A 288358-nucleotide genomic window follows, 5' to 3' on the forward strand; every position below is an offset into this window, starting at 1 on the left:
CGAACTAAATAGACATTGCTCAAAAAAAGACATAAAATGGCCAGCAAATACATGAAAAGGTGCTCAACATTACTAATCATAAGTGAAAATCAAAACCACAGTGAGATATCACCTCACACCTGTTAAAATGGCTATCATCAAAGACAAGAGGTGACAAGTATTGGCAAAGATGTGGAAAATGGGAACCGTTGTGCACTGTTGGTGAGAATGCAAAGTAGTGCAGCCGTTATGGCAAGCAGTATGAAGGCTACTCAAAAAATTAAAAATAGAAGTACCCTATGATGCAGACATCCCATTTCTAGATATATATCCAATGGAAGTGAAAAGATATCAGAATAGATCTGCATCCCAATGTTTTGCAGCATTATTCACAATAGCCAGAGTATAGAAACAACCTAGGTGAAAATTGAAAAGCCAAACTGATAGAGAATAGAACGGTGGTTACCAGGAGCTAGGGATAGGAGGATTGAGGAGAAGTTGGCCAAAGGGTACAAACTTGCAGTCAGAAGATGAATAAGTTCTGAGGACCTCATGCACAGCATTGTGATTACAACAGTACTATATTATATATTTCAAAGTTGTTAAGAAACTAGATCATAAATGTTCTCACCACAGAGTGAAATGATAATTATGGGAAATGCTGGAGCTGTTAGCTAATGCTATGGTAATCATATTGTAATATATAAATGTATCAATTAACATGTGGTACACCTCAAGCTTACACAGTATTATATGTCAATTGTATATCAATTAAAAAATTTTGGGGGGCGCCTGGGTGGCTCAGTCGGTTGAGCATCCGACTTCAGCTCAGGTCATGATCTCATGGTTCATGGGTTCGAGCCCTGCGTCAGGCTCTGTGTTGACAGCTCAGAGCCTGGAGCCTGCTTCTGATTCTGTCTCTCTCTCTCTCTCTCTCTGCCCCTCCTCTGCTTGAGCTCTGTCTCTCTATTTCTCAAAAATAAATAAACATTCCAAAAGAAAAAAGAAAAAAATGCTTAAAAAAAATTTTTTTTAACACACAGATCAATTAAACAAAATAGAAAGCCCAGAAATAAGCCCACACTTACATGGTCAATTAATCTATGACAAGGGAGCCAAGAATACTCAATGGAGAAAATATAGTCTTTTCAGTAAATGGTGCTGGGAAAACTGGACAGCTACACGTACAGGAATGAAACTGAACCACTTTCTTACACTATACGCAAAAATAAACTTCAAATAGATTAAACACCTAAAGTAGAACCTGAAGCCATAAAAATTCTACAAGAAAACACAGGCAGTAATTTCTCTGACATTGGCCATAGCAGCATTCTTCTAGATATATCTCCTGAGGCAAAGAAACAAAAGCAAAAATAAACTATTGTGACTACATCAAAATAAAAGGCTTTCATACAGCAAAGGAAACCATAAAAAAAAAAAGAGAGGCAACATAGTGAATGGGAGAAGAAATCTGCAAATAATGTATCTGCTAAGGGATTAATATCCAAAATATAGAAAGAATTTAAACAACTCAACACACACACACACACACACACACACACACACACACACACACACACCAATCTGCTTTAAAAATGGACAGAGGGGGCGCCTGGGTGGCTCAGTCGGTTAAGCCTCCGACTTCAACTCAGGTCACGATCTCGCGGTCCGTGAGTTCGAGCCCCGTGTCTGGCTCTGGGCTGATGGCTCGGAGCCTGGAGCCTGCTTCCTGCTTCCGATTCTGTGTCTCCCTCTCTCTCTACCCCTCCCCCATTCATGCTCTGTCTCTGTCTCAAAAATAAATAAACGTTAAAAAAATTCTTTTTAAATAAATAAAAATGGACAGAGGACCTGAATAGACATTTACCCAAAGAATACATACAGATGGCCAACAAACACATGAAAATATGTTCAACATTATTCATCATCAGGGAAATGAAAATCAAAACCACAGTGAGATATTAACTTAGACCTATCAGAATGGCTAGTATCAGAAAGACAAGAAATAGCAAGTGTTGGCGTGGAGAAAAAGGAACCCTCATGCTCTGTTGGTGGGAATGTAAATTGGTGCAGCCACTGTGGAAAACAGTATGGAGGTTCCTCAAAGTATTAAAAATAGAACTATGTATGATACAATAATTCAACTTCTAGGTATTTACCCAAAGAAAGGAAAACACTAAGTTGAAAAGATATATTCACCTCCTGTGTTTATTGCAGCTTTATTTACAATAGCCGAGATATGGAAGCAATCTAAGTGTCCATTGATAGACAAATGGATAAGGAAGATGCATGCATGTGCGCGCATGCACGCGCACACACACACACACACACACACACACACACACACACACACACAATGGAATATTACTCGTCCATAAAAAAGGATGAGATCTTGCCATTTGCGACAACATGGATGGACCTAGAGGGTATTATACTAAGTGAAATAAGTCAGACTGAGATAAATACCATATGATATCACTTGTATATGGAATCTAACAAAAGAAATGAGTGAACAAACAAAAAGCAGAATAACGCCTGTAAATACAGAGAATAAACTTATGGTTGTCAGATAAATGTGAAGTGGGGGGGGGAGGGGAGGGATGGAGAAAAATAGTTGAAGGGAAGTAGAAGATATGGGCTTCCAGTTATAAAATAAGTAAGTCACAATAATAAAGTCACAGCATAGAGAATATGGCCAATGATATTGTAAGAGTGCTGTATGGTAACCGATGGTAGCTACCCTGTGGTAAACAGCACAATGTTTAGAGAAGTTGAATCACTATATTGTACACCTGAAAATAATGTAACATTGTGTGTCAACTATACTCAAAATTTTTTTTGATCTTAAAGAGAGACATACCATTTTGAAAAAGTTTAGAATGAATTAAAAGGATAAATGTCAATAAAAGGTAATATGTGACAAACACATACACAGAAGATATTCTTGTTGACAGTTTCTCAATGCTGACCCCTTGATAATTTGGTTTTACTCACTTTTTTCCTTCCTCAGTGTGATGTCCTGAGATTCAAAGTTCAGCCATCTCAGTGTTTTTGTCTAAGCAATGCCACAAACCTTTACCTACAGACCCAGCACCTTTGTTTAGATCAAGAGCCTGAATGTTGCAAGGACACTGGAGCAAGGAAAGCAGCAATGAAAATAAGACACTGGTCTCCAGAAAAAGTGAGACCCCTTGGGATGTTCAAGGCATTCATTCCATAATGCTTTGAGATTGCACTTCCTAGAACAGCAGTACCCAGAAGGGCCAATACACTCTTCAGGCCCTTGGGGCCATCATCCTTCCAAGTCTGGGTTACTATTTGATGGTTAGATGGACCAACAAAAATGAGTGTGTGCTCCTAGTGTGTCCAGCCTCCTCTTGGATCCTCAGATGCCTGAAGGATGATTCTAGCATCAGGTCTCCACCCTTTAAGGCCTTGTACCACCCAAAACCATCCATAGTCAACTATCTGTGCACTTTTACCCATTAACTTATTGGGTACTTGCAATCCTTCAGTGGGTACATAAAATCAATACACTTATTTTATAGATGAAGTTATTCCCTTCTAGAATGACCCACATTTCAATAACATTTGATTAGGAAGACAAATATCCAATTATTGTGTTTAAATCTAAGAGTGGGGATTTTTCACTAGAAGAGTAAGGATTTAGAAAACAGTGTAAATCAATTATTTTCCGTGTACATATAAATTAAAGAAAGAGAAGTTTAACCTTGAATACCAAAAAAGGAGAAATTTTGAGGGATATTCTTTTTTTTTTTTTTTTTTAGTTTTCTTTTTCTTTTTTTCTTTTTCTTTTTTTCTATTTTTTATTTTAATTTTTTAAAATTTACATCCAAATTAGTTAGCATCTAGTGCAACAATGATTTCAGGAGTAGATTCCTTAATGCCCCTTACCCATTTAGCCCATCCCCCCTCCCAAAACCCCTCCAGCAACCCTCAGTTTGTTCTCCATATTCATGAATCTCTTCTGTTTTGTCCCCCTCCCTGTTTTTATATTATTTTTGTTTCCCTTCCCTATGTTCATCTGTTTTGTCTCTTAAAGTCCTCAGATGAGTGAAGTCATATGATTTTTGTCTTTCTCTGGGGCATAATACACTCCAGTTCCATCCACATAGTTGCAAATGGCAAGATTTCATTCTTTTTGATTGCCGAGTAGTACTCCACTGTGTATATATACACCATCTTCTTTACCCATTCATCCATTGATGGACATTTGGGCTCTTTCCATACTTTGGCTATTGTTGATAGTGCTGCTATAAACATGGGGGTGCAGGTGTCCCTTCGAAACAGCACACCTGTATCCCTTGGATAAATGCCTAGTAGTGCAATTGCTGGGTCATAGGGTAGTTCTATTTTTAGTTTTTTGAGGAACCGCCATACAGTTTTCCGGAGTGGCTGCACCAGCTTGCATTCCCATTGAGGAATATCCTTGCCTGGCGGTCGCCACTGCTAGATTAGATGCTGAGCTATCCTACTTTTTAGGCTCTCAAGAAACAAGCTTCACAAATTATACCTCCCAACTCCTCCATCTCCATCTCTCTCTCCTTCATTTCCAGGGAGGGTTTAGCTTCAGTCTTGCCCAAAAGGAGAGGAATTACATTACCTACTAACTTTTCTCTTGGCCCAGGTATCCACATGGTACAATCAGGCTTAAATGAAGCCTCAAAACCCACGGATCTGTGCAATTATAGCAAGACAGAGGCTATGAACTTAAAAGCCCATTTCTCTCAAGAAATTTTACATTGTCTCGTTTTCCCACTTTAGCATTGCATTGAGAGAGGTAGGAAGTCAACATTACCCTGCAGGTGACCTGAGGACTCCCGAGGTGTGGCTAGTATCTGAAATGAGGGCAGTCTCATTCAGGACCATGCTCTTTAACTTGGGGAATCTGTGCCAGAATTGAATTTCAGTATACCAGTTGGTGTCAGCATACTTTCAAATTGTTATTACTTTTATAAGCTTCCTTTTATTGCTTAATTGGTATACTTTTCTATTTGTGAAAATTACTTGAGTATCTTGTGGTGCAATGGAACACATCATAATTTTTTTCCAATAAAATTAATGGAATTGTAAAAAATCTAACAGCTTTTAACTTAGTGGGAGGGTTTTTAGGAACAAATTAAAGTCATTAACAAGGGATAAGATTATTTAGAAAACCCATAATGAAGGACCCAAATGAGAAGCACTCATTGTCATGATTTGCTCCCTTGGTAATAAAGAAGCTAGAATACTCTGAAATCAGATAACAAACACTCCCAACTATGTAGAAAACTTTCAAGGAAATTGTGTTTAAGGAGATTATCTACAAAAAAAGTTCTGTGTAGGAATTCATTTTCACAAACCCTTTCCTGTGGTGATTGGCTGAATACGTCATCAGTGCTAGATGTCCACACTTAATCTTCATGAATAGTCATAGAAGTTAATTAGCATCCAAGGAAGAACAGATGCACAATTGTCATCATAAAATGGAATTGTGGGTATGTAAAAAGAGAACACAAGGTAAACCAGACCCAGTCTATGAAATTCAGCTAATGAGATTGCCAAGAAACAGGTTCCATTTCTTATTTTGTGCTTTGATTGATTTGTCTATACCACCATGAATGTTTATCACTTTGTCAACTAGTCCTTTAGTGTGTAATTTCTTTATTATTTAGGAAATAAAACAAAACCTCCTTGAGCATTAATGTAATGAAATCTTATTATTTATAGGTAACTGTTAGGAGTTTTAGTAACCTACATATCTTTGGTTCCCTGGGTGAAGGCTTATTGATTTTTGTAGTGCCTGCTGTTAATGTTTGATGTTTGGTGATGGAGGCTCAGCTAATCTACACAGGGGAGCTGTTTACATGATCAGCGTAATTATTATCGGGTTGTATAATGTGCATGAGGCTACTGGTACTTACATTCTTACAACTTTATTAAACAAAATGGTTCTTTCCTTTCATTGCTACAACATCTGAAACCATAAACACACCTACAGGGATCCTTTTCTGAAACCCAGATGATACAGAGTGAGAGGTTACAAAGTTAGCTCCTGAATTTGGACCTGTCCTAAAGTGTGTTCAGAGAAATCAATGAGGCCCTGTATTACTGGGCCCAGAACCATGGTAATATACAAGCAGAAAGTAGGCATGATTTTTCTAAGATTGTCTGAATTAACAAAGATTTTACAATAAAACAGCTGAGTGGCAACCTGCTGCCTGTCCAAGAGAGCTGATCAAGGATATCAAAAGCACTGGTCAGGAGGAGTCACCCAGAGAGAGATGGGACGGTGAGGGTCCGAGGAAAGGAGTCCAGGGAAGTCACCAATGATATACATCCAAAAGTGAAGGCAATGTTGGTCATTTTGGCCCAGAGCACAGCTTCCTTAAATGTGTCCTTTGAACTCTAGGGCTGGAGTCCACTTGATGTCCACACAAGCCACTTCCAAGGCCAGCGATGTTTTAGTCCTTGCTCCAAGATCAGTGGTTCTCAAACACACAGGCAGGCAGGGATCTCTTTCTAAGTAGATAGAAAGGTGTCCAGAGCAAAGGGCTAGTATCCAAAATCTATAAAGAGCTCACCAAACTCCACACCCGAAAAACAAATAACCCAGTGAAGAAACGGGCAGAAAACATGAATAGACACTTCTCTAAAGAAGACATGCGGATGGCCAACAGACACATGAAAAGATGTTCAACGTCACTCCTTATCAGGGAAATACAAATCAAAACCACACTCAGATATCACCTCACACCAGTCAGAGTGGCCAAAATGGACAAATAAGGAGACTATAGATGCTGGCGAGGATGTGGAGAAACGGGAACCCTCTTGCACTGTTGGTGGGAATGCAAATTGGTGCAGCCACTATGAAAAACAGTGTGGAGGTTCCTCAGAAAATTAAAAATAGACCTACCCTATGACCCAGCAATAGCACTGCTAGGAATTTCCCCAAGGGATACAGGAGTACTGATGCATAGGGGCACTTGTACCCCAATGTTTATAGCAGCACTCTCAACAATAGCCAAATTATGGAAAGAGCCTAAATGTCCATCAACTGATGAATGGATAAAGAAATTGTGGTTTATATACACAATGGAGTACTACATGGCAATGAGAAAGAACGAAATATGGCCCTTTGTAGCAACGTGGATGGAACTGGAGAGTGTGATGCTAAGTGAAATAAGCCATACAGAGAAAGACAGATACCATATGTTTTCACTCTTATGTGGCTCCTGAGAAACTTAACAGAAACCCATGGGGGAGGGGAAGGAAAAAAAAAAAAAAAAAGAGGTTAGAGTAAGAGAGCCAAAGCACAAGAGACTGTTAAAAACTGAGAACAAACTGAGGGTTGATGGGGGGTAGGAGGGGGGGAGGGTGGGTGATGGGTATTGAGGAGGGCACCTTTTGGGATGAGCACTGGGTGTTGTATGGAAACCAATTTGACAGTAAATTTCATATATTGGGGAAAAAAAAAAAAAAAAAAAGGTGTCCAGAGGCTAAGGGGACTAATGAGAACAATGGGGGCTGTGAGGGTGGGGGGCAGTGATGAACAGAAAAGGAGGGCACTGTGGTCCTACAGGCCTTCAATACTTCTGTCAGGGAATCCACCATTTGTTTATAGGAATCAGAAGGTCCAGTCTGGAAGCAGCTCAAGGGATTGGTCACCATTGACATACATAATGGGCTAAATTTAACAAAGGATTTTCAGTAAACACAAAAGTCAGTCCTGGTTTCTTTAAATTGTTTTCTAATTAACCAAATGACTCTAAATTGAGATACCAAATGATAGTTAGCCCATCTAGATTAAGCTTGTCACTTCCAATCTGAATTCTTTTAAAGCTTTGAAAGACAAAGGACACCTAGCACTAGCACAGGTAATAATCTAGTCCAATCTTTGGCTCCTATATAGCTTTGATTCCCGTATACACATATATTCAGTGATATCAACAAATTGAGCCTTTAATTTTCTAAATTAACCCTTGAGAAACACCTAGTAGCTCAGCCTTCTCTTCCTTTTTCCTGTTTTCAACTTCTGTGGATATTAAAGAAATTCAAACACCTTGTTAAACCCTTCTTAATTATACCACTAGAGGGGGCGCCTGGGTGGCTCAGTTGGTTGAGCGTCCGACTTCAGCTCAGGTCACGATCTCGTGGTCCAGGTCACGATCTCGTGGTCTATGAGTTCGAGCCCTGTGTTGGGCTCTGGGCTGATGGCTCAGAGCCTGAAGCCTACTTCGGATTCTGTGTCTCCCTCTCTCTCTGCCCCTCCCCCGTTCATGCTCTGTCTCTCTCTGTCTCAAAAATAAATGTTAAAAAAAAATTTAATTATACCACTAGAAGAGCTTTGTTTTGCCCACCTAAAAGTCCAAATCTCTAAGGCGCTAAGGCTTAAGGATAGTTTTGAAAAAGAACTATGTCCTAGGCAGAAGTTATGCAAAGCAGACCATTTTAAAACTGTCAGGGGCATTAGCTATGCAGGTAGTTGTCCAAGAATATGGTCTGTGGTCTCTCTGTAATGGTAAAAAAAAGCGCCCATAAAAAGTAAAGACACACTGATACCCAACCAAATTACAATCGTTACCAAACCTGCTCATTCACTGATTCATTCAACAAATTTTTACTGCATGCCTGCCCTGTGAAATGTGCCATGTCAGGCACTGTCAGGATCTAGAGGGAGTGAAATTAATTCAGAGAAAACCAGAGATGGCTTAAATCATGTCCTATGAGGGACAGTTGAAATAATCACAAATTAACCTAAAATAAAAAGATTCTGGGAGAACATAAGAGCTCCCATGCTGAACTTTTCTTGCAGAAAAGAGATTAGACTTGTTTTGCACAGCACCATATAGAATTAATATCAATGGGTGGAAATCAATGGAACTAATCATAGCAAAGCTAAGAAAGAACTTGCCACCACAGCAATCTAAAAATAGAATGAACTGTTTGGGACGGGGCAGGAGCCTCACTGGCAATATTGGTACCTGGGGCACTATATACTGCAGTAGTCACTGGATTCTCCCCCCTTAAATAAATCTTAAATCTGAATGCTTCAAATCAAATCACCCAAAGGCAATCACTGCTAATATGCTGGTATGTTTCCTTCCTTTTTTTCTGTGTTTTTAACATATTGAAATTGTACCACATATATAATTTCCCACTTTGTATTGAAAATTATTTCTCTAGGCTATTTTGTAAACTAAAATTTACCAAAGCTTTTCATAATTGTTGGACATTTAGAATTTAATGATTAGAGCAGTTCTGGAGATACTCTACTTGGTTTGAACCTCACTGACTATACTATCTTGGTAAATTTACTTATTCTTTTTGCCTCAGTTGCCTTATTTGCAAAATAGGGATTATACCTCACATTGTATTAAAGCAGCTAATTCCAATAAAGCACTAAGAACAGAGCCTGGCACAAAACATGAACTTGAAAATTTTACCAATTATGTAAAAATCTGTAGAGAAAAACTGTGAAAGATTTTGACATGGACCTAAAGTTTGTTGGGGGTCTTTCAAGGAAACTAAAGCTTTTGCCTAGCAGTCTTGGAGTGAGAGATTCTGAGCCTGTGTTCAAGCTATTCCACAACTTTGAAAGTTGCATATAAATTATACTTGCCCATAGACAAGTTCTAATATTGTTTGATGGATAGTTGACTTCCTCTCATTAAAAAAGCCAGTTTTACATTTATTTGTAAGTTTATTTCAACACCCACTAGTGGTTTTGAATTCTTTGAATGTACTGAAACAGTTTATTCGTTTCAGTAATGAGCTAACTAAAATCCTTGATAGGTTCTTTGACAGGTCCCATTTAGATCTAAGTTAGTAGGTCAAGGGACTCAAACCTAAAAATACATTCTGTACCCTCCATTGGTTGTTTGGACCTCTCTCATAGGATCTATATTTTGCCATTGACATTATTGAGCTTTTACTAGGTTATTTCTTCAGTTAAAGACCTACTATTAATATATAAGGCACCTGTTACGTGCTGTGGTAAATATGGAAATAGTCCCTGCCTTTATGTAATGGTCTCTGGGGAAGAGTATGTAGTGGGCATTGAGAGAATTAGCTTTGACATCAAAGAGCCTCAAGTTCTAGTGAAGTTCTCATCCCTTTCTTACTTGGGGAGACTCAGGGAAAATTACTTTCCTAAGCCTCAGTTTCCTCAGCTGTGTAATGGGCACGTGCATGAAAAAGTAGTCAGACACTTGAGAAAAATAGCACGCATACGGCACTTCACACGTCTAGCACATACATTTAAATCTTAAAACAGTAAGTTATTCAACCTCTAGCAGAGAAGCCAGACTACCTGTTCACACCAAGCCTTCCCACTCACTCCCACCACATACACATGGCCAGGAACGTCTAGGGTATGTTCCCTTAGCCAATGCTACGTACATAAGCATTTACACAGCGCCATTCCACTAGACTGGAGTTTAGTTCACCCAGGAGTCTCATCATCAAACTCTTCTCACCACCTCATTTGCCTAAATCACTAGATTTAGGAGCCTATCTCCACTTCAAATTTTTACATTTGCTCAGCTAACACAGGTTCTCACCCACTGTCAACACCAGCTCCATTCCATTACCAGAAACTTTCCTACATCTTCAAGCTCTTCTCCCAATATCCTACCTCCTTGATGTTTAACATCTGGCTCTTCCCTAGACATTTGATCTGCAGTAACTGCAGTTTAGCTCATACTTCTAGGCCTCAAAGGTTAGGGGTAGAGATGGATTTCCTATAAAGTTCATGAAAGTTAAGCTTCAGTTGTCCCCAACTTCCATGACCCCCTACAACAGCATGGTTGTCATATTCTGAAAATCAATTAAGATGCTTTTTCCACTCATTTCTAGTCACATTTCCCCTCCTGCGAGATGATCTGTTAACCGGTTAATCAGAAGCACTTAGCTGATCACTCCCTCCTTGTCTTCTAGTATGCCACTATCTAGGTTCTCCTTCAGTCTGCTTTACTCAGCTTCCCACCTGTCCCTAGAGTAACCCAGAACAGTCCTCTTCACTTATTCCCTAAATTTTAGGAATTGATCTTTCACTAAAAAAGATCCCAAAATAGTAGCTATTATTCACACTCTGGGGACAACAGAAGCTGTATTACCAGTCCCAAGTTCCCATGGATTCCAGAGGAATATGTACAAATAAATGCCTACCTCCTTGGGAGCTCCATATGGATATCTAAGAAGCACTCAACTTACCATGCCCCAAACTTAACTTTCCCAAACTTGTTTTTTCAGTCCTCCCCTAGTAGCAACTATAACCTTCCAGTTGCTCAGGCCGAAGCTCTTGGAATCATTATTTTGTATCCCCCACATCCATTCCTTCAACAAATCCTGTCATCTTCCTCTTCAGAGGCCATTTGTTTGTAGACTACCTCAACCACACTCCCTTTTATCCTAGCCCTAGCTAAGATCCTAGCCTAAACTATTCCAACAGACAGGCTTCCCTCCTTCCACCCTTGCCCGACTAATGTATTTTGCTCACAAGACCCATTCGGTGAACTTTTAAACACTGGTCCCTTCCACATACAAATATTTGAGAAACTTACAAACTTTTATCCATGAATTACTCCAAAAGCTAAGACTGCTACCTCTCCCCCTCCAGGAAATTCCTAGAACAGGGGTTTCCTCAAAAACATATTTCAACACTTTTACTTCTACTGCCCTAGCTCACTATAGTAAATCAATTACTTCTGAGACAGTTGCCCAGGTTACATGTTGAATGCTCCTACATACAGAAGTCGCTTTATGTAACAAAAAGTTTTCTGAAGTGTAAAAACAACACCGGCATTTTTTCCCAGATTTCAGCATGGGTACTTTTACATAACTGAGGGAAATTAAGCCACATATTTTGAAGATGAACACATTGAGATACATTTTAAAATAGGGCATTTTAAATAGCACACTTTAAAAAGACTTCTATAATCAATTGACCATTCCATTCACATTAAAACACTCATAATTGAAGTATTTTTATTTTATGTACAATGAGTTGGCATTAAGATAGGTTATCTTGGATATCTTCAGTTAAGGTAGGGATCTTGGATGACCCATTCAGGGAAGTTCACTTAATCCAACTGGAAAAAAAAAAAAAAAGGAAATTAATTCAAAATGTTTAAGTATCCTATTTTATTCTCACAAACACCAGCTCATTTTAGAAAAATGAGGTTTAAGCTGGATATGACTGAATGCCCACAAGCCATTCCACAAACCACAACAATTATATATTTTAGACTGTAAACTTCAGTATTGGTATTCTCACTTCTTCCCTCAGGTTCCCACTAGGAAAATACTAATACATAAAGCGATCTTTACCAAAACCTCTCGATAGTTATTAAGTAGGGAACTAATTACACAGCTAACGTTTTGGTACTGTGTGCCAGAAACTACTGTAGGAGGCATTCATACACTCATTTAATCTTAACCTGAGAAACTGAGGACACAAAGTTAGCTTCAAGGTCTGAGTCCATTCTCATGAGGGAGACACTCACCACCTCCCACTAAGTAAGACATATAAACTTCCACACTGTAACAGCAAGCATATACTTGTTATTCGGTCAAAATTAAAAGTCTAAGCTTAAGATACTTTGTGTCTGCCAGAGATCACACATTAATGCCAATGACTGTTAACGTATCCCAGAGACAATGAAGTAGTTTTCCCCATGGGAGGGGAGGGGGACACTAGCAGGAAGAATCAAGACAGCTCCATATAAACATATACAAATTTTGCAACAACCTTGCCGTTTATTTTTCTCAGGCAGACACTGAACTTCATGACCCTGGACCAATGTCATAGGACTATTAAAAAGCAGCCTTCTGTCTGAATCCTAAAAAAATTTATCTGGCCCCAATCCTCAAGCTCATTCCAGTACATGATACTATTCAACATTTCAGGGCAGGAGGCAACACATGTATTTTGCTGGAAAAAAAATGTCTGGATAAGACTAAAGAGATCTAAAACTAAAGAGAACTAAAACCACTTTCAGTGGCTTCTGAAAAAGCAAGTAATTTCATCCACTATAATGCATGGCACCTAAAACTGGCAGACACTGGTCAATCGGAGTCAGACCATTTATAAAGTCTACATGGTCCTATCCCATTGACCTAACTACTACAGCTATTTTAGCAGGGTCATCCGTCACCTAAAAAAGCGCGGCTCACAGCCAAGACAAAGAGGAAAACGGTGTTGATCGCAAGCTCACTGTAAGGAAATATGTGAACGTTCTCCGCTCACAAAACACGAGTATGGCATCCGCGGCCGCGTACCTTAATGAAGCCTATATCCTTCGCGTATTGACGGAAACACTGGCGGCACATGTTGAGACCGTATTTCCGGATCAGACCGTGCCGGTTTGAGCAGACGCGGCTGTAAGAAAAGAGATGGCGCTACTGGAGGCCACAGAAATAAAAGGATCCGCACTCTGGGGCCACCACCCGCACTGCCCGTCTTCCCCGACCCGTCAGAGGCCCGTAATGGCGGCAGGCACAGCTCTAGAGTCGCTCGGCCCTCACGCGCCGCCTGCAGGCTCCTCTACATTAGAGTTCTGGCCGCGTCACATGCCAGCGCAACCCGTCCTAACATCACATTCTGTTTCTCACCAAGAACGAGAACCCTGGCCAAATTTCCTCGGATGGCTCCAGTAGAGCTGCTGGTGACCCATCTTGCTCTCCCGGACGCAACGAGGCAAAAGGAAAGAGCTCGCAAACGCATGCGCTCTTCAAATGTTTGAGACAGTTTACCCAGAATGCAGTGCTGACAAATGACGCGAATGCTATGCGGCCACGCTGTTAACAGAAAGGTCTTGGAAACAATCCAAGCCGGCACAGCTGATGACGTCACCGCACCGCAACCTCTAGTATCATTTTGCGCTGCCTCCGAGCGCCGGGCGTGGTGGCGCGCGCCTGTAGTCCCAGCTACTCGGGAGGCTGAGGCAGGAGGATCGCTTGAGCCCAGGAGTTCTGGGCTGTAGTGCGCTATGCCGATCGGGTGTCCGCACTAAGTTCGGCATCAATATGGTGACCTCCCGGGAGCGGGGGACCACCAGGTTGCCTAAGGAGGGGTGAACCGGCCCAGGTCGGAAACGGAGCAGGTCAAAACTCCCGTGCTGATCAGTAGTGGGATCGCGCCTGTGAATAGCCACTGCACTCCAGCCTGGGCAACATAGCGAGACCCCGTCTCTTTTGAAGGCCCTGAGGAATGAATTTTAAACTCTTAAAATTATGGACAATTTCATAATCTAAATATCTTTTCATCGCCCGAGCCACTTATATCTCTAAAATTAAATTTTTACCCTTGGAAACACGATTTTTGCCTCAACTCAGCACTGACACCTGCTGGGACAAATTAATAAAATAACTTAAAGTCAGCTGTAATAATTAAGAGTCAACAGTAGGAGTTTCTGTTTTGTTGAACAGAATACGTTTTCAAAGCGATTTCTTATTTTTTAATTGACACACCCTAGTTTTTTAATGGACACATCTACACCAGCTCAGAAAAATGATAAAAGGCTTGGTGTGTTTGATATTTAAATGTAGTTAAATTTAAAGTGAGAAGTAAATGCACAATGTATGTTACTTTGACCAGATGATTTGGTTACAACTACAAAAAAAAAAAAAAATGCCATCTGAAAATCTGCTGGAAGATGTCTAAATTCCACAGGGACATTTATAATGTCTCTAGATAAAACTTAACTGTATATGGCTCTGAAAGCTTTGATTTATAAAATGTACCATAGGGTGAAATAATCTAACAACATTTTACACATGAACTTTTATACTGAAAGTGAAAAATACAATGCTTCTCCAAGGCATGGTATGTCAAGATTCTGGTAGGGCACCCCTCCCAACCATTAAATTAGGTACTTTGGTACATGATGAAGGAAGAGACAAATCCAAAATTTAAAAACCAGATGTGACTTGATTCCTGCCCTTAAAACTTGCAGATGTAGGGAGGAAAACAGGATTATCTCAAAGAGCCCTTCCTTACATTTTCAGATTGTGTGACTCAGTGACCTGTGTACAACTAAGTAAGCAGAACTTTCTGTATCCAATAGTGGGTATGCTTGTGGTGTACAAGAGGAGCAAAAAAGAGAGAAATTAATTCTAGCTTGAGATATATTTAAGAGGCCTTTGATGTAAGCCTTGAAGAGTGGGATTTATACAGGCAGCACTAGATGGAAGGGAATGCCTAGTGAGAAGAAGAGTTTGAGCCAAAGAATGGAGTTGGGGAAGGTAAACAACCTTGTGTAACTAGAGTTGAGGATGCACAAAAAACCTAGTGATAGGTAACATAGAAAAGGTATTTTGTCATAAAGCCTGATTGAAAAGGGCCCAATGTCAAACTTCTATGATTTTCCTAGAGTTTATATCAATCACTGATGTGTAGTTTCCAAAATCACGGGCTTCTCAAAAATTAATCGAACATTGCCCCAACTATAGCTTTCCCAGACATTTCCTAGCTGGTCTACATAATTTTTAAATGATTAAAATGCTTCAGAGAGGAATTCCATAAATATTCAACACTTTGGTATAGAATCCTTTGGGCCTAAAGAAGTGTGAACTCATTTAAAAGCAAAAAGGAAAGGATAAATAAGCAAGAAACAATTAGTTACACTTGAACAGTCTGCTATACTATCTTGATATTCAAGTAGTTCTTAATGTTGAAGCCGGTGCTCACTGGCCACTCCAAAAATCATAGAGCCCTCAAGAATTATGCTAAATCTACCCTGCCTGCGCTCTACAAATGGCATGACAAAGCCTGTATGACAGCACAACAATTTATAACATGGCTTACTGAATATTTTAAGCCCACAATTGAGACCTCTGCTCAGAAAAAAGGATTCCTTTCAAAACATGACTGCTCATTGACAATGCCCCTGTTCATCCAAGAGCTCTGATGGAGATGTACAATGAGATTAATTGTTGTTTTCATGGCTGATAACACAGCATTCATCCTGCAGCCCGTGGATCAAGGAATCATTCCAAATTTCAAGTCTTTTTATTTAAGAAATCCATTTTGTAAGGTATGGCTACCATACATAATGATTCCTCCATTGGATCTGGGGAAAGTGAATTGAAACCTCTTGGAAAGGTTCGCCATTCTAGATGCCATTAAGAACATTTGTGATTTATGGGAAGAGGTCAAAATGTCAACATGAACAGGAGTTTGGAAGAAGTTGATTCCAACCTTCATGGATGATTTTGAGGGTCCAAGACTTGAGTGGAGGATGTTACTGCAGATGTGCTTGAAATAACAAGAGAGCTCGAATTAGAAGTGGAGCCTGAATATGGGACTGAATTGCTGCAATCTCATGAGAAAACTTGAACAGATGAGGAATTGCTTCTTATAGATGAGCAAAGAAAGTGGTTCCTTAGGATGGAAACTACTCCTATTAGAAATGCTGTGAAGAAACAAAACAAGAGAATATATGGCAAAGGGAAGGGGTAGAGAAGAGAGGGAAATAAACCACAAGAGACTCTTAATGATAGAAAACAAACTATAGATTGATGGAGGGAGGTGGGCGGGAGATGGGCTAGATATGTGTTGGATATTAAGGAGGGCACTTTTGATGAGCACTGGGTGTTGTATGTAAATGATGAGTCACTTAAACCAATATTGCACTATATGTTAAGCAAAATTTAAATTTAAAAAAAATTTTAAAAGATACTGTGAAGATTGTGTAAATGACAACAAAGGATTTAGAATGTTATATAACCTAAGTTAATAAAGCAGCAGGAGGGTTTGAGAGGATTGACTCCAGTTTTGGAAGAAGTTCTACCATGGGTAAGACTCTATCAAACGGTATCACATGCCACAGACAAATTTTTCATGAAAAAAAGAATCAAATGATGTGGTAAATTTCACTGTGGTCTTATTTTAAAAAATTGCCACAGTCACCCCAACCTTTAGCAGACACCAACCACCCTGATCAGTCAGCAACCACCAACACTGAGGTAAAAACTTCCAAAAGCAAGTGTCCCTGAGTGGCTCAGTCTGTTAAGTGCCTGACCTTGGCTCAGGTTATGATCTCACAGTTTGTGGGTTTGAGCCCTGCATCAGGCTCTGTGCTGACAACTTGGACCCTGCTTTGGAGTCTGTGTCTCCTTCTCTCTCTGCCCCTTCCCCAATTGTGCTCTCTCTCTCAAAAATAAATAAATGTAAAAAAAGAAATTTTTTTAAAAAGGAACTTCCAAAAGCAAAAAGATTACAACTCACTGAAAGCTCAGGTGATGGGTAGCATTTTTTCTTTGCTATAAAGTATTTTTTTAATTACGTACATTTTTTGGACATAATGCCATTGCACACTTAATAGACTACAAGATAGTGTAAACATGACTTTTATGTGCACTGGGAAACCAAAAAATTCCTTTGACTCTCTTTATTGTGGTATTCGCTTTATGTCAGTGGTCTGGAACTTAACCCTCAATATTAACAAGGAATACCTCTATCTGTTTCCCCACAATCTTCCTACAATGTATATTAGCAAACTTCTTTATGTTTGTCCTTCTGCTAGCCTAAGAATGGTAAGTATTGCTTCAGTCTGAATTTTGATGAGGCAGAGCATGTTTTCCTATGTTTATAAGCCAGCCATATGTATTTGGGAATTTCTCCTTTGAGCCCACAGGCCCCTTTCTTAAAGTATTGCTGATCTGTAGTTTATATATTAGTAAAGCTTATGCAGAAGAAAATGAGCACTTTGGCCTTTGTATTAGTTGCAAAGTTATTTTATATTGACCATAACCCCAGATTCTTAGTAATTACTTTGTTTCTGGTATATCCTTCTATGCAGAACATTTACATTTTATGTATTAAAATTTGTCAACTTGGGGTTATGTGAGTGGCTCAGTCAGTTGAGTGTCTGACTTCGGCTGAGGTCATGATCTCGTGGTTTGTGAAAGCCCACGTCGGGCTCTGTGCTGACAGCTCAGAGCATGAAGCCTGTTTCAGATTCTGTGTCTCCCTCTCTCTCTCTCTGCCCCTCTCCCTTTCACGCTCTGTCTCTGTCTCTCAAAAATAAATAAACGTTAAAAAAACTGTTTTAATTTGTCAACTTGTTACATTACTTTTTTAGGTAGTGTCAAAATTCTAAAAAACTTCTGTGTTTTCATGTAGCACTTTTACATTTTCAGTGTTTAAGTCTTGGATCCACCTAAAATTTATTTCACTGTTCTCTAGGAGTGAAAGAGAAAGCAAGCTTCCTTCCCTTCCAAATGGCTAGTTTCTTACTCCAACACAAACAATGGTAATTGAATGCACATTAGTCTGTGAGCTTGCTCTATTTTAGCACAATGCCAGCTCTCATAAATATTTGTTACATGAATAAGTGAATAGCATATATTCATTTACATATTCATTCTTTCTACAAATATGCACTGAGTACTTACTATATGTGAACACTATGCTAGGTCTTGCATGTAACAGTAGTGACTCAGAACCTGTTCCCAAGGAGCTTGTAGTCTAGAGGTGAGGATAGGCATTAAATAAGTAATCATATAGCAATATTTTGGACAAGATAATCTAAGATTCTTCTTGAAGTGAACACCCAAAAGTGTTAGATGAAATATCATGTATTCCAAAATGCTGAGTTGAGCTTCCAGGAATCCCAAAGAGCTGGTGCTACGCAGGAACTGAAAACCACAGAAACTGCCCTGGGGAGATTTGTCCACCTAAGTAATAGGGACTAGATTCCAAAGGGAACAAGAAACAAGCCTTTAAACAACTGTATTTAATTAAATTGCAAAGAGTGGAAATCCATGAAGGTTTGCGGGGAGAATTAAGTACTGGATAGGCGACAAGTCCTAGCACTAACACTCTTCAGAGGTAGTGAGCAAATCCCTTTACTCTTTTCAGCCTCTATTCCTTTTGTGTAAAATAAGAGAATTGAATTAGAATATGTGTAAAGTATGTCTCAGCTGTAAAAGTTTAGGATTCTGTGATAGGAGACCCCCTAAAATAATTTAATTTGGCAGTAGTGTAGATGGTGGATTATTGCATTAGCCTTTCAACTGATTCCTGCCTCTAGGCTTTCTCTACCTCCTAAGTAATCTCTTTAGTGACCACAGTAACCTTTTCTAAACGGTGTGAATTTTATCCCCTGTTGAAAATTTTCAAGTTTCCCAGAACCTTCAGGCTAAAGTTCAAAGGCCTTGGTTTAGCAAACAAATTCTTTTCATCATCTGGCTACTTCATACTCCTCTAATGTCTTACATGTATCCAATTGTGGTACAATTGTTGGTTTGCTTGTCTCTCCTAAACACTGTAAAATCATCTCTGCCTTCTAAACATCTAACATAGGTACTGGCATACAGCAAGAACACCATAAATATTAAATAAAGGAATACATTTTGAAGCCAGAAGACCTGGTAAGTTTAGGAATATCTCTGGAGGGAAGTAATGCAGCTTTCAACTGACATGGTACCACTAACAAGGGAAAAATGGGTAGTAATTAGGAAATCATAGTGGAAACACAACTTATAAGATGTAATTACAGAGCATCAACAGGGACAAGGTAGCACTATACAGGTCTAATGCTTAAGTGTATATTTGTTAACTATCTAGCTTTATTTAATTTAGATGAAGTTTATGGTTAAAAAACCAACTCGAAGATCTGGTCCCAATGTGCCAGGACAGCCAAGTCTACACTGTCCACAGATGGTGACCTCACTGTTTGTTTAATAGTATGATACAGCTATGATTTACCAGTTTGAACCCAAATGAGCCATAAACCTAAGGGAGTAAAGTTTACTATGGGTACAAATGAAGGGGAAAGTCCGAGATTCAATTAACTGTTGAATGCTTGTTATGCACTGGAAACTCAGTGAAATAAAAGAAATGAAAGGTAAGTTTAAGTGCAATTGAATTTTCAGACTCCAAAAAAGGAGAACAAGATGTTAGAGACAGCCAGCGGAAACTGAACAGGGTTTTGAAAGATTAATAGGGTTAAATTAGTATGAACAAAACAAAAAGGAGAGAATGAGTGTAGTATGTGGGCCAGGCAGAAAAGGAATCAATTTCACAGAAGAAAATTGATCTAGATGTTATTTCTCTGATTCCTTTTGTCAAAAGCTGTAGCCCACTTTAAAATGCCTTGTATTTCCATGTTCAGTCAGTCTGCAATTCAAACTAGCTTGAGCTAATTAAAGGTACAGGAGGTCAACAGGCAGATTCTATTTGTATGGTGGTAAACACAGAAGTGTGGATGGGTAATCAAAGAATCTTTTCTATTTTTTTTAAGACTTTAAGTAATCTCTACACCCAACATAGAGTTCAAACTTACAACGCTGAGATCAAGAGTCACTCGCTCCATGAACCAAGCCGGCCAGACACCCCTAAAGAATATTTTGCTTGGTAAACAGTCCAAGAAGACCAAAATAAACACCAGATCCAAGTATTTCAGCTATTAAAAATGAGGGAACTAAGGTGAAGATGTTGGGGGAAGGTGGAGGTGGGAGTTAAGATCCCCAAAACTGATATATGTTTATTTTACTTTCAAACCACTATTATTTTATGTAATCTTATTTAATAAGATAATCTTATTTAAATATTTAGGGAAGCACAGGCCATTTTTGAGAATCTGGCAATTAGGAAGATATGTTTTTGGCAATACAAACCATTGTCCTACTCTGAAATCACCTTGGAACTGTTAAGTAACTTTCATATATTTAGATTATTTAACATTTACTGAATTCACTGAATCCGTGTTTCAACAACCCAGGTAACACCAAATAGAGGGTTGAGGCTTTGTTGTTGTAGTCTTGTTTTTTGTACATTTCTATTCTAATCAAAATTACATTGGTTTATACATGTAAGATTTCCCCACCTCCCAACTGTTCTTGGAAGTTCAGAGTATATTTATTGTACTTGTAATGCTTTAGGCTGGCGTTTTATTATTTTCTTCTATATTATTATCCACTCAAAGAACAAAAGTGGATAATTCTTGAAGTCTGTCTTTGAAAACTATAAGGTGTGTTTGGCTTATTGTATGTTTTCACTGGCCACATGATTAACTGTTGCTAACTGAGGAGCCGTGTTTTCATGTTCTCCATGCAAGAATACTAAATAGAAAAAAAAGAAACGTAATGTTTTATTCATTACTAATTTTTAGGAACCAGTTACGTTTTTCAGAATGAGAATCAACAGATAACACTTCAGGTTCAACACCTTGTAAACAGGGACTCACACCTAATTAAGGATAAATCATTGTATTGTCATAATTGAATTGAAAATCCGTATTTCTGTAAACCATTTCACATTTGCAAAAGTACCGCTCAAACAAAATGAATGTTTGATAAAAGACTGGGATTAGGATGAGGCGAGAGAGGCGTCGAGGGCACAAAATTTAAGGAGAAAGGACTGTGCGCTCAGGGATGCACACGCCATTTTTGAGAGCGCCTCCTTAAATAAGATGTGCGCCCCGGGCGCCTCCCTCCACCAAGAAATGTAGAGCCGTAGGTGCTTATAGGGTCTGGATAGTCTCTCTCAGGGTCAGATGTTAAACCAGTCACTCTATCCAACCTAATAGCGGTTACAAAGCGGGAACCTGTTCAACAGAAATTGCCAAGTCAAATATTGTCCTATCAAATTCCGTTCTGACGTGGCAGGTGTTGCCTCCGAGGGGGGAGCCACCCAAACCAAAACAAACACCAGCCCATCAGCACCGGGACATGCTGGCCCCGGCTGGCATTGGGCAACTCCCCAGTTCCGAAGCTCTATAGGTAAGCGGACTTTCCCTTTTAACACAGGGATACCGGCTTAGCGACCCAACAGGTGCAGGAAACGCGTTAAGTTGAACCGCGGAAAACAGAGCTCCGCCCCCAACAATAACCACCTGTGCCTCCAGCCGCAAGCGTTCCCGGGAAAGGACGTTGCGGCCTCGCCAGTCGCCGGCTCGGGAGATGCGAGCCAAGTCCTCAAGGGTCCGGTATCCGCGCTCCGCCGACCCACAACCACAGTGAGGACTCGGCCCTGCAAGTGAAAGGGGAGGCCGTCCTCCCCGCAGACCCATAGAGCCACTGTACCGAGAAAACCCGAGCTGTTGGCACTCCGAGCAGGCAGGCATATCCGGGGACAGCCCGCATGCTCGAGGACCCCGGCGGCGGCGCTGCGCGGCGGGAAGGGGACAGTTTCAAAGCGGAGTTGTGGAGCTCTTGCCGCGGCTGGCGCAAAATGAAGCTGCACTGCGAGGTCGAGGTAGTCAGTCGGCACTTGCCGGCTTTGGGAATGAGGAACCGGGGCAAGGGCACCCGGGCGGTGTTGAGCCTCTGTCAGCAGACGCCCGGGAGTCGGCCGCAGCCTCGGGCTGGAGGCGAGCGAGGCGGCCCGCTCCCTACCTGCCTGGTCATCTGCACCCTGAGGGACAAGCGCGGGACCCGCTATGAGGTGCGTGGACCGAACAGGCCCTGCCTCGGGAGTCAGCCCCGAGCTCTTCCCCTTCGAGCCTCGCGCGTTCCAGAGGCTGGAGCCTGCCTGTGGGGTACCAGCGCCCCATCACCACCCCCAGTCCTGGGCGTCTCCCTGTGTACCCGAAAGAGGAAAGCTTTTGAGAGCGCACCTTCTCCTTATTTTTCTTTCCCGTTCCTTTGGTTTCAAATTGGCAGCGTTTCTGTTTAGCAGTAGGTGGCATCCCTGCTGTCTTAAAGCCTCTGGAAATTCGGCCTGCATGAAACTAATCTTTAAATGGAATGGCAATCCACTTTGGGGGAACAGTAAAATAATTGCACTTTTGTTCAATAAATTATTTTCTCCCATGGTATATTCGCTAGCTTTTTTTTTTTTTTTTTTAAGGCTTTAAGTGATGAATGATAGTATCCAGGATCGCTAGACCAGATTAGTACAGTAGTAAAGCAGTAGTGCTTTGGGTATCCAGGATCGCTAGACCAGATTAGTACAGTAGTAAAGCAGTAGTGCTTTGGGTTGCATCTTGATATTTATACTAATGTTATTGCTCACTGCATCTTTCTTTTCCTTTCCTTTTCCTTCCTTCCTTCAAATGTTTTATTTCCTAAGACTTGACTTTCTAGGACCAGGGCTTTTTCTCATCTGTCTAGCAGTAGTAAACTCTAGAAGCTGTTGAAAGTTGAAATGGAATTTCCAAAGCACAGGTTTTATAAAATCCTTTTTCCCTCATTTCACCAGGTACTGTGTTATTTTGTCAGAATGACTGGAATACCCTTGTGTCTACTGTAAATAAAGTCGAGGGGGCAACTCATCTTCCACCCTTGCATCTGACTCTTCACTGGACTTTATACAGTTTCTAGAATTATTTCCCTTAGTGTTGTATTCCACAGTGTATACTCAAAGGTTGAGGAAAGGGGGCAATACCATCTCATTCAGAGACACTTAACATTTGATATAAGCAGTTGAAAGTGTAATTTCCCCCTCTTCGTGGAATCAACTCCTATAAAATTTTCAACTTGAAGGGACTTTAGCAATCACCCAACATTCTATAGGTTAGAAAACTGTAAGGTGACAAGCAAGCTCATAGCAAGAATTGGGTCTCCCTTTTTTTTTCTTCCATTGTCTTCCCCAAACCCTCTTTCATGGTCAGTTCAGGTTCTATTTTAAGTCTGTAATGATCGCCCTTAAAACTTCTGCATTAATAATTGCAGGTGGTAACCCTAATCAGAATTTTATTGTGAACAGTAAGTTGAAGACTTGATTTGGTCACTGTCCTTCCAACACTAGAAAGGAAATAGAAACCAGTGCTTACATTACAAGGTGGACGATGTAAGTGCTATAATAAAGGTAGAAGTAGAGCAGAATCAAAAAATGAAACGAATTCTGATTATAGGGGCTTGAGAAAGTTTTGTAGAAGAGGTGATGCCACAGGGTTTGGGACATAGTAGGTGCCCAATAAACATTTCTTGGATGAATTAAAGTGGTGTTGGTCCTGGGCCTTGAAGACTAGGTATTAGTGCTAAGTGTGGGAAGTACCTTGGGGATCTTTCTTATACCAACTTTTCTGCCCCATGATTTAGCTGCTGCCTATCTCATTCTGATTTGCAAATCTGTATCTTTAGCTAGTCCTCTCCCTTAACTTGCAACTTGAATCTTAGTTGGAAATCTTCACTTGGATGTGTTGTAGCATTTCAAACTCAAAATATCTAAAAGTTAATGTTCCTTGCCACCCTGAAACCTACTTTTCTGATCATGTTCTGCAACTCATTAAATATTCTGCTCTATCCAGAAACCTTAAGGTTTTTGCATCCCCATGTAATATATTTTTGAATCCTTAAAATTCTACCTCCTAGGATCCTTTCAGATTTTCATACCTCCTTCCATCCCAGCTGCAGTTGAAACCACCAGAATCCCTTGTCTGGCTAGGTGTCTTAAAAGATATCCCTAGGTCTCTACCAACCTCATCCCATTCTCCCCTCCCCCAAAGTTCATTCTTACACTGTGGTTAAAGGGAACTTCCCAAATCCCAGATCTAGGATGCCTGGGTGGCCTAGTAGGTTAAGCATCCAACTCTTGATTTTGGCTCAGGTCATGATCTCATGGTTTGTGAGACCAAGCCCCACCAAGCTGATAGCACAGAGCCAGCTTGGGATTTCCCCCATCCCTCTCTCTCAAAGTAAATAAAGATATATATATTTTTTTAACGTTTATTTTTGAGACAGAGAGAGACAGCATGAACGGGGCAGGGTCAGAGAGAGGGAGACACAGAATCTGAAATGGGCTCCAGGCTCTGAGCTGTCAGCACAGAGCCCGACACGGGGCTCGAACTCACGGACCGCGAGATCATGACCTGAGCCAAGGTCGGCCGCTTAACCGACTGAGCCACCCAGGCGCCCCAAGATATTTTTTTTTAATGTAGGTGTAACTATGTTCCCAGCTTCAAGTCACTCAGTAGATATCATTTTCAGAATAAAATCCAAAATTCTTGACATGGTCTGCAAAATCTTTCACCATGCAATCCCTGTTTGCCTTTCCTGACTCACCTGCCTCTCTTTCCTGGATCCTTCAGCCATACTTCTTTCACCTCCTTGGAACTGCCAAGCCCTCTTGCCTTGAAGGCTTTGCACACATTTTTCCTTACTGGTATGCTATTCTCTCTCTCTTCTCCCACTATCTTCATTTGCCCGACATCTCCTAATCCTTCAGTTCTCATCTTTAAGGTCACTTTTGTATTCCTTTGCTATATAAGATCTTAGAGCAGTCTGTACTTCCCTTATCTTAATATTTGTTATGATTGTAACTACCTACTTAATAATTGTCTCTCATTAGACTGACAACTTTATAAACATAATTACTATGTTGGTCTTATTCAAAACTATTGTTTCAAGCCCCCTATCATAGTACATGGTACAGAGTGGCTTCTCAATACATTATTGTTGAAGTCTAAAACAGGAACATCAGTCATTAAAAATTTTTGAGCACCTATTATGTGTCAGTCACTGTTGTAGCTCCATGGATACAATAGTGAACAAAGGAGACAAGATTCCTGCTTTCATGGCGTTTATAATCTTGTGGGAGGTGTGTCCACCCGAGACTACTGGACTGAAGTTAAGAAGGCAAGTAACTATTATTGACAACTTCTACAGCCACATAGAATGGGAGAAGAGGAGTATTCTCCCAAATGGAAGTCACAGGAAAGAGTTACTGGACTGATCTAACAGCAATATCTACCAGAAGCTAGATAAGAAATGTAGCTACCCAAATGCTAAAAAAGCCCACAGAAATAAAAACTAAAACTTAAAACAACAAAACATGCAGACTTAAGGAGTAAAAGCCTGGGAAAGTGACTGGCATATTCTAATTGTAATAAATATTACTGAATAACAATACCAGATTTTGTCCTTTTTTCTCATTGGTTTTAAGCAGCTAAAGGAGAACATTGAGCAATTCTTCACCAAATTTATGGATGAGGGGAAAGCTACTGTTCGGTTAAAGGAGCCTCCTGTGGATATCTGTTTAAGTAAGGTATGGTATTACAAACACTATTAAAGGGGCAACTGGGCAGCTCAGTTAAGCATCTGACTCTTGATTTCGGTTCAGTCTTGATCTCACAGTTTGTGAGTTTGAGCCCCTGACTGGGCTCTGTGCTGAAAGTGAAGAGGCTACTTGGGATTCTGTCTCCCTCTCTCTCTGTCCCTCCCCTAATTGCTCTCTATTTCTCTCTAAATAAATAAATGTAAATATGTATAAATAATAAATGAAAATAAACTTAAAAGATTGTTTAAAAAAAAATAGCAGTTAGGTTGGTTGGCTGTATTTTCTTTAAAGAAGAGACTATTTGAGGATCCTCGATATCCCACACAACTGCATAGGGATGTACACTTGGCAGGTGTGTTTGAAGAAGCCATGGCAGGTCTGTGGTGGAATTCAAAAACTCACCAGACACATACACAGTTTCTCTGGTATGCTGGCATGGCTCTAACAGTGTAGAGTCAGCCTGCTAAGGCAACAGGATTAGGAGGAAGGAAAATGGCTTACTTCCGTGCTCCAGATGGACCCTTAGGGTGTTCCTAGAATAGAATTCTATAAAGCCAGTGGCACACGGCTACATTTGCCAGCAAAGTCACCCATTACAGATCAAATTTGGTGTAAAAAAAAAAAAAAAAATGCAATTAGAACCATTTGAGGGGTATTTTTTTTTTTTAATGTTTATTTATTTTGAGAGAGACAAACAATCTGAAGCAGGCTCTTTGCTGTCAGTGCAGAGCATGATGTGGGGCTCGAACTCAAAACCATGAGACTGTGACCTGAGCCAGTCAGACGCACAACTGACTAAGCCATTCAGGCCCCTCCATTCTGGGGGTATTTTATTTATTATAATTTTTAAAAATAGTTAAACCATTAAAATAAAACTTTACTGTGCCCTATCCCCTTTTCCTCTCCCCCCCCCCCTTCACAGAGAGTAGAAGCAATGTCTTATTCAGCCTTTCATTATCCTTAATCCAAAGCAAAGTGGTTTATAAACAATAAAGTTTAATGACTATTTAAGGTATTTGTATTGAATGGAAACATTTTGTTCTACTTCCTCCTGTTCTTATAGTTTTTCATTTTCTCTTGATATTCAGCTTCTCCTACTAACTTTTTCTTCTACCTAAAAAAAGCTGAGGTCTAACCAATCAAAATAGAATAGACAAATTTCCCAAAGACAAGGTTAAATCCATTGCCTCCACATACTGTCTTTTGACCTTTGTTTTCAGTGGTTTATCAAAACTGTCTCAGAGATCACTGGTCTCCTTCCTTTTTTTCAATCACATTGCCATTATTTTGAGGTCTGTAGATTTCGACACTGATGACCACTCCCTTCTTAATAAAACTTTCCTTTCTTGGCATCTGACAGGACACTATCCTGGTTTACTCTTGGTTTTCTTAGCCACTCCTTTGTCTCCTATCTCTGGCATCTTTTTTTTCTATCCCCAATTAAAGGCTTATTCTAATCTTCTGCCTATTCTTTACCATACCTGCTTTCCATTCTCGTAACTCAGTCTTTATTTATATAAACTCCCAAATCTTTAAGCTGGTACCCTGTACCAGACCTACTTGACCCAGGTCTCCAGACTTCACTCACACTACGTCACTGTGTATATTGCTGCTGAAATAATATTTAGCTTTTCTCATGTAATTCTCCTGTTCCAAGTTCTTAAAAGATTTCCACAGCCTGATCATTCCATCCTCCTCATCATGGTATCAGGTTCATCTATACCATCCCCACACTGCATTTCTAGTCTTTTACACCTCTACAAAGCTCCCACATTCCAACTCAATAGGATCACGTACTATTCCTCAAACTTGCTGCAAGTTACCAGTCCTTCACATGTAAACTTTAGGAAACTTCTGAAATATCCTGCAAGCATTAGATATTTCTGTTGAGAACTTAGTTCCCATACCACTTTAATAGTGATTTTTCGGTCCAGCTGGAAGCAATCTGTCTTGCTTTTGATGTTTTCCAGCACTTCTTACAGTGCCATTTGGCCCTGCTTTTGAGAGGACCATTGCTTTTCATAATTCCAAGTCTTTGTGAATGGCAGCCTTGGGTATTTTGCAGTGCACAGCACCATCTCAGTCTATGTCAGAGGCACTGGAGATTTGCCTCAGTTCATGATAAACCCAAGTCTTAAGTGGAATCTTTTCATGTATTCCTGTCTTATTTTATACTCTTTTGATTCCCTTTTGAATGGTTTAAATTTAGAGTATGTCTCTCAACATATTTTTTCAAAAACTTTCAAATTTTTTTGTGTTTATATTGAAATTTATCAAAATAGTAAAAAATTTATTTTTACAGCCATTTTCAAGAAATGAGTCCATCATTTGCATGTATAACTTTATAGAATTTGTTAAAGGGTAAATTAGCATGCATGTATTATCTAAAATGGAATTTATAATTGTACAACTTATTTTTATTTATTCAGGCCAATTCCAGCAGCTTAAAGAGTTTCCTGTCAGCTGTGAGACTCGCTCACAGAGGTTGTAATATTGAGGTACCACTTTCAACCTTCACACCAGTGAAGACTTCAGAATTTGAAAAATTTAAAACTAAAATGGTTATCACATCCAAAAAGGACTATCCTCTAAGCAAGAACTTCCCATATTCTCTGGAACATCTTCAGACTTCTTACTGTGGGCTTGTCCGAGTTGATATGCGTATGCTTTGCTTAAAAAACCTTAGGAAATTAGACTTGAGTCACAACCATATAAAAAAGCTTCCAGCTACAATTGGAGACCTCATCCATCTTCAAGAACTTAACTTGAGTGACAATCACTTGGAATCATTTAGTGTAGCTTTGTGTCAGTCTACACTCCAGAGGTCACTTCGGAGTTTGGATCTCAGCAAGAACAAAATTAAGGCGCTCCCTGTGCAGTTTTGTCAACTCCGAGAACTTACAGATTTAAAACTTGATGATAATGAATTGATTCGATTTCCTTTCAAGATGGGACAATTGACAAACCTGCGTTTTTTGTCAGCCGCTCGAAATAAGCTTCCATTTTTGCCTAGTGAATTTCAAAATTTATCCCTTGAGTACTTGGATCTTTTTGGAAATACTTTTGAACAACCAAAAGCCCTTCCAGTTATAATGCTGCAAACACCATTAACTTTATTGGAATCCTCTGCACGAGCCATGTTATATAATAGGTAAGACTTTTTAATAGTCATAAAATGCAGTACCTCTGATAAGAGTCTGGTATTCTCATCATCCTCATTGTAATAGTCATAGGCTTTAACATAGTTTACAATGCTGTGCACAGTCTGACATCTTGCTGCAGTGGCCTTCTTGCTGCTCCTTTCCTCTACTTAGAATGCCTTTCTTCCAGAAAGTTCCATAGCTCACTTTCTCACTTCATTTAGTTCTTTTCCCAAGTGACACCCAGAAAGGCCTTTCCTGACCGCCCTATCTAAAGTTTTATCTCCACCCCCTTTCATTGCTTGACTTTTTGGTTATAGGATTTATTACCTGGCATTAATTTTTTTTTAATGTTTATTTATTTTTGAGACAGAGAGACAGAGTGTGAGTGGAGGAGGGGCAGAGAGAGGGAGACACAGGATCTGAAACAGGCTGTAGGCTCTGAGTTGTCAGCACAGACAGAGCCTGACATGGGCTCGAACCCATGAACCGTGAGATCATGACCTGAGCCAAAGTCGAACACTTAACCAACTGAGCCACCCAGGCGCCCCTTTACTTCTTTCTATCTATCCCGTCACTTGTATTTATCAAGTGTTTTCAGCCCACTTGTTATAAAAAGGATACAGATCCAAAGCTATGAGAATAATGCCTATTATCTAGCCTTTGGTAACTTGTCTTCACTACTGGTTACAAACATAAACTTATGGTCTATTAGAAAAATATGTGGGAATTTAAATTATGTTAGATAGAAAATACAGTTTTTAACAGTATTACACTATTACCTCTTTCCTTAGGGTATAACTAGTAGCTTGAAACAGGTTAATATACACATGTGGTAGACACTTCTTAGACAGTTTTTTAAAAAATTGTTATTTATAGAAGGAACAAACTAGTACATGTGAAAAAAAATGAATTGCCAACAAGACCAGTCCCAAATCCCTATGAAATGCAAACTGTTTTTTATTTGATATGTATCTTTTCAGACTTTTCCTGATAGGGTTTTGAACTCCAGTTTAAATTATAGAGTAGGTTTTATTTATTTGTTGAAAAAATATGAACACCTATTATGTGCCAGCCTAGGCTAGGGACTAGAGAACAAAGAAAAGACTGGAAGACAGACAAAGTGACTTGGGGCATGGTTGAGTCAGGAGTTGGGCAGTGGGCAGGCAACCTCAAGAGACCATCCTACAGTGTCTCGGAGATGAGTGTAAAAGAGTTTGACTTTTTCGGGTTTTTGAGTTTGACTTGATTTTAATAGCCAGTAAGTGATTTAAGCAAGGTGAGGTCAGCACTTGCTCAGCCAGTAAAGTAAAAATACCTGAAACAATATATGTTTTAAATCTGTTTCACAGTTTAAAATTCCCTTTTAAACAGTTGATGCCTAGGAGAGTATTTGGATTTATTTAAATAAATGTTTCTTCACAGATAGAACTCAGTAATTCTCCCATCGCCATTATGAGAATTGTATACTAGAGCTGTAGCTTTAAATGATCATGTTATACTGATAATACAATGTAGATTTCTTCATACTATTCCATGGGTTATGGTATTAGGTGACAGTGCTAAAAGATACTTTATGGAGTAGTATAGATACTCGTAGGTTTACAATATGCCATATGGTGTTTTCCCCATTCTTAACAGTTTGGAAGAAAGAACAATATACTGAGTCACTTAATAGAGTAATCTTATTTTTCCTTGGTTATAATTCAGTATCCTGTAATTCATGACCCAATACATGAAGTTCTGAATCTAGTAACATGCTAAATATTTTTTCAACTTTTTTTTTTTTTCCAATAGGATTCCATATGGCTCTCATATCATTCCTTTTCATCTTTGCCAAGATTTGGATACTGCTAAAACCTGTGTCTGTGGAAGATTCTGTCTAAGCTGTTTTATTCAGGGAACTACTACTATGAATCTACACTCTGTTGCTCACACTGTGGTCTTAGTGGATAATATGGGTGGTACTGAAGCACCTATTATCTCTTACTTCTGTTCTCTAGCCTGTTACGTAAATTCCTGTGATATGTTAAAGTAACTGGTGATAACACAAAAACAAATTCCATTTAGTTACAGATCACCTTGGGATTCATTTATGGTTTAATAGTATCAAATTAGAGAAAGGGAAGCTTTTTGTATACTTACTTGAGGGGAGGAATGTGTTACTCTAACATTTTCGATCATTTGACTGTAAAACCTTAATTTCATTAAAACCTATAATTTTACTGTGAAAGTAGACTTTTTTTCAGTTTATTTCACTTGTGTTGATGTCAGCCTAGTGTTTCCAGAATGGGTTGTAGAGCTATCTTTTAATGTTAAACAGATATTGATCCCTATCACTCTGGTCATAGAATTTTCTTACCAGTTTCCTTCTTGAATTTCAATTAAAGAAATTGACTTTCTGTATACAGAAAATATATGTTGGAGGACTAATAGAGTCTAAGTTTTAGTGAAAACTTGTTTGCTGTGAAACTTTGTTTTTCAGGTATATTATTCTACATCTAGAATTCTATATTCACCAAGCATAAAGTTGGAGTTGCTTTGGGATAAGCAGGCTTCAGCTTTTATAAGTTTTATAATGTTAATCACATAATCTTTGTTGTGACTTTTGTAACTTTTAGAGTTGGAACAGGATTTTAGGGTTGGGTAGGAAGAACAGAAAATTGCTTTTCACTGATTATATCCTATATTTGAGGGTTGTTCTTTTTCTGATTATTATTTTAGTTACTTAATATTTTCAAGTTAAAAAAAATATTTTTTTAATGTTTGTTTATTTTTGAGAGAGACAGACCGAGCATAAGTGGGGGAGGAGCAGAGAGAGAGGGAGACACAGAATCCGAAGCAGGGTCCAGGATCTGAGCTGTCAGCACAGATGCAGGGCTCAAAACCATAAACCGTGAGATTAGGACCTGAGCCGAAGTCAGATGCTTAACCAACTGAGCCACCCAGCTGCCCCAATATTTTCAAGTTTTTACTTTAAAAAGTGGTGGCGATACACCAGCTGACCTATGATCAGAATTTTAACTAGGTTAGAGGAAATATAAAATGTAGCTGCTTGAAAGAGATGTGGAAAATGGAATTAGTAGAACTCCATTCTATACATTTGCACTGCCCTTTTTCAAATCAGCCTCATAACTGGTTTCTGGGAACAAAAGAGGTGAAAGAGTAAAAGTTATTGGAGAAAACCTTCCCTAGTGTTAGCATATCATTTTTGTTCTAGGCCTGCCTGGAGTTACAGGTTGAGTCTGTGTAAGACTGTTTCTTATGGCTTTAGGTAACTATTTCCTCTGTCTTCCTAAAATATTTATTTGGAACATCTTACTCTTTTTTGAAAATTCAAGCATTAAGTAAATACTGTTTTAAATGTTAGAATATTTTTAAGGAATTTTTAAAAAATGTTTATCTTTGAGAGAGAGAGGGACACAGAATCCAAAGCAGCTCCAGGCTCCAAGCTGTCAACAGAGAGCCTCACACCGGGACCAAACTCATGGACCGTGAGATATGAACTGAGCCAAAGTCAGATCCTTAACTGACAGATCCTTAACTGGGGTACCCAGGCACCCCTAAATATTAGAAGATTTTTATTAAAACTTTATGTATATGATCTCCAAAATATGGTTTTTTCCCAGAGCAGATTCTTTGGTCCAGAGCCATAATTATTTGGGTGACCTTAAATTTGTATTGCTTGTGGTCAATTAAATTCTTCCTGCAAAAATTTCTATTCCTTCCAAATTTCTATTCTATTCCAAAATATGGTTTCTTCTCAGAGCAGATTCTTTGGTCCAGAGCCATAATTATTTGGGTGACCTTAAATTTGTATTGCTTGTGGTCAATTAAATCCTTCCTGCAAAAATTTCTGGTTTTTGATTTTAAAAAATCATATATATAATGCAAACATGGCTTACATAAAAAGAGCTGCCATTTAGCAGAGTATTTGTCACAAGTGTTTTACATACAGTATTTTATTTAATCCTCACCAATTACCCTAGGAGGTCAGTATCATAAACCCAGATCAGATTTTAAGTCCAGGCTTTATACTGCCTTCTAAAGTTAATTCACTTTTGCTCTTTAAAACCAAGAATTCTGTAAGTATAATATCTTAGTTTCTTCTGAACAAAACGGCGAGGAATTACCCAGGTTATGTAACTACTTTAAAACATAGTTCTTTAAAAAATGTATTGTGACATATTTAACTTGTATCTGATTTTTACATGTTCTTGAAGAAAAAGTTCCTTCAATAACAAATGCAGATGTGTCTGTGTTGGGACTAAGTGCTAGCCATCTGTTACTCCTACACCCTAGCCCTTTGTCTTTGTATCCTTACTCATCTAAAAGCCATCCCATGCAACTATCTTGGCCAACTTAAAATTCTTGTACAGAATGCAGAATTTGTCTTCTCATAATCCATACCCTTGTCAGTTTATTTCTCCTTTTGATACTTTTTTTTTTTGCCTTTCATGGGTTATAAGGTTCACTTCTTTGAGTTTCAGCCTTCCATTCTATTTTCAGTAGTAACTGCTTGCTTCCTCAAACCCCACAATAACCAAGTTGTAACATTTGAGTACCTCCCAGAGTAGCTTCTAAAAGATTCAAAAAGCAGTCCATGCTATTATGGACTCATGGTTCTTCACTAGCTTCAGAACATTTTGCAGTTAGAAGTCAGTTTTTAATTCCTGCCTTACATTCAGGACCAGTCTAAAAACCATGCCATCCAAAAAAACCGTAATGGAAATGTTCTGTATCTTTGTTGTCCAATAGAGTAGTCACTCAGCACATGTGGCTATTGAGCACTAAATGTAGCTGCTAGTGTTAACTGAGGAACTGCTTTTTAATTTAAATATCTATATGACTAGTGGTCCTTACTGGACACTAATTTGCAAAAAGTCGGCTCTTTTTATCCCTCATCTTTGATACTCTGCCCCACTGAGTTTGCTATACACAGGCTTAATTTAGCCTCTTCATTTACTTTTCTTGAAAATCTGATTTGACTTTCCCAGGAGCTCTTCAATCATGATTATGAATTTGCCTAACATATTTGAAATTAACCAGAAAAGGTAAAGAAGGTCTGAGTTTTTTTCCCTGATAGAGTTCCATAACCTTGTTGTAAAGTTGGAGGTGGTACTCCTGTCTTTTTATATATGTGTGTGTGTGACGCATAAACAATATTCCAATTCTTATGAAACTAAATTTAAATAAATTTGAGAAGAGGATATATCTTAGTTCAACAAATTTGCTGTTATTTCCTTAATTTTGAATCACATTAAATATGTCATTCTATTTGTATTTCAAAAAACACAGAATATTTGAGCAAAAATATTACTGCATTTATTTTCATACAGATAACGTTGCTACAAGCATCAAGGAAAAGAAGAATCCCAAAGCTTAGAACTGGATCACTTGGCCCTTTCTCTTCTTATCTCCTCCCAGTTCAAAATGCTTGCATCTTTTAATGGCCAGCATCCTCTTGGACCTGCAGTTAGGTTCGACACATTCAAGCCTCAGCACAATCTTCTTTGTGGTTTTAGCTTTCTTCCGGAAAATTGGCTTCGTCTGCCCACCATAGCCACTCTGCTTCCGATCGTAGCGCCTCTTTCCCTGGGCATACAGGGAATCCTTGCCCTTCTTATACTGGGTCACTTTGTGAGGCTGATGCTTTCCACACTTCTTACAGAAAGTCCTTCGGGTTTTCGGAACATTGACCATCTTTGCAGCAGGGCTGTCAGCACGATGCAAACTGGTAAAACATTTAAAATTACAGTGGCAGACAAACATTTTTGAATAAAACGTTTTAAAAATTCAGGAAAACATTACAGCATTACATGTATCACTAAGGTATAGACCCACCAAGTACTCATTTCATATAAGAATAAATTACACAGAAAAGTGCACACCTTTTGGAATGCTTAAATTATTAGAGCATGTATAGAATGAGACTCAATAAAAATTAGCATGCAATGCAGCAGCACAGGGGGCTCAGGAGCCAGTTTCCCCGTACAAAGCGAGTTCCTTTGGAGTTTAATTTACTGTGGCTACCCCAAAAGAAAAGAAGTGGTGTCTATCTAATTTTCTTTCTCAGAGAAGGCCAAAGCTAGAGCCTCCGGCTCTTCCTCGCACCCTCTTCCCCCACGTTCTAGTGCCCGGGCATTCCCGGTTCAGCGCGCGATACAGTGGCTACGGCCCGCCTACGCTCCTTCTCCGGGAACCAAATCAGTCTGGTTTCACTTTTCCTCTCAGAAGCACAGCCACCCGTCAGAGCAGCCGTGAAGGCTGACGTGTCCTTAATATGTGCCTCCCGGCCCACTAGCCGCCATTCCTGAGCCCCTTTCCAAAGGGAGAAGCCAGTTCTTTAGCTCTAGCAAACCAGGCAGCGGGTCTCGCCCTCCAGTTCCCACAAGGGCCTCGTCCATCCCCGGGTTCCCAGCACTGGAGGCTCCTGCTGAGACGCTACACTACCGTCTTAGCTCACCGGCAAATTCGGCGTCCGCGATCCTCGCCTGGCCTCGCCTCGCCTCGCCTCGCTCGCGCCTAACAGGAAAGGGAGGAACGAGGCGGAAGCAGGAACTGTGCGTGAGCGACAGTACTAAAGGCCAATAGGCAGCAGGCAGCGGCGGCCTGGCGTCCCCGGACGCGTCCGGGAAGCTCCAACCAGGGGCCCAAGGGGCGGGCCGGAGGGGTGTGGGCCGGAGGGCCGCGGCGCTCCGCGGGCCAGTCGCGGGTTGTCAGAACGGTCGCCGCCGGAGTGGGGCGAGGCTGCGTCGCTCGGTCTTGGCGGTGTAGGGCCCGTGTAAGGATGAGAGCGCAGAGGACGCAGGGCCGCTGGAGGCGCAGGTAACCAAGCGGGAGTGCGGTGGGGCCGCTGCGGGGCTTCTTCCGGGACCCTTGCTGAATGGAGAGGACCGAGGCGATGCCGAGCCGCGGCTCCTAGCCGCGGGGCCGCTGCCCGAGCTGCAGCTGCCAGGCGAGGATGTGTGGAGCCCGGGCGGCGCGGGGGAGCTGAGACCCTTCGGGCCCCAGGACCCCCGGGGCCCGGGATGAGTTAGCTAGGGCAGCCGCGGGGTCCAGTTCCGACTGCCTCAGGCCAAGGCGACGGCCGCCACCCGCCCGCCCCTTCTGTGCAGAAGCCGCTAGCTCCTTTTCGCGCCCGCCCGCCAGCGCTCCCGGCCCTGGAGACCATGAGGTTCCGCATCTACAAGCGGAAGGTGCTGATCCTGACGCTCGTGGTGGCCGCCTGCGGCTTCGTCCTCTGGAGCAGCAATGGGCGACAAAGGAAAAACGAGGCCCTCGCCCCGCCGCTGCTGGACGCCGAGCCCGCGAGAGGTGCGGGCGGCCGGGGCGGGGACCATTCGGCTGTGTCCGTGGGCATCCGCCGGGTCTCCAACGAGTCGGCGGCTCCGCTGGTCCCCGCGGCCCCGCAGCCCGAGGCGGACAACCTGACGCTGCGGTACAGGTCCCTGGTGTACCAGCTGAACTTCGACCAGACGCTGAGGAATGTAGATAAGGCCGGCTCCTGGACCCCTCGAGAGCTGGTGCTGGTGGTCCAGGTGCATAACCGGCCCGATTACCTCAGACTGCTGCTGGACTCCCTCCGGAAAGCCCAGGGCATCGACAGCGTCCTCGTCATCTTTAGCCATGACTTCTGGTCGACAGAAATCAATCAACTGATCGCTGGGGTGGATTTCTGTCCGGTTCTGCAGGTGTTCTTTCCTTTCAGCATTCAGTTGTACCCCAACGAGTTTCCAGGCAGCGACCCCAGAGATTGCCCCCGAGACCTGGAGAAGAATGCAGCTTTGAAGATGGGATGCATTAATGCTGAGTATCCCGACTCCTTTGGCCATTATAGAGAGGCCAAGTTCTCCCAAACCAAACACCATTGGTGGTGGAAGCTGCATTTTGTATGGGAAAGGGTCAAAGTTCTTCGAGACTATGCTGGCCTCATACTTTTCCTAGAGGAGGATCACTACTTAGCCCCAGACTTTTACCATGTCTTCAAAAAGATGTGGAAGTTAAAGCAGCAAGAGTGTCCTGAGTGTGATGTTCTCTCCCTGGGGACGTATACGGCCAGTCGCAGTTTCCATGGCATTGCTGACAAGGTAGACGTGAAAACTTGGAAATCCACAGAGCACAATATGGGTCTAGCCTTGACCCGGGATGCGTATCAGAAGTTGATTGAGTGCACGGACACTTTCTGTACTTACGATGATTATAACTGGGACTGGACTCTTCAATATTTAACTGTATCCTGTCTTCCAAAATTCTGGAAAGTGCTGGTTCCTCAAGTTCCTAGGATATTTCATGCTGGAGACTGTGGTATGCACCACAAGAAAACCTGTAGACCATCCACCCAGAGTGCCCAAATTGAGTCACTCTTAAATAATAACAAACAGTACTTGTTTCCAGACACTCTAACTATCAGTGAGAAGTTTGTGGCAGCCATTTCCCCACCTAGGAAGAATGGAGGGTGGGGAGATATTAGGGACCATGAACTCTGTAAAAGTTATAGAAGACTGCAGTGAAAAATCACAATTACAAAAGCAAAAGTGACAGTCTTCTATTTTTGATATTTGTCCAAACAGGATAAACAATTGAATAAAAAGGGTTTAGGAACTGGTTTCTGCTTTAATACAAAAAAAACAAAAAACAAAAAAACAATTCTTGTAAAAGATGTCCAAATATAGTAATCTTTTCCTTCTATGTCTGACAAAAATTTAAACAGAAGTTTTCATTTCAGGAGTTGGGTTTTAAAGTTCAATCTGTATCAGCTAAAGGTAATCATTGTTAACCGGTAAAAGAAAAGAGGAGAAATTTTATTTAAATTGCATCTCTTAATCTTTTTATCTGGAACTTTGTACACTTTTCCACTTTCAAAACTTATTTTAAGTACAGCAAACTTTATTTAAAATTGTCATAACAGTAAAAAGTATTACAATAGAATCATTAGAGTATTAATGGAGCAAGCCCAATTTCACTCGACACGGTTACTAGGAAGGGTTTGCTTCGCTGGTTTTATAATTCAAAAGTTATGTTTGTTAAACACCCTATCAGAACAGACATTTTCAGTATTACAGATTCCTGTATTATTGTGTTAAGATTTGCCTGTGCTTTGGAACCTTCATAGAACACACTTTCTTTTGGAATGTATTTGATAAGAAAGTTGAAACACTGTTTTCACCTCAATGTAGAAATACAGTGGGTTTTTTTTTCTTTTAGTGCTGCCAAAATAAAATAACTCATTTTTGCATAAAAAGTTCCTAATCATTTTGTAGAAGAAATTTTGTTTACTCTTTATACCAAAATTCAGTAAAGGCATTCTAGAAGTTTTATAGTTTGCATTGTATCTTCATATGAACCCTTTGTACATCATACAACTGAATTTGAATTAAAGAAAACCCCACTCTTGACAATGCATTCCCTTTGGAAGAAACTGGCTTTCAAATTAGCCAAGCATAGCTAATGAACAATAAAAAGCTGCCTTGTAAGTGAAATACAGCCTAAATTGTTTTCGAGAACCAGCAATGATAGAAAGTTCAGTCATGCTACAGTGAAACATGTTCTAGTGCTGGCTTTATTTTAACTGAAATCATACTTTTTAAAAAGGCACACACAATAATAGGAAACAGGCTTAAAATTTATTCTATATTTAATGTGGAAGTTTCTCTTAACAGTATATAATTGCATTCAACCAGAAATTACTCAAAGATTAATTTGTGTAGATATGACATCATTTCAACCCCAGGGAAATTATGTATTAATTGGACAGTTTTGAAATGATTTCATCAAATTAAGAGTCATTATGGTGGAAAAATGCATATGGTCATTTTAGGTGGAGCAAATAGTTCTCTTATTTTATGTGCTACCTTTATATTACCCTCATAGCCCAATCTGGTAACAGATTTTAGAGGGGTTATAAATATAAATCACGATGAATTGCCAGGTTTTGTACTACCTTTTGGTGCTCTGATCTGACTTTCCCCAGTTCAAAGGACTAAAGAGATTAGGTAATTTCCAAGACTAAGGTAGGGCCAGACCTTTGAATTAGTATCTTTTTTTGAAACACATAGATAAATCATCATGGCCTTGGTGTCAGCAATTAGATCAACAAATACTTTCCTTTCTACATTCATGCTGTATTAAAAATTTTTGTGAGAAAAAATTTATTCGGATTTTCTCCTGGCCTCCAATAAAAATATTATTCCACAAAACTAATAATTTAAGATACATTATCTGCTACCCTTTTTTAGATATTGCAAGAAAAACTAACTAGAAACGTGACTGGCTGTTTTGTTTCCATGTAATACAGCAAAGACAGTTTTCCTATGGGAACAAATTCCCAGATTTTTTATTGTTCTAATATTAGTAAATGTAGGCTGGCTGGCTGGCTGGCTGCATCAGTTGGAGTATGTGACTCTCAATATCGGGGTTATCAATTCAAGCCCCACGTTTGGGTGTAGGGATTACTTAAAAGCTTTTAAAAATATTCATAAATGTATTCTGTAAGACCAAGAAATGTCTTAATACTCCAATAGTAACTTCCAAAAACATCTTTTAAGAAGTTCAATTTTCAAAAGTATCACTATATAACCTGTATTTTGTGTGTGACAGACATGAGAAGAGTGAAATACAGAGTTGAAGCAAAAATACTAAATTTCATTCAGTGTATTTGTATTGTAATTGTTTGGGTCGTTAATATTGGTTGGTAAACTTCTAAGAATCTCTGTTTCAAACATAAATATGTTCTATTTAGTGAAACTTATAAACGCATAGTTTTGAGATTCTATCCCACCACACACACATACTGATTAATTTCCAGTTAATTGCATTCTTGAGAATTTTTGTAACAGACACAACTTAGTGAATATTTACTTTAAAACTTTATTAAAGTTATGGTAAAGAAAAGAAGCCAAAAACAAACAGAAGCAAATATATACAGGTTGTATTAAAACTATATGTTTAATAACCCTCCATTAGAAAAAGTACACATCAGAGGAATCACAAAAATCACCATAATTAAGGAAACTCTGTATAAATTATACATGCAAAAAATATCGCCAGTTTCCCCATTAGAATCAAAATTGAAAATTTTAATTTTATACTTTCTTAAGTACTTTGTTTTACAATAATAGTTAACAGAAAAATAATCTAAGTCCAAAAAACTTTACTCTTAACTTTTAAATTCTAAAATTATATAGAATTAATCCAAGTCATACAGCAAAGAATTATGAAAACTGAATGCACATTGAGTCACATGATCTTTAATAAACTGCACACTACCATCCTGCATATTGGTTTCTTTTATGTTGTCAAGACCAGGTAAATTGTGAACTGTTGTTTCGTTTAGTAATGATTGATGGTCTCCATGTAATTCTTTCTCTTCTGTTATCACTGGTTCTTTTAAATTATCTTTTTCCTCATTTGAGTAAACGGGACTTTTTTCTTTTATAAATTCAGGTTCCATTTTTGACTCAGGTTGCTGAGACTTTCCAAATAGCATGTGAGAAACATCAAGAGACTCTTGTTGCAAGCATACAACTGAACCACAACCGTCTGTTTCTAGTACTTTAACTGCCACAGATGAATCAGAATCAGTTGTTGAGGCGGTAGGATGTTCTATATTTTCTTTTTCAGTTACAGGACTTCCTTCATTGACTTTTTCTTCCTTTTCATGAAGCTGCTCAGAGTTACTACATTCTTGCAACTAGGTCAAGAGAAACAATAAATTAAGAATTCTTTGAAACAAATAGAAAATTAAATTGTAGTACTCTCTGGGTATAGATTTTTTTTTTTAATTGTGAGGGAACAACCCTTGCAGAACTGTGGATTTCCAGGCTTCCCCCTCAAAGTCATCTTCCAAATGCTGCCAGTTATTTTTTAATAATGCAGACAATGCAAACCTGGCATTAATTCTTGATTAATTCCTTCCAGTGACTCCTCATCTCCTTCAAGATAAAATAATCCTGGCCTACCAACCCTTTAGTAGTCTTTCTAATAAGGTCATTCTTGAATTTCTTGAGTTTTCTTGAATTTCTGTGATTCTTTAGATCCACTCCCTCCCCACATTCATATATAAATCAACTGTGCTAGTTACTAAATTATCTCTGTGTCCAATATTGAAGACTAAAAATAACCAAACTAGGGGTAGGTGGGTGGCTCAGTGGGTTAAACGTGGGCTCAGGTCATGATTCCACAGCCTAGGGTCATGGGATAAAGCCACACATCGGGCTCCACCCTGAGCAGACAGCCCGCTTAAGAGTGTCTCTCCCAGGGCAGCTGGGTGGCTCAGTCGGTTGAGCATCCAACTCTTGATTTGGGCTTAGGTCATGATCTCACAGTTTGTGAGATCAAGCCTCGCATTGGGCTCTACACTGACAGTGTGGTGCCCGCTTGGGATTCCCGCTCTTCCTCTCTCTCTCTGCCCCTCCCCCAACTGTGCAGGCATGTGCATGCAATCTCTCTCAAAATAAATAAACTTAAAAAAAAGATGCTTTCTCCCTTGCCCCTCTCCCCCATGCTCGCTCTCTCTCTCCCTTTCTAAAATATAATTAATTAACTAATTAATTTTACAAAATAACCAAACTTATGGTTCAACTAGAAATAATGAACAAACAGAATGACACAGCTCCTTCCCACGGTTTGAGAGTCAAAAAGACTTGTTTGTCCCTGGACTGGTACTCAAACTTCCTAAATGTTAGTCTCACTCTATTCCTCAATGGAGAGTTACTTTGGGATGAAATGAGATCTGTGTGAAAATAAATCACAAAGTGCATGGCACACAGTAAAATACATACAAAGAGGTCTTTACTCCTAAGTCTTCCCAGATACTATGTACATTTGATTTAAAGTTATGACATCAAGAAATCAAAAATTAAGATATTGGTCAGGCTTTAACCTGGTCCTAAATCACTACTCTACAAAGTCCACCAAATCCTTACCTTTGCATGAATCTGAATCTTACTATCAGTAACCTGAAGAACTTCAATTAATGGTGGGGTTAAGGACATTGTCTGTTTAAATGGAGAGCTCAGGACCTCTTCAAGTACCTCATTAACATTTTCTTCATTGACAAACAGCTTTTCCTAAAATAAGAGAAAAAAAATTCTGCCTCATAAGTCATTCTTGACACATTTGATCTAAGAACAGCTCGTAAAAGTTCTTAACACAGTTCAGGATTATACTTTTAAATGTTTAATGTTACTCCTATGCTGTTTTGGCAGAAGAAAACAGTATTGAGTAGTTAAGAGTAGCAAGAGTATATACATATAACGGCAAAGGCGCTAAAAGAAAAGTCTTTAAAAAATCCTAGTTCCTTTTCTAAGTCTCTGTTAACAATCTGAGATAATCTTACTTATAAATGATATTTTTCTTTCTTTTTTCTCAATATTGTATAAGAATAACATCACCACTAGGTCTAAATGCAGTCACAGCTATAAAATGTAATTTAATTTTAGAATACTTCCTAATGAGTCAGCTAAGAAAAATACATGACAGGATTTATTCAAATTTTGTGTGACCAGTTTGCGTTTTAGTTCTTGGCCTGGTAACAGCCAAATATAATATTTTACTTGAGAAGTAGATTCTAATTTTACACATTGAGATAATCCAGCGTGATACTAGCATATAGCTATTTATAAGAATGAAATAGATTTCAAGAGACATAGGAAAGATTTCCAAACTACTATTAGGAAATGCATAAATCACTTTTACCAGACTCTCAAACACAAAGCAGTTTGTGCATATTCATGTGAAATGAATATAGGTATATAGTTAGGGTGTTGAAGAGATAACCATATTTAAAATTCATAAAATCAGTTTATTGTTGCCTGAAATAAAATACTTACATAAAAACAAATTTCCAAATAAACACAGTTCATTATTTGGTCCAAATAGGAGGGCAAAATCAGAAAGAGACAAGTTTCAAGTTCCCTTATTTTATACAGTATCTACACTTGTGAACGCCTACCAAAGTGAACCTTGGGTACAGAAAAATCTTACCCAAAAATTTGGAGTAATTTCATTCCTATTATTTTAAGTTCCAGAATAACTGATGATAGAAACATTCCCCAATTAAAAGCATTTCTAAGGTTCCTGTCTCTGGAAAAACACATTCATTGCACAAAAATACACCAAATACTTTAGTCTTTAGTAAACCCAAGGGAAAGTAATATTTATAATGGAAATGGTTATGATTAAAATATAGAGGATTTGCATAAGCTTGCCTTATTCTAATGGCTGATTTTACTCTAATAAAATATATTCAATTTAGTGGTCCTGTATCTCTAGGAAAATTTCCAGTGGATATTTAAGGCTTTTATAAATAATATTGTACTTATGTGTAAAGTAACAATTCTGACCTTGACCATCACAATCCAGTCTCTTTATAATTATTTCCATATAATGCATATAATTTAATCACTATATTTTCTATGTCTACCCACCTATTACTCTTGTGATTTTAAAATAATTTTACTTTAATACTTAGAGACTAGTCCAGTGAAGTGTAAAGAAGAATAATTGAGTATTATGGTTCCATCAGCCTTAGCAAATGTGATGACTAATGAAGTAATTATAAATCTATTTCAGGCATCAAAGATGTAACACACAGTTGCCCTAATCCCATTTTGGTCTAATTTCCTTGCTAAAATAATGTTAGCTTTCTAGAAAATTAGATTAAAATATATTCTTTAGTATTCTCTCAACTGCTTATCCATAAAGCCTTCTTTCCAGTTTTAAGTTATTTTTACATTTATTAAAACAATTACAGGGGCACCTGGCTGGCTCATTCAGAAAGGGCATACGACTCATGATCTCAGATTGTGAGTTCAAGGCCCACGTTAGGTGTAGAGATTACTTAAATAAACTTTAAAAATAAGTAAAGAAATAAAACAATTACAGGAAAAAACTGCCCTTTCCTAAATGTCCCCCTTCTGATGATATAAACAGTCAATTTCATATTATATTCTCACAAAGTATTTTACCTAGTCCTGGCTTATTTACTATTTTGGGATGGTTTCAAATTAACCACTTCTCCCAGAAGATGCCCCTCATAAAATATAACTTATTAGCAAATATCTAGGAAAATAACAGGAAGAGGTGAAAATTTCTGGCAAGTTAAAGCCCAAGACCAGAAAGTTAATTTTCAATATATACTCTGCAACAAGTTTTATTTCTGGGAATTAGTACTTCGGTACTATTAATTTTTTTAAAAAAACTGTAAAATTTGAAGTTCTAAGGAACTTTTTAAACTCATAAATTAACAACTGGTGGTTTGCATTGAGGTATTCATCTGTTACATGTAATTTTTTTTAGCTTGTAACAAATTCAAGGGTTAGAATCTGAAATTCAAGAACCTCAATAACCTTGAAAGTGTAGTAGCAACTACAATAGAACATACTATTCATGAAAACTGTATCCTGAGTAAACTAGATAATGCTCAGCCCCAAGTTCTAGAGTACCCGCCCATAAGAGGTGTAGCTGATCTTGATGTTCAGTTTAACAATATTTATTCAGTTAATCCTTCAACGAGGGTGGCGGGGTGGGGGGTGTTGGGGCGCCCCCCATCCCACGGTTGAAAACTCCACCTACAACTTTTGACTGCCCTAACGCTTAACTACTAATAGCCTACTGCAGATTGGAAGCCTTACTGATAACATAAAGAGTCTATTAACACATATTTTGCATTTATACTATGTCCTTATAATGTAAACTAGAGAAAACAAAATGTTATTAATAAAATCATAAAAGAAAATACATTTAGGGGCACCTGGCTGGCTCAGTCAATGGAGCCTGATGTTGATCTCTGGTGGTGATTTCGAGCCCCAGGTGGGGTATAGAGATCACTTGAAAATAAAATCTTAACAAAATACACTTAAAGCTTTTCAAAAAAGATCTGCTTGTAAGTGGATCCAGGCAGTTCCATCTTGTGTTGTTCAAGGGCCAGTTTTAATAGTAAATTTTAAAAGTGGGACGGAATATTTCAAATATTAAGAATCTAGAAAGAACTGTTACCTCCAAAGAATCTTTGTTTAAACCGTAATACCACTCTCTCCAATGTCCATGGCATTCTGGAGATTTGGCCAGTTCTATCACTGCATTGTTTGAAGAAACACTAACCACAGGTTCTTTGGTATTCAATTTATTCTCTGGAGCGAATTGCAAAAAGAAAGAATAATAAACTAAGTCTTGGGTGGAGAAGCACAATTTGTACCGGAAGGGGCTCACATCCCCTTGAAGGCTTTGCGGTTGGATCCGAGGCACTTGAATTAGCAGAGTCAGGGATTCTTCATCCTGATTACACTGCAAAGGAGGACACAATGGTTCCCTGCTGCCCGTCCCGGGACGACCCATGGCTCGATCAGATGGAACACCTTCCCCGATCACGCGCGTCTCAACACTGAGATCTCCCCGCGCACTCCCTCTTCCTGCAGAAGACCCCCTGTCAAGGTCCCCAGATGAAGTACAAGGGGAGCCTCCTCCACCGTCCCCAGGTGAGCTCCCTGCTACGGAAGGCGGCTCCTCCTCGATGCCCGTGGTCCACACAGCTTGCTCGTCCAAGGCCCGCTCCTCGGGCTGGGAGACAAGCTCCTCCACAGCGGCGGCCGCACTAGTGCTCGGTAAATCCGCAGCGCCAGGGAGCCTGGGTTCCGGGCCACCAATCCCGGCACAACCCCCTGCCGGGCCCGCCTCCCCCTCGCGAGCGGAAGGGCACGCCGCGCCGTCAGTTCCGGGTGTGTAGACGGGCTCTTCCGGCTCCGCCGTGGGTATCTGGCGCGCTGGGGGTAGTGCCACGGGAAGCGTGACCACCAGCTGTCGCCGGGCCTTGTTGAACTGCGCCTTGCCGCGGCTGTCGTCCACCGGGTACGGGAGCGAGAGCCGCAGCCGGTAGTCGGGCTTCCTTGAATCAAGGCACAGCCGCTTTCCCGTCACCTCCAGCGCCGCCTGCTCGGCAGAGCGCAACAGCGGCAGCTCGATGGTGACCACCAGCTCCCGGGGCACCGGACTGGGGGCCGAATCCCGGGAACAGCGGTAATCCTGGAGGTCCACGTGGTGGCGCTGCACCACGCTGTAGCGAGGTTCTGTGGGGGCGGGCTGCAGGACCGCCTCCGGAGGGGAGGGCGCCTGGGTCCGGGGGACCACAGAGTTCCCGGCCACCGCCGGGCACCGGTAGGGGTAGGGGAAATCGGGGAGAGGGCTCTCCGGCTCCCCTTCGGGCCGGGCCGGGACACCCCCGGGCAGGGGTGTGCGCAGGACGGCGGCCTCCGGAGTCCCCTTGTACCCGATCTTCAGAGTCTTGGCATTCCTGCGGTCTAACTTCACGCCGAACTGCTTCTCGATGGCCTCCAGGGCCGTGGTGTCCAGCATCTGGCGGAAGCGCTCGTGGCGCCGGGCTAGCGTGAGCGCGTCTGGGTGGAAGACTACGTCGTAGACAGTGTAGCGGGTGCCTCGGCCCCCCGCGTACTCGCGGCCGGGAGCCAGGCTGTAGGGCAGGGACCACTGGCTGCCGGTCGCCGCGCCCCCAGGGCCGGGTCGGCTGCTGGGCGCGCCCACCAGTGCGTTGCTGCACACGTTCACGAAGCAGCGCTGCGCCCCGTCGAGGCTAGTGCGCAGCACGTGGCCAGGTTGCGGGTGTACGAACCGCACATCCACTCCACGTTCACGCTCTAGCGCGGTGATTTCCTCCTCGTAGCGCCGCCGGTTCTCGGGGTCTGTGAGCTCTTCTGCGTACTCGGAGAACATTCGCCGGAACTCCGGGTCCTGGAAGGCGGAGGTGAGCCGCTGGACCTCTTCTCCGCTCAGGTCCAAGTCCTCCAGCGACGAAGAGGCTCCCGCCTTGGCCATCCTGCCCCGTGGCTCCTGGCCTTCGAGCCAGGGGAGATTTACCCGAGACCAGGTGGTCGGGACGCGCGGTGCAGTCGCTGGTCTGCGGAGAGTGGGGTGGTGGCGGAGTTCGGTAACCGCCAGAGAACGGAGCCTACGGCAGCGGCAGCGCGTGGTCGTTGCCATAGTGACACTACCAGCACCCGGGAGGAGGGGCAGAAATTGGAGTGGGATGGTGGAAATGCCGCAAATAGCCTCTTAGTTTCTTCAAATCAATCAATTACTCTACATACTGCATTTTTAGATTCCCGTGCCATGGTGCAATTGCTTATGCAGAATAACTGTCATAATAATTGTTGTAATTTCCAGTATTTATGTAAGTTATTGTTCACAACACTTCAAGGTAGATCTGATCACCATTTCACAAAGACTATGGGACCTGAGAAGTTACCTGACCAAGGTCACTTAGCTAGTATACTGGCAAGCTGTAATTCAGTTTAAGCTTATCTACATTTTTTTAAGTTTATTTATTTATTTTGAGAGATAGAGCAAGTGGGGGAAGTGCAGAAAGGGAGGGAGAGAATCCCAAGCAGGCTCTGTGCTGTCAGCGTGGACCCCACTGGGGGGCTGGAACCCACCAACCCTGAGATCATGATCTGAGCCGAAACCAAGAGTCCCACTATAACAGACTGAGCCACCCAGGTACCCTTAAGCTTATCTACATTTTTTTTTTTTTTTTACTTTACACCAACATTTCAGATTTCTGGATATGTCACCGGTTTGCCCTATAAACAACTCACATTTGGGGCAAGAGATATGTGCAAGCTATTCATATATGACCAATGAGCAATAAACATGCAGGACTGTTTAAGTTGATTGATTGATTGATTGATTGATTGTAATCTCTACACACCCAGGGTGGGGCTGGAACTCACAACCCCAAGATCAAGAGTCACCTGCTCCTCCAGCTGAGCCAGCCAGGTGCCCCAGGACCTTAATAACAAAAATGCAACTGTAAGATCCCATATATCACTGATCAAAATGGCAAAGGCAGTTTTTGCAATTACTGTGTTTCCTTGGGGTGGTATAGAATTTAATAAAACCTTTCTAGAGAGTAGTTTGGTAGCTATATCAAAAGCCTTGAGAAGATACATACTTTTTTCATCTAGCAATTTCAAATCTAAGAGCGTGGTCAAGGCAACATTACCCATAATTCTCAAGGTTTGGGAACAATCTAAGAATTCCAACAATGAGACTGGGTGAGCGGATTTAGCTACTGCCATACAATGGGATTCTGTGCAGTCATTCAAAGTGATGTTTTAGAAGAATATTTACTGACTAAGGTAGTTATTAATTGGTAGTTATTAAATCCAGTGATTGTTAGTTTCTGTTCTCATTTTGTTGAAACTGTCCTCAACATTTAACACAGTTAATGTTGGCATTACCTCAGTGGCAACACACTTTCCAGGTGTCTCTCCTACCTCGTGAGACACTTGACTCTGTATCATGTTTTGTAAATGTTTGCCTCTGTTCCGCTTTGCAGTAGAAATGCCTCTGGGCTGGAACCCTGTCTCTTCTCCATTTACATTCTCTCCTTCACAATATATTTACACTCACAAATACCAGCCTTATATATCAGGTTCTAAACACCGGACTCCTATATCCAGTTATCTATATGAAGTCTCAGTGTGAATGATTTAATGCTTAAGTCCCTCAGGTTTGAAATGACCAAAAATCTAACTCCTTTCCCAGTCTCTGCCCCCATCTTACAATCTCTTGGCAGCATTCAAAAACAGTTGACTGCCCCCTCCTTGAAACCTACTTTACTCTTGAAGAACTTCATGCTCTCCCATTTTCCTCCTCTGCTTATTCTCTCCTGCCGGGTCTCTAACTGTAGGAGTCACCCAAAGTTTGTTCATCAGCCCTGTTATCTAACTGAATTTTTAGGGGACACCTGGATGGCTCAGTCAGTTAAGTGTCCGACCCTTGGTCTTGGCTCAGGTCATTGTCTCCCAGTTCATGAGATTGATCTCCGTGTCAGGCTCTGCACTGACAGCATGGAGCCTGCTTGGGATTCTCTCTGCCTCTCCCTGGCTCATGATCTCCCCGCCCCCCCTCAAAAATAAATAAACATTAAAAAAAATTGCATTTCTTTCCAGATGATTTTTTTTTTTTTTTTTTTTTTGGAGAGGAAATGGGCCAGAGAGCGGCAGAAAGAGAGAGAATCCCAATCAGGCTCTGCACTGTCAGCGTGGATCCCGATGCAGGGCTCAAACTCGTGAACTGTGAGATCATGACCTAAACTGATACCAGGAGTTGGTCACTTAACTGACAGCCATCCAAGTGTCCCTCTTCACAGATGATCTTAATCAAGGCCACAGCTTTAAATGCCATGTAAGTTCAGATTCATTCTTTGAACAGATATTTATTGCACAGTTGCTGCACCTACTGCTTAGATGGCTTAGGCACTGGAACACAACAAAATCATTGTGCTCCAAGGATGTGAAGCAACTGACACTCTAGTATGCTGGAAGTATCTTTTGGATTAATCACTTTGGAAAATTTCTGTTGACTGTAATGTATATCTTATGACTAGGAAGTTCTACTTCCATGTATATATCCAACAGAAACATATCTCTATCAAAAGACATACACTAGAATGTGCATATTTATAATAGCAATATTCGTAATAGACAAACAGTAGAAACTACCCAAATTCTCATCAGTACTAGAATGGACAAATAAAATGTGTATATCCACACAATGGACATGAATGAATAATGTGGATAAATGTTATTAACAAGGTTGTGTGAAAGAAACCAGATGCAAAATAATACATATCATATGATCCCGTTGTACAATAGGCAAAGCTTGGCAAGATAAATCTTCCTGCTAGAAATCAGGCTAGTGATTGTCCTTTTGGGAGGAGTAGGGTGTTGGCCTGATATCCACTAAAGCAAGTGAGACAGCTCTGACAACATGCCAACTCCTGACTGGCACATGATTGGAACAATAGTATCATGCAACAATACTTAACACCTTAGAATTTTCTATTCTGCTGTGACCTATTTATTTTAACCCACTGATGAGCTCAACCTTCAATTTAAAACACAGCTCTAGATACATGATCTTGTATAACTTCTGAAGTGTGGAGTAAAAATTACTGTTTAGTAAGGGAGTAGAAGGGAAACAATACACTATGGAGTGAACTTGTCTCTGACCTTTACCAGCTGTGTGACCTTGGCAACTTATTTAATCTCCCTGTTCCTGTCTGTTCACTTACAAATTAAAGGTAATGGTGACCTAACGGAGCCTAAATAGCACAGTAAGCACTTAGCTTAGTGTCTAGCATGGTAAACATTTAACAATGTATTAAAGAATTAGAGTGGCAGTTTCCTACCCCTTTCCAAGCCCAACCACCTTTTTTATTCAGGCTTGTCTAAAAATAAAGCCCAAAGTATAAGAACAATAAAAATGGAGCTTTACTAGTTGAATATGGTAGGAGGGGGCCTACGCTACATGGAAAACACACGAATGTGCACAGGGTCAGAACTGAAACATTCCATTTTAATTTTACCCTGCCTGTGGCCCCCTCACTCTACGAAAACACAGCAGATTCCACAATAGATTTTAGTGATTGAATGATTGGGACCCAACTCATCTTAATAGGTGTATTTTATAGAACACAAGATTACAATTTCTGTGCTTGTAAGGCAGAGAAAGCAATTCATGGGCATAAGCCAGTCTGTAATCATGTCGTCTTTGGTGCAAACTTTGGTGATTTCAATTAGTCACCTGTGCTTGAATAAACACGGGATGCTTTTCCTGACAGTACGGATTTCTCCAAAATGGCAGACTGGGCTAGGCTTCCTGTGTGGCCATGACTGGCTGATGGCAGAACAACAGCAGGTGCTGCCCTTAGGTGGGCCTGCGTGCTCCAGTCTGCACTTCCTGTGGATTCCCCACCCGAGACCAAGTGTTTGCTTTTCTCATAGAAGAGAAATCTTACCCACTCCTGTCTTGTGAACTACCTGGCCCCTGCTCGAAGGCACACCTTCCTATGACAGGGCCTCATACCCAGATTTCTGCAGTGAGGTGGGCCATGCTCCAGCTGAGTAAGTACCAAGTTGGGGAGCACAACAACCCTCTGATTTTTCCCAAAGCAGCCCAGGATACCCTCTGAGTGCTCCTCCTCTACTGCTCCATCTTTCAGACTTCTGCTTTACGTTTCTGGACAACACTGATTCCCACCCAGTTCTAGTTACTATCTTGTTGCCTGGTTTTGGCAACTTCTCTGCTCATAGTTAACTACCCTGCTTCATTTCACTTCACCTTGCTAACTCCTAAATGCACCCTGTCTTTCTAGCCATTAAATGTAAAAATCTCGTATTGAGGAGGGCACCTTTTGGGATGAGCACTGGGTGTTGTATGGAAACCAATTTGACAATAAATTTCATACATTAAAAAAAAAAATAAAATGTAAAAATCTCAAAAAGTTCATTTTATAGAAACAATTATTTGTTAAATGAAGGAGTTAATGAATGAGGGAACACATTGTATCAATTTCCATTTATAACTTTCGACCCATCATCTTTCATAGGTAGCTCTCGTTCTCATAACTGGACCAACAACCTTACAGTGTTTATTTCGCTACCACTTTTAAGGCCCAAATTGTACATTTTCCAAGCAATATATATATAGCATTTGACCTTATGCCTTGATTTCTTCTTTAACTTTTTCTAGGTTATTCTTTTTTTTTTTTTTTTTTAATGTTTATTTTTTGAGAAATAGAGTGTGGGCAGGGGAGGGGCAGAGAGGGAGACAGGGGATCTGAAGAGAGCTCTGTGCTGACAGCGAGGAGCCCGATGCCGGGCTGGAACTCAAGGGCCATGGGATCATGACCTGAGCCGAAGTTGGACAGTTAACTGACTGAGCCACCTAGGCACCCCTCTTTAGGTTATTCTTGAAATTAAAGCTAAATCTTGCTCTTCTAACATCAGGCCTCTACTAATACTCTCCCCAAATTTTCCATCTTCAAACCACTTCTTAAGTTGCCACTTCACTCTTAACTACTAATTCACTTATCACTATGTTCAGATTAAATTTCCTTGAGGAATTTTCCTTTCAGTATGTCATTTTTATTTTTTATCAGTCTCTATTCTCCCAAAAGCTAATTTTCTTTCAAAGAAATGTCTTCCATTCCAGGCTGTTTGTAATATTAAGATACTCTTACATTTGAGAAATTCTTTGTACCTCTAACAACTTCCTGTCATTCAGATTCATTTCTAGGCTATTATTGCAATGCCATAAACTAAAAGGTAAGTGAGGGGATGGTATTAAAATAAACACTGTGTCTTCTAAATGTAAAATCTAGGGGGACTATGTGTTTTTAAATTTCCAGTGCCAGAAGATAATTATGAAATTATCATAGTAATATCCTGACACAAAGGTTTTCACTATTAGAATAAATTCTGTGACTTGAAATTTAAACAGTTTGAAAATTGCTGAATATACCATTAGGACTCTTATGGTGATAAAAACCCAAGTTAGACTAAAACAAGGGTTCAGAAAATTTTATAAATATTTGTACTTTTCTTAAAATGAATATTGGTATATGGCTAGACAATAAATAATTAAACCTTTAAAAAAATTTTTTTTTAATGTTTATTTTCGAGAGAGAGAGGGAGACACAGAATCTGAAGCAGTCTCCAAGCTTTCAGCACAGAGCCCAAAGCGGGGCCTGAACTCAGGAACTGTGAGATCATGACCTGAGCCGAAGTCAGACGCTCAACCAACTGGGCCACCCAGGTGCCCCAGAACTTCAGTTTTTAACCATAAATGTATAATCAGATTATATCTTCATACATACTTTCACATGTTTCTTAAGACTATGCAGAAAATATTTTTGCTATAAAATCTTGTAAAGTGTACCATGTTTATTATAACTTAATAACAAAATTCCATAAAATACAAATTTAAGAACATTCTGAGTTTATCATAATTTTATTGTAACTTATCAAAATTACATAGATACAAAATTAAGCAGAAACTGATGAATTTTCTGTCTTTAGATGGTCTTAGAATCTCAGAAACCTTGAAGTTTGCTGAAAATAGAAATTCATAAAATTAAATAGTTTGGAAACCTAATTTATTATATATTTCTTAACATTTAATTGTAGTTCATTTTAAAAATAGGTCATTACATGAACATTGTTCCATATTTAGAAGGGAACACAGTGAAAAATCAGTCTCACACTCCGTCTCTGCTCCCAGAAGCAATTATTTGTCCTTATAAAGATAATGTAATTATATGTAAGCATGTATTGTGAGGGTATATGCTTTAAAAACACTTAAGTGGTAGAATACAATAAGCACTATTCTGCACCTTTTTTCAATTAGTAACAAGTATATTTATAATTTTTAACCTAATCCCTTCCTTTAAGGCTTTGGAATTTAAATTCAAAAAGTTCTGAAGAAGCACGCACATTTAAATGGATACACGTTTACACTGTTAGTTTTGCTATTACAAAACCTACAGTAAAGTGCCAGTACCTACTTTTATTTTATTTTTTTTAATTTTTATTTTTTTAATTTTTTTTTAAACATTTATTTATTTTTGAGACAGAGAGAGACAGAGCATGAGCAGGGGAGGGTCAGAGAGAGAGGGAGACACAGAATCCGAAACAGGCTCCAGGCTCTGAGCTGTCAGCCCAGAGCCTGATGCGGGGCTCGAACTCATGGACCGCGAGATCATGACCTGAGCCGAAGTCGGACGCCCAACCAACTGAGCCACCCAGGCGCCCCTTAATGTTTATTTTTGAGAGAGAGAGACAGCATGAGCAGGGGAGGGGAGGAGAGAGAGGGAGACACAGAATCTGAAGCAGCCTCCAGGCTCAAAGCCTGATGTGAGGCTCGAACTCACGAACGGTGAGATCATGACCTGAGCTAAAGTCAGACGCTTAACTGACTGAGCCACCCAGGCACCCCACCAGTACCTACTTTTAAACATAAACCTAAGTATACCTGGAGGATAAATTCCTAAAAATGGAATCGCTGGTATATATAGTCTAAGTGTTAAAAAATCCTGTCAAATTCCCTTCCATAAAAGTTTTTACCACTTTTTATTCTGGCCAACTATGTGTGAAAATGGGTATTTATTTCTCCACTACATCACCAATACTGTGTTTTAAAATAAACAACTGTATTTGAGAGTACATACAGAAACAGGGTTAACCTTATCTACTTTGTTGTTTTTTTTTTATTTTTTATTTTCTTAACGTTTATTTATTTTTGAGACAGAGAGAGACAGAGCATGAACAGGGGAGGGGCAGAGAGAGAGGGAGACACAGAATCGGGAGCAGGCTCCAGGCTCTGAGCCATCAGCCCAGAGCCCGACGCGGGGCTCGAACTCACGGACCGCGAGATCGTGACCTGAGCTGAAGTCGGACGCTTAACCGACTGCATCACCCAGGCGCCCCAACCTTATCTACTTTGACTACAGTTTCTGTGATTAAGTCTACAGTATGATTTCACAAATAATCTACTAAGCGATTTCTTCTTAGGAGAAACTAAATAGCAGGAAGACCAAATTATTCCACTGTATCTTCAAATTGTCTTCTGTTCTCTTGAAAATAAATGTACATCAACCTGTTTGAGCCAGCGCTGAAAAGATTCCTTCAATTATTACTACTAAATTATAGTTTGGAAATCATGTCAAAACTTTTCAGCAGCTGAGTCCATAGAAGATAAAGGAGCCAACTATTTCAACTCAACCAACAGTGAGCGTCAACTGCAAGTCAAAGGCTATGCTAGAAGCTTTTAAGGAAGACGGGTACACACATGACTTCTAACACAGTGATGTCAGGAACTGTCAAAGAGTTCTGCAAAAAGTGCTCAGAACGCAAACAATTCTGCATGTCAATCGGGCAACGTTACCAGAAACAGCTGAAGTCTTTGCCATCATAATTAATACATCAGTTCATTTCCTGTTGTGATTTACTTACTTGTATCCTGACTCATTTTTTAAGAAGAGTATAAAATGGCTTGCAGAGATGTCATAAAAAGATAAAAGTAAATGAGGAAATTCAAGGGCAAAATACAAGGGAGAGAAGATGAAGCCAGAGCTGCACCCAAAATTTATGCTAGTAATTCCTCTGCTGCTATCAAAGTGGGCTACACATCTGGTTGTACTTCCTAGCAGCTAAAGCAAAGGGAGCTTCTCAGAAGATACACAGTCTCCCCTAAGATAAACAGTTGCTTGGGACAGACACAGAATTCTCTTGTCCTGAGACCTACTGAAAGTTCCCGGTACTGGTTTTCACAGCAGAGTAAGTTTCATATCAAATCGCAGTTCAGTAAAAGTCATCCTGAAGGTAGACAAAATATGCTCCTGGCAGACACCCCTCAGAGGTGACTTAATCCTGAGATCACAAAATCAGATGCCCTCAGGGGCATCCAGGTGTGACAATAGGGAGCCACGAGACTGGAGACAGGTGCTTCCTCTTACCTAAGGGCATTCCAAATCAGGTGGGGGGGGGGCAATTTAGGATTCAGTGTGGGCTAGGTAGAGTCAAACATTTGTTGGGCTTATAGAATAGACTAGAATATCTGCGACCTTAATGAATATCTGTCTGGCTGTATTCATTCCACAAATTAAGCAGTGTCTGGAATGCCGTAAGAGTCAAATATGTGTCAAGTGAGTGAATCCGAGAATAAAATTTACAGTATCTCAAAGTGAATGGACTTAAATCCTCCATGAGTTATTGAGCAGCAAGAACAATGCATTTTTTTTTTTTCAAGAAATATGTAAGAAACTGTTAATCACGGTTTCAGGGTTAGGAAGCATATGTATTTTTCCTTTCCAATTTTATACTTTTAAACATCGAAATCTTTATCATGTACTCATGTTTGTTTTTATTTGAGTAAATACGTTAATTGCCCACTAAAAATGAAAGACAACTGGGCTGTGTGTTCAAGATTATATTCTCTGACGAGAACCCAGAAGGCAGTTACTTGCTCACTTGTTCTTATCTGAATGTGGGAGCATTTTCAAAATATGATTAACCGAGAAATCGCATGTTAGGATGCCCGAAGCCAAGAGAAATAGGGTCAAAAATGCATATTCTTGGGCTCTAGAGACATTTGATAGGTCTGGAGCAGAATCCTGGAACTTAACAGGATTAAGTTCCAGCTTAATCCTGGATTAAGTTCCCACCTCCAGCGGGGAACACAAAAGCAGTTCCCCACTGCCACAAATTATGCAGCCGGGCTTCCCACATTCAGGGACATCGCAGGGATTGGCACATCGGGAGTGCAATGGATAAGCCTTGCCCTGGGAAAACCACTTTCATGACCATGGTATCTCCTGGGCCAGGGTAAGTAAGAAACTTTTTTGTTTTGTTTTTAAATGTTAATTTATTTTGGGAGACAGAGGATCCCAATCAGGCCGTGCGCCGTCAGCACAGAGCCCAATGCAGGGCTCAAACCCCCGAACGCTCAGATCATGACCTGAGCTGAAATCAAGAATTGGTCACTTAAACCAACTGGGCCACCTATGCTCCACACCCCAGAAACAACATTTTTAACAAGGATCCCAGAAGATTTGGATGAGAGTGGTCTATAGATCACCCTTTGAAAACCACTGCCTTCCCAGGTTATTATTCTTTTTTCCCAAGACAGCCTCCCAATCCCAACCCCTCACCATCACCACACACACATCCAGTCCCCGCCCCCCCACACTTGTTTGCTGCCAATTTAAGGCAGATTACCTAGGTTTTGAGAATCAACCATGTGGAGGGTGGGGCTGACCTCTCTGAATAATGATGTCATCAGAAGTCAGCCTATAAAAGAACTAACCCAGCTCCAGAGCTGTTCTGAGATATTCCTCAGAAAACCGTTCTTAATCTGTTTTATCACAAATGTGCCATCAAGTACATACAATTCTATGTCCCACAGCATGACCAGAAATTCAGCCTAGAATATTCCAAAAGACAATTACAGATATTTTTAAAAACCTCAGCACACCTACGGGACTTGTGATTTTTAGCACTACACTGCTAAAAGACACCTCCTTCTTGCTGTTTCTGGGGGTACACTTACCTGTCTTCTACTATCTTACTGGATGGATAAAAAACTTTGAATGAAAATCCACTTCTTGGAAAAGATCCCTTTGGGAGAAAAAAATGCCTGTAAGTGAACACTCAACTGTTCTAAAAAGAATTCCTACTTTTATTTTTTTATTTTTTTAAATTTTTTTTAACATTTATTTATTTTTGAGACAGAGAGAGACAGAGCATGAACGGGGGAGGGTCAGAGAGAGGGAGACACAGAATTTGAAACAGGCTCCAGGCTCTGAGCTGTCAGCACAGAGCCCGACGCGGGGCTCGAACTCACGGACCGTGAGATCGTGACCTGAGCCGAAGTCGGCCGCTTAACCAACTGAGCCACCCAGGCGCCCCGAATTCCTACTTTTAAAATCAAACTCCTTGCTCATGACTTAAAAAGAAAGTTGTAAGATGTGACTATAAAGTAATGAGACAGATGTTTTTCCCCCCGATCTTTGCTGAGATAAGATATTATTATAAAATGGCTCCACCTGAAGCAAAAGTCTTTCAAGTTGGCTAGACTGTCTTCTACTAACATGTATCTGGAAATGCTTAGGGTGGCTCTACCTAGTGTAAGAAATGCTGTACTGTGCAATGCTACATACACATATAAGACACGCAAACATCATGTTGAAGAAAGTTTTCCTGCCCCTCTCTCCCTCCAGTGAAAAATCTAGGTTGACGCCCCTCTCAGGTGCCCCCAAAGCAACTGAGCAGTAATCCCACAATGCGTCCACTACTAAACTCTAGGGCAGAGATGGTCTTTTTGTTTCAGTCTCTGTGTGCCTGGCACCAACTCAATGTCTGGCCTGTTGCAGGCATTTGTTAGTGGGAAGTGTCAAGAAGGGATGGAGCAATGTCAAAGGCAAGTTTGGGGCTTGCCCAAAAGGTATAAGTAAGGTAAAAAAGGACAGAATGATGTAGAGAGGGCTGTTTACTGGCCTACCGGATGAGAAAGTGGAAAAATTCAGAAATAAGGTGTTATCAAATAAAGCATTAACTATGAGAACACCCAAAGAGTAAAATTTAAATAAGAAATAGCCTCATTGTGAAAGAATATTGGAAAAGTGAATAAAGGTTCTAAAAAAATCAGGCCACAAATTTCAAACAGTGAAACCAAATTGTTGACTGTGCCCCTCCTCAGAGCAGTTCTCAACCACAGAAAATTGTGTCCCCCCAAGGGGACATTTGGCAAATATCCTGAGGCATTTCCCACTGTTAATAACTGGGGGCTGCTACTGGCATCTAGTGGGGAGAGGTCAAGGATGCTGCTAAGTACCCTTCTGACGCACAGGACAGTGCTCCCCAACAAAAAATTCTTTGGTTCAAAATGTCAACAGTTGCATGGTTAAGAAACCCTGTCTTTGGGGCGCCTGGGCGGCGCAGTCGGTTAAGCGTCCGACTTCAGCCAGGTCACGATCTCGCGGTCCGTGAGTTCGAGCCCCGCGTCAGGCTCTGGGCTGATGGCTCGGAGCCTGGAGCCTGTTTCCGATTCTGTGTCTCCCTCTCTCTCTGCCCCTCCCCCGTTCATGCTCTGTCTCTCTCTGTCCCAACAATAAATAAAAAACGTTGAAAAAAAAATTAAAAAAAAAAAAAAAAAAAAAGAAACCCTGTCTTAGAGGAAGCTGGACAAAATAAATGAGTGTTTGAGGAAAGCAGTAACCAATAGTAAGTCATGATGTTTCTAGAAATGGCCTAGACAAAACAAAAAAGTATTAAAATAGGTCTAACATTCATAAGAATCAATGAAGAATACAAAGTAAAAATCACTACTGAAGATAGTTTGTATCACATCAACAATGTTTATGCAGTAATTCCCCAAATATGAAAAGGCAATTCTACTTCTGTAGAAATTGTGTCCGAGTAAGAATTCCCACATTCATCCAGCTTAGGTTTCTGGGACTTGCACAAATTTCCAAAAGTCAAAATCATCCACAAAGGACATTAAAATATTTAAAGAGAATGAGATACAGGCTCTGAAAGCAATTCCCAGAAAGGAATCCTAAGGTAAGTTACCTTGAAGGGGAAAAATACTCATTTGGATTTATAAGCTTTGGTGTATTCTTTTTTTTAAGTTACATTACTTTACAGTCACATGCTATCCTGAAAGTTGAAGAACTTTCTGTGTGTACCACATTAATTCAATGTTTCCTTAATAGCATATTTTTACTCCTAACAGTGATTTTACTAAATTTTTAAATTTAAAGAAATAACACTCCAGTCTTGACAAACTATGCCCATATAAGGTTGATGACGTTCTTACCGGGTTCATACAGAGGCATTCTGTATTGGTCACAGTGAAAGGATCGTATTTGTCTGCAATGACCAGGAGATCAGGCACAGGGTACACTCTCAGAGCATAGTCATATGCCCAGTACACTGGGCAGACATAGAGGGGGAGAGGGGTCAGGTGTCCTTGGGATAAGATCGTCTTTACAAACTACAAAAGAATGATATAAAACAAACTTCAGCTCATTCGTAAAAGTTAAAATTGCTAACAAGTAACTTTACATTAAATCTCAATTACCAGAAGGACTTAGAAAATTTGAGAAACAATTAGGAGAAGTTTAAATCACAGAACTTTGAGAAACACTGATATGAAATGAAATAAGCTATCCTGTATTTTAGGAAAAAATTTGTAAGTTTTCATTTAACACCACTTATCATAAAAGCTACTCCCCCAAAGTAGTCACACTGGAACAGTTGTACTTTTAACTGTATAATAAACTCAGTTATTAATTATGTTCATCTAAAAATAATTCCACAGCTTGAGTAATGCCAAGGATACATAGCCTACATAAACTTTAAATATTATAAAATAAATACTAAAAATGCTCTGTAAGATGTACCTCCACATTTCCCAAAATGGTACATGGGGATCCATGTACCACTTCAGGGAACCCTGAAGCTACAAGATAAACATTACATACCCTCCCGATGTGGACAGATCATATAAAATAATGAACGTGATGAGGTAAACATTAAAAAAAGTATTTTTTTTAATGTTTATTTTATTTTTAAGAGACAGAGAAGGAGTGGGGCAGGGTCAGAGAGAGGAGACACAGGCTCCAGGCTCCAAGCTGTCAGCACAGAGCCCGACGTGGGGCTTGAACTCATGAACCGTGAGATCACGGGCTGAGCCGAAGTCAGACGCTTAACCAACTGAGACACCCAGGTGCCCCGAGGTAAATACTTTTTAAAATAAATACATATATATTTTGAAGTACAACGTAAGATTTAGGAGTTTTAAGGCAAAGCAGGAAGACTCAAAGAAATTTCTGGTTCATTCTAGGCTTCCCTCTGCCCATTAGGGGATACTTCAGTGAGAAAGTTGAGAAACACTGACTTAGTAACAAAAATTAACTTACTGGCAAAAGTAGTTTGAACCATAAACATAAAAGGTCAAATTATTAAGTGACTTAACAGTATTTTATATAATGCAACACTTATGATAGCTTAATAAAGAAGACTCTTAACTTACATGATTAGGAATATCCAAATTGCTACTAGGGAAGCGGACACAGTTTCTGCACATTTTATTCACTAAGTCCTCACGGAAGACAATAATTTCTTGTGTACAGTACTGAATTCTGAAATGAAAGCAGTAGTTGAATTTGACTTCCTCAGCAAAAAAAAAAAAAGGAGATAGTTTAAAAGGCAAAATGTTTTATGATACAAAGCTATTCCCACTACCCATCGTTTACCACAGCAAAAATTCAGCTGGACTCTATCCTTCCATTCATTCGACCGTAATTTACTGAGCTCTCCGTATGTGTCCAGCACTATCGTAGGGATGAGTGAACAAAACAAAAAGATCCCAGCCCTGATGCAGTTTATATTCTAATGGAGGGAGGGCAGTCAGAAAAAATATCAATAAACATGATAATTATATGGGATGTTAGGAGATGACTAAGTGTATGGGAAAAAGAAAAACAGGCTATCAGGGATCATTTGTGAGGTAAGAAGGGCTAGATGGCTGGAGGATTAAACAGGATGATGAAAATAGGTAGGGCTGATAATGGAGTCTGATTTGAGCACAGACGTGAAGGAGGTGAGAGAGGCAAGCAGATATGCAGAGGAAGAACACTGCAGGCAAAGGAGGAACACAGGACAGGCGGAGGGAGCGGCTACAGCAGAGGCCCCGAGACAGAGCATGGCTGGCATGTCTGAGGAACAGAGAGGAGGCTGTGGTGACTGGAATAAATGAGGAAGAGAGGAGCAGGAATAGGAGGCCAGATCATGCTGGGCCCTGACTACCACTGCAAGGATATGGGCTGTTACTGAATGGCACGAGGAGCGCCCAAATTTCAGGATCAGTAAGGCGGAGGTGACATGCTTATGTGTCAGAGGATCACTCTAACACAGTGTTAAGAACAGACTACTGAGGGGCAGGGGTAGACGCTCGAGACCAACGAGCAGGCTATTACAGTAATCCAGGCTAGAGCAGATGGTAGAGGGTCACAGAGGCGGTGACAGGTGGCCAGATTCTGCATATATTTTGGTCTTCCTTCACATTTTTGAAGGACTTCCTGAAACACTACATGTGAGAGAAACCCAAAAAGTTTTGGCTCGAGTGACTGGCAGGACTAAGGTGCCATGAACTCTGATGAGGAAGAGTACAGAACAGGTTGGGAGCTGACGGGTGGGAAGTAGATGAGAAGCTCAGTGTGAGGCTGTCTACTAGACATACATGGGGGATGATGAGCAGGCATCTGGATGCATAAGTCTGGAGTCTGGGAGAAAGGTTTGAGCTGAAGATGTAAATGTGGGAGTTGTCAATACACAGATGGCAGAGCTTTGGGAGTAGCTAAGGTCACCAAAAGAGTGAATGCAGGCAGAAAAGAGAGAACCAAGGACTGTAACCTCTGACTATAGTAAGTGGCATGTGCAGTAACACCTAATCTGTTTCACTCTTCCATTGTAGCTTTTCTTAAAGGATGTGTAATGAGAATATCGATTTTTAAATCTCCATCTGTTTTTCAGCTTCTAAATTCATTATCAGTGAATTCAATAGTGATAAAATATTTTTAATTTTATTTTTTTAAGTTTATTTATTTATTTTGAGAGAGAAAGCATGAGTCAGGGAGGGGCAGAGAGAGAAAAGGAGAGAGAATCTCGAGCAGGCTCGTCCCTGACAGCAGAGAGCCCGATGTGGGGCTCGAACTCACAAACTGTGAGATCATGACCTAAGCCAAAGTCAGAAGCTCAACTGAGTGAGCCACCCAGGTGCCCAGTGATAAAATATTTCTAAAGTTTTGAGAAACCTAAAATAAAGAGAAATTTTCTCTTTATATTTACCTCATAGTAGTCAAAGTTCGGAGACAAAGTTTAAGAGGCAAGTTAGTTTTGAAATGAAACGAAAAAAAGCATAACACAAAATGGTAATATTTACCTGCAAGGATTGGTAGTAAAAATTGAAAATGGTACTCTTTGTCTGAATTCATCAGTGATGCTTTCAGCAAGTGGTGGCCTATAGAAACAATTTATGTGGTGTAGGATATATTTTTAAATTTGACAAAATATTTTTAACGGTTAGAAGAATCTAAACACAACTTACCTTGGTAAGATGGAACCAAATCCAGGATCCTCTGGACCAGGAACAAACACAAATCGACTACTGTAGCAAAATTCAATATAATTCATTAAAAAAAAAAATTATTGCAACACTATCCAGTAGTCTAAAGACGAGTTACTGCCTTGAATTAAATAATAATTTTTAATATATTTTAAATTTCATGCATTTTAATAAATGAACTAAGTCTCCAGACTACCACTGTCCAGCAGACCTTTCTGCAGTGATGGAAATGTCTCCATGTGCACTGTCCAGTTATTGAGTGCTTGAACTGTGGCTAGTGTGAGTGAATTTTTAATTATATTTAACTTTAAATCATTTAACTTTAATTTTTTTTGAGAGACAGAGAGAGTGCTAGAGAGAAAGTGGGGGAGGGGTAGAGGGGAAGAGAAACTTAAGCAGGCTCCACCCCAGGGCAGAGCCGCAGGGCTCGATCTCGCAGTGGTGAGATCATGACCTGAGCCGAAATCAAGAGTCTGGACACTGAACTGACTGAGCCACCCAGGAACCTCTAAATAATTTAAATTTAAAGAGACACATGTGGCTAGTGACCATCATATTGAAGAGTACAGCTCTAGACAAAGTACTGTCACCAAGAAATTAAAAATATAGTTGAAAGTATCACTCTTTCCTTTTCAATATTTTTCACTATAAATCTCTAGTATAGTATAACATACATTATCATGATATGTGAGGATAATTTTTTCTTAGCATACTAATTTTCTCAAACTTTTGTTCATTTCTTAATAATCATGGATATAAAATTTAGAATTCACTTTTTGTTTGTTTTTTAAAAAACTTTTAAAAATATAGCAATAGAAATCATTACCTTTGGTGGATATTTGGATATTCACATATTATGTCTGCCAAAGTTTTTAAGGAATCTAAAATTTTAAAGGGACATTAAATTTAATTTGCATTTAATGCACATAAAAGTCAAATTATATTTGCTTAGCTACAACTCTACATCTTTTAAATGAAATTAAAATATTATAGATCATTTCTTATCAATTTCATTTATCTAAATGTAGAAACATTTATTCAATAGACCTTCAATACCTTTCAAAGCTTGAACTTGATTTTTTCCATATGGTGCAGATGAAAAATTACCACACAGAATAAAGCAGGTTGGAGGTGCTGGTGAATAACCTAAAAATAAGAGAATAAAATGAATATCACTTTTCTAGTCTAGAAATCAGATTAAAAACCCTTTAACCATGAGGTTTTTCTTTTGTTTGTTTTGTTTCCTAAGTAAACTTTGGGCCCAACATGGGACTTGAACTCAAAACCCTGAGATCAAGAGTCACATGCTCCACTGACTGAGCCAGCCAGGAGCCCCTAACCATGAGTTTTTAATAACAAAAAGTTACTAGTTTAATAATACCTTATTTTAATAACCAGTATTTTTAGACAATAGTAACAATACTGCCCATTTATTGAACACTTACTATATGCCAGGCCCTGTAATAGCTTGATTCTGACAACATCCCTATAAACTGAGAGAGAGATTAAGTAACCTGCCCAAGGTATCAGGCTGCAATTTAAACCCAGTTCTGAGTGGCTCAATCAGTTGAACATATGATTCTTGGTTTCAGCTCAGATTATGATCTCCAGGTTCATGAGATAGAGCCCTGACTTGGGCTCTGCACTGACAGCGTGGAGCCTGCTTGGGATTCTCTACCCCCCATTCCTCAAAATAAATAAATAAATAAATAAACATTAAAAAATAAATAAATAAACCCAGTTCTGTCAGACTCCAAACCCAAGCTCTTATCCATTCTTATGCTATACTTAGGATTAATTCTTAGCTCTCATGAACACACATACGCATGCACAATTATTTTTCAAATGTAAAAATTTAAGTTTTTTAAGATAGGCTCATTTAGAATATCTCACTGCTGAATCAACATTTACAGGAAAATAGACTACTCAAAAAGATGCATTTTTAACAATTTAGTTTTAAGACATGAACCCTCGTTCGAGTTTAAAAGGGTAGAAAAGAATGGCACCCACCAGAAAACATGGTGTGAAGTTTTCCCAACACTTCTCCTTGGTCTAACCAAACGTCAGATATAAACACAAACATTGCATCTTTATTCTCTTCTTCTAGTTGTTTTAGTTTTGCAGAAGTCTTCACAGATGTATTAGAAGGCCCTCCAAAAAAATTAATATTTCCATAGTATGCCCTAGGTAATTATGACATAATTATTAGCTTCTATCCTATATTCTGTTGGAGATGTTTTTCTTTCTTTCTTTTTCTTAAAGATTTTATTTTTAAGTAATCTCTACACCCAGCATGGAGCTCAAACCCACAACCTCGAGATCAAGAGTCATATGCTCTACTGACTGAGCCAGCCCCATGTTGGAGATGTTTTTCTAATAATTTTACAAATTTAGTTTCTTTCTACCTAATGAGGTTATTTTCCCATCAGTGTAAATAGTGCCATGAAAATGTACTATTTGTAGCACTTAAAAAGCAAATAAGTTTATTTAAATGCCCTAAAATAAGAAAAACAGAAGCAGTGAATAAATACTTAATAGGCTGTTTCTGTGTCTTTTAAAACCGACTAAAGCAAACATTAAACTTCCTATGTAATTGAAAGTAGGAGGAATGCACATTTGATTTAAACAATATCTAATAAAAGTGCTCAAAATAAGTACTAACCATTTAACCGAACAATTCCATGTTTAGAAATTTGTTCTAAGGGATTAAGGAGGTCTACAGAGACTAACATACATGGCAGAATTATAAAAATTTGGATGTTACAAAGCAATGTATGTGTCCATTATTAATGTCAAAAAAAAAGGATATAAACATGCATAGTCACACATAAAAAGAAACTCTCTCCTTGGATGGATGGATGGATGGATGGATGGATGATGTGGTTCCTAAGTAAATTATGTACATATATAAACATATCTCAGATTACAATCTTAAATCCTTAAAAAACCTCATTTTAGGAGATTTTATTTTCTTTATTTTACAAAAGAGAAAAAAACAAGGTTCAGGAGGGTTAAGTGATTTGCCTGTGGCCCGTCCCAGTTAACAGATGCAAGTGCTCAGTTTCAGACCCTGTCTGAGAGCCAGGGCCAGAGCTTCGTGCACTACTCTGCACTGCCCCCTATCGTCTCCACTGCCTGGCAGGCTCTGTATGAGGCTGAAACCGAAGGGTTACTGCTCACGGTCAGCTTCCTTGATTATACCTCTCATTCCAAAGTAGTAATTTTGAAGCCTGTATGGAAATAAAATGTCAAAAGCGACAGAAATTTTGCTCTAAATATATCCCAAAGGAAACCTACCATGTTGTAAAAAGCCACAAACTGGCACTAAACGCATTCACTTAAAAGTGAGTTAGTTTGATGAGGGCTTGTGTCCTCATTTGCATGAACGGCACTTTCCCCTAGGTTACCTCAACAGGAAGAGAAGTTGCCCTGACAGTAACTTCCAGCCAGCAAACGTGGCCTGTATACCTTGATTTTGTACAGGTATAGTAGGACTAGAATCTTAATTCTTACACTTCTTGAAATCACTTTCACCACAGACAGAATCTCAAGATTAGGAGGCAACTTTAATTCCCCCAAAGGTGGCAAACTCAAATGTTCACAGGCTTCAGGAAGGGAATACTGAATAAGGAAGCAGCAACCAGCTGAGGCCTCCTAGGTATGAGCTAGGGTGCACTGACATGTCCTGCCCAAAGTGCCATCACTGCAGTAGAGTGATAGCTGGGGGAGAATTCAAGGACCATGTTGCCAGATCTGGTTGTTCAAGACGACTCAGAAATCTAGACTTTTATGAGAAATCTCTTAATTTTTAAACAACGGAAACAAAAGATACCTCAAAGGGGAATACCTCAAAGGGGAAAAAAAGAAAGAAAGCTCTTCAGACTACATTCAACCCACAGGCCACCAGCTACAACTTTTACACCATCGTTTAGCCTCTGATCAAAAACCTGAGTGACAGGGGTGCCTGGGTGGCTCAAGTCAGTTAAGCATCCGACTTCAGCTCAGGCCATGATCTCACAGCTCGTGAGTTTGAGCCCCGTATCAGGTTCTGTACTGACAGCTAAGAGCCTGGAGCCCACTTTGGATTCTGTGTCTCCCTCTCTCTCTGCCGCTCCCCTGCTCACACTCTGTCCCGCTCTCCTTCAAAAATAAATAAACATTAAAAAAAATTTAAAAAAAACAAAAACAAAAAACCCTGAGTGACAGGGAACTCTCTCTTCTCAGAGAAGGTCCTTTTGGAATGGCTCTAACATTATGATGCTTTTGCTTACATTAAAGAGCATTTTCATCTGCCTCTTGTAACCTTTTTTTTTATGTTTATTTATTTTTGAGAGAGACAGAGAGACAGAGTCTGAGCGGGGGAGGGGCAGAGAGAGAGGGAGACACAGAATCTGAAGCAGGCTCCAGGCTCTGAGCTGTCAGCAGAACCCAACATGGGGCTCGAACCCACGACTGCGAGATCATAATCTGAGCTGAAGTCAGCCACTTAGTTGACTGAACCACCCAGGTGCCCCTGCCTCTTGTAACTTTTAATCATTAGTAGAAAAATAAGGCTTTATATTAACATGAAAATTATACTCTTCTAAGTGTCTTCCTATCTCTTACCTCAGTTGAACTTCTAATCAACCCCATAGATAAGCGAGACAGGAAGACTGGAACACGTGCCCATAAAAGCCAAGGTAGGGAGATACGAATACAACTAACCACGAATCAACGTGCTATTTTTCAGATGCACATATAATCCAGTCTTCCAACTCTTCCTATTACTCTTTGCATTCTGACACAAAGCCTGAGTAACCGACAAATGATACACACTCTTAAAACCACTACTGCCAGTATTATGAAATTCCTGTAGGGCTTCAGCCAAACATTTTATACCTAGTAGTACTAGAGGGTTCAGTGGGTGGAAATCCGAAGGCATTGACATGAAACACCTGATCTTCAAACCAGCCTGAAAAAGATAAGTAACAAGTCACTTTCATTTGTCCAATTCTTGTCTGAAAGGAAGAAAGTTATGGAAGACAAAGCAGTAATGCTAAGTTGCTGTCTCATCTTCTGTCAACTAACTACAGAGGTTGCCAGTCCCACCTAGCTACAAATCCAAAGGTAGTCTCAGTTCTATATTTTTAAAAAGTCATGAAATAGAAACAGACTCAGAAGTAAAACTTTTCATTTTAATTTCACAATACATGTTAGAGTACGGAGACATGAGGTACAAAGATTAGGAAATGTCTCACTTTATGACCCTAAGTAAAATCTGGTTTGTTTGGGTTTTTTTTCAATTTTATTAAGACATCATTCACATATCCTTACACTTCACCCTTTAAGGTATACAATTCAGTGGTTTTTAGTATATTCGCAAGTTGTATAACCATCACCACTAATTTCAGAATGTTTTTATCACCCCAAAAAGAAACCCCAGGCCCATCACCAGTCTGAGTTTTTTAATGTTGTCAAAAGTATGCTCTTATAAACAATGTTCTCCCAAATGATATCATGTTAATACATTTTAACCAATGTAGAAATGGTTTCACTGTAGAACGATGAGGAGGACAGCAAAAGGTATACTGACTTACCTTCTGCTAAGACAAAGCATGACTCTGTGTATAAACCACTATGGAACTGGTATACAGCAGTTGAGGAAAATAATTCTATTTCTATGCTTGAGGTGGTGATAAAGTCAACATAAATTCTGGGCTCAAAGGACTTCTGACTAATAAATTCAAAGACTTCACATTTGAAACTGTGAGTAGATCATAGCTTAAAAAATTTTAGGTTTAAATCTCCCCATTCTAAGATGTAGCTTGGTAATAATGTCAGTATAGATCATTCTTAGCATGGTATAAACTTCCTCACTGACTTGTTTGGATTCTCCAAATAAGGGAGAATTACAGTTTCTTTTGTCTCTGGCTAGAATTATGTCTCGATTCCTGCATCATCATCATACATAAGTTACAATAGGAAACCAAATAGGTTAACTTAAGAATGGTGTGTAATCAATATCCCCAACTCATATAACATAATTTTAAAAAATATATAAAGGATATAGCTTTACTAATATCCAGTTGTACGGTTCCCGTAGGATCTTCCAGAAAAAATTTTCCCTAAAAAAGTTAAAAGGAATATGTCCACATTTATGTAAAAATGGATACTCTGACAAAATAATTAAAATACTGACAACTTTGACAACAGAATACAGTAGAGTACAGTGGATTTCTCAAAACTAGCAATTCCTGGCCCACGTGTTTCCATTTGCTAGTCTGGTAGCCTCAGATTAATCACTTGATGGAGACTGAGACTCCTAAGAGGGACATGGAGAATGACCTCTGCAGATCAAGAGACGGCAAGAGGGATGCTCGGTGGTGGCCGTATGGGCCTCACCAGGTGCCTCCACCTAAGAGAGCCAACAGTGTCCTTCTCTGAGGGAGCAGGATGTGGTCTGCAGCCTTGCTTGTTAGAAACTCAGTACTCTCAGTTCCAGCAGAGGTCACTGAGGACTAATTTCAGGCTATGCAAACTGGCGGCCTGTCAAAGACACTCCCTGATGTCTACTCAGGAAACCAAATGCAGATGCAAAGGCTACTTGGTAACTGAGGCAGGAGTCTTCAGTGAAGAATACATCCCTGTACCCTCTGCAGAAATGCTATACGGAACTGACATTTCATCAGTCCAAAGGCTGGAAACAGTTTGATGCTTATTAAGTTTAACTTACCTCTTTTAACTGGGTTATCATTCCAAGAACAATCACATCTCCAATTTTGGTTGTACTGCCCAATAGGGTTTCTACCGTTTTAAGCTTAAAATGAGACAAAATAAATTCTTAAAGGTTGAAAATTTGTCCTTTGAAGAAACTACTCTTTTTATAAATAAGTGAATTTTTAGTGCGCATTTCAGTATTTTCACCTAGAGTAGAAAATCAGATAAAACTCAGATATAATTGACCCTATAAAAAGCTAAAATACCAACTCAGGCTCTTAGCACTGAAGTCTCATCTCATATTACAGGAGTTTCCGCCTTATCCAGTTTTGCTTTTCATAATTTCAGTTACCCTCTGTCAACCATGGTCTGGAAGCAGATGGTCTTCTTTCTGATGAATCACCAGAAGGTCAATAGTAGTCTAAAGCTATGTCATGTTTACATCATTCACCTCCCATCTCATCATGTAGCCATTTTATCATCTCACATCATCATAAGAAAGGTGAGTATAGTACAGTAAGATATTTTGACAGAGAGACCACATTCACATAACTTTTATTATAGTATATTGTTATAATTGTTTTATTTTATTATTATTGTTGTTAATCTCTCACTGTGCCTAATTTATAAATTAAGCTTTATCACAGGTATGTACGTAGAGGAAAAAACATAGTATATACAGGTTTTGGTACTATCTGTGCTTTGAAGCATCCACTGGGGGTCTTGGAACATATCACCCTTGGATAAAGAGGGACTACTGTATTCTGAATGATGATAAGTACATTTACCTTTAAAATATAGAAAAGAATATAAATTTTATTTATTTGGTCAATACATCTTGCAAATTAGCAGGCTATTTAAAAAGTTATACTAGCATTTCAAAAGGTTGTCATTATTATTTATTTACATCCTCAATCTGACCATTATATTTTTATCTTTAAGTTAAAGGTAGTAACAATTGGGGCACCATTTTAAAAAATCCTTTCTGATGCTTTTCTATACACAGTCTTACATATATGTTAATACATATACCATTTATAAACACATACAGTTTTTGTTTTATTTGCAAAGATTAAACCATATTATTACTAATATTATACAACTTAACTTTTTAAATTTAATATCTCTTAGAAATCGTTTTATTTAACTATGCATAGATATACTTCACTCTTTTTAATGGATATAGATATGTACAGTACATATACAAAAATTTATGTTACCAAGTTCCTATTAAAGGACACATAAGGTGCTCAGTTTTCTGTTGGTAAAAACAGTGCTTAATGTTTCTTGCACCTCTCTTGGCCTAGTGCATGGGTATAACTGTTGCACATACTTCTACAAATTCCAGAAACAGAATTGCTGAATGAAAGGGTGTATAATGTTTCATTCTTATAGGAATTACCAAGTGAAGCTTCTTTTTGTCTGTAAAATTTTTTTTATTACAAATACTGCCTGTTTACTACTCAAAAATTTTAAAAATATAGAGAAGGAAAAATAAAGTCAGATATAATCACATTAACCCATAACATTTTTTTTAATGTCTATTTATTTTTGAGAGAGAGAGAGACAGAGTGTGAGTGAGGGAGGGGCAGAGAGAGAGGGGGACACAGAATCTGAAGCAGGCTCCAGGCTGTAAGCTATCAGGACAGAGCCCGATGCAGGGCTCAAACTCACGAACTGTGAGATCATGACCTGAGCCAAAGTCAGACACTTAACCAACTGAGCCACCCAGGTCTCCCAAATAATTTAGCTAAGTCTTAAAGTTAGTTTGGGAAAAAGGAGAGGAGAAATAATGCTTCTGGGCTGTGGGCAACTGAGTTGCCACAGGAAACCTAATATATATAAGAAAACACATAGATGGTCTTTGGTAGGGAAATATAAGTAATGTCAATTTCCAAAAGTGAATACAATTTTTTCTCTCGTAAAAGTTAAAAGCAGAAACTGTCAAACACTATAAATGTTTTCTCCTATGTTGCTACCATCGAACCTTAATTTGTGCATTGTGTAGTGTTATATTTTAGTATCAGACTACTCATCATCATGACTTCTGATCTGTAATGGCAGAGAATGTAATGAACCTTGAAAGAGGCTGGGCCTCTTCAGAACCTATACGGAACCTCAGAGAACTGGCAGGGCCTAGAAGTAGCAAAGGACTGTCTCCCGGCAGGACTCTGTGTGCTAAGACAGGAATAAAGCCACAGCCAGGCTGACAGTGACTAGGTGTGTGGCTGGAACAAGTAAACAAAGGGCATAGGAGTACAAAAGTGGAAGGAGCCCATGTGACAGAAAACATTCTCCCTCCCACCTCTTCCTCAGGCCCCAGCAACACTGTGGCCTGTCTGTGCTGTCTCATTTATCCTATAAATGTTATTTCCTTAGTGCCTTAAGTAAACTTTTTACTCCAACGGACAAAGCACATTTTAGATGAGTAAGTGTGTGGGCTGGACAAGGACCAGGATTTTGGAGTTTGAGTGAGAGCAGGAAGGGTAACATTGAGAGTTGGTCAGAAAGCCAGTGTCATGTCCAGCAAATGGACCAGAAGGACCAAGGATCTGTGTTGGTGGCCAGTGACGGTCTGGGGGTTACCGTAGCCTCAGGGCCTTCCTTCCCTGCTGCTTTTTTTTTTTTTTTTTTTTTAAGTAAACTTCATACCCAGTGCAGAGCCCAATGCAGGGCCTGAACTCATGACCCTGAGATCAAGACCTGAGCTGAGATCAAGAGTCGAACACTTAACCGACCAAGCCAGCCAGGTGTCTCAGGGCCTATCCCAAAGAAGGAAGTGGTAGCTTCTATTAGAGATTTGCAGGGCCCAGGACACAGACAATGGTCTTTCTCAACAGTGAGATTGCACAGGTCAATTAGCTAGCTAAACAGTTACCAGTGGTCCATTCTCATTTAAATTTCAATAAGAATTAAGCAATAAATATTTAACTTATACACTTACGCCTCCTAAATAACTAACCTGGAATTTGCTTCCGGTTTCATCAGGATGAGAACCTATCACTGGAGGAGTGAATAATTCATGTCTGTGTGTCCTCTATAAAAAAGACAGATTCACATGAATTACTGAATTAGACATTTTAAACTAAAATTCATTAAAATAGTACTCTGACAAAATCTTGTCCTTAAATGAATGTTAATATTGCCTATTCTCAATAAATTTGAAAGCCCACATGTTTTAATATACAAATACCTAGAAGTGTAATTTGGAAAATAAAAAAATTATTTCAAAGAATTTCTTTAAAGAAAAAGCTCTATCGTATAGCTGCCAGCAGCACACTCTGGACTGAGTGTCAGTATGAAGTATGTATGAAGACAACAAACCAAGGGTCACCCTCAAAGCACAGGGGTTTGTGAGGAAGAAAAGTAGAGGGCCACCATACTACAAAGGACCCCAGGCAAAAGGGGGCATTTAACGAGATCCTAAGTGATAAATAAGACTTTGCTAGTAAGAAACCATATGAGGCTGAGACAAGACATTTCAGGCAGAGGACGGGACGTGTCACAAGAAAGACTTACAAGAGTAAAGGAGTGTTTGGGAAGTGACGCAAAGTGTAGTATAGTTGGAATCTGAGGTACACAAAGCAGAATGTCAGACAGGGCAAGAGATTAGCTGGAGCCTCTATTTGGGGAACCATATCCCCTGCCCCCCTGTGGTCCATGTGGTTTAGGCAAGGCTGGTGTCTCTTCCCCCTTCTATAAATAGGCCTAGTGAATAAGTACCCCACGTCTTGGCCAGTGAATGGTCCAGGCTCAAGCTAAGAGACACTAAGAGACCTTTGCTAGAACTACCAGAAGAGAGGAACTTTCTCCAAGTGCAGCTGAGGCTACTAGGGGCCTCTGTCATCTTGTAGGGAGAACCTGTTTGAAAGTAAAATCAATTTTTATAAAATTGCCAAGAGATGGAGACAGGTAGATGCCTCAAGACGTGGGATATCCTGGATCCAGCCATGCTTGAAACTGGTGGACCTCCAGACCTCACCACAAGTCAATAAATGCCTCTTTCTGTTTTAGTCAGTTTGAGTTTCTGTAACCTCCAATAAAAGAGCCCTGACGATATCGACTTTACATGCTAAGTCAGGAAATTTATCTGGTAGACAATAGAAAACAAAGATATTGAAATAGGATAAAAATAACATCAGATTTGCTTATAGGAAGATAATTGTGATAAAAATGTGAATGGACGAAAATGCAACGCTTTCATTTCACAGGTAAGAAAAAATGAGGCTCAGAAGGGTTACGTGACACACCCAAAATAATATGATAGGCTTTAAAATCTAATTTTTAAAAAGAAAGAAAAAAGAAATGTGGTATTTACTTGGGCATCTTCTCTGTGAACAGCATTGTGCCAAGCAACTGTGGCAGAGGAAATACACAAGGAGCATCTCATAACGGGGATAAGCACCCCGAAGGCAAGGAAGGGCCAACTCCAGTAAATGATGCACAAGACAGACTGACATAGTGCTTTAAGGCAGAAGGAGATTGCAGCCGACTCATCAAGAAGAGTTTCAGAAAAGAGGAGGAATTTGAGAAGGTTAGGAGGGTTTCAATAGCAGAGAAAAGTGGGAAGGGAAGAGCAGCCCAGAGAGTGAAGAATAAAAGCAAAGTTACAGAAGAAGGAGAAGAAATGAACAATAATTATGTTTCATTTTTGGCTCTAGTATAGTACGATTAGAGGAAAAGTAGAGGTTTTGGCCAAAAAGGTGTGATTGAAGATCTCAAACACTAAGTATATATAGTTTGTATTTAATTCAATAGGCAGTAAACCTCCTTGAAAGACTGCAAAATCATGACAATATCAGAGCTACACATCAAGGAAGACTGATCCGGCCACATTACGTAGGTGATGGAAGGAGAGGACAGGCATCCTCAGGGTTCACTTTCTTCATCCTTTTTCAGAGCTTACTCGCGCTGACCATCCTGTCCTTAAAACCTTCTCCCGTATACCACCACCCTGGCCTGGCCCCCACATTCTCCTTTCTTCCCTTTTCTCCCCACCACCCCATAGGGTCTCACCCATCCCTGCAGTTCTATCCACTCCTCTGGGCAGATGCCCCCTAAATCTGTCTTCCCACATCTCTTTCTTTAGCTCTATATGTACTTTTCACCTGATTTCCCACTGACAACCTTAATTCAAAAATGTTTAAGACAGTACCTGTGTCATCTGAATCATCTTCCCCAAACATTCCCTTTTTCTTATTTGTTACCATGTTATTCTACTGTCCTACTCTCTGACTCAAAACCTTAATCATCTCTGAGTCTTTACTCTCTGCCTTCCCCTTCACATCCACTCTGTCACCATGAATGATGGCGTCCACTGCTCCAGTGTGGTCCCCTGTCTACAACCGTTGCCACTTCCTTCCCCCCAGCTATCATTTATGGCAGGACTAATAACAGACTCCTCTAAGGCTTCTCTTCCATTCTTTGTTGTTGTTTTATTTTTAAAAAATTTTTTTTTTTCAACGTTTTTTATTTATTTTTGGGACAGAGAGAGACAGAGCATGAACGGGGGAGGGGCAGAGAGAGAGAGGGAGACACAGAATCGGAAACAGGCTCCAGGCTCCGAGCCATCAGCCCAGAGCCTGACGCGGGGCTCGAACTCACGGACCGCGAGATCGTGACCTGGCTGAAGTCGGACGCTTAACCGACTGCGCCACCCAGGCGCCCCTGTTGTTGTTTTATTTTTAATGTTTATTTCTTTTTGAGAGAGAGAAACAGAGCATGAGCAAGGGAGGGGCAGAGAGAGAGAAGGAAACACAGGATGTGAAGCAGGCTCCAGGTTCTGAGCTGTCAGCACAGAGCCTGACACACAGCTCAAACTCACGAACTGTGAGATCATGACCCGAGCTGAAGTCGGATGCTTAACTGACTGAGCCAGCCAGGCGCCCCTTCTCTCACATTCTTAACCCATCCCCAAATCTGCTGGTAGAGAAGGGCTCAAAAAACCCAGCTGTGATGGAGTCTCTCTGGTATTCCAAGGCTCCTTGTACCAAGAAAACAGAGTCCCAAACGCCAAGAGTGGCATCCACAGCGCTCTGACCACCTGGCTCCCGCTTGCCTTTCCAAACCAATCCCATGCTACTCTTCTTCACGAGCCTTCCTCTACACACAAAAATGGACCCACTGCTTATCATTTCCTGCAGAGTCCACTCTTTCCCTTTGCTGTGTCTTTGTTCACACTGTTACCACTACCTTTTCCCCATTTCACAAGATCAAAGCAACCAAGGCCCTGATTTTTCCAATGAATACATTCTGTTTATATCTCTTTTACAGCACATAAAACTCTACTTTATATCTTGTTTGTGCAAATGTCTTAACTTCATAGACTGTAAACTGCACAAAGCTAGCATAGTGTAGTAGGTAAAGGCCGGACTCCAGAGTCAGACGAACTGGGTTCAAATCCTGTCTGTACTTACTATATGTGATCTTTGGTAAATTTCCTAAATTTATCTAGGTATCAGTTTCCTCATCTGTAAAATGAGGATAATAGCTTTTATACCTACACTGATGTTGTAATGATTAAATGAGGTAAGTAATGTCTGTAACATACTGGACACAGTGCTCAGCATGTTAAAAACCAGTAATAAATGTTAGCTATTTTTATCATCACATTTGTTAATTGTTAATTGTATCCTCCATCTGGTCTCAAACACAGGCCAATAACAGTCTATTGAACAAGCTTTGGACCACAAAATTCCATCCTTTAAATTAACTCTGAGTGTTACCTAATCTTAAACAGTCTCATTTTCTACCCTCAGCTTACCTGGTGCAAAATAGTATATCGTTCACGAAACAGCTCTGCTTTATCTCTTGCTGTCCCAAATAAATTTGGTGCAGGATGGTTGGTCATTAATAGACTAGAAAAAAAAAGGAATGCTTATTTATAACTATCATAGTACACAAAGGTAGGCCAAAAATGAATCATGGGCTGTATGCCTTCTGAAAGAAATGTCCATCTGAAATTACCTTAAAATCAATATACTTACGGAAGAAATTTTTTTCTTTCTGAACTGTACACAAAGCGTGGAATATCAAATGCTCCTATGATATTGAAAATATGTTCCCTGAAAAACATCCCACAAAAACACAGATCTGATTTACTAACACATACGAATTCTAGATGAGCACAAAAACTTGTATTACAATCTTATGGCATATAAATTAAATATACTTTCCACAGGTCATATACACAATTTCTTTTTTTTTTTAAGTTTATTTATTAAGTTTGAGAGAGAGAGCGAGTGAGAGAGTGGGGGAGGAGCAGAGAGAGAGGGAGAGAGAGAATCCCAAGCAGGCTCCACAGTGTCAGTGCAGAGCCCGGCATGGGGCTCGATCCCACGAACTATGAGATCATGACCTGAGCCGGCACCAAGAGCTGGATGCTCAACCAACTGAGACACCCAGGCACCCCCACAATTTCTTATAGTGTCATAATATGGGGGTAAAATTTTCCTTTCAGAGACAAGAAAGCATTGCCAATAGTCTCAAGAAAAAAAAATCAAGTTAACTTTTTTTTTAATTTTGAGAGAGAGAGAGCACAAAAGCACACACAAGTGGGGGAGGGATACAGAGGCAGAGTGGGGGAGAGGGGGACAGTGAGTGAGAGAGAGAGAAAAAGAGAATATGAATCTTAAGCAGGCTCCAAGCTTAGTGCAGAGCCCCACTCGGGCTCAATTCCACGACCCCAGGACCATGACCTGAGCCAAAATCTAGAGTCAGAATGCTGAACCAACTGAGCTATCCAGGCGCCCCTAATCAAGTTAACTTCTTTTTCTTTCTTTCTTTTTTTTTTTAGTTTTCTTTGATTTCCAAATCTCTTTCTTTTGCTTTCGTTCTTTTTCAAAACATCTTTATTTATTTTTTAATTTACATCCAAGTTAGTTAGCATATGGTAAAATAATGATTTCAGGAGTAGAATCCAGTGATTCATCCCCTATGTATAACACCCAGTGCTCATCCCAACAAGTGTCTTCCTTAGTGCCCCTTACCCATTTAGCCCACCCCCCCCACAGCCCCTCCAGCAACCCTCAGTTTGTTCTCTATATTTAAGCATCTCTTATGTTTTGTCCCCCTCCCTGTTTTTACATTATTTTTGCTTCCCTTCCCTCATGTTCATCTATTTTATGTCTTAAATCTCACATATAAATGAAGTCATATATTTGTCTTTCTTTGACTGATTTCACTTAGCACAATACCCTCCAGTTCCATCCACGTTGTTGTAAATGGCTAATCAAGTTAACTTCTTTTTTTTTTTAATTTTTTTTTTTTAACGTTTATTTATTTTTGGGACAGAGAGAGACAGAGCATGAATGGGGGAGGGGCAGAGAGAGAGGGAGACACAGAATCGGAAGCAGGCTCCAGGCTCCGAGCCATCAGCCCAGAGCCTGACGCGGGGCTCGAACTCACGGACCGTGAGATCGTGACCTGAGCTGAAGTCGGATGCTTAACCGACTGAGCCACCCAGGCGCCCCTAATCAAGTTAACTTCTAGTTAAGAATGTCATCTGTTGAAAAAGAACATGTACGTATAAAATAGTTATGTCTTAAAAGAAGTCTCTCCCCATGGGTACTACTTTTATGAGCTATAATATTAAAGAATATCATTTCCAACAATTTTCTAATCCAAAATTATGCAATGTTATGCAAAAGTGTCCCAGGAACCAGGTATAACATAGAAAAAGACACCTCCCCCCCCCAAATACTGGCATATTGTTGACCAGTGTTAGAGAAGGAAATTCAACAAAATAACTTCCTTTCAGTGTTAATAACATAACCACATTTGAAAAAGGTTTTAAGAAAAACTGACGGCACTATTGTAGAAACAGTCCAACCTAAAAAAACCTTCCCTAAAATTTTATGTTAATCTACCAGATTGAATATGGTCAAAAACGTTCTTGCTGCATTGGTGGCAGTACCTAGCGTAGAGCAGCCTAGAACAGGTGGACGTGAAGAAAACCTAGATTCCAGGTACAGTGCTGCTATTTTCTAGCAGATCAATCTTGACAGGTTACTGGACTTGTCACGCCACCTCTTCATCTATAAAAACAAAAGCCTCTCTTCTGTGATAATTAGTAACTTTCTGACAACTGAAATTGCAAAGACTGTTTACCTTTTAGTCCCACTGGACCTCCACATTGGCTAACTGTGGCATATAAAGGGCTAGACAGAAACAACAGTTAACTCAATGCTTATTTTATGATTATAATCCTTACACTTCCATACAGTCATTTTGGATTTCTGTTGATGGCTGTACCCTAGTATCTTAAATAATGAGTTTGCAAAGTTAAAATTAAAATTCTTCAGTTTCTTTGTTCTTAGGAGCTCTACTATGGTAACGACTCCTTTCAATGATCTCCATTGCCCCAAAGAGGAAAAAACTGTTAAAGTTATTACTCTGTTCATTTCCCCAGTTGTTTTCCTCCCAGTTAAACCCTGTGAATCTAGAAAGAAGTCATATTCAAAAGAGGAAAGGGAGGGCACGGGCTCATTTGTGGTTCAGTCAGTTAAGCGACCAACTTTGGCTCTGGTTGTGATCTTGAAGTTCGTGAGTTCGAGCCCCTCATCGGACTCTCTAGTGTCAGCACAGAGCCCACTTCGGGAACTCTGTCCCCATCTCTCTTCCCCTCCCCCACTCCCTCTCTCCTTCTCTCTCAGTAAACATCAAAAGAGGAAAGGAAAGATGGACGCTTGGAAATAAAACCCAGAAAAATTATTGCCATATGAATTTATCAGCTCTAATAGCATGACTTAGTGGCAAGAATAAAAAAACTAAGGTTCCCCCCTCTTTGCTATTCACCATGTGACCCAACATAAGTCGCTGAACTCTTCTGGATGCAGCACTTTCCTAAGAGCAAAAGCAAAGTATATGTCTAACTATTCAATTCAATCCAGTAGTAGCATGCAGAATATAAAGTCAGATCAGATGGGTAGTGGCAATAGTTGGTAATGGCATAAACAAGACTCTAATCTCAAATCTTAGGGAAAAAATAGTAAAGATGAGTCATTTAATGAGGTTTATAATGCAAACTATCAGTTAAAAAGAAATACGAAGAAATAACCACTGTACAAATGCTGACCACTAATTATTTCCCCAAGAAAATAATTTAAATTAAGATTCATAGCATCTCCGGCAGGGGGGAAGAGTTCATTTTATCCACATACATAGTTTCATCTGCAGACTGACTGCATTCCTGGACTGCTGCTTCCACTACAGATCGTTCAATCATGTTTGATGACACTGAAAAGAGAATTTAAAGTCAAATTTTAGAAACAGACAAAAAAATTACTTATTTCCACAGGTAGCTTTTTTTCTTAAAAATAATCTGCAAACACCAACCCTGAGATTCTCATTACCTAGTTCTTATGACAAAGGGTTAGGTCAGAACAATAACAAAAGCCGTATCTCAAAAACCTTAATCTTCTACACCCAAAGACGCTTGTGGTATCATAATACAAGTCAAATGCCTTACTTTTCTAAATACTGTTTAATAACAAATTCAGTTATGCAAACACTTCTGTAAACTCCTAGGATTAAGAAGGTTCCATTAGTATAACTTTCTATCACAACTGCTATGTTTCCATAGGCATGATAGTAACAATTATAACAGCAACCACTTATTACGCCCTTAGTAAAAGCGTGACACTATGCTCAGGACTTTACAAGCATTATTTCATTAGATTAGATGTCCTTATGGATAGATTGTTGTTTATATGCTCATATGTTAAAAGGGGGAATGGGTGCCTGGGTGGCTCAGTTGGTTAAGCGTCCGACTTCAGCTTCAACTCTTTGTTTCCCCCAAACTTTTAGGAGTACTGAATCTAAGTAAGACAAAGTAGAAAGCACACAGAGAGACAAAAGTGACCATGAGGACTAGATCAAAATCAGGAGTCAAGTGCTGGAAAGCTGGCAGTGACACAGCTCCATGAGTGGGAAGAATTTTAACAGCCTGGGGGGGGGGGAATGTCCTGAGTTCCAACAAAACTAGAGGTTACCCCTTGGGAAGAAGTGCTACCTACCATGCATGTGTCTCATAATGCAGGAAAATTTTAATAGGGAATCTTCAGCTTCCACTTAAATCCATAAATCTAACTGAGGACATAGAACTCTAGAAATGATTTAAGAGCTATCGGAAAATGTTACTTACAGGGTTGCTTTTCAACTGCATCAATGATCTTTTCCAGCGCATCTTCAAGTTCTATTTCACTGATAGGTGTAAGAGCTTCTGTGAGGTACTTAACAGCTTCACTGAGAAGGAAAGAAAAGATGAGGCCTGTCATTGGTAATTGAGGCTACAAGTTTGATGCCAAAAACTGGCACTTATCAATCTAGCACTGAAATTAAGATCTACTCACTCCTCTCTGCAAGCGGTGCTCATCTCTCCTGCCCTTTCTGAACAAATTCTTCCTTCTATCCCCTGCCAACAAAACCATTCTTAAAGCCCCAAATCACATCTTTCTTTTAAGAATGCTTCCTAGGCATGGGGTGCCTGAGTGGCTCAGTTGGTTAAGGGTCCAGCTCTTGATTCTGGCTCAGGTCATGATCTCACAGTTTGTGAAACTGACCCCCAGATCAGGCTCTGTGCTGACAGCGCAGAGCCTGCTTGGGATTCTCTCTCTCCCTCTCTTTCTGTTCCTCCCCTGCTCTCTTACTCTCTCTGTCAAAAATAAATAAACTTAAAAAAAAAAAAAAAAAAAGGCGGCTTCCTAGGCCAGCTCTCTCTGCTGCAATCTCCCCTTCCTTCTGAATTGTTAAAATTCCTATACATCTCAGATCTGATACATCACATTAGCCTTGTACTATTTATCACCTTACATTTTTTTTATCTCCTTAGATTTAAGGAAGACTTCATTTGCTTCAATGTCCTGAACACAGCAGACACTTAAGCATATATTTATTAACTTGATAATGCATTTGCTTAAATTCTAGTAATTTCATCATTGTTTTCCATTTTAAAATTTAAAAATTAGACTAGAAAAAATTATGATATATGACTAGTCATAGAAGCAATGTTCATATTGAAATCACATGACTCCCCCCCATGACTCCAAAAGAACTCAATAAAGCTGACCTTTAAAAAGAAAAAAAAAATTCTGCATGAATCCCTGATTTAAATGCCAAGAGGGCTCAGAATGAACACTGTCTAAACAATTAGCTAATTACATGCCATTCTGTGTTTGTAGCACACAACTTCACATTTCACATCAATGTTATTGTTATAGTCACCCCACTAATTGTTTTTATCTTGGGTTGCTTATTAATTGTTTCATGTGTGGGTATTACCTCTCCAATTTATCATAGATAAATTGGTCCTTGAAAACTGGAACCATGCCATCCTTTGGCAGAATGCCAAACAAATTTGAAGGTGATCCATTAGATATTTAATGACTAAGTCCCTAAAGTCACACACATTTTGGGTGAATTGGGACAGCTCTTAGGATAGCTCAAAGCCTATAGACCTATAGAGGACCTGGCCCCTGCCAAATCTTGTTAGGCTCCCTCAGTGCTCTCCTGCCTCAGAGACTTTATATGGTCATTTCTCCCCACTCTTTTCTTCATCTAGTGAAGTCATCTTGAACAGTCAGCTCAAACCACTTCCTTAATGATGGACTTCTTTAACTCTAGAGTAGTTACCTTGTTGTACATTATCAGAGCACTGCTTTCCTGGGATCTTTTTAAAGTTGAAATTAAATAACTGAATTATGTAATATCCATGGTAGAAAGACTTCTAAGACAACCCCTAATAATCCAGGCCTCCTGGTATTCACATCCACATGCAACCCTTCCCCTTGAGTATGGGCTGGACCTCGTAACTTGCTTCTAACAACAGAATATGGTAAAAGTAATGGAACATTTTACTGTATTGAAGTTTTAAAAGAAAAACTTTTAAAGCAACAAGATGTCACAAAACTCTCTCTTGCTGGCTTTGATTAAGCTGCCATACTGGAGAGGACCACATGGCAAAGAACTGAGGGTAGCCTTTGGCCAACAGGCAGCAAGGACTGAGGCCCCAAGTCTAATAGGTCTGGAGGAACTGAATCTTGCCGACCACTGAATGAGCTTGGAAGCAAATCTCGCCCAAATGACCTTTGAGATGAGAGACTGAGAGGCCCTGAAGCTGAGGACCCAGCTACGCCTACCTGGATTCCTGACCCACAGAAAACGTGAGTTAGTAAAAGTGTGTGCTGTTTTAAACCTCTAAGTTTTGGGGTAATTTGTCACACAGCAATAAATAACTAATACACTATCTATCCCCCAATTTCCACAGTGTCGTACTCTCTCGTACTCCTTGCTCCAGCACAGTGATCTTATGATAGACTAAAGCCTGTAAAGCTATACAGATCTGGCCCAGATCCTGTATAGATAGCATTTCAGTGTATTTCCGACTAAATTCATTAATGAATGACAGCTTAATATTCTAAGGGAATAAATTCTAAGGGGTCAAATTCTAAGGGAAAAGAGAACAGTTTATTGATCAATTGCTCATATTTTCAAAATGTCAGAGACGAACTGAACAAAATTCATTATTTTCTCTCCACCCTTGCCCTTGTTCACCACTAATCCAAAAGCAAAGTTAAAGTCTCATAAAAGTCGGGGTGTCTGGGTGGCTCAGTCGGTATCACATGTGACTCTTATCCTTGGGTCTTAAGTTGAAGCTCCTCCATGTTGGATACAGAGCCCACTTAAAAAAAAATTAATTAATTTAAGAAAAAGTCTCATAAGGGGCGCCTGGGTGGTTCAGTAGGTTAAGCGTTGGACTTCGCTCTCAGGTCATGATCTCACCACGGTTTGTGAGTTCAAGACCCACGCTGGGCTCTCTGATACCGGCGTGGAGCCTTCTTCGGATCCTCTGTCCCCTTCTCTCTCTGCCCCTCCCCTGCTCTTCCTCTGTCTCTCTCAAAAATGAATAAACATTAAAAAAATTTTTTTAAGTTTCATAAAACTCGTTATTCCAAAACCAAAAACTTTCCACATACAGCAAGAGCGATCAAAGCCTGGTACAAAAAAAGTACATTCTATCCAGCAGGTATTTAAATATGTCTGTAAAAAACATTGTATTCTAAAAAACAACAACAACAAACAGATTTAGTGAGGAAAATCTTAACAAGAGTGCATTCTGTAGGGACTAGAAAACATGATTATGGCCAGGAAACCTGACTATGGGAGAAGTTCCAAAGGAAATGTTCAAGGGGGTTGGAGGAGGAAGACCTAGGAAAAGATCTAGTAACATGCTTCAAATTTAGCCACTTCTTAACTCTCTAGGAATTGTCACTCAGGAGTAATGCCCAATCCAAAATTTAGAAAGGGGAGGGCTCACAATTTTCTCAAAACTGTAGGTTGATAACTACAGACACGCATGTGGGTTTTCCCAGGTTGCTCAACTGACGACTCGGTAACTACGTGTAGTCGCTCTATTATTACCATTTTGCGGAGGGAGAGACTAGGCGGGACGCGGGGGGGGGGCGGGGAGATGAGGGAGACGGATACCGAGAGGCGCTCAAGTCACAATGCCAAAAAACCGCTGCTGCGACACAGCCGCTTCTCCGGCTCATTGTGGCACTTTGCAGGAGGAGACCGTGTCCCACCGGGGAGTAACGTTTCGATTCCACGCGAACGTCGGGAAATCGAAGTCCTCGAAGCCTGGAAGACCCTGCCAGATCGATTTCACTCTAGACTTTTTCAAGGTCTCTGTAATTTAAGGCCAAGCCTACGATCGGCGCGCGGCGCGTCCCTCTGCCCGGCGCGGTCGCCTGACCCTGGCCCTCCTGGTCCTTCCCGTAAACTGCCCCCAGGGAGACTCACCCCCGGAGCAGCAAGCCACGCAGCTTGAAGGCGGTTACTGCCCGGTTCCTCAGCCGCTCAGGCGCCATGTTCGCGTTTTGGCGCCACGGCCGCTGCCCCGCCCCTGCCACGCCCCTTCCCGGGATCGCCCCGCCCCCGCGCGGCCCCTGCCCAGGCTTGGGTGCTGCAAGCCCAGCCTGGGCCCCAGCCCCCGAGCCGAGAGCTCGGCGCCCCCGGGTGCCTGGCGCGTCGCAGCCCGTGACCCTGTAGGCTAAAAGAAGAGACGACACCGCACGCTTTTGTTGCCCAGAGAATGAAAGGAGAAAGCGTCCTTTCCTGGTGTCTGGTTGGTAGTGTGCTTCCCTCCCCCACGCGCGGTATTGACCTGCCGTCACATCGCTGCCCTCATCGCTGTCATCTTCCGGGACTCCCATCCGGCTCATCCCAGACCCGGGACTCCCATCCGGCTCATCCCAGACCCGGGAGCCCTGTGTACTCCTGCTCTCTACTTCACACGGGTTCTGGAAACATTATAAGGTTTTCCCCAACATTCACTCGAAGCTGCTACAAAAATCACCACCATTCCCACCCACCCCGCTTTGTATTTGAGAACTTCCTTTGTTCCATGCAATGTCATAAGCATGAAGTATATTAACTGTCGTATTGCTCGTAAACCGAATGAGCTGTGTGCTATTTTTTCAACACATTTTACAGATGAGAAAACTGAGACGCAAAAATGGGAGATGCTTCCCTCAAGATGAAACCTTCTCTAAGTGGTGATGCCAGGATGTGAACTTAGTCTGATTCCAACAAGCGAATCTGCCACACTTTAAAAACACTTGTTTCGGGGCGCCTGGCTGGTTCAGTCGGTTAAGCGGCCGACTTCAGCTCAGGTCACTATCTCGCGGTCCGTGAGTTCGAGCCCCGAGTGGGGCCCTGGGCTGACGGCTCGGAGCTCGGAGCCTGCTTCCATTTCTGTGTCTCCCTCTCTCTGCCCTTCCCCCATTCATGCTCTGTCTCTGTCTCAAAAATAAATAAACGTTAAAAAAAAATTAAGAAAAAAAAAAACACTTGTTTCAGTGAGTTGAACAAAACCATAGAGTGCTTATAAGTGAACATGCAGCCTTATAAAACACGAGAACAATTTCTGAGTACTGATATACAGTGACTTCCGACGTACATGATTTACTTCTTTAAAGGTATGGTAAAGGAGCCCCCCCCCCCCCCCCCCCCCCGGGTGTCTCAGTCGGTTAAGTGGCCCACTTTGGTTCAGGTCATGATCTCACAGTTTGTGAGCTTGAGCCTCACATGGAGCTCTATGCTGACAGCTCAGAGCCTGGAGCCTGTTTCAGATTCTGTGTTTCTCTCTCTCTGACTCTCCCCTGTTGACACTCTGTGTGTGTCTCTCTCTCAAAAATAAACATTAAAAAAAATTTTTTAAGTATGGTAAAAGGAGAGAAAATAAGAATATATACATGTATATGTATTTACTTGGTTTTGTATTTTAAAACACTTGAATGTTACACTACACAATGAAAAAAATGGTTAATTGTAAAGGACAGGAGGGTATAAGGACAGAATGAGACTTTCTTTTTGGTAAGACTTTCAACTGTAGACCCATTTATATGTCTTACATATTTAAAAAAATATAAAGGAAACACGTAAACTTAAAATTGAAAGCACACCCAAATCAATACACTTAACTGTGCATTAAATTGGAAATATAACATTTTCAGAGGGAATATAAAGCCTCTGGTCATATTTTCATCAATGGTTAGATACATAACCTTGTTTGATGGATGCTTCCATTTCAAGACACCTTTAATACATATTATTGATGCATTGACATTGAACTCAAGACCAACAGCACTACTATTCATGCCTGAAGGAAGCTTATCTAACACATGTATTAGCTACTCAGGCGCCATGTTGTGCCTTGAAACACCAGAAAGCACTTTAGCACTATGCTTGGAGGCCATTTTAAACAGCAAAATCACCAACAAAAATCACAAAAATGCAGAAAATGTAGCACTAAATATACCTCGAAAAAGACACCTGTTTATATGTGAGAGATGAAAAAAGAAACCAAAGTATCGTCTTGTTCAGTCTCAGCCACAAACGTGTGTGATGGGCAATGAAAATTTTGCACTGCTCTGTGCATGTCTTCAATGACTGTGAAAGCCCCCAGTATGATTTGGGAGTTACAAATAAATTTTATCAATTAGGTAAATTCACAAATATGAAATGTACAAATAATGATGATTGTATCTGCTTAACCACTAGATAGATAAACAGAAAACAAATGGTTATCTATGGGTAGTAAAGTAGAGGGAATAGGGATATAAAATGTTAAAAACATCAGATAAGAGTTTTAGGGAACAGATATTTGTGCGGTCCCAAAGTGTTACCCTACAGGTTACTAGCTAATAATACAAAGGATAGAACTTACCTTTTACAATGGATCATTCAGAGGTTACCACTTTAACCAAGTATCACACTTAGCATCATTAATAGTGGGCTACTTTGAAGTTTTGTTATTGTTATAATGCAATATGACATACAGTGTCACCTATGAAGCATGCTTGCCAAAAAGGTTAAGCTAAATTTAATCAAACCTAGATCTAATTTCTGGCTTAAGGAAATACAGAGAGGGAACTAAGCCAAATTACACCATGAGGACAATCAGACAAATCCAGAACGTGGGACAATCTAAAAGCCAACTGGCCTATTCTGTTAGTGTCAATGGAGGAAAACAGATGAAAGCAACCATTCAGATTGTGGATAGCCCCCCAGTGATTTTTGCTTCTGGGTGTTCATAACTTATATACTCGCCTCCCACACTGAAGAGGACTGACCCATAACACTAAAAGGATATTGTAGAAAGGACAGGTTATATCTTCCAAAACCAGGTCATAAAAGATATTGCTATTTCCATCTTGCTTTCTCTTGGGTCACTAGCTCTTGGGGAAGCCAACTGCCCTCAAGAACCTTTATGAAAAGTCCACGTGTTAAGATATCAAGGTCTCCTGCCACAGCCAGCACCAACTTGCCAACCATATCTCCTTCACCTGGCTACCTCATAAAGTCCTGATACTTCAGTGAACAACTCTATGCTGATGACTCCAAAATCCGTATTTCTTATTCCTCTCTGCTTTAAATCCAACTCAATATGCCCACACGTGAACTCACCATTATCCCTTTCAAATCTGTTCCTCTTCTCTTGTTCACTACCCGAATTCATTACCTTTTCATCCACTGACCAAGCTAGAAAACTAGGCAACATCCTTTCCTCCCCCGTCTGCTTCATCCCCCATAAACCAAGCAGCCACCAAATCCCTTGAGTTCTACTTTTTTTTTTTTTTTTTTAAGTAATCTCTACACCCAACATGGGGCTTGAACTCACAGATCTCACTCTGATATCAAGAGTTGTATACTCCGCCAACTGAGCCAGTCAGGCACCCCAGGTTATACTTTTTAAGTATTTCTCAAACCTGTCCACCTCTATCTCCCTGAGGCCTCATTCAGGACACCAGCCTCTCTAGCTAGCAGCGCCTGACCTTCCAACTGGTCTCTTTGTCTCCAATCTTGCCATCAGAATAAACTTTCTAAAAATAATTATTTCACTTCCCGAGTTAAAACACATCAAACTCTTGACGTTAGGATAAAATGAACAGGACATCTTTCTTTCTTCTCTCATGTTCCATCTTCCAGGAACACTTCTCTCCCTCTTCCCCTCCGTTTGCCTGAACAACTTCTGCTCATCCTTCAGCTTCTAGCTTAGACTGTATGTTCTCTCAGGAATCTTCCCTGACTCTCCCAAACCTGAGTTAGTGGCTTTCCTATGCACCTCCAAGGTGCCCTTGACTTTGGCTATCATCACACTTTCTACATAGTATGATAGTTGTCTGTTTGCTGCTCTATAGCCCCCACTGGACTTTAAGGTCCAGAAAGACAAGTGGGCCATTTCAAAAATACAATATCAATATTACTAGCAATAAGAAAATGATAGAGTGAGGACTTTTAAAAACTATTTTTTTTTACATACATTGCACATATGGGAAGAATGCTATTCAATGAGTTTTGATGAATGTGTAAACCCATGTAACCATGATCCCAACCAAGATATAGAACATCTCCATCACCCCAGAATGTTTCCTTATACTCCTTTTTAAAAATCCCCTCTCCTTACCCACAAACACCCACTTTCCTGCTTTCTATTGACATAGATTAGTTTCGTATATCTTAAACTTCATGGAGATGAAATCACATAACATACTTTTTTGTGTCTTGCTTCTTTCTTTCCCTCCAGATTTATGAGGAATTACTGACAAATAAAAACTGTACATATTTAAGGTGTACAACGTGATGTTTTGATATATGCATACATTGTGAAATGATCACCACAATCAAGTTAATTAACATATCCATCACCTCACATAGTTACCATTTTATGTGTGTGGTGAGAATGGTTAAGACCTACTCTCTTAGCAGATTTCAAGTATGTATTACATTATTATTATCTTTAGTCACAATGCTGTATATTAGGTCTCCAGAGTCTATTCGTCTAACTGAAAGTTTGTACCCTTGACCAACATCCCCTCTTTTCCCACACCCCTTAGCTACTGGTAACCACATTCTACTCTCTGTCTCTATAAATTAGATATTTTAAGGTTCTACATATAAGTGAGATTATGCAATACTTGTCTTTCTGTATCTGGCTTATTTAAATTAGCATAACGTTCTCCAGGGTCACCCTTATTGTTACAGTGCAGGATTTCCTTCTTTTTTTTAAAGCTGAAAAATATTCCATTGTATATATATTTATATATCACAGTTTTTTTATCCATTCATCCATTGACAGACACTTAACACTGTTCACATATCCGAGCTATCGTCTAATACTGCTGCAATGAGTGCAAGAGAGCAGATATAGCTCTTCAAGATAGTGATTTCATTTCCTGTGGGTAGAAGTGAGACTGTTGGATCATAAGGTAGTTCTATTTTTAATTTTCTGAAGCACATACATATACTGTTTTCCATTATAGCTATACCAATTTGCATTCCCAAAAACAGTGCACAAGGGTTTCCATTTCTCCACATCCTCGTCAGCACTTATCTTTTGATGTTTTGAAAACAGCCAACCTATTAGATATGAGGTGATGTCTCATTGACATTTTGATCTGCATTTCCCTGATTCGTGATATTGAGCACCGTTTCATATACCTGATGGCTATTTGTATGTCTTCTTTGGAAAAACGTCTATTAAGGTCCTTTGCCCATTTATAATAGGTTTTTTTTGTTTCTTGCTCATTTTTGCTATTGAGTTGTATGAATTCCTCACAGATTTTGCATATTAACCTTTATATTGAGTATATAATTTGCAAATATTTTCTCCTATTCTGTAGGTTGCCTTTTCATCTTGCTGATTGTTTCCTTTATTGTGTACAATCTTTTTAGTTTGATGCAGTCCTCCTTGTTTATTTTTACTTTTTCTGCCTGTGCTTCTGGTGTCATCTCCAAAAAATCACTGCCAAGACCAATGTCAGAGAGCTTTTCCTCTATTTTTTTTTCCTAGGTATTTATGGTTTGGAGTTGTGTGTTTAAGTTTAACCCATTTTGAGTTGATTTTTGTATATGGTGTAAGTTATGGGTCTACTTTGATTCTTCTGTATGTGCTGTTAAGTTTTCCCAACACTGTTTATTGAAGAGATATACTTTTCCCATTGTATATCCTTGGCTCCTTTGTCATAAATTAATTAGCCATATATATGTGGGTTTATTTCCAAGCTCTATTTTGTTCCATTGATCTACATATCTATTTTTATGCTAATACCATATTGTTTTGATTACTATAGCTTTGTAATATAGTTTGAAATCAGGAAGATATACTTTTTTATAGTCATCAGATTGGCAAAAAATTAAAAAGGTAGATGATAGCAAGGATTAAAAGCAATTGGACTTGTTATCTGCTGCTGATGGGCATATAGACTGTTACAATTACTTTAGAAAGCAAATTAGTATTAACCAGTAAAGTTGAAAAAATAGCTACTTTGTTACAAAGAAAGAGTTGAATAGTTCTGACAGATACTTTGTGGTGCACAAACGCTAGAATATTTACTAATAGCCTTGTTGTTGTAGTAAAAATGAGGACGAACTTAGGTGACCTTCAACAGTACAAAGGATAAATATATTCTGAAATGTTCATACCATAAAATGCGATAGCAATGGAAAAACAGAATTACACCCTTACACGCATGAAGTAGCCTCAGGCGTATGTTGGGTGAATAAAACCAAACCATAGAACAATATATACACCATGATTGCATTTATACAAAGTTCAAAAAATAATCTATGTGGTAAACTATAAAGAAAAGCTAGGGAATAAGTAATGTGAAATTCAGCCTAGTGATTATGCTGGGGTGGTGGGGGCGAGGGGCTGAGAGGGAGAGACAGCAAAGGGGTTATCTTCTTCTTCTTCTTTTTTTTTTTGAAAGAAAGTGGTGAATACAGAGATGCTCATTTTTGTCATTTTTTTTTTTTTTGCTTTAAAATATTGTTTGCCTTTCTTCATTATTAAATCCAAGCCATTAAAAATTGCAACAGCTCTGAAGGGAAGTTGGGTCTTGTTCATGCCTTTTTGTTGTCCAATATTGATGGGGTTAGTTAGACAAGGAAAGATGCTCTTAGACTCAAGTTTGGGAGTTTGGGAGAGGAGTTTGGTAGCCTAAGTTCATCTAAATAATAGAGAAGAATTTAGCATTCCTTGGGGACAACCTTGGAGGGAAAGAATGTAGAGAGGAGTCAGCAAAAGGTTCTGAGGCTGGGGACTAAGAGAAGGCCAGTGCAAAAGTGATCAAGTCTCTCTTCTTTTTTTTTTTTTATTTTTTGAAGGTGGGAGAGGGGCAGAGAGAGAGGGAGAGAGACGCAGGACTTGACCCACAAACCGTGAGATCATGACCTGAACCAAAATCAAGAGTCAGTCACTTAATTGACTGAGCCACCCAGGCACCCCAACTCTCTTTCTTTTTCTTTTTGTTTAAAATATTTATTTAAATTATTTTACTTCATAGATAATCACAATACCCCCCCCCCAAAAAAAGCAACATTAGCTTGAATGAGTTATCAAAATTTAGGAAGAAACAAAGTTCTTATTTATTTATTTATTTATTTATTTATATTTTTAAATATATATCCGAGTTAGTTAGCATAGTGCAATAATGATTTCAGGAGTAGATTCCAGTGATTTGTCCCCTATGTATAACATCCAGTGCTCATCTCAACAAGTGTCTTCTTTAATGTTCCTTACCCATTTAGCTCATCCCCCACCCACAACCCCTCCAGCAACCCTCAGTTTGTTCTCTATATTTAAGAGTCTTTTATGTTTTGTCCCCTTCCCTGTTTTTATATTATTTTTGCTTCCTTTCCCTTATGTTCATCTATTTTATGTCTTAAATTCCATATATGAATGAAGTCATATGATATTTGTCTTTCTCTGACTAATTTCACTTAGGATAATACCCTCTAGTTCCATCCACATAGTTGCAAATGGCAAGATTTCATTCTTTTTGATTGCCAAATAATACTCCATTGTGTGTGTGTATACATATATATATACATACATATATACACATATATAGTATTTATATTGTATATATATGTACAAATTGTATATATACATATATGCACAAATACATACACATATATGTATACATATACATACATACATACATACATACATACATATAGACACATACACACACACACACACACAAATATATATATACCACATATTCTTTATCCATTCATCCATCGATGGACAGTTGGGCTCTTTCCATACTTTGGCTATTGTCAATAGCACTGCTATAAACATTGGGGTGCACGTACCCCTTGAAACAGCACTCCTGTATCTTTTGGATAAATACCTAGTAGTGCAATTGCTGGGTTGTGAGGTAGTTCTATTTTTAACTTTTTGAGGACCCTCCATACTGTTTTCCAGGGTGGCTGCACCAGTTTGCATTCCCACCAGCAGTGCAAAAGAGATCCTTTCTCCATATCCTTGCCGACATCTGTTGTTGCCTGAGTTGTTCATTTTAGCTATTCTGACAGGTGTGAGGTGGTATCTCCCTGTGGTTTTGATTTGCACTTCCCTGATGATGAGTGATATTGAGCATCTTTTCATGTGTCTATTGGCCATCTGGATGTCTTCTTTGGAGAAGTGTCTATTCATGTCTTTGCCCATTTCTTCACTGGATTATTTGTTTTTTGGGTGTCGAGTTTGAGAAGCTCTTCATAGATTTTGGATACTAACCCTTTATCTGATATGTCATTTGCAAATATCTTCTCCCATTCCGTTGGTTGCCTTTTAGTTTTGCTGATTGTTTCCTTCTCTGTGCAGAAGGTTTTTATCTTGATGAGGTCCTAATAGTTCATGTTTGCTTTTGTTTCCCTTGCCTCTGGAGACAGGTCAAGTAAGAAGTTGCTGCGGCGGGGGTCAAAGAGGTTTTTGCCTGCTTTCTCCTCTAGAATTTTGATGGCATCCTGTCTTACATTTAGGTCTTTCTTCCATTTTGATGTAATCCATTTTATTTTTGTGTATGATGTAAGAAAGTGGTCCAAATTTGGTTTTCTGCATGTCTCTGTCCAGTTTTGCCAACACCATTTGCTTGAAGAGACTGTCTTTATTCCATTGGATACTCTTCCCTCCAAGACCCTCTTCTTGACCAAACTCTAGGCAAGTTCTCCTGAGCACTATTCTCAGCTAAGCTTCAACCTTGGCCGATGGAAACTGCTTACTCTCTGAAGAAATGATTTCACTCCCCACCCCTCCACCCCCACATACATACACTTAGAGACTTGAACACTAGCATCGTTTCTAATAGCTCAAGGCCATACCACCTAGAATGACCCCAGGACCCCTTAGAGTGCCTTCTGGGAGGGGGAGGGGGGAGGAAAGCTCAAGGCTGTCAGGAGAATTTTGTTTGTTCCAGCCCCAAAGCTGGTGATAGGCAGACAAATCCCCTCATAAAAGCCCCCTCTTGGATCAGTTACTTTGGAAAGTTTGTGATTATAAATACTTTCTCTGCCTTTAAGATGTAAACCTACCACCCAAAAAATGTTTCTCTGAAGACCAGAGAGCTGTCTTTTTGAAATGCAAACATTCAGGGAGATAACTGTCCCTCTCAATCCCAGTTCCTGAGTGGGGAAAATAAAGGCTTATCTTTGGTGGGTGTCTTACTTTAACTTGCACCAAGATAGAAGTTTGTTTCTTCTCTGGGTAGGCTCCAATTAACAAGCCCAGATGGCTTAGTCACATGGCTTAGCACTTAGCAATCCGTGCCTTCCCTTAGCAAACCCCAGCCTTTCAAAAGTCTCCTGCCTTCTGTTTCCACAAGTTGATTTCAGGTCACACTGGACCCTCTTCCTTATTGCAGTAGTTTACTACTGGGGGAAAAATAATCTATCTTCACCTCTGTAACTAGTGTCTGACTTCATCTTTGACAAAGGCTACAATGATGGCGTGGCTAGTGGAGTTTTAGAAACAAGGGTATACAATGTTCCATTTGAAATGATTCCTTCTATGCTATAAACCCCATCATCTTTTTACTTTTACCTTTTATGTCAGTAAAACTTAGTAGAAATACAAATGACTTTGTATTGCTCTTGAAATGACTTTTAAGAGTGGGCTTTTATCTTATTTAAGTTTTTTTGAAGGAGATGTGTTTATGCATGTTTTTACTTTTTAAGAGTAGGCTTTTCAAGAAAATAAGGCATGCTTCTGATTTTCATGTCTGGAGTGATGCGTCAGAGAAGAGATGTAGCATGCTCCAGCGATAGAAGATCCATGTATCTGTGAGTGGAATTATTCCGGTAGCAGTAGGAGTTTAAAGCCAGAAGTGACTATGAGATTATAATCCTTGTAAGAATTCACGGAAATCCTCGAGAGGGCTTTGGAATTCCGCTGCCGGTGGAAAGAGGGTTGCTGGGACATCCCTGCTTAAGACGCTTTGGGCCTTAAAGTTGAGACTCCTTAGCATCAGCAAGGCTGTGTGATCGCCTGTCCCACCTTTATCCTTGGCTAGTCTCTACTCTCCAGAAGTATTCTAGTCATCCTCAACTATTTACACAACTTGTAAGAAAACGCAAGTGTCTCTCTTTGTGCACTCCCTTCATCAATAGATCGCAAATTTCCTTCCCATTTTTCTGCTGTATTTTGTCCACATTTGTACTATACCACTTCTCCTCCCACACGGCATTTATTTCTTTATGTATCTTTCCCTCTGACTGGATTTTGAAGCCCCTGTGGTAGAACTATGTCTTATTCATCTTAAAATTCACTTTGTCTTTTTGTTCATTTAATCCACAAATATTTTTTCAGTACCTACTTGGTATCAGGGTCTGGCGAGTCAGTAATAATAAGATTCCTTCAGAGTTTCCTATCTAATAGAACCTGAGAACAAACTATCTACATTAAGCAGGTACTTAATAAATGTGTACTGAATAAATGAATAAGTGAATGGAACTTGCTCTGAGTAATGGGCATTCACAAGTTCTTCAAGCGCATTTATAGACACTGGTAGAATTATTATCTTCCCTCCTGACTGTAGTTTTACTTCAGTAGCATCATTTACTAACAAGGGTTAGCCAGCTTTGTCTGTAGGAGGTCAGACAGTAAATATTTTCAGCAGTATGGACTATATGCTCTTTGTTGCAACTGCTCAGCTCAGGCTACTCGACCCTGCAATTATGGTATAAAAACAGTCATAGTCAACACTTAAATGAATTAGGGTGCCTGTGTGCCAATAAAACTTTATGTACAGATGATGAAATTTGAATTCTTATCATCTTCACAAGTCACAAAACGGCATTCTTCTTTTGATTTTTCTCAACCATTTTGTTTATTTATTTATTTATTTAGAGTGCATGAGAGCGGGGAAGGGACAGAGAGAGAAAGGAAGAGAGAATCCCAAGCAGGCTCCGTGCTGTCAATGATGAGCCCAAGGCCAGGCTCAAACTCACCAATTGGGAAATCATGACCCGAGCCCCAATCAAGTGTCCCAGGCTTAACCGACTGAGCCACCCAGGCACCCCTTTTTTCCAACCATTTAAAAATGTAAGACCATGGGAATGCAAGCTGGTGCAGCCACTCTGGAAAACAGTATGGAGGTTCCTCAAAAAAACTAAAAATAGAACTGCACTAGGACCCAGCAATTGCACTACTAGGTATTCATTCAAGGGATACAGGTGTGCTGTTTTGAAGGGACACATGCACCCCCATGTTTATAGCAGCACTATCAACAATAGCCAAAGTATGGAAAGAGCCCAAATGTCCATCGATGGATGAATGGATAAAGCAGATGTGGTATACATACACACACACACACACACACACACACACACACACACACACAATGGAGTATTACTCGGCAATCAAAAAGAATGAAATCTTGCCATTGCAACTACGTGCATGGAACTGGAGGGTATTTGTAAAATTAGTCAGAGAAAGACAAAAATCATATGACTTCACTCATCTGAGGACTTTAAGAGACAAAACAGATGAACATAAGGGAAGGGAAACAAAAATAATATAAAAACAGGGAGGGGGACAAAACAGAAGAGACTCTTAAATATGGAGAACAAACAGAAGGTTGGTTGCTGGAGGGGTTGTGGGAGGGGGGATGGGCTAAAAGGGTAAGCGGCATTAAGGAATCTACTCCTGAAATCATTGTTGCACTATATGCTAATTTGGATGTAAATTAAAAAATAAAATAAAATAAATAAAATAACATGAGAAAAATAATAAAAATGTAAAACCATTCTTGGCTGTGGGCTATACAAAAACAGGCGCAGATTTACTTTGGACCCCAGGCGGCAGTTTGCTAGAATACGTTTCAGAAAATCCCTAATTAAAAAAAATATATTACACACCCCCCCATTCTTATGGATAACCATCTTTGCTGGAAGTTGAGTGGAAAAGGAAACCCACACGAAGCATTAATTAATATACTGATTTATGTCACAGCAGCATCAATAGACCAGAAGCCTATTTATCCAGCTAATAAGAGACAGAGTTAGGTTGTACTGCCAAAATCACGCGATCCCGAGTGGGAAGAAATCAGCAGGTGGCAGGGTTCCGAACCCACGGCACCTCCCTCACAGCTCAGCCTAGAGCATCCCTAACGGGCGACGCCACCCCGGGCCAGGCTTCCCGGGCGGGCTGCGGGACGGCGCAGACGCACTCGTTCCGCCTTCCCACCAATCTCGGCCCTCGACGCGTTCCGTTCGTGCGTGGAAGAGCCCGGCGGGAGGAGAAGCCGCTCCGTGGGCAGGGGCCGAGGCGCGCCCAGCGGCTGGACCGGGCGACGGCGCGGATGGCGGACTCGCAGCCGTTCTGCGTGGCGGAGGAGCGCAGCGGCCACTGCGCCGTGGTGGACGGAAACTTCCTCTACGTGTGGGGGGGCTACGTGGTAAGGGGAAGAGGCGGGACGGGGCGGACTCGCGCTGGGAGCCCGCCCGGCCTCTGGGCCCGAGCGGACGCCGAGCGCCCGCCCACACCGGCCCCGAGACGGGGGTCGGTCCGCGGCCCGGGTCCGGCGTGTCCGGCGACCCCCTCGCCCGTCCGCCCGCCCCTCCGCCGTCGGCCGCTCTCCCAGCCGCGCCAGGGCTTGACGCCGCCCCGCCGTTGCTTCCACTTTGAAAGCCTTCAAACCCGCGTTCTGGGGCTCTTCCCACTGTCCGCTCCCCACCCTCCCCCCCGACCCCCCGCAGCTGTCCGGTAACCCCCGGGCTGACCGGCACTAAGTCTCTGCGCGATTAATTATCTTTAAATGCTTGCGCAGACTTAAAGGCACCACGAGGACGCCGCGCTGTATTGTTTTGTAAATATTTCCTTATTGCAAGGTTGCGATTCGGAGTATTGAAATCACTGAAGCATTTGACTATTTCTAAGCGATTTTTAGTGGCATTCCTTTATCGGTGGGTAATTACGAAGTTGTTTTTGAGTCTCAGAATAGACTCGTATTAGCAACAGTTTAGTAAAAATTGCTTAAATACGCTTATTACGATGGAGGTTTGAATGTGTGTATTTGTTTTGTTTCTATAATCATAAGATTATAGAAGCAAAGATTCTAAAGCCAGAAAACAGTTCAGGAGTATACGCCAACCCCATCAGTTTACAGTTTTTCGTTTTTTGTCTTTTTAAAGCGAGCCATCTGGAAGTTCTTTTGCAAGTAGAACCCACATTTTCTGACTGTCTCGATACTATTATATGACAGATGTAACGTTACTGACTCACTCACTGAAATAAAGTACATACTATCTATGTTAAATGATTCTCAGATCCAAGTTGGTTTTTGTTGTTTTGTTTGTGTGTTTATTTTTAATTTGGTGCAGTATCAGGACGGGAAAATTAGAACTGACCTTTGAGTGCCTACTATACCTGGCATGTGCTAGGAACTTTCATATTCCTAATCTTATATAATCTTTACCGTGCCTTGTAAGGTAAGTAATAACCCCGTTAAAAGTAAGGATGATGAGTCAATGGGAATGAATGATGGCCATTTGACCTCAAGGGTAGGAGATTCCAACCTAGGTATATTGGATTTCCAAAGGCTATTTTTTCTGTGATAAACTAAGGTAAACTAGATGACTATGTTTTCTTCATGTCTAATCTTTACACCATTTGTTCTTTATGAAAAAGGAGCCTAGATCCATTGATGGTTTTATGTAGAAGAAATATTTTGATTGTTTTTTTAGCTCTGCCACTTGAAGATGTAGAGGTCTCAAACTTCATCTGCTATATTGATTCTTAATATTGTAAAAGTTAAGTGAAAAAATCTAATTTAACACAGTAACTGCAATATCTCGTATTTGGTGACAGTATACATTTATTTTGGGCCTATAAATGAAATGTCTGAATATTTTTATCTCATTTTAATCTTGAAAATTATGTAATTAATTAGATTCCAGGTGTTCAGGTGGCAATCAGTGAATAGAATCACTTTGTTTTCTACTACTTACTGATTCAATGATACCATGCTGTTAAGAACCACTCTGAAAAGTGCCATGCAGATTTAGAAAGAGTTTGCTACAGGCATACCTTGGATATTGCAGGTTTGGTTCCAGACCACCACAATAAAGCACGTCAAATGAATTTTTTGGTTTCCCAGTGTATATAAAAGTTATGTGTATGCTATATTGTGGTCTCTTATGTGTGCAATGGCATTATGTCTAAAAAATGTACATACCCTAATTTAAAAATACTTGATTGCGAAAAAGTGCTAATTATCATCTGAGCTTTCAGCAGGTCCTAATCTTTTTGCTGGTAGAGGGTCTTGCCTTGATGTTGATGGTTGCTGACTGATCAGGGTGGTGGTTGCTGAAGGTTGAGTGGCTGTGGCAATTTCTTAAAAAGAAGATGATGAAGTTTGCAACATCAATTGACTCTTGCTTTCATTAATGATTTTTTTATGGTATGTGATGCTGTTGGATAGCATTTTGCCCACAGTAGAACTTCTTTCACAACTGGGGTCAATACTCAGACCCTCCTGCTGCCTTACCAAGAATAGAAAATGTCATATTCTAAATCCTTTGTTGTCATTTCCACGATCTTCACAGAGGCCTCACCAGCAGTAGATTCCACTCCAAGAAACCACTTTCTTTGCTCATGCATAAGAAACAACTCCTCCATCTGCTCAAGTCTGATCACGAGACTGCAGCAATTCAGTCCCATCTTCAGTCTCAACTTCTAATTCTAGTTCTCTTGCTATTTCCACCACATCTGCAGTTACTGCCTCCAGTGAAGTCTTGATTGAATCTTCAATTTGTAAAAAAAAAACAAACAAAAAACCACAGTATCAAGGGGGACTTGGGTGGCTCTGTCGATTGGGCGTCCGACTTTGGCTCAGGTCATGATGTGGCGGTTTGTGAGTTCGAGCCCCACGTCGAATTCTGTGCTGATCGCTCAGAGCCTGGAAACTGCTTTGGATTCTGTGTCTCCTCCTCTCTCTGTCCCTCCCATGTTCATGCTCTGTCTCTGTCTCTCAATAATAAAATAAATGTAAAACAACAACACAGTATCTGTGAAGCGCAGTAAAGCAAAGTGCAATAAAACAAGGTATGCCTGTACTTTTTAAATTCCAGGAATTATCAGCAGCTAACGAATGTCTAAGGCATGAGTGGAAGGAAAGAGAGTGGGAGGCAAAAAAGAAGACCTAGCATATCTTGAGGAAAAGTAGAATCCTTCCAACAAGTATTTTATTGAGACCCTTCTGAAAAGAAGATAGCTGAGAGCCCTTGGAATCTGGAGGTAATCCAGTAGTCAGTAGTTAAGAATAATCCAATAATTTCAGATTGTATGTTCTAATCACAGTTTTCTTCCTTATTTTTTTTCTTTTCTTTAAGTTTATTTTGAGAGAAAGAGAGTGAGCACAAGTGGGAAAGGGGCAGAGAGAGAGGGAGAGAGAAAATCCCAAGTAGGCTCCACACTGACAGCACAGAGTCCCATGTGGGGCTCAAACTTAGGAACCACGAGATCATGACCTGAGCCGAAGTCAGATGCTTAGCCGACTGAGCCACACAGGTGCCCCAGTTTTCTTCCTTATCACCAAAAAACAATATGTTAAAATTCATGAACATACATCCTAAAACCTGAATAGTCCACAGATAACCGTCTAGATTAACTCATTATTATCCAACATATTCTAAGGACATTGCATCTGAAAACAATTCTACCTCTCTCTAGAGGTGAGAGTGGCAGTGCTGAAAAAAGTAAGTGGCAAATTTTAATTGGTGCCAGAATATTCTTTTTTTTTAATGTTTATTTTAGAGAGAGAGAGAGAACGAGCATGAGTGGGGGAGGGGCAGAAAGAGAGGGGACAGAGGATCCGAAGTGGGCTCTGTGTTGACAGCAGAGACTGTTATGGAACTTGAACCCACAAACCAAACTGTGAGGTCATGACCTGAGCTGAAGACAGACGCTCAACCAACTGAGCCACCTAGGTGCCCCAATGCCAGAATATTCTTTTGCCTCTTCTTCCATATTCTTTCTGTATTACTGAACTTCATGTAATCTTTAGTGCTGCTACTGGGAACATTGAAAAGTTATGAGCAGTTTCCCCAAATTTTGGAGGAAAAGCGCGGTGTTTTAGCATGTTTGTAGCTGGTATGCTTTCTTCTTAGGGCTTAATCATATGAACAGTTTTATTTTCATAACACAGTTGATGTTAATACATGTTTCCCTAAACTTTTCCTTATAGAAAATATCTGCACAGGTATGCTTGACTACATATTTCTGTTTTGGACATAGACGTAAAGGGAAGAAGACTCAATTTAGAATATGTTTTCAAAGAAGCAAGGTGGGAGGTTTACAGTGCCAGATATTAAAACATACCACAATATTACAATACTTAAGTCAGTGCTCCTGATGCAACATGAGATAGCATGATGGAATGGAAATGAAGTTACATAAACAGCCAAGCAAACCAAACATTCAAAAGGTAGCATTTTAATTCTGGAAAAGCAATTACTCATTCAATAAATGGTCTAGGGATAGCCAGAGGAAAGTGATAGTAGAGCCTTAGGATTGAAGAGTTAAATGTAGAAAAATTAAGCTATATCATGCCAGAAGAAAAACAGTGACTCTTTTAAAATTTTGAGTTGGAAAAATAAAAATGAATTGGGTAAAACTATGAAGGAAAAGATAGGTAGATAAAACCTTTTTAAAAATTTAAAACTATGTTTTTTAAATACCATAAAGTGAGAAGGCAGATGAAAGACTGGGGGAAACATTTGCAACATCTAGGCAAAAATAAAGATTAATATCTGTAAAAGTAAAAGTATCTCCATAGAAAAATGAGCAATAAATATGTACAAGAAATTTACAAAAGAAGAAATACAATATGAGTCATAAGAAAAACCCAACTGAAAAAAACAATGAGATTTTTCTTCTCCTATTTGCAAATATTAAAAAGAATTTTTGAAAAGAGCATGGGGAAATGAATTAGTCTGGTAATGGGAATACAAATCTGTGTAACCTTTTTAAGGAGAAATGTAGTGATGTGAATCAAAAGCCTTAAGTGCATATTCTCTTTAACCTAATAGTTTTATTTTACATATTCATATATGGTCACATAGGCCATCCATGTCACATGGAAGACATTTGTTCTTTTTAGATGCCCCAAATTTGAACCTCCTTCTTTTATTGTACTATCACCCACCAAATGAGTCTGTTTGGGGTATTTATTGTAGTTGTCTACCTTCTACCTAGCCCATAGAATGTAAATTCTATAAAGATTGAGATTTTGTTCCCTGTTGTATCCCCAGTATCTAGAAGGGGCATAGCTTATGGTAAGTGACCAATAAAAAGAACCTGAGTGTCGTGTACTGTACTCTTCCAGCCTCCCTTGCAGCTAGATTGTGGGCAGGTGGCTTGGACCCAGTTAGATGAATCTGTGCTAGATTTGGACTCACAGTAATACTAAGTAATACGTAGTAAGATGCAAAAATGAGGACCTGAAGAGGATTCTTACCCAGCAATAGAATCTGTAGGAAGAACAAGGTCCCTGGCATAAAAGGTGGTGCTACAAGTTGTGGTGTCATTCTCCAGTGACAGCGGCAATTAGCTCACGAGACCTGTCCTATGACATGCTTTCAGAGCTTGTCGTAACTCGTGTGGATCAGAGGCTGGTTCTCCAGCTTCTTTGATGACCTTGTGAGTAACTATTCATTTCTGAAAATTTTATTTTCTTAATTTTAAAGTTTGAAATGTATATACAGAAAGAATGTGTAAAATAAGTATCATTTAAAGGTAAACATCTTTAATTGCCAGCTTAAGAAATCAACTGGAACCAGTACCTTAGCAGCTTTCTGCTTGTCTTTCACTGATTACAGTGCTCCTTCCACCCCACAGGGTACCAGGATCTTGATTTCTTGTTAATCACTCCTTTCATTATGATCTTACCACACATGCATCTGTCTCTAAACAATATATTATTTGGTTTTGGAGTCATAGCGTACGTTTTCTTTTGTGACTTAATTCTTTTAGTAATGCATGTTTTTTAGATTCACACATTGCTTTTATTCAGCTAGTGTGCCCTTGCATGGCTATACCTGTTTTTAGCTGATGTCCATTCTGATTTGTCAGTTTCTGTGCTATCTGGTTATTAAATATTTTGAAAATCATCCCTGGATTCATTCATTTGATATATGTCCTCTCTAATATTCTGTTGTGTGAATTTACTGCAATTTATTTATTCTGATGTTGAATGTTTGAATGGTTTTCTTTTCTTTCTTTTTTTCTTTTTTTGTGGTATTGTTAAGCAATGCTACATGGAATATTCTTATAACACATCTCCTATTATACCTGCACAAGGGCATGCACTCTCTCTAGGGCATATACCAAGAGGTGGACTGCTGGGTCACTTGGTATACACATCTCCAAATTTACTTGGAAATGTCACTGCTCCCAAAATATTTGTATCAATTTACACTCCCACCAGCTTCCTCCTTGCTGCACAGCCTTAATAACATTCAGTACTATCTGGCCTTATTTTCCCAATCCAGTGAATGTGACGTGATATTTCATTGTGGTTTTGTTTGCTTTTCCGTGATTACTAATGACGTTAAATGCCTTTTCATTTGAACAATTATGAACTATTTGTGTTTCTTCTTCGGTAAAAATGCTGGTTCATGTCTTTTGCTCATTTGTCTGTTGGATTATTTGTTTTTTTCTAACTGATTTATAGGAATTCTTTAAGTATATGGCTGTATGAATTGAATATGTCTTCTCAGTTTATAGCTTGTCTTTGTGCTTTCTTGATGATTGTCTTTTGTTCAACAGCATTTCTTCATTTTAATGTAATTTCAGTCTTTTCCTTAAAGCTTTATGCTTTCTGCATCTTTAATCTTTCTCAATATGGAGATCATAAAATGTCCTATGTTATCTTTCAAACAACGTTCAGTTTTGCCTTCCATGTTTAAATCTTTTGTTATCTGAATTTTTTGTTTGTTTAAATGGTTTAGAATAGGGATCCAATTTCATTATTTTTTCAATATGGATAACCAGTTGTCTTTGTGTCATATATTAAATAGTCCCTTTCCCTTTGAACATGCAAACTCAGTCTGTCACACATGAAGATTTCATGTGTGTATGATATGTTTCCAGGTCTTTTATTAGGTTCAGTTGGTCTGTTTATTTTGACAACCACACCGTGTAAATTGCAACTGCTTTAGTAGAAGTTTGAAAATGTTAACATATAAATTTAAATCCCCACTCTATCTTGTTCTTCAAGAATATTTTGTGTTTTTTTAGAGCCTTTTGTGCTTTTGTATAAATTTTCTTTACTATTTTTATTTTGTAGTAAAATATGTAAAACTTATAATTTGCCGTTTTTGCCATAGTTTAGTGCATGATTCAGTGTCATTAATTACATCACAGTGTTCTACAATGTTACCACTATCTGGTTCCCAAACTCTGTTTCTCCAAATGGAAACTGTATACCCATTATGCAATAACTCTCTCTTAGTTCTTTCCTCAGTCACTGGTAACTTCTAATCTTTTTATGCATTTGCCTTTTTACAGATATTCTAAGTAATTGGAATCATACAATGTTTGTCTTTTTGAGTCTGGTTTATTTTACTTACCACAATGTTTTCAAGGTTCATCTATGTCATAGTGTCAATCAGAACCTCATTCCTTTTTATGGCTGAACAAGATGACATTGTGTGTAAATACCATATTTTGCTTATCCATCATCTGTGATGGGGTACTGGGGTTGTTACCATCTTTTGTGTATTGTGAATAATACTGCTGTGAAATTGGCACAAATATCTGAGCCCCTATTTCCAATTCTTTTGAGTATGTAGGAGTTGCAATGTTGGGTCATATGGTTATTCTACATTTAGCTTTTAGATGAACTGTGTAATTGTTTTTCCACAGTGCTTCCTCGTTTGTATAAACTTTAGAGTCGGATTGTCAAATAAAGTTTCTGTTGGGATTTTTTGTCACTGTATTCAAATCTTCAGATCTTTCGAGGGTGATAGACATGTTATGAAATTGAGTATTCTCCTCCAATTATATAGTATATCTATTTAGGAGGGTTTTTAAAAACGTCTTTTGATAAAATTTTACAGTGTCTTCATAGGAATCTTGTACATCTTTTGTTGTATTCTTAGTTTCTTTATATTTTTTAATTTCTATTGCTAATTTTTTACAAACTAAATGTCCTGATTGTTGCTGGTGTTCTGAAATACAGTTTTTGAATACTTTTGTTTCTTCTCTCCTACTTTTTATTTGTTTTCTTTTCTTTACTGCACTGGTTGATCCAAAGTACAATGTTAAATAGAACCCTTTTTTTTGGTCTTGTTCCTAATCTTAGAAGGATAGTTTTCGACTATTAACCATTAAGTTTGATATTTGCTTTGGTTTTTGTTTGTTTGTAGATAACTTTTTTCAACTTGAGGAGGTTTTCTTCTATCTGATTTTCAGTGAATGGCTGTTGAACTTTGGAGAGTGATTTTTCTGCATCAGACTGAGACAATCATATTTTTTCTCCTTTAATCTCTTAATGGGATAATTTATACTATTATATAAATATTAACCAATGATGCATTTTCTAGGTTAAATGCAAGTTAGTAAAATAGGTTATCTGTTTTATACATTACTGGATCCTGTTTGCTAATTCTTGGGAGGGGCATTTTTACATCTGTGTTTATAAATGGATTCAGTATTGTTCTTTCTTTTATATTCTGAAGTGGTTTTTGTAAGATTGAATTAATTGTTCTTTGAATGTTTGGAAGACCACATCTGTAAAGCCATCTGGACCTTTGTAGAGGAGGTTTTAAATCTCTGATTCAATCTTTTTAAAGCTGTGGATTGTTAAGATTTTGCATTTTTTCTGATGTCAAGTTTGGTAAGGTTCCCTCACCCCACCTCCCACCTCTATCCATTTTCTTTAGGTTTAAAAATTTCATGGCATAAACTAAAGTTGTTCATAATACCCTCTATTTAATCTCTGTAGTAGCTATAGGTATGTCCCTTTTTTCATCCTAAATTTATTTAGTATGTCCTTCCTTTCTTTCCTTTTTTGAATAATTTTGCCAGAGGTTTACCAGCCTTCTGAAACACCAGCTTTTGGTTTACTTAATCTTCTCTGTTGTATTTTTTTATTTCATTAATGTTTGCTTTTTATTGCCTCCTACTTTTTTAAATGTTTATTTATTCTGAGAGAGAGAGGCAGACAGAGAGAGAGACAGAATCCAAGCAGGCTCCACGCTGTCAACGCAGAGCTGATGCGAGGCTCTATCCCACAAACATGTGAGATCATGACCTGAGCTGAAATCAAGAGTTGGTTGCTCAGCTGATGGAACCCCCCAGGCGCCCCTTTCCTCCTACTTTCTATGGGTTTATTATGCTGTAATTTCTTGAACTTCTGAAGTTGGATGCTTAATTCATTTTTTTTGAGACTTTTAAATTCTTTAAGTGTGTTAGACTATATATTTTCTTGTAAGTACCTCTTTAGCTCTCCTCCTCCTTTTGGTAAGCAGTGTTTTGTTATTTTACAGTCTTAATATTTTATACTTTTCACTATCATTTCTTATTTGACCCATAAGTTGTTTGGGAAAATATTTTAAATTTCTGTGCTATTTTTGTAATTAGGTTTCTGTTATTAATTTCTAACTTAATTGTGTCATACAGTGTAATCTATGTCTATCTATGTCTATCTGTTGCCAGTCCTTTCAGATATGTTGAGACTTGCTTTAAAGACTAGCATATGACCAGTTTTCATAAATATGCCATTAGGTCTTAAAAATATATATATATTCTAATTATCAGGTAAAGTGTTTTATTTATGTCTATTTTATCAGTCTGCTGGTTGTGTTGTTCAAAGCTCCTTTATCTTTTTTGATTATTTTATTTCCTGTTCCATCAGTTACTGTAACAGGTCTTTAAAACTCATACTCTGACTATAGATTTGTTAATTTCTCCCTGTGATCCTGTCAGTTTTTACTTTAATGTATTTTAGGCTGCCTCTTTATATGTATATGAACTTAGAATTATTATATCTTTCTGGATAATTGAACATTTTATTATTTTGTAGTGATCCTCTTTATCTGTAGTAATATTACTTTCCTTAAAATGTATTTTCTCAGTACATCTATACCAATTTTCTTTTGGTTAGTATTTGCATGGCATACCTTTTTCTACCTTCTCATGGAAACTTTGTATATATCTTTATATTTTAGATGTGTGTCTTACAACCTGAAAATAGCTGGATCTTGTTTTTGTCTAGTCTAACATTTTGTATATTTTATCTGAAGAGTTTAGCCTATTTTCACTTAATGTGATTCTGATATACTATTTTCATCAAATGTGTTTATGTGTTTTATTTTCCCCTCCTCTCTCTTTTCCTCCTGCTTCTTAACTTTTTCATTTTGAGGATTGTTTAAGGAGTTTTTCGTTCTTTCCTTTTTTTTTTTTTTTGGTCTTTGCTTGTGTAGAAATTATATGATTTATTTCTAACCATGTAGGAACTACTCTCTTTCAACATTGACTACTTCACAAAGTTCAAAGTTAATAGTTTTCCTTCTTCCCCAAGAGTTCAGTTACTTGAGAAAGTTTTAAGTCCAGTCACCCTTTTCCCTAGGTAGTCCTTTCCTGTTTCCCTCTCCTTAAGCATCAAAAAAAGTTTAGCCCATTTTTGTGGGTTTAAATTTACCCATACATTTACAAGTATCTCATCATACTATTTCTTATCACATTTCAGATCTTTAATTGCATATCATTTTTCTTTTGCTTGAAATAGTTGTTAGAATTTCTTTTCCTGGGGTGCTTAGGTGGCACAGTCAGTTGAGTATCTGACTCTTGGTTTCAGCTCAGGTCATGATCTCATGGTTTGTGAGTTCGAGCCCCTTATTGGGCTCTGCACTGATGGTGTGGAGCCTGCTTGGGATTCTCTCTCCTTCTCTCTGAGCCTTCTTGTGTTCTCTCTCTCTCTCTCTCTCTCTGTCTCTTGCAAAATAAACAAACTTAAGAAAAATTTTTTAAATTTCTTTTATTTTTTTTAAGTAGGCTCCACACCTACTGTGGGGCTTGAACTCACTACTCTGGGATTAAGAGTCTGGTGCTCTGGGGGCGCCTGGGTGGCTCAGTCGGTTAAGCGCCGATTGGGCTCAGGTCATGATTTCGCGGTCCGTGAGTCCGAGCCCTGCGTCGGGCTCTGTGCTGACAGCTCAGAGCCTGGAGCCTGTTTCAGATTCTGTGTCTCCCTCTCTCTTACCCTCCCCCGTTCATGCTCTGTCTCTCTCTGTCTCAAAAATAAATAAACGTTAAACAAAAAAATTTTTTTTAAAAGAGTCTGGTGCTCTGGGCGCCTGAGTGGCTCTGTCAGTTAAGTGTCAGACTTTGGCTTAGGTCATGATCTCATGGTTTATTAGTTCGAGCCCTGTATCTGGCTCTACAGAGCCTGCTTGGGATTCTTTCTGTCTTCCAATCTCTCTGCCCCTCCCCTATTCTCTCTCTCTCTCTCTCTCTCTCTCTCTCTCTCTCTCAAAATAAATAAATAAACTAAAAAAAAAGTTGGATGCTCTACTGACTGAGCCAACCAGGCGCCCCTAGAATTTCTTTAAATGAGGGTCAGTTATTGGCCAGCTGTCTCAACTTATGTTTGTCTGAAAATTTCTTTATTTTATCTTGGTTCTTAAAATATATTTTCACTGGGTGTAGAATTCTAGGTTGACAGTTACTTTCATTAAACATATTGGTAATACTTATTCTTGGTTGTTAATGGGAATTCAGTCATTAGTTGCCATTTTGTTTGAAGGTGATTTGTTTTTTATCTGGCTGTTGTTAAGAAAATATGTTTTTCTTTGATATTCTGCAGTTTTACTGTGATGTATCATGGTATGGATTTCTATTCATCCTGCTTGCAACTTGTTAGGACTTCCTAGATCTCAAGGATTGATGATGTTCAACGATTTTGTAAAATTCCCAGCCTTTGTCTCTTCAAATATTGCCTCTTATTCTCTCTATTACATGCTAATGAAATTCTGGTTAGACTTAGTTCTTCTCTCTCTTTTTCCATGTCTGTTTTTAAAAAAATATATTCCATCTCTCTGGTTCATATTTCTGGATAAATCAGTTAACAAATTCTCTTTTTTAGGGTTATCTTCACAGAGCAATTTTAGTGAAAAGATGGGCTCAGAAGCCAGATTAATTTGGATTGATGAGAGAATGTGAGGTGAAACAGGAGGGACATTCACTGTAGTTAACATGGAAGTTTTATTGTGGAGGGAGTCAAGAAATAGGAGATGGGGTTAAGGGAGAGTTTGTTTGTTTTTAAAGATGAGGGATATCAAGGCATGTTTGGACATCAATAGGAATGATCTGGTAGAGAAGGAAAACTTAATGATGTAGAAAAGAGGGGATAATTTAGGAATGAAATCTCTGAGAAAATGAGAGGGAACTAAGTCCAAATTTTTCACTTCTGTGATTCGTTTGTGTTTTTGCACCACCCCATTTAAAGATTAGTGAAAGGGATATATTTTTAGGTTTACTTATTTTTTGAGAGAGAAAGAGTGTGAGCAAGGGAGGGGGAGAGAGAGGGGGAGAGAGAGATATTCCCAAACAGGTTCTGTACTGGCAGTGCAGGGCTCCACTCATGAACTGTGAGAACATGCCCTAAACCAGAATCAAGAATCGGACATTTAACTAATTGAGCCACCCAGGTGTCCTCAAAGAGATTTTTTTTTTTCAATCAGGCTAAGGTGAGTCTCTAGTCAGTTTAACAAGTATTATTCACTTATCCATTCACTCCTCAATCAACAAACATTACATTTGCCTTTTATGTGCGAGGTACTGTGCTCCACTCTCAGAACAGAATTATAACAAGATAAACATGGCCCATACGCTCACATTCATGAAGCTTATAGGTTAGTGGTAGTGGTGGGTGGGTGTGATACAAAGGACTTGGAAGTGAAGTACAGTACTGCAGGAGAGCAATTAATTGGGACCTTAATCCCGTAACCTTATTCTGGGAGATTAGAGAAGCAACATTTAAACTGATTTCCAAAGAATGAGCAGTTATCCAGGCAAATTCCGGAAGAGCATTCCAAGAAGAAAGATGAGCACAGATGAAGGCCCTGTTGAAGCAAGGAATTTGCAGAGATTTAGGAACTGAAAGAAGACTAGAGCATAGTGAGTAAAAGGCAAGATAACCTTTGGAGGGATAGCATGTGCCATATAATGCAGAATCATAGAAATTTTAGATAATCCTGGGAGCAGTGGGGAAGCATTGAGGGACTTAAGGAGAATAGTGACAATCTATTTTCATACTATTTCTGTTATAAAGGTGCATACATGAGGCTACTGGACCCTGATGCCATTAAATCTTAGGATCATACAGTTACCACACTCCTTACAATTATTTGTTTACTTATCCATCTAATAGGGCTTCCACAGCCAGACATGAGTGAAAGTTTCCTTGGAATTAATACAATGGTTTTCTTCTTTGTGCATGTGAGTGTGTGTGTGTGTGAGGTAGGGGGAGGAAGGGGAGAGAGAGAAAGGTGGTGGCAGGGGTCAGATACTTGGTAGTCAAGATACTTTTTTTTTTTTTAATTTAACAAGCCAATGAGAAAACTAACCAACTCTCTTTAACATGTTAATAATTTACTCATCATACAGTCTTAGAAATTCTTAAACTGCTATCTTTTAAAACTAGTTATTTTTGAATTATTTTACAGACTAATAAATTATGGTGGATTTATGTAAGAATTTGTTTTAATCCCTAAATTTTTACACTTAAAATAAGTAAGATTTCTCTATTCTTATTTCTCTTTTCATCATAAATGTCAGAATGTACTATTCTGTTGATGTTATCTGCTTCTTTAGAGATTATTTGGATTCTGAGTTGTCATTTTGACTAAATTTATCTTGCTCCTTAGATTCTATATTTAATGAACACCTAACACTATGCCTTGCACATAGTAGGCACTCAAAAAATATGCTCAGTAAATCAAAATATCTGATAAGTGGTCTTAATTATAGGTTATAAAAATTTACTTCCTTATTTCCTTCCTTTCATCCAAAATATATTGCCCTCTTTTGATATTCCTTTTCTTCCTGACTTTGTAGTCTTCAGTATTCTGCTCTGAATGTTATTATTTTGCCATTTTCCCTTACTCCAAATCCCTTTTTAAGGTTTAATTGCCCTGAGTCTTTTTCTTGAGACTCATATACGTGCTATTTTGTATTCTAAACCTTTCTTGTTTGCCCACTTTCTCTTAGAAAATGTCTTTTTTTCTCCTTTTTTTTTTTTTTTTACCTATCTTAGTTTAAATTAAAGAAACCCTCTCGGAGCCTGTTTATGATTTTGTGTCTTGCAGCATTTTAATCACAGATTTCCCATCTTGAGGAACCATTTAATTGTTACTGTGTAATTGATAAACATAATTTTATGTATTCTGTTTTTAGTCAATTGAAGACAATGAAGTATATTTGCCTAATGATGAAATTTGGACCTATGATATTGATAGTGGGTTGTGGTAAGTAATTTTAAATTGCAGAATGTCCAATCTTAAAATCTGATTTAAATATTTTCATAGACTACAGGGAATTTAAGACCAAACTTAGAACATACTGCAACGTTTAGCATGACCCTTTCCTTTTCTTTGAATGTTTTATTTTCTCTGGCTCTTTCTTTCCCCTACTCTCTTCCTCTCTCTGCTCGGTCTTCATTGTTTACCATTCCTCTCAAGGTTCAGGCAACCCCAGAAGACTTTGCTTTGTTGTACCAGTTAATTCCCAATTCTAGTGACACCTGAAGATTTTGCGATTTTTTTTCCCCAGTAGGTTGAAAAATCTTTACCATGTATTAGAGTTTTTACCGTATTGGCTACCATTGCATTTCAATTACAGTTGTCAATGGCAATTTTCACTGAAAGAGTACTCATGGAGTTCAAAGGGAATTTTAATTTGCCTTTCTAGAAAGTCATGGAATTCCATGTTATTCTTGCTGCAGGACCATGCACCTCATGGAAGGAGAACTCCCTACCTCCATGTCAGGAAGTTGTGGTGTTTGCATTAATGGAAAGCTGTACGTTTTTGGAGGATATGATGACAAAGGATACAGCAATCGAGTAATATTTTCTTTCAATTCAGGAGTGCAGCAAAATGTAATATTCAGTGTATCACTTAATCTCGTGTACAAATATTTAAAGGAGAAGATATATGTAGAAAATCTTAAGCTTACAAGGTTTTAAAAATAGAGTGAAAATGCAGCCATTGTGTTCGTCTCTTCCATGTCTTTCTGCTTCAGAGTTCGCTCCTTGCTTAGTTGGTGTCTATAGGGCAGAGCATGATGAGAAAAGATCCATTTCAGTATGTTTTATATGTAATTTTTGCTTCTAAAACACAGCTTTCTTTTTCATTAACTTTACAATGAAAAATTTTACCTTGCAAAAAGAAAAAAAAAGTTATATTATTAAGTTTTGGATCACATATCCCTCAGACACAGACTTGATTTTTAAATGCCCTGTCTGCTAATGGTGTTCTTCTCTTTTAAAAGCTTTATTTTGTTAATTTGCGAACAAGAGATGGAACCTACGTTTGGGAAAAAATCACCAATTTTGAAGGACAACCACCCACACCACGTGATAAACTTTCTTGCTGGGTATATAAAGACAGGTAATACGGCAGAATCATCTCATTAAGTACACTTTAGCAAGGGTGGTGGCTGAAATAGAGAAAACTTGAAAGTCTGAATTTTTTCAAGATGTAATTACAAACTTGTTTTGACTCTGTTGGTAATGGCAGTTCTGCATCCTGGGTAAGAGCCATGTCATAAAAATAAGCATTGTGGATGCAACTATTTTTTTTAATAAATTTATTATTTAATTAAAATTTCTAAATAGTTAACACATTCACATGGTTCAAAACTCAAGACCATATTAAAAAGTCTACAGTGAAAGGTCTGGCTCCCACCCCTGTCCCTATCCACTCTGTTCTCCCCCACCATGCACAAATAGCTGCTTCAATTAATATCTTTTGTATTCTTACATCAGTGGTTCTCAAACTTGTCTGCAATTGTGATCACCTGGGGATTTTTTTTTTAATTTCAAAGCCCAGGTGATACTTTATACTAATTAAATGATCATCTCTAGGGTTATGATGTTTTGAAACTCCTCAGGTGATTCCAAGATGCAGACAGGTTTGGAAGCCACTGCCATCAGTGTTACTTTATGCAAATAGAAGCAAATACGTAGGAGTGTGTGCACGTATTCCTTTTTTCTCTCTCTTCCTTACACAAATAGCAGTGTATTCTGTATACTCTTGTGCACCCTGCTGCTTCCATCAGTTAGCAGTGTACCATGGAGATCTTTCATCTTTCTGAATCCCTAGTTAGAAAGCTGATTTTCTTCCTCCCTCCCTTTTTTCTTCCTTCCTTTTTTTCTTTCGTAGCTGCATAGCATTCCCCTTTGAGGACATACCATGGTTTATATAACCTTTCCCCTGAAAATGAAATAACACTTAGATTATTTCTGTTCCTTTGCTGTTACAAACTATGCTTTAATGAATTTAAATGAAATGTATCCATTGGATAAAATTAGATTGCCTTTATAATTCTGACAAATGTTTAGTTTGCCAAAGCTGTTTTAACAAAGTACCATAAGCTAAGGGGCTTAAACAACAGAAATGTGCTTTCTCATGTTTCTAGAAACTGGAAGTACGAGATCAAAGGGTCAGCACGATTGGTTCCTTCTCTAGGTTTTGAGAAAAAATTTATTCCATGCCTCTCCCCTAACTTATGGTGATTTGCTGGCAAACTTAAAAAAAAAATTTTTTTTAATGTTTTATTTATTTTTGAGTGACAGAGATGGAGTGTGAGCAGGGGAGGGGCAGAGAAAGAGGGAGACACAGAATCCATGAAGCAGATTCCAGGCTCTGAGCTGTCAGCCCAGAGCCGATGCAAGCCTTGAAACTGTGAACCACAAGATCATGACCTGAGCTGAAGTTGGAGGCTTAACCAACTGAGCCACCCAGGCGCCCCATTTCTGCTGGCAATCTTTGATGTTCTTGGGCATGTAGAGACATCACTCTGATCTCTGCTTTCATGTTCACATAGGATTCTCTCTATCTATTCTTATCTGTCTCCAGATTTTCCCTTTTTATAGACACCAGTCATGCTGGGTTAGGGCCTCCCCTAATGATCTCATTTTAACTTGATTGCCTCTGTAAAGAACCTATCTCCAAATAAGGTCATATTCTGAGATACAGGGGCAGGGGGCAGGCATTAGGACTTGAACATGAATTTTGGAAGAACACAATGAAACACATAGCAGTAGATTTTGCCAATTTTTCCTCCATATAAGTGGGGCCATTTTGCATGCTCAACAATGGAATGCTTATTTCTCCATAGTCTTGCCAAGAGTTTGTTGGCAAACTCAGATTATTTGTTTGTTTGCCATACTGACAGATGAGAAATGTCTCAGTCTTATTTTCATTTTCACTGAAACAATTTTTGTAAGTTTGGATGTATTTTCCTATGTTTAAGGGGAATTTTGATTTCTTTTTCTCTGAACTATTTGTGTCCTTTGGTAATTATTTTCTATTTGAGTTTTGCTTTTATAAACTCAGTTTCTAGGAGTTATTTATGTATTAAGGAAATTAGTGTTTGACTGTGATATGATATGGTATGAATATATTTTTTCCAATTTGTCATTTGTCTTTTGAGTTTGCTTATTACTATGTGTTCTACATGCATTAAGCAGATTTTTAAAACTTATTTAGATAAATTTATCAATAATTTCTTTTTTTACCAGTAATTTCTTTTATGGCTTGTTGATCTTGAATCTTGATTGCAAAGTTATACATTAATTCACCAATGTATTTTTCTCTAGTACTTTTGTCATTTTATTTTTTACATTTGAATTGTTGATTCATTTGGGGCTTATTCTGAGAATGGTATGAGATATGGATCCAGGTTTATCTTTTTCTGAATGGCTACCTGTCTGTAACTCAGTTATTTCAGATGCTACCTTTATCATGTATTTACCTAATTTTCATTGGTATTTGGATCTGAGTTTTCTATTCTGTTCCATTGATCTGTTAATGTATAAATACTTCACTAGTTTAGATATTGAAGCTCTACAGAGCATTCTTATAGGACTATTATAAATCATAAGTGTATACCTTAAGTAGTTATCACAAAATGACATACTTATGTAACCACCACTCAAGTAAAGAAAGAACATCATCAACACTGTAGAATCCTTCATTATGTCCACTCCTAATGAGTATGCTCAGCCCCCTTCCTAAAGGAAACCATTATCCTGACTTCTGGTATCCTAAATTAGTTATTGTTTTTTATATTTTATATATTTTTGTTTTTTTATGTTGTATATGGCATCCTATAGAATTTATACTTTAACCAAAATTATATTTTTGAGATTCATTCATGATGTTGTATGTACCTATGGTTTGTTTTCTTTCCTGTATGTTATTATATTAAATGAAATACTGCAATGTATTTATTCATTCTGTTGTCGATAGACATTTGGGTCATTTCTATTTTTTGACTCTTCGGAATAATATAGCTATGAGCATTCTTCTATGTATTTTGGTACATAAGTGTTAACATTTCTGTTGGGCATGTATCTCTTTATTCTCTCAATGGTATAATCTGATTTCAATATAGTCTAATTTATCATTTTTTCCCTCATGGTTAGTGCTTTTGTGTCCTAGACTTAATTGATCCTAACCTTACAAAGTATGTTTTTGGTCCTTTGAAGTTTTTCTTGTTCACATATACAAGGAACTGGTAACAGTGGTTGCCCCAGGCAGGGAAATTGAGTGACTGAGAGTAGGAGAGGGACTTACTTTTACTACACCTTTTTAAAAAGTCATGATAAAATACATGTAACATAAAATTTGCCATTTTAACCATACGTAAGCGTCCAGTGCAGTGGACAATTACATTCACAGGACTGTACAACCATCACCAGTACATAAAACCTTGGATTGCCAGTAATGTGTTCTGCAAGACAAGCACACGTTTCTAATAATTAAAAAAAAAATTTTTTTTTAATGTTCATTGATTTTTGAGAGAGAGAGAGAAAGAGAGAGAGAGAGAGAGAGAGCACGTTGGGGAGGGGCAGAGAGAGAGGGAGACACAGAATCTGAAGCAGGCTCCAGGCTCTGAGCTGCCAGCACAGAGCCCAATGCAGGGCTCGAATTCACGAACTGTGAAATCATGACCTGAGCCAAAGTTGGACGCTTGACTGACTGAGCCACCCAGGTGCCCCTCTAATAAATTTTAACTTGATAAACAAGCAGTGTCTTGCAATACGAGTAGTACATGATGCCGATTGTCCCATAATCACAACTAAGCCAATGGTTCTTGAAATTTGCTTTGATATACAAGTGCTTTGGATTACAAGCATGTTTCGGGAATGAATTATGCTGTCAAACCAAGGTTTTACTGTATTTAGTTAAAAAATTTATCATCACTCCAAACAGAGACTCTGTAGACATTAAGCAATACCTCCCTGTTCCCTCTTCGCCCCAACTTCTGGTAACCTCTAATCTACTTTCTACCTGCATGAATTTGCCTATTACAGATATTTCATGGAAGTAGAATCATTCAATGTTTGTTTTTTAGTGTCTGGCTTATTTCACTTAAAATATTTTCAAAGTTCACTATGTTGTGTGTATTGGGGCTTCTTCCTTTTTAAGGCTGAATAACATTCCATTGTATGCCCTGTTACATATTTGTTTATCTGTTCATCTGTTGATGAACATTTGTTTCCACCTTTTGGTTATTGTGAATAATGCTGCTGTGAACATTGGCTTACAAGTATTGTTTGAGTCCCTGTTTTTAATTCTAATTGTAGAATTTTCAGGTCATATGGTAATTCTATGTTTAATTTTTTGAGGAAGCACCAAACTGTTTTTTACAGTGACTATGCCATTTTATATTCCCACTGGCATTGTACATGGGTTCTAACTTCTCCATATCCTTGCCAACACTTGCCATTTCTTCCTTTATTTCTTTTTTCTTTTTTTTCTTCTTTTTAAAAAATAGTAGGCAGGGGTACCTGGGTGTCTCAGTTGGTTAAGCATCTGTCTTCAGCTTAGGTCATGATATCACGGTTTGTGGGTTTCAGCCCCGCATTGGGCTCTGTGCTGACAGCTCAGAGCCTGGAGCCTGCTTTAGATTCTGTGTCTCCTTCTCTCGCTGCCCCTTCCCTGCTCATGTTCTGTCTGTCTCTCTCTCAAAAAATAAAATAAAAATTAAAAATAATAGGCATCATAGTGGGTGTGAAGTAGTGTTCATTGTGGTTTTAATTTGTATTTCCCCAGAGACTAATGATGTTGACCATTTTTCATATGCCCGTTGGCCATTTGTAGATCTTCTTTGGAGAAATGTCTATTCAAGCCCTTTGCTCATTTTTAAAAATTGGGTTGTCTTTTTGTTGTTGAATTATAGGAGTTCATTACTTATTCTGGATATTAATCTCTTACTGGATATATGTAGTTTTCTTTTGTTGTAATGTTTTTGGCTGGCTTGCCTCATAGAATGAGTTAGGAAATGTTCTTTCCTCTTCATTTCTTTTTAAAAAGACTTTGAGAAGGTTGGTATTAATTATTCTATAAATGTTTGATATCATTTATCACTGAAGCCATCTGGTCCTGGGCTTTTCTTTGTTGGTGGGTTTTTTGATTACTGATTCAATCTCCTTATTATAGTTTTATTCAGTTTTTCTATTTCTTACAAGCCATTTCTGATAGCGTCTTTCCAGAAATTTTTCTATTTCATCTAAATTATCCAGTATGTTGGCATAGTTTTTTGTAGTATTCTCTTAAAATCCTTTTAATTTCTGTAATGTTGATAATAATATCCCCTCTGTCATTTCCAATTTTAGTGCTTGGAGTTTTCTCTTTTTTTCCTTGTCAACCTAGCTAAAGCTTTGTCAATTGTGTTGATCTTTTCAGAGAACCAACTTTTAGTTTGTTGGTTTTTTTTCTATTTACTATTTTGCTTATACCCTTTAATTAAACTAAACCCTTCTTTCTGTTATCTTTGGGTTTAGTTTGCTCTTCTCTTTTTTGTTCCTTAATGTGTACAGTTCTGTTATTGATTTGAGATCTTTTAAATAAATTGTAGGCATTTACAGCTATAAAATTCCCTCTGAGTGCCATCTTCATTGTACATCATAAGTTTTATTTTATTGCATTTTCTTTTTTGTTTGTTTTATTGTGTTTTCATTCATTTCAAGCTAATTTTTCATTTCCTTTGTGACTTTTTTCTCTACCCATTAGGTTGACAGGTTATTTGTTTGTTTGTTTGTTTTTTCCTTTCAGCACTTTAAAGATTTTATGACATTGCTTTTGGCCTCCATTTTTCTGGTGAGAAATTCACTCTCATTCGTGTTTTTGTTCCCCGGTATATGTCTTTTTACTCTGGCTTTTCTTTATTTGTTCTTTATTTTTGCTCTTCATTGATTTGATTAAAATGTTCCTACCTGGGGGAGCTTGGATAGCTCAGCTGGCTAAGCTTCCAACTCTTGATTTCGGCTCAGGTCATGATCTCCTAGCCCCATGTTGTTGTTGGTACTGAGTGTGGGGCCTGCTTGGAATTCTTTCTCTCTCCCTCTCTCTGCCCCTCCCCCACTCATACTTGTGCACATGCTCTCTCTCTCAATAAATAAATAAACTTTTTTTTTTTTTTTTTTTTTTTTAACAAATGTTCCTGCTTGTAGTTTCCTTTGTATTTATCCAGATTGGAGTGTGCTGAGCTTGGGTTGGTGGGTTTATATCTTTCATCAGTTTTAGAAACCTCTTAGTAATTTTCACATATTTCTTCTACACATTTATTTGTCTCTCCATCTTCAAGGGCTCCTGTTTAGTGCACATTAGGCCATTTGATATTGTTCCACAGAGCTTGGGCTCTCTGGGTTCCCCCCCCCCCTCTTTTCTTCTCTTTGTTTTAATTTGAATACTTTTTATTAACCTCTTGACCTATCTTCAAGTTCACTGGTATTTTCCATTGCTATGTCCAGTCTCCTGTGAAGCCTATTTATTCAAGTCTTTACTTCTTACATTTTCCCCCATTTTCAGCATTTCCACTTAGTGGTTATTTTTCATCATTCTGTGTCTCTGCTGGAATTGTTCTGTTCTTCCTGCATTTTGTCCACATTTTACAAACTAGGTCTGTTATCTTTATCACAGTTTATCATAGTTACTGTAAATGCCATGCTGACCACCTTGTGGTCACTTTGCTCTCTTGCTCATAGGTTATTTATTTATTTATTTATTTTACCTTTTCATGTATCTTGTATTTTTTTTTTTTACCACGTGCTAGACATTCTGTGTGAAAGAATGGTAAAGATTGAAAAAAATGATATTTATCTTCAGAAAAGGACATGTCCTTTATGTTTTTCTCAAGCTGCTAGAGTGGGAGTTCAGTCAGTCTCATTTGTAGTTGATTTGTGTTTGAGGCTGTTATAACTTTAGTTTGATTCCATTGTACAACTGGCTTCAGATGTTTTAAGGCAAGATCAGGACTTTCCTTTGCTAGGACCCCATGTTTGAGCATCGCAGATTTTCCAAAGATGTTCTGCCGTGCTTCACAGAGTTCCGAGCCTCAGAACCGTGGAAGGTCTCTCCCTGTTTTGTAGCCTCATTGGTAGGTCTTTGGATTACTAGGGAGTTCTCTTTGCTCTCCAGTCCCCCCTTTCGCTTTCCATACCTTAGGAGATCATTTTCAGCCTTGTATGTCCTCCTCTGGGCTTTTGAGAGCAGGCATCCTGTGTGCTGTAATGGCTTGGTATGCTTCTGAGGTATTTCCGTCAGCTCTTCTGTCCTGATCTCAAATGTTAGTAGACTCAATTTAGTAGATTATTGCCTATTGGTGACCAACCATGAGCTCTCTGAAGACCATGTGAAAGACTTGTCGAGTGGATTCAATCTCCCACTGTGCTGATTTTCTTAAGATTCTAATTTGCCATGCCAGCCTACATGCAGCTATTAAAATTTTGGGTGGTGTCTTTTACAAAGCCTATCTGTCCCGGATTCTTCCTCCTCTTGCTATTGCACCAGGAATGAAAGCAGCTGTGCGCGTGTCTCTTCTCTCCTATTGAGAACTCATCACTTTCTGGCATTAGTTCATTTAGGATTCTTCCCTTCTCTCCTTGATTTTTTTTAAACTGTGGTTTTGTAGTTTATTTGGCTTGTTTAGATTACTAGGGGGAGAGAGAGATGAGCTCCTTTGCAAACAGACTGGAAATAGAACATCTGAAATGTGTTCTCTTGTACTTGTTTTTCAGATTAATATATTTTGGTGGCTATGGGTGTAGGAGACACAGTGAACTCCAGGACTGTTTTGATGTTCATGATGCATCTTGGGTAAGACAGTAACCACTGTTTACATTTTCCTCAAATTTAGTATCCCCTTAAAGTCTCTAGACACAATGAGCCCAATCTTTCTGTTTAAATTGCCATAATTGGCACTGTGAAAAAAAAATGTGTTTTCTTTCTTTTGGATTTAGATTCAGTTAGAGGAAGTTCTCTCACCTAGTGGTATTAGCCTTCATGGCTACTGGCAGAGTAATTTCTTACATTCATCACTCACACCTGCTTCTGTTAGACAAGTGGTGACTTTAGCACAACTTGGAAAAACTTTGTTCATAGATAACCAGAATGGCTGTTGCTGATACACACCTCCTTTTAGGTATGTCCACCAGAACTATTCATAGCTCAGACTGGCCTCTGTAATGCAGTAAATTGATAGTGACATTACCTTTCCTACGTCTTACTGGTTAGAGAATAATCTATTACTAATGAAATAAGACATGACATAAAAATGAAACCTTTTAAAAGGTAACTTAAAATTTTTTTTAATGTTTATTTATTTTTGAGAGAGAGACAGAGACAGAGAGAGACAGAGGGGTAGGGGCAGAGAGAGAGAGGGCAACAGATTCTGAAGCAGGTCCAGGCTCCGAGCTGTCAGCACAGAGCCCAATGCGGGGCTCGCACCCTTGAACCGAGAGATCATGACCTGAGCTGAAATGGGACTCTCAACCAACTGAGCCACTCAGGCGCCCCTAAAAGATAACTGTAAAAACCATTGATCCCAGGGGTGCCTGGCTGGCTCAGTCGGTGAAGCATGTGACTCTTAATCTTGGGTTTGAAAGTTCAAACCCCACGTTGGGTATACAGATTACTTAAAAATAAATCTTAAACTAAACCAAACCAAACAAACACAACATTGATCCCAGCACCAAGATACATAGTAACTCTTTGGTTTTACCTTCTACTAGCATATAGTATTTTTGTACATTATAATATAAATATATATGTACACTTCATGTATATGTTTTTGTATATGGGTATTTAAAAAGTTCTCTGTGTATTTCCATGGTTTTTGAGTTTTCAAATAAAATATGTGTAAAGCTTTGCTACTTATAGTATTACTGATAATTTTCAGAACTATACATCCCCATTACTTCTATCTAATTTTTTTACTCATTTTTTTTCTCTTCTAGTACAGGTTAGGCTAAGAATCGTGTCCTGAAGTTTCTGGTGTACCAGTAGATTTTTTTCTCTTAGATTTTAAATTAAGTAAATCATTTAGTTTGTTTAATTTGTTTGACAAGTCCTGCCAAAAATGAATGATGTATTTCTGGCATAGAACATAAAACCAACAGAGTGGTAAGCTAGAGTAGTAACAGAGGATTTCAACAATCCAGAGATGCTAAGTATAGTATAACTGCTAAATGGGTACCTCGCTGACAGTTTTGTTTCCTAGAAGACAAAGAAGAGAGTGAGCACAAGTTTTACCTATACGAACAAACTGCTTGGTTAAATAGAAGTGGTTGGAACTCTTTGGAAACAAGAACCATGGTCCCCTAAAGTTCCTAATTGCAAAGATTAGGAATTCAGAGCATGTACTCTAGGAAAACAGATTGCAAAATATAAATGTCATTCTGTCCTCTGCAAGTTTAAAAGAGACAATCCTTGAGAGGATTGGCAGGTTATCAATGAGTAAAGTTATAATTCACTGGAAGCAATGCTATGAGAGGACAAGTTGCCAGGTGGTGGCTGTTACTGGCCTGGAGGCGACACTTTGTGAGCCACTGCTGTACGCGTTAGCTTTATGACTATGCTAACACTTAACTCTATTTTTGTAATGGTGCCTATTATTTCACTGGTAAATATGCAATTAAATTTGTAACATTAATCTAAAAATTATAAAAGCTTTTAAATATTTAAAAAACTTCTGTTTTAGGAAGAACAGATATTCTGGGGGTGGCATAATGATGTTCATATATTTGATACAAAGACACGGAGTTGGTTTCAACCAGAAATTAAAGTAAGTATTGTAAAAAGTTACCTTTCTTTATATTGATATATCCATTGATAGTTTAAAAGGATACAGTTTTGCTAAGTCATTTGGATTTTAGCAATTGAGTTTATATTTATATATTAAGGGGTCCCTGAGTACTGTCACTAGTCGTTTTTTTTTAATCACCTATTTTTCTCCAGGTTAGCTAAGGTTTTCTAGAAAAATCTTCTAAAGAGGGTTCCATCATCATTCTTTAGCCACAAGTGTGATGTCCTCATTTAATAATGGCACTTTTAAAATGTCCTTTTATAATGAAGTCCACAATTTTAAAAAGCCCATATTTCATAAACTCTTGAAATCTACATGTGGTTATAGCATGACAAAAAAAAACATTATTAATACTCTTTCAAGTGCTGGTGAACAAACACAAATTCAAGTTAGTTTAAGAAATAACGAATTCTCACATGGGGAGAAGTCTGTTTTGGAGTGGCTCACACAGTGGAAGAGCCGCAAGGGCTTGAGCCTCAGGAACTTGCCCAAGTTACTCAACAGCAACAATGTTTTCCTTCTCTGTTAGTTTCTCTCTGCTTCTCTTTATATGCTAGCTCTATTCTGTCTACTGCAGACCAGCCAGCTCTTTTAGGAGGGAATATGGTCCTGGCTATCCAAACAGTCTTTTCTACTGGTGCTGTATTCTTTCAATGTCTACAAATAAGTCTTAGAAAAGGACTGTGGTTGTATTTGGGCATGTTCTCACTCTCTACATTGGTCCCTGTTGCCAAGGGGATAATTGGTTTAGGCCCAAGTCTCAGGCCTACCCTAAGGGAGCAGGATTTTGTGGCTGATGAACTCACCAGAACTGTGCAGAATGGAATGCTGAACAGGCAAAACCAAAATTGTCCACTAATATGCATATATGACGTACATACATTTGAATTTTAAGATTTATGTCTTTTGTTAATGAAATAAAAGCATTTTATCTCTGTTCACATAATTATATTGGAACAAGCAAGTGCAGAGAAAATTGTTGAGAATGGATCTACTGAAACTCATCCTAGATCTTTTTCAGGCATCTGTACCCTCTATTTAGAGAAAAATCAGGGATCTATAGCTATTGAAGGCGAATTTCTAGAACATGCTCCTGTAGGGGCACCTGGCTGGCCCAGTTGATGGAGCATGCAACTCTTGGTCTCAGGATCATGAGATCAAGTTCCATGTTGGGCTGGAGCCTACTTAAAAAAAACAAAAAAAAAGGATGTGCTCCTGGGGATGAGGGAGCTGAGGGACTTATATTTGAACTTCAAGTCTTTCTCTGGCTCCTTCTTTCCCTTCTTACCTCAGTTCATAGCCCTCCTTTCCTGCTGTAGTAGCCTTACATGCACATGTCCCTAATTTAGTTCATATTTACCAATATTTTCACTGTAATTTCTCTGATGATTTCTTCAAATAAGTTTTTATATTATTTATACTTTATCTGAAAGTTTTTCTGACATGGTTGTAGCTGGAATCCACTCTCTTCATTTTTTAGGGACACTCTTAAATTACTTTATTATTTCCAAATATCAACATCAAAAGACAAGGCAGCATGGTAGAGTGTACCAATTATTGGTGTAAAAGTTGAAAAAAATTGGAATTGCATTCTAATTCTGTCATAAAAGAGCTATGTCCTTCAGATAAGCCATGTAGTGTGTGATCTGTAAAATAGAAGGGTTGAAAGTGTTTTTCCTACATGGCATTTTTATCCCTTAAGAACAGTATGTTAGTAATTGGGATCTTTGAGTTATTTTCAGTATTTCAAGCAACTTAATAAGCATTGTACATTATTTATGCAGTTACAGATTAATGCAGATGCCATTTCTTTGTTTTTGTTTAGAATTATGTGAACTCATTCAGAAGCTTTAGGTGGTTATGAGATGTATTTGATAAAAATTCAATATTTGTTGCATAATAGATATGTTTATAGTAGAATAATTTTTCCAAAATTTCAGATCAGGGGTGGGGTAATAATAAAAACTATATTTTGCTGGAATGACTGGGGACCACATTTCAGAAGGTTCTGTCTCATTTATTTAAGTGTAAATTGGTAATATCTGAATAATTTCTTACTGTATTGGTTTCAGGACAGTGATTCAAGTAAGCCTGAAAAGTCGAGGAAATTCTGATATTGAATGTAGAGTTTAAACTTCCTGTGCCCCCGCCTGGGTGGCTCAGTCGGTTAAGCATCCGACTTCGGCTCAGGTCACGATCTCACAGTCTGTGAGTTCGAGCCCTGCGTCGGGCTCTGGGCTGATGGCTCAGAGCCTGGAGCCTGCTTCCGATTCTGTGTCTCCCTCTCTCTCTGCCCCTCCCCCATTCATGCTCTGTCTCTCTCTGTCTCAAAAATAAATTAAAAAAAGTTAAAAAAAAATAAAAAAAAAATAAACTTCCTGTGCCCACATTCAGTAGCCAATGTGCTGAAAATGTTGAAAAGGTTCTTTTAGAACTTGGAATGAAATGCATAAACAAAGACTCCTACCATGAACACGTGCAAATTATGCAGAAAAATTTCCCTTAGAATCTCATTAATTCATCTATCCATTATACTGTCTTTACCCACGAATACAAAACTTCTCCAGAGAAAAGATCTGCTGTATTTGTTCAAAGTAAAGTATAGAAAAGTGTTATTAGTTAATGGGAAGAGTTTTAGCAAGCTACAAAGGACTGTTTGGCTTAAAGCAAGAGTGAAAGTTTTACTGTGGAATTTGAGATATCAAGAGTTTTAGGGGGGCAGATTTAATTTTTCAGGGTCTCTGAGATTATCACACTGTGCACTGCTTGCTCACAATATTACCTCAGCGGGGGGGGGGGGGGGGGGGGGGGGAGGGCGCGGGGAAAGGGAAGTGAGGAAAGAATAGTTTAAATTTGATTTTTAAATATTTATATTTCAAGGTGAAATTTACATGAAATTTTATTTTGCCAAATAGTGTCAGGCATTTAAGAAAAACACTTTATTCATTTTTTTTAATTTTATTTTTTATTTTTTAAAATTTACATCCAAATTAGTTAGCATGTAGTACAACGATTTCAGGAGTAGATTCCTTAGTGCCCCTTACCCATTTAGCCCATCCCCCCTCCCAAAACCCCTCCAGCAACCCTCAGTTTGTTCTCCATATTTATGAGTCTCTTCTGTTTTGTCCCCCTCCATGTTTTTATATTATTTTTGTTTCCCTTCCCTTATGTTCATCTGTTTTGTATCTTAAAGTCCTCAGATGAGTGAAGTCATATGATTTTTGTCTTTCTCTGACTGACTAATTTCACTTAGCATAATACCCTCTAGCTCCATCCATGTAGTTGCAAATGGCAAGATTTCATTCTTTTTGATTGCCAAGTAATACTCCATTATATATATATATATATATATATATATATATACACACACACACACACACACACACACACATACATACATACATACCACATCTTTATCCATTCATCCATCGATGGACATTTGGGCTCTTTCCATACTTTGGACTTTTGTGAATTATTGAATTATAGTGCTGCTATAAACAGGGGGGTGCATGTGTCCCTTCAAAACAGCACATCTGTATCCCTTGGATAAATGCCTAGTAGTGCAATCGCTGGGTCATAGGGTAGTTCTATTTTTAGTTTTTTGAGAAACTTCCATACTGTTTTCCAGAGTGGCTGCACCAGCTTGCACTGCCACCAACAATGCAAAAGAGATCCTCTTTCTCCGCATCCTCGCCAACATCTGTTGTTGCCTGAGTTGTTCATTTTAGCCATTCTGACAGGTGTAAGGTGGTATCTCATTGTGGTTTTGATTTGTATTTCCCTGATGATGAGTGATGTTGAGCATTTTTTCATGTGTCGGTTGGCCATCTGGGTGTCTTCTTTGGAGAAGTGTCTATTCATGTCTTTTGCCCATTTCTTCACTGGATTATTTGTCTTTTGGGTGTTGAGTTTGGTAAGTTCTTTACAGATTTTGATACTAACCCTTTAGCTGACATGTCATTTGCAAATATCTTATCCCATTCCATCAGTTGCCTTTTAGTTTTGCTGATTGTTTCCTTCTCTGTGCAGAAGCTTTTTATTTTGATGAGGTCCCAGTAGTTCATTTTTGCTTTTGTTTCTCTTGCCTCTGGAGACATATTGAGTAAGAAGTTGCTGAGGCCAAGGTCAAAGAGGTTTTTGCCTGCTTTCTCCTCGAGGATTTTGATGGCTTCCTGTCTTGCATTTAGGTCTTTCATCCATTTTGAGTTTATTTTGTGTATGGTGTAAGAAAGTGGTCCAGGTTCATTCTGCTGCATGTCGCTGTCCAGTTTTCCCAGCACCACTTGCTGAAGAGACTATCTTTGTTCCACTGGATATTCTTTCCTGCTTTGTCAATGATTAGTTGGCCATACATTTGTGGGTCCATTTCTGGGTTCTCTATTCTGTTCCATCATTTTATTCATTTTTTAATGTTTGAGAGAGAGAGAGAGAGAGAGAGGGGGAGGGACAGAGAGAGAGGGGAGACACAGAATCTGAAGCAGGCTCCAGGCTCTGAGCTGGAGTTAGAGCTCAATATGGGGCTCTAACTCACAAACCATGAGATCATAACCTGAGCCAGAGTCAAATCTCAACTGAGGGAGCCACCCAGGTACCCCTAAGAAAAACACTTTAAAAAGTAAAGGGAAACAAAAATAATATAAAAACAGGGAGGGGGACAAAACAGAAGAGACTCATAAATATGGAGAACAAACTGAGGGTTACTGGAGGGGTTGTGGGAGGGGGGATGGGCTAAATGGGTAAGGGGCATTAAGGAATCTACTCCTGAAATCATTGTTTCACTATATGCTAACTAATTTGGATGTATATTTTTAAAAATAAAAAATAAAAGTAAAAGAGAAAGTAAAGATCAGGGTGAGTAAATTTCATTCTTGAAGAGCAGTATTTATCTATAATGATTACTATTTACAATTAACTTTTTTTTAACGTTTATTTATTTTGAGAGAGAGAGAGCAATTAGTAGGGAAGGGTCAGAGAGAGAGGGGAAGAGAGAGAGAGAGAGAGAGAGAGAGAATACCAAGCAGACTTCAGGCTGTCAACACAGAGCCATACGTGGGGTTCGTCATTACCAACCGTGAGATCATGACTTGAGCTGAAACCAAAAGTCAGGTGCTTAACCAACTAAGTCACCCAGGCGTCCCTACAATGAACTTTTGCATCAGGGTGTTTATCGAATTATAGGGGTAATGGTGACTAGGTAGTCAGGTATTTCTCGTACTGAGCATGAGTGTGACTTCCTTAGAGATGTTTCAAGTTTCGCACTCTGTTTCCTCCTCTCTGCCTGCAGGGTGGAGTCCCACCGCAGCCGCGAGCCGCGCACACGTGTGCAGTTCTTGGAAATAAGGGCTATATCTTTGGCGGACGTGTTTTGGTTAGTGTTTTTCATGAAAATGATATTTTTATGTGTGCTTCTGCTCACAAAAATTATTTTCTGATTTGGGGGAACAACTGAACATTCAAAGTATCTAGGTAAATAAAATACCATTCAATAATAAATTTTATTTATCTTCCATCCCCTAAACAGACTATACATGAGTAATCACACATGATTTATAAATCATATTTTAATGAGGAGAATCCTTCACTTCTGTGCATAACCAGAAAAGCTTAATGTCTTAACATTTAAATCCTATTAGTTTAAGGCCTTTTCTTCCTTTCTCCCTTGACACATTAATTGGGTAGCTCTATAGTAATTTGATTAATGCTTAGCATTGTTTATTCATATGTAAACTTCTGATGCTAATAAGTAAAAATAAGTAAGATGGAGATAGTCTATCTTTAACCTGAAGTAATTTTAAAACCAAAATTTTAGTCCATGAAAAATGTGAAACAGGGACTAATTTAACACACTTTTATTTTAGCAAACTAGGATGAATGATTTACACTGTCTGAACTTAGATACCTGGACTTGGTCTGGAAGGTACGTTTGAAATTTAAGTATGTTTTAATCGAAAGGCATTGTGTGTGTGTGTGTGTGTGTGTGTGTGTGTGTGTGTGTGTGTGTGTTTGGGATCATAATCCAAATTTGAGTTTCTAAAACTGAATTAGTATCTTTTTCCTTCAGATTATATGTCTAAGCAAGGAATATACAGATTTAAATGCAGAGTTTGTTCTTAACCAAATTATATAAAACATGAGAATACCAGAGTTTGAAACTTGATTATGTAAAAGTACTGGTTTTATTCTAAGTATTCTTGAGAACTGGCCAGTAGAGGAAATGAAGGAACAGTTTGTTGGTGTCATCACAAGTAAACAGATAATGAAGTATGTAAAAGATTTTTTTTGTGGTTCAAAATATATATTTAACAATAGAATAAATATATTTAGGTATCACTTCAGCTGTTCATGTAGTGATATGGAATCAGAGCCATATATTATTCCAAAATAGAAATACCATTAAAAATGAAACTCCAAAAGTGCCAGGAAAAAAATATAGCAGATTGTCTTTAAAATCTTGGCATGGAGCAATCCCTATCAAAAGAACACCAACATTTTTCACAGAGCTAGAGCAAACAATCCTAAAATTTGTATGGAAGCACAAAGACCCCAAATAGCCAAAGCAATCCTGAAAAAGAAAACCAAAGCTGGAGGCATCACAATTCTGGATTCAAGCTGTTTTATAAAGCTGTAATCATCAAGACAGTATGGTACAGACACAAAAACAGACACCCAGATCAATGGAACAGAATAGAAAACCCAGAAGTGGACCCACAAATGTATGGCCAACTATTCTTTAAAGCAGTAAGGAATATCCAATGGAAAAAAGACAGTGTCTTCAGCAAATGGTGGTGGGACAGCGACCTGCAGAAGAATGAACCTGGAACACTTTCTTACACCATACACAAAAATAAACTCAAAATGGATGGAAGACCTAAACATAAGACAGGAAGCCATCAAAATCCTCGAGGAGAAAGCAGGCAAAAACCTCTTTGACCTTGGCCTCAGCAACTTCTTACTTGACCTGTCTCCAGAGACAAGGGAAACAAAAGCAAACATGAACTATTAGGACCTCATCAAGATAAAAACCTTCTGTACAGAGAAGGAAATAATCAGCAAAACTAAAAGGCAACTGATGGAATGGGATAAGATATTTGCAAATGGCATATCAGCTAAAGTGTTAGTATCCAAAATCTATAAAGAACTTACCAAACTCAACACCCAAAAGACAAATAATCCAGTGAAGAAATGGGCAAAAGACATGAATAGACACTTCTCCAAAGAAGACATCCAGATGGCTAACAGACATATGAAAAAATGCTCAACATCACTCATCATCAGAGAAATACAAATCAAAACCACAATGAGATACCACCTCATACCTGTCAGAATGGCTAAAATGAACAACTCAGGCAACAACAGATGTTGGCAAGGATGCGGAGAAAGAGGAACCCTTTTGCACTGCTGGTGGGAATGCAAACAGGTGCAGCCACCCTGGAAAATAGTATGGAGGTTTCTCAAAAAACTAAAAATAGAACTACCCTATGACCCAGAAATTGCACTACTAGGTATTTGTCCAAAGGATACAGGAGTGCTGTTTCAAAGGGGTACATGCACCCCAATGTTTATAGCAGTGCTATCGATAATAGCCAAAGTATGGAAAGAACCCAAATGTCCATCGACAGATGAATGGATAAAGAAGATGTGGTACATATATACAATGGAGTATTACTTGGCGATCAAAAAGAATGAAATCTTGCCATTTGCAACAATGTGTATGGAACTAGAGTGTATTATGCTAAGGGAAATAAGTCAGAGAAAGACAAATATCATATGGCTTCACTCATATGTGGAATTTAAGATACAAAACAGATGAACATAAGGAAAGGGAAGCAAAAATAGTATAAAAACTGGGAAGGAGACACACCATAAGATACTCTTAAATACAGAGAAGAAACTGAGGTTTGCTGAAGGAGGGGTGTTGGGTGGGGTGATGGCCTACATGGCAATGGGTATTAAGCAGGGCACTTGTTGCTATGAGCCCTGGGTGTTATATGTAAGTGATAAATCACTAAATTCTGTTCTTGAAATCATTATTACCCTATATGTTAACTAGTTCGGATGTAAATTAAGAAAATAATAATAATTTAAAAATCTTGGCATGGAGAAAGTTTTCCCAAAAATGGTTATAAACCCAAAATTATTAAATAGAAAGACTGACTTATAAGATCACTTAAGAATTCAATTTTTCTGGGGGCCCCTGGGTGGCTCAGTTGGTTAAGGATCTGACTGTAGGTTTCAGCTTAGGTCATAATCTCACAGGTTTGTGAGTTTGAGCTCCGCGTAGGGCTCTGCACTGGCAGCTCAGAGCCTGCTTGGGATTTTCACTTTCCCTCTTTCTGCTCTCTCTCTATCAAAATAAATAAATGAATATTTTTAAAAATATTCTGTATGTAGTTTTCTGTATAGAAAACTATACCCAAGCTAAAAGAAAAATTGGAAAATACAAACAAAAAACAAACTGGAAGTCATATTGCAGTATTTTTAACAAGGCCTAAATCCACAAGAACTCAGAAAATCAGTAACAAAAGGACAAATAATCCAGCAGAAAAATGGGCAAAGGACATAAATGAACAACTCACAGAAGAAATACAATGGGCAAAAATTATTTTAAATGGGCAAAATTATTTGGGCAAAATACAAATGGCAAATGGGCACAATGGGCAAAAATTATTTTAAAGGGCAAAATACAAATACAAATACAAATGGGCAAAATTTATTTTACAAATGGGCAAAAATTATTTTAAAGAGATATTCAACTTCAGAGACAATCAAAGAAATGGAGCTAAAAATAATTATAAATGCCCAATGTGTGCTGAAGTTGTAACAACATAATTAGTGAGAGCATAAATTGGTACAGTTTTTCTGGAAGGTAGTTTGGCAATATATTTAAAATGTAAAATGGAATTTCTGCTTTGATCCAGAGTTTCCCCAAAGACAGTAAGTGTGTGTGTGTTACAACATTATTATAAAAGCAAAAACTAGAGGTCAACCTTCATGTTCACATTTGGGGATTATTTAAATCATGGCACATTTGGCCAGTGGGCCGTCATGCTTCCTTTACCAAAGAAAGTTACACTTCATAGAAATATTCTACAACATATTAGTTGAATGAAAAAAAAGTTGCAGAATAGAATGTATGATCCTATTTATGTATTTTTAATAAACATGTTTATATGTGTATTAAAGCCTAGAAAGATTATACCAAATTATTATTATTTCTTATTGTTAGAGGACAGGATTATAAGAGAACTCTCCTTTTTAAAAATACTTTTGGAGCGCCTGGGTGCCTCAGTTGGTTGAGCGTTCGACTTCGGCTCAGGTCATGATCTCACAGTTCGTGGGCTCGAGCCCCGCATTGGGCTCTGTGCTGACACCTTAGAGCCTGAAGCCTGCTTTGGATTCTGTGTCTCCCTCTCTCTCTACCTCTCTCCCACTCACCTCTGTGTCTCCCTCAAAAGTAAACATAGAAAAAATAATAATAAAAATAAAAATATTTTTGTTGGGGTGCCTGGGTGGTCAGTCAGTTAGCATCTGACTTCAGCTCAGGTCATGATCTCACAGTTCATGAGTTTGAGCCCCACGTCAGGCTCTGTGCTGATAGCTTAGAGCCTGGATCCTATTTCAGATTCTGTGTCTTCCTCTCTCTCTGCCCCTCCCCTGCCCACCTCTGTCTTTCTCTTTCTCAAAAATGAACATTAAAAAAAATTTTTTTAAATATATACATATATTTTTTTAATTTAATATTTATTTATTATTGAGAGACAGAGAGAGACAGAGCACGAGCATGGGAGGGGCAGAGAAAGAGGGAGACACAGACTCCGAAGCAAACTCCAGGCTCTGAGCTGTCAGCACAGAGCCCAACGGGGAGCTCGAACCCACAAACCACGAGATCATGACCTGAGCTGAAGTCAGTCACTTAACCGACTGAGCAACCCAGGTGCCCCTAAAAAAAAAATGTGGTTGTTGAATGTTTTGTAACCAAAACGATTCTTATAATCAATACAAAAAATAAAAATATTTCCATTTTATAAAAAAATATCTTCCACAAATGGCCCGTATTATTCTGGAACATTCCAGAATGCTGAAGAATGATGCCTTCTCACCTCCTGAATTATGAGTTAAACTTTTGTACTTATGTTTGTAATTTTCTTTTTTTTTTTTTTTAATTTTTTTTTTCAACGTTTTTTATTTATTTTTGGGACAGAGAGAGACAGAGCATGAACGGGGGAGGGGCAGAGAGAGAGGGAGACACAGAATCGGAAACAGGCTCCAGGCTCCAAGCCATCAGCCCAGAGCCTGACGCGGGGCTCGAACTCACAGACCGCGAGATCGTGACCTGGCTGAAGTCGGACGCTTAACCGACTGCGCCACCCAGGCGCCCCTGTTTGTAATTTTCTAAGAATAGGACAGTATTTTTTAAAAATCTTCAGAGGTTTGTCCTGGATCTGGAATGGCTCGCATGCTTTTATTTTGAAGCTAGAATAGCTAGCATTTTAAGGCAAAGAAACTTTGGGAAATCGTACAGCAAGTAAACCAGAGTAAAAGGAACAACAACAAAATCCCATAATATCCTCAAGGAAATCAGCTGAAAATATAAAACTAAACATGGGCCAACAGTAAAAAGTTACAGACATGAAAATGGTTATGTTGAAAAACTGGGGAAGTTACACTGATTAAACAAGAATGATGTTGCATATGCATTGTGAATTAACTAGGACTTTTAAATTTTCAGTCTGTGTTCTGTAACCAGGTGGAATAGACACTAAGTGGAAAGATTATTTAAATTCATCTAAGGATTTAAGAATATTTTTAAAATCTTAATACGGGTGGAGTTCATAAAATCAGCTGTTTTTAAAAGTAGTGAAGGCAGTTTTTTCCCCTTTAATCTGAGATTATCAAAAACCTTTTTATTTTGACTAACACAGTACCTAGATTTTTCTATTTTTTTTTCCCTTGCCACAGGATTCCTGTTAATGGAGAAACCCCCAAACATCGGTCATGGCATACTTTAACACCAATAGCTGATGATAAACTTTTTCTATTTGGTGGACTAAGTGCAGACAATATTCCATTAAGTAAGTCAACTAGAGTGTAGCCTACAATTATTATCTCATTCTTTTTTCTTAATTGTATTTGATATTTAAGGTGTCTCTTTTTCAGATTTTCTGGTTTACCTTTATCCCCAACTGTATGATTGCATTAAGAATTAGAAAACCCTTTGCTTTAGTATCTTTGGCTCTCCATGTTCTCCTGTTTCCTAGATATATAGAAAAGAAAGGGTAGTTGAACCTAGATGAATTAAAGCCCCTTTCAACTATAATATTCTGTGATTCTGTGCCTTCCTGATTTTTGATCCCAGTACAGTGTAGGCTGGAATGGGGATTAGAACAGTCTCCCTCAGAAGGCTCTGGAAATATAAGGTGGGAAGGCAGTTGCTTCTCTTTCTGTTCCAGAACTGTAAAGAAAGTGCTTAGCCAGAATTTTTAAACTCCTGTCACTGCTGATCCCAATAGCTATGGTTTTGTAATGCAGGTTTTTTTTTGTTTGTTTGTTTGTTTTTCAGCAGTAAAACTGTGGCATCAGGAAAGACAAATGACTAAGTATCCACTTCCTAGTTTGACATAGTTGATGTTTCATGTTTTCTTAACCCAGAAGTTTTCTGTGGCTAGAGGTGTTTTGATAAGAAACCTTATATACCATTAAACTCATTTATATAATTCCATATGGGATCTGGAAACACGTATTTATTTTTCAACAAAAATGCATCAAGCATCAGCTTTGCATCCAGCAGTCTGCTGGACAACAGACAAACTCCAGAGGCTGGTTAGAGAAACAAGGGTTTCTAGCAGGGGATGTTAGTTATTACAGATTATTATGCTTCTCCAACCTGAAGGTTCGTAATTAAAAGAGATTTGGAATCTAATAACTAACATCTATTTTTTCATTAGGGGTTGTTTAATAGAACATCTTTCTGAGCTCTACTGTTTCTAATTCCTATTTGCTGATTTTGGTCATTGGCCTGTGGGAAATTCTATGTCCTAACTCTTAGTCCAGTCAGTTTCCTCCTCTATAGATTTAGTGTAACATACTGGTATTACATGATACTTAGAAGTTATTTTAATCTTGTTGACTATGATAATGGCATTGTGATTATGTATGTGATAATGCCGTTGTCATTCTGGAAAAATATGTCTCCTTTTAAAAGCCATGTTTAGTGAAGTATATATGGGGAAAATGACAGGAGATCTAGGATTTGGTTTAGAATAACTGAGCCACAAGAGTAACAAAAAAGAGAGAAATGGAGAACATGTAGCAAAATCTTGATAGTTCTTGAACCTGAGATATGTGAGGGGTCATTATCATGTTCACTCTACCTCTCTATATCTTTGAAAATTTTTGTTAGAAAACATGCATACACACAAAAGATAGTTGCATAAATATAGCATGATAAATTTGGGGGGAAATGTACAAAGACCTAATCTTAATTTCTTAACTGTCATAATATTGCAGGTGATGGTTGGATTTATAATGTCATAACAAATTGTTGGAAACAACTTACACACTTACCTAAAACAAGACCCAGGTAAATATAGAACTTAAAGAATAGTAAAATAGTTAAGAATTAGTCAAGTATTAAATATAGCACTGATTTTATAGTGTTTGCCTTTAAAATTGTAAATCATCAAGAAAGATATCTTTCAAATAAGCTTGATGTTACCCAAATAATTTAATAATCATTTCAAATTATATCTGATTGTTAAAAATCGTCTATTCTGTTTTCATCCATATTTGCATATTTGAAAATGTTACTCTTTTAGGTAACTGTATAATCTTGCCTCATAAATATGAAAAGCCTAAGAAATTGGAAGTATCATATAATGTTAATATTTTTAATAAGTAGACAAGAATGGATTTGGCTTTAGTAGTTATTTGTTTTTGGAAGAGGTTTATTGCAACTTAATGAGAAAATAACTTTCATGTTAATAAAATAGATGGCAGATATTTATTTTTATTAACTGATATATTCACTTATATGAATTTTTAAAAAAGAAACATGTTAGTTATTTATATAGAGAAAAAATTGTAGAAACAGCATATTATTATTAGAGAATAATTATATTATTATTATAGAGAAAAAATTGTAGAAACAGCATATTATTATTAGACTACAGTTGATCCTTGAACAACACAAGTTTGAACTGCATGGGTCCACTTATTATATGGATTTTTAAAATAAATAAAATACTATAAATATATTTTCCATATGATTTTCTTTTTTTCCCCATATGATTTTCTCTCTTTTTTTTTTCCTAAGAGAGAGGGAGAGGGAGAGGGAGAGGTGCGTGGGGAGGGATAGAAGTTGAGAGAGAGAATCTCAGTCAGGCTCCATGCTCAGCAGGGAGCCTGACGCTGGGCTCAGTCACACGACTGTGAGATCATGATCTGAGCTGAAATCAAGAGTCAGATGCTAAGCTGACTGAGCCACCCAGGTGCCCCATCCCATACATTTTCTTTTTTGTAATTTGAGTGTAGTTGACACATGATGTTACATTAGTTTCAGTGTACAACATAGTGATTTGGCAAGTGTATACATTGTGTTACACTCACCACAAGTATAGCTACCGTCTGTCACCATACAATGCTACTACAGTGCCATTGACTATATTCCCTATGCTGTACCTCTTATTCCCATGAGTTATTCATCTATTACTGGAAGCCTATATCTCCCACTTCCCTTCACCCATTTTTGAAAAATATTTATTTATTTATTTTGAGAGAGAGAGAGAGAGTGGGGGAGGGGCAGAGAGAGAGGAAGAGAGAATCCTAAGCAGGCTCCATGCTGTCAGCAACAGAGCCTGATGCAGGGCTTGATCCCACAAACCCATGAGATCCCGACCTGAGCTGAAATCAAAAGTCAGAGGCTGAACCAACTGAGCCATCCAGGCACCCCATCCCTTCACCCATTTTGCCCATCCCTCCATTCCCTTTTCCTCTGTCGGTCATCAGTTGGTTCTCTGTATTCATAGGTCTGATTTTGGTTTTTATTAGTTTGTTTATTCATTTGTTTTGTTTTGTTAAGTAACATTTTCTTTAGCTTACTTATTGTGAAAATACAGTATATAAACCATATAACATACAAAATATGTGTTAATTGACTATGTTATTTGTAAGGCTTCTGGTCAACTGTAGGCTATTAGTGGTTAAGTTTTCAGGATCCAAAAATTACATGCAGATTTTCAGCGCTGTGGGGTATCAGTGCCCCAAACCTCGTGTTGTTCTAGGGTAAACTGTACAGAGAAAACAACATTAGTATTGTAATTCTTTTTTTTCCCTAATTTGAGTGAGTAGTATAATAAAGATATATTCATAGGAAATTGATAGTCAGAACATTTATAATCATTATAGTTGGTAATAGATTTTACTGTTTTCATGCCATGTATTTAAGGATTTTTTTGCTACAGATTATGTATACTAGTGTGAAGTCAACTTAATGACATGCATTTCAGAAGTTTAATAAATGACAATGAAGTAACTTACTTGAGAAAAAAGCCTGAAAAAAATTGTATATATTTCAGTGTGTACATCTATATTAATATGCACAAAAAATTAGAGTTTATCATAATTACATAAGTGATTCTTATATTTTCGTGTGTAGAAATTCATTGTAATGTATTATTTTAGCAATTTGGATCTTTTGAAATGTATTTTTTAACTTAAATAGTTTCATATTAAGATATGGGAGCCCAGAGTTCTAGTCCTTGCTCAGCTACTACCTAGCTTTTTGGCTTTGGGAAAGTTACTTAAAGAAACTGAGCATTAATTTCTTCATCCCATGAAATGAGGAAGCTGGACTAGAGACATTCTTAGTTCTCTTACGGTTGTTTGATTGCATTAATATTGGGCCAAAGTGGTATTAAGAATATGTTTCATTTTTAAATTGCTCCTATTTTATAATTCTATCCTTAATAAGTAATTAGAGCAACACAACTATTATCAATAATATATTAGTTAGAACTGAGCTATGTAAAGACATTTCTTTGAATTCAGCTGATGTGTCATGTAAATAATATGCTTTATTAGAATGTTTAGGTGATAAGTTTAGAACAGCTGTGAGAGGACATAAACTATCAGTCTGTAGACAAAACATCAGGTTGCAAGCTAGATGTCACCAAAATCAAGGCAGGAAAGGCTTTCCAGTGTTCTTCGATGATGAAGTCCAGGCCAGAGTTTCCCTAAGGCAGATAAGACAGAGGCAGATCTATCTTCAGGTATGAGGTGAGGAGGATACAGTTTAGTGTAAGGAGAACATATATATGTGGATGTATACTAATTTTTATGAGTGAGAGTTTACTTAACATCTGAATACGTTTTGTGCAAACTGTTCCAAGTTATACTTTAAAATGTGAACGGCCCAATTCTCCTCTTGTAATTCTGTGCAGGATTTCTCAACCTCGGCACCATTGACATTTTGGACCAAATTATTCTTTGTCATTAGTCCTTTGCAGTGTAAGATGTCTAGCAGCATCTTTGGCCTTTACCCACTAGATGCCAATAGTATTCCCCCACCCACCCACCCACCTGGAGTTGTGACAGTCAAAAACATTGCAGATATTATCAAATGTCCCGTGGGGGCAAAAATCACCCTTGGTTGAGAACCACTGTTCCACAGTGTACCACCCTCTCCTCCAGGTCTCACTGTGGTTAAAGCAACGCTTGGGTGAAAGGCCAAGTACAAAGCCGTATCTAATTGCCTGTGTCAGTGGCTGTCAACAAGGACCCCTTTTTAAATGTGTCTGTGAAAGAAGTCCAATAAAGTATTGGCTTATAGAGCCTTAGGTACTTACTGTTGGGTCCCATGACTGTTCCCGAGGTTTCACATGGCCTTCTCTCCTGGAAATTAAGCATTCCTTATATTCCATTTCCTTTATCCAGTCCCCATCCCCGACCCCACAACATAATCTGGGTGTTGATGAAGGTTTATGTCAATTTATGTTCTAACATATAAGTTGGAGAATTGGGCAGAGTGTTTCCTAAATAAAATCTCTTATGGCTCAGTTCTATCCTGGGTCCCGAGTGCAACTGTCCTTGAATGTGTGAGTGATTGTGTGAGGAAAGTATTTGATTTAACAAATTGTGCATAACCCTACTGTTTGCACTTGCTAAAGTTAAGTGAAAAGGATTAATGTACTAAAAATAAGTTATGTGGTAATAAGGGGTAATATGTAATTGTTTGGGATGTCTTTTGCTGCAGCAATTTGGTCTATTAAGAAAAGTCATCAAAATTCTCTAAGAGTCAAAGCGATGACTTTGTACATTTCTTGATTTAGCTTCTAAAATTGAGAAATTTATGTGTACTTTTTTTCCTGAGAGTTAGAGCTCCCAGAAATCTTGAATTTTACAAAACTTAAGATTATTCTTTGTAAATACTGTGAAATTGGAGATGACTATGAGCTATCAGACCATTTCAAAAAGAACATTAGATGCTCTACTCTTATGAAATAACTTGTTTATTTAATAATTGAATATGTAATGCTGGTTTTTGTATTTGCTTTTGTTAATCAAGAGTTTTGGAGCACCTTCTGTGTGCAGAACACAATGTTTAGGTATTTTTGAAGAGAAGCATAAAATTAGATTACCCAGGTTCCAGCGGTGTGCTGGTAAAGGGCTAACAGCTGCTCTCCAGGAAAAGTAAAACCAAAAAGCCCAGCTTTGTAGCATTTTCTGGTTTCCATCATGGCCAGTTTCAAGCTACCAGCATGATGGCACCGAACATGGATTGGAAGAGGGATAGGCACAGTTGGTTTCAACTGGCTGCTAAGCCACTTCCAGCACACCACTGCCAAGATTTGACCTAAGGACCTCATGTGTGGACCTTTAGAAGACCCACACATCAAAGAATTAAAGGAGTGTATAGGACAGTTTATCTTCAAGTATAAGTCAGAAGATTATAAAATGTGTACATAAATGTTGAAAGGTGCTGACCAGAGAAAGTAACAGTCAATTAGTTTGGGTATTTGGAACACTTCCTGGGGATTTTGAGCCTGTGTTTAAGGCACTGCAAGAATGATTTATCATCCTAAGCATAAGAAATGGGGTGAGCAAAAGCCTAGAGATAGATAAACCTTTCTCTTAGGGGATGAAAATAAATGAACTTGGATGAAGTAGAGGGTTCACTGCAGGGGGGGAGGGGCCAATAATTAAAACTTGTGGGAAAAAATAGCTATTGGTTATATGAATATTAGGCTAAGAAAAATGGCACAGATGCTTCCTGATCAGGACATGTCCATGGTTAAAAACATTTGAAAATGTTATTAATCAGCTAAATGTAGCTGAGAGAGATTAGAGACAGAAAAACGAAGAACATGTTATGGTATTTTGTACTCAGAGTGATAAGTAGTATGACAGTCTAAATGTGAAGGGAATGCCAGGTTGGGTTTGTCAGATGATGGGAACAGAGAACAGGAAAGAAAAGTAAAAAATGATGAAAACAGTAACATGGCAGAGAGTCCCAAGAAAATTGGGGAAAGTGTCCATTTAGCAACAGGATGATCAGTTCCTTTCTAACTAATTTATTTCAGTGAGAATATCTATGAGATAGAGGCTAGAAAAAGGTTGGGGGAGTATAACAGAAAAGAATTATTGGGTGGGGGGTCATTTTAATTGACATGATTTAATGAGGATCTAATCTTTTAGTGATTCTCGAGGAATATTAAAAATCTAACCTCTTTTAGGATATGCCAAAGTTCAAGTTCAGTCATGCCCATTTTGAAATAGATTAAATGTGAAAGTGTGCAATTTAAAATTGATTTATATGTAACATATGGTTTCTTTCTTCATAGTATTTTACTCTCCTTATAATTTTCAACTATAGGTTATGGCATACAGCCTGTTTGGGGAAAGAAAATGAAATAATGGTATTTGGTGGGAGCAAAGATGATTTACTTTCCTTGGATACAGTAAGAAAATTTCCTATCTAAATATTTCCTCTGAGTAGTTTTGTTATTTAAACTAAATGGCTATTTAACAAGATTGTTGATGTTCCCACATTGCAAAATATGGAAGAACATGAAATGTTACTCTGTGGTGTGACTAATCTTCAGAATGAGTGGCTTTTGTGAAGCATGTGAGGATATTTTGAGTCTACAAATCAAAATAGGTTTATTAACATCATTAGCCAAGTTACTTTTTTATTTTTATTTTTTTATTTTTTTTAAAATTTTTAATGTTTATTTATTTTTGAGAGAGAGAGGAAGACAGAGTACAAGCAGGGGAGAGGCAGAGAAAAAGACACAGAATCTGAAGCAGGCTCCAGGCTCTGAGCTGTCAGCACAGAGCCTGATGCAGGGCTCGAACCCATGAACTGCGAGACCGTGACCTGAGCTGAAGTTGGACGCTTAACAGACTGAGCCACCCATGCACCCCCTTGTTTTTAAAAAAAAAATTTTAATGTTAATTTATTTCTGAAGGAGAGAGAGAATCTCATTGGTCAAATTATTAAGAAGACCTTTTAAAGGATGACTCTTCCCTTTTCTCTTTGAGTCTCACCATAGTATGGATGTTTATAATTTTATCGAATTAAAAGATTTGTAAGGTATAGTTGATATTTTATAAGAATGTATATAATGTATACATAAGTAGAGTAATAAGTACCCATGAAATTTACTACCTCCCTCGGTAACTACAACATCAATGCTAGCTAGCTTCTCCCGTCAAGAGGAAACTAGTTTGAAATTTTTAAGTGTATTTTCTCTCTACTTTATGTGTCTTTTGCCACTGCTTCACTCATTTTAATTTTAAGATTAAAGCATTGTCATTTTAAAATCTGATAAAACTAAGGCCAAAGAAATAAATGAATAGCATTTGGAGAGTGTTGTTCTTTCACTCCTAGCACCTTGGGAAGTTCAGAGCGAGGTGGCCATGCTCATACTGTGCTGTGTTGGGACAGGAGTTGGGCGTTGGTTGCTCTGGTTTATATAGACATTTGGGAATCGAGGAACTTGGAGCCATCAGGGAGAGTGTGCTCCGGCCAGAATCAGCCAAGTTGGTGCCAGCTCTCTGGTGGATATCTCTTCAGACTAGTTCTCTCTGGAGCTGCACCTGTCCAGTGGCAAACCCTGAAATGAGCTGGTTTCTCTCCAGGGAGGTTGGCTGAGTTTGCAGTTTTGGGGTCTCCAATTTGAACGTTATGTATATTGAAAGTTTTAGAACTTTTTGGCTAAGAATTCAGTGCTTCAACAAAAGATCAAAACCACGACTTGGCATTTAATTAAAAAATAAACTTTGTGGTTTGTCTTCTTTTTCTTGGCACTAGAAATCGGTAGGATACAGAGTTTATCATTAAAACAGGAATTCTGATTAAAATCATCATAAATTATGGAATTCTAAAGACTTATTTGAAAGGATTAGGGACGCTTTCTGCCGACTCTTCCACATTACTTTCAGATGAAAGAATCATTATTCAAAAAATCTTCTGGATCTGAGATTTCCAGATGGGACCCTTTGCGAAAGAGAGACAAGAGAAAGAGATCTTAAAATAAGAGTCATTTGGAAGAGAAAAGTTCTGCTTAAAAAACAAAATAAGCTTGAAAACCACTACTTTTCTCATTTTGAACTCACTGTTCTAAGAGAAAAACATGTTTCTGAGTTTTAAATTTGCAGTTGTATAGGTTGTGGTTAGGTAGAAATTTGGTCGCTGAAAAAAGGTAGCAATGTACCCAAAGTTTGTGTGGATAGCAGGTGTTTATATGTATATGTATGGTGTGTGTGTGTGTGTGTGTGTGTGTGTGTGAGTAAATAGCTAGAGGGAGATTTATTTGCTGCTTTACGTAATCTCTGTTACATTTACAAAAAGAAAATATTTAATTAATGCAATTTTATTATTTTGAACACCTTTATAATTCTTTTTTTTATGTTGATTAGGGCCACTGTAATGATTTACTGATCTTTCAAACACAGCCCTATTCACTACTCAGGTAAGTATTTTCATTATATATACATATTTATAACGCTATAAATATAGGATAATTTCTTTCGTCTTCCTTTTTGGGAAGCAGTATAATTTTTCAGGTAGATTAGGATTTGAACTTAATAAAATATTTACATCTTCCGAAAAGTATAGTCAAGTTTGTAATAGTGAACCATACACCAATGTGATTTTTAAAAATTAAAATATGCAGTATAATCATTTTTATTTTGTGCATAAAATTGCATTTAGTTCATATGGGAGTATTAAACACACTGTATTTCCTTGATTTAAGTCTGAAGTTTTTCATATTTTAACTCTTAGGAAATCTGTGTGTCCAATAATAGACACACATACATATATATGCATTTACTTTAGGAGAATTTCTTTTTTAACACCAAATCTGTTATTAAGTTGATGGTGTGACGTGGTGTCTTAATTCACACACGCTTGCTTGCTTATTTATTTATTTATTTAAATTTATTTTGAGAGAGAAAGAGAGTATGTGAGCTGTGGGAGGGGCAGAGAGAGAGGGAGAGAGAGAGAATCCACACTCAGAGCAGAGCTTGACTCGAGGTTTGAACCCGTGAACTGTGGTATCATGACCTGAGCCAAAATCAAGAGTTGAATCCTTAACTGACTGAGCCACCCAGGCACCCCTCGAATATCCTTGCTTTAAATTTTTTTTTTTTTATGTTTTTATTTATTTTTGAGACAGAGAGAGAGACAGAACATGAGCAGGGTCAGGGCAGACACAGAATCCAAAGCAGGCTCCAGGCTCTGAGCTGTCAGCACAGAGCCTGATGCGGGGCTTGAACTCACAGACTGTGAGATCATGACCTGAGCTGAAGTCGGATGCTTAACTGACTGAGCCACCCAGGCGCCCCTATTCTTGCTTTAAAAGGAGTATATAAGAGGGATAGTTGGAAGATTGGGGAAGAAGCCCCTGTTTCTGTCTGAGAGTCAGGAGGAAGGTTCTGAGCGAAGTAGAAGTGGCCCAGTGAACAAGTGTGGTGTTTTATGCAGGAGGAATAACACGGGTGAAGGCACATGAGAGAGACATATGTGTTGTATGTCAAGGAGTAGGCTGTAACTTCTAGACGTTCTACAACTTGGACCACTTCAAAACCATTGGACCAGCTCAAACTGGACCATCCTAATATCTTTCATAACTGCTCCTTCTCTTATTTCAGTGGTTCCTTCTGTTACTGCACATTAGAATCTCATAGGGAACCTCAAAAAGTATTGATGGCTGTGTTCTATGCCCACATGTTATGATTTAATTGATCTGGGGTGTGGCCTGAACTTAGGAATTGTTGAAAGACCCCAGGATAATTCTAATGTGCAGGCAGAGTTTGGAAGTTGCTGATGTAATTATTATACTGCCTTGTATTATTACTTACCTTTTGCTGTGAACAGAACTACTTTCCCAAAGTAGATTGCAAGTTCCTTATATACAAGGATCAAAAAATACAGTGTTGGAGTGCCTACCATGGGCAGGCACTGTGCTATAAAATGAAAAGTCATGATCTTTCCCTTGAATTGTTAATAATACAGAAGGCAGGGTTTCAACAACTATAAAAGAAAAATAATGTTGCTTTAAGAGTAACATATACGAAGTTAATGAGACTCGTGGAAGAGAAGGCCCTCTGTCCACGTGGTTAAGATGGTGAAGGTTAGGGGAGTCTTTGCGTAGGAGGGAGGGTTCGAGACAATTTGCTATGAACAAGCAGTGCATGGGGGTTAGTACAAGATACGCGAGTGCGGTATGTTCTGGAAACTGAATTCCTGAATATTCCTGAGACAAACATATGAGGTAGGGAGTTGGACAAGAAATCAGCAACCATATATCATCCAGAGCCTTGTGTTTCATGAAGATAAGTTTACATTATCTAGTAGATCAAGAAGCATTGACTAATTTGGAGCAGAGGAATGAGATGTTAATATTACAAATTAGATGTTATACATACAAAAATAGATGTTAATTGACTATGTCATCTGTAAGGTTTCCTATCAACAGTAGGCTATTAGCAATTAAATTTGGGGAGAGTCAAAAGTTATATGTGGACTTTCTACTGCATGGGACCTTGCTACCCCAACCCTCTCACTGTTGAAGCTATATTTATTTATACGTTAAGGAGAAGAACCAGCTGTTGGAAACACAAGAAAATGGGGCGCCTGGGTGGCTCAGTAGGTTTAACCTCTGACTCTTGACTTTGGCTCAGGTCATGATCTCAGGGTTGGTGAGTTCAAGCCCCATACTGAGATCTGCGCTCACAGCACTGAGCCTGCTTGGGATTCCTACTCCCCCCTCTCTGTTCCTCCCTAGCTTGCTGTCTATCTCTCTCAAAATAAATAAAAATAAACTTAGAAAAAAAAAAACCACAAGAAAATGAAGGAAAAATTGGTGCAGCGGGGTCTCGAGGAGGTGGGTTTTAGTGAACAGGTAATTGAATTAGTCGTTGAGTAGAGCAAAAATACTTTTTAAATAATGAAGAAAGTAGGGATGTAGAGGCAGATGAATTTGTTGGCTGGGGGGCAAAGCACTGAAAAAGCGTAGTTGGTAGCAAGGTAAGAAAGAGGAGAGGTGAGGACATGGACTTAGGAGTGGAGAAGATTTGAAATCACTGCTGCAGTGGCTTTGAGAAGATACCGACTGGGGCTGTATAACACAGCACTGCAGAACACTCAGGGGGCTCAGCTGAGACCTCGGAGAATTGAAGGGATGGGCCCTGTCTGCGGAAGCTGGTTTTCTCCAGCCCCACTGAGCAGGTGGCTGCTGCAGAAAGGAGCTGGCTGACTGAATTCTCCCATGGTTGGAGTTTAGCCAGGGTGATGTAACAGAGGGACAGCGGAGACGGGGATGAAAGTTTCTGGCAAGAGAATGAAGTGCAGATGGACCGGGCTGGGAAGGAAAGGAAGCTGAGAACGGAGGGGACTTACAGTCTGGAGAACTGGGAAGAGCGAAGGGAGTGCGCATAGGAAAAGGATGTAAGGCTTCTGGTCCCTCCTAGAGGAGAATCTGGAAGTGGAAGGTTTTAGAGGCAGAACTGTCCTGAGGTTATAAAGACTCAAAAGAGTTTTCCACACAAAGTTCTCAACAACAGGGGCGGGGGGGGGGGGGGGGGGGTGCACCACCTGCAGGTGAAATGACAGCAGCCTGGAGCGACAACAAATACTCGAGTAGCTCCTGGACTGTGTTAACGGAGACACGGGAGAAGTGGCACTCTTTCTCAAGAAGGCTGCAGGCTACGCACTTTTCTTAGATTTCAGTTAAAGCAAGGGCAGGAAGTCAGAGGAAGCGGAGGTGTTTGCGGACACAGCTGGTGTTCTAAAAAGCACAGAGTTTGGAAGGGAAGATAAACAATGATGGGGAAGGTGGACCAGCATAGAAATGAGAGAAAGGCACAGCAGAGACTGGATGGGCTTGTGTTTGGGGCTGGGGCTGAGTGTGACTATCAGTCAGGCTTCTTGGTGTCACCCTTTGCCCCTAGCACAGTGCTTCTGCGAATGCGTACACACCCTTTCACACCCTTTTCATGCTGGGCTCATTTTGATGCATCAGAACTTGAATTAAAAACAAAAACCAAAAAGCCCGTTGACTATAGCAGGAATTTAGTGGTATTCTTGCGTGAGGTGTATTCACCACAACCAGTGACCCATAGTGTAGCCAGAGCAATCTTTTTATTTTAAATTATTTAATAATAAAGGATTCCTTTTATTTTAAATTATTTTAAATTCTATTTAAATTTTAAATTTAAGTCAGAAGGCGTTTGGCACCTGCTGTGTTGAGGCAGTGGAAACAAATAGGAATTTGCCGGCAGAGGCTCCTCATCTCAAGATACTTGTCTGATCTAATGTATTTGTGGGATCATGCTCATCGTACATTTGGATACATATATAGGTTTAAGATGAAATACCGCTGGTGCTTATTCTGATAAAAAAATAAGATGTATTTACCAAGAAAACTCACACAGTATGAAAGGTATATGGTAAAAAAAAATCACCTTTGAGCCATCGTCCACAATGATCTTTGTTAAGAGTTTGCTGTTTATCCTTCCACACTTTAAAATGAACCATGCTAAGAGGCCACTGGAACCTTGAGAGCAGTATACATATGCATGTATGCGCTCACGTGTGCGTGTGTGTCTAAAGGGTCAAAGTATGCATCCTGTTTATAATCTGCTTTTGAGACTCGTACTGTGGGTATCTGTCATGTAAACATATAATCATTCAGTAATTTATAGACCTATATTTATGTTCGTAATGGCTGTCCAGTGTTCTGTTTCATGGAAGTACAATTTCTTTACTAGTGTATTGATATTTATTTAGGATATCTCAATTGGGGGCTATTATTAGAAATTTTGTGTTGTCATATTCCTGTATATGCTTTTGGAAAACTTGCATGTCTCCTCAGGAGAAACTCCTGGAAGGGCTGTTGGTGGATCAAGGCACGTGCACATTTTATACTGTGATGATCACGCAGTGGCTCCCACTGCCTTAGGCAAACCGCACATTCCTTACTGTGGTGTTCAGGGCCTCCACCTGTCTTTCTACCTCATTTCCCGCCATGTCCCGCTCTCACCATTCTCTAGCTATATTTGAACCACTCAGTTCCAGTTTCTGGAATAAATCTTATATCTCATTTCTAGGGCTTTGCAGGTGTGTGTCATCTATCATGAAAAATTTGTTGAGACTCTCAAGGTCTCGGCTTGGACATCCCATCTGGAAGGTTTCCCTGGCTTGCTGTGGTTGTTTTCGGTATTCTCCCTGTCTGGTTCCCCTAGAACCCTGTACCTGTCAAGGCCATGTCTTGTTATCCCAGTCTCAACATTGTTGATCCTCACTAAATCGTAATCTGCCTGAAAGCCGAAATAGGGTTTTTCTCAGTATTGGATTTCCTGCTCCTAAATAAGCTCCTAAATAGTGCACACGAATAAATATTTGTTGAATCAGTGAATGAATAGCAATGACAGAGTCCGTCTCCTCATCTGACTTGTCCCTTCTCCCTGGTGGAAGGGACACAGGAGCTATTGTGTTAACATAGCCGCAGAGTTAAACTTACATCAAGTGTAAGATTTGTGTCATTCACCTGCACATCTCCCGTGTCTGTGTACAACGTTTTCACTCTCCTTGCTTAGAGTTTTCACAGAGAGAAAAGTCTTCCTGAAAGTATGGAAGATATAAATATCTAAATCCTTGTAAAAATGACAACTGAGGTTAAGTACAGCAGAATCAAGTGAATTTATTTTTAAAACTTTTAAAAAAGATTTGCTTCCCTGTTTGATTTAAAGCTTATCAGTTGAAATAGATGCTTTTTTGATAGCTCATCAAGTTTCTTTCGGTTTTAAAATGCAAAACCTTCTTCAAAGTAGCTTAAGATAAAAAGGGAGTTGTATTTGGAAGGATTCTACGAGGTAGTAGAATCAGAGGGGAAAAATGACCACCCAGACTCCCAGGACGGGAGAACCTCAGATGGGGTCTCATTGGCTCTTTCTGCATTGCTGTTCCATTCCTCTCTTCAGACCTCGGGGTCAGTGTCAGTCACTAAGTCACATGTGTCAGTGAAGTGAGTTACAGTGGGGGGGGGGGGGGTGGTGGTGGGGGGACCAGGTCACTTGGCGTAAAAATGGATGTTAGATGCTTCATCTTGGGGCGATGGAAGAAAAAGACAGTTCTCAGAGAAGAGTAAGTGGTTATTGGACTAGGAGGATAAATGAAAAATGATCTGCTACAGACTAACATGATTTGAAATGAAATCTGAATCTTTTCTGTTTAAATAACATTATGCACGGTGCATAGTAAGTTGAAATTTCTGTTTCCATGGGCTTTTGGTCAGATATGGCCTTCAGGCTATAAAAATATACAATTATTGTGGTGCTCTGGGAAGAACACGTATCCTATCATGTTCCAAACAATACAGAGGAAATATGTTATCATGTAACAATTTTATAATAATTTTTTTAAGAATACTTACCTATAAATATTTTATAAGTTCAGATTCAAAAACTAATAATTCTATAATATTTTATTTACAGGTCATGCCTAGACTGCATTGGTAAAAATGCTATAATTTTAGAAAGTCAGATATCTTTATTACCTCCTAAACTTCTGCAACAAGTGCTCAAAAAAATAACATTCTGGACTGCAGCTAATCACCGAGAAGAACAAAGAATCCAAAAAGAAGAAACTGAAAATAAGTATCAGTGGATCAGTAGCAATTAAGTTGTCATATACTCTCTATATTTAATATGTGTACACATTTTAATCAGACTGTATATTTACCCCCCCCCCCAAAATTGGAGGATTTAGAAGATAAAATTTGAAACAAAAATGCTATGTCCTAGTGATTATAGGCCATGGAATATATGGGAATAAGATGTTAATGGAAGATTATATTTTATATTTGTAAACTAATTTCCTAATTAGCTGCAGGAAGAAATATACTTTCTGAAAGTACGTACAATTGTAAGAGATTTTAACTCACTGTGTACTCTTTACTGAAAAGTTTATATGAATTTGAGGAGAATGAGAAATTAGCCCAAGGACTTAAGAAATCCCCCAACATAATAATAGATAAAAATACTATACATCAACTTTCAGAAAGAATGGATTTTCTCAAGCCACTTAAACAGTATCTAAAGTTTCTTATTAAGTAATCCAGTAATTTAAAAACTTCTCCTTCAATAACTGATGCAGCTGGGCAAAATGATAAAATAGGCAAGCGCCGATATGGATTAAATAGTGGACTCCTACCCTTTAGCCCTTACCTAGTAAAGTCTTATTAAGCTTCATTGTAACTTGTCCCCACCTTTATTTGAATAGCAGAATAAATGCCTTCAGTTGTCTTTCATTACCCCTAAGTTACTAGCTAATCCAACTTTATAAAGACCATGTTTTAAAGTGTCTAAAGTGGAGATTAACTTATCATACAGACTTTGAAATATGGGGAAACAGTAGATATATTAGCTTTTGAGACACATCAAAATATATTTTTGCCCTGGAAGAATGCTTCTAAAGTAGTTTCTGCAAGTAATGAAATGGGATGGTAACTTAGTAATTTGCCTTTATAGAAACCCTGCTATTTGGCCCATAGGGAAATATGTTGTCTTCCTATTTATTTTCAGTATTACCTGCCTATACAGAAATAGCATACTATATTTATATTCCTTTAGCCAGTACTTTTGCCATAATTAAGAAGTTACTCATATTATCACAGTTATACACTTTCATTGAATTACTAATAACAATGAATTATTAAGAAGCTCAGTATATAACATTATTCTCCCTAACACCACCATTCAAGTTATCTCTAAAACTTAAAATACTAGAGAGAATATATTTCTATATTGAAATATATATGTAATTTATAATGATAATTATAGTAGTTTGTAGTATCTCATTAAATTTTAGATATATTTTATATATATGCACCATATTTTGGATGTGTAAAGGCTTCTATTTATGTATTGAAATACTTTGTGCTTACATTTTATTTATTATACAAACTCTATAGATATACTATTTTCCTAGTTTTGTTAGTGTAAACCAGTCATTAGAGTCGATTGTGCAAACAAGATTTCAGTGTAAGTTTTCTTTTTCTTTTCTTTTCTTTTTCTTTTTTTTACTATTTTTAGGCTGAAAACAGATTTAGAAAAAGGATCTCACAGGCAATATACATCCTAGAAGTAATTATTACTATGAACTTCTGTCATCAGCATTTTTTAAGGGGAAAAAATATGAAAACCTATTGGATAGGGATACATGACATTGAATTGAATGAACATCTTTTAAAGTGTAGATTATGGGAATTTAAATTCTAGATTAGGCAGACACCTCTCTAGCCTCTTAGAAAAACACTTCTGGTTTTAAATGGTTTACTTGGAATGTTAAAAGTTGGATTCGCCCCCTCGAAACACACTGGCGTTTAGGCTTCACGAGAAATCTGTTGCCTGTGGCACACAAAGCCGGTGCTGCTCTTTTTTGACTTAATATACTGTGCTGCTTCAATAGTAGGAGTGGCAGGAAATTCTGATCCTTACCTGCAAGTTCCCCAAGTTGACTTCAACCAGGTTTTGCTTCTCTTCTGTTAGGAGCGGTAGAAATTCTGGGAGCCTGCAAAGCTCGTTTCAAAGCCTCAAAGCCAAGCATTATTAATCCTTCACTTCTCACTAGCTGATGGTTTCCTATCAACTCTTGTGCTGCTGACCTCCATGGTGTAGAGGAGCCAAAGACAGTGACAGCCTCAGAACTTTCTCTCGGAACTCCCCTTGTGGGCTCTCTGTTCGGAAAACAATTCTGCAGGGGTTGATAGTTTTTTTCAGGTGGTTCACAAAATAGGTTTCCAATCTCGTCCTCAAGGAAAAAGGATTTCTGGCCATCTTTATTTTGTCTTTCAGGATATTTTTCCAGTTGTCAGGAAGGATTCTTTTGAGCATTAATCATCTTTAGTGTGGTACAGTAAATAGCCCATCTAAGTTAGTGTACATTTTTTTTTCCAAATAGTGTCTTTGCACACATACCCTTAAAAAATGATTAGCCTTTGGATAAAAGCTTAAAAGTATTCTTTAGAACTTTTTCCTTTCAGTCCAGGATGAAGTGGTGCTTTCACTAATACCTTATTTATATTCTACGTGTATGTGAGAGAGAAATAATATAAAGTCACGAATTTTCGGAGTAGTATGTACTGTCTGACAAAAAAATTTTGACTTCAGAAAATTTCAAAAGAAAAGAAGCAATTTTAAGAAACAATGCTCCCTGTCCACCTTGTGTATGTGTGTGTGTATGTGTGTGCGTGCACAGGCATATGCGCACACCTGTTTTTTCATTGTATTAATGTGATTCTACTGGAATTTCTGGTTTGATGAGGTTACCATACAGTCCAGCATGTGGGTACAGCAAGATCATTCTTTATCACCCTGTTACAGACTGAATGTGTTTCCCCCAAATTCATATATTGAAACCCTGCTCCTCAATCAATGTAGTAGTATTTGGAGGTGGAGTCTTTGGAGGTCATTAGGTTTAGATGAGGTCATGAGGGTGATGACCCCATGATGGGACTGTTGTCCTTATAAGGGGCAGACACCAGAGCTCACTCTTCTCCTGCCATGTCAGGACGCAAGCCCATGAAAAGGGCTTCCACCTAGGGTCGAATCTGCCAGCACCTTGATCTTGGACTTCCCAGCCTCTAGAACTGTGAGAAATAAATGTCTGTTGTTCACACCATCTGGTCTGTGGTATTTTGTTGTATCAGCCAAGCTAAGATGCATCTGCGGTCCAAAACTTACATTAGGGTTCATTCACTCTTGGTGGTATACATCCTACAGGTTTAGACAGAAGTATAACATGTATCTACCATTATAGTAGCATATAAAATAGTTTCACTGTCCTAAAAATCCTCTATGCTCTGCCCATTCATTTCTCCCTCCCCACTAACCCCTGCAACCACTGATCTTTTTGTTTTCTCCATAGTTTTGCCTTTTCCATATGTTATATAGTTAGAATCCCATAGTATGTAGCCTTTTCAGGTTGGTGTATTTCTGTAGTAACAAGCATTTAAATGTCCTCTGTATGCTTTCATGCTTGAAAAGATCGCTCATGTCTTTGCACCACTGAATAAGAATATTCCATTGTTTGGATTGAACCAGAGAAAATTTTTAGGATTTTCTGCATAGACAATCATGTCATCTATGAACAAAGTTTTGTTTCTTCCTTCTTAACATTTTATTTCCTTACTGCATTGGTGATGACTTCCAGTACGATGTTGAAAAGTAGTTGTGAGAGGGGACATCCCTGCCTCATTCTTGATCTTAGTGGGAAAGCTTTGAGTTTCTCATAGCACTAAGTATGATGTGAACTGTAGGTTTTTGTAGATGTTCTTTATTAAGTTGAAGTTTCTTAGTTTGCTGAGTTTTTATCCTGAATAGGTGTTAAATAATTTTTCTGCTTCTACTGATATGTTCATTTGATTTTTCTTTAGCCTGTTGATGGTGGATTCCATTAGTTGATTTTTGAGTGTTGAACCAGCCTTGAATACTGGGGCTAAGTCTCACTTGGTCATGGTGTATCTCTCTTGGTCATGGTGTATAATACTTTATTTTTTGGATTTGATTTACTAATATTTTGGTGAGGATTTTTGCATCTGTGTTCATGAACAATATTGGTCTGTCATTTTCTTTTCTTGTGATGTCTTTGTCTGGTTTTGGTATTAGGATAATGCTGGCCTCAGAATGAGTGAGGAAGTATTCTTTGCTCTATCTTATGAAAGAGATTATAGAATATTGATATTTCTTTAAATGTTTGTTAGAATTTACCAGTGAACCCATCTGAGCCTGTTGTTTTCTGTTTGGGTAGGTTATTTATTATTGATTCAACTTCTTTAAAATTTTTTAGAACATTTTTATTCATTTTTTGAGAGACAGAAACAGCATGAGCAGGGAGGGCCAGAGAGAGAGAAGGAGACACAGAATCTGAAGCAGGCTCCAGGCTCTGAGCTGTCAGCACAGATACCTCCCAAACCCATGCAAGATCATGACCTGAGTCAAAGTTGGCGGCTTAACAGACTGAGCCACCCAGGCACCGCTGGTTTTATTTCTTTAATAGATATAGGCTTACTCAGAATGTCTGCTTTTTTCTTACGTGAGTTTTGGCAGATTGTGTCTTTCAAGGAATTGGTCCATTTCATCTGGGTTATCAAATATATGAGCAGAGTTGTTCATAAGATCTCTTTACTATTCTTTTAACGTTCATGGGATCTGTAGTGTTGTCCCCTGTTTCATTTCTGATATTTGTAATTTACGTCTTCTCTGTTTTTTCCTTACAGAGCCTGGCTTAGAGGCTTACTGATGTTATTGATCTTTTCAAAGAACCAGCTTTTAGTTTTCTCTATTTCTTGTTTTCAATTTCATTGATACAGCTTTAAAAAATTTTTTTCTTCCATTTGGGTTTAACTTGCTCTTCTTTTTCTGGTTTCCTAAGATGAAACTAGGAGGGTTGATGTTACATCTTTATTCTTGTCAAATATGTATACGCATTCAACGCTTTAAGTGTCCCCCTAAGCACTGCTTTCACCCATCCCAGAAATTCTGATAAATTGTAAACATAGTGGCAGTGACTAGGGAAGGAGTTTTAGGCTATGAAAATCTGAGTGAGGAAAGCCTGTGTTAATTGTTCAAAGTATCCCTTCCAAGCAGTGGTAGCAGCGTGAAGATGGGGAAGAGATAGGATAATAAAGCACACTCCTCTCACCAAACACATCCAAGTAAAGTGGCACCATTACATTAGGGATTTAAGACGCATTCAGGTACAACCCTATTTTACAGGTGACTAAGTTTAGATTGCAGTAATTCTTTTCTTGACCTAATTGAAATGTATCAAAATGGAACAAAGCAGTATCTGTGTGTGTGAACAGAATTTGCCATCCTCCCTTAAGGACTGGGCGATGATGGTTTCTGAAATACTTTTTGAGCACAATTTTCCAGACTGGGCTTGGAAAGTAAGATCTCTGCCGAAGCAGAAGAGCTCAGCGAGCAGGGGTGCCTGGAACCGCTGTGCGGGCACCGTCGGGGAGGCACGAAGTCGGGAGCCCCACGCGCACCCACGCGGGAGGGCCAGGTGCCTCGCCTCCTGGACACAGGAAAGCGGAGCATTGACTCTCTTTTGAAGCTGAGACCGCTAACTCACTGAGCAATGTCACAATGTCACTACCCCTTTTCAGACTGTGAACCCTTGGAGAACATTCCTCAATCACACAAGGAAGATTTCTCAGTAAAAAAAAAAAAAAAAAAAAAAAAATTTTGCGAGAAGGTGGCTACTATTCTTCCCATCTTTGTAGTGCCCGCAGCGAAAGGAGGCTCAGAGAGTGTTTGGAGCTCAGTCAACACACCATCTCCGGGCTCAGGCCGGCCGCGGCGGCGGCAGCAGCAGCGGCGGCGGCGGCGGGAGGACCCGGCGCTGGGGGCGCTGAGCGCCCGCCGCGCTTCCGGAGCCCCGTAGGAGGCGTCAGCGGAACGGGCGGTTCTGGCCGCGGCGTAAACAAGGGCCGGCTGCGGCGGGCGGCGAGTGGCGAGCTGGAGGCGGGGCGGGCTGGCTGGATTCTAGTCCCGGCCCCAAGCGGACCCCCTTTCCGCCCTGCTCCCGGCGGGGCCCCGCCGCCGCCGCCGCGCCCCCGACCCGCGCCCCAGCAGCGCAGCCCAGGCAGCGGAGGGGCTGTCCTCGCCGAGGAGGGCTGAGCGGGCGCGGGCGGCCAGCGGGCGGCCTTAACCCCGTCCCTATCGCCGCCCCTTTCTGCTCGCCTGTCGCCGCCGTGCATTTCTGCCTTTTCTTTTGTCTCTTTTCCCCGCGCGGGTGTGGGGATTGTTGGTGAACAAACGTGCAGCCTCAAGATGGCTGATGGCAACGAGGATCTGCGAGCGGACGACTTGCCAGGGCCAGCCTACGAGAGCTATGAGTCCATGGAGCTCGCCTGCCCCGCCGAGCGCAGCGGCCACGTAGCCGTCGGCGACGGGCGCCACATGTTCGTCTGGGGCGGCTACAAGGTCAGTGGGCGTCCGGCCGCGGCGGGCGTCGCTCGGCTGGACCCCGAGTCCGGGTCGGCGGGGTGGGGGGGGGGGGTGCAGAGCGGCCGCCCGGAACCCCCTCTCCGTGTCGCGACTGTGCCCGTCGGTGCATTTTCTTGCGAGCGGGCTTCTCCTCACCGGTCCTCTAATTCGCGCCGACGCTCCTGGGCTGCTGTCACTCCAGCCCTCTGCTTACGGGGCCCGCGGCGGCCCTGGGCGCTGTGGACGTTGGAGCGTTGTTTGGGGGAGGGCACGTTGGGCGGCGCACGACTACGATACGTGTTATGTTTTAAAAGGTGGGGCGCGGGTGGGAGGTAAGAGAGGTGACGTTGTGTGTTGTCACTCTTACCGTTTGTCGGCCCGCTTAGAGCACTTCATTCTCTGGAGCTGGGGTCCTTTGGCCCACGGATACCGTTGCTTGCTTGGGCAATAATCGGGGTGTAGGAAAACTCTCTAGAATTCCCGAAGGCCGCAGGGATGGCCTTATTCAACCTTCCCGCCTGTTCGGGAGGCCTAGCTACACCTGTGCAGATGGCCGTCACCCTGCTGTTTGAACATTCCAGGGCTGTTATGCTTTCAGCTGAGAAAGAGTTGACAATTTTCAGAGGAAACCCCTATTAAGAAAACTAATGGAGAAGGCGCCACCAGCAACCAAAAAATCAGTAGCAACGATTGTAACTACCAAGTTCAGCTCTCTGACCCCTGCTCATAAACAATGTTGAGAGCCAGTTGCCTTTCTTGTTACTACTGGCTTCTTGTTACCAGGTGTCTCCTGTTTAAACTTTGTTCTCTAGTTCTCCTGCCCTTTTGCTATTAGAGCTTCTCAGTAACGATCCATATCCTAGCACTGGCTCATTTCATTCGCTGGGGTTGCTCTGAGACATTCCTACCAAAAGTTAACTTTTTAGTCCCTTTTGGTCTTAACATTGATCTCCCTGCCCCCATTTGCTTGAGATCTGGTCCACTACACCTGTGTGCTTGATGACTGACTTTATGACTCTGGTAATAGGTTTTAGCTTCTTGCACGTTGACCTGGTCATAACTGAACACTTTTGAGATGACTGTCAAAAAAGACAGATGGAATAAACCACTATAGCTGTCCTGACTAATTTAGTTTAACCACAAAAGCATTTTTTAAAATTTTATTTTGCCAGTCCTAATTAATCTGCAGTGCTTTCCTCAGCCCCCAGTGAATAGCTGGTTAGAGGACGGTACTTGGTAGGAGGAAGAGGCAGTTATGTAGTGACCCTTATTAAAATGTCAATCCACTGGAGAAAAGTTAACCTGTTAGTCACACTGTGGTCTAAACTACATATTCATAATTCTGTTTGTAAAAATCAGCAGCATTGAAGGAACAGGACTTTTCTTTGGGGAGTGGGGAGAGCGAGGGTTGTCAGGAAGGACAATTTTTTTTTTTTTTTAATGTTTGTTTTTGAGAGAGATCAAGGTAAGGGCAGAGAAGGGGGGCAGGGGCAGAGGACCCGAAGTGGTCTGTGCAGGGTCTGTGCTGACAGCAGAGAGCCGGATGTGGTACTTGAACCCATGAACTGTGAGATCATGACCTGAGCCGAAGTTGGATGCTTAACAGACTGAGCCACCCAGGCACCTCAGGAACGAAGGTTTCTGATGGTGAGTGTTTGAGGGCCCAGAAGTCTAGGATTTAGGCAGGATGACCAGTGATGACCAGTGAAGTGGAGTGGTTCCAAAACCGGCTGTCCTCAGTATTTTGGCTAGAACTCTGAAAAGCCCTTGGATATTGTTTTTGAGGGCAATAAACCTTAGCTTCCCACATAGTAGTCCCTTTCCCTCTTCAGACCAGGCTGAGCTATTCCCGGTGAGCCTGCTGTCATGCTTCCAGCCTTCTTTTTGTTAAGTGGTGGAATAGAAAGAGAAATGTCCACAAGGCCACGTGCACTAATTCTGTATGGTACTCAAGCTTATTACACTCTGACACCCATTCTCCATGAACTGCTATTGTTCACCGTATGTTGACATTGTTCAAAAAGTGGGGAGGTTCAAAGGCTAGGAAGGTCAGGCAGTGATTAAAGTTGCCAATTCAGGGAAAGGAGGGTAGAATGCTGATTCCACAGTTACTTGCCAAGTAATCTTGGGCAAATTACTTACCTCTCTAAAAAACCTGTTTTCTTGTAATCTCAACTACTTTTTAGGGTTGTTATGAAGATTAAAGAAAGTAATCCATTGGGGCACCTGGGTGGTTCAGTCTGTTAAGCGTCCGACTTCAGCTCAGGTCATGATCTCACGATTCTTGAGTTTGAGCCCCACATCAGCCTCTGTGCTGACAGTTTGGAGCCTGGAGCCTGCTTCGGATTGTGTCTCCCTCTCCCTCTGCCCCACTTGTGCTCTGGCTGTCTCTCTTAAAAATGAACATTAAAAAAAAATTTTTTTTTTTTTTTTAAAGAAAGTAATCCGTTGATAGTGTTCAGATAGTTCTGGCATATGGTAAACTCATTCTGTTAAGAATTACTATCTGAAGGGAAATGGAGAACAACGAACAGAAAATTTTGCATTATTCAGTGTGCAACTGAATAACTGCACACTGGCAATTCTGCCATCTGTTTTTTGGTAGAGAATGGATGGATGAGAGTAAAAAATGGCTAGAAAACGACACGTGTTAGTGTGAGTCAGGCACTCACACGGTAGAACAGTCTTTAGTGTGCAAACCATGGCATAGCTGACCTCTCCTGAAGTCATGCAGCTGAAACCTGGTGAATGGTCTGTTCAGCATAAAGTGACATTAGAGATTTCCTAGAGATTTCATAACTTCCTGTATCATTGCACCTGCTGCATCAGAAACATTAAGGGTTATCTATATTAAGCATTACTTTGAGTATGTGGCCTGGAGCAAGGAAGATTGTCCATTTGATAGTATTATATTGTTAAGACCCATTTAACATCTCATAACTCTTATTACTATCTCAAACAAGGTAGATATGAAAAAATATACAGTAGTGCTTCTTTAGAATACCAATTATTTTTTATATTTGCTATTTTTTTTTATTCTTCTTAGAGTAATCAAGTCAGAGGATTGTATGACTTTTATCTGCCTAGAGAAGAACTATGGATCTACAACATGGAGACTGGAAGATGGTAACTGTGGATATTATGAGGGGGACTAAAAAATTCAAGTAAGGTTGCAAATAAAAACTCTGTGAAGCCCATTCTAATAAAACTATTTTATTTGAAGACGCAGAGTTATCTCTATGTTCTAAAACCAACCTTGTACTAGTTTGGTTCAGCTGCTAAGCTTAGATACATTAGCAACTCTTCAGTAATTAGTTGGTGATTTTATTTTTTAAGTTTATTTATTTTGAGAGAGAGAGAGAATCTCAAGCAGGCTCTGTGCTGACACAGGCCTGGAACCTACGAACCATGGGATCATGACCTGAGCCGAAATCAAGAGTCAAGATACTTAACCGACTGAGTCACCCAGGCACCCCTACTTGGTGCTTTTATGACCTTCGAAGAAACTTGTATTCAGAGCTCTATGTAGTATCATTGTAATACTAAAATAAAGAGGTAGATAGAGGCTTCCAATCCTGGAATGAAAATATTATAAAAGTTCCATATATGATGTTTTTTCAAGATGTTATATCTTCTGTTACGTGGAAAATGAGAAAATAATTTCTAGATTGTATCTACTAGAAATAAAGGTGGTGTTTTATTTTAATGAGCTCTGCCATTAAAGTTTCTATACAAATCTCTTTAAAATAGTGTGTTTTGTTTAAAAAAAGAAGTGAAATTTGCCTTCCGTACAACTGGGGATATTCTGAAAAGGATCTTTTGCCAGTCTTGTGACAGTGGTCCTCAAAGAGGCTCTTGGCAGAATCTTAAGAGTTCAACTAAAAATGGGGCGCCTGGATGGCTCTTGGGCTCTGTGCTGACAGCTCAGAGCCTGAAGCCTGCTTCAGATTCTGTGTCTTCCAGTCTCTCTGCCCCTCCTCCACTTGCCCTCTGTCTCTCATAAATAAATGTTGAAAAAATTTTCTTAAAAAGTTCAACTAAAACTAAGGATTATTTCTGTACATAGCAAATCAGTGTTGATCTGAGCTGTTGGCTCATCTGTGTTTTGTTTTGTTTTGTTTTGTTTTCAAGAGAGAAATTGATAATGGTATTCCTTTAATAGGGGAATTCTATGAATTTTTTAAAAATTGAGCCCCATAAGGAATTTGTAAAACTAAGCCTGCCAAAGTTAAAGCTTAGCATAAAGTGATAGAGTGAGCAGAAGACCTTAACAGTCCTATTAATACTGTGAATCTTAGGCCTTTTTGATTCAGATTCATTTTTAGATTCAGAAGGATTTAAAGCATGCAAAGCACTCCCAGGAGTGCCTGGCCTATAGAAAGTATTACCCACGTGCCTATAGTACTACTTAGGTTTGAATCAGATTCATTTGAATGGCTAAAAGGTGACTAAATAAAACACACTTGTTGAATTAACTGGTCAGGAGTGGGATGTTTTCCTTTTAGGTACCTGGGTGACTCAAAACCAAAAACAAAATAGCCACTTATGGTTGTATCAATAAAGAGCAGGTTAGTTTGAGAAACATAAAATGGTGTGCTCCTGGGCTTCCAGAGCTTCTCACCGTCCCTGTGTGTGGGGTCAGCTGGCGCAGCCTGTGGAATGGGTGAACAAAGAGGAAGGAACTCATTCTTTGAATTAATTTTAGATCTAGACGAGACCCACAGATGCTATCTAGCCGGCCAGCCCATTTTATTTTTTCCCTTTATTGTGGGGATAGAAGAAAAACAAGTAACTTTTGCATTTCTTCTCTTTTGGGAAACATTTACATTGTCTTTTTGCCCTCAGGAAAAAAATTAACACAGAAGGCGATGTTCCTCCTTCTATGTCAGGAAGCTGTGCGGTGTGTGTGGACAGGGTGCTCTACTTGTTTGGAGGACACCATTCAAGAGGCAATACGAATAAGGTGAGTGTTTCTAAGGATTGTGGTTTGAGAGCTCAACTAAACATGGGGTGCCTGGGTGGCCCTGTTGGTTTTTACTCTTTTTCAGACAACCTCCGATTTCTAAGGTTAGCCCATACTTATTCCTGTCCCGGTTAAAACATGCATGTCCTTGATAACGGTATGAATGTGCATTTTAGTATTTTGTCTACCAGTCCGTATTTCTCTATGCCTTTTGTAAAGTCAACTTTGATAACTTGTCTGCAATAATTTCCTGAGTGGGTTTCCTTTGTGCTCTTTGCAGCTGTGGTTCTCTTAGAACCCTGGGGTGTTAGATAAATATTAGCAAACCAAATGAAAACAAGATGCAATCATGAGGAGCAGGGTAAAATGAACAGACCACCACTCGGCTATGAGGATAAATTAATACAGAATTTTATATACTAAAATTCCCGTAATATGGTACCATAAGGTACTGTTGTTCAGACTTTGTGTTTTTTCCAAATAGGAAAAAGATTAACAGTTGTTTTCTCAGGCCAGCAAGACACAAATATCAGTCAGAAAGATGCATATGATCTAGGGAGTCTCTTAATAAATTTATTTAGCAACTTAGCACCTTATATACTGAGCACTTGGTTAGACATTGGAGACACAGAGACGAATGATACAGTTCCCGTCTCTAGGCGCTCACATCCTAGAGGGGATACACATAATAAGTAGATGGTTCCAGTAGCATATGATAAGAAGATACATAGAGCCTGGCTCATAAAATAGCTCAGTAAATATTGTTAAATCTGAAAAAGAATCCTTGACATTGTGTTTGGCAGGATGGAGGAAGAGAATAAGTAAAGTCTTTAACCAAGAGGGTTGAATAGAATCATAACTGGGAGAGGTAGCCAAGATGCAAGTATCAGGAGGCAGAAATATAAGCAAATGTTCTGTTCACAGAAATGTGAAGTGGTTTGGTGTGACTGGAGCATATGGCTGACAAAGTTTCAGACTATTCCTAGGAGCTCTAGGGATTTGAGATGCCTTGGGACCCCTGTGGGAGGAGCGTCATGGTGTTAGGCAGGCTTCAGATCACCCCCCTACCCCTCCATCTTAACAGGTGTAGCTCTACTTCAGTTAGGCTTTTGCTTAAGATTTTGTGTGAAGTAAGGGTTCTGTGCCTAAAAGATTTTGTGAGGCACTGCTACAGGCTGTAGTGGAGGTGCGTGTGTTTTAGGGCAAGGAAGAGAAAAAGAACCTTAACACCACATGAAGCAGCTTGGGGAAAAAAAGAAGCCGTGGCTTTAGGGGTAGACAGAGAAATGGCTACAGTTGAGTATTTTTAGGTTTGATGAAAAGGAAGCTTAGGAGTCTTAGGAGAAGTAAAAAGATATACATATAATGGCCAGGTCTCTTCAAGTATCTGGATGTGAAACCTTGGAAAGACAGACCAGTACTTAATCTTTTAAGATTTATCCTTTGCTCCCAGAGTTAAGTAGGCGCTTAAGACATGTTTGTTAAATTGAATTTGAAGGTGAAATTGCTAAGTTGAAGTCTTTTGGTGATACCGTCTTCAAACCCATAAATTAGATTAGCATAACTCAAAGTGCCTATGTAAGGCACAATATACTTCTGTTCCTTCATCAAAAAAATGAGGCTGTTAAACTGAGAACAAACTGAGGGCTGATGGGGGGGTGGGAGGAAGGGGAGGGTGGGTGATGGGTATTGAGGGCACCTGTTGGGATGAGCACTGGGTGTTGTATGGAAACCAATTTGACAATAAATTTCATATATTTAAAAAAAAATGTGGCTATTAGGAAAAAAAAATGAGCTCAACAGGGTACTTAGCAACTTAGGTAATTTATATTCTGGCATAAGTTCCTTATGTATATTTGGACCAGTAACAGTCTGTAGTCACAATTGTAGAAGCACTGAATTAGATGACATTCCTATAGTCATAAATCACAATAAAACTGAATGCCAAGGTTGAATTTCTTTTGCATAACCAAATCTAACTGAAATCATTGCTTCTGACAGTTCTACATGCTGGATTCAAGGTCTACAGACAGAGTACTACAGTGGGAAAGAATTGATTGCCAAGGAATTCCTCCATCATCAAAGGATAAACTTGGTGTCTGGGTATATAAAAACAAGTGAGTTAGCAGCCCCGTAGGTTTGGGTTTTTATGTGCAAAGTGGTTTGCCATTCAAGTATCCATAGCCCATAAACACTGTAACCCTAGAACATAACTTCTAGGGCCCATATGAGGATTATGTGAATTAATACATCAAAGCACTTAGCACCTAAGACATAATTAGGCACAGTAGGCATTATTCTATGAATAAGAATTTTCATATACTCAAGCATGCCTTCTCAGTTCCTAGCATGACAAAAGAAGAACTTCTTGTAACTTCCTAACCTGTGGATGTTAGAATTTTTAGTGTCTTGGTTTTTTATCAAACAGGTTAATATTTTTTGGAGGCTATGGATATTTACCTGAAGATAAAGTATTGGGAACTTTTGAATTTGATGAAACATCTTTTTGGGTAAGTGAAGTTTCATATTTGTATATGGTCTACTTAGTATGTTGAAATAATACATCTTATGTCTGCTAGTCTTGTTCATTTTGCCTTGTTCATAAACCAGACAAGGATATGTAATTTTACAAATATTATTTGAAAAATAACTCAGATTCTTACTCATTTTCTGTAGAATTCAAGTCACCCAAGAGGATGGAATGATCATGTACATATTTTAGACACTGAAACATTTATCTGGAGTCAGCCTATAACTACTGTGAGTTACTGAAGAATAATGAATTATTATAAAGTAAGGCTACCTAGAGGAGAAAGGGAATTGGGAGGTGGTGTAAAATTGACAGTTCATTCTTGTTTTTCTGGAGAAAATCCATTGCTTTCATTATTCTCCAAGAAGTCCATACCTCAGAAAAGTTTAATGAATGTGTGGACTAACCTGGCATCTACTATCTAATAGATGTTAAGGGATATTGCTTATAACTAAATAAATGACCTGGCAGTAGACTGTTAACTTACTCAAATATTAGATTTCTTTTTCCTCTGACGCAGGTGTCTTATAATGTGCTACCTTTTTACTTAAAAAAAATAAACAAGCATTCCATTAACTAGTGCATTCAGTAATATATCTCCAAAATCTAAAATTACAGTTCCCAGGGTTAGTACTGCTGTTGACTAGACATCTGCACTTGAGCTTAAAAGCTCAAGCGTCTTACATACCCTCATCCCACCTCCAGAGAAGATTGGTGTTTATTTTTAAAAATTGCTTTTGTGACTTTTATAGGGTAAAGCACCTTCACCTCGTGCTGCCCATGCCTGTGCAACTGTTGGAAACAAAGGCTTTGTGTTTGGAGGCAGATATCGAGTAAGTTTGTGAACAGTTTCAATGATTTGCTCATGAGTCATTCAAAATGATAATTACTTAATTATCCTTTTTCAGGATGCTAGAATGAATGATCTTCACTGTCTTAATCTGGATACGTGGGAGTGGAATGAATTGTATGTATCACTTTAGATAATTTCTAAAATTTTTTAATATTTTTATTCTGTTAGCATAGAAATTTAAGCAGGTAAATAACTGAATTTAAATAAACATGATGTCTAGATCCTTAAATAAGGAATTTTATTTTTTGATTTCCTGTTCCACAACATGTGCTCAACGTTTGTTGAAAAGGTCTAAAGTTCACTCTGCCTTCTAAAAACATAGTTAATACCAAGCATGCAGCTATTAATACCAAGAAGCTTTTGGGGCACCTGGGTGGCTCAGTCGGTTAAGCGTGTGACTTCGGCTCAGGTCATGATCTCATGGTTCATGGGTTCAAGTCCCGTGTCAGGCTTTGTGTTGACAGCTCGGAGCCTGGAGCCTGCTTCCTAGATTCTGTGTTTCCCTTGCTCTCTGCCCCTCCCCGACTTGCACTCTCTCAAAAATAAATAAAACATTTAAAAAAATTAAAAAATTTAAAAAAAAATACCAAGAAGCTTTTTAAATTTAAAGTCTCTTCTGTCAAATATTCTGTATAAATTTTCAAAGAAAATTTAAATATTTTTCCATATTAAACAGTAGCTACTTTTAAACACAGATATTGTAACTTAGCTATTATTTTCAGAATTCCACAAGGCATATGCCCAGTTGGCCGATCTTGGCATTCACTAACACCAGTTTCTTCAGATCATCTCTTTCTCTTTGGAGGATTTACCACTGATAAACAGCCACTAAGTAAGTCCTTTAAAAATATAAGAAATCATTATCATTCATATGTAATATATAAATAGAAGAAAATAATTCAGTCTATTTTAGATGTATCAGAGGGCCATAGGGTTGGTTGGAGGTTTGCTATTATTTTTGATCCTATAATAAATCTATAATTGTTTTTGTACTATAACATCCATCTATTCTGTCCAGTGTAGCCCTTAAAAGCTCCACTTAAGGGTTGTGACATGCAAAGGGCTTACTTGATTAACTGCAGGGAAAAACCAGGATATATACTTTCTCTTTCTACTTACAGTTTATTACCTTTCTTGCTAAAGCTGTGCCCTTTAAACATGAATGTCTCATTGACAAAATAACATATTTCATGGCTCTTCTTTCTTCACTTCAATCAGGTGATGCTTGGACTTACTGCATCAGTAAAAATGAATGGATACAGTTTAATCATCCCTATACTGAAAAGCCAAGGTATGAAGTATTTACAAAGTAATTCTTGTACATCTTTATGGACCTCAATTATTCAGTACAAGACTGGGGACACCTGGCTGCCAGTCAGTAAAGCATATGACTCTTAATCTCAAACAACCCTGAGTCCCACATTGGGTATAGGGATTACTTAAAACCTTAAAAAAGATGTGCAAGACTGGTAATGATTGAGGAAATTGTGGCTGCATTACATCCACTATTCTTATGATAAACACCCTAGCGTTCACTAATGTTTAACATCCTTTTTTTTTTTTTTTTTTATGTTTGAGAGAGAGAGAGTGCACACGTGTGAGCATGAGTGGGATAGGGACAGAGAATTCCAAGCAGGCTCTGTGCTGGCAGTGCGCAGATGCAGGACCCAGTCTCAGGAACCGTGAGATTGTGACCTGAGCCCATATCAAGAGTCAGATGCTTAATAGACTGAGCCACCCATGCGCCCCTAACATCAAACCTTTTGAAAGAAAAGAAAACCAATGCTATCCTTGTATTAAATGCTTTCTTTTCTGTCATGGTGCATGAAAAACAGGGCTGGATGTTGACTTCTGCTGTTTTTAATCATAAAATTGATGTAGTTAAAATTTATAATCAAGCTCTTTATTCCAGTGAATTGAACTGCTTCTAGGTTTGTCACTTAAAAAAAAAAAAAACTGGAGAGAATTTCAAAACCTTGAAGAATGTATATGGGGGGTAAATCCAGAACTTTCTATTAGATTGGTAGGAGCACTGTATAACAAATACTAAATCAAATCACCCAAAAAGAAGAGTTATTTTTGTTAATCTCAAGAAGAATTCTTACAAAAACTGCCAAAGCAAATGATATAGTCACAACTGGTATTCAAAGCATATTTAGGTAGGTCAGCCTGCATTTCCCCACAAGTCTCTAAGTACACTTATGCCATAAAGGCTTCATCTGGCAGAAAAATTCTTCCATAGAATTACCAGGCCTGAGACTTTGAGTATGTCAGGCAGATTCACAGCATCCTTCAGATTTTTTCTTTAATGTCAACTGACCCTGCCTATGAAAAGAAGAAGATTGAGAGGGCATGTAGCACACATCTCCCGTAAGATTTTTATTGCTAACAAAGACCTAGAGAACAGATCATTCAGTTCAAACCCGTCATTGCATAAGTTAGGACTGGACCAGATAGATAAAATGGTAACATCCAGATAAAACAGACATTAATAGATTTTTCTAGCTTTTGCTACTTAAGATAATTGCTGCTCAACATTAGGTTTTGGTCTGTACTGAAGATCTCTAGTCTTTATTTCATCATTGTGTTCGTAGTGTAAATTGTCAACTTGGTGTCTGGGTAACTTAAAACTCTTGTTTTAAATTAGATTATGGCACACAGCTTGTGCCAGTGACGAAGGAGAAGTCATTGTTTTTGGTGGATGTGCCAATAACCTCCTTGTCCATCACAGAGCTGTAAGTGTACTAAGTATACTACCCTGCATTAAAGGACACTTCATCATATTTTTGAGTCTTGTGGACTACTTACTTTTTAATATGTTCTTCATTTTCTATTTTTCAGGCACACAGTAATGAAATACTTATATTTTCAGTTCAACCAAAATCTCTTGTAAGGTAAGTAACTTTTTACTTGGTACTCAGATTATTTTAAATTAGTGCTCTTGAAAAACCAGGCTTACAGATAATTTAAAGGCAATGACAAGTTTCCATTGATAAAACTAGTTCTTACGAAAATCTTTAAACAAAGTGGGCTTTTGTTTTTTTGGTAATTCTTCAAACAGTAAATTTATTTTTCTCTTGTCCACTTTCAGGCTAAGCTTAGAAGCAGTCATTTGCTTTAAAGAAATGTTAGCCAACTCGTGGAACTGCCTTCCAAAACACTTACTTCACAGTGTTAATCAGAGGTTTGGTAGTAACAACACTTCTGGATCTTAAGGCTTCATAGATAATGCCTCTGATCACCTTGCATGGACAGCAATTCTGTAAACATCAGAGAGTGGCATCGTTTGTATAATTATATGCATTGTTGTAGTTTGCAGCTTTTTGGTTTTAATGTGCATGTGAATGGCCTAGAGAACCTATTTTTGTGTCTAAAGTTTACAATAAATGTATTTAACACCAGTAACTGTCTTCTATTAAAGCAAAAGAAAATGATACTTGGCTTTTTACCCCAAGGAATGGTTATTATATTTCCTTTTTGGTAACTTCAGGATATATAGCTATAGAAACATACTAATTATTCTTATCACTATCAAAATGGTGATGTTATTTTTTTAAATTTATATATATATATATATATTTTTTTTAAATAGCAAGAGTAGTCTGTTGTATTTACAACACTGGCTATATGTATAATTACAAAGTTTTTTTTTTTTTACATTAATTTCAAATGGAAAAACATTATCAACAGGACTAAGCTGGTAAAAGAAATTTTGGAAGGACCAACAGCTGTTTAGTGCTTTGACCTTAATGCTTTGGTATAGGGGCTGGGGCAAATGGTCATATTGACTGTAGGTAGCCATTGTCTCATCATTTAAAAAGTGACAGTTTGTTTAGCTCATAAGAGAATGGAAATGATGTAGGACTTTATTCTCCATTTGTCAGGAGACAGAAGAAGAAAGCTGTGTCAGGAGTCTTTAGTGGTAAGCCTAAAAGTGCACTTATGATATCCTAGGTTAAGATACTCTGTAACATGCTGATCATTACTAGAGGTAGAAAATAAAATGGTACAGAACTGAATGAGATTACAAGGAAGAAGTAAGGATGAAAAGTGAAGTTGTATAAATGAATGGAAATGATCAATACCATTTTTTTCTAGGTGTTATTTCTTAGGCTGAATTATGTCTATTTTAAATCTGGTCTAATATATTTTTTGACAAGTACAGGTAACGGCAGAAGGCTTCCAAGACTTAATCCTAAATGTTTAACTGCCCCCAAACCCCACCACCGCACCAGAACACGAAAAACCACCTGTGATTGGCCTGTAACAGAGCTCTGACACTGTACACGGTAGACGACCAAGTCAATGTCTGAGCAACTGAGCCACTTCACTCCAGTTTCTGTACAACATGAAATGAAAACTTAGTATTAACCTCCCAAATTTTAAGAAAATGTAGGAGAATAACTACAGATGTATACAATTAGCATTTAACTGTCCACAAATATTTTAGGAAATCCTATCCGCGTTTCCTCTCTATAAAACTGGAAAAAAAACAGTAAGTCCTTTTGGCGAATATAGCAAGGCAATGTTTAGTTCATTTTTAAATGCGGAAGTCTTGTTACATGGTGTTTTCATCTCTGAACTTCCAAAAGGCTATAAAATTGACTCTTCTCAAATATTTTAGGGTTTCATTTCAGCTATTTTCTTTTTACATTCAGAAGATTGGGTGCAGACACTTTGACTTTGCCAGGAATATTTCTTGATAAATCCGTGTCCTAAAAAAAGAGAATTGCTGAATATCTTCACATGCTATATGGTAGTCATGTTTCTTTTATGATAATTATGTGCCCTCTGCTGTCAAAAGAAAGGCATTTCCAAAATTTCCAACTGAAACGATCTTATTTTACTGCTTCTAGTAAGACCGCATTTTCTACCAAAACAAGAGCTGCAGCTTGGCATGTATTAAATAAAGAACCAAAAGTAGAAAAGTATAACTGCTAACATTTTTAATTGCACCACCCATCTCCAGACTTCTGGAGGAATACTTTACCTTTACACTGCGAAATAAGTCTTTTTCTCTTGCTGTTGCTTCTTTGGAATGCATGAAACTATTCAAGGCTGTTTTTGCAGCTGTAAATAGAAAATAGAAGAATCTACTTCTGTGCAGAGAAGAAGCGATCAAAATCATTCATAAAAAGATTTTAAATACCTTTTCCCTTTTTCTGAACTCCAGGAGTAAGTTTCACTTTGTATCTTTAAGAAGGAATTACATGTATTACTAAATAGAAATTTCAAAACAATTCATAACTATTATGTCAGCTATTTTGAGTAAACTAAAGACGACTTACTTATAGTTTGTCATGGTGGAGTAAGGGGCACATATTGGGATGGCAAATAGTAATACATCTTCAGGATGTGGCTGCCCTGTCAAAGAGTCAAAGAGATTTTCCTAAAAGGGAAAAGAAAAACAATTATAAAATGCATACCAGTCCTAGAAAAAGGAAAACTCTAATATTTCAACACATATTTTTATCATTTTTATCTTTTTCTGATAGATCTTTTCCCCCCACCCTTCCCTCGATAGACCTTCAGTCTTAAGACCAAATGGTATTTATACTTCTATTCTCTACTAAAAATTTTTTCCATAGCATAATTCTCACATGATTTTCAAAATGGCACTTGTAAATACATACAAGGGAAAAAGGAGAAAAAACTTGTTGGATAACAGTACATTGCAGAAAACTGCTATGGATTAAAAATAATGTATAATAATGACCACAAATCGATTTAAATCCATTGCATGGAAATGAGACTGATACTCTGGCTAGACCAGTAGTTCCTGACCACGGGGATTTTTCTGTCCCCATTCCCCACTCCCCTCCACCCCTGGACACTTTTGCCTGTTCTTAAGGAAGAATCTTCTAGCCTTCTTAGAGTTGCTCTTTGGTGGGCTGCCTATAAGATGAGCCATATTTATTTAGCAACATGAATAACCTTAGACAAGATGCTTGGTGTTCAAGTAGTATTTACTATGTGCCATGGACTTCTCTAAATGCTTCATGTGTATTTTCAAAACAACTCTCTCCTGGTAAGGACAATTATCCCCACTCTTCAGATGAGGAAACAGAAGCACAAAAAACAATGGCTCAAGGTTGCAATTATATGTAGCAAAGTTAGGATTTAAACCCAGAATGTTGGACTCCAGAGCCTGTGATCTTGTCTTAGCTTTTAAAGTTTTAATTAGTGCTTGCTTCAGCAGCACATATACTAAAGTTTTAATTAGTTAGAAACTGTGTGTCAAATGTTCTGGGAACTAGACTGTAGTCATTGTGTGTCACTGTAGAGACCCCAACACAAAAATCATACCTCATTACCCTGTTGATCCAGATCTTGCTCTTCCTGCTCCAAACATAAAATTTTAAAAGTTAGCTATAACTTAAATTGAAATTCCACATGATTAAAAACTATGAGGGGAAAAAAATATTAATATAGCAAGACTATCACATTGAACCAACAGGTTATGGACCCCAAGAATGTATTCTTCAGTGTCACAAAACTCTAGTGAATTAATTTGTGCATCTAATATTTTATTTTATTTTTTTTTAACATTTATTTTTATTTTTGAGACACAGAGCATGAATGGGGGAGGGTCAGAGAGAGGGAGACACAGAATCTGAAACAGGCTCCAGGCTGTGAACTGTCAGCACAGAGCCCAATGTGGGGCTCGAACTCACGGACCGTGAGATCATGACCTGAAGTCGGACGCTTAACTGACTAAGCCACCCAGGCGCCCCGTGCATCTAATATTTTAGAGAACAATGCAATTCAAAGAGAAAAAGGATTGTTCTCTGAAGTGTTTTTTTTTTTTTTTAAGGACTTTCATTTGGAGTACATGCTAAAACAGTAAAATGTAAAATGACAATTTAAAATTACAACTAAATTTGATGTTTGCCAAAAGAAAATGGAGAATGGTAGAATAGAACTTGTAAGAAGTTTTCACTATTAAGGTAAGCTTGGGGCACCTGTGTGTCTCAAGTTGGTTAAGCGTCTGACTCTTGATTTTGGCTCAGGTCATGATCTCACCAACTGTGAGCTTGAGCCCCACATCAGGCTCTGTGCTGTGTGGAGCCTGCTTGGGACTCTCTCTCACACACACACACACACACACAATAGGTAAATATAAAAGAAAAAGGTAAGTTTAATTTTGTTTTGCTTTGCTTAGATTATCTCCAAATAGATTTTTTATGTATGATTCATTATACCCCAATATTTATGAGTTTACAGTTTACAGAATGACAAATATGAGAACAGTGTAAAAAAATCTGAGGATCAAACTGAGTTATAACATCACTAAACAATAACATTGTCCAGAGGAAAACAACAGTAACACATTTAGAATCCCTGTAAGCATTATCTGCACTGAACAGAGCAAACAATTCTAACCAAAGCTTTAACTGCAATAAATAAAATACAGGCTAAGTGAAATTTTTTCCAATTTTATAATCATTTGCTCAAGATTTCAAGATCTCAGGCAACCATCTTAACTGGAAAAAACTTAACTTCTAACTGGTTTTTCAACCAGAGCACTTGGCAGTTTCAACATCATGTAAGATAATACAGCATATATTCTCATAGAAAAATCTAGAGTAGCACAAATTTATTCCTACTCCTCTTCAAGATAATCCCAATTATTTGTCTTATTTTAACGAAGTTCCCACTAGAATCAAAGCCTCTCCATACTTTTCTACGCTTACATCCTGGAAATGTAGTCTTTTATGCTTACATCCTGGAAATGTAGTCTTTTAGGTTGTATTTCTAAAATGACTTTCCATTAAGGATAAAGTTACCACTTGTCCTGGTTTTAGCACTTGTAAGCCTCATATTTTGGGAACCTGAGGTGGTTAGTGACCCTAATTAATGAAGCAAAAGCCCACATATGTGTGGTAGCCTTACCTTGTCATCATGTGGATCATCTACAGCCAAGTCTTGTAACTCTTGAGTTACAACCTCAAGGGAGGGAGTTTCTTTCTTTACGCTGTCTGAAGCCCTTTGTCCACCTCTAGGTTTCTGGGGCTGTTTCTTCACAGGTTCATCCTTTGTTTTTCCTTTCTTCCCCCTTTTCCCCTTTTCTTCTTTGTTTGAACCTGCAGACTTTAATTCATAGAAGTAAAATAATGTAAGTATGTTCAATATTGTCAATATTTAAAAATTTTTTTTATTTGTTTAATTTACATCCAAGTTAGCATACAGTGCAACAATGATTTCAGGAGTAGATTCCTTAATGCCCCTTACCCATTTAGCCCACCCCCCACCCCACAACCACTCCAGTAACCCTCTGTCCTCCATATTTGAGTCTATTATGTTTTGTCCCCCTCCCTGTTTTTATATTATTTTTGCTTCCCTTCTGTTAATCTGTTTTGTTTCTTAAAGTCCTCATATGACTGAAGTCATCATATGATATGTCTTTCTGTAATTTCGCTTAGCCTAATACCCTCTAGTTCCATCCATAGTTGCAAATGGCAAGATTTCATTCTTTTGATTGCCAGGTAAGACTCCATTGTATATATATACCACATCTTTATCCATTCATCCATTGATACATTTGGGCTCTTTCCATACTTTGGCTATTGTTGATAGTGCTGCTGTAAACATTGGGGTGCATGTGTCCCTTCAAAAAATCATACCTGTATCCCATGGATAAATGCCTAGTAGTGCAATTGCTGGGTCCTAGGGTAGTTCTATTTTTAATTTTTTGAGGAACCTCCATACTGTTTTCCAGAGTGGCTGCACCAGCTTGGATTCCCACCAGCAGTGCAAAAGAAATCCTCTTTCTCCACATCCTTGCCAACATCTGTTGTTGCCTGAGTTGTTCATTTTAGCCATTCTGACAGGTATGAGGTGGTATCTCATTGTGGTTTTGATTTGTATTTCCCTTAAGATGAGTGATGTTGAGCATGTTTTCATGTGTCAGTTGGCCATCTGGATGTCTTCTTTGGAGAAGTGTCTATTCATGTCTTTTGCCCATTTCTTCACTGGATTATTTGCTTTTTGGGTGTTGAGTTTGAAAAGTTCTTTACAGATTTTGGATCCTAACCCTTTATCTGATATGTCATTTGCAAAAATCTTCTCCCATTCCGTCGGTTGCCTTTTAGTTTTGCTGATTGTTTCCTTCTCTGTGCAAAAGCTTTTTATTTTGATGAGGTCCCAGTATTTCATTTTTGCTTTTGTTTCTCTTGCCTCTGGAGACATGTTGAGTAAGAAGTTGCTGCAGCCAAGATCAAAGAGGTTTTTGTCTGCTTTCTCCTTGAGGATTGATGGCTTCCTGCTTTACATTTAGGTCTTTCATCCATTTTGAGTTTTTTTTTGTATATGGTGTAAGAAAGTGTTCCAGGTTCATTCTTCTACGTGTTGCTGTCCAGTTTTCCCAGCACCACTTGCTGAAGAGACTGTCTTTATTCCACTGGATATTCTTTACTGCTTTGTCAAAGATTAGTTGGCCATACGTTTGTGGGTCCATTTCTGGGTTCTCCATTCTGTTCCACTGATCCGAGTGTCTGTTTTTGTGCCAATACTGTCTATATTTTAACAAAAATGTATTGAATCCTACCATATGATAGGCTGTGGTCTGGATGCCCCTTAAAAAACAAAGGAAGAAAAGACTTTTAGATGTTACTTACCCCCAGCAATTTCATGATGAGTTCACGTTCTTCTTCATCTTGGTCTTTGTATTTTTCCTTCATTTTTTTCATTTTACTCTACAAAATCAAAAGATTTTACTTGGAAAACTTCAGTTAAAAAATGTCAACAAATGTTTGTAAAGAAAAGGTGCTCCTGGGCGCCTGGGTGGCTCAGTCGGTTGAGCGTCTGACTTCAGCTCAGGTCATGATCTTGCAGTCTGTGAGTTCGAGCCCCACATCGGGCTCTGTGCTGACAGCTCAGAGACTGGAGCCTGCTTCGGATTCTGTGTCTCCCTCTCTCTCTGGCCCTTCCCTTCTTGAGCTCTGTCTCTCTCTCTCTCAAAAATAAACAAACATTAAAAAAAAAATTAAAAAAAAAAAAAAAGGAAAGGTGCTCCTATTCTGTCAGAAATGGTTACCAAGCAAGGTACCATTATAATAAACAACATGGAGGCTAAGAAGATGGATAAACCATAGTCCTCAGCCTCAAGGAGTTTACCATCTGGTAGAAAAAAATACATATAAGAGCAAGGATAAATTAATGCAACATATTCTAAATGCAAACATTATTCCTAAGATACTTCAGAGAGGGCGCCTGGGTGGCGCAGTCGGTTAAGCGTCCGACTTCAGCCAGGTCACGATCTCGCGGTCCGTGAGTTCGAGCCCCGCGTCAGGCTCTGGGCTGATGGCTCGGAGCCTGGAGCCTGTTTCCGATTCTGTGTCTCCCTCTCTCTCTGCCCCTCCCCCGTTCATGCTCTGTCTCTCTCTGTCCCAAAAATAAATAAAAAAAAAAAAAAAAAAAAAAAAAAACGTAGAAAAAAAAAATTAAAAAAAAAAAAAGATACTTCAGAGAAAGAAATTTCTTTCAGCTTAAGCAAGAACTGTGGGGAAGAAATAAAGTAAAACTTGAAAGTCTTAAGTAAATTTTATAGTATCAGGGATTATATAAAAAGCAGGATTATAAGGTAAAAACAGGACAGTATACTAACAGCAAGTTATTGCATTTGGTTGGAGTCAGGATATACATACAGAGGAAGAACAGGAAACAAGGCAGCAAAGCTAGTCTGGATAAAGGCAAGGCACTTAAGGCTTTGAATTTTCTCAACAAACTGGCTTTATCTTTACCTTTTACCTGGGCTACACTTCCAAATCACCTAATTTTTTTTTTCGCCTAGTAATTTTTAAAAACAGACATCTAGGCCTCACCTCCAAAGATTTTTGTCTTTATTAATCTTAGCTGGGGCCCAAATACAAATTTTACAAGATCTTATAAATCTTGTAAAATCTTTACAAATTTTAAAGATTTCTTTAAACAGGACACAAAAAAAACTAACTATAAAAGATTGATGATTCAGATTTCATTAAAATTAACAGATGCTGCTCATCAAAAACACATGAAAAAAAAGCAAGACTGAGGGTGCCTGGTGGCTCAGTGAGCTGAGCATCTAACACTCAATTTTGGCTTGGGTCATGATCCCAGGGTCATGGAATCAAGCCCTGTGTTGGGGCCCTTGCTGAGCATGGAGCCTGCTTGGGATTCTGTTTCTCCCTCTGCCCCTCTCTCTCCAGCTCAAGAGCTCCCTCTCTGCCTAAAATAAAAAAATAAAAAAAGGAAGCCTGAAAAGTATTTCTAACATATACATCCAAGAAAAGACCTATATTCAGAATTTCAAAGAACTCATATACATTAATGACAAAGCTGGACAACCTAATTTTTACAACTGGGCACTTCAAAAAGAGGACAGATGTCTAATAAACATGAAAAAGTGTTCAATATCATTAGTATTCAGGGTCATACAAATTAAAGCCAGAATAAGACTGTGGTATATACATGCTTGAATGACCAAAAGACCCCTGACGATACCAAATGTTACAATGCAGAACAATTATAATTCGGATATTCTGCTTGAGAGGAAATTGGTGAAGTACTCCAGAAAACTGGTAGTTCTCTACTAAAGCCAAACACAACATGAATGCCATAAATCAGCATTCGACTCTTAGCTATACACAACAGCGATTAAGATTTTTTTTTTTGGTGGGAATAGTAATTAGGCACAAGTGTGGGCTTTCTGGAAGAGTGAGTACTGGAAACATTTAAGTATCACATGATGGTGGCTTCACAAATACATGTGTGTTTAAAAATTCACTGATCTAAACAGTCTAGATTTGTGCATTTTACTATATGTACATTATGCCTCAAAACAAAAACAACCTTGAAAGGGGCGCCTGGATGGCTCAGTCTATTGAGCGTCCGACTTCAGCTCAGGTCATGATCTCACGGTTCGTGGCTCTGTGCTGACAGCTTAGAGCCTGGAGCCTGCTTCAGATTCTGTGTCTCCCTCTCTCTCTGCCCCTGCCCACTTGCACTCTCTCTCAAAAAAAGTAAAAGCATTAAAAAAAAATTTCTTTTTAACCTGACAGTAAAATGAACAATATTATCATGAAACTGAACCAAGAAATGGAAAACCCAATGAAAAGAACAGTTTGGAAAACAGAAGTTAGGAAACTCAACTTTGAAGAAACAAAACTGAATGGACCTATCATCACTGGAGAAAATTTAATTAGCATATACAGTACAACTTTGGTTTCAGAGCCTAATCTGTTCCATATACATGCTTATAGTCCTAAGCACTTGTATATTCTTTTTGTTTTAATGTTTTATTTATTTTTGAGAGAGTGCAAGCAGGGAGGGGCAGAGAGAGAGAGACACAGAATCCAAAGCAGGCTCCAGGGTCTGAGCTGTCATCACAGAGCCCGACACAGGGCTCGAACTCAGACCATGGGATCGTGACCTGAGCCGAAGAAGGCCGCTTAGCCAACTGAGCCACCCAGGTGCACCCCCCCTCCTTTTTTTAATGTCTAAGCACTTGTATATCAAAGTGAATTTCAAGAACCATTGGCTCCATTGTGATCCAGCGTCACATACTACTCGTATTCCAAGATATTGCTCATTTATCATTAGCTAAAATTTATTAGAAATGTGTGCTGCTCTTGTGAAACACTCACAGAACAAGTTACTGGTGCAGCCTCTCTGGAAAACAGTATGGAGGTTCCTCAAAAAACTAAAAATAGAACTACCCTACGACCCAGCAATTGCACTAGTAGGCATTTATCCAAGGGATACAGGTGTGCTGTTTTGAAGGGACACATGCACCCCCATGTTTATAGCAGCACTATCAACAATAACCAAAGTATGGAAAGAGCCCAAATGTCCATCGATGGATGAATGGATAAAGAAAATGTGGTATATATATATACAATGGAGTATTACTCAGCAATCAAAAAGAATGAAGTCTTGCCATTTGCAACTACGTGGATGGAACTGGAGGGTATTATGCTAAGTGAAATTAGAGAAAGACAAAAATCATATGACTTCACTCATCTGAGGACTCTAAGAGACAAAACAGATGAACATATGGGAAGGGAAACAAATATAAAAAAAAGGAGGGGGCACAAAACAGAAGAGACTCATAAATGTAGAGAACAAACTGAGGGTTACAGGACGGGTTGTGGGGGTGGGTGGGCTAAATGGATAAGGGGCACTAAGGAATCTACTCCTGAAATCATTGTCGCACTATATGCTAACTAATTTGGATGTAAATTTAAAAAAAAAAAAGTAGGGGCGCCTGGGTGGCTCAGTCGGTTAAGCGTCCGACTTCAGCTCAGGTCACAATCTCGCGGTCCGTGAGTTCGAGCCCCGCGTCGGGCTCTGGGTTGATGGCTCAGAGCCTGGAGCCTGCTTCCGATTCTGTGTCTCCCTCTCTCTCTGCCCCTCCCCTGTTCATGCTCTGTCTCTGTCTCAAAAATAAACAAACATTAAAAAAAATTAAAAAAAAAAAAAGTAAAGAGCCAAAAGTAAAGTACAGAAACCAAGAGAGGGGGATGAACAATATGATCTTCGTGTACATGACTTCTTCCCAAAATTGGTATTTTGTATAACAAAGGCAGAAATTTGGTCTTTCTTGTTTACCACTGAATGTGCAGTACCTAGCAGGGTAGCTGGTACAAAGTAAAAGTAAAACCTTGCATTGCAAGTAACCTGTTTTGCATGTGTTCCACAAGCCAAGCAAACATTTCTAATAAATTTTAACTTGATAAATGAGCGATGTCTTGCAACACGAGTATTATGTGACACCGAATGTCACATGATCACAAATTTCCTGATTACAAAGTGCTTTGGATAACAAGCATGTTTCCAGAACCGATAATGCTCACAAACCAAGGTTTTACTATACTTAAAAACCTACCCACAAACTGCCAAAATACCAGGTCCAGTTATAAGCAAACACTATCTATCACATTTCAAGGAACGATCTCCATTTTATACAAAGTTCTAGAGAGCAGAAAAAGGAAAACCTTCCAAACTTATTTTATGAAACTGGTATAACCTAGATAGCAAAACCCCAAGGGCAGTATGAAAAATCAGAGGCCAATTTAATCGATTTTCTTAAGTAATTTACCACATTAACTAAGGGAAGAAAAAGCATAAGGAAGTAAAAGAAAAATGCAGAAAAGGCATTCAATAAATTTAATCTTATTAAAAATAACCCCTCATAAAGGCTATCTACCAACCAACAACTCCCAGGAAACATCCCACAATGATAAAAATCTTAGCAACAGTCCCTTTGATGTATAATTAACAAAGATACACACTATTATTACTTCTATGCAACACTGTACTAATGTTTGAGCCAATGCAAAGAACAGAAGTAATAGATATTACGATTAGAAGAAAAGCCATTATTTGGAGACACTAATGCTGCCTACAAATGGAATACTAAAATGTACAATAAGATTACCTAATACTAAATCAATGTAAGAAAATCATCTCCCCACAAACCAGTAATGATAGGAAGTGAAAGTTTTAAAAATATACCATTAACAAAAAGAAAAATTATAAGCAGGAACAGATAAGATGTATAAAACTCTATGGGAAAATATATCTTTACTGAAGACTATAAAATATTCTTACAAGACTATAGTCACATTCATGGACAGGTAAACTCAATGTGGTAAAGATGAAAGTTCTCCACAAAATTATCTAAAACTTCAATGTCTTTTAATAACGATCCTCAGGATTTGCCTTGGAATTTTATCTGCAGAATATTTCATTGTATGAAAGCACCATGTTATTTTATGTTGTTGGGCATTTAAGATTTTTTTCAATTTTTGGTTTGTTTTTTGCAATTACAAATATCAACCTGATGAATATCCTTATGCTAGTGCATGCACATGATTTTTTTAGGATAAATTCCTAAAGGTAGAATTGCTGAGTCAAAGGGTCAATACATTGTTAGGACTCTTGATGGGAATTCCCATGGTGTGCACTCAAACATTTACTGAATGACTGAATACACATTTTCTATTAATTTGATGGGTGGAAATTCCTTTTATCACTTTTTTTTTTTTCCACATTTGCCATCGGTCTTTCCATTTTATAAATGGTTCTTTTTGTCACCTGGAATTATTTTTTTTTTAACATGACTAACCACTAATTTTGAGTATTTGACACTTTCCCCAGTAATCTGTAATAGTATTTTATCACATACTAAATGTTTAAATATTACAGTTAATGTCCTATGTCTAGATTTTATTCAGTTTCACTTTTTGTATTTGGCTTTTTCTATGTTAATACCATACTGTTTTAATAGTTCTAACATGAAATGTTTTACTACCTAGTAGGGAAATCCCTCCTCAATCTTCTTTTTCAAGATTTCCTTAGCAACTCTCTAATATTTACTCTTTGAAATGAACTTTAGAATTATTTTATCAAGTAAATTAAAATCTCAACTGTGATTAAAGTCATGTTGAATGTACAAGTTTATTTACTTTGAGAGAGCATGCACGGTACGCAAAGAGAAAGAGAGGGAGAGAGTATCCCAAGCAGGCTCCACACTGTCATAGTGCAGAACCCAATGTGAGCTCGAACTCACAAACCATGAGATCGTGACCTGAGCCAAATTGAGAGTCGGTGGCTTAACCGACTGAGCCACCCAGGTGCCCCTGAATGTACCTATTAATATGAGAAGAATTATATTCTTCTCTTCCATATGCTCAGCACGTCCCTTTATTTTTTTGAGGTCCATTGGAAAAAAAATCCAGGAAATTGTGACCACTATGGATGGAGGGAAAATCATAAAACATGACCTTTATTAAGATTTCAAAGGAATTTAATTTTTATAGTGATAAATGGATACATATTAGCTCACAATTTCCTCTTTTTACACTGCTACAGCATTTTTTAAAGTATATTCTGTATCTACTATCTCTTCCTTCATTATCCACCTTTAATAAGAAATATAGGACCTCTAACCAAAATCTCATTAATATTTGAAAAAAACAAATATCACTAAATATCACTAACGACCAGCACCAGCTGTTACTAGCAGAGTGTCACTAGCAAATCACAATCTTCTAATTCTTCTTCTACATAAAATGAGAGCTTGTATCTAGATGATCTTCAAGGAACATAGAACAGTGATCTCCATGTTCCCAAACCTTGTCTCTTTTTAACTAATTTTCAAAGAAACTCACATAGGATTATTTTTTTGCCTACATCTTTTGTTTCGCTTAAACTTTAAAAAATTAAGAGCCTCATAACTTCATTTGTGAGCCAAGGAGTACTAAGTTTAACAGTTCACTCCCAAGTTTTATTACCTTTTGTCCTCGCTTCATTGGCTGCACAGCTGGGACACTTTTGCTTGTGTTCTGATGAGTTTCAATGTGTAGAGCATTTTCTTTTTCTTTGTCCTTTACCTCTATCACTTCTAAATCCCCTGAGTCACTTGGAAGCTTTTTCTTCTTCATTTCCCTAAACATAAATGAAATGGGAACATCTAATTCTTTGAATTTCAAATCTTTAGTGCCTTAAAATAGTACAGGGGAAGGAGAACATGTACAATATGTAAAAGATCATGGCTCCTGCTTAACTTCATAACCACCAGGCTACACTATAAAAGAAGCACAAATCATCACACTGGAAAAAGTTGAAAATTTTTTGTTCATGGATTTATCATTCTGTCAGCCAGGCTTAATACACCGTTACACCCTTTACTTATCCTTACTCAGTAGCCACATTCAGTCCCTCCACACCTTAATGACCAGGCACTGGGATCTGCAGTCTTAAGTCAGCATGGCCTTGACTGATCTTAAATATTCAATAAAATATCTGTTGCCAGGTTAGTTGAATAAATAATGGATAAAAATATGCAGATTAAAAAGGAAGGGGAAATTCTATTACTATGCTATTTTTCATGTGCAATCTTTTTATCCCCACTGCCACTGTCTAGTCCAGGTCCTCATCACTTCCTACCTAGACCTTCCTCCAGTGTTTCCCCGTAATCTGCTCTATGTGAACTTCTAGTCTTCCTACCTATATCACATTCCCATTTAAAGTCTCCCAAAAGTGCTCATCACTTTCAGGAGAAAGTCCAAAAATCCTTAATTTATCATTCTAATAACTTCTCCACTTTTGGTCCAAATTCACTTTGCCAATCTTACCATCTACCAGTTCACAAACATGAACTTTTTGCTCCTTTCACCTCAGTCTATCATTTCCCCAAAGCACTATGTGTAATATTTCCAATTCCGTGCCCTGTTCTGTTCATGCTTATTTTCTTCTGAATCTCTGACCATCTTATCTTCATTTACCTAAATAAGTTCTAACACATCTTTAACGTATACTTATGATGGTATTTCCCAAAACACCTGAACTCATAGCAATTTCTCACCCCTGAACTACTGTATCCCTACCATATGGCTCTTTCCTGATCCAGGACTCAAAAACTTCTCGAAGGCACACATTTTATATTTTGCCTCTTTGTATACTCAGTATCTAGCATAGTGCCATGTCCTCAGAGAGATCACTGAAACTGTTTCATGACTACCTTCGTAAAACAAAAAGGCCTACTGTCCACTCCACCCTAGGGTCTCTAGGGTGCTTTACTAGCTGTATAGCCCTTTTCTTTTCTTTTTTTTCTTTTTTTTAGCCCTATAGTGGGTTTTTTTCTTTTACCCTGTAGTTGTCTCTTTCCTTCTGCTTTCCCCTTTCTATTTGCCTTCCGAGGCCTGCTATGTTAAAAAAAAAAAAAAAAAAAAAAGAAAGAAAGAAAAAAAGTCTTTTTATTAAATAAAACTTTCCTAGTTATTTTCAAGTATTCCTGTCAATATTATCCTAGAACCAGTCAATTTAATGCACTGCAATCGCTATTGCATATATTTATGTAACAAAGGGTCTCACTCACGTTACTTTACCTATCTCACTGATTGTAGTGACAGATCAGGGCTCTAAAACAGAAAAACCTATGAGAGCTGAATATTAAGAACTAAACAAGGTTTATGCTAAATCTTGGTAATTTTAACAAGGGAAGTCTTTGGAATAGCCAAGTGATCTGTCATAACTGAACTGTCAGTAAGAAAAAAAATTATATGCTTTTCAGTTAGATAACACAAATATGTTTACCTTCTTTCCTTGGCTGACAAATGTCTCCGGCTCTGTAATTTACTGTCACTCTATTAAAATTAAAACAAAAAAAAAAACACAAGCAAATACAAACAATAACATCACTACTATTAATTTTTCAGAAAGTAAAATTAAAAAGTACAAAATTACTCATTGAGAAGAACATGATGTTCTTCATAGAACTTTGAAAACAGCTTACCATACTAGAAGATTCTTCTTTTGAAGCCAATTTCTGGAGGGACCTATGAAAACAGAACGAGGCATCTACTAGGTTGTAAATGGCATTCATTTAAAGTCTGCAAACATTCCCGTATCATACGCTTAATTACTGGCAATCCTACAAACTTTCAACATTGACAAAATTTTAAAAAACATAATCAAATTGCTCATCTCACACTTCTAAATATATTCTTAAATAGCAGACATGTATTAAACACTTACTATGTCCCAGGCACTGCCAGATGCTTTATATACAAATAATCTTCACCAAAACCCAATGAAAGGAGTAACATTCCATTTTCACAGAGAATGAAACTTAAGCTGAGACACAGAGTAAGTTACCCTATGACACCCCCTAAGACCCAATTCTGGTCAGACTCCTAAGGTGTTCCTAATTATTCCAGTGATAGAGCTTTCAGAACTATGTTATTGTTTACCTGGTGATCAATAAGACATTAAAGATTAAAACACCTATTTTTTTTTTAATGGAACTGCCTCTCTTACATTATTAGCATTTATATTCATTTACTTGTTTCTATTTTGACCATTTTCATATTTACTGTATTTTTCTACACTGGGTCCTCGAAATTTCTTTACAGAGATCTAGCCCCCCAATCAAACAGTAAAAAGATAATAAGACTGTAGGACAATGGATGGTAAAAGTACTGAAGTCAATCATGTTATTATCTTTGTAAGGATTAACTCTTCCATCATTCCCAGCTATAATAGGTTTTAATTACCTTTGAGATTGAAGGTGGGACAAATCAATGGTAGTGTCAGGATAATTTAATGTGTCTTCGCCTTCATCCATCATTTCAGCAATAGGTTCCTGATCTTTTACCACTTCTTCAGATTCTCCTTCATCTTCCGAGCTCTCTTCCTGAATTATTTCATCATTTAGCTCATCTCCACCACTGTGAATAGTGATATCCTCCTGGTCAACCTGACTCATAAGCTCCACTTCCACAGGAGTTTCGTGTGATTCCTCTTTATCTTCGTCACTGCTACTGTCACCTCCGTCTGTAGAATCATCATTAAGAAAAGTCAGAGTGCTATCACCATAACAAAACTAGAGGATTACCTTGAAAACTTCAAAAACAATAATATTCTGTTGATTCCCTGTGTCTCCAAGACATCACCAAAAAAAAAAAAAAAAAAAAAAAGCCTGATCACATCCCCAAAGGGTACTCAGACAAAAAAGGATTCTCTTGTATCATGAACTGGTTGGAATAAATGCTCTCCGAAATACTTTACCACAATAAATATCTTGGACAATGCAATCATTTCTACAACGAAAACTTTAACTTGTCTTGGTTAGGTATTTCCAAAGAGGAGGACAGGAAAAGTAATTCCATAAATTCTACTGCTGTTATTGTAATTTGCACATGAGAAGTGAAATGAGACAATACATGCAATATAATTGGCACACAGAAGGTATTCATACCTTTCCAAAAGAAACACTGTCTAGTAATAATATTACCTAATTGGCTCCCTAATAAAAGGAGATGCCATCACCATCTGACAAAGACGGTTGTGAGAATTCAGTTAAAAATAATGTAAATAGGGGCGCCTGGGTGGCTCAGTCGGTTAAGTGGCCGACTTCGGCTCAGGTCTTGATCTTGCAGTCCGTGAGTTCGAGCCCCACGTTGGGCTCTGTGCTGATAGCTCGAAGCCTGGAGCCTGCTTCTGTGTCTCCCTCTCTCTCTGCCCCTCCCCCATTCGCACTCTGTCTCTCTCTGCCTTTCAAAAACGAATAAATGTTAAACAAAAAAATAAAATAAAATAAAATAAAAATAACGTAAAGAACTTTGTACAGTGTCAGAAACATTGTGAAAATTCAAAGAAATAAAATCTTGTGATACAACAGTAGTCATAAATGAAGCCACAATATTACTCCTAAAGAAGAATGACCCTAGGAAAAAGAATAACTGTAAAAGTAAAACAGTGGGCATACTTTCCCTATTCCTTCAGGTAGGTGAGTAAATTTATTCCAGCAACCACAGTTGCTCTCTACTTGAAGCAAATGTATTATTACATCAAGCCAAAGTCTCACATGAGAAATTCTACTTATTATAAATTCATCTCTGTATAAGTTCTAATTATTAAATCCAAAAGTAAATGCTCATTCACAAATACCTGAGTCTATCTTTGCTGAACACATTTACATATGACCCATTAAATACTGAAGTTTTACTACATTTGTTTATATAGTAGTTATGGTCCAATTAAATACTTTATAATTCATTAGAACAAGTATGTTTAACATTTCCAAACACAAAATTCAGTAAAATTGACAACAACTGTATTTTTGAAATTTTAATTATCCCAAAGTAGATATGATCTTCTAAGAATTCAGAAGCAAAACTAGACAAAAGGTAACACTATAAGCTACTTTATTAAAATCTGTAAACTACCTAGTTGTTCCATTTCTTCTGATATGAGTTCACGTGTGCAACTTGCCAATGTTTCCATGTCTTCATCCTGCACTCTGACTTTTCTTTCACCCCGATGTCTCCAAATACAAGACTCATCTACCTATGGAAATAGTTATTTTTCACTGATGAAACTTTAGGTAAGACTAAAGAAAATTTAAAAAAACATTAACAAAGAAGCTGAAGGATACCTTAAAGAGGAAACTAAACCCCATCATTAGATATGAGGGAGGAAGGAAATTCTTCTTTCCTATAAAAGATAATAAACATAAATGTTAAAAATTGTCTTTTTCCATTTTATGCTTACAAATTATCTGACACCAATGGTCACATTTATTTGGTCTTTTCTCTGTCATGAAGGAACACAGAATTTGGCATTATGTATAGGAACAGGAATTAAAAAAGAAAAAATATGAATGCTTGCTATCATCTTTGGGTTAGTCAATCCCTGAATAATCTTTTAGAAAAAAAGGGCATGTTATATGAAAGCACATCCTCATCAAGAAAAATATCTATGGAGATGACATAACAAATGCTAAATCTGCCACAGCAGCACAAAATTTTCCTTATTTCATAATAGATTTCATATATGAAATCAGAATAATTTCTGTTCTGAAAATATTAGTAAGTAATGGTCCTCAAACCGGTCTCCATAATCATTACCTCGTATCATGAAGCTTCCTGTTGTCAAATATTCTCCAGTTGGTGCTGTTTTAGACACCTGAGGAACACAATACCACATCATACTGTTGTCTTAAGACACGTGTTTTTAAATTTTTCACTCAAGAAAGTAAAGTCATATTTAAGTAAATAGCACCATCTCCTGAAAAGTTTATGATTTAGTAAAAATTCTCAATACTGAAATATCTCTTCAAAGACAGATATACCATTGGCAGTAACAAAGAAAAGAAATAATGAAGGATATACTACATCAATAATTTTCAAATGCCATGGATTAGAGGCAGAACTTGTTCACACATTTCCTCTGGTTTGAGATATAATAGGAAAAATAAGAAAAGTTTAATAAAACTATATTTACTAAAATAAAACTATACTGGGGCGCCTGCCTGGGTGGCTCAGTCGATTAAGCACTTGACTTCGGCTCAGGTCATGATCTCATGGTTTGTGAGTTTGAGTCCTGCATCAGGCTCTGTGCTGACAGCTCAGAGTCTGGAACCTGCCTCAGATTCTGTCTCTTTCTCTGCCCCTCCCCCACATGTGTGCGCATGCACTCTCTCTCTCTCTCTCTCTCAAAAATAAACAAAAAAATTAAAAAAACAAACTATATTTATTAAATAAAGTCCTTTCCTAAGATACTGTTTTGGGGGTAGTAAAATAACCTTTCATTTTAGGAAATAAAATGATGTATTTAAAAACTGTATGCTATCTGCGAAACCCCCAAATGTGAGAGTACCTTTGTCATAGTTTTTGGAGGGATTAAAAGCACACTAATTTCACCATTAAAAAACCTGTTCAATGAAAGAATTAAAACCACTTTTATAACAGGCAGAAAATATAATACCAGAAATGACATTAATTTCCTGAAAACACAGTATCATAGCATAAGCAGAAAATGACTATAAATAGATACAAGATGAACCTAAGGGAGGATAACAGTAATGAATTCTTTATCTTGCTGTATAGCTGTAAGACCCTGTAATATATCATTATCAATTGCAATTACTGAAAATGTGAAACAGAAAATGAAGTCATATATGGAGTGAAGTATCAAGTAACAGCAATAACAACAAAGAAGGACAATTACTAAAGCCAAATGAATAAAAAACACTGGATATAACTATTTTTCAGGAAGGGCCAAAGAGAGATCAGAAAATTCCAACAAAGATGAAGAGGAACACTCTTCATCTTATATAACTGCATAAATCATTCTCTTCCTTTAGGTGTCTGCTCAAATCTTACTTTCCTAGAAAGGCCTTCCCTGACACTACTTTCAAAATGGTAGCCCCAATCACTCTTTAGTGACTACTCTGCTTTAAAGAAAAAACATTACAGCACTTGTTACCAGACATCATGCATGTGTTTTTCTCCACCACCAAAATGTCACCTCAATCAAAGTAGGTACTTTGCCTTGTTGACTTCTATACCCTCAAAATTTGGTACACAATAGCTCTTAATAAATTAAGAAAAAGGACCACAGCCCTTATTACCTGATGATGGTACACCCACCAAGCACTAGTGATAACTCGTGCATCCCAGGCAGCACTGTAGCAAAGTGCCATTGTGCCAGCTTCAGTCAAGGTCCGAGGCGGAATGGGTTCTCCTGTGATATAAACACCACAATGCTTCAGTACCCAAGTACAGAGTTTCTATACAGCAAGACCTGAAAATCACATGCAACATGATGGATTTGATCCTCTTACATCTTAAATACTGATACCACATTTTAATTTCATATTACATGAAGTTACGATTTTTATTAACAATATATTTACAACATCACTCACATTCAGGGAAATGTAAATCAAAAACCACAATGTACTATCACCTCACACCTGTCAGAATGGCTAAAATCAAAAACACAAGAAGCAACAAGTGTTGGCAAGGATGTGGAAAAAAAGGAACCCTTGTATACTGTCGGTGGGAATGTAAACTGGTGTAGCCACTGTGGAAAAAAAGTATGGAGGTTGCTCAAAAAATTAAAAATACAACTACCATATGATCCAATAATTGTACTACTGCGTATTTACCCAAAGAATACGAAAACACTAATTCAAAAGGATATATGCACCCCTATGTTTATCTCAATATTATTTACAACAGCCAAATTATGGAAGCAACCCAAGCATCCATCAATCGATGAACAGATAAAGAAGATGTTGCGTACACACACACACACACACACACACACACACACACACACACACACAATGAAATATTATTCAGTCATAAACAAGAATAAAATCTTGCCATTTGCAACAACATAGATGGATCTATAGAGTACACTGCTAAGCAAAGTAAGTCAGAGAAAGACAAATACAATATAATTTTACTCATATGTGAAATTTAAGAAACAAATGAACAAAAGGAAAAAAAAAAAGCGTCCATCAAGAAACAGACTCTTAACTAAAGAGAACAAACAGATGGTTACCAGAGGAGAGATGGGTGGGGGGATGGGTGAAATAGGTGAAGGGGATTAAGAATACACATTTATCTTAATGAGCACTGAGTAATACACAGAATTGGTGAATCACTATTGTATACCTGAAACTTACAGAACACTGTATGTTAACTATACTGGCATATTTTATGCCAGATAAAAAAATAACAATTACAAATATATATTTACAAAGCAGGTTTTTAAACAGTCTAATAAAACAAATCAGAGAAGAAATGCCTTATCACTTATGTCAATAACTCTAACTTTATTCCAGAAAGAATCACCTAGAAAGGCCTAGTCAAAGTTTGAATTCTTCCAGAATTACTATAAATCACCTAAATTGTCAAAATGAAGAGAATATTAATATCTCCCTACAATTAGATTTCAAATACTTTTTAATTGGGATGTAATTCATGTACCATAAAATTCACCCTTTTAAAGTATATAATCCAATGGTCTTTAGTATATTCATAAAGCTACATAACCATTACCACTAATTCCAGAACATTTTCATTATCCCTCAAAGAAATCCTATATCCATAAATAGTCATTCTCCATTTTCCCAGCCCCTGACAATCATTAACACACTTTGTGTTTATGGATTTGCCAATTTTGGAATTTCATATCAATGGAATCATATATGTCTGGCTTCTTTCACCTAGCATAATGTTTTCAAGGCTCATCCCTGTTACAGCAATTATCAGTACTTCATCTCTTTTCAAGACTGAATAATATTCCATTGAATGGATATACAACTTGTTTATTATCAACTGATGAACATATGGGTTGTTTCTATTTCTTGGCTATTATAAATAATGCTGTTAGGAATATCTGCAAACAAGTTTAGTGTGGTCAGTTTGTCTATATAACTAGGAGTCGAACTGCTGGGTGACAAATTTTATGGTTAATTAAAAACAATTTTTTTTTAACGTTTATTCATTTTTGAGAGACACAGCATGAGTGGGGGAGGAGCAAAGAGAGAGGGAGACACAGAATCCGAAGCAGGCTCCAGGCTCCGAGCTGTCAGCACAGAGCCCGATGCAGTGCTTGAACTCACTGACCGTGAGATCATGACCTGAGCTGAAGTCGGAAGCTTAACAGAGTCACCCAGGTGTCCCCTATGGTCAATAGGAACTGCCAACTCTATTCCATAGTGGCTACATCATTTTCCATTCCCATCAGCAGCATATAAGGGTTCCAATTGCTACATCCTTCCCCCATGTTTTGTCTATTTTTTTTTATTACGACTATTCTCCTGGGTGTGAAGTGGTACCTCTTTGTGGTCTTGATTTGCATTTCCCTAATGATGAATGATACTGAGGATCTTATGTGCTCACTGGCCATTCGTGTATATTTGGGAAAATATCTATTTGAATCGTTTGTCATTTAAAAACTTTTTTCCCTTTCTGTTGTTGAGTCTTAAGAGTTCTTTGGATACTGGTTCCTTAGCAGAAAGATAAATGACTTGCCAGTATTTTACTCTGTGGGTTGTCTTTTCACCTTTTTTTTTTTTTTTAATGTTTATTTATTTTCGAGAGAGAGAGAGAGAGAGAGCGCCAGCGAGAGAGAGAGAGACAGAGTGTGAGTGGGGGAGGGGTGGAGAGAGAGGGAGACACAGAATCTGAAGCAGGCTCCAGGCTCTGATCTGTCAGCACAAAGCCCAATGTGGGGCCCAAACCCATGAACCATGAGATAATGACCCGAACTGAAGTCTGGCACTTAACCACTGAGCCACCCAGGCACCACTCTCCAACCCCCCCGACCGTCTTTTCATTTTCTTAATAGTGTCTTTGAATTAAGGTTTTTAATTTTGATTTGTCTAATTAATCTGTTTTTCTTTGGTTACTTATGCTTCTGATGTCTTATCTAAGAAATGACTTCCTGATTCATTATGAGATTTATGCCTTACTATAACAGTTTTATAGTATTAGCTTTTAAGCTTACGTCTTTGATGCATTTAATTTTAATAAATGGTGTGAAGCAGGGGTCTAACTTTATTCTTTTGTACATGGATATTAGTCCAAGCACCACTTTTTGAAAACAGTATTCTATCTATCCCCATTGAATGGCTTTAATACCCTTGTGCAAAGTCTACTCTACAGACTATAAATGAGAACTCTCAATTCGCTTCAATGATTTATCGGTCCTTCCTCATACACCTTGCTCTTTATTACTGCTGCTTTACAGGAGGTTTTGAAATCAAGAGGTGTGAGTCCTCCAACTTTGTTCTTCATTTTAAACATGATTTGGCTGACCTGGGTCCTTTGCATTTTCATGTGAATTTTAGGATCAACTCATCAATCTTTGTTAAAAAAAAAAATAAAAAGGAAGCTGGAATTTTGACAGATTACATCAAATCTGGAGACTAATATGGGAAGTACTGCCATCAGAAAAATATTAAGACTTCCAATCCATAAACACTGAAAGTCTTTCCACTTAACTCTAATTTCTTTCAATGATGTTTTTTATATTTGGGGTATATATCTTGCAACTTCTTTTTGGTGAATTTATTCATATTTTTTTAATGCTATTATAAATGGATGTTTTATTAGTTTACTTTAGTACCGTTCACTGTGAGTGCACAGAAATACAACTGACTTTTATATATCATACAAATGTATCCTGAACATTTGTAAAGTTATTAACTAATAATTTGGGGGGAATTCCTTGAGGTTTTAAATATATAAGATCATGTCATCTGCAAATGGAAATAGTTTTACTTGGTCTTTACCAATGTGGATATTTTTTATTTCTTTTTATTGCCTGTCTACTTAGAACATCCATACAAGGTTGAATAGAAGTAACAAGGATAGGAGCACCTGGTGGCTCAGGAGATTAAGTGTTTGACTTTAGCTCAGGTCAAGATCTCACGGTTCTTGAGTTCGAGCCCCACATCAGGCTCTGTGCTGACAGCTCAGCCTGGAGCCTGCTTCAGATTCTGTGTCTCGCTCTCTCTGCCCCTCCCCCACTTTTGCTGTCTCTCTCTCTCTCTCTCAAAAATAAATAATAAGCATCAAAAGATTATTTTTAAAAATTTAAAAACAAAAAGGGACAACAACAGACATGTTTGTCTTGTTCTGGATGTTAAGGGGAAAATTTTCAGTCTTTCACCATCAAGTATGATGTTAGCTCTGGGTTTTTCATAAAAATCCTTCACCAAGTTCAGGAGTTCCCTCATATTCCTAGTTTGTTGAGTGTTTCTATCACAAATATGTGTTGGATTATTGCCAACAGCCTTTTCTGCATCATTGAGATGATCATGTGGTTTTTGTCCTTCAACTATCAATACATTGATTAATTTTCATACATTAAATCAACCATTCCTGGAATAAACCCCTTTGTCACAGTGTACAATCCTTTTAATATGCTGCTGGATTCAGTTTTCTAATATTTTGTTGAGAAATTGTGTGCGTGTTCATAAGCAACACTGGCCTGTAGTTTTCAATTCTTGTGACATCTTTGATTTTGTTATGAGGGTAATACTGGGCTTAGAGAATGAGGGAGGAAGTTTTCCCATCTCTTCTATTTTTTGGAAGAGTTTGTGAAGCACTGGTGTTCAATCTTCTTTAAGTTTGGTAGAATTTGCCAGTGAAGCTACCTGGGCCTGAGCAGGGTTGTTTTTTGGTTTTGTTTTTTTTAATTTTTTTAAATTACTATTTCAATCTTTTTACTTGTTATAGGTTTGATTTTCTATTTCTCCTTGAGTCAGTTTAGCTAGTTTGTATCTTTCTAGGAATGTGTCCATCTCATCCAAGTTATCTAATTTGTTGCCCTATAACTGTAGGTAGCATGCCCTCACAATCCTTTTCCCCCTCAGCAAATGTAACTTCTAAAGTTATTTAATAAATGCTCCAGACACAGACTAGAGATGTGACTAATGTTTATCACAGTGAAAAGTTCATTCTTCATTTAAAGAAACCATTTATGACAGGACTTCATTCTGCTGTCTTACTGCACATTCGCCACCCAGAATACTACACAAGCGTTGCTAAAATGGTGTTTTGTAAGAAGCAGCTAGGGCACTTTTTCTTTTAATCTTCTTGATTTCTGCAAAGTTGGTAGTAATTTCCCCTCTTGTGTTCCCAATTTTAGGAATTTGAATCTTCTCTTATTTTTTTTGGTCAGTCCAGTAAAAGTTTTATGAATTTTGTTGACCTTTTTTAAAAAAAACAAGTTTGGTTTCACTGCTCTTCTCTATTGTTCTTCTATTCTGTTGCATTTATTTCCACTCTAATCTTTATTAATTCCTTTTGTTCCTTACTATGGGTTCTATGCTTTTCTTTTTCTAGATCTTAATGTTACAGTTTTGTTAATGATTTGAAATATTTATTTTTATAAACATTACAGCTATAAACTTCTAAGCACTGCTTTAATTGCATCTCCTATCATTTTGATATACTGTGTTTCATTTCACTCATCTCAAAGTATTTTCTAACACCCCCCTATGATTTTCTCTTTGACACTGGTTATTTATGACTGTGCTGTTTAATTTCCACACATTTGTGAATTTTCCAAATTTTCCTCTAGTAGTGATTTCTAATTTCACTCCATTATGGTCAGAAAACTTACTTTGTATGATTTTAGTAGTTTTAAACTTGTTAAGACTTGTCTTCTAGACTATCATATGGTTTAGCCTGGAGAACATACTAGGTGCACTTGAGAATTAGCCTACTGTTGTTAGGTGAGGATATCAGAGATTTATATTAGGTCTAGTTAACTTAAATATTTGTTCATATCTTCTATTTCCTAGTCAATCTTGTATCTAATTATTTATTATATCCATGACTTAAAGTTAGGTATTAAAGTCCTGAACTATTATTGCTGAACTATTTCTCTCTTTGATTCTGTCAGACTTTGCTTCAAGGGTATTCTAGGGCTCTGTTGTTGGGTGCGCATATATTTATAATAGTTATAAATATGTTGATGAATTGACCCTTTTATCATAATAAAGTGTCCTTTAACTTTATTAACAAATTTTGTCATATAATAAGTTTTGAATTAAAGTTTGGAATAATAAAGAGAATAAATAAAGTTTTGAATAATAAAGAGAAATATATTACCTGTTGGATTCTTAATTACACAGCTAGTAGCTCCATGAAGATCAGCATGTACATAAATGTCCCCTTAAAGACAAATGAGAAATAATACTTTAAGTCCTGTTCCTTTTTTTTTTTCTTTTTTTTCTTTTTAATGGTTTTAATGGGTTCAGAATCCAAAGGGGATAAGAAGGCATAAAGTCCATTTCCCACGCCTAGGAGATCTCTCATAGTCTTCCTTAGAGGAAACAGCAATGGTAATATGGCAGATTACTAAAATGGTCAGTTCCTCTCTCCCTTGTTAGCCACACCTCTTTGCTCTGTGATCCTGAAGCTTCTCCCATCAAGTGGAGTCACTTCCCAGTCTCTCGAATCTGGACCTGCCCTGTGATCTGCCTTAGCCAGAATATAGCAGCTGTGACCAAGTGCCAGTTCTCAACCTAGGTCTTAATAGGCCTTATGTGCTTCCTCCCTTTCTCTCAGAAACTTGCTGAGTTACCGTGTAAGCAAGTCTAGGCTAGCTTGCTGGAGGGTGAGAGATGAGTCATCTAGCAAATGTAAAGGTCCTAAGGACCATGGATATTTGACATGTATGATGAGCAGTCAAGAGGTCAGACTAAGGGAAGAATGGTAAGAAATGAAGAAGGAAAGAAGCCAGGAGGCTTGTAAGCCACAGTGAGGACTGTGAGTTGTATTCTATGTGTGTGCTACCAATGAATAAACAAATGAACAAACAAATGCAGGAGTGAGATCTTTCCTCTTTTGTTAAGGAAAAAGGAAAGTTCCTAACAAGTAAAATGAGCAGCCATTGCGTGCCCCAACAGTTCGTCTGGGATTTGAAACTCAAAGAAGAGAAAAACTCACACTGCCCCAACACAAGCTGAGCTCAGAACAAAGCTACAGAAGAGAGAGACCATGCCCTAAGCACCATGGAATACCATGATCCCTGCTGCTTTCTTTTTTGGTCTGGGATCTGCAGTGGATATCAGATTAGTTCTGATTATTGGTTTCTGATACCCACACTGTGAAGGTTCAGCCACAGCGAGGTGGCTGTTATCAGCAAAGAAAAATAAATGAGAAGACTTACATACACCACAGGGCTTAAGTTCTTTTTCTAAATATGGAAAAAAAAGTTACAAACTTCCGCACTAAAAAAACAAGTCTTTAAAAATTTGATCTACACTAACTTTGGAGGACTGAGAGCTATTTTGTTATAATATAGAAGAGAATCAAAAGTCCAACACTGCAGATTAGCTCACCATTACTAATTTAGGAATATTCACTTAAAATGAAGATTAAGTGTCAAAATGCATATTCAACAAACCATAAACCATCAAGATAAACTCCTTCTACCAATTAAACCTGTCATAGAAGATGAAAATTTACATCTAATATTGAAATAATTGATCCAATTATATGAGAAAATTCTTTAAATTTTTATCTTACCTACCTGTTGTCAAGTATCTTTTCACAATTATTTCATTCTGTTGCTGATCTCTTCCACCTATAATTAAATAGTTCTCTGAGCTAACGAACCACAGAAATTTCTCAAACCTACCAAATTGAAAGAAAAAAAGTTAACATTCTTTTGCTTTATAGTCACCTGAATTCACATCCTTTTTGCAAACAAAATTCCAAGACACTATCCTACCTTGTAGGTTAAGACAACTTGATGGTTTAATTTATTAAAGCATCAAACTGAATTTTATTGAAATCTTATACAAACTGGCCAAGGATATTCTTATGACAGTCTTAGAAGTAATTAAATTCTATGTTTGAAAATATGTTCTCTCCTTATCTCCCTCTCATATAGTCCCCTCTTAAACTCAAGGATAACATAACAATGAATTACACAAAGCAACAACATACAATGTCACATGGTCCCTAGGTTTAGTTTTCTTTCAGTGGGGCACTGGCTAACTTTTGAGGCCACAAGTAAGAAAGAAGTTTTCTCACTCTGTCCTGAATCAACTGAATACTTACATATATGGTATTCTTTATACTTTTATACTTCTAAAGGTAATTTTTGCTCTATAAAACTAACTTTTCTCAAAAGAAAAAGTAATTTGGTTTTCATGATTAATACATACCATCATGATAAAAAGTAAAGAGTATATATTTGTATGACATTTAGAAAATGACAAAATAGAGATGAACAGAAATATTTTCTATATTACATATGACTATTTCTTTGACTTAATCTACAATTTAAAAACTTCTGATTAAAAATGATAGATTAAGCACTGGCATTAAACTCCCTTTTAACACCCAAAATATAATAGCACAAGTATTGTGTTCCTGTTTTCTCATCTGATTTTTTATTAATACATATACATGGTTCACAAATGTTTTAAATCAGACAAAAAAGGCATAGTTTAAGATCCTGCATCCCCTTTCAGTTCTCATTACCAATATCAAACAGAAGTCCACTGTTACTAGCTTTCTGTATATCCCTCTCCAGAGTTTCTTTATACATATAAAAGCTTTAAAAAATGCTTATTCTAAACCTTTTCTTTTAAACACAACACACACTATTCTGCAAACTGCTTTCTTTTTTTCACTTAAAAATGTTTTCTTGGGGCACCTAGCTGGCTCAGTTGATGAAGCATGCGACTCTTGATCTCAGGGTTGTGGGTCCGAGTTCCACACCGGGTATAGACATTACTTAAAATATTTTTTTTTTTATTTTCTTAAAAAAATTTTTTTTTAACATTTATTTATTTTCGAGAGACAGAGCATGAGCCGGGGAGGGGCAGAGAGAGACAGAGGAGACACAGAATCCGAAGCAGGCTGCAGGCTCTGAGTAAGCTGTCAGCACAGAGCCTGATGCAGGGCTCGAACCCACAAACTGTAAGATCATGACCTGAGCCGAAGTCGGATGCTCAACCAACTCAACCACCCAGGCGCCCCAACATTACTTAAAATCTTAAAAAACTCATCTTCATTGTTGAATGGATGTACTATACTTATTTAACAATTCTTCTATTGATGGTAGAGAGGTTTTTCTAAAACAACATAAATGCACAAGTACAAAGACAATGAGAAACGTACGGATGTATTTCTAATTATTTTAGTAAAAGAACATAACAGGAAAAAAAAATCAGGAGGAGGCAAAAAGACAAAGAATAAAGAACAAAATAGAAAGCAAACAGTAGGGGCGCCTGGGTGGCTTAGTCGATTAAGGGTCAGACTCTTGGTTTCAGCTCAGGTCATGATCTCATGGTTCAGGAGTTTGAGCCCTGCATTGGTTACATGCTTACTGCAAGGAGCCTGCTTGGGATTCTCTCTCCCTCTCTCTCTCTGCCCCTCCCCCCACCTCTCTCTCTCTCTCTCTCTCTCTCAAAATAAATAATCTCAAAAAAAAAAAAAAAGAAAAAGACAGCAAATAATAAAATGGATAGATTTAAACCCAAATATATCAGAAATTGCATTAAATGTAGTCAATTCTCCAGATTAAATGTAAAGACTGTCAGACTGGAAAATGATATATACACTCCTTTAAAATATTAAAATATAAGGATATAAAAGGATTGAAATAGAATGATGGAAAAAGATTTATCATGCAAGCACTAACCAAAAGAAAGTTGATGTAGTTTTAATATCTCACAGAGAAGGGAAAAAAGAAGTTAGAAGTTAAAGGAACATCTGATTACAGTTAATAAAAGGCTCAATTCTGCAGGAAGACATACAGCTTTGTATTTATACTGCCTCATATATATAAAGCAAAAAATGGCCGAAATAAAAGGAGAATGACACAAGTGCACAAGTATGTGATCTTTTATTTATTAAAAAATAATTTTTTTTAATGTTTATTTATTTTTTGAGAGAGGGAGAGAGACAGCATGAGTAGGGGAGGGGCAGAGAGAGAGGGAGACACAGAATCTGAAGCAGGCTCTAGGCTCTGAGCTGTCAGCACAGAGCCCTACACGGGGCTGGAACTCATGAACCATGACATCATGACCTGAGCTGAAGTCGGACATTTAACTGACTGAGCCACCCAGGTGCCCTTATTTATTTAAAAAAAATTTTTTTTTAATTTTTTTTTTTTTTTTGAGAGAGAGACACCAAGTATGAGCGGGGGAGGGGCAGAAAGAGTGGGAGACACAGAATCTGAAGCAGGCTCCAGGCTCTGAGCTATTAGCACAGTTCAAACAGGTCTTAAACTCGTGAATCGTGAGACCATGACCTGAGCCAAAGCTGGACACTTAACCAATTGAGCCACTGAGGTGCCCCACAATTATGTGATTTTTAACAAAACTCTCAGTAATTGAGAAAACAATCATTAAAAAAAGAATTAGTGGGGGCGGCTGGATGGCTCAGTTGGTTAAATGTCTAACTCTTGATTTTCGGCTCTGTGCTGACATCATGCAGCCTGCTTGGGATTCTCTTTCCCTCTCTCAGCTCTCACACTCTCTCTCTCAAAATAAATAAACACTTTTTAAAAAAATTAGTAAAGATGCTAAAGATTTGAAAAACATGATTGATGGATGTGAATTAATTAATATTTAGAGAGATGCACTCAACAACTATACAACAAACACTCTTTTAAACTATATATGAAACATTTGTAAATAAAGTGGACCATAAATATGCTGGACCATGAAGCAAGTTTCAACAACACATATCAAAGGGTTGAGATAATTCAGAATTCTATCTCTGAACATTATGCAAATTAAGCTAGAAAGCAATGACAAAAATATAACCAAAAATCTTCATAGGTTTGGAAATTAATAAACATTACTTTTAAATAAGGCATGGGTGAAGAAATCACAATGTAAATTAGAACACATTTTGACATGAAAGATAATGAAAATAGTATATAACAAAACTTTTTAGATACAGTTAAAGCCAGATTTAAAGGGAAATTTACTGCCTTAAATACTTATCAGGAAAGAAGAGAAGCTGGGAGAAAAAAAGCAATATACCAAATTTCCATCTCAAGAAATCATAAAGGGATATACAAATGAATCTCAAAGAAAAACAGAAAGAGAAAAATAATAAAATAGAGAGCACAGATATAATAGAGGAGATCAACAGTTAAAACTGGTTCTTTTTTTTAAGTTTGTTTATTTTTGAGAGAGAGAACGCACTCATGCGCAAGAAGAGCATAAGCAGGGGAGGGGCAGAGAGACTCCCTTGCTCTCTGAATCCCAAGAGAGACAGAATCCCAAGCAGGCTCCATGCTACCAGTGCAGAGCCTGACGCAGAGCTGGATCTCACAACCATGAGATCATGACCCGAGCCCAAATCAAGAGTTGGATGCTTATTAACTGACTAAGCCACCCAGGTGTCCCAAGAACTTCTGAGACATGAAAATTACAAGTCAATCCTATTCATCAATAGAGATGTGAGAAAAAGAAAGGAAAGAGAGAGAAGAGCAACAAAATTTTTAAAAATGGAAAAACCAAGGACAAGTGATCAGGCTCAAGAAGCTGAATCCCAGGCTGACAATGGAAAAAGCCAAGAAACAAATCAATCTACACTGTGTAACCCATAAAAAACTTAAAAACAGCACAAGGTACTGCTAGAAATAGGTTAAACTGGGGTTAAAAAAAGAAAAAAGTTCCAGCTGTGAACATGGTAGTAGCTGCTCCTTCCACATCCTAACAGAAAGCCAGAAGTTAATGTTCTATAAAGTGTACGAAAAGGATCTTCAAATTAGGGGAAATGTGGCACTGTTGTAAGAAGGAGAAACATACGTAAAACAGCAATTAGATAAATGTATGAATTACTGGGTACTAAGCCTCTGCAACCTATTATTCCCATTGGGCTTCCAAAATGCTGACAACCAGCTCTTCACTTTCCAAGCAGGGGGAAAAAAAAAAAACAAAAAACAAAAAACACCTTTCCTGAAAAATGAGACCAGCTGAGGAGGAAAAAAGCTAAACACAGTGAGAATTCCACACAAAATAGCCCCCATACATCATTTTATAAGCCTAACCCCCCACAGAGAACTTCCAATCGGCATTTTCATGCTCTACTATAAAATGTGAACAGGCAATACGAACAGACAATTAAGGATCACAAGACAGTAATAAACGTCCTTAACGAAAGCTGAAGACAAACCCAACAAATAAAAAAATAATAAAAAAAACAAACAAAAAACCAAGGGGTGCCTGGTGGCTCAGTTGGTTTAGCGTCCAACTTCAGGTGAGGTCATGATCTTGCAGTTCATGGGTTAGAGCCCTGCATCAGGCTCTGTGCTGACAGCTCAGAGCCTGCAGCCTGCTTCAGATTCTGTGCCTCCCTCTCTCTCTCTGCCCCTCCCCTGCTTGCACTCTTTCACTCTCTCTCTCAAAAATAAATAAACATAAAAAACAAACCAAAAACCAGCAAGAAAAGAATACTTTTAAATAAAAATACATCAAAACTACTCTCAGTTTATAAAGAACTTGAGCAAAAGTTTTTAAAAAGTAACAAAAAACCAAAAACACTTAAAAATTCAGTGGAAGGACTGAAAGATAAAGGAAATCTCTCAGAATATAGAACAAAAGGATTAAAAGTTGAAAAATAGAAAATGCAAAAAAATTGGAGGACCATCCAAGGAGTCCCATATTAAAATTTTTTTTTAATGTTTATTTATTTTTGAGAGAGAGACAGTGAGAGCCAAGTGGAGGAGGGGTAGAGAGAGAGGGAGACAGAATCTGAAGCAGGCTCCAGGCTCTGAGCTATCAGCACAGAGCCCGGCGCAGGGCTCGAACTCACAAACCGCGAGATCACAATGTGAGCCAAATTTGGATGCTTAATTCGACTGAGCCACCCAGGCGCCCCCAAGGAGTTCCATATTTGATAAATAAGACTTCCAGAAGAAAACAAACCAAAAAAAAAAAAAAAAAAAAAAATCCGTAAGAAATATTTCAAGAAAATTTATCAGAACTGAAAGATTCCAAATTAAGAGACTCAGAGTATTCAGCCTAATAGATTAAAACATCCTCGCCAACCTACATCATTGTGAAAATTTGGAAAACTGAGAGGAAAAAAATTAAAATCTACAAGTTTACAGAAAGGCAAAAACAAATTTTCAATAAAATATAAACTATCAAAATGACATCAGACTTCTGAAGATCAAATTTGAAAGCTAATGCAATGAACAAGGACTTTAAACCTTTTCAAATCAGAATTCTATCAGCCCCACAATTAAATAAAACAATTTTTTTTTACCTATCAAAAACCTCAAAAGCTTTACATCCTATACACGCCTTCTTATGTAGCTTCTAGAGTACACATTCCATCAACTAAGAAAAGAAGTAGGAGATTCAGGACAGAGAATCCAAGATAGAGAAAGGTAAAGAGAACTTCCAGAATAAAATAAAATGAGATCTTAAGATCTTTAGGGTAACCAATTTAGAACAAAGTAGGTCAAAATCTCAGGAGAGACTTCTGCAAGGTACGGATAGAATTCCAATGTGTCTGAACACAGCTGGAAGAGGAAGGTAAATGAAACAAGACAATTACCACCTTCACGAAGACAAAAAGCTGAGCAGGGAAGGAAAAGAAACAGTGTTATATGACTCAGCTGTGATTACAATAAAATATTACTGTATATTAATGCTGGATATCTACCTTGACAAAATTATGTCTCTTTACTGGGAGGCTGGCTGGTGTCTATCTGTGTAACGGAGCACCAAATGGAAAGAATAAAATCTTCATCTTCCATAGTGGGAAGTCATTGACAGAGTATAAAACAGAAATACCAAGAAGCAGCAATATAAGCACATTACTAAGAGGAAAGGAGGTAAATACCAAAACAATTAGCTAAAAGAGCTAAAAATAGTTTCTATAAGAGAAGAGGCAACAGGACTAGGGGTAAAATACTGCAAGGCTACTGGTTTTTGCAACAAGCTTTGTAGAACTGCTTGATTTTTCTAAACAATGTACATGTATAATTTTAATTAAAAAACAAAAAAACTATATTTTTAAAAGGTAGAACACTTACCAGTATACTTTTCTTGCTTTCTGAATAGAGGTAACTGTTTGGACTTCTTTTAACGTTTGCTTTGTTTTTTTTTCTGCTGATTTAAATGCCTATTTATAAGAAAAAAGTTTTTAAATAATTTGTTGACAATGTATTTAAATAACACTAAGTAAATGATAAGACAAGAAATTATTTTTAAACATCACAAAATGGCAACTATTTACATACATACACCATATACACACAAAATAAAGATTTGTGCCTTAAATATTAAAATAATTTAAGTCAAAGGTTAATGTATACAAATATTTGCTCAATACCTACAAATTTTAAAAAGTTTCATTTGTTAACAGATACTGAGTATCTATCATACGATAGGTTCTGGGCTAGATGCTGGGACACAATAGTGAATAAGAGGAAGTTCTCACTCTCACCCTACTAGAGGGTCGAAGAGAAGACATGAATATCAAACACATAATCATTCAAATAAACACGTTAAGTGCTTCTAAGGATGCTATGAGAATATAACAAGAGAACCTAACTTATAAATGCTTATGGTCAAAGAAGGTATTTCTAAGGAAATGGCATTTAGGCTGAAGTCTGAAGGGTAAATGGAATTATCAAGGCAAAGAATAGGAAAAGCACTATAAGCAAAAAGAAAAGGCCAACTTCACCAAGAAAGTAGTGATTACACAGTAAAATGTCAAGAAATGAGGTTGGAGAGAGAGATAGAAGACAAGTCATGAGGGCTACTCATTTAACATACACATATTTTTAATGTTTATTTGTTTTTGAGAGAGATCGTGCGTGAGCAAGTGAAGGAGGGGTTTGAGGGGTGGGGGGTGGACAGAGGATCTGAAGCAGGCTCTGTGCTGACAGCAGAGAGCCCCATGCCGGGCTCGAACTCACCAACTATGAGATCATGAACTGACATGAAGTTGGACCAAAGTCGGATGCTTAACCAACTGAGACTCCCAGGCACCCCTCATTTAACAGATATTAATGTTACTATGTTCAAGGCAATATTCTAGGGGCTGGGACAAAGCAATGAACAAAACAAAGATCTTACTTTCATACAATCTACATTCTAGAGGAAAGACAGATCAACATATGCTGGGAGGGTGTTTTTTAAGAAGAAAAATAAAGCAGAATAAGAGGGAGTGGTTGAAGGTACTACTATTCTTTTTTAATGTTTATTTGAGAGAGAGAGAGAGAGAGAGAGAGAGAGAGGACACCAGCAGGGGAGGGGCAGAGAGAGGGAGAGAGAGAATCCCAAGCAGGTTCCATGCTGCCAGTGCAGAGCCTGATGCAGGGCTCAAACTCATGAACCATGAAATCATGACCTAAGCGGAATCAAGAGTTGGCCCCTTAACCAACTAAGCTACCCAGGTGCCCCAAGGGTAGTACTACTTTTAGTAAATATGGTCAAAAAGGCCTGTCTGGGGGCATCTGGGTGGCTCAGTTGGCTAAGTGTCTGACTTTGGCGCAAGTCATGATCCTGCGGCTCGTGAGTTCAAGCCCCACATTGGGCTCTCTGCTATCAGCTCTGAACCGGCTTTGGTTCCTGTCTCCTACTCTCTCTGCCCCTCCCCAGCTCGTACTTCCTCTGTCTCAAAAATAAATAATAACATCAAAAAAAGGGGCACCTGGGTGGCTCAGTCGGTTAAGTGTCTGACTTCAGCTCAGGTCATGCTCTCACCATTTGTGCATTCGAGCCTGCATCAGGCTCTGTGCTGATAGCTCAGAGCCTGGAGCCTGCTTTAGATTCTGTGTCTCCCTCTCCCTCTGCCCCTCTCCCACTCAAGCTCTCTCTCTCTCTCTCTCTCTCTCTAAAAAATAAACATTAAAAAAAATTTTTTTAAACATCAAAAAAAAATTTTTTTAAAGAAAGGCCTCTCTGATAAAGTCTCATTTTAGTAAACATGCCAATGAATGGAAGGATCAAACCATGGAAACTTTAAGGGAAAAACATTCTCTGTAGAAAGAGCAACAAACACAAATGCCCTGAGAAGTCAGCATGCATCACTGTTACAGGAACACCTAAGATCCCAGTGTCGCTGAAAAGAGTGTAGCAAGAGGAATGCAGGTGATTAAATTGGAGGGGAGTGGATAAGGTAGGACCTTACAGGGCAGGAGAAGGGCTTTGACCTGTCTTGATAAGATGGGAAGCAAATGGATTTTGAACAAAGAGAAATAACTTCATTTTTTATTTAAAAGGATCACTATGGCTACTGTTTGAAGAACAGACTGTAGGGGGGAAAGGGTAGAAGGCAGAGACCCAAGAAGAGGCTACTATTACAGTCTATGTGAACAGAAATGACGGGGGCTGGGATTATTGAGAAGTGGTCAGATTCTGGTTATACTCTACAAAAGACCTACAAGGATTTGCTGATGGACTGGATATAATTTATGAGAGAAAAGCCTAGGATGACTCCAATACTTTTAACTCAAACAAAGGGAAAAAGGAAGGTGCTATTTATAGCAGGGGAAGACTGGGGAAGGAGCAGGTTTGGGGAAGAAAATAAACACTGGAAATACATATAATTACAGCAAAATTAAGTTTGAAAGTTATTTCTGAATTAGAAAACCTCATTTAAACGAAATAATTAAAGCCACTCATTTAAAGCAGAGAAAAAACAATTCACATTCACTCTAAGAAACAGTAAGTACCTTCTCAGCAGCTTCAACGGTCTTTTGTGTTTTCTTAGCAGCATACCTCTTGTGATCATAGTATCTAGAAAAATGCATTTCTCTTAATTTTAAGTAAAATTAAGCTATTAAAATTTTAAGTAAAATTAAGCTATTCTTTAGCTTTCTATTTGTTACTTCTAATTTTACACATTCAAATCATATAGAACAAATTTTGTGAATTATGCAACTTTGTTTTGTATGTTTTGAAAACAAAGTTGTATAATGCACAAAGTTAGATTTTAAAAAGTGTTTTCACCCCAAAGCACATACATACGTAATATATATACATATATTATCCTTATTATCCTGATTTATTGCAGATATTTTACTTACAATTCATACTTAACACTTACTTTTTGGCATTGGCATATGCTGACAAGCTGAGATCAACATCAACAAGTAATGGCCTATTTTTTTGAGGCTTCTGCAGCTGTTTATTCTTTTGCTTTTTCTTTTTTCCTTTTGGTGCTTCGGTTTCATTTTTTTCAACAGTGATGTCACCATCAACATCGTCATCTTCCTCCTCTGATAACAAGTATGGATTTCTATTAAAAATATTCAATAGTATTTCACTAATGTCAATGACATCACTTTTTTATTTTCAATTTTTTTCCTCAATGAAATTATAAAGTATTTGCAGTATTTAAATAGTTGCATTATTTTAATGTAAATAATGTTTTTTCTGTATCTTCAAGGATAAACTTCCAAATACAAGAGAAAAAATTTTAAATGAATACAGTGAACAATTAAACAGCAAAATAAAAACAAGCATTAACTGCTTAACTAAGAATCAAACTCACCTTAGTAGCATTGTAACATGGTTTGTTTGTAGTTTTAATTCTTTAATTGCACTTGCAACAGGGTCTCCTTGAGCTTGGGCTTCTTTCACAATTAACCCAATTTCTGTCCAATCAATCTGGTTGGCTAAAGCACTTCGAACAACCTGAATAGCTCTGTCAACTATCTGTAGGTTCATTTCTATGAGCTCTCCTTTAAGTTTGTCTATTTCCTTAAGAAACAAAAACATTTACTGTAATACCATGTTAAAGTTATGTTTTTAGTTTTTATTTTAATTCCACTTAGTTAACATACAGTGTTTTATTTAAAGTTACCATTTGTGAAATCTGGGAAAAAGCTAAACAGAATACCTGAGCCTGTTGAAGAGCTTCTAATCTGTTTTCGTGATCCTTCCGGACGTTATCTAATTTCTTCAATGCTTGTTTTTCCTTTTGTGGGCAAAACATATTTTTTAAAAATTAGTTTTCTTCTGCCTTCTGCACCTTTCCTCTCTTACATCCTGAAACTCTCCCTCCTCCACTTCAACCCCACAATGCTGTCTGAGGTTCCTGCAGTCCAACACCCAGGTCTACCCTACCCCAAAGTGTTTCAAGCTCCCAAATTACCTCTCCCCACTACCTACTTCCCATTCCCTATATAGGAATGTATTCTGACTATGAGACATTTTCTTCTTATCACATAACTGTAAAGTTTTAGGGAAATGCATTCTTAAAGAACACAAATTACCAAAAGAGCTTCTTTTTAAGTTATTGCTGCTTTTAATTTTCTCAGTATTATTTCTACAGAGTACTCTTTTTCTTAAATTAATGCCACAAAGTCTTACAGTAGTTAATTTACCTTCTATATAGCATTTTAGCATTTATCATTTGCATTTCAAGGTTATTGATTTGAGGCAAATTTTCTAACACTAGTAACAGAATCATCAGTTAATGAAGGTTTGAATCATGGGATGTAGTATTTAAAAGATTTGAATCATAAGAATGGTGACTATTAAAAGAACACACAGTGATTACTAAAATAATTCATGAATATTCTGATGCACATAAAAACATGCAATCCAATGTTACTGCTAAATATCTGTTTACTAGCTAAAGTGCTGCCACCGTGTGGCAGGCACACTATTTAATTCACTCAACCCACCAGCTTTGAAATTGTGCTGTTAATTTTTTAAACAGAGGGGAGGGCACAGAGATTCATATAATTCCAAACTTTTGCACACATATTTCAAGAATTTATTAATATTTTTGAAAAATTAAATCCTCTTCAAATCAAGAGTGACTGTGGCTAATTTCTAAAACAACTCTGTGGCAATGCTCCAAAATCATGGTCAAATGTACCAAGAAACAGAGCATATTAAAACTTCCTGTGGAGTTTGAAAGCCCACTTAGAATAAAACCCAGTTTAATGAAAAATACACTTATTTGTACAGAAAGAACGTTTCCCTTTCTTTTGGCCTACTTAAAAATCTCCTTGGAACAATGTTCCCTTAACAGCAAAGGTTGAAAAGCTTTGGGTTGCTGTAATAACCCATATTATACTAGGGAATAAATAACAGGACTCACCTTCCCATTGTATTTTCCATCTTAGAGAATATCTTACGTACAGATGGAACAAACGAGGGAATGCTTTTCAACAGTGAGATCTCCCCTGGACCATTATCAGTGAGCCAAGGGATCAGGGCATTCCCATACTACTTCTGAAACGTCACCAATTCCTATATGAAAGCATTGTCTACACAGCAAATCACACCAAGCCTAGTTAGTTTAATGTTTTTAACAATACCATACCTGTTGTAAAGCTTTTAAATCTATTTTCTGACCTTCTATCTTGGAATAAAATTCATCCACGGCCTTATTTAAAAAACAGAAAAAGACAGTAACTGGTTAAAAAAAAAACAAAACAGGGTCTCTACTTCAACTTAGATACACAGAATTTTAGAGTCCATTTTGTTTCATAACACTACCCAAAGAACTTGAACAGATTCCCAGGAAATGTATTATATAGCTCAAAGGGCCAAGAATCAAATTAAGTTCAAACCTTTGGTCCTTCATCTTGAAATAAAGTGACAATAAAAATTTCCAACAGTTTTTATTTGTGACTGCAATGATCTTTAATCCTCAGATACAGTGATTGTAAACCAGAAATATTTTTAATTTATCAATCAAATCAAGTTGGTGTTAATTTAATAACTCATATCATACTAACTGGTCAAAAAAACAGAATTGGAAAACCCACCTTGTCAAATGATTCAAATTCTATATATGGACATTGTGAATGTTGAGAAAACAAGAAAGGATGAAATTCCTCATACCTGCAAAACATATTTATTATATCATTCAAGAACATTAATAAATATCCAAAGTAAACTGACTCATGCCTATATGCTTACGTGAGTATGTCTTCAGTTGGTTTATCTACTTCCAAGCTTGGTTTTATTTCTCTTTTCTGAATGATGTACCCCTACAAAAATCCAATATTAAAATTCATTTCTCTTCATAGTTAAGATGTATCTTCCATGACTGATACCGATTTTATTAAACTTACAAAATTATTCTAGTTTTAAATAATCTGCTACATTTGTCTATTGATTGTATCAATTCTCAAAATGATGTTTCTAGGCTCAATAAGTATTATTAAATAATACTTTTTTTCATATGGACAAGAAAAATAAGGAATAAAGAAAATTAAAACTAGTGATTTGATAAAATGATGGGATTATCCATGTACATTTTGCTTTTTTCTTCCTAATTTTGGATATTCTGCAACTTTAAAAAGTCAATAGCACTTTACTTTCAGGAGAAAAAGTCTTAGGTTTACTTTGTTGGTAAGAAATTTTAATTCATTTTAAAAACTGGGCAGGTGTATCTGCACTGAATTTAGCTGGAATTAATCAGAACTTCCTCTGAACTTCTAGTATAAAGTTATACTTTGAATAGGGAACAAAAACAAGATATGAGATGATTCAGAGAATGTTTACCTATTAGAGTGATGTAAATTGCTAATTTTTTAATTAAGTGCTAGCAATTAAAAAGTATTTCTCTAAATAAAACCAACCTAAGAGGAATTATTTTCAAATTCCTCAACTTTCCTGGTATGCCAATTGTGACCTGACCTAGTACTTTCTATAAAAAGAAGAGAAGAAGGGCGCCTGGGAGGCTCAGTCAGCTAAGCATGTCACTCTTGATTTCAGCTCAGGTCATGACCTCAGGGTTCATGAGATCAAGCCCCATGTCGGGCTCTGTGCTGACAGGGCAGAAGTCTGCTTGGGATTCTCTTTCTTCCTCTCTCTCTCTCTGACCCTCCCCTTGTTTGCATGCTCTTGCATGTGCATTCTCTCCCTCTCTCAAAATAAATAAACTTAAAAAAAAAAAAAAAAGGAACAGAAGAAAAATTATAACCCAACAGCAATTAGAAAAAAAAAAACCAAAAACCCCTAGAATAAGCATATTACAGATGTTGAATTTCCAAATTAACAAAAAACTTACATGTAGTGATCCCTAATTAACTGTGAATTCTGAAAATCTAAAGAAATAAAACCACAATATACAATAGTACAATATACAATAATAATATGTGGTACTACCTTTCCACTGAAGTTGGATGTTGTTTTCATATAGTCTTCTGCTTTCTGCAGACAAACAAGTACTTTTTCAAGGTCTAACAGAACAAAATGGAAAAAAGGAATGCCAATCAAGTGTCAATTAACTATTACAAAACCATACTGAAAACAGAAAAGTGCTTATGAAATAATAACAGTGTTCAAGAAAATTAAATATAGTTACTTCATGTTTATAATCAGTATATGTAAATAAGAATATGTTTTGGCCAGCTTGTGATCCCAATAGTTTTTTACTGAATCCATCTTTACCCTCATGATGTTAAAGATACTTTGTTTATATACTAAATTCCCATATATATGTGGGCCTGTTTCTGAATTTTTCATTTTGTACTTTTTTAAAAACTATTAGGTTCTTAATATACCTTTATCTGTAAAAGGGTTATTCTCCATCACTACTACTATTTTCCAAACATTTCCTGAACATTTTCACATGCTTTTATTCCACAGTATTTATTTAAAAAACCAGAACACTGCAATTGCAAAAACAATACCACCTGTTGGCATTTTGATCAGGCTTGCACTGAATTAGTATGTCAAACACAAAATCACTCACTAAAACATTAATTTGTATTTTTAAACATAAAAACGTTTACAGCATAAAAACTAATATCCCCAAATCTTAACTGATACGTAATCCCAAAATATAAACACGAAGAATATATTTTTGTAATTTTACATGAGAATCTGCAAATAAATTTGTCAAAAGTCAAGTCTTCCTTTTCCCTTATATTTCCTCTAATTTTTTACTGTCCTAATCTGGCAATTTAGTTAGATTCCCTTAAGTAGTTACAAAAGCCTAATTCATCACATAGACACACTACAGTTCTTATAGAATTAAAATGCATGAATAAAACTATTACTAAAAGCACTCCAACTTCCTAGTCAGAAGGTGAATAACTCAACTACATCAAGTGTTATACCAGATCCTACCTCAAGTATGGTAACCACTTCAATTATTCAGGGGAAGGAGAATATTGTAAAGTTGAAAAGTACTAAGGTAGGTCAAGAGACTGAACTGTGAGTTACCAGGGATAAAGTGCCACATTAGAGCAGGAAGGCAGAAATGCCATATGGATAGAACATTCATAGACCTGGGGCGCCTGGGTGGCTCAGTTGGTTAAGCGTCTGACTCTTGATTTCGGCTCAAGTCATGATCTGACAGTTCATGGGATCAAGCCCCATGTCCCTCTCTGCCCCTCCCCTGCTCGCATTCTTTCTCTCTCAAAATAAATAAATAAATAAACAAACAAACAAAAAAAAAATTAATAGATCAAATATTTTATAGTTTTTACAGATTTACTACCTGCTCACTTTTATTACTTTCCCAGAAAGAATTTTCATAGTTTTTTAAAAAAGGAAATACATGAAACATGAAAATGGGCAAAAATTGTAGCATGCAGGCATACCTTTACTTTCAAATTTTTCATCCACTTTGACATTGCCAGAGAATCCATTTTCTATAAGACAGTGTTCAATGAGAGCTGGTCCATAGGCTATAAAAGCAGAAAATATTATTTTTAGTATTCCCCTATATAATATTCAAAATATAATACGAAATTTACATCCCAATATAAATATCTACTCAGAAGTCAATGAAAATAACAATTTACTTATTTTGCTTTTTATGATTTTATGATTTTATTTTTTTACTTTACTTATTTTGAAATGTAATTAGAAATGATAATTCAAGTACTTACAAAAATTTGAGACTACAACTGCAGAAGTCAGTGCATAAATTTTATAAGAATTTAATGGAATTGAGCCACATATAAAGGATTTCAAATCAGGAATGAAAGATTGCTTTAGCATCCAAAAACTGGTTAATACAATACCCCATATTAATAAATTAATTTTAAAAATTCAAACTTAACAATTTTATGTATGCTATACTAACAGTTGGAAAGCTGTAAGGGTAACTTATTAATGCATTCTAATTTCAGAAGAGAGGACAAGTGACTCCCTAATGCCCAGTAACTGAGGATACCTGCCTGCCCAAGTCCTCTCCAGACTCATCAGTATAGGGATGAGTAATGATTTTTCAAGTATAAATTTATTGGATTATCTTTATCCTGACTGAAAGTACCTGACAGATTCTGGGGTACGCTGAGACACACCAATTAAAAACAAAAACAAAAACAAAAACAAAAACTCAAGTGGTTATTAAATCAAAGATTCACAATGAAAAGAAAACACAATTTCTCAGAATAGTACACTAGCACTAAAATGCTAGATAACATACTATCAGTTTATTTAGCTGTATTGCTTTTAAATAAAAGCTAACACATAAAGGTCAAACTTCATGTGGTATAACAAATTCCTCTTTCCTTAAAAATAAATTCTTATTTATTCAAAAGATAATTTTAAGCTCCCTTCTACATTATCAAGTTGTTGTAATACTCTCTTAAGTTATAAAAGATTTAAATATATTCCTGAAAACTACATTTTCTTGCAAACATTTCATTGCTCTATTTAGGCTTACTCACGAAGTAATGGATTAAGAACTCTCTTCAGTAGTTCACCTTTAGGTGCACTGACTATTATTTCAGTCAGTCTGTGAAAACAAAATTGACACGCCTCTCATTATCTTTTATTTAATAAAACTTACAGCAATATTCATATTTACAATTCTTTCATTTCCATCAAATTGCCTAATCATCACAATACTCTAACATACAAGAAGAATTAGTTCACTTTGTAGGTAAGAAAATGGGTCATAAAAGTAATTTACCCAAGGGTAGTAGGTTCCTGAGCAGCACACTAGGACCTGAAACCAAGTCTTCTAAGAAAAATCAATACTTTTCAACTTAGTCATATTGTTTAATGAAAATGTGCCCATATGTGTTAAGAAAGAGATGTTCCTATATAACAGGTAAATGTTTGTAGAGCTTGGTGATAGATCTTAATACCTGGAATGGCTTTACCTAATTATGCATTTAGTAAGAGCTCTTAAGGATGCTGTTTGGCCACTCTGATCCCCAGATCAGCAGCACAAACATCACCTGAGAACTTGTAAGAACTGAAAATTCCTGGGCTCTACACCAGATCCACTGAATCAGAAACTGGAAGCAGGGGCAGGATATGTTTTATCAAGCCCTCCAGGTGAATGTGATGCATGCTAAACTCTGAGAACCTCTGCTATCGCTATTAGCAAAACCTTCCAGCCAGAAGAGTACCTAAAATCAGCACCTTATCCCACGGTACTCCCTTTTCTTAGCTAAACCATTTCCATTTGTACTCTGTGCAAGATAGCCATCTGTCTTCCCACAGAATAGCTAGTAAGTTCCCTCACTTTACCAAGAAATCATCAACACCTGAAGTAACACCAGACTTAGATTAAAAAGACACACAGCTGCTACTTGCAAATGAGGTTTAATTGCTTACATGCACATTTAAATAATTCAAGCAGTCCAAATTTAGTTATTTTATGCAAATGAACAAAATATTTTATGTGACAGTTCTTTAATATTCTGACATATGATCTATTTTACCTTTTAATACAACATGAAATGAGTTTAGAAACAAAACATGTTACCTTTCCAAAGTAAGCAAAGGTTCAGCAGCTCTAGCATGATCAACTGGGTAGCGTTCACGAACAGCAAATTTAACATCATCTGACTCATCAGTTCGAAATCTTAGTATATTCAAAATTAGGTACTCATAATCTGTAAGAACAATGTTTCCCTGTAATAAAATAAAATATAATTTATTGCTTTTCCCAATCATTCTTGAAACTTCTTAAAAAGTGAGAAAGAAAATGGGGTCTCTTAAAAACCTGAATCAAAGCTACAATGAAGTTAGAAACAAAAAGCACTTGAGTCACATCTAAACAGTGCTCCTTGCACTTGTCCATCATAGACTGAAATAAGATAAACAAATAAAGGACCCCAAGTTTGAAACATAACCAAGGACTATAAAGCAACTTTAAACTCACTGATCGTTCTACTGAAGTCACTAATGGAAGTACAACAGTTATCACCTACTTTTCACAACTTTGCTTTACACCGCCTTGCTTTTACAAAAGACCTACATTAATACCGGTCTTCACTGACCGAAAGAAATCTGAAATTAATTTTCACTTTTATGAAAATAAGGCAAAAAACAAAAAAAAGCACTCAGTTTGTTTGGCAGTGACCTGTTATAGAGTCAGCAGGCAACTCAAGCAGTGAGTCAAACCCCATTCCCTGGGAACTTAACTCAGCATTTCAGCATCAAGCCATCATAGCTTTGAACTGTGAGCATCTGTGCTTTACCTCTACTTATTTTGTGCATCTATTAGTAAGATATGTCCTTAAAGTATCAGAAAAGCCTAAGAGAAGGTATTTTCTGGGGATGTTCAAAAGTTTTTCTATATAAATTGGTGACAACTGCTTCTTTGCTTTATGCCATTTCAGCTTACAAAAGTTTCCATATGAACGCTCTACTTTCGGAGAGCAGGAGAAACCTGTAGTCAGTTAACACCTTGATGATCACCAGCTAAACTTACTGTTGTCCTTGCAGGAGGTAGGTCTACAAATACCGTGGCTTATTAAAAACAATTCAGAACAGACAGATATTTCAGAAACCAAATGAAGAGATATTTATACTTTCATCTGCAATTTGTCTTTGGATAGCAATAGTTATCTGGCAAAATCAATACAGATAGTTACACTTCATACCCACGTGGTTCCACACTTGTAATGTAGCCTAATGTAAGAACTCCATAAAACCAAAAGCTATATGCTTAAAGATATTCACTGCAGTTTATTTCCAATAGAAAAAAAATGGAAACAGCCTAAATGTAAAAATTGAGGAAATTGCTGAATTATGATATATCAACCTAACAAACTATTTAAAAGCTGTTAACTTATGAAGACTGTTTTGAAAAAGTAGGAAAATGTTTATAATCTTAAGTAAAAAATAGCAAGACACAGAAAAAAATCTGTATCCTAGGAAGTGGAAAGCAAATATATGGAAAAATGAAAGTATCTATTAAAAAGTTAAGATTAGGGGTGTCTGGGTGACTCAGTCAGTTAAGCGTCTGACTCTTGGTTCCAGCTCAGGTCATGATCTCACTGGTCTGCAAGTTCGAGCCCCACCTTGGACTCTGTGCTAAGCATGGAGCCTACCTGGGATTCTCTCTTTCTCTCTCTCTCTCTCTCTCTCTCTCTCTCTCTCTCCCTCTCTCCTCCCCCACCCCATCCCTCTCCCTGACTTGCAGTCTCTCTCTCAGAAAAGAAAAGAAAAGAAAAAGTTAACTGAAAAGCAAAGTTTGGGTGAGGGCTTGGAAAGAAGTCCACATAGTGTCTGACTGAAGAAGATGTAATTTAACGTGACTTGCAAAACAGACCCAGCCATAGAGCCTGGCACAGAGAAGGTGCTCAATAAATGTTTGTTGAATCAAAGCGTGCAGTTATCAAGAATATCTGGCAGATTCCAGCAAGGCAGTTACTTTCCTGAAAGTGTTTTTTGCCTTAAACCAGGGTTTCCCAAAACTATTCTGTAAGATGGTTCCCCCACCTCCATAAAAAAAGAACTCTGAGCAAATAAAGTTGGAAATTCTGTGTAACATATCCTTCTCTAGGGGATATACACATCACATTATTGCATTAAAGGCACTGATAAGTCCCAGAGTTAAAAAAAAAAATTTCCCCCTTTATTCTCAAAGGCCCTCAAATTTTAATGGCTATGGGACCTATTTTTCTAGGTACACCTATTATCTAGGGAAGGTAGTATCTAAGAAACATACTTTGGGAAATACTGTGCTTGACTCTGATGTACTCAATAAACTACTTTCTGACCTTAACTTACTTTCTCCAGCATCCTTCTTGTTGGAATTTTATTGCAAATTAATAAACTGACTTTGTTAAATGAATTTGAGCAGCAATCACCTCTTTAACCAAGGTCTGATCAATTCTAGATAAACCATACATCAAAATTCCAGACATGAAGCCTAGGAGATCAAACCCTGGTATAAAGAGAGGGAAGAGCAATCTTCAAGATCTACTGTAAGAGTCAACCAACCTACCTCTCTTAAGTATCACAATAACTGCTGAAAATTCCCAAGCACATACTTTCATGTATAAAATCCTTAATCTGTATTTCCAACTCATCAATAACTGGACCTCTGAAACCTAGGCAATATGCATACTAATAGCTCAAACCCCTCAAAATAGAAAGGCCCTAAATGCAATGGGGTATCCTGGATTGGATTCCAGAACACAAAAAGGATATGTACTACAAAAACTGGTGAAATCTAAGAAAAAGTCTGCAGTTTAATTAACAGTAATGTGTCAGTGTTAACTTCTTAGTTTTAACACATGTACTGTGATTATGTAAGAGGTTAACATTAAGAAAAATGAAATGAAGGATATACAAGAACTTTTCATATTATCTTCACAACTTTTCTATAAATCCTAAATTATTACAAAATGAAAAGGTTGTTTACATTTTTTTAATTAAAAAAATTTTTTTTAAGTTTATTTATTTTTTCTGAGAGAGGGAGGGAGCATGAGCAGGGGAGGGGCTGAGAGAGAGAGAGAGAGAGAGAGAGAGAGAGAGAGAATCCCAAGCAGCCTCCACACTGCCAGTGCAGAGCCAGACGCAGGGCGTGAACTCATGAAACCGTGAGATCATGACCTGTGAGCCGAAACCAAGAGTCCTATGCTTAACCAACTGAGCCACCCAGGTGCCCCTAGATTTTTTTTAATAATAGCAAAGATTACACAAAATCATTGTATGCAAAGAATTTTTACATATCATTAAGGTCTAAGTTTAAATTGAAAAAGGAAAAAAAAAAAAATGGAAAGGTCCATGCCTGGTACATAAGTTTAAATTTAGAACGTAAGCATATTGACCGAAACCTAAGCATGCCTTCAGTTACATTCTAGAGATTTTTTCCTCCCACAGATGAAAAAAAAAAAAAAAAGGTGTTTGGGTTTTTTGTTTGTTTGTTTTGACGGTGGTGGGAAGAGGGGAAGGAGATCATAAATAAGACACCATACATAACAGTGGTTACCTTGGAATGAGGAAATGGTTTGGGCTAGGAAGGGTAAGACTTTCCATTTTAATTTTATGTACTTCTCTATATACTGAGAATGTATTCATGAACTACTTGATAAACATATCTAATTTAAATGGTAGTCTAGATAATTCCAACCAATGTCTTACTGAGAAACAGAAAAACTGGACAAAATACACAAAGCTTGTATTTTAAGAAATCAAAAATGCAAGCAAGACAGGAAACCTTCACAGGACCAAAACCTAGGAGAAGAAAACTCAGAAAGATGAGTCACACATGGGGGGCTACTTTTCCCCTAGGATCGTTTGTCTAACAGTTAAGAAACAACTGATAGGCTGAGAAGCTGAGCATAAATTTTGATAGACTCACGGGACAACTAAGGGGAATAAAAACTGGAGTTCAGAGCCCAAGTGAAAGGTGACTGGGGCAGTGTCGGGGGCAGATATCCTGATAAGTCCTGAGAAATCCAGTTCTGAATAGTGACTCATAAAGGTTGCTTCTTAAGGGAAGGTGTGAACCAGAAATATACCAGATTTTCCAGGCCCAACTTCTAATCAATTCAATTTTTGATTGGAGTAAGGTAATCTGGAATTAGCTGTACCCTTAGCCACTTGTCAAAAGCAATTATCTTCTCTAGAGAAAGACAAGTCATTCTGGATCTCAGACTACAACTACTGTTTTTTCTACTCAGTTCCTGGCACAAAATGAAATAACCAGGCATGTGAGGAGACAAGACAGTGTAATTAAAATCAAAAGAAACAACAGACAATAAAAATAGCAATTCCAAGTGATTCTTGTCTGGTAGCAATAAAATTAGTGAATTGGAAGACAGATCAAAGAAAATCGGGCTGAATTTCCCAAAACTGATGAAAAACATCAACTCAGATTCTAGAAACCCTATGAACCCCCAAAAGATAATTACAAATAAGAACTCAACTAGGCACAGCACAGCAAAAATACTGAAAACCAAAGACAAAGAGAAAAAATTTTAAAGCATCCAGATAAAAAGGCCAGATTACCTTCAAAGGAGCTGACAGATTTCAGTAGAAATAACAGTTGCCAGAAGACAATAAACTATTATTGTAACTGTCAAAATTTATTTAACTAATGAATAATAAAACCACTAGATGGTAAAACTGGTTGTAAGAGAAATGAAATAAATGAACTATTTACAATGAGAATAATTGTGTAAGATTGTCAATTCAAGGCAGTAAGACTGTAACCACTGAGGATATCTTTTCTTTGGACAGATACAATTTGAATCTCTACTGGATCAAATAACTTTCATTGCTATCAGGCAAGAATCATTTGCATTGCTATCAGTTTTCTACAAGTTAAAGTCTACACTTAAAGAACTGTAAAAAAACAAAACAAAACAAAAAACCCTAATCAATAGTAAACAGCAAATTCAAGATACACAACTCTAGAGGAAAAACTAACCCCCATAAGTGCCTGCTAGACAACACCCAGCAGGGTACTAAAATGACAGTTTGGTCTTTTTTGTCTCTTTTCAAATTTTAGATACTTTTTTACAGTCCTTTCTCATCATAACATCTAAAATTATTTTGATGACAAATATACATAAACACAAGCTACTCTCATTGCATCTTGGCCTGATTTACATAGGTCCAGCAAGAAATGTTAAGTAACATAAATATATCTCCTCAGATATAGTCAGCAAATCTAGAGTCACAAGGTATGAAGCAATTACTAAAGCCATAATAATCACTGCTGCCTGGAGAATTCGTAAGAAATCTGGGATTTTATTTTCAAAAGTTTTCTATTATCCCAGAGACTTAAAAATTAGTATTTGAAACCAAACAAAAATCACTACTGATTGTGTCAGCGGTAGACCTATAAATACAGGTAAATTCCTCTTTAAAGTTATTTAGATCTACAGTTATTCAAATCTATTCAAATTCTTTACCACCAATAGGCTAGGATCATATATGCCACAGAATAGGTAAAAGATCAGTTTCTCAGGATGTTTTGTGGACACTGCTTCTACATATAAAATATAACCTTTGTCATACCTAGTTAAGTGAGACTTATTCACAAATATGACACCCTAAGTTTGACCTAGTTTGCACAATTTGCCTTATTATATCTTGGTAAAAAGAATTACAAATTCTTATTGAACCTATGTAAACATACACATTGCCATTAGCTGTAAAAAAAAAAAAAAAAAAAAAAATCTCAGTAAAAAATCTCATTTGTTCCTAAATTCTAAAGGATCAATGAGAGCAAATCACCATTTAATTATATATCACTCCAATTTGCAGAAGTACAGACTACTAAGGATGAAGAGAAAGGTAAAGGGCTCTATCATACATCACCATAAAATACTCATCATAACACCAAAAATATTCTAGAAAATAACCACAATTAGATTCTCTCCAGTTTATTCAGTCCTGTGTAATTTATTCTGATCACCCTAGAACACAGGTTAGCACTCTATTTTCATGGAAGCACTTGCTTCTAGATTAAAATGAGTCTTATAAATCCTACCTTGGCCCTCTGATATATTTTGGTATTTGTCTACACACTATTGGCTCATACATGAGTCTATAAGAGCAGAGGCCAGCAAACTTTTTTACAAAGCAAACTCTGTAAAAGGCAAGACAATAAACATTTTAGCATTTGTGGCCACATATGGTCTCAGTTGCATATTCTTTTTTGTTTTTTAAGAGCCCTTTTTAAAACATAACCATTCTTAAGCTCACAAGCTTTGTAAAAAGGGGCCACAGGCTGTAGTTTACCAACTCCCATTTAAGAGTATCTGGTATGTCCTTCTACCAAGGTTCTGAACCTGACTTCTTTGTTGAAGACCCAATTTATAATGACAAAATTATAGGGACAGAACAGATTGGTAGTTGTCAGGAGGGAGGGATGGTGGGAGGAAGAGGAGTGGGTGGGTATGACCATAAAGGGGTATCACCAGGAAGATCTCTGTGGTAATGGAAAAATTCTGTATCTTGATTGCAGTAGTGGTTACATGAATCTACAAAGGTGGTAAAATGAACAGAACTAGATGCATACATTGTACCAGCATCAATTTCCTGACTTTGATATTGTACTATAATAACGTAAAATGTAACAACTAAGGGAAACGGACATCTCTATCTCTGCAACTTCCTGTGAATCCACAATCATTTGAAAACAATAAAGTTTTTAGAAAAATTTTTTAAAGAGGGTATCACACAAATTTCAATTGACCACTCACTACCTGAGACCACACACAAAAATCAATTTCAGATGGGCTACAGCTGCTGTTCCCTGCCCATATTTTACAGTATAATAGTATTACACAGATAATTAACAATACAACAATGAATTATCCTTCATCTCACCACCCAAATTTAACTTACCCTATCATAGAGCTCAATGATTAAGTGATAAGCAGCTTCATCACTTCCAAATTGAAAATCTACAATTCTATCCACACCAAGTTGTTTTGCACTGACTAATCGCCGACTCTTCAAATGTTTTCGGCACTAGTGGGAAACAGAAGAAAAGGGCATTCATATAGAAGTGAATTCCTAACCATTTGGTATTGGCTTGTAAATAAGCTTCCTCTTTTCATTTCCATCAAGAATAACATTTAAAAAATAGTAAACAAAAGGCTGCAGATGATAATCAAAGGAAAAACACTTTCTGTCAGGACTCTGACTGCTAACTCTGAAACAGTATTTTGTACTTTGCCCTATAGAGAAAGGTACTGTTGTTTATATCACTGCTAAATCTCTTTTTCTTACCCTGATGACCTCACTCAAAGCCACAACCTTTTTTCATAAAGCCTCTTTCCAGTCTCATCTTTTAAGGATCCCAAATTTCCTTTGTGTTCAATATTAATTAGTGGTTTCCACCAAACTTCCATTTCAAATACAAATTCTGAACCATGAGCTTATTGGTATTCTGTAAGTTCGCCTTCAACATACATCCAATTACCTTCTATTCCCACAAATGTATTAATATAGCCCAGACAGAATTTTTCTGGTACTGTCTCCAAAGCTTTTGACCAACTTAGCTCAAATCCAAATATAATAACTCTTATTCCTTATCAAATCCCATTCTTCCTATCCCTAATCATGATGTTCTTTTCTTATTAGCAATTAAAATACAATTAACGTTTTAAACCCAAATATAAATTACTTGGTCAACACCTATTGCTTTAGATTATATGTACCATCCTTTAGTACAAATATTTAAGTATAATATGAACCAGAAACAAGACTACTCTGTAGTGCCTAAAAATTCTTACCACTGTTTCTAATTCTGTAATTTGGAAGGTTGCTTACTCAAGACCAGTAAGAAAGAATGCTTTCAAGACTCAAATTCAAGATAAATTTTACAGAGAAGCTAATATAAATTCACCTTTAAAAATATATACAATCATTTTTAGAACCAATGCCAACTCTTTCATAACCAAGAAGACTTCTTCTCCAGACCTAATAGTTCAAATTGACGAAAATTCTCATTTTATGTACTTATACATTCAGGCAGATATAATAAGCCTTTTCAAACTTCTAACAATCTCTCCCTCCTATATTCAATAGTTCTACGAGTGGTCTATAACGGTTTTGATTTAAACAGTGACCTACATATAGGGCTATTTTTAAACTCCCAGGGGAAAATCACAATCCTCCCAGAGGCCCCCAGTAGTATTTTTATTCAAGAAAAACAAAGTTAAAATGGAGATAAAAGGCATCCTTGAAAGGAACAGAAATCCACACCATGGAATGGAGAAAAGGGAAGATTACTTATCATGAGTATAGATGGGCATACAGTACATACATAATGTTTGTTTTATTTATTTCCCTATTAGCAGCTTGGTGAAAACAACAGTGCCACAAAGCTATCACTGGCATCCCCAAATGTGAGAATGAAGAACAATCACTGTGATTTGCCACAACTGAGCATGACTGTGCCATACAAAGGTAGCAGCTCTTTATTTTAAATTATTTATCATGTGCTTAACACTGTGTCTGCTCCATTGAAGGGTATCTCTCTATATACATTTAGATTAACATGTACACCTAACTCATAAAATTCTAACTTTTTTTTTTTTTTTTTTTTTTTTTAAGAGTGTTTGGCCTCCTATTGGTATAGCCTGATTTGGGGATTTTTACACAATCCCAGTATCATGTATCTTATCATCTGTAAAACTATAACCGTTCTTCATATCCACTGACATATTAAACAGCTCAAAATATACGTTATTAATTTATTTTGAAAAATGCTATACAAATACCAAGTGTCACCATTATTAAGGACAATTCCCAAAAGAACCATTTGGGGTTACTATAAATTAAACTTTTTAAGAGTTTGATAATTTTGTGACAGGCCTTGTGATTTGGGAAACACTTACCTAACTTGTAATCCAAAACAGATTCTAAGTTGCTGGGGATAAGATTCTTCTCTGTAAAGCCTCTAATGAAATAACACAATGCCAAAACAAATAAATTTCTGAAGGAAAGTGAGGAGGAGAGGAAGAAGGAAATTAATACATATGGAGCCCTAATATGTGTCAGGCATTGTGTTAGGTGCTTTACATGTTACTTCAAATAATCCTCACCAATAACCCCATGAGGGAGTTATTATCCGCATTCTACATTTAAAGAAACTAAGTTTCAAGAGGTTAAGTTACTTTTCTGGGTTATAAAATTATTTAGCGGCAAAATCATTAATTCAAAGTTAGGTATATTTGATTCTAATGTCTTTCTTCTGTACCACATAAACTTTCAGTATCTTTGTTATGCCAATAAACGGACAGGTAACACGTCCACAAATGCAGACTCTCTGTTTTAATAGAAAAAACAAAACAAGACAAAAGCAAAGAGAGAAGTGAAAAGTAAAAAGATATGATTGGTAACATACTAATGTCATTGAGTATTTCAATAAAATACAGATTGGCAGCTCAAAAGTGAGCTGCAGAAAACTAGGAAAAGGTTAAGGGGGGGCATATCACAGAAAACCAAGAATACTAGAAGATAGGATATGAATTCAGAAATTTGGGAATCATAAAAGGTAAGAAACTAATGAAAATGATGCTTTAGAAAAATTAACTCTGGTCTAACAAAGAACTGTTTTGATAGCAAGAAGTATACTGCAATTCAAAGGACTTTATGGGAATGTTATACAAGTTGAAACTAGAATAATGACTGTGAGAACTGAAAGATCTAGAGCATACTGGGGTGTGAAGGGTAACAGGGAGAAGTCAATAAATGTCTACTTTATTCATCCCAGTATCTATCAACTATTTTATCTATACTTTATTCATAATAGTGAAGGAAAACCAAACATTTTAAAACTTAAATTGTTAGCGACCAATATCAGGGCCTTAAAATTTAGCTTCAAGTATAACTTAAAGTTTACCTTCATGGCAAAACTAGATGGCATCATATTCTTAGGCCACTCAAATTCTGTTGTGTGAATTCGTATGCCAGATTCAAGTAAAAGTGTAGCTTTAAAGTCTGGTCTGTGGAAGAAAAAAGTTAAATTTTTCTTTAAGGCATTTGTCAATGCTAACTCAATAAAACAGACTAAAAGTGCAGGTTAAAAAAAAATCAATAATCTCATATTTAATTACCAAAGATCAAACAAGCCTGTAAAATGCTCTTACTTTTGAAGACGAATAAGATAGGTCTTATTATCCACATCATAAACATTGTTTACTCTCATTCCTAGTAAGCTGCAAGAGAAAGGAAACACGTAACAACATGTGAAATACAAAACTTCACTCAAATTAAAGCCGCAGGAGGAAGCAGGGCCTTCAAAGAGGGGATCTTCAACTCAAAGGATATGGAGTCAACCAGGGAGCAGAGTGAAGGCCACCAGGCACTGAGCCCAAAAGAAGTGTAACTTCTTAAGAACAAAAGTTAAGACAAAAAGAGCAGTCCTAGGAACACCATGCATTGCCCTGCGTCCTTGAAATGACCCGATATTTCTAAGGAAATATCTAACCCCCTTTATTACAAAAGAAAAAAAAAGGTAACAAAACTCTGGGGGAAAAAATGGCAAAGCTCACACAGCTGCATAACAGAAACCAGATCAGAATGTTACTTTCAGCTAAAACGCCAATATTCCGTCTCCTAGGAATGAGGAGGAGTGTCAAAGAAACCAGGCCTCCGGTCTGGAAACCCCTGAGGCAAAAGACTGCTGGGCACCCCGGCGTCTACTTGGTGTCTGGTGTCTTAATAAAGGTTCGCTGCCAGACCGGGGCAACTCAGGCCAACAAGGCGAGAGCTCGGCGAGGGCCCCGCCAAAGCCTGACACAAGATCCAGCGAGACAAGCAGCCCGGGAGTGCGGGGTGTGGGGCATGCGGACGCTGGGGTCCCCAGATATCCCGAGGGCCACGGGAAAGATGTCACGCGCTCACCCACCCAGGCCTAGCCAGGTCCGCAGAGGAGCACTGGGGGATTAAGTGGAAACATCAGGCTGGTCTTTTTTTCCACCACGGGGCACCGGCGTCTGCCTTCTGTATTCCCCGCAAGAGCGTAGTCACCTATCGCTCAGTACCTGGCATTCAGCTCCGCGAGTACCGCGCGGAGGTCAATGGTGCTGAAGCGAGTCTTCATGGCGAGGTCTGAGGGTCGCTACCGCAGTTTTCTCCACTGACTCCCTGACTCAACGCCGCTACTCTTATGCGCAGGCGCACTTGGCCGAAATCTACGGCCGCGCAGAAGACCCAATATTCCTTGAAGCGAACGTGTTTGCGTCGCTTTTCTGAAGAATTGGAATATCAAGCCGCCGTCAGCTAGCTTTTCGTTATACCAAAACAATTAGACATAGATCCGAACTATTCTCTTGAAACTGCATTCCTTCCTGGAAAGCTGACGGACTAGTCCGGTCACCTTTCCCTCTTGTGTTTCAGGACTCAAGCTGACCTCCCTAGCGACCTCTGCTGGTCATAACAATTTATGATGAGAGTACTGGGAGGATTTCCCCCAAATGGGCGGTAGGGTTCGGTATGCAAGAGCAATGAGCCCATTCCATTCGGTTAACTGGACGAGTAGAATTTTGAAATATAACGAAACGAACTACCCTACAATTACCTACAATTACCCTCAACAATAAAGGCGAAGAAACGTTCAAAAAAGAGCTCCTATTTTGATGGACGCTCTCCGAAGAGCGTTTTGCGACGTCTTGTGGGATTTTCGTCTAACCTCGGTCTTGGCATCCCCTTGCCTCAGCATAGTACCTGGTATACAATAGGAACTCCGTAAACGCTTGGCAACCTGAATATTCAGGTGTTTTGCTACATAATGTTTTGAAATGAGATACAAAATAATAGAAGATTGCCCCACCATGGGGGACTCGTGGGGTAGTAGGAAAACTGCCAGGCAAGAATGCAAGTATGCCACTTCTCGTTGTGTTACGATAGATACAAGGAAAGAACGCAAAAGAGACAGGGTCTCGCTATGTTGCCCAGGCTGGAGTGCAGTGGCTATTCACAGGCGCGATCCCACTACTGATCAGCACGGGAGTTTTGACCTGCTCCGTTTCCGACCTGGGCCGGTTCACCCCTCCTTAGGCAACCTGGTGGTCCCCCGCTACCGGGAGGTCACCATATTGATGCCGAACTTAGTGCGGGCACCCGATCGGCATAGCGCACTACAGCCCAGAACTCCTGGGCTCAAGCGATCCTCCTGCCTCAGCCTCCCGAGTAGCTGGGACTACAGGCGCGCGCCACCGCGTCCGGCAAGGATCCTGAGCCTAGGAGGATTCTCCAGCCTGCCGGCTGCAAGTCGTCACAATTTCCAACAGCAGAAGGCGACTGTAAATTCGAAGGGCGCCGATGCCGTTTCAGAAGAAACTGGGAATTATAGATGCTAAGGGGTGCTGCCATAAGACATATGGTACAGGGCATTACTGCATCGTAGGGCACAGTAAACCATGCTGAAGAACTCAAAATGTTAAATAAACCATTTGGAGAGTTTAGGAAAGAGTGGGAGCCAAGTTTGTGCTCCAAACTGCAAAAATGAGAGGTCCGGCTAGACATAAACAATACTAAAGTTATTATGTTGGCTCTGAAGGCATCCCCAAAAGATCGCCTAGGTATCTTGCATAAAAACATACGAGTAAAAGTCCACAGTGAAAGGGACGACACTCAGGTGTTTCTTTAAAAACAAAAACTGAAGTACTCAGCAAAACTCCCTCCTTAGGGCACTAGACCGATAAGATAGGAGCAGGAACACTAAGTAATACAGGGAACGTCTGCCTATCAACTAATTAATTCATTTCTTCTGCTTTGTCTGTCAAGGAAAGTGGGCATCAGAAAGAGCATGCAAGAAAATACTTAAGGGAGAGAAGTAGATCAAGATAAGAGTAAAAATGACCAGAGAACTGCATCGATTACTATTGAATTCTATCATTCTAGTTTTTGAATTTCTTTGAGAAAATTCTGAACCAGGAATACTTGAGGACTTGTTGGGGGGAAAAGAGAAAACAGGAGGTGGGTAAATCATCTGATTTTCAAAGAGTAGATAAAAGTGACTATTTGAAACCACAAACAGATGCTATTAACATTTGGACCAACCAAAAATTTAGAGAAAATTATTAATGGGTGACTTATGAGCACCTAATGATTCTCGAACTTTAGTGTGCATTCAGTAATTTCTGTGGAGATAATTAAAGCTAATTCCTGGGCACCACACCCAGAGTTATTCATTAACTTTGGCTCAAGGTATCTGCATTTTTCTCTGCCAAGATGAAAGGGGCCTCTGGCCCATACTTGAAAGTTCATTGATCTCTAGAAGATGAAGTGGTGATCACTAGGAACCAATGTAGTTTCACTTAAAATAAGATGTTTAATCTTACTTTCTACTCAATTCATGGAAATATTCTATATGTAGTCTTTGAGATTTTTTTAAATTTGAGGTAAATTCACTAACATAAAATTCACCATTTTAATTCATCATTTTAAAGTGCACAATTCAGTAGTTCTGAAAATATTTACAGTGTTGTGCAACCATCTCTGCTATCTAGTTCCATAAAATTAGGGTGCATTTGTCACTTAAGACCTACCCACCCACTTTGGAAGTTTCCAGTGGACACTTTTCACCACAACAGTGAGAAATAAATTTGTGAGGGGAGCCTCAGCATCCTTGAAGAGCTCCGCGATCACATTTGTCTGTAGGCCAGAACCTACTGTGGGGAACTGTTGCTACTAGTTTGGGAATCCTAAATGCAATGGGAATAACTGGATGGTGAATTGTCAGGGTCCAAATGGCAGCATTCCATCACCAAAGGCAAACTGGGTATAATTACCATAGTGGGCAGCAAAGTCAAAACAGCAATCAGATTTGTCTGACTGGAGACCTGTTATGCTGTCTGTTTGATCATGGTGTTCCTAGCAGAAAAATATATGGGAAGCCTACTAAATTCTCACTTGATCCATATAAGAGGTCTAGCTCAAGTGAACCAAAATCTAGCTTGAATCATAAAAAGTCATAGCCCTTCAATCAATTTCCAGACTTGATCAAGTTTACAGGCCCAGCGCCCCTTGAAAGAAAGGGAGTCCAGGTCCCCTTAAGGAAGGACCCTAGTAAACTTCCAAAAGTTTATACTGTTAATCTCTCTCTTAGTCTTCCCCAAGGGGACCTATGAATGTTTAACAGGGTAACTATGCTTTGGGATAAAAAGAAATGGTCAGTAAACCATAAAACTGAGTGTTTTTATTTTATTTTTGAGAGTATGAGTGGGGAGATACAGAGATTGGGGGGACTGGGGCGGGGGGGGGGGGGACAGAGTATTCAAAGCAGGCTCTGCACTGACAGCAGTGAGCCAGATGAGGGACTCAAACTCATGAACAGTGAGATCATGAGCTGAGCTGAAGTCGGATTCAACCAACTGAGCCACCCAGGCACCCCTGAATCATAATTTTTAAAAAAACAATCCCTTTTGGGGATTGCTGGACACTGACTCTGACCTGACCCTAATTCTGAGACACCCAAAATGTCACCTTGGTCCACCAATCAAAGTAGGGGCTTATGGAGGTCAGGTGATAAATCAAATTTTAGCTCAGGTCTGCCTCACAGTGGCCCCAGTGGATCTCCAAATCTACCTTGTGGTTATTCCCCAATACTAGAATGTATGATTGGAATAGACATACTCAACAACTGTCAGAATACCTACACAGCTTCTCTGGCCTGTGGAGTGAGGGCTATTATGGTGGGAAAGCTCAAGTGGAAACCACTAAAACTGCTTCTACCTAGGGAAATAATAAACCAAACACAATACCACATTCCTGGAAGGGTTGCAAAGATTAGTGCCACCATCAAGGACTTGAAAGATGCAGTGGTGGTGATTCCCCACATTCCATTGAACTCACCCATTTGGTCTTTGCAGAAGACCAATGGATCTTGGAGAATGACAGTGGATTATTATAAACTCAACCAGATAATGACTTCAACTGGAGTTGCTACAGCATAGTCTCATTGTTTGAGCAAATCAACACATGCCCTAGTACCTGGTAGGCAGCTATTGATCTGGCAACGTCTTTTTTTCCACCTTTGTTAATAAAGACCACCTAGAGCAATTTGCTTTCACCTGGGAAGGCAGCAATCACTCTTCTACTTTAGGGGTATCAACTCTCCAGCCCTATATCATAATTTAGGTTCACAGGGTTTTGATCTCCTTTCCCTTCCACAAGATAACACACTGGTTCGTTACACTGATGACATTATGCTGGTTGAACTAGTATGTTGCACATGGTACAACAAAAAAGAGGTACAATGCCCGGTGGGCCTTTTGAATTTTGGAGACAACATAGCCCTCATTTGCGTATGCTACTCAGGTCCATTTACCGAGGGACCCAAAAACCTGCTGGTTTTGAGGTACAATAATGATTCCATTGAACTGGGAGTTTAGACAGCTGCCTTTTCCACTTTGGGCTCCTCATACCTCTGAATCAATGGCAAAGAAGGAGTTATGGTGCTTACTGGGGTGATTGATTGTTCCTGACTACCAAGAGGAAATCTGCTACTCCACAGTGGAGGTAAGGAAGAGTATGTCAGCAATACAGTAGAAATTTTTTATGGGGGCACCTAGGTAGCTCAGGTGGTTAAGCATCTCTTTTATTTAAAATTTTTTTTTTATGTTTCATTTATTTTTGAGAGCAAGAGAGACAGAGCATGAGCAGGGAGGGGCAGAGAGAGAGAGAGAATCCAAAGTAGGCCCCAGGCGCCAGTCTCCAAGCTGTCAGCACAGAGCCCAATGAAAGCCCGACACGGGGCTAAAACTCATAGACTGCAAGATCATGACCTGAGTTGAGGTGGACACTTAACTTACTGAGTCACCTGGGTGTCCCTAAGCATCTGACTCTTGATCTTGACTCAGGTCATAATCCACAGTTTGTGAGATCAAACCCCTTTTTGGGCTCTGCGCTGACAGCGTGGAACTTGCTTGGGATTCTCTCTCTCCCTCTCTCTCTGCCTCTCCCCTCAAAATAAATAAATAAACTTAAAAATAAGTAAGGTTTAGGAAGACATAAATGAATATCTAGTTGACAAGGGGTGGACTTGTGATAGTTAATTTTATGTGTTAGCTTGGTTGGGCCACCATGCCTAGATATTTCGTCAAACATTTATATTGTTTGTTGTAGTTGTTGTTTGTTTGTATAGTAAACCAAACACTTCAGTTTTGTTTTTTTTTACTGAACTAATTTTTTCCACTTTTTATTGTGTTTAAATACACTCTAAAGAAAATTTACCATCTAAACTATTTTTAAAATACATTTTTTTAATGTCTTTATTTATTTTTGAGAGAGAGACAGAGTGTGAGTAGGGAGGGGCAGAGAGAGAAGGAGACACAGAATCTGAAGCAGGCTCCAGGCTCTGAGCTGTCAACCAGAGCCTGACATAGGGCTCAAACCCACAAGCTGTGAGATCATAGCTTAACCTACTGAGCCACCCAGGTGCCCCAAATATATAATGTTGTAAACCATCACCACTATTCATCTTCATAGCTCTCTTTGTCTTGTAAATCTGAAACTCTATACCCATTAAACAACAACTCCCAATTTCCACTGCCCCCAGCCCCTAGAAACCTGCAAGCTAACAGCGCTACAACTTTGACTACTTTAAATACCTCATATAACTGAAATCATACATTTGTCTTTCTGTGATGGGCTTATTTCACTTAGCATAATGTTCTCAAGGTTCATCCATGCTGTAGCATGCTAGAATTTCCCTCCTTTAAAAACATTTTTTTAATGTTTATTTTTTTATTTTTTTTAAAGAGAGTCAAGTTCGGAAACTTTTTTTAATGTTTATTTATTTTTGAGAGAGAGAAAGAGCACAAGCAGGGCAGGGGCAGAGAGAGAGGGAGACACAGAATTCAAAGCAGGTTCCAGGCTCTGAACTGTCAGCCCAGAGTGCGACCTGGGGCTCGAACTCACGGACTGTGAGATCATGACCTGAGCCAAGGTCGGACGCTCAACCGACTGAGCCACCCATGCGCCCCAATGTTAATTATTTTTAAGAGAGAGAGAGAGAGAGACATCTCTCGCGCACGCATGAATGGAGAAGGGGCAGAGAGAGAGGGAGACACAGAATCTGAAGCAGGCTCCATGCTCTGAGCTGCCAGCACAAGCCCGATGTGGGCTCGAACTCATGAAATGTGAGATCATGACCTGAGCTGAAGTAGGACGCTCAACTGATTGAACCACCCAGGCGCTCCTACAATTTCCTTCCATTTAATGGATGAATAATATTCCATTGCATGTATATACCACATTTTGCTTATCCGTTCATTTATCAGTGGACACTTGAGTTGCTACAACATGTTAGCTATTGTGAATAATGTTGCTATGAACATGGGCGTGCAAATATCTCTTCAAGACCGTGTTTTAAATCCTTTTCAGTACGTACCCAGAAGTAGAATTGCTGGATCATATGGTAGTTCTATTTTTAATTTTTTGAAGAACCATCATACTGTTTTCCACAATGGCAATACCGTCTCACATTTCCACCAACAGTGCACAAGAATTCCAATTTCTCTACATTCTTACTAATGCCTCTTATTTTCTGTTTTTTTCAAGTTTTTTATATTTGCCATTCTAATATTTATATATTTGCCATTCTAATGGGTGTGAAGCGATATCTTGTAATATTAATTGCTATTTCCCCAGTGATCAGTGGTGTTGAGCAGCTTTTCATATGCTTATTGGCCATTTGAATATCTTCTTTGGATAAATGTCTATTCAAGCCCTTTAAAGCAGAAATTTCTTTTGTATTTAAAAATTTTTTTAACTAAAAAAATTTTTTTTAGAATTAAAGCTAATTTAATTTAATTTAATTTATTTTTTTAAAATTTACATCCAAGTTAGTTAGCATATAGTGCAACAATGATTTCAGGAGTAGATGCCTTAATGCTCCTGACCCATTTAGCCCATCCCCCCTCCCACAACCCCTCCAGTAAGCTAATTTAATTTAATTTAATTTAATTTAATTTAATTTAATTTAATTTTTTTAAATTTGAATCCAAGTTAGTCAGCATATAGTGCAACAATGATTTCAGGAGTGATTCCTTAGTGCCCCTGACCCATTTAGCCCATCCCCCCTCCCACAACCCCTCCAAGTAATCAACCTTCTGTTTGTTCTCCATATTTAAGAGTCTCTTATGTTTTGTCCCCCTCCCTGTTTTTATATTATTTTTGCTCCTCTTCCCTTATGCTCATCTGTTTTGTCTCTTAAAGTCCTCATATGAGTGAAGTCATATGATATGTGTCTTTCTCTGACCAATTTCACTTAGCATAATACCCTCTAGTTCTATCCAAGAAATTTCTTTAAAAAAAAACAACAAAGTTCATTTATTTATTTTGAGAGAGCACAAACATGCATGAGTGGGGGAGGTGCAGAGAGAGAGAAAGAGAGAGAGAATCCCAAGAAGGCTCCACCTGCCAGCATACAGCCTGACATGGGGCTCAAACTCAGAACCGTGAGATCATAACCTGAGCCAAAATCAAGAGTCAGACACTTAACCAACTAAGCCACCCAGGCACCCCTGGAAGCAGAAATTTCTAATTTTCCCCATATATGCAGTTGCTTTTGAATGTCATAGTCTTTGTCATCTGGCTCCCCAAAGGGGGAAAAGAAAAAGGAAAAATATAAGAGAGGAGAAAAAGGGTGCTGACCCTTGCAATCCCCTGGAAGTTAGCAGGGGCTTCCAACAATGGTGGGAGATGCAACAACAATGGCCACCTACCTCTTTTCCTGCACCTCTGTGACCAGAAACTGCAATGGTCAGTCAGAGCATAGACGCTCAATATTTGGAAAACTGGGTCCTTTTGCGCATTCTGGCTGCCAAACACTATGTGCAAGCTGCTCCAGGAATGTGTATACATCTGCCTGCTGTGGGGCTAGGCGCTGAAATGGACAAAAGTTAACCACAGTTTACCATCCAAGACTTTTTCTGGAAGTTGCAGCCACTCAGTTCTGAAATAGGTACCCTAGACAGACTCTGCCAGTTGTTGTCTGCCATCCTTCAGTTGTTGTCTAGGTGGAGAGACAGATTCCTGGTGCTTCCTACTCTACTATTTTCCCAGAATCCTCTCTTTTGAACTAATTTTGGTAAGTCTTTATTTATTCCTTGTTGTTTGTGGCCACTGAAGTTCTGTTCCATTAGAATAATGTGCCACTAATGGTTTGACAGAGATTTCCTTAAACGTTTGAACCAACCAACCAAACAGACAAACAAAAGAATTCTCTCTGATTTTGCAGAATGGACTATGTTGGGGTACTTCTGACATTTAGCATGTCAGTTTATAACTCTGCCTTAGCCTTCATTTCCTTCTTGTTCTGAGCCTGAAGTCCAGCCCAAAGTGAGAGCTTAGTGAGAGGTCTCTTCTGAGCATGCATTCTGCCTTGGGCATGTATTTGATCTTCTGGATTCCCTGGAATATACCAGAGTTGTCAGTCTATATTCCTCCAAGTGCCTCCTTCCTCAGCTTCTTTCTTCTTAGCCTTTTTGATCTATTTTTTGCCCTATTAACTCTTGCCATGGCTGGCAGGAGCTAATACATTTCCCTTTAAATGCTTTCAACAAATACTGCTTGTGAAACCTTTCTGGCCCTGGAAAAGCTCCTATGTAGTTAAAACAAAGGAAAACTTTCGAAGTGATCCTTTAGGGAGCCACCAGGCAGGTCAAAATGGACAACAATTTTTTGATAATTATATCTGTAATACTTCATCTGCTGTCGGCACTTTGCACCAAGAATGTGAACCCCCAAAAAGTAAAGAACAAGAAAAGCATTGTTTTGGAGAGACAGTGGTATTTTTAAATCAATGACATGTGTACTCTAAAGATAAGAGAGTTATAAACATTAATATGACTATTTATAAGCTCTTGAGATGGATGAGGCCCTTCAAAGTAAACACCCAAAGTATAAACCATAAAGGTTAAGACTAATAAATAGTTGTAATACATAAAACTTTTAAGTTAGTGTATATCAAAAATTACACCATTAACACAAATTCTTTTTTTAAAAAAAAAATGTGGTCAACATCATGATATACTGAATTTCTTTCATGGATATTATAGGAAATTGTAGTAAAGTATAACCAAGTATCAGGAGGGTGGCTGAAATAGACATTCTCTAATGGTGTTTTTGTACATGTTTTGTACAAATGTACAAGTGTATTTGTAACTGAAAACCATGCCTTAACCCAGGACAGAGTTTTTTGTATTGGCAATTTCAGGCATGCAAGCAGGCTAATGAATTAAATATACTCAGCAGAGCATAACAAGAATGCTAAAACTCACCTTACATGGATCATTTTTAAAAGATGGTCTCCTCCTCACCCTCAACGAGACAGAAGCTCTACAAGGACAATAATTTGTCTATACTGTTTCTGCTTATCTAGTATAAATATATGATCTGGTAAATATTCGGCACTTACTTAAACAATTTTTTGAATGGGTAGATGGCTAGATGAATGGATGGATGAGTTCTAAATTCTTATAGTTTAAAGAAATACAAACCATGAGAAAAGGTATCAACCCTAAAAACTGGTTCAACATGAAAAGTTCTTAAAAAAAAAGCACAAGTATATTACAGAAGACAGTTACTGTAATGAGTTCTTCTTGACCTCATAGGGGTTTTTTTCAGGTACAGACTAACCTTGACCCCTCTCATGTATTTTCATGTGTTTTCTATTGTTACCGTAGCAAAGTATCACAAATTCAGTGGGTTAAGCAACACACATTTATCATACAGTTCTGAAGGTCGGAAGTCCGGGATGGGTCAGCAGGGCTGCATTCTTTCTGGAGACTCTAGGAGAGAATTGGTTTCCTTGCTTTTTCCAGCTTCCAGAAGCCGTCCACAGTCTTTGGTTGGTGGCTTTGCAGGACTCCAATCTCTACTTCCAGGCTGTATTTATCTTCTTCTCTGACTCTGATCGTCTTGCCTGCCTTCTTCATAAGGATTCTTGTAATTACACTGGGCCCCCTGGGATATTCCAGGATAATCTCCCCATCTCAAGATCCTTAATTTACTCATACCTTTTACCATGTAAAGTAATATATCATAGGTTCCAATACGAGGATGTAGACATCTTGGGGGGGGGGGGGAGAGGTCATTCATTATTCTGCCTACCACACTTCAGTTACAGAAAGCTGAGAAGTTCTCCTAGAGGTGGTGGAAAAGACTGAAGGGAAATAGAAACTCCAAAGCAGCAGAGGTGGCAACTCAAATGCAGTCCTTATAGTCACAGTTAAGTCATTCTGGGCTAAATTTAGGGATCCATTGGGGGGGTAGGGGGGTGGGGTGGGGGTAAAAAAATGTTCAAAGTATTTTTCTCCTATTTTCTGGGTGGAGTGGGGTAAAGATTTAAAAAGTAAAAATGCATTTCTGTATATTTCCACTTAGTGAAAGTGCATTGATTTGGAGGTGACTTTTAAAGTCTTCAAATGTCCTGAAGAATTGGAGTAGGACTTAGTCCATGATGTTGTGGAGGGTAGACCCAGAAGCACCAGAAGAAGATATTTGTTCAAGGAGGGCCTTTTCTAACAGTTATTTTTGTTTTAAAAAAAGAATCACCTCAAAAAAATGGAATACCATTAGCTTTATGAAAAGCTTGCTACACTGTCCCTTTCCTTGTTATTTTACAAGTGGTGTAAATCTGTGTTTAGTGCTTAGTCTTTAAATTCCCAATAGATTATCAGATTAATGTTAAGACTGATGTGGATATTTGATCAACTTCCGCAGCCCCTAAAATGTCTGAATTTAAAAGGGAATCCTTTAAAAGCCAGTTCTTTCATAGAGGTGAAATTACAATCACAACCAAGAACTTCTGACAACTTGAAAATTCTATTCCTTCAAACTTTGCTCATGTATTTCCTTTTTAAAATGAGATAGGGACACCAGCCTTGCTCGAGGCAGCTCGGTGGCGGGCGCTGAGGTTTTGCTCTCCGCAACACTGAGTTCGCATGCAGCCGCGCGCGGGGGGCTCGAAGTTACCGGCGCTTCCTTCCATCTCTAACGTTGGCTTTTGGCAATCCAAGAATCGAGGGGAGACCGGGTGACAGCATTCGGCCCCGCTGGCCCCTTGCCTCTGCTCTCACAAGGGTGTCTGGGCGCCTCCTAAGTTGTCCCCGCCACCCAAGGAAGGAGTAGCAGGGTACCCCGTCGGAAGCTCAGCCCTATCCATAAACAGTTGAATGTAAGGATTCGGGTGGAAGGCTGCTCATCTGTCAGATCTTCCGTCTGCAATATTTGAAAGCAAAAACTTTGACCTAACTGTGGTGAAAGAAGGTAACCTTTCCTGGCAGGACGTGGGGAGGAAAGGTCCGGGGAAACAGTGGTAACAGAGCAGCAAGCTGGACCGCCGCCAGGAGAACTTGGGCAATCTGGGCTCAGAGGCGCATTTTTTTGGTGCTGTGGCCCGGCAGCCATTTTCTCCAACAGGCTGTGAGTGAACGAGCAGCCCCTGTTGGCTGCGAGGGTGATTAACAGTCTTTAGCAGAGAAGTTTTGGCGATGGTCCGATAGGGGTCAGCAATGAGGTGGCTACTAAACGCCAAATATCCTGTGTCAGCGGGTGAGTTTTAACCTACTAAAGGAGACACAAAATAGGAGACAAACGTAAAATAGTGGGGAGAGTCAGTAATATAGTCCACTTACATTTCACTTATTTTTAATGCGCCTATTAGTCGGCTCCTGAGCACATAAAAGATGGGGGGAAGCTTCTGCCGTTTATTTAGGAGACACAGGCTTCTCAAATCCAGAGAGCCAAACAAAAGAGACGGGGTCTCGCTATGTTGCCCAGGCTGGAGTGCAGTGGCTATTCACAGGCGCGATCCCACTACTGATCAGCACGGGAGTTTTGACCTGCTCCGTTTCCGACCTGGGCCGGTTCACCCCTCCTTAGGCAACCTGGTGGTCCCCCGCTCCCGGGAGGTCACCATATTGATGCCGAACTTAGTGCGGACACCCGATCGGCATAGCGCACTACAGCCCAGAACTCCTGGGCTCAAGCGATCCTCCTGCCTCAGCCTCCCGAGTAGCTGGGACTACAGGCGCGCGCCACCGCGCCCGGCGCTCGGAGAGCCTGCAAAGAAGTACTAGAGGCTGTGGTAGGATGACGTTATCTGGAGGCGGAGCAGGGGCGGGGCTGCGGGAATGGATACGCCCAGTGCGAGGCGGTCCGGAGGCTGAGGTCGTGTGACGTCTTCGGGGATGGGTTGCTGTCCTGCTTTACTAGGCTCCGAGCGCGTGAAGCCGCTTTCGCTGTTCGGACTTAGGCTCTGGGCGTGTTGCTCCGAACGCTGTGTTCCTGTACTTAAGCCAGGCTTTAATACATACTGCACCTTTTCGAGGAAGTTACTTACCAGGGAACCATCTGTCCCTAAATGTCTCATTGTCCACAGCAAGCAGGTCCTTTCTCCGTACAGCTGTAAGAGGAAGTGTAACCTGTAGTAGCAAGGGGTTGGGGGTCCGCAAAAGTGCCGGGGCCCGCTCACTTTTCACTACTGAAATGCAGGAAGCCTAAGGGAACGATCTGCTTTTGTCGTCCCCGCGTGTTCGTTGCCCGTTATTGTTGGAGAAAAATCGTGTCTGGGTGGATGGGCGCAAGGATTAGGATTTGGCGGCCTGGAGGGTTTTTCGGAACAGGTCTAGGTTAGGAAGGGGTAAGGAGAAGAAGGAAAAAAGGATTTCCAACCATAGTAGATCTCCAACCACCAGACTTCTGTCCGGTCACGATCTTCCCCATTCCTGTTTTCTCCTGGAAGGTAGTCCCGACTTCCCCCTCTGTTGCATCACCTAACTGCTCCCTCCTTCATAGATAAATTAAAGGCCATCAGAAAAACTTTGTCAACTTCTTGCCACTCCATCCTCTAATACATCTTCACGGAAGGACAACTTTGTTGTCGCTTCCTATCTCAAATCCAGTAGGTAAAAATTCCTCCATCAGTCATTTCCACACCCATCCTATCTCTCTCTCTTTTACTTGTGGAGATACTGAACTTTCTTTCATCTTAAAAGCTCTCCTTTGGCCTTGCCTCTCTTTTCAAATGGAATCTGTGTTGTTTTCATGGCTGCACTTTTTTGAAAGCATGTTATACAATTACTACATTCACTTCCTACATTCCATCTTTAGTCCACAGTCCACCTATACACTAAAACTATTCTGATGCTCCCATGCCTAAGCTCCCAACTGGCAGATCTAAGGGACCCTGTAAGACCTCTGTCCACATAATTTATCACCCCCACCCCCAGTTTGTGTCATTTATGACCACTACCTCCTCCTTGAAATGTTCTTTTCCCTGGTTCTTGTTGACAGCCTCTGACAGGTCCTCCAAAGCTTTGGCAGTCTCTCCTCTGCCAACCCTATAAATGTTGCTGTTCCTTGTAGCTCCCTTCTAAATCTTTATTTTCTTGCTATTCTCTTCATGAGTGATCTCACCAATTGTCAAGGCTCTCAAATCTATAGCTCCAATATGATGCTCTTTCCAGAGCTCCAGATCTATATTTTTAGTGGCCTACTGGATGTCATCTTGAAATCATTCAACACTTCAAATTCAACTTTTGCAAGCAAAAGTGACCATCTTCTGATTCCTACCTCCAAACTTACCTGGCCAATTTCCCGTATTCTCACTCTTTGCCAAAATATTTATTTGGTCATTTCAGAACTCTTTCAGTCATCCTTGACCACTGTTTCATTCATTTAACAGCAGATATTTTTTTCTTGCCTATCCAATGACAGGTACTGTGCTAGATGATAGAGATGAGATGTGATGAAAACAGACACTTGGGGGAAACAAACAAAAAACAGCAATACACACACACACACACACACACACACACACACTTGGGTACTTATCACAGTGTATACGCTGTGATAAGTATCATTCAGGAAACAAAGTGCTGAGAGAAAAGCAATGACGGCAAGAATGGGGAAGGGACATACTTTAGAGAAAGTAGTCAGGTAAGCCTCCTTGAGAAAGTGTCATTTAAACTGAGACCTGAAGAATGAGCTATCAGTTAAGGTACTTTGATTGCCAGCAATAAGGGTTATGTGTAAACCAAAGTAAAGGAACTCCTCTGAAGAAGGAACTGATTTAAAGGAAATGGGGGAAATGTGGCAGAATGGTAGTTGTCCCCGTCTGTTCTCACCTTTTACTAATGTTTAGTTGGGTAGATGAAACCCCACTTAGAGACTGATGGGATTTGATGTAAGGTCCAAGAGTGAAAGGTCAAGAAACAATTGTTGAGACATTTTTGGTGCAAAAAAAGGTGGTTTTATTAAAGCATGGGTACAGAACCTGTGGGCAGAAAGAGCTGCACTGGGATTGTGAGGAACAAAAGTTATATACTTTTAAGTTTGTTGGGGCAGTAGAGACAAAGAAAGTTTCCAAAAGGATTTTCATTATGTTAAGACTTACAGGATCCTGGAGGCCTAGCTTCTGTCAAGCTAAGGTTCCTCTTTGCCACTAGTAAAGTATTAACATTAAGACAGTTGGGAGTTCCTAGAGGAATGTCATACTCTGTCTGAAGTATTTGTCAGTGGGCTGCAAGTTGTAAGGAAATTTAATTTTATCTACACTTTTTTTTGCCTTTGTTCTCCACATCAGAAACCACATTTCCCAGTTTCTCCCACAACCAAGTGTGTTCAAGTTCTCACCAATGGAATATGTGTGCAAGTGATAGTTGCAGCCTCTGCATCATTTGCTTACAAATAAATCTTTTGTCCTCTACTTCTGCTATTTTGCCCTTCCCCAGAGCTAGATGGCGCCAGTGCAAACCCACAGCAGTGCCCCAGCTTTATGCAAATGAAGAAAGTATCCTAGGGTGTATAGCAGAGCATCAAGAGGAAAGAAACCAGGGTCCATTAACAACCTAATGGAGCTGAGCCACCCTGCCAGCCTTGGTCACTTCTACCTCTGGACTGTTACATGAGAATTAAGCTTCTGTCTCATTTAAATTACTGTATTTGAGGGGGGAGTCTCCTATTATTGTAGCATACTCAATACTCTAATGGATATAGGGAAGCTCACAGATGACAACCCTGACTAACCAGAACTCAGAAAGGACAGGAACAAAAAGAGCTATAGGCATCTCCAGCTTACCCCGATTGGACAAATCAGCCTCAACCTCCTGTGAGAAGGGTCTGATTTTCTAGTTTGAGTCCTGTGCCCTCCTACAACCTCTTTATTCATATCCACTTTTATTATAATTATGTTGTAAATAAAACTTTTATGTTCTGTTTTTCTCATTTGTCAATATACTTTTAGTGGCAGTATAAGCCTCTCAATTTGATGCATAGCTTATAATGATTTAAATCTAACTACGGTCAATTACACTAACCAGTTTTCAATCATTCTATACATTTTACCTGCATTGTTTTATAGATTAGTAATATGTATAACATCCAGTGTTAAGTCAAGTATTCACAAGCCTGAATTGGTGTTTGCTTTTTTTTTTAAGGTTTTGTAACTTTTTCTTCCAGCTTTATTGAGATGTAATTTACAAATAGAATTGTAAGCTATTTAAAGCGTACAACATGAATATATATATCATATATATTAAAAGGATTCCTTCCATCAAGTTAATACAACCATTACCTCACATATTTCCTTTCTTCCCCCTTTGGTAAGAACATTTAAGTTCTACTCTCTTAGCAAATTTCAATTATGCAACACAGTGTTAAAGTGTTATAGTCACCATATTATACATTAGATCCTCAGACTTTTTTCATCTTATAACTGAAAGTTTGTACCCATTTACCAACTTCTCCCTATTTCCTCCCTCCCCAACCCCTGCTCAACCACTTTTCTACTCTTGTTTTTATGAGCTTGACATTAAAAAAAAAATTCCACATTTAAGTGATACCATGCAGTATTTTTCTTTTTCTGTCTAACTTATTTCACTTAGCATATGCCCTCCAGTTTTATCCATGTCACAAATGACAAGATTTCCTTCCCTCTCTCTCTTTTTTAATGCTTATTTCTTTTGAGAGAGACAGACAGAGTGCAAGTTGGGGAAGGGCAGAGAGAGAGAGGGAGACACAGAATCTGAAGCAGGCTCCAGGTTCTGAGCTGTCAGCACAGAGCCGGACGTGGGACTCGAACGTACAAACCGTGAGTTCACGACCAGAGCAAAAGTCAGACACTTAACTGACTGAGCCACCCAAGCGCCCCAAGATTTCTTTGTTTTTAAAGACTGAATAATATTCCATCATTATGTATATATAGATCAGCATTTTTTTTAATCCATTAATCCATTGATGGATACTTAGGTTGTTTGCAAACCTTCACTATTGTAAATAATGCTGCAGTAAACACAGAAGTACAAGTGTCTCTTCCAGATAATGGCTTCCTTTGGATATACACCCAGAAGTGGGATTGCTGGATCACATGGTAGCTCTATTTTGCATTTCTTGAGGGACTTCTATACTGTTTTCCATAATGGTTGAACCAGGTTACATTTCCACCAACAGTGCACATGGGTTCCTTTTTCTCCACATCCTGGCCACCATTTATTATCTAGGTTGTGCCTTGTTGTTTTAACCTATGTGCACATTTTTTTAAAGTTAACTTTTATTTATTTAAGTAATCTCTACACCCAGTGTGGGGCTCCAACTCAGCACCCAGAGATCAAGAGTCACATGTTCGTCCATCTGAGCCAGGCAGGCACCCCTAGGTTGTTTACTTGTAAATAGTTCAACAAACTAGGTCCTGTCTGGCTATTTGAGGTTTTGCTTCTTCAAAACATAACCTGAATGAGTTAATTTTTAGGTGCTTATTAAACATTAGCACTCATCCCAAATGGTTTGTCTCCATACGTCCACAAAAATCCACTCCATGGAGCTCAAAACTTTTATACATTAGTCCTTCTGGGACACTAAACGACGAAGAGCGTGGAGTCAGACGAAGAGGCTTTCTGCCCAGGTCGGGAGAAAAGGCTTTAGGGCAAGCGAGGTCCGAGCTTACGTCCTCAGCAGCCATCAGGCAAGAGTACCCGACAAGGCTGAGGCTGGCCAGGGCCGAAGAGGCCTCAGTTGCTAGGCCCGAGAGAACACCCGAGGAGGAGGCTCCCTGTGGCAGAAGAAAAGCAGACTCGGAGGTCACAGAGAAAAAAAACTGGTGCACCCTGAGTACGATTGCCAGCCAGGATCGCGCAAGTTTACTCCCGGGCTGCTGAACTGGAGAGGAACCTGGGAGGGGGAAGGCGGGGCCTCCGGGAACGAAGGTGGGCCACCAGGGGAGGGAGGGGTGAGGCCACTTCATGGAAAGGTGGGGCCTCCAGAGGGAAGAGAGAGGCGAGACTGCCCTGGGAGGAGAAGGGGGCGGTCAGGGACCTGAAGTGGTTGGGAACTCTGGAGGCGAAGGGGGAGAGGGGGAGAGGAGGCGAGAGGCGGGGTTACCCAGCGAGCGAGAGGCTGGGCCCGCAGGGGAAGGGAGGGCGGCCGCCAGGGGGCGAGGCGGACAAAGTGCTCACTACCACCTGGGTCCCAGGATCTGGCGGTCCGATACTGGGCTGCATCATCCCCCCAAAGGCTCACCTGTCCCTGCCCTTTGACAGGCTGCCGGTTCGCCGCTGCTGACCACAGGAGGATCACTTGCAGGCGGCAGGATTTTCCTCAGGCTAGGTTATTTGCATTTCAGAGACAAGCCCCTGTGGGCTAACCTTGATTCTATTACATTTAATACACGAACAATGCATTAACGAGAACGAACACTTTGACATAGTAAACGTTTACTTCTTGGGCACACCCTACATGGAGGAAGAGCCTTTAATATGGTTAATGATATCTCATATATCCAGAAACTCTTTTCTTGTGGCAGGTTTTAAAACTTAAGAACAAATCCTAGTAGTGGGCAAAATTATTCACCCTGTCACTCCGCTGGACCGATAAGTATAAAAGTTAAATTTGGGAGTGCTATTTTCTTCAATTTGAATACGTTTTGACTTTCATCCAACGGTTCTGCGGAAATGTTTTAACGTTTTAGAACTTAGTAGAACTCCATCCGAGCCTGGCTATTTATTACATTGATTCTGATCTGGTGGAATAAATCACATGCCCACATCAAAACTTCAAATCCTGATATTTAACACTTGATCGCAGGTATTGATTCTTTACGCCAGCGTGGCAAAAGCTTTCTGCTGTATTTAATTTATTCATCTTGAAAGTATTAGAATGAATTAGAATGTTTCGTTTTCATCAGATAGCGTTTGGAAGAGTGCTTCCTTTGTTTGGGGCCTCCGTAGACTTAGGCTAATGTCACAGCCAGCCAGAATAACTGGCAAATTGACTTACTTTTTCGTGACTTTCTATTCTCAAGGCTAATTATTTTCCCAGGTTAATATATCAGAACAGCCTGGCTTTTGGTAGGAAAACAAGTACTTTAAGTTGCATACTGCTTTCACTGACTAAGGTGAGAGACGATCACTTTTAGCTTAAATCACTCTCATCCAACAACTAGTTATCGAGCACGTGCAAGGTGCCCTGAAGTGTTAACTGTTGGTTAATATTGGGGATAAAGGTTAATTTTGAGAATAAAAGTGTAAACAGGGAAACAATGAATCTGCTTGATATGAAACAAATAATGTGAATTGGTTTATGTCTATTCACCTTGGACCCTGAGAAAGGGCATAATTTCTGAGAGGAATGACGGGAAAAGTATCTAATCTTGCATGACTGCTGGCCCCGAGTATGGCTAATATAAAAATCCTGAGGTTTTTCCTATGTGGAGTTGGTGAGGAGGGAAATATCTTCCCCTAGACTTCCTCCCCTTGTCATGAATGGGAGGAAGAACACTGAGACCTTCCCAAGTTCAAATAGCAACCTACTTTCACTTTTATTTTGGAAGGGGGAAATTTTAAGCTTTTCTCTGAGTGTCCATCAACTGAAGAAGGGGTGGACTAAATGTGGAATGGAATATTACTCAGCCACAAAAAGGAATGAAGTTCTGACACATGCTATGCCACAGATGCGCCTTGAAAAAACATCGTGCTAAGTGAAATAAGCTAGACACAAAAGGACAAATAGTGTATGACTCCACCTATATGAAGTACCTAGAACAAGCAAATACATAGAGACAGAAAGTAGAAGTTGAGGGGAGCAGGATATTATTGCTTAATGGATATAGAGTTTATGTTTAGGGTGATGGAAAAGTTTTGGAAATAGATGGTACTGGTTGTACAACATTGTGAACATAATCAGTGCTTCTGAATTGTATACTTAAAAATGGTTAAAATGGCAAATTGTATGTTTTACATATTTTACGATAGTGTATGTATGCGTATACACATGTATGTGTATATATACATATACACAAATCAGTTGGGCATATTTGTGTGAGTCTGTACCTAGATTCTCCATTGTGCTCCATTAATCTATATGTCTATCCCTCCATCACGATCAGAGTCTTTTACTGTAACTATATAATAACAAGTCTTGAAATTGAATAGACTGATTTCTCCCGCTTTTTTTTTTTTTTTAATTGTTTGGCTTTTCTAGTTCCTTTGCTTTTCCATATATATTGTACAGTAATTTTGTCTATAATGACAAAAAGTCTTGCTGGGAATTTGTAGGAATTGCATTAAACTGGAGAAAATTGACTGGAGAAAAATTGACTGGAGAAAATTTACCATGTTGAATCTTCCAATCCATGAATGCAATACATCTTTCCGCGTTTTTAGATATTCTTAGATTTATTTAGCCAGTGTTTTCCAGTTTTTAGCATACACATCCTGTTCATGTTTTGTTAGATTTATTCTTAAATATTTCAATTTTGTGAGTAATTATAAACATTATTGTATCTTTAATTTCACTGTCCATATGTTCATTACTACCATATAGAAATACAATGCATTTTTGTGTTTATCTTGTAATCCTGCAGTCTTCTGAACTCACTAATTAGTTGTAGAAGGGTTTTTTTTGTTTTGTTTTTTTTTTTTTTGTAGGTTTCTTAGGACTTTTCTATGTAAGTAATCATGTCTTTTACAAATAGAGGCAGTTCTATCTCTTCCTTTCCATTCTATATGACTTTTATTTCCTTTTCTTGCCTTAACACACTGGCTAGAACTTCCAGCACGATCCTGAATAAGAGGAGTGAGGGTAGATATCTTTGTTTTGTTCCTGATCTTAGGAAGACAGCATTCAGTCTTTCATCACTGAATATAAGGCTAGTTGTAGTGTTTTTTTGTAGATTAAAATTTAAAAAAGCAACTTGGGGAAGTTAGTTCCTTTTTTTTTTTTTTTTTTAAGAGCATTCACCATAAATAGGTCCTGGGGCACCTGGGTGGCTCAGTTAAATGTCCGACTCTTGATTTCAGCTCAGGTCATGATCTCATGGTTTGTGAGTTTGAGCCCCACATTGGGCTCTGTGCTGACGGTGTGGAGCCTGCTTGGAATTCTCTCTCTCTCTCTCTCTCTCTCTCTCTCTCTCTCTTTTTCTGTGCCCCTCCCCTTCTCTCTCTCTCTAATAATAAACTAATAAAAAAACATAAATAGGTGCTGAATTTTGTCAAATGTCTTTTCTGCATTGATAAATATGATTGTGTGCTTTCTTCTTTAGCCTGCTAATATGGTGGAGTACATTGATTTTTCAAATACTGAGACAACCTTACATCTCTGAAACAAATTCCACTTGGTCATGGTGTATGGTGCATGATTGGTGTATGATTTTTTATTTTTTTTTAGAGAAAGAGAGAGAGAGGAAGAGGCAAAGGAAAAGGGAGAGAGAGACTCAAGCAGGTTTCACACCCAGAGCAGAGCCCAATGCGGGACTCGATCTCAGAGCCCTGAGAGGATGACCTGAGCTGAAATCAAGAGTTGGATGTTTTTTTTTTAATTTTTTTTTTTCCAACGTTTTTTATTTATTTTTGGGACAGAGAGAGACAGAGCATGAACGGGGGAGGGGCAGAGAGAGAGAGGGAGACACAGAATCGGAAACAGGCTCCAGGCTCCGAGCCATCAGCCCAGCGCCTGACGCGGGGCTCAGAGCCTGACGCGGGGCTCGAACTCACGGACCGTGAGATCGTGACCTGGCTGAAGTCGGACGCTTAACCGACTGCGCCACCCAGGCGCCCCGTGAGTTGGATGTTTAACCAACTGAGCCACCCAGGTAACCCTGGAGTAGGATTTAAAAAATATATAGAGAGTAAAACCTTGGATTGCAAGTAACTTGTTCTGCGAGTGTTCCACAAGATGAGAAAACATTTCTAATAAATTCTAACTTGATAAATGAGCGATGTCTTACAATATGAGTAGTATGTGATGCCAAACATCACATGATCACAACTGAGCCAATGGTTCTTCTCTCTCTTTCTCTCTCACTCGCTGTGGGATTGTGGGTGATCGTCTCTCCTATGCTCAGATGCTCGGTCTCAGGCCAAGGTGTTTGGGAGAAATGAGTGATTTTTCAGAACGCTGGAAAGGGCCCACAACTAGCTCTAGTGTATTTTTGTCACTTCAAAGCACCTATGGACGGTCCTTTGCTTTTCCATACAAGAGTAAGCTTAGGAATGCTTGGCTTCATTCTAGGTCAGGCTGCCTTTAGATATAGAACCTTTCCTTTTCTGCCTTATTGCCAGCTACACTAAATACAGTATATGACAAGAGTTTATTAATACTATACTACAGTCAACATCTGAGCAAACACATACAATGGCCCCCATGCAGAAAAGATTCCACTGAGCCAATAGATAGCAGTGATTCCATCAGTGATAGTGAAAGTTGTCCACACAATAACCCTCCTCTCTGTCTCCTTCACACCAGCCATGAAGGTTTTCAAAAGTAAGTGCAGGTTAATTTATTTTTCTTTATATTTTGTGTTTTCTTTATTATTTTGTATTATATTACAGTACTGTAATCATTTTTATATGAATATTTTGGGGTTGTAGAACAAATAATCTGAGTTTCCATTATTTCTTAGGGGAAAATTTGCTTTGATATATAAGTGCCTTGGATTACAAGCATGTTTCTGGAAGAAACTATACTCACAAACCAAGGTTTTACTGTATATTGCTGAGTTTTATCTGTTAACATTGTTTAATCATTTTGCATCTTGGGGCCCCTGGGCAGCTCAGTCAGTTAAACGTCTAATTTTGGCTCAGGTCATGATCTCACGGTTGATGGGTTTGAGCCCTGCATCGGGCTCCACACTGATAGTATGTAGCCTACTTGGGATTCTCTCCCTCTTCCTCTCTCTCTGCCCCTTCCCAACTCACGCTTTCTCTCAAAATAAATAAAAAAATATTTTTTGCATTTTTATAAATGAGTAATATTGGCCTGCAGCTTTGTAATTATTTGTTTTTCATATCAGGCTAATACTACTTTTATAAAATGAATTGGGATGTGGTCCCTCCTCTTCTATTTCCTAAAAGTCTTCAAATGTTTGGTAGCATTCTCTAGTGAAACCATCTGAGCCACCAGATTTCTTTTGTAGAGTTTTAAAATTATTCAACTTCCTTAATAATTATAGGGCTACTCAAATTATCTATTTCACATTAGGTGTGTTGAGGTAGTTTGAACTTTTTAAGAATTGGTCTTTAATTTGTCAAATGTATGTGTGCAGAGTTGTTTGTAGCATTCTATTATTATCATATTGTTATCTGCAGGGTCTATTGATATCTCATGTTTCATTTCTGATGTTAGTAATTTGTGTCTTTTTTTTGTCAGTCTTGCTAGATAGAGGTTGTCACCTTAATTGATTTTTCCAATGAACCAGCTTTTTTGTTTCATTGATGTTCTCTATTGTTTTTCCGTTCTCAATTTTATTAATTTCTGTTTTTTAATATTTCCTCATTTGATTACTTTGGATTTATTTTGTTCTTCTTTTTCTAGTTTTTTAAGATGGGAACTTAGATTACTGATTTGTGACTTTTCCTCTTATTCTCATGTGTGCATTCTATTGCTATAAATTTCCCTCTCAGCACTGCAGAAGCTGGTCCCACAAAATTTGATATGTTGCATTTTCATTCATTTCAATGTATTTTTCTTTCCCTTGAGACTTACTCTTTGACCCATAGGTTACTTGGAAGTGTGTTATTTAGTTTCCATTTAGAGACTTTCCTGTTACCTTTCAAATTTTCCAGTTTGATTCCATTGTGGTTGGAGAATATACTCAGTATTATTTCATTCCTTAAAATTTTCTGAGATTTGTTTTATTGCCCAGGATATGGTCTATTCTGGTGTATGTTCCATGGGTAATAATGTGTGTTAGGTGAAATATTCTACAAATGTTGATTATATCCTATTAGTTGATGCCACTGTTCAGTTCTATAGCCTTGCTGATTTTCTGTCTAGTTTGTTCTATAAATTAAGAGAGAGGCACTGAAGTCTCCAACTATAAGTGTAGATTTATCTATTTCTCCTTCCAGTTCTATCAGTTTTTGCTGCACATATTTATGTTCCTTCTGTTTATATTGTAATTGCCTTTAATACATTTCCTCTATATACATTTAGAACCATATCAGATAGTGGTATAAATTTTTGATGCAATCATCAAATGTAATTTAGAAAACTGAAGAAGGAAAATCTATTGCACTTACCTATATTTTTGCTTACTATGTCCTTTATTCCTTCCTGATGTTCCAAGATTCCTTTAAAAAAATTCCTTTTCTTTCCATTTAGAGAAATTCTAACTTCTGTTGGACGTTTTTTTAAGGCTAGGTCTGCTGGTGAAATTCTCTTAGTTTTCCTTCATCTGAGAATGTTTTGATTTCCCTAACAATATTTTACTGGATATAGGGTTCTGGGTTGACAGTTTTTTTCTTTCATCACTTAAAACATGTTATGTTGCTTCCTCCTGGCCTCTATATTTTCTGGTAAGAAATCCACTATTGTTTAAATTTTTTTTTTCCCTTGTGGGTAAGGTGCTTTTTTTCTCTGGTTGCTTTGAAGAATTTTTTGTTTTCAGGTTTTAGAAGTTTGATTATAATGTGCTTTGGTGTATCAGATTTATCCTATTTGGAAGTTCTTTCAACTTCCTAAATCTGTAGGTTTATGGTTTTTGCTGAATTGGGGAAATGTTTAGATATTACATCTTAGGGAACTTTTTAAGCCCTACTCTCTCTCTCCTCTCCTGGGGCTCCAGTGATATGAACATTAGCAGTTTTGTTATAGTCCCACAGGTCTCTGAGGCTCTTCTTGATGTTTTTTACTCTATGTTCTCTCTGTTGTTCAGATTGGGTAATTTCAGTGGCTGTATCTTCCAGTCCACAAACTTTTCCCTCTGTCCCTATCATTCTGCTGTTGAGCCCATCAACTGAGCTGTTTGTTATTATATTTTTTCAGTTCTGAAATTTCCATTTGTTTTTCCTTGTATCTTCTAAATATTTGCTGAGACTTCCTATTTCTTTGCTGAGACTATTTTTTCAGTTGATTCAACTGCGTTCACAATTGCTCACTGAAGCAATGTTATGATGGCTGCCGTAAAATCTCTGTCAGATAACTCTAACATCTTTATCGTTGTAGTGTTGGCATTTATTGATTGTCTTTTCTCACTCAGTCTGAGATCTTGGTATGATAAGTGAATTTTGGTTGAGATCTGAATATTTTGAATATTATAACAATCTGGACCTTATTTAACTTTCTGTTTTAGCTGGCTTCCTCTCACACCTCTCCAACAGGAAAAGTGGAGCACCATCTAATTACCACCAGGTTAGGTAGTCCTGGTTCAGAAGTCCAGGTTCTTCACTCAGACTTTGTTGACACCCTAATGGGAGGCTCCTTGTTACTGCTGGGTAGGGGTGGGAGTACTGGCTTCCCACCAGGCTTCCAGTGATACCTCCCTGGTTGGAAGGGATACGAGTACCTCATTACTGCTCCCACATGTTTTTTCATTAACACTACACCACAAGTGGTGAGGGGTGTTGGGGATGAATGAGGTGTTGGGAAGAAGGGGTGGCCTTGTTACTATAAAAATACTGACTCTCCACTAGGACTTTTCTGATTCTACCCCAGCAGACAGAAAGGGGTGTCTCTTGTCAATGGACGTGGAAGTCTAGTTTTCCACGTGGTCTCCACTGACACCAAGTGTTTGCATGGGGCTTGTTACCCCCTGGTGGGGATAAAAGCCCCTATTCTCTACTCCACCTAGTGGTGGTGCACCTCATGAAGAGTCCAGCAAGGGTAGCAGTGCCTGGGTGGCTCAGTCAGTTAAGCTTCTGACTCTTGACTTTGGCTCAGGGCATGATCTCACAGTTCATGAGTTCGAGCCTAGTGTCGGGCTCTGTGCTGACAGTGTGCACCCTCTCTGTCTCTCTCTCAAAAAAAAAAAAAAAAAAAAAAAAAAAAAAAAAAAAAAAAAGAAAAGAAAAAAAAGAAAAAGAAAAAGAAATTCCAGCAAAGGTGGAAATCTAAGCTACTCACCTGGCCTTTGCTACCATGGGTAAAGGTAGGGCCACAGTCTTTTCTTTGTTGTTTGGCTGGAGTACAGTGGTTATTTTCCAAAAGTTTTCTGTCTTGCTAGGTTGCCCCTTTCCTAATCCTTTGGCTAAAGAGAGCATTCTTTGGTTAGAGTTTTTTGTTTTGTTTTTGGCATTTCTGACTTCTTAAGCTCCAAGTCTGGGATATATGAGGAAAAAGCAAACCCAGGGAACTCACTACCATGTCACTGCTTGGTCTCTAGTCCAGCTAGTCTGCTTTCTTCTCTCTGTCTTTCAGAGTTTTCTTATGCTTGTTGAATATGTAATGTCCAGGGATTTTTGCTGTACTTAGAGAGTAGAACTGGAAAAAGTATGTCTACCCCATCTTCCCAGAAGCGGAAGTCTATTGTATTAATTTTTATAATTGCCTTCTGTTTAGGGCAAGTGATGCTAATGGAAAAACTCCTCCAGTGATTCTCTGATGTCCTTTTCTCCTCCCACATTAAGATAACTATTGCTATAATGTATCAGAATACATTAAATTATTTTAAGAGCTCTGGGGGTGCCTGGGTGACTCAGTTAAGCATTTTCTGTCTTCAGCTCAGGTCATGATCTAATGGTTCGTGAGTTCAAGGCCCACATTGGGATCTCTGCTGTCTGCGCAGAGACCCCTTCAGATCCTCTGTCTTCCTCTCTCTCTGCACCGCCCCTGCTCATGCTCTCTCAAAAATAAAAATAAATAAAAACTTAAAAAAATTATTCGAAGAGCTCTATAAAGCAATTCAGGGAGAGGTCAAAAGACCAGGTTACAGACTTGTTTAGAGCTTTTTATATAATGAATTAGATTTACCAGTAGTCCACTCGTTCCCACCCTAATTCTAACGTGGTTTTATGCAACAGTGATGGCAGTTATTATGCATTAGATATTTGTATATCATATATAATTCTTCATAAGGCATAAAAGTCTGCAACTTTGATACATTTACTTTATTTTTAAAAATTTTTTTGCTTATGCACTACATTGTCATATTTTGTAAAGTTCGTACTTTTATTTGTAAGTAACAGCATCCTACTGGAGCTCCCTTTAGCAAGAAGAAAGGTAATTTTATACAAAGATACAGGATGTCTCATAAAACTCAAAGGTTGGTATGCAGACAGACACCAAGAAGGGCCTGGAACTGTGCACTGGAACCTAGGAAATAATCTGTTTTGTCTCTGCTCCTTTCTGTACATCTGTTTTTTTCTTCTTTGTCCCTGAAGACTAACTTCTGTCTGCCACCCATACTCAAAGCAGAATATGGCCGTGACCAAGTCCCTAGTTAGTAGGATATGGATCCACTGGGAAGAGACAGACTAATATGGTCCTTCTTCACATCTGATTTTAAATTCTCAGGAATGAGAATCTGATTGGCCAATTAGAATAATGAATCTACCTGTGGTCCAACTGGTATGACCAGAAATGTATGTGTTGAAGAGTCTCACGGAAAAACCAGGACTGTCAGCAATCTACTCTTATATTCCTGTGGAAGGGGGGCAGGTAGCTGTTTCCAAAGACATCCTATGCACCGGGCATAGGCTTATGCCTCTATACCACCCATATGCATCGGGAAACTTGTTCTACTCCTAGAATCTTTGATATACGGTTAAGGATGTGTCCATATCAAATTGTTATAAAGTCTCAGGTTAACCTTCTTATATAACCAAGGTTATTACTGGGTAAGCACGTTGAATTCATGACTTATAATGTCAAAAAGATATAAGCAGTGGAAAGACCCGTGTTTACATTTAAAAATGAAGTCCCTGGGTGCCTGGGTGGCTCACTCGGTTGAGTGTCCGACTTCGGCTCAGGTCATGATCTCACAGTTCATGGGTTCGAGCCCCGCATTGGGCTCTGTGCTGACAGCTCAGAGCCTGGAGCCTGTTTCGGATTCTGTGTCTTCCTCTCTCTCTGTGTCCCTCCCCTGCTCGCGCTCTGTCTCCCTGTCTCAGGAATGAATAAACATTAAAAAAATTTTTTTTAATAAAAAGAAATAAAAGAAAAAAATGAAGCCCCAATATCAGAAACTGCTTCAAGAATTCTAGAACTTTCCTTTTCCAGCAATAATCTAGTTAGTTTGGGAAGGTGGCACACTGGGTAGCTGACCTTCCTTCCACAGTGAAGAGACCACGAGCACTGTTGTCCTAGTTCACCAGAGAGGGTCATAGCACTCTAGACTCCAGTCTGTGAAATTGTAATGTTACCCTGAAGCCAGATTTTGGCTTAGTAGGTTTATATTATCTATTACTGTGGACACACAATCCAGTAGGTGTCTTTCTAAGCCTATTGAAACATAAATCTTTCTTAAAACAGAAAGGAAACAAACCCATAAATTTTGCCTAGATAAATCATTGTTAAATTGGTTATAGTGCAACATTTACCTAGGATTTTACAACCATTTCCACACATAAATTTTGGACACTGTGTTCAAAACTGTATCTTAGAATAGGACCTACTACAGACAGTTGTATACTGAAAGTCCAAAGGTACTCAACAGCAAAAACTGCTCCCTTGTTTGTTCTTGGTATGCCTATGACATGTACACAAAGCAAAATAAAAGAAGGTTATGGAGGAGGAAATCTCATCTTAATCTACCTGGTTATGTTTTTCTAAGGAATCTTTCCTTTCTAACCCAAAGCTAGGTTTGGATTAGGTTAAGGTATCAGTTTACAAGATTGGCAAGCTCCCTTTTTCAACACAATTATCTCCTTTTCTCCTTTATTCCTCCCTTCTTTTTCTTCTTCCTTCCTTTCTTCTTCTTTCTCACTCATTTTTATATTCATTCATTTGTTCTCTCTCTGAAGCGGCACTGTGTGGCATTTAAAATCATCTTATTTATTTGGTTTCTAATCCATAAACAGTTTTAAATTTAGTGGCTTACCACCTTTTCTTGAGATTTGGAAGATTAATTTTTTCTCTGGGTCCTGTAACATGGAAAGTTCTTCCATCTTTGCTTTCACCACCAACTTGGCCATTAGAAAGATCTCCTTGAGAAGCTGAATCCCTTACCAGCAAGTCAGGAAGTAAGACAGATCAAATGCAGAATACTATGGTAAAGGAAAAAAAAAAAAAAACTAATATAAAGAGCTAATATTGCATGATGTTTTAAATCAGTAAATCTATTTGTTTAGTACCATTGTGAGTCATTCATCAATCAGAGGTCAGCATTTTACTTACATGCCGTTTCCTTCATATATCTCTAACAACAGGAGAGAACTAACAAAACAGAAACAAAACAAGATAAAGCAAAAAACAAAGCCTATAAATTAAGAAATTTAAAGCTGGAACCACCATAAAGATAGAACAAGGTTAGTTTTAGCCCTCAGCTATTTGGTGTCCCTTGAATATCTTCCTGAAGAGCACACTATCCATACCAACACACAGCCATACAGTATGTTATTGTATAATAACAACACATCTGAGTAACTGATAGTACAGAGCCCGAAAACTCTTACTGTAAACACTACACACAAACTGTTGTTTTATCACTTAATTACAAAGCTTGGAGGATTCAGTTAAGCAATCTGAATGACTTAGCTGCTCTGTTCTTAAAAAAAAAAAAACAACTTTTTCAGAAAATCAATATTGCACTCTTTGTCAGTTTAGACAGAAATAATAATCTTGTTTTAGCTTAAAAATACTTTCCTGATACCTAAAACCAAATTTCTCACATGATATGCTTCTTTTTTTTCCCCCAGAGAGAGAGGGGGGTGGGCGCAAATGAGGGAGGAGCAGAGGGAGAAGGAGAGAGAGAATCTCAAGCAGGTTCCATTTCCAGTGCAGAGATGTGGGCAGAGATGTGGGGCTCCACGCGGGGCTGGATCTCACAACTGTGAGATCATGATCTAAGCCAAAATCAAGAGTCAGACGCTTAACAGCTGAGCTACCCAGGCTCCTCTATATGCTTCTTCTTAACAGGAAATGTTATGATTATCTCCAGGAAATGAAATGTTTCCCACTCCAACAATCTTAATTCAAATGGTTGATATAAAAATGATAGTCATGTACTTCCATGAGAAAAAACACAACTTTAACTGGTTGGAAATGATGATTCTAGAATTCTACTCATCTGACTCCATCTCCAAATGGCCACATAATGGTAAAATTACTAGCATAATCAGATCTCTAGTTTGCACAATGTTAAAGATTGTTTACTCATTTGTTTATTTTTTTTTTCATGTTTATTTGTTTTGAGAGATAACGCACAAGCACAAGCGGGGGAGGGGCAGAGAGGGAGGGAGAGAGTGAATCCCAAGCAGTCTCCATGGTATCAGCTCAGATCCTGACCCGGGGCTCGATCCCACAAACTGTAAGATCATGACCTGAGCCAAAATCAAGTCAGACGCTTAATCAACTGAGCTACCCAAATGTCCTAGTCAAAGATTTTATTTTTCATTCTTTAAATTAAAATGTTTGCCATTCAGCATTCTTATTTACAATCAAACTGACCATGGTTAACTTGAACTGAAAATAATTTTATTGGAAGTATATTAGGAGACCAAAGAATTGTCAGGAAGATTGTAGAGACAGAGAAAAGGCCCTGTTGAGACTATGCCACAGAAGAGTTTTCTGGTGCTTTTACTATAACACTTGTTGCCATTGGCACTTCTGCCACCATCTTATTGGACTCAGTCACTCTGGGCACTTGTCACAGCAACTCTGTAATTCTGAATCTCTCAAAATTCAAAGTCTGTAGTAGGACATTGATTAATTAAGTGGTTGAGCCCACTTACCCAAACCCTAGCTACCAGGGAGATAGGAAAAGGAATGCATCTATTTGCCCGCCTTCTTCTTCCCTTCTACCCAGTTTGGGATTAAATCAAATAGGAGAGGTATTTGCATACTGAGCAGCCAAATGGCAAGTATCCACAGACAAGTTAATCTAGAGCTTATGAATTTGATCATCCTATGGTTGCCAAGTATTCCATCTTACTTTCTTTTCATTGGCGCTGACTAGTTGAGAGTGGTTCCATTAATAATTCAATAACTTTGGCTATAATGTTAGCATATTTTCAGAATACTTTTTTAACAAGAATCTCAGAAATATTTATGCCTTTTTCTGACAGGTCTAATATCTTGGTAAGTTATACCAGTGATTAAAGTATTACTGCACTATACTATGCAAGAAATTGTGGGTGGAGATATGTATCTTGGGGATGAGGAGTAACAAAATAAGTAGAGTTCAGGATTCATAGACTTTTTAATGTGAAGGGAAGTTAGCAATTAGTTCAGTCGTTTCCAATTTTAGCGATACATTAGAATCACTCAAGGAGGCCTTAAAAAAATACTGGTGGGTAGAACTTCCAGCATAGATATTTTGACTTCATTGATGTGGGGTGGGACCCAAGCATTTATGCAGTTTTAAAATGCTCCAGGTGATTTAAATATGCAGCCAGAGCTGAAATCTATTGATCTAGTCCAGCTTACTGAGTTCACACAATTATTTGGTACAGTAGAAAAAAGAACACCAGACTTGGATCAAAAAAAATCCTAATTTGAATCTCCTCTGTACCATTTTATTCATCTTAAGAAAGTAGCTTACCCTTCTCAGTGGCTTAGCTCTTTCAACTCTAAAGGGAAAAAATAAATACTGCCCTAATCAACTAAGAGATGTCTCCATTGCAGAAATAGAACAAAATGATGATCAGTGAGGATGAATAACTTACCCAGGTTAAACCTAATCAAGGAGTGTTGGGAGTAATTTAAGGATGTCATTCAGCCTTTTCTATTCACTTGTGCCACTAGAACATGTTGCCTCAGTGTTTCTTTTTGCGGTCTGAAGCAGTGACTATTAAGCAATTTGCTAAAATATCAACTATAATTCAATGTGTTTTTAGCTTTATCATTTTCACCTTTAATATTGCTAAAAATGAGATGAAGTCTTCATACTCAGGCATAGCTCAAGGTTTTGATTGGAATATAACTTTTTTTCTGGTTAAAGAGGAAGAACTAGAAAGTGATTTAGCGAACACAGAAAGAGGACAAACGAGTGAACTATTATTTTGGTTCCCAGTGTCTCTTCAAATATTTTTAAATATTTGTATCCATTAAAGTTACCAAGAATACTTACAAATTAAAATTGTTTTCATTGTCTTAATTGGATTTTTTAGTTTTATTTTTGAGAGTCTTGATCTTCACTACGTTATCATCAAAAAATATTTGAGACTTGGGGTGCCTGGGTGGCTTGGTTGGGTGTCCGACTTCGATTCAGGTCACCATCTTATGGTTTGTGAGTTTAAGCCCCGCATTGGGCTCTGTGCTCACAGCTCAGAGCCTGGATCCTGCTTCAGATTCTGTGTCTCCCTCTTTCTCTGCCCCTCCCTCACTTGCGCTCTGTCTCTCAAAAATAAATGTTAAAAAATTTTTTTTAAATATTTGAGACTTTATTTTACTACATGCCCAGTACTCTGGTAGGGACTTAGGGTTCAAAAATGAAAAGGACATGAAACCTCTCTTAGAGAGCTTATAAACAGATATGTATAATACCAAGGGAGGGCTAATTCTCCTGCCTCAGTGTTTTGGTTGGAAAGGATTAGAAATTTTTCTAAAGATATGCTTTATAATAGCTTCTTATTTATTCTTTATTTCTACCGCTAATAGTATTCCTGGGGCTCTAGTCTTCTTTAAACTAGATAGAGCTCAGTGCTGGGTACGTCTAGACTAAGGGCTCAAAATGAAGCCATAAACAAGGGATGCTATCTTCCTCAAACAGGTGTGTAGTCTGACCATTCTCACTGTATGATCAGAATTGTCATTAGCACTGCACGGGATAAAAAGAAATATATGACTTAGTCATACAGAATGAATGATTAAGAGCTTTAGGAATTCAGAAATAGGGTAAATAGCATAGGTGCTAAGATGAACAGACTTGTTCATCTTATTTGAAAAGCAAAAACCTAAGCCATTTTTATAAGTAAATCTTTTTCATATAACATGGTATGTTAGTCAGGAATATCGTAAGACAACGTATGTGGTTGTTCAACAGATTAGAAATTATGGGGTTTTCTGAAAGGGGAGCCTTGTTTCTAAGTAACCTGGAGAAATCTTTTCATTTATAGGCTTTGAGTTAAAAAGCAAAGATCAATTTTTCTGTAGTGTTGGAGCATTCATTTGTGTTTAAAACTTAAAAGAGTGAAACAAGGTACATACTGAGAAATGTAATACTTTGTTTCATAAATGCATATTTTAGTTTATGTGTAAAATATTTCAAAGAATGGAAATAATATTTTTTAAATTTACTATTTTTGAATTGCTCTTTCAAGAAGAAATCAAGAAAATGTTTCATCAATGGTATGATTTAATAGTTGCCTAAATTGTTACTTTTTACAGATATTTTTGTTTTATTGAAATTCACTTACTTTTCAACTGCCATGATTGTATATACAAAGTTAAAATGTTCACTGTATTTTCTGGCCATTATATTGTTTACGATTATTACTTAAAATAATTTATTGTATGATGACCCACCCTAGATATCCAATACTCTAACCCCAGACAAAAATAGTATATCCCTTTCCTTTTTTGTTTGGTCTTATTTGTGTGGTATAAATGACATTCATTCATTCAAATAATGATATCCCTGGGGACATTATGTTGACAAAATAAGGTCTCTGCCTCAATGAAGCTTGCATTCTGGTGGAATATAAATGGAAGATGACTTTCAAAAATGAACTTTTTAGCCCTAACACAGTGCCAGTGCCAGGTAGATGCTAAGTCTTCAAGCTGCTTCTGTTTTTCATTACAACACTCCTTCCATTGAAAAATAAATCCAAGCCCCATCAATCTCCCATCAACTTGGAAAAACTGGAATCTGCTATCAAAAACTATTATGTTGGAATGCAACAAAATACAATCCCTCTATTTGCCACATATAAATATAAATATATAACAATATACATGTAACTATATAGTCAAATATAACCGTACTGTAGCACTTTATAAAGTACTTTAAAAATACTGTAATTGAGATTCTAAAGGATTGTGTGAGGTAGTCAGGGAGATAGCATAATGTGGGGGTTAAGAGAGGGTCCTGTAGATTCATGATTTAATCTCAGCTATGACCTCCAAAACACAATTTATCCTCTTTGTCCCTGAGCTTCCTCATAGGTAGAATACTAATAATATTCAAAGTTACTTCACATGGTTGCTGTGAAGATTAAAAATATATATTTAAAGTACAGTATTTAGTACAGTGTTTGCCATAACTAACACTCAATAAATGGTGACTGTTTTTGTTAGCGATCATTCTTTGTCTGATTTTATAAAGCAAATGAAGTTTATGAAGGTTGAGGATTCACAGCTATAAAACGCAAGGCAACCCTTTGAACTCTAATCTTCTCACTCCCAAAATCCTTCTTTCAGTTTTATGACAGCGCCTATTAAGGCAGATGGAAAGTAAATTAGACCATTGTCAGAATATTAGTAACTCCAGTAAGTTTATTTTAGCTGGAGCTTATAAGGTTATCATTCAACCAATCTACCATTATCAAGTTTAATTATATTGTTAAATAAGTATGTTATCCTATGCTGTTATAGCATCTTCCTTTTTAAAAAAAGCTATTTCCTGTTTTTCCTCCCCTTGGTTCATTTATTTTAAGCTTTCGCCTAGCTTTAACTCTAACTTTATCTCTAACCATTTGATACAAAAAAGGTTTCCTGAAGTCTTCCACAAACATTTTGTTATTTACCCTCCAACAGAGTACAAAGAGCAAGGTCGGCATTACACTTGGTTTACAGGTGAGATAACAAACTTAGCAAGGTTAAATGCCTAGATCCAGGCCTAGATCTAGTTAGTCTTTCTGATTCTAAACCGTATGCTAAGATTATTATCACTAGGCTTCTTAAAGTCAAGAGAGTGTGGGTGAGAAGTTACCGCTTATCACACTAAAAGGACGTAAATACTTGAACAGGAAAAGTTTTCACCTTAAAAAGCTGAAAATGCGCCAAGGCACGGGAGCTCTTGGTAACACTGTTACTTTTAAGTAACGTGGACCGGTCCTGAAGAGATATATAAAAGACAGGGCTCAAACACTCACAAGAAGTGTTTCATTGGTAACCCAAGCCTAGTAAAAGCGCCGCACTGTCTAGCAGATTCCACACAAAACACGGGCCTCCCACTTGTCTTTCAAGAAATGAACAGAACACGAGGGATAAGGGAGGCCAAGGAGTTGGGCGAGACGCAGAAACAGCAGGACTGTAACAGCAGGCTGTTGTAGGGCTTTCCTGGGAGACTGAGGACGCGCGACGGCTGGGGCGGGATGGAGGGAACTCGCGGAGCACCCGGCGGGCACCGACGTCTGAGAACAGGTCTGGAAGTAAAAAGCGTGGGGAGGCCTTGACCGCGGGAGCGGGCTGCCCGCGGCCCCACCCTGTAGAGCTCCCCAGTGGATTTGCTCCTCTGGTTCGAGGGGAATGGATGAGGAGAGCACGCGGAAGAGAAACGCAGAAAGTACTGGGGCCGCTATTGTAGCGACAGGTGGGCGCGGGCCAAAGTCCGAGTTTCGCGGGTCTAGGGTCTGGCCGCACCCGCGAGGCCTCCGAGCCGCCGTAGCCCCGCCCCCTCCGCGCGTGGCGCCCCTGACGCTTGGCGCGCGGGCCGCTCTCCTTACAGAGGTCGCTCTCGTTGAACGGTCGGCCTTGTTGCGCCTGCGTGATCGGGAGGGGAAGTGAGGCGGTTTCTTCGGCGCCTTTTCCGGCGGCGGCGGCGGCAGCGGCAGAGCTGGGAGGAGGAGGAGGTGGAGGCCAGAGGGAGCCCGCGCTCAGGGCGGCGGCTGGAGGTAACCTCCTGGACTGAGCTGGGCAAGCGGGCCACCTCGGCCTCCGCTCCCCTCTGGTGCTCCGCCAGTAACTCCCTTCTTCCTCTCTGTGTCTCTGCAGGCGGCGCACCAAGTTCCCGCGAGGATCAATGACCTGACGAGGCGCCGGAGCCGCGCTGACTCTCGGGTGGCCTGGGTCGGTGAGCCCGGTGCTGGTGGACCGGCGGGCGGGCCGGAGGGCCTCGGTCTCCCGCGGCGGAGTGAGGAGAAGGCGGAGGAGCGGGAACCGCGGCGGCGCTCGCGCGGCGCTCGCGGGGGGAAGGGCAGTTCCGGGCCGGGCCGCGCCTCAGCAGGGCGGCGGCTCTCCCGGCGCAGACTCAGGGCCCCGGCGGCAGCGGCGTCTGGAGGAATCAAGTTGTGCGGTCGGTGATGCCCGAGTGAGTCGCGAGCCCGGGCCTCTGCCCCGAGGAGGAGGCGACTCCCACGCAGGCCGCACGGGCGCCCTCGCGGCCGGGAGGCTTCGTTTCGGTTTCGCGGCGGCTGCGGCGTTGTTGGCTGAGGGGACCCGGGACACCTGAATGCCCCCGGCCCCGGCTCCTCCGACGCGATGGGGAAGGTGCTATCCAAGATCTTCGGGAACAAGGAAATGCGGATCCTCATGTTGGGCCTGGACGCGGCCGGCAAGACAACAATCCTGTACAAGTTGAAGCTGGGCCAGTCGGTGACCACCATCCCCACAGTGGGTTTCAACGTGGAGACGGTGACTTACAAAAACGTCAAGTTCAACGTATGGGATGTGGGCGGCCAGGACAAGATCCGGCCGCTCTGGCGGCATTACTACACCGGGACCCAGGGTCTGATCTTCGTAGTGGACTGCGCCGACCGCGACCGCATCGACGAGGCCCGCCAGGAGCTGCACCGCATTATCAATGACCGGGAGATGAGGGACGCCATAATCCTCATCTTCGCCAACAAACAGGACCTGCCTGATGCCATGAAACCCCACGAGATCCAGGAGAAACTGGGCCTGACCCGGATTCGGGACAGGAACTGGTATGTGCAGCCCTCCTGTGCCACCTCAGGGGATGGACTCTATGAGGGGCTCACATGGTTAACCTCTAACTACAAATCCTAATGAGCATTCTCCACCTATCCCCCGGAAGGAGAGAAATCAAAAACCCATTCATAGGATTATCGCCACCATCACCTCTTTCAATTGCCACTTTCTCTTCTTTTGAATTTGAACTCTGGAGTTACTGTTCTACGGTTGGGGGGGGGGGGTTAGGGGTTTCCTTTTTTTGTTTCTTTTTTTTTCCGTTCTTTTTTTTTTTTTTTTTTTTTTTTTTGCTTTGCGTTAGGAAGCTCTGATCTGACATTTGCCATGAACACAAAGTGCTAGATGCTCTTAATGACTTCCAGCAAATGGGATGGGGGAAATATAGCAGTTTTTGGTAAAGTCCTTTATAATAATGGTTTGATTTTTTATTTCGAGAGAATCTTTTTTGCAATGTATGCTTTTTTCCTTTTTGCCCAGTTTCCTTATCACTTGCTGTAGATGGCTTATTTTGCATTCATGCAGACTATGTTGCAAGTCTGTTTCATCTAGTAAACTGAAAATTATTGCTTAATCAAACTGCCGTTTGTCTTTTATATTTAAGGCCTTTACCCCTCCCTTCTGAGTTTTACCTTTAACTTAGTAATTTCAAATGTGACCTTTTATATCTAAGACCAGTGTAGTAAACTTAGCCTACAGTGGCAAATCATGAGTAATATCATTGTAATATGTTCCAGTTGCACATCAGTATGTTAAACAGGTAATGTAAGAAGTTTTTTGAAATGTCAGCTATTAAGTTCTGAAACATACATCATGCATGAGTAGGGATAAAGCTCAAGTTCCTTATTACATAGCCAACTTACACTGCATAAAGATACGAAAGTGTAACCCGTCAAGAACACAGGTTTTTTTTTTCACTGCAAAGTTAGCAACTTTGCTGTTTTCCCTCTTTTTTAACTTTAAAAGTAGACTTTTCCCAGAAAGTGGAGCAATAATGGTGTATGCCACACACAGATGAGATCTCTGTAGATATCTTACGTGACTTTGGGGCAAAACTGGAATATATATTTTACCACGTTTCGAATATCTAAGACCAATAGTTAAAAAAATTATTAGAATGTTTATTTTGTCCATTAATAAAGCATCTAACAATTCAAATTAAATACACCTTCTACCTAGTTGGAAAAACACATTCCTGTTTTCACGTTAGAGCAAGTGATTAAGCTGAAGATACAAGTCTTTTATAGATGAGTGATCCACATCTCCATTAATTAGAACACTGGAAAAGATGTTTTATGAAAAAAGTATTTAATTCTGTTTGTAGGATTAACTCATACAAAGAGTAAGTCAGATATCCTGTTGGTTCATTAATACACTATCTCCTTTAAGGAAGGAAATGTGATGAATGAATTATGTGTAGACTTGAGGAATGACAAAGGGGAAGTAGGATGAAGAAAACGAACCTACAGATGACAATGAATGTAAACTTATTTTTCTTCAAGGGTAAGCATTGTGCTCACTGGTGATATCCAGGTCCTAGCAAGATTACTTGCTTAGCTTGTTAGGACCGGTAACTAGGTTATGGAGACCACTATGATTGATACTTGGAACCAAATGTTAATGCTTGATACAGAATTGTGAGCAGCATCTGGTTCTCATATAGCCTTAAGGATTAATTTTAGAGATCCTCAAGGAATTAAACATAGGGAATTTAAGAAATGTAGACTGCAAAGGCAGTATACAGGAGAAGGTAGAGTGGGTTTTGTTCATGAGGGTGTCTGAAAACTAAAATGGAGCGGGATATCATGGTACATAGTTGGACAGTATTGGTCCTTCGTGCTTTGGCCATATTGTATAACGGAGCTTTTACCAAAGATGTATGAGAAGCATAAGGCTATAAAAAGTTAACTATTCAAAGTAAAACTCTTGACAAACATTTTACTTAAAGCAGATGAGAAAAGGTGCTATGTTGTAGGCTCCTGATGGTGCAGAGGGATTTTTGAATTCAAAATGCAACTAAGGTACAGAGTTCTCAGTTTTGCTTTAGAAAGATCTCTAGAAATCAAGCTGACAGACACATCCGAGAACATTTTAGTTGCTTTTAAAATTCCCAAAGCTCCACCATAAATTTAATTCTTAGTGTTTTAAGTGATTGCATTTTAAAGGTATATAAACATGGGTTATACAAATATCAATGCTATAGTAACATCCTTAGACAAGACAAGCACAAAGGTATAAATGCCTAAACTGGAGGAAACTTGAAACCCTCATCTTAATTCTTAAATGTAGTATTTCTAACTTGTGACAGACAGATTGATAGGCAGCCATTTTTTTTGTGTTTTAAAATACCTGGGAGCATAGTTAAAATTTTATACATCAAGTGATTGCTATTGAATGTTGCAGGTGAGATGTGGTGGTTACTTTTAGTTTATTTGAACTGTCTAACTGAAGGGGGGAGGGGGGAAGCAAATATTTGAAATTTGGAAAACCCTAAACTTTTTGGTAAGAACTTGTAATTTTCATTTACATTTTCTTGAAGGATATAAAAGGTGGATAATTGATGTAGTTAAATTGAACCATAACTATTGGTAATCACGGGGCAGGTAATTGTAGCCTGCAGAAAAAAGTTACAATCTAGAATTTAAAAAAGATCCTGAAGTTTTTGTTTAATTGCATCAGTTTCTGTATTTATGTGAATTTATAAACTGCAGTAAGTTTTTGAATGAGGTTAATCTTGTCTAATATAAGTAAATGAGTCTGTAGACTGTGATCTCCCCAAACTAAAAAGTACAGTACTTGGAATTGTGTTCTTTATGGTTGTAGTGTTGGTAAAGCACTAATATGCAGAAAATAAAGGAATTACACAGTGCAGTTTCTCACGTTATGTTACTCGTTTGGACTAGATTAAGTGGGACATGTGGTGTGTTGGGCCATGTTATTCTCCAGGGAAATATGGTATAAATGACTCAATTTGGGAGTCACCTAGCTTTTATAAGAACAAAAAAGATTCAGTTTGGTTTTTACAATGCTGAGTGTATAAAAAAGTTTTGTACTGATTTAATTCCACCAAACTTACTCTGATTTTATGATAATTTAGGACACAAAAGCACTTGAAAATAATTTTGAAAAATTAAGCTTCTAAGCAGTTTCTATTCTACCATTTTCCCCAAATCACAACCTTAGTGTTTTTAGGAGTAGAGAATTGTATCTCTAAAGAATTGGCCTACAGAGTTGTCCTAACCCTTGACAAATGACTTTTAGATTTTAAAGTTTGTCTTCTAAACCCAAAGTTGCTTGTCTCCTAAGAATGCCTGAATTGTAGCCATTTAGAAAGTAGGAGTAGATGAAGAATAACTTGTTGGATAAAAGGATTTTTTTTAAAACACATTTCCTTTTCCGTAAGCATTCCCTCTTATATCAGCAATTTTTATAGCTTGATTTTAGAATGTCTTAGTGTATTCTCTGGTGTGATTTACTCCCCACATTAATATTAATATATTTAGTACTGTGATTTACTAATGGCTGCCAAGTATCAATTTATCAGTGCTAGAAGTAGAAAATATTTTTCTCTTTAGTGGGTTTTTATGTTTTTCATATGTTTAGAAATATAATAGCCATGGGCCACCTGGGTGGCTCAGTCGGTTAAGCATCTGACTTTGGCTCAGGTCGTGATCTTGCAGTTTGTGAGTTCAAGCCCTGTGTCGGCCTCTGTGCTGACAGGTCAGAGCCTGGAGCCTGTTTTAGGTTCTGTGACTCCTCTCTCTCTGCCCCTTCCCTGCTCACTCTCTCTCAAAAAATAAATGTTAAAAAAAAAGAAACATAGTAGCCATAATCTGAATGGTGGTGGAGCTTACTAAATTCCCAGTTAACCCTCAGTATCTTGCCAAGTATCTGTCAGGGTATGGTAAGACAAATCTTGTTGCTTGTAGGGAAAAATTGTAAAACCACATACAACAATTAGAAACTTTTTAAATTTTTTTTTTTTTCAACGTTTTTTATTTATTTTTGGGACAGAGAGAGACAGAGCATGAACGGGGGAGGGGCAGAGAGAGAGGGAGACACAGAATCGGAAACAGGCTCCAGGCTCCGAGCCATCAGCCCGGAGCCTGACGCGGGGCTCGAACTCACGGACTGCGAGATCGTGACCTGGCTGAAGTCGGACGCTTAACCGACTGCGCCACCCAGGCGCCCCAACAATTAGAAACTTTTAAGTCTGCCTAATCACTGAGCATAATGCATTTGGAGTATAACCTTCAATAGAATTTTTTGTTTATATTGAATGCTGAAGACAAAGTAGGAAAGATTGCAATATTAGGAAGTTTATGAAAAAAAGAGAATGGTGGGACATAGAACTGTAGAAGAGGTAAAGTAACTTTTCCCTGATTTGCTAAACTTTAAACTTGCCAAACTAGATTAGTGAGTTCAGTGGGCAAGGAATACATACAAGTGAGATCAAAGAGGCAGAACAAGTCTGTAGAGAGGTTTAGGAATGACAACTGAAATATGTTATAAGTAAGCTAAAGTAATGGTAACTTTCCTGGGAATTAGTCTGTAAGAAAAACCATTTTGTGGGACAGTAAGAAAATGCTTTAATTTTGAATTTTTTTTTCCTCTAAAATGTTTTATGACTACTTGAAACAATTTTAAAAGCAAAGTATTTGTCAATCTTGTCCTTGAAAACTTTTCTACTAGTTAAATTATTTCATTTGGATATATATCTCCTCCGTAGTATTTGTTTTATAGTTGCAAGAGTAGATTTATTTATTGAGAGCCTACTGATATACCTGCTACTGGTCTAGGTACAGGAGATCCATCAGTGAAAAAAATACAATATCTGCTTTCATGTAATTTATGCTGGTGGGGGTGGGGTGGGGTGGGGGGAAATGACAAAGATCAAATAATGACTTAAGCTATGTAAGGTGATGTACTATGTATTACATAGTATGTTATATATATATATAGGAGGACAGGTAGGAATGTCTTCAGAGGCCTTATTGAGAAAGTGACATTTGAGCAAATACTTGAAAAATATCAGTGGAATTGACATAGTAACAGAAAGGTAATACTGTATGGTATAGAGCAGGGGTGGGGAACTGAGCCTAGGGCAAATGTGGCTGTGACCTGTTTTATAGGGAGTAAAGGAATTGTTTTTACATTTTTAAAGGATTTTTAAAGACTGAAAAAACAAGGGTGACTAGGTGACAGTAGTTAGCCTGAAAAGCCTGAAATATTTACTATCTGGCCCTTATTAAAAAAGTTGGTTGACCCCAAGTCTAAACCCCAGTTTTTAAAATATTACCAAAATATATAGGAAATCCAGCAATCCAAAGTAAAAGACCATGGTTAATGAATGAATGAGTCTTATCAAAACTTTAAGGAACAGCACACACAATTTACCACACTTGAACATTTAGTGATCCTTGAGACTTGTGATTGAGTAGTCTAACCTGGAGGTTTTTTTCTCTGAAATTTAAATGTGTGGAATCAGTAGTTTTTCAAGTTCAATTTTAACATTCTTTAAGATCTTGTGAATCATTTCATTAAAATTGTTTCCCTTATTTTTATGGTAGTTGTGCTGGTTTTTGGATATAAGTTAAATGTGTTTCCCTGTTGAAGGGCCCTTTCCTCCAGATAACCTAGATTAGTTTGGAATAGGTTCAGATAACATCATAGAACGGACTTTTATTCAGTTGGTATTACTGTAATCAAGTCCTGAGTCCAGTATTTTATATTATGAAACTTTGTAAGAGGAAGTGTTTTGTTGACTTGGAGACTAACATATCACAGGATATTTGGTTTCTTCTGGTGTTAATTCCTCCAAGTGATATAAAGTAGGAAATTCACACATGAATTATTTCTTGCCTAGAGAGTTGTTCTATACTGCTTACGTGGTAGAATGTAAGAATCTGTAACTGTCTTAAAAGAGAAACTAAACAATAATTTAACAGGAGTTATGGGAGTAAATTTTATGGAGGACATTTACAAATGGGCTTTAAAAAATAAAAGCACTTGTAGTTCATAGAAAGATCTATGTGAAGCTGGATATTCATGACCATAAAAACTCTTTCCCATTATAACTAAATAGACTGTCCTGAGAAGGTCATAGCATTATGAGAGGGGGGAAAACCATTAAAGGAGTTACAGAAGCAGGGATTTAGATCTTTGATGTTTGTTCTAATTTGGCAAACTAAAGTGCTTTTTCTCTATATCTTTATTTCTAAGTCAGTTTTGTAAATAAGTCCTAGGTTGGAGCTAGGCCTAACGATACCAAATTGGGGAACATTCTAAAAATATTAAGAGTTAGCATCTTTTGAATGTTTGCCACGTGCCAGACATTGTTCTAAGCATTTCATGCATATTCTATTCATCCTCACCAAAACTTGGGAGAAAAGGCTCCCATTTTATAGTTGAGAAAACTGAGGCTTAGGAAGGTATATGTTAATAAGTGGCAGAGCCAGACTTTGGACTCCAGCAGTCTGTGCTATACTATGAGTATGGCTGAGGTGAACCAGTGGTTAACGATGTGCTTAATATTTTGTGTGTGTGTATTGCTTATGAAAAGGTTACTTTGAGTAATATAATTTCATGTTTGTCCATCACCCAGTTTTGAGTCCCTATATAATTTGAGCCTTCTGTGTAATGGAGAATGTAGTATTGGACTCTGAGAATTATTTTTTTCTGTAAAAATCACATGTGACTACTTGGTAGATTGCAAATTTTACAGATCGTCATGAAAAAATAAAAGTTAGTTTTCGCCGAGTTGATTATTTGCATGCTTGTTTATACAGAGCCTCCTTTTGATTTGAGAAAAAGGTTTTAGAAAATTTAGAGTGTACGATTTACATTGTGTTTCTACCTAATAAATTCACGACTACAGACATTTAGGTGTTGTTTAATAAGTGAATTTCTTGCTTTTTAGATCCTATTGTAGCTCACTTTTTGTATGTGAGATTTACTTAAAGAACATTATATCCTCCTATCAGCAAGAACCTGGAGCCTAAGGTTACCTAGAGTGCTTTAATAATGTACTTTGGTGTTTAAGCCAGGACTTAAGAGTAAAATCTGATAATTTTGCTAAAATGCAAGATGCCATACCGAAAAATCCTGTTTTGTCAGTAATTTCTATTTGAGGTAGAAATTTAAGGCTAGGGAAGACATACGCTCGAAATGTTCAGTCAGTTATCAAGTGCTCTATCAAATACTAGACAGTGCAAAGAAGTATTATATTGTGGGCTGGAATGGGCTAGGGAAGGCCAGTGGGAATTGAGTTGGACCCACAAAGGGGAATTATAGCATTATTGATTGTATGCTCACCGTGTGCTAGGCACTGTTCAAAGGGCATTATTTGCACTATCTCACTTAAAATGTGTAAGTAAAAGTGCATTGGTGGTATATCATATAGTATTTAGGAGATGGAGAATAGACTTGTCTGGCTAGGGTTGCCAGATTTAGCAATTAAAAATACAGAGTGCCTTGGGTGAAGGAGAGTGGGAGGCACAGGCTTCCAGTTTTGGAGCGACTAGGTCATGGGGATAAAAGGTGCAATATAGGGAACACAGTCAGTGGTATTATAATAGCACTGCATGGTGACAGATGGTAGCTACGGTTGTGGTGAGCATAACATAGCATATAGAGTAGTAAAATCACTATGTTGTACACCTGAAACTAATAGAACATTGTGTTCAACTCCAATAAAAAAAGTAAAAGGTGCCCAGTGAAAGTTCAATTTCACGATCTTTAGTACAAGTATATTCCATGCAATATCCTAAAATTATATATAAAATATTATTGTTTATCTGAAATTGAAATTTCACTGGGTGGCCTATATGTTATCTGCAATCCTTTGTTTGACTTGAGTGGTAGAGGAGGAGATATGGTTCAAAATAGAAGTTGAAAACGCGGTTTTTAGAAGGCCTCAAGAGCTAGAGCAAGTAGTTTGGACATTTTTGTGTGTGTGATGTGAGCCACTAAAGTTTTAAAATATTCCCATAGTAGGAGAGACTCACAATGTTTAGGACTATTAAATCTAGTAGCTTTGTGTAGAATCCTCAATCAGGGTCATGAATAGAAACTGGAAGAAACAAATCCTTTCAAGAGACTTAATTCAAGAGAAAATGCAGACAAAGTATAGGATACAGAAGATGAGAAACAAGTGAGATGAAATAAAATGGTAGACATACATTACTTGTGGAGGGAGAAATAATTAATGATTTTGATCCTTAATTTCTATGCAAAAGATAATGATGACATCATTGATAGAAAGAAACCAAGATATAGAGCACCTTTGAACAGAGACACTTTAATAATTGGGTAAAATGCTTCATTTGCAATCTTGATATTAAGTCTGTTAGGCATACTCTGTTTTGTAATTATTCTGTCTTAGAGCATTTTTGTATAATATAAATATAATGCAAGCTGCCAATGTAATTTAAAATGCTTTAGCATCACACTCTAAAAAGTAAAAAGAGGGATGCCTGTTTGGCTCAGTCGGTTAAATGTCTGTCTCTTGAGTTTGGTGCAAGTCATGATCTCACAATTCATGGGATCTAGCCCTACATCGGGCTCTGTGCTGAAAACATGGACCCTGCTTGGGATTCTCTCTCCCTTTCTGCCCCTCCAGCTCATGCTCACTCTCTTTCTCAAGATAAATAAATAAACATTTAATAAAATTTAAAAAGGTAAATATAAACAGGTAATATATATTTTAATGTTTTATTTAGGGGCACCTGGGTGGCTCAGTCAGTTGAGTGTCAGACTTGGGCACAGGTCATGATCTCCCAGCTTGTGACTTGGAGCCTCGCGTCGGGCTCTGTGCTGACAGCTCGGAGCCTGGAGCCTGCTTCAGAGTCTTTGTCTCCCTCTCTCTCTGCCCCTAACCCACTCGTGTTCTGTCTCTGTCTCTCTCAAAAATAAATAAACATTAAAAAAAATAATGTTTTATTTAACCCAACATATCAAATATATTATTTCAATGTCACTAGTATAAAATAATAAGATACATTCCTTATTTCATGCAAAATCTTCAAGATGTAAGTGTATATTTTATACTCGAAGCACATCTAATTTCAGACTAGCCGCATTCCAGAGCTCAATAGTTATATATGGCAGGTGGCCATCATATTGAACAGTTCATTCTTAGAGGGTGGTTATTTCTAATACCATGCCTACAATTTCAGAAACTGTACTAGAGAGTACCAGTTAAGATCACTGCAATATGATGAACCTTCTAGGCCAGGGATTCCCAAAATAGGGTCTATGAGCCAAATCTGGCCCACTGCCTGTTTTTGTAAATAAAGTTTTATTGGAACATAACCATGGTCATTTATTTGTGTATTGTCCAAGTCTGCTCTTTCACACAACACAAGACCATACGGCCCACAAAGCACAAAACATTTACTCTCTGGCCCTTTATAGAAATTTGCCAATACCTTTCTAGATCCCAAACTAAAGTTTCAGGGATAAAACACATACTATAACATTTAAATGAGTTTTCAGAAATAGTATTGAAATAGTTAAAAGGTAATGTGTATGTATATTTATCCATTTATTCACCAAGAATGTATTTACTATGTTCTAGGCACTGCAGTAGGCCCAATAAACAGGAATAAATAAATGTCATTAATCTTTAAGAAGGTCATAGTTTCGTTGAAAATAGGGATGCATCCATAGATAATTACAAAGATGTCCTATAACACATGGTGCATTGAGTGTACACCAGTGAGACACCTTTCTCTGGCTAGGGAATGGGAGGTAGAGGAATGGAAAGCTGCAGAAGAGGTCTGTCTGAGGTGAATTTTAAAGGATGAATAAGAATTATTCAGAGAGGAGGTGATGACATTTTAGTCAGCAGAACAGTTATATGCAAAAGTCAGGTGTTAGCATAACACCATCACGAATTGACAGCTTCTTATGCCTGGAGCATAGGATGGACTTGTATTAGATGAAGATGGAAAAATGGTCAGGGGCTGGATTATGAAGTGCCTTCGTTTTTTATAGGAATTTTGGATTTTATAATTTGGGTCCTGAGAAAACCTTGTGGGATTTTTAAGCACAAAATCGCATGAGACTTACATTTTAAGGTGCTTACCAACTACTGTAAAGGATGAATAAAGGTCCTAGGCAGGAAACCTATTGTCGACTAGTTGAGAGAGATTTCCCTAGTTGAAGCAATGGGTATAGGGGTGAAGAGGAGAGAACATATCTGAGAAATATTTGAATTACATTTTGCAAAGTATATTCTGTAGAACACTGATCACCAAAGATAATCCTTTGGAAAAAGGCTTCCAAACTCTTTGGGAAATGCTTCATATTATATCTGCATTTGAGAGTCACAAGTCACGTTAGCAGTATATTGAAGGGTCTTAGAAGTCTTGCTTTAACCCAGCATTTCCCAAGCTCATTTGATCACAGAACCCTAATAATTTTTTTAAAAAACTATGCTGTGGAACAAAGATTCATTCCAAGAACTATAGTTTAGGAAACCCTATTTTAGGCAGAATCACCAAGTTTTGGCCAATTGAATGAAAGGGAACAAGGGAAAAAGTCTACATGAGCGACTGTTAATGAAAATTAACATTTATAAAGACAAAAATTAGAGGGAAAAGAGCAAGTTTAAAAGCAGGAGGCCCAGTTTTGTCAGCAAGTTTTGGGTGCCTATGGCATGGACATCTACATGGAGATATGCAGTAGAGAGGTCAGGAGACATCTAGTCTACAGATAGAGGTTTACGTGGTAGCTTGTAAATGGGTTCTTGAAACCACAGATGGTAGTGAGATTTCCTGGGAGAAGAATGAAGAGCAGAGGATATGGAAGACTTCCCGGAGGAACGCTGATGTTTAAGGGGTGGGTGGAAGAAGAGGGTATTAACAAAGAAGACCCAGAAGAAATGGGAGAGAATATCAATGACTTCATATCCTACAGGGAGATCAAGAAGGTTGAAGTTCAAAATGAATTCTTTAGAACTGACATTAGAAAGCCATCAGGACCTTCCTTAGGGATATTTGAATGAAGTGGCCAGAAACTAGTTTGCAATGAAAGAGACAGGAGGCAGTAGAGAAGCTGCTAACAGAAGGGTTCCAAAAAAGCTGGGGATTAAGGGTTGATAATAGATGTTAAGGATGTGATAGTCAGCGGGAGATAGGTGCAAAAGTTTATATAAATAAATAAATTAATAAATAATTAAATGTTTTACACGTTAATATACACTTTAGTATACACTTAAATATAGAAGGGTCATTTAATTTTCAAGACATTATTTCAGGTAAGCGTTGTACGTATTGATTGTGGAGGGTGGAATACGAAATGAGGAATATGTGCTCCCTATCACCAGTTTCCTAGAGGTAAGGAAAATTGGAAAAAGAAGCCATTTGAAAAATGTTAATCTCAATTCCTTTAAGCTGCTCTTTTTCCATAGGTAGGGTTCTCCTCCTGAAAATGCCCACAACGAACATGCCCAAGTAATTCTAGTCCCACGGCAACTACGGTTGTAGATGGTGCCATCCCTGTCTCTCAAATGTAGAAAGTAAGCCATGGTGGCCATGGCCTGTCCAAGAACTCATAGAAGTTAGTGATATAACTGAAACTCAAAATTCCTTTGTATTATTACTCATATAGTCATGGAGCGAAATTTAAAAGATTTTCTTTTTTTTAAAATGTATATTTATTTTTGAAAGAGCATGAACTGGGGTGGGGCAGAGAGAGGGGGACAGAGGATCTGAAGTGGGCTCTGTGCTGACAGCAGAGAGCCTGATGCGGGGTTTGAACCCATGAACTGCAAGATCATGACCTGAGCCGAGGTTGGATGCTCAGCCGATGGAGCCACCTAGGCGCTCCAAGAATTTCTAATATGTAAGCATCATGCTGATTAACTTAACCCCTATTTAGGTAAAATATAGAGTTTCCAATTTACTATGAAACTTCTCTTAAGATTTGCAAACCGAAGTTTAATACTGTCACCATCAGTTTTGAATTTTAGGATATTTTCTTCCATGATTTAGGGTTAGAGGGAAAAAATCTATAGGATGACAAAATGGAGTATAGAATTAAATAATGGTACACATTATTAAATAATTTATGTGTGCCTGCCAGTGTGCGACTGGCTTTAAATGTAATATTCACAACAGACTAGCAAAATAGGTGGTATTCTCTTCTATTTTACAGATAGGAAACTTAAAGCACAAATGTAAGTAATTTTTTTTCTTTCTTCTTTTTTTGTTTATTTATTTTTGAGAGAGACAGACCATGAGCGGGGGAGGGGCAGAGAGAGAGGGAGACACAGAAGCTGAAGCAGGTTCCAGGGTCTGAGCTGTCACCACAGAGCCTGATGCAGGGCTCCAACCCATGAATCGTGAGATCATGACCTGAGCCAAAGTTGGACGCTTAACCGAGTCACCCAGGCACCCCAGTAATTTCTTTATGATACCACAGCCATTCCATGGGAGAGCCTGTATTCAAACCCAAGTCTTGTTGAATCCAAAGCAATAGCCTTTAGGAAAGGAGGATTCTAACAAACTGTAATAAATTATAATTTTTTAACACTGAATTCAGTAAGTCATGGTGGCTGTGATCCAATAATCTGTCATCAGTCCAGTTTATCAGGAATACTTGTGTCTGATCCTGGAGACAAAGCAATATTTTGGAGGGACCGAGGCTTATTTGAATGTATGAAGAAGGTGCTTCTGTCCAATGAGTGAGAGAGTTGACAATTAAAAAAAATTTTTTTTAATGTTTTTATTTTATTTTTGAGAGAGAGAGAGAGAGACAGCGTGTGAGTGGGGGAGGGGTAGAGAGAGAGGGAGACAGAATCTGAAGCAGGCTCCGAGCTGTCAGCACAGAGCCTGATGTGGAGCTTGAACTCACAGACTGCGAGATCATGACCTGAGCCGAAGGTTCGCCCAACCGACTGCACCACCCAGGCACCCTGAGAATTGGCAATTTTAAATAACTCCTAAACATTCTTCCTTACTAGATGGTAGAACCTGAGGGCATGGCTGATAAGAAAGGCATTGGGAATGGGGTGGGGCACAGATGGTGAGGAGGAAGAGGCCTTCCTCTCTCCTATCCTATGTTAGAAGAGGTGACATCAGGTTAATTTGAACTGTATCTCTCTATGTCCTTAACTAGGGGATGGTTTTCAAGTTACTTTTTTTCAACAGCAGCATCAGGACACGTGACTTCTGAACCCCTTATAGTTGCCTGGATCTTGCTTTTACTTGGGGAGGAGGAGCCAAATGTATTCTGTTTCTGTTGTGCATTTGGCCAGGAATTACGGGCTTGTACAGACATGCCTTTGATGTATTTGTGTTTAATTATTTTAATTTGTCTCTGTCAATCTGGACTTTGTATTAGGTAAATTCATGAATTTATTCGCAAAGAACTCAACATTTGAGGTATATAAATATTTAAAGAATACACGGAAAAACAAGGTGAAGCACAGACTTACTTTCAAAGGTTTGTGTCGGGTAGCAGGGAAATACACATTTTAATGAAATCATCTTTGTAGCAGTGACAAGTTAACTGTTCATTTTTAAGAGGTGGAAGAAAAACCCCTGGATGTTTTCAGTAACTTTCAGAAAATCCATGTAGCATGTGTAAGTTTGATCCACTGTTAATTGGATTATATGATAGGACTGCAACATCAAAAGTGTATAAAAGCTTATAGAAAGACAGTTTGTTTAAAAGATTATGATGTGGTAGTACAGGAAAGCTAGCTTTATAGTATCAGCGGTTTATCCCCCCCACCCCGCCCTCGTACAGAATTAAAATTTGAAGGGGGAGAGGAAGGCAAGGCTGTGTTAAAGCCAGGAGGTTGAATCATCTAAGGAAATGAGTCAGTGGCTATGAACCATAACTTTCCTTTTTCTGAGGCTTTGACTTTGAGGGCTTAACGTTGAATTATTTTAAAAAATCTCCTTGCTTGCTATCAGTAAATTGAAAACAATTTTTTTTTTTTTTTTTAGGAATTTAAAGATAATTAGTATTTGGGATTCATGTTTTTCTTTCAACAAATATTTAGCAGAAACACAGGGATATTAAAACCAGTAGTTATGTTTTAAAAAGCAGTAGTTACATACTTCAGACTAAGTAAATATGTAGTGATTTGGTAATAAGGGATTATGTCAGTATCTTTGTATATATATTTGGCTCTAGGTAACCAATAGTGATTCTTTTTTTTTTTTTTTTTTAAGGGTTATTTATTTATTTTGAGAGAGACAGAGACAGCGCAAGTTGTGGGTAGAGAAAGAGGGAGAGAGAGAGAATCCCAAGCAGGCTCCACACTGTCAGCACAGAGTCCGACATGGGGCTCAAACAAACTGTGAGATTATGACCTGAGCTGAAACCAGAGCCAGTTGCTTAACTGACTGAACCACCCGGCTGTCCCCCAGTAGTGATTACAATCAGCTTTTAAAACAAGATTTTTGAGGTTAATAACTGGTAACTCATTTATGGATTTAAGAGGAAAAACCTGGGGTGCTGGTAGCTATTGACAATCATATTTCTATTCAATACACTTGAGTTTTTTCCTAAGCCATGAACTGTTTCTTAGGAACACTGAGCCCGTGGGAACCTTGAGCCCGTAGAAACCTTGAGCCCGTAACTGAAATGAACACATTGCATTATGGCTTATTTTTTTAAGCTTTAAAGATCTGAGCTGTAATCATCAGGTTTGAGAGTAAAGACAGGTAGGTATCTCAGAGTGAACACTAGTGCTATTAAATGAAAAGTTTCAGCTTTTTGTGGTTGCTTATCTTTATGAGTTAAACTTTTTATATGATTGGATTGCATTTCTTATTCTTTTCAATTCATGACTAATACTTAAGATAGTGAATGCATTTCACATAAGAATCTAGTATTTAGAAAACTACTTGAGGAAACTTCTTTTAATATTTTATTTTAATCAATCAATCAGTTAATTAACTTTTGAGAGAGGGAGGTACAAGTGAGCGAGGGGCAGAGAGAGAGAGGGAGAGAGAGAGAATACCATACAGGCTCCACGCTGTCATTGTGGAGCCAGAAGCAGGGCTCGAACCCACCCGATGCAGGGGTCAAACTAAATGAACGGTGACCCGAGTGGAAGTAGGATGCTTAACCAACTGAGCCACCCAGGCACCCTACTTGAGGAATCTTAAGTCCTATTTTTGTCATCTACATAAACGTGAAATATAGAACAAAACATTAAATTTTTATTCCTTTTTTCCCGCAATTAATGTAATAATATGCTAGAGGAGTCTTGGAGAAAATATTTAAATAAATGTTAATAGGTACTCTTCTTTTATTATTTGTTGGATATGTCATTGAATGGAGATTTTAGACTAGCATGACAAAACTAAATTACATCCTGGGCCTAATCTTCCTAATTAGTAAGGTTGGCAGGGCTATTTTTTCTGTATACTTAGACATGTTCATTTTTCTCCATTCATAACTTTGGTGATATCTAGACTTTTCTTTTCTTTACTTTTTCTTTCTGCATATCCCATCCTAATAAAACCTAAATCTGTTGCCTACTGGTACGCCTAATAATTTTTGCCTTGCTGAGCCTCAAATCAGTGAGTTAGGAAACTGTGTGACTTTTGGATTCTGAATTACAATATTAGTAACACTAGAGGACTTAGGATCTGGAAACATCCTGTGTATGATGTTGTGAATGCCATTCATAGCACGGAGGGAAGACTGACGGTAGAGGAGATCCCTCTTTCCTCAAAGTGTCATATAAGACATTTTCTATCTTTTCACAGGTATTTTAGTTCCCTGCCTGACAGTGTTGATTTGGGGAAAGAGCACAGGGCTTTGAGTAAGATAGACTTAGGTTTGCATCCTAGCCCTGCTACTCAATAGCTAAGTGACATTGGAAAGTTTATCTCTTCATCTATCTTTTCTAAAAATGGGAATGGTAATGTTCACCCTGTAGGGTTTTATCACTAAAAGTTGTAACTTAGGAGAAAGTCTCTAGCATAATACCTGGCATGGTAAGCACTCAATAGAAGTTAGTTCTAGTCTCCTTTTCCTGCTCTAGTTTAATAATTTAAAAAATTTAAAGTGGAAGTAAAATCCAAAATTTATGCTAGTATCATTGAAATATTTAAAGATGAAATTATATGACTTAGATTTGCATTCAATAATCCGGGAGTAGGATTACACATGAAAATCTATACAATTGTTTGAGTTGAGTGAATATGTACATGGGCATTCATTGTATGTTTGAAAGTATCCATAATAAAAAGGTTTTTTTAAATGTTTATTTTGAGAGAGAGAGTGCAAGCAGGGGAGGGGCAGAGAGAGCAGGAGGCAGAATCCAGAGCAGGCTCCAGACTCTGAGCTCTCAGCAAAGCCTCACGCAGGCCTTGAACTCATGAACCGTGAGATCATGCCCTGAGCCGAAGTCAGATGCTTAACCGACTGAGCCACTCAGGAGTCCCCATAATAAAAAGTTTTAAAACTTATACTGTATGTAAAAAAATATTTAGTGAACAAAGACTTTCTCAAGGTGATGAGGAACGATCTATTTGTTGGTTGTATCTTTTACAAAAACGTTTATTTTTTTGAGAAAGAGGGAGAGAGAAAGGTGCAGAGAGAGAGGGAGAGAAAGTATCCCAAGCAGGCTCCACAATGTCAGTGCAGAGCCTGACGCTGGGCTTGATCTCATGAACCTTGAGATCATGACCTGAAAGCCTCAAGAGTTGTACACTTAACGGACTGAGTCACCCAGGCGCCCCTAATTGCGCCTTTTTAAAGATGATGATTGAGAACAGGCATTATTGATTTATGAATGGTGGTAGTTTTTCCCCCTCAACTACACAAAATGAATAGTTCTTTGACTAAGAAGAAAAAATGTCAAGTGGGAAGCCTGAAAAAAATCCTGAAGAAGTCAGTTTAAATGCTTTTGTCTAATTATCTGAGTCACTCCTCAGGGTGGAGGTGCTGTGGCATGGCTCACAGCCAACATAATTTTCAGCTGAAAAAAGAGAGCAGTTAGGCCAAGAAACACAGTAACCAAAATGACTACTATGATACGGGAACCAGCTTTATGTACTGACATTTTCTTTGTTATCTTAGGATAATAATGAAGAGCTACTGGCGTTTCTTCTTCTGAACCATATTAATTTTCTAAGAATGACTGTATACTGAGTTACAAACATTCGAATAAATTCCAGAGAGCAAACAAATGTGGACTACTTACTCATAGGGATATGACTGTTCTATACAGCATTGAAATATAGAAGGAACAAAAGACTTTCTTGTGTTTAATGATTGATTAAAGGCACATTGCTTACTGCAGAAATCTAAAGGTCTACTTTTTTAAAAATGCCTGCAAATTTTGTTGGAAGAATTCTAGAGACCAATGTATTTGATAACCATTCCTGGAAAATAGGATTGCCATTGACATATCTAAACAATTGGATTCATAATATAGTATATAATTAATGAACTTAATATTTCAATCAGACTTGATGTTCTTGATCATTAATTACTTATTTTTTTTTTTTTTAATTTTTTTTTTTTCAACGTTTTTTATTTATTTTTGGGACAGAGAGAGAGACAGAGCATGAACGGGGGAGGGGCAGAGAGAGAGGGAGACACAGAATCGGAAACAGGCTCCAGGCTCCGAGCCATCAGCCCAGAGCCTGACGCGGGGCTCGAACTCACGGACCGCGAGATCGTGACCCGGCCGAAGTCGGACGCTTAACCGACTGCGCCACCCAGGCGCCCCAATTACTTATTTTTAAAGAAGAAAATTAGAAGTGTCAACTTAGAGAGAACAGGAACTTTCACTTTCCTGACCTCCATTTATAGAGTAATCGTTTCTTTAAAAAAATTTTTTTTAACGTTTATTCATTTTTGAGAGACAGAATACAAGTGGGGGAGGGACAGAGAGAGAGGGAGACACAGAATCTGAAGCAGGCTCCAGGTTCTGAGCTGTCAGCACAGAGCCCGATGCGGGGCTCGAACCCACAGACCATGAGATCATGACCTGAGCTGAAGTCAGCCGCTCAACTGAGCCACCCAGGCACCCCAAGACTAATTGTTTATTTCTTAAAGCTTTCCCCAAGGGTGTCGGTATCCATACCATAACCTGGTGTAGTAAATTAATATTTAGGTAACTTTTCATTAAAGTCTCAATTCAGAAATTGTAATCATTCAACAATGACACTCACCTGCAGAATATTACTATGAAAGAGGTATGGGCACCCAAAATGCCTGTAGACACCCAAGAGGTTGATTTAATTTTTAATAGGGTTGAGAAGTAGTAAGGGAAGAAGGAAGAGAGGGAAGGAAGAGACCTGGAAGGGAACTAACATTTATTGAAAATTTACTACTGTGGGTAGAAAATCCTTTTAGTACGTTATTTATCTTATAAGAACTGCTTGACATTACTTGAAATTAAGAGCAGTTGTTCCAAAGTCAGATGGCCTAGTTCCCCATTCAGATACATAATAGCATATACTACTATGAGACCTTGGGCAAAGATTGCATAGGACATAATTATTCTTTTTTTATCTGAAATTTAAATTTAACTGAGTGTCCTTTATTTTATCTGACAACCTTATCACAGGGGATTACATTAGTGAAATCTTAGACATTATCTAGAACAGTGCTCGTGCATGTAAGTGCTCAATAAATGTTAGTCTTTATTTTTGGAATCATCCCATCCTACAAATGATGGAAAACTCAGGTTAAATAATTTTCATTTTTTTCCATAAAGTAGTTTACCTGGATTCTAATTCTCTGCGGCCACTTTAGAAAACTAGTTTAACAGTTCCTCAAAATGGTAAACATAGAGCTACCCAGTGACCTGGCAACTAATCCAGCCCATGCTCTGGGATCAGATTAAACACTGTTAATATCGAGAGGTGGGGAACACTGGGGGCCATCTTTAAGGATGTCTATCATGGCATGGAATGGATGTCTACCAAATCAGGACAGAAGATACTTCAGTACCCTACTCTGAGGGGTTGCCGATCTTTCTTTTTAGAGGGAAAGCAAAAGGTTAAAATATAAAAATACGAGAATTTAGAAGTCCCTTTTCAGTCCCTTAGGAGAACTAAATGCTTATAGAATAATTTAAACATATTGCAGTTAAAGAACTGAAACTCTCTCTTTAACACAAATTAAGGGTTTAGTAGTTGGCTCTCCTAGATTCTGTGACCTTCAGAGAGAGTAGCTGCTGCAAAAAAACCCATAATGGGCGGAATATATGTGTGTCTACGTATCTTAGCTGGCTTTTTGTTAGATATATGTTTGAACTATCAAGCGAAGGCTAATTTTTGTGCATAGAAGACTCGCATACATTTATCGGCTACTAGAGTATGTTACTGTGTGAAAAATACATAATGTGAGCAGGCCGTGTTTATCAATTTGTAATATCTTCTGCAACAACAAATAAAAAACAAACAAGACAGGCAATGGTAGCCTAAACAAGGAGGGGCTTATTTTCTCACACAGTTTAAGTCCAGCAGTAGGCAGTCCTGGCCTGGCAGAGCCCAGAGAAATAATCGAGGACCCAGGAATCTGTGTTTCACCACTTGTAATCCTTAGTGTGCCGACGTGTTGATTGATGATACCACAATGGCTACTGCAGCTCAAGATATCTGTGCCCATTTTTAAGGCAGGAAGAAAAAGAGAGCAGCACAATTGTCCAGAATTGGGTCACATGGCCTCTCCTGGTTTGAAAGGATGCTCAGAAAAAAGGCACTGACTCTCTCCAGCCTCTCAAGTGGAAGAGGACAAGGATGAAAAGGGTTAAGAATGGGTTTTGAGTTAGCTTTAATAAAGGGAATCATGGTAAAAAAGTTGACAAATACTGCTTTAAATGCTCAACAGGAATTGGATAAGTTTACAGGGGGAAATTAAAAATTAGGGGTACAATAAGAACCAAGAATTGATTGAACACTGTGGGTTAGTTCACAGGACACGGAGGAGCCCAGCCCTGTTAGGTGGAGAATAATGTTGAGAAGTGATAGAATTGGGTATGAGGCTGAGATTGGCTGTAATAGTTAATAGGAATGGTTTTGAGCAGGGGAATAATGTGTGAAGAAGGGGGTGAGAAATATTTGCTAAGATGAATTATAAGAAGGTGAACTGGAAGGTGAGGAAGCTAAGACAGTGCTATAATAACGCAGTTGTGAAATGCCAACTATTAAGACTGAATCACATGTGATTCTAATATTCAACTAATTTTGACCTACAACATCATTAGATTCATTTCATGTTGGAGGGGATGGTAGGATGTCCATATGGAGAAGTCTGGTAAGTAAATGAAGACAGAGGACACAGACTTTCTGAGACTAAAGTATTGGAGAAAATGTGAGTATCTAGATAAAAGTAGGTACTTTCCATTCTATAGTTCCTGGGTGATTTCATTTCCTTTCAACGCTGAAGCTGTCACTTGCTAACGGCTTTAACCCCCATATTTATTTCTAAGCTCCACACTCTTATATTCAACTGCTCACAGGACATCTGCCTTCAGATATTCCAATGGACCCTTCCAACTCATCATGTCAAAATAGGTATCATTTGTCTTCCTTCCCTTTGTTTCATCTCTTTCATATACGGCTCTTATTTTTTGTCTCATTTAATGATATCAACATCCGACTTGCTGACTATGCTAAAAACTTTGAACTTGTCTTAGATTGTTCCTTCTTTTTACTCCCTCCATCCCTTTGCCCATAGACCTGATCATTTCTGCTTCTTGAATCCATTCTTACTTTCCATCTCCCACTGCCATTCTCTTAGTTCAGGCTCCCAAGACTTCTCTTCTGGATTATGAAAACGCCTTTTACTTGCTTAGGTCTTCTCTTAGGGGATCGTCCAAACTGCTACCCAAGGGATCGTTTAATATACAAATACCACCTTGTCTCTTTTTTGCTTAACCCCTTTTAATGGCTTTCAATACACAATGAATAAGGTCTGAATTTATTACCAGGGCCTAGAAGAATCCTCCACAATGCTCACTTTATCTCCAACTTCACTTCCTTACACCCACCCAAGCCCCTCTAAGTTCCTCCATACCAGACTTTTTGTCCTTTTCCATAAGTGCTGTGCTGTGTCGTAATTCCATGCCTTTCCGCTTATTATTCCCTTAGGCTGAAATCATCATGTCCATCTTTGAACATTTTGGCCATCTTTTACTAATATCTCCTCCTTTGAGACTTCATAGATATCAGTCACACCCTTCTTTTTTCTCCCATTGTAATTTGCACTAACTGCTCATCATATTATATTATTCTTGCTCAAGTGTTTTCCTCTGGCTCATGGACAATGTGGTCTTGGAGTGTCCTGGTATCTTGTACAGTTCCTGGCTCATCGTTGGTGCTCCATCCATATTGGTTCAGTGCACTGACAGAACGTGGATAAGTTGTCCCCAGGAGAAAGACTAGGTCAGGGGAGCAAAGCTGATCCAAAGGGATGCTCGTAATTAGAGGATGGAGAAAAAAACCCAATGGATCAATCAGTGAGATTAGGCAAGAATCATTCACTTAGCATGTTGTAGGACACTGTACTGACTATAAGGAAATATGCTGGTGTGTTAAGCTAATGAGATATTTATTTTGGCTTAGCTTTGTCTCCGGTAACATCCAGTCGTCTAAAGCCAGACCTTTCTCTGTTACTTTGATTTGTAGTTTCTAAACAGCTCTTACAAGTACTGTCATATTTTCGTAAAGGTACTCAATTTGTAGGTTTTTGTAACTGAAATACAGATTTTAAATTGGTGAGGAGAAGTACAGAGGGAAAATGTCTGAATCTAAAATCCCAGAGGTAAGTTCCTTCCTAGACACTTACCAAGTTGACAATGTTCCTTTGTCACATTTGGAAATTATACTTTCTAGGAATGTTATTGCTTGCGCTCACTATTGGTCTCCTGACTATACTCAGCTCCCACAGAGTGAAAGTGAATACGAAACATGATGTTCAATCCCTTCTCACGCTCACCAACCACAGAAGTGATATTATCATATAAAATCTAATTAGAGGCAAAACTAACAACAATTACGCTCTAAATATTAATTTCCAATTGTTTATAACCTAGTGCTTAAACTCCACTGTATATATTTTGTGGTCTATTGATTGTCCCAAATATACATACTATTGCCTACACAGAGTTTTTACATTAGTCTTCCCATTCCACTTGTTATTTAGGGGATCACTATGTTCATCTATTCTGTTCAATGTTTCATTTTTTACTTCCTATTGGCCTTGACTCCTAGGACTCTCTAAACTATTCTTCTTGGGTTTGTGCCATATTATGTTTGATTCTTTCTTTTTTTTTTCCCCCAAAGTTTATTTATTTATTTAGTTTGAAAGAGAGAGAGCGTGCACACAGCTGGGGAGGGGTGGGGGGGGGGGGCGTGGAGAAAGAATGCCAAGCAGTGCAGAGCCCGATGTGGGGCTTGAACTCACAAACCATGATCATGATCCGAGCTGAAACCAAGAGTTGGATTCCTAACCAGTTGAGCCAGGCTCCCCTGTTTGATTATTTCTTAATCCAAGTCATAGCCTCACCAAACTCCTTCTCTTTCAATAGCCTATCTTATCACCAACATTGGCTCTTGATCAAGCTCAACCTGCTCATAAGAGATCCTGGCTTATTTAGCTTATTCAAAGTCACCCACTTGAATTTTTTTCTTAATTTTCTTCATTCTTTTAAAGTTTTCCTCTTGGAATTTTACCTTCTGTAGTCTTTCATTAAGGTTTTAAAATTATGAAAGTGAGCCATGTTCTGTATGAAAAATCTGGAAAATGCAAACACAACTGGGAGGGAAGAGGAGAATAGTTTGTAATTCCTCGACCCAACTACTAGCATAGATATGGCTATTCTCTTTCAATTTTCTCTTAGCATGAAAATGTATTTCCCCATGTCATAAACTCTTCAAAGCAATTTGTGATTGTACTAGATGTTCCACTTTCAAGATTACGATGTCATTATTTTCTGTTAGAATATTAACTTAAAAGAAAAAGACCACTGACAATACTAAATTGCTTTCAAAGAGTATTAAACCAATGTATGCCCCGCAGTAGTATGGGAGTGCCAACCTCTCTGCATTTTTTTCCAGTACTGAATATTATTATGCTAATTTGATAGGCATATTTTTCTCTTTAAAGATGATCAAAAGCCCTAAAAAACAACACCAAAGAATTCATAAAGTTCATAGAGTCAGAACTTAGGAGTCAAAGGAAGCTATAGAAGCCGTCTAGTCCAGTGCTGAGGGGTATTGGGTATGGAGCCAGAGGCAAGCACTACACAGGATTCAAGATTTTCGGCATCCCTTATAATCTCGAAACAAAATCAGCCTTAGCAATTTTTTTTTTTTTTTAAAGATTGAGAAAAGTTACAGTTATGTCAGCTCCTAGAAGACCTGGTACATCAATAATATTGGTGTCAACACACATTTCACCAGCTAGCTGTCCTCTTTCCAGTTATAGGTCCAGTGTATGGACATCTTTGTCCCAGAAAAGGCCAAGTTAAGCCAGGACCATTCCAGTTTGTTTCCCCTCCAAAGTTTTGTTTCAGTTTGGCACATACTGACCACCAAGGTCAGTAAACAGAGAAAGGTCAGTCAGTTGGGATAGTCGAGGTATCCACTGACTGGGTCTGGAAGGCTATGGAGGGTGGAAAAGAGAAACCAGATGAAAATGGTATGAGTAAGGCAGACTCTTTCCTAAATCAAATTAAAACTCCTGTCATGTCTACTTCCAAGAAGAAGAAAAGTAGCTGGTGAAAATCATATGCTAGGTGGACTAGTCAAAGAAGGCACCCTTGAGTGATGGAGAGGTAATGCATAATAAAGAAATGCTTTAAGTTGCAGATATTGCATTGTCTGATTTTAAATTAAAAAAAAAAACAAACTCACCAACCACAGGTATTTTATTTTTCATAAATACGCCTTTGTGTTGCTCACTGTAGACTATGCTTTGGATATAGTATCCCAGAAGGAATTTTTTTTCTCTCTCTCTCTCTCTCTCTCTTTTGCCCTCCTCTATTGAGTGCCAAAGCAGGCCAGATCCCGCTTATCTAGAGTTTATAATCTAATGAGGAAGACGGTGAATAAGGAAATGAACAAATGGATATTTTGGAAGAGTGAAATGCTTCCACTGAATGGTCACGGGAGTCTTTCAGAGGAGGTACTATTTGAACTGAGACCCAAACATGGACAAGGGACCAGCCTCGGGAAGATCTGGGAACAAAGTGTTTAATGAGAACATGGCAAGAATAAAGATCCTGAGTGGGGAGAAGAGTCAGCATGTCCCCAATATGCAGCTTTGGGTTTGGGTGAGAGATCATTTGTGTTATATTCAGGAAGTATCCATCTATTGATGGCGTGAGAGGTGTTTTTTTTGTTTTTGTTTTTAAATGTTTATTTACTTTGAGAGAGAAAGAGAGCATGAGCAGGGGAGGGGCAGAGAGAAAGGGAGAGAGAATCTCAAGCAGGCTCCCCACAGAGCCTGATGCGGGGCTAGATCCCATGTAACCATGAGATCATGACCTAACCTGAAATGAAGAGTCGGACGTTTAACCAACTGAGGCACCCAGGCACCTCTTAGTGAGAGTTTTTAATCAAAAGGTGATATTGTATTTTTATCAAATCCTTTAATAGCATCTACAGAGATGACTAAATATATGATTTTTCTTTCTAGATCTATTATGGTGAATTACTTTAATAGATTTTCCAACATTAAAGTAAACCACTGTTCCTAGAAGGAAAACTACTTGGTGTATTACTATTTTAACGTGCTATTGGATTCTGTTTGCTGACAGTCAATATAGGCTTTTTGGCATTAATAATCATTAGTGCTGTTGGTCTGTAGTTTTATTTTTTGGTGCTGTCTTTATCATATTGGTGTCAGCGTTGTAGTCATTGATATTGTTACAAAGTAACACTATTAATAACATTATTATAATTATTAAGTATATTTAATTATAACTATTATAAGTTAACACATGCCTTATGACTCAGTCGGCTAAGCATCTGACTTCCAGTCAGGTTATGATCTCGAGGTTTGTGAGTCTGAGCCTCACATCAGGCTCTGGGCTGACAGCTCAGAGCCTGGAGCCTGCATCGGATTCTGTGTCTCCCTCTCTCTCTGCCCTTTCCCCACTCACGCACGCTCTCTCTTTCTTAAAAACAAATAAAAATTTTAAAAAATTTAATATTTATTTATTTTTGAGAGAGAGAGACAGCGTGTGTGAGTGGGGAAGGGGCAGAGAGAGAGGGAGATGCAGAATCTGAAGTAGGCTTCAGGCTCTGAGCTGTCAGCACAGAGCCCAATACATTAAAAAATTTTTATAAGTTAACATACAAAGCAATACCGTTAATAATATTACAAAGTAAGAATTTATTTTGTAGATTATTAATAATTTCCTTTATTTTCTACACAAAAGAGCAGTTTATTATCTTTTAAATATATTTTTTAATGTTTATTTTTTGAGAGAGACACGAGTTGGGGAGGGGCAGAGAGAGAGGGAGACACAACATCCAAAGCAGGCTCCAGGCTCTGCGCACTGTTAGCACAGAGCCCTACACAGGGCCCGAACCCACAAACTGTGAGATCATGACCTGAGCTGAAGTTGGCTGCTTAACCAACTGAGCCACCCAGGCTCCCCTACGCAAAGGAACAGTTTAAATAACATCGCAAATATCTTGAACAATTTAACATTGTAGTTCTCAACCTCAGTTGCATATTAGAATCACCTGGGGAGCTTAAAATCTACTACTACTTCCCAGAGATGCCAATTTAATTGGTTGGGGGCACAGTCTGGACTCCTAGATGTTTCCAAAGATTCTGAGGTGATTGCAATGTACAGCCAAAGTTGAGAGCCATTGGTTTAGCTGAAGTCTCCGAGTGAAATCATCTGGGTCATGTTCTTTTGGTGTGGGAGAGCTATGGGACCACTTTTTCTGTTTCTTCTCTATAGTTGATCTGCTTAGATTTTGTCTCTTTTGGGGAAGTTTCATTAAATTACACTTCCTTAGATAAATATTTGTATTATTAAGATTTTTCAAATTTCTTTGAAAGATTGATAAAAGTCAACTTTCACGAATGTTTTAATTTTTTCTGTCTGACTATTTTTCCTTATGTTTCATTTATTATCTGTATTCAGGATTTCTCTTTTTTTCTCCTTGATTTGTTAGATAAGATTTTATTTGCCTTTTTGTTTTTCTCTGTTTTTTAATTAATTAGTCTCTACCTTTATCTTTATTGCTTTATTTTATTTTCCTTAGAAAAGAAACAAACAAGAATAAATAAACCTAACCATTTGAGTTATTAGAACTTAAAGTTTTTTTCTTTCCTGTTTATGTGGACATAAGTATTATCTAAGGCTATGAGATTCTCTGGAACTATTGTTTTAGTTTTACCCCTAAAATCTTGTAGTGCTTCATTGCTGCTATAGTTTAGATATTCTCATCTTTGATCCAAGAGTTTTCTATTAAGGGTAGTTGACTTTGACTGGCTGGCTCAGTCAAAAGCACATGTGACTCTTGATCTTGGGGTCGTTAGTTTGAACCCCACGTTGGGTGTAGAGATTACTTAAAATAAATAAACTTAAAAAAATTACTTTCAATGTTTATTTATTTTTGAGAGGGAGAGAGACAGAGTATGAGCAGGGGAGGGGCAGAGAGACAGGGAGACACAGAATCCGAAGCAGGCTCCAGGCTCTGAGCTGTCAGCACAGACCTTGACGCAGGGCTTGAACTCGCGAATTGTGAGATTATGACCCGAGCTGAAGTCGGACGCTTAACTGACTGAGTCACCAAGGCGCCTCATAAACAAAGTTTAAAAAGAATATTCGATACTATTCTTTTCTGTTCTTTTCTTTCTTTTTTTTTTTGGAAGTGAGTTTTATTCTCTTATCAATAGAAATACTTCTAAATACACCCAAATTCTGTTAGCTGCTGATGCTGTGGAAAAATAAATAAATAAATAAATTCTGTTGCATCAGACACCATTATAAATCTTGTAAGAAATATCAAGATGAATATGGTGTTCTATCATTCCAAACTTTCAGATCTCTCAAAATTATTGAAGAACAGTAGGAATGAAACATCCTACATCTGATAACACAGAAACTTATCAAGAGAATACAAGTTCTGGGGCTCCTGGCAGGCTCAGTTAGTAAAGCATGCGACTCTTGATCTCCGGGCCATGAGTTTGAGCCCCACATCGGGTGTAAAGATTACTTTTACTTTTTTTTTTTTTTTAAGTTTATTGTCATTGATTTTGAGAAAGAGATAGAGACAGCAGGGGAAGGGCAGAGAGAGAGGGAGGCAGAATCCCAAGCAGGTTCCGTGTTGTCAGCATAGAGGCTGATTTGGGGCTCAAACTCACGAACCCTGAGATCATGACCTGAAGTCAAGAATCGGACACTTAACCTACTGAGCCACCAAGGTGTCCCCAGAGATTACTTTTAAAACAACAACAAAAAAAGAGAATACAAGTTCTTCAAGGCTTTCCATTTTTAAGTGTCCCTTGTGTCAAGAATTGAATTTTACCAGAAAACATTTATTGGATCACCATAACAGCAATCACCTATTTCAATGTTTATTTATTTTTGAGAGAGAGAGAGACAGAGAGAAAGGGAGACACAGAATCCAAAGCAGGCTCCAGGCTCTGAGTTGCCAGCACAGATCCCAATACAGGGCTCAAACTCACAAACTGTGAGATCATGACCTGAGCTGAAGTTGGCTGCTTAACCGACTGAGCCACCCTGGCAGCCCAGCAATCACCTATTTCAGATAGTTCCTGTGACATGTCCTATTTGTGTGTCTCTCCCTTGGGCACATCCTAGCCAGATTATTGGAACTTTTTTCTAGTTACTTAAATCAAAGATACCAGTTTGATTACAGAGAATTTGTGAATCTTCAAGCAGATAAGGAAACCCAACATTAAACTGCTGTTGAAGAATCTCTTCAAGTAAACATCTGAAGGCTGTAGACATCTCTGCATCTTTGTACCTTTCACTTCAAGAAGTGAAACCTTTCAAGAAGAAATCCTTCCGTGTCCTAGTCCACGTGGAGTTGCTGGAAAGTGAGAGATCGGAGCACAAAGCCACAAAGCTGGAGAGCACCGACATGCATTCGCCCTCCATGCTTCCACAGGAGCAGCCAGGATAGGTGATACTATTCTTTTTTTTTTTTTTTAAGTCTATTTTGAGAGACAGAGAAAAAGCGTGAGTGGGGGAGGGACAGAGAGAAAGGGAGAGAGAAAATCCCAAGCAGGCTCCACACTGTCAGCACAGGACAACATGGGGCTTGAACCCACGAACTGTGACATCGTGACCTGAGCTGAAGTTTGAGACTTGACCGACAGCCACCCAGGTGCCCCTAGTTGGTACTATTCTTAATCTTCCATTTCTTTAGATGATGTCTATTAATTCTCTACTAGCAAAAATGATGAGATTAATTTATTTTCTCTTTATCTCCCTTCCCTTTCTTTTATCACCTAATTTTAACTATAGTATCTATTACCTATATCCTATTATTATAAAAAAAGATTGTGTTGTATTTTTTGGTAACTGTTAATTATGCTTATATACTCAATTGATTTCTCGGTGTAAAGAAAACTTTTAGCTCCAGGTATTAAAAAAATAGAGAAATCAGTACTCTTTAACTACTTCCTACCTTTTTCCCATTCCCCTCTCAACTTTCTTATTCAGTTTCCACTTTGTCAGAGTTCACAGCATTAGAACTCGGTTCTGTAACTGCAATTCTCCATTTTGTTTTAGTTCAAGTACAACTATTAAATAGATTCAATGCTCACGGGCAGCTCTTTGCTGTAGGTTTTCCCTTTATGTTTTGGTTGACTGAAATTTGTCCTTTGAGAGTATCTTCAGATGGACCTCATGGGAACAATATTCCCTGAGTGTTTGCATGTTCAAAATTGTTGATAGCCTTTAGAAGTGAATGACAGTTTGGAGTACGTATTTTCTTTCTGGGAGATACTGCTATCCTAACAGTGAATGTCATCATGGGGAAATCTGAGGCTAATCTGATTTTTCACCTTTATAAGTGACTTGATTCTTCCCTCCCCCCCCTCCTTCCACCTTGGCTAATCAAAGCATCTCTATTTTAAAGTAACCTTTTAGGGGCTCCTGGGTGACTCAGTCGGTTAAGTGTCTGATTACTGATTTCCGCTCAGGTCATGATCTCATGGTTCGTGAGTTCAAGCCCTTCTTTGGGCTCTGTGTTGACAGTGCAGAACCTGATTGGAATTCTCTGTTTCCTTCTCTCTCTGCCTCTCTCTCTAATAAGTAAATAAACATTAAAAAAAAAAAAAAGACAAATTAAAAAAAAATGACCTTTTATCTTCAAAGTCCAGTAAATCTTCTACAACCATTCCAAGTCAAGATTTTTGTGGGGTAGGGTGTGCCATTTCAGTCTGTAAATTCAAGTTGCCTTTTATTCCAGGAAAGTTTTTTGTTTTTTTATGTACATGTTTATTCATTTTTTGAGAGAGAGAGAGCATGAGTGGGGGGAGGGACACAGAGAGAGAGGGACAGAGCTTCTGAAGTGGGCTCTATGTTTATAGCAGTGAGCCTGATTCGGGGCTTGAACTCATGAACCGTGAGACCATGACCTGAGCTGAAATCAAGAGTCAGACATTTAACCAACTGAGCCACCCAGGCTCCCCCAAATTTTTCTTTTTGGCCCAGGATTTTGCACGTGAGACATTTTAGCCTTTTCTTCTCCTCAGCCAATGAACAGAAGCAGCTACAGAGCTTTTCAAGGTAGTCTCTTTTTCTCCTCATGAACATATGACTTCCTGTGAATATGGCTTATTTGTGGGATTCCAGTGTAGTCCCACCTTCTCTGCTACTCAAAACCAGGGAAATTCATTCTAGATAGCTAGGGCTGCCAGAATAAAGTACCACAGACTAGGTGGCTTCAAACAGAAATATATTCTCTCACAGCTCTGGAGGCTAGCAGTGCAAACTCAAGGTATTGGTTTCTTTAGAGGCTCTGAGGGAGAATCTGTTCCATGCCTCCATCCTAGCTCCTGGTGTTTCTTGTCTGGTAAATGCATCACTTCAGTCTCTCATCTTCATATGGTGTTCTCCTCTCTGTATCACCCTGTCCAGATTTCTATCTTCTTATAAAAGACTCTAGTCATTTGATTAGGGCCCACCTCAATCCAGGATGACCTCATGTTACGTTGAGTCCATCTGCAAACACTATTTCCAAACAAGGTCACAGTCAGAGGGGTTAGGACTTCAACACGTCTTTCGAGGGGACACAGTTCAACTTATAATACCACCTCATCCTCATTGTTTTACCGACAATGCTTTACAAACAATTCATTTTTCACCTCAGTATATGCATCTCATGAGATGTGGAGCCTTGGGTGCCCTCCCTCAGTTCCCTTCAATGCCTTTGCTTAAACTCCATTGCTTTTGGTATCCCTTCAACCTATTTTGTGGTTAGGAGCCTCACCTCTTCTACATTTTTTATTGACGATGAGATTTTTATTCCTGTCTCTTGTTTCCTTTGTTTTTGTTTGGGCGGTTTCTAAGAGATGAAGGAAATGCCAATTTTATGTGACATCTTCAAACTGGAAAAGCCTTGGGTGTTCCCCATTCTTTAGGGGTCATTGACACATTGAATTGAACAAGAAAGGAATGTACACTATTTTTAATGCTTATTTCATCAAAATAGCCTTCTAATATCCTAGTCTCAGTCTAGCAGACACCAGTTCTATCTACCAATTCCTCACAGGTAGGAATTCGCAAAATTTACTTATATCAAGACTTAAAAATATTTCATAAGGATCATATTGAGCTGATAACGCAATTGCAATTATTTTTTACTTTTATATAACAGTGTTAACACTTCTTTAATTATATGCTAATTAGAAAGTTAATATTTATTTATTTTTCTCAGCGTATAATGAGTCTGTGTTGTATCTTTAGAGCTATGTAGTGTTGAAAAGTCTTTTTAAGGTCTAAATGATTTTTACTCTAGTTGAGCCTTTCTAAAAATAAACATTTAAGAAACCTAAAACTATTCTGTCAACTTAAGGGATTCATTTCCAGGAATAGCCATTCACTTCTTATATATAGAATACTTTAAAAATTCTTCATCCCCAAATATTCCTGGAATCTGCTGATTTATTGAGATTTATTCTTGTAATACTTTCTACTAAGTCTACTAAATACTTGATTCCATTTAATGCTAATAACAGGCCTGACTTTTCAAGTCTCTCCAAGCTTGTCAATTTTGAATTATTGCCACTTCAGCTTCGTGTGATTCTCCTGAATGGCAGAGTCAGCTAAGTAATGGAGGCACTCAACATACAGAACTGCTCAGAATTACAGAATACAAAGCAGCTCATTTTAACCATTTGTCTGCTCAGGACTAGGAGAGGTATATAATGTAGTTACCCAAGTGATTTTTGCCACAATAGGCAGGAATTTGGGGAAGACGTCTGCTTTTTGAAAAACAACACTCCTGGCCTACCACTAACCTAATCATGTGAGAGCCAATGTAGCACAGTGTTCAAGGATGTAGCCTTGGAGCCCAGCTGCCTGGGTTCAGATCTTGGCTCT

At 38.5% G+C, this 288358-nt stretch overlaps 10 protein-coding genes, 4 long non-coding RNA genes and 1 other non-coding gene across 23 annotated transcripts; 7 read left to right on the forward strand and 8 right to left on the reverse strand.

The window, feature by feature from the left end:
- Window positions 1–11950: 11950 nt before the first annotated feature.
- Window positions 11951–13728, reverse strand: RPS29 (ribosomal protein S29). Its single transcript, XM_019451902.2, has 3 exons — window positions 13594–13728; window positions 13261–13360; window positions 11951–12071 (listed from the first exon to the last, which is right to left on the reverse strand). The coding sequence occupies exons 1-3, from the start codon at window positions 13653–13655 to the stop codon at window positions 12063–12065; spliced, it is 171 nt and encodes a 56-aa protein (XP_019307447.1). The 5' UTR covers window positions 13656–13728; the 3' UTR covers window positions 11951–12062.
- Window positions 13729–21739: 8011 nt separating this feature from the next.
- On the forward strand, window positions 21740–31300 carry LRR1 (leucine rich repeat protein 1). 4 transcript variants are annotated; one of them, XM_019451899.2, is made up of 4 exons: window positions 21740–22372; window positions 25817–25915; window positions 28357–29078; window positions 30865–31300. In XM_019451899.2, exons 1-4 carry the CDS (start codon window positions 22070–22072, stop codon window positions 31103–31105), a joined length of 1365 nt encoding a protein of 454 aa, XP_019307444.1. In that variant the 5' UTR covers window positions 21740–22069; the 3' UTR covers window positions 31106–31300. The 4 variants fall into 4 exon arrangements, with proteins under 4 accessions (XP_019307444.1, XP_019307446.1, XP_019307445.1 ...); XM_019451901.2 differs by having other exon boundaries at window positions 21740–22183; XM_019451900.2 differs by lacking the exon at window positions 25817–25915.
- A 3069-nt stretch (window positions 31301–34369) lies between these two features.
- On the reverse strand, window positions 34370–35648 carry RPL36AL (ribosomal protein L36a like). The gene is made up of 2 exons (XM_019451897.2): window positions 35534–35648; window positions 34370–34801 (listed from the first exon to the last, which is right to left on the reverse strand). The coding sequence occupies exon 2, from the start codon at window positions 34768–34770 to the stop codon at window positions 34450–34452; it is 321 nt and encodes a 106-aa protein (XP_019307442.1). The 5' UTR covers window positions 34771–34801; window positions 35534–35648; the 3' UTR covers window positions 34370–34449.
- A 113-nt stretch (window positions 35649–35761) lies between these two features.
- Window positions 35762–40344, forward strand: MGAT2 (alpha-1,6-mannosyl-glycoprotein 2-beta-N-acetylglucosaminyltransferase). The gene is made up of 2 exons (XM_053889387.1): window positions 35762–35895; window positions 36186–40344. The coding sequence occupies exon 2, from the start codon at window positions 36240–36242 to the stop codon at window positions 37578–37580; it is 1341 nt and encodes a 446-aa protein (XP_053745362.1). The 5' UTR covers window positions 35762–35895; window positions 36186–36239; the 3' UTR covers window positions 37581–40344.
- Window positions 39917–47083, reverse strand: DNAAF2 (dynein axonemal assembly factor 2). 2 transcript variants are annotated; one of them, XM_053889386.1, is made up of 3 exons: window positions 45172–47083; window positions 41994–42137; window positions 39917–40759 (listed from the first exon to the last, which is right to left on the reverse strand). In XM_053889386.1, the coding sequence occupies exons 1-3, from the start codon at window positions 47059–47061 to the stop codon at window positions 40256–40258; spliced, it is 2538 nt and encodes an 845-aa protein (XP_053745361.1). In that variant the 5' UTR covers window positions 47062–47083; the 3' UTR covers window positions 39917–40255. The 2 variants fall into 2 exon arrangements, with proteins under 2 accessions (XP_053745361.1, XP_019307435.2); XM_019451890.2 differs by having other exon boundaries at window positions 45067–47081.
- Window positions 46750–50182, forward strand: LOC128773007 (uncharacterized). The gene is made up of 2 exons (XR_008417186.1): window positions 46750–46825; window positions 49067–50182. It is a non-coding gene; the product is annotated as an uncharacterized LOC128773007 (long non-coding RNA).
- Window positions 50183–52859: 2677 nt separating this feature from the next.
- Window positions 52860–84144, reverse strand: POLE2 (DNA polymerase epsilon 2, accessory subunit). 3 transcript variants are annotated; one of them, XM_019451893.2, is made up of 19 exons: window positions 84049–84144; window positions 80393–80493; window positions 79410–79485; window positions 76236–76313; window positions 76013–76106; window positions 72212–72286; window positions 69266–69349; window positions 68601–68657; window positions 68130–68178; window positions 67432–67504; window positions 64564–64736; window positions 63610–63699; window positions 63380–63434; window positions 62536–62592; window positions 62371–62448; window positions 60460–60568; window positions 59242–59418; window positions 56974–57041; window positions 52860–52979 (listed from the first exon to the last, which is right to left on the reverse strand). In XM_019451893.2, exons 1-19 carry the CDS (start codon window positions 84114–84116, stop codon window positions 52961–52963), a joined length of 1581 nt encoding a protein of 526 aa, XP_019307438.1. In that variant the 5' UTR covers window positions 84117–84144; the 3' UTR covers window positions 52860–52960. The 3 variants fall into 3 exon arrangements, with proteins under 3 accessions (XP_019307438.1, XP_019307437.1, XP_019307436.1); XM_019451892.2 differs by having other exon boundaries at window positions 62536–62595; XM_019451891.2 differs by lacking the exon at window positions 84049–84144 and adding an exon at window positions 83564–83685 and having other exon boundaries at window positions 62536–62595.
- On the reverse strand, window positions 56095–56257 carry LOC128773243 (U1 spliceosomal RNA). Its single transcript, XR_008417520.1, has one exon. It is a non-coding gene; the product is annotated as a U1 spliceosomal RNA (small nuclear RNA).
- On the forward strand, window positions 59794–83891 carry LOC109268519 (uncharacterized). Its single transcript, XR_008417185.1, has 4 exons — window positions 59794–60163; window positions 69598–69751; window positions 82115–82409; window positions 83820–83891. It is a non-coding gene; the product is annotated as an uncharacterized LOC109268519 (long non-coding RNA).
- Window positions 84145–96190: 12046 nt separating the features above from the next.
- KLHDC1 (kelch domain containing 1) lies at window positions 96191–150597 on the forward strand. 2 transcript variants are annotated; one of them, XM_019451887.2, is made up of 13 exons: window positions 96191–96491; window positions 110495–110565; window positions 111042–111195; window positions 111588–111706; window positions 119347–119425; window positions 121308–121391; window positions 126697–126780; window positions 127271–127329; window positions 132372–132484; window positions 133920–133992; window positions 139282–139366; window positions 141330–141382; window positions 147411–150597. In XM_019451887.2, the coding sequence occupies exons 1-13, from the start codon at window positions 96396–96398 to the stop codon at window positions 147595–147597; spliced, it is 1257 nt and encodes a 418-aa protein (XP_019307432.1). In that variant the 5' UTR covers window positions 96191–96395; the 3' UTR covers window positions 147598–150597. The 2 variants fall into 2 exon arrangements, with proteins under 2 accessions (XP_019307432.1, XP_019307433.1); XM_019451888.2 differs by having other exon boundaries at window positions 96196–96491; window positions 111042–111159.
- A 2790-nt stretch (window positions 150598–153387) lies between these two features.
- Window positions 153388–165658, forward strand: KLHDC2 (kelch domain containing 2). Its single transcript, XM_053889388.1, has 13 exons — window positions 153388–153908; window positions 156958–157037; window positions 158757–158874; window positions 160876–160991; window positions 161303–161384; window positions 161551–161634; window positions 162157–162237; window positions 162313–162371; window positions 162980–163089; window positions 163476–163548; window positions 164905–164992; window positions 165099–165151; window positions 165349–165658. Exons 1-13 carry the CDS (start codon window positions 153756–153758, stop codon window positions 165470–165472), a joined length of 1221 nt encoding a protein of 406 aa, XP_053745363.1. The 5' UTR covers window positions 153388–153755; the 3' UTR covers window positions 165473–165658.
- LOC128773008 (uncharacterized) lies at window positions 157109–157810 on the reverse strand. Its single transcript, XR_008417187.1, has 2 exons — window positions 157704–157810; window positions 157109–157650 (listed from the first exon to the last, which is right to left on the reverse strand). It is a non-coding gene; the product is annotated as an uncharacterized LOC128773008 (long non-coding RNA).
- NEMF (nuclear export mediator factor) lies at window positions 164613–220900 on the reverse strand. Of its 2 annotated transcripts, none has more exons than XM_019451883.2 (33): window positions 220680–220900; window positions 219783–219851; window positions 219536–219638; window positions 216529–216654; window positions 209696–209844; window positions 208647–208714; window positions 207570–207656; window positions 206128–206201; window positions 204934–205004; window positions 204780–204855; window positions 204332–204394; window positions 202895–202972; window positions 202547–202755; window positions 202100–202291; window positions 201726–201789; window positions 199077–199165; window positions 192591–192694; window positions 191165–191227; window positions 185155–185267; window positions 183650–183707; window positions 183178–183236; window positions 182969–183089; window positions 181295–181574; window positions 180535–180577; window positions 180336–180385; window positions 178532–178685; window positions 171875–171952; window positions 170151–170348; window positions 168564–168599; window positions 167546–167646; window positions 167407–167450; window positions 167248–167327; window positions 164613–166972 (listed from the first exon to the last, which is right to left on the reverse strand). In XM_019451883.2, exons 1-33 carry the CDS (start codon window positions 220736–220738, stop codon window positions 166895–166897), a joined length of 3237 nt encoding a protein of 1078 aa, XP_019307428.2. In that variant the 5' UTR covers window positions 220739–220900; the 3' UTR covers window positions 164613–166894. The 2 variants fall into 2 exon arrangements, with proteins under 2 accessions (XP_019307428.2, XP_019307429.2); XM_019451884.2 differs by having other exon boundaries at window positions 168564–168596; window positions 220680–220893.
- A 13978-nt stretch (window positions 220901–234878) lies between these two features.
- Window positions 234879–239496, reverse strand: LOC128773009 (uncharacterized). The gene is made up of 2 exons (XR_008417188.1): window positions 238165–239496; window positions 234879–237693 (listed from the first exon to the last, which is right to left on the reverse strand). It is a non-coding gene; the product is annotated as an uncharacterized LOC128773009 (long non-coding RNA).
- Window positions 239497–256105: 16609 nt separating this feature from the next.
- On the forward strand, window positions 256106–259695 carry ARF6 (ADP ribosylation factor 6). Its single transcript, XM_053889389.1, has one exon. The coding sequence runs from the start codon at window positions 256378–256380 to the stop codon at window positions 256903–256905; it is 528 nt and encodes a 175-aa protein (XP_053745364.1). The 5' UTR covers window positions 256106–256377; the 3' UTR covers window positions 256906–259695.
- The last annotated feature ends 28663 nt before the right edge of the window (window positions 259696–288358 follow it).

The sequence above is a fragment of the Panthera pardus genome, unplaced genomic scaffold (genome assembly GCF_024362965.1).
Source record: "Panthera pardus isolate Hobbes unplaced genomic scaffold, ASM2436296v1 HiC_scaffold_24, whole genome shotgun sequence".
Classification (NCBI taxonomy): Eukaryota; Metazoa; Chordata; class Mammalia; order Carnivora; family Felidae; genus Panthera; species Panthera pardus.

What these genes read in the sequence shown, in the direction of transcription:
- RPS29 (XM_019451902.2), bottom strand. Translation starts at nt 13,655, where the DNA reads ATGGGTCACCAGCAGCTCTACTGGAGCCATCCGAGGAAATTTGGCCAG. An exon ending in GGCCAGGGTTCTCGTTCTTG is followed by an intron (nt 13,361 to 13,593) that starts GTGAGAAACAGA and finishes CTTTTCTTACAG; the next exon opens with CCGCGTCTGCTCAAACCGGC.
- LRR1 (XM_019451899.2), top strand. Translation starts at nt 22,070, where the DNA reads ATGCTCGAGGACCCCGGCGGCGGCGCTGCGCGGCGGGAAGGGGACAGT. An exon ending in TGGATATCTGTTTAAGTAAG is followed by an intron (nt 25,916 to 28,356) that starts GTATGGTATTAC and finishes TTATTTATTCAG; the next exon opens with GCCAATTCCAGCAGCTTAAA. An exon ending in CGAGCCATGTTATATAATAG is followed by an intron (nt 29,079 to 30,864) that starts GTAAGACTTTTT and finishes TTTTTCCAATAG; the next exon opens with GATTCCATATGGCTCTCATA.
- RPL36AL (XM_019451897.2), bottom strand. Translation starts at nt 34,770, where the DNA reads ATGGTCAATGTTCCGAAAACCCGAAGGACTTTCTGTAAGAAGTGTGGA.
- MGAT2 (XM_053889387.1), top strand. Translation starts at nt 36,240, where the DNA reads ATGAGGTTCCGCATCTACAAGCGGAAGGTGCTGATCCTGACGCTCGTG.
- DNAAF2 (XM_019451890.2), bottom strand. Translation starts at nt 47,061, where the DNA reads ATGGCAACGACCACGCGCTGCCGCTGCCGTAGGCTCCGTTCTCTGGCG. An exon ending in TAAACAAAGATTCTTTGGAG is followed by an intron (nt 42,138 to 45,066) that starts GTAACAGTTCTT and finishes CTCTTATTTTAG; the next exon opens with GAAAAGCTGTTTGTCAATGA. An exon ending in AGATTCAGATTCATGCAAAG is followed by an intron (nt 40,760 to 41,993) that starts GTAAGGATTTGG and finishes CTCTTGACCTAG; the next exon opens with TTGCAAGAATGTAGTAACTC.
- POLE2 (XM_019451891.2), bottom strand. Translation starts at nt 83,670, where the DNA reads ATGGTAATAATAGAGCGACTACACGTAGTTACCGAGTCGTCAGTTGAG. An exon ending in CCTACAGTTTTGAGAAAATT is followed by an intron (nt 80,494 to 83,563) that starts GTGAGCCCTCCC and finishes TTTCCTTCTCAG; the next exon opens with TGAAGCTGTTAAGTACCTCA. An exon ending in AACTGGATATTAGTAAAGCT is followed by an intron (nt 68,179 to 68,600) that starts ATATCCTTTATA and finishes ACTGCTGTATAC; the next exon opens with CAGTTCCATAGTGGTTTATA.
- KLHDC1 (XM_019451887.2), top strand. Translation starts at nt 96,396, where the DNA reads ATGGCGGACTCGCAGCCGTTCTGCGTGGCGGAGGAGCGCAGCGGCCAC. An exon ending in ACGTGTGGGGGGGCTACGTG is followed by an intron (nt 96,492 to 110,494) that starts GTAAGGGGAAGA and finishes TTCTGTTTTTAG; the next exon opens with TCAATTGAAGACAATGAAGT. An exon ending in TGCAGACAATATTCCATTAA is followed by an intron (nt 132,485 to 133,919) that starts GTAAGTCAACTA and finishes ATAATATTGCAG; the next exon opens with GTGATGGTTGGATTTATAAT.
- KLHDC2 (XM_053889388.1), top strand. Translation starts at nt 153,756, where the DNA reads ATGGCTGATGGCAACGAGGATCTGCGAGCGGACGACTTGCCAGGGCCA. An exon ending in ACGTGGGAGTGGAATGAATT is followed by an intron (nt 162,372 to 162,979) that starts GTATGTATCACT and finishes TATTATTTTCAG; the next exon opens with AATTCCACAAGGCATATGCC. An exon ending in CCCTATACTGAAAAGCCAAG is followed by an intron (nt 163,549 to 164,904) that starts GTATGAAGTATT and finishes GTTTTAAATTAG; the next exon opens with ATTATGGCACACAGCTTGTG.
- NEMF (XM_019451883.2), bottom strand. Translation starts at nt 220,738, where the DNA reads ATGAAGACTCGCTTCAGCACCATTGACCTCCGCGCGGTACTCGCGGAG. An exon ending in CATCCAACTTCAGTGGAAAG is followed by an intron (nt 205,005 to 206,127) that starts GTAGTACCACAT and finishes GGATTTTTGTAG; the next exon opens with GGGTACATCATTCAGAAAAG. An exon ending in TTGTCAGCCAAGGAAAGAAG is followed by an intron (nt 178,686 to 180,335) that starts GTAAACATATTT and finishes ATTTATGTTTAG; the next exon opens with GGAAATGAAGAAGAAAAAGC.
- ARF6 (XM_053889389.1), top strand. Translation starts at nt 256,378, where the DNA reads ATGGGGAAGGTGCTATCCAAGATCTTCGGGAACAAGGAAATGCGGATC.